The 281658-nt window shown below is 43.0% G+C and overlaps 2 protein-coding genes across 3 annotated transcripts in view; both read left to right on the top strand.

The window, feature by feature from the left end:
* The first annotated feature begins 78384 nt into the window (after window positions 1-78384).
* On the top strand, window positions 78385-233651 carry SYNRG (synergin gamma). 2 transcript variants are annotated; one of them, XM_082245237.1, is made up of 19 exons: window positions 78385-78478; window positions 90729-90769; window positions 92809-92933; window positions 98277-98407; window positions 106086-106191; window positions 120513-120633; window positions 132744-132821; window positions 137801-137997; window positions 145342-145584; window positions 152352-152482; window positions 156022-156146; window positions 162696-163658; window positions 195703-196248; window positions 198478-198635; window positions 201342-201395; window positions 209649-209745; window positions 215014-215162; window positions 220636-220746; window positions 233453-233651. In XM_082245237.1, the coding sequence occupies exons 1-19, from the start codon at window positions 78438-78440 to the stop codon at window positions 233582-233584; spliced, it is 3549 nt and encodes a 1182-aa protein (XP_082101363.1). In that variant the 5' UTR covers window positions 78385-78437; the 3' UTR covers window positions 233585-233651. The 2 variants fall into 2 exon arrangements, with proteins under 2 accessions (XP_082101363.1, XP_082101364.1); XM_082245238.1 differs by lacking the exon at window positions 132744-132821.
* A 42466-nt stretch (window positions 233652-276117) lies between these two features.
* The window catches only part of TADA2A (transcriptional adaptor 2A), a 73069-nt gene continuing 67528 nt past the window's right edge, over window positions 276118-281658 (top strand). Inside the window, exon 1 of the mRNA XM_082245239.1 lies at window positions 276118-276250. Within this exon, the coding sequence (XP_082101365.1) occupies window positions 276226-276250 (25 nt within the window). The 5' untranslated portion in view covers window positions 276118-276225. The remainder of the gene's footprint in view (window positions 276251-281658) is intronic.

Genomic DNA, 281658 nt, shown 5'->3' on the forward strand with positions numbered 1-281658 from the left:
TGTTCCAAAATCCAGGTTCAGTGTTCCAAATTCAATGTTCCAAACTATGAGTTCTGTGTTCCAAATTCCGTGTTCCAAATTCAGTGTTTCAAATTCCGAGTTCCATGTTCCAAATTCCGTTTTCCAATTTCGGTGTTCCAAATTCCAAGTTCTGAATTTTAAATTCCAAGTTCCATTTTCTACGTTCAGTTTTCCATATTCTACGTTCAGTGTTCCAAGTTCCGTGTTCCAAATTCCGTGTTCCAAATTCAGAGTTCCGTGTTCCAAATTCCTTTTCCGTGTTCCAAAGTCTGAGTTCCATGTTCCAAATTCCGAGCTCTGTGTTCCAATTCTGTGTTCCATATTCTACGTTCAGTGTTCCAAAGTCTAAGTTCCGTGTCCCAAATTCTGTATTCTAAATTCTGTTCCGTGTTCCAAATTCCAAGTTCTCTGTTCCAAATTCTGTGTTCCAAATTCCGATTTCTGTGTTCCAAATTCTGGTTCCGTGTTCCAAATTCCGAGTTCCGTGTTCCAAATTCCGAGTTCCGTGTTTCATATTCCGAGTTCCGTGATCCAAATTCCAAGTTCCGTGTTCCAAATTTCGTGTTTCAAATTCCGAGTTCTGTATTTTAAATTCCGAGTTCCATTTTCTACGTTCCGTTTTCCATATTCTACGTTCAGTGTTCAAAATTCCGTATTCCAAGTTCTGTGTTCAAAATTCTGAGTTCCAAATTCTGAGTTCCGTGTTCCAAATTCCATGTTCCAAATTCCGAGTTCCGTGTTCCATATTCCGAGATCCGTGTTCCAAAGTCCGAGTTCCATGTTACAAATTCCATGTTCTGAGTTCCAAATAACAAATTCTGTATTCCAAATTCCGTGTTCTAAATTCCAAATTCTGTGTCCAAAATCTGTGTTCCAAATTCCGAATTGCATGTTCCAAATTCCGAGTTCTGTGTTCCAAATTCCACGTTCCAAATTCCATGCTCCATGTTCCAAATTTCGAGTTCTGTGTTCCAGATTCCGAGTTCCGTGTTCCAAATTCAATTTTCCACAATCTGAGTTCTAAAATCCGTGTTCTAATTTTGGAGTTCAGTGTTCCAAATTCTGAGTTCCATGGTGGTGAACAAGGACTTGAGACAGTATGTGACTGTGTTGCTCTGGTCACAGTGTGTTAAAAAACGAAATTTGGTAAAAACAAAATAAAAAAGAAAAGTTAATTTCTTTTTACATTTTTTTATTTTTATTTTACAATTATTTTTACACACTGGGATTGATTTACTAAAACTGGAGAGTGCAAACTATGGTGCAGCTGTACATTGTAGCCAATCAGCTTCTAACTTCAGCTTGTTCAATTAGGCCTTGAAAAAAAAACCTGGATGCTGATTGGTTTCTGTGCAGAGCTGCACCAGAATTTGCAAGCTCCAGTTTTAGCAAATCAACCCCACTGTGACCAGAGCAATACAGTGTTACCAGGATTTTTTTTTTTTTTTTACTCATTATGATTGCATATACCAATGAATTTCATTATTAGTATAAAGCAAAATTTTTACTGCTTGAAACTGATTTATTCAGTATATTTTTTTGTGATTAGCTGTGATTGGTCAAAGCTAATCATATGGTACAAATGGGCTGTGATTGGCCCTGTCTGTACCATGTGATCACTTTGACCAATTACAGCTAGCAACACAATAGTCCACAATGAATGGCAATAAAGGAAGCCATCAATTGTTTACAATTGTCATGTGATCCGCTGTGATTGGATACCGCAATCACAGCGATCCTGGCAGCGCGCCGGTTTAGTGATCAGTCATCGACACAGCCGGTGACAGATAGCATTTCTGAGCAGTGCCTTCTGAGAGGACGTCATATGATGTCCACTTAGGAGGATGAAAGGCCCGTCCAGGCAACAATCTGCTATAGGCCGGATGGGAAGGTGTTCATAACAATGTTTACCCAGGTATATTAGCACAGTTCCACCAGGACTCTTGATGGTCCCTTTGCTGATAATACTTGTTTGTACATTGGATGTATTATTAATAATCTTTTCTTACATAAAGCTTGAATTATTAACCATAAAGTATATAGATGCATACCGGTATGGAAATGTTATTTGCTGGTTGTAGTAGTTCTTCTGCTCCCTATTACTTTGTATAGATTGCTGCTTAATTTTCCAGAAAGGGAATCCCCTCTGTTCACTATCCCTGTCCTGGGTAGAGGCACTGCCTATTATTACCAAACCCACTTTTCCACTTAGTGAAGGTTTTGGTTCTCTTATTTAGCTACATGTTTAGAGCAATATCCTGTTTGAGGAGGGCCATTTCTCCTACCCCAATTCCAAAAAAGGGGCTACACATGAATATTTTTGTGACTAATAACTGATCTCTCTAGCAGTGAGCGGTTCCTGATTGCTGCAGAAATTACATGGCACTGCTCTTTAAAACAATCTATTGTGAGCCCAGGGTGGCCTGATAACTTACCCTCATTAGACAGGTGCTTGACCCAGGTCCCAGTGGGTTGAACAACACTAACCTCTATTTAACCTGGAAGAGAACTGACTCTGGATCACTACTGTGGTGAGTCTGTGAGGGACAGCGCATGAGAAAAGGTGAGTATTGAAGCTGTGTTTTTACCCCATGCTTGGTTATTATTTACCCAAAAAATAATGCTAGGGTGGGGATTTAAAAAGTAAACACACTGTAGTGTCTTAGGCCAGCCATACAGGGAGCAAATTAAATTTGCTTGATTTCCCCAGCAATACAGACAGTGTTGATGGGGGAATCTCTCCTGCCGGGCCATTGTCTTCTCCCTGGTGGGAGGGAGGGTGGGGGAAGTCGGCTTACAGTTCCAGATCTTCAGAGCCCGTGCTGTAAATGGCAGGTTCTGCACACATGATCGGGAGTGATGTCATCACTCTCCCAGCCACTCATGTAGCCAGAGGCAGCGAACCCGGAAGGAGGACCAGGCGAAGATGTCAGCCATCTCAGCGGTGACAGCCTAGCGCTGGTGGGCTTCGATCTAAGGTAAGTTTCTCCTAATGTGCTAGTATGCGATGTATACTAGCACAATATGACATTGCCTTGCAGGGATTTTTTTTTTTTCAACCACATTTTGCTACCACTTACTTACCACAAATATTTTTTGAAGAACCCTTGTACTACTAAACTCGCTAACAGTCAAATAAAACATACAGCTGCTCATGGAGTGAAACTCATAGGCAGTATGTTTGTAAGTTTCAAATGAGTACAAACAATTGTTATTGCATGCATGTTATTGCAATAGTTTGGGAACCATTTGTTCAATATGCATAGCAATATGATCAGTTATAATAGCGACTTATTGCTATCAATTTTAGCAGCCCAACTGAAAATCGCATATGTGTTCCTAACCTAGATCATTGCCTTAGGAGAGAAATTGAGTGAACTTCTGCATTTCCAACTGTTCTTTTCTTTATGGCAGAGTCTCTTTAAATACGAACAGTAGAAACTTTTTCTTTCAAGTCAGTGAATAAAATAGAATTCAAACAAACAAAAACACGCAAACTCATATTATTTTTCATGACAATTAATTATTTAATGACAATGATGATGATTATTTACAATATTATAATTATATTTTTTTTTAATTATTAATAATTTGAATGTATTTATAATAATATTACCCAACAGTTTGCACAGCAATTTACAAAACAAAGGGAGGCAGTATGGTTTCAAATAAAAATTTACTAAAAATTACAGATGATTTAGTAAAAGTAAAAAATACACAGATTTATTTTATTCCCAGTGTCTGACCATCCCATTGTCCAGATATAAGTTATTAAAAATATAACCCCTGTTGGTAACTTTAGATCAGCTGTATAGCACTGACACTTTACCTTCCTTAAGTATGCACCTACAATGCTTTCACTCTTTTAATCAATTTTTTTTTTTTTTTAATTTTGTGTACGTCTTCCAAGTTAAAAATAAAGTTAATGAGTTACCTTAACTGAGAAGTTCAGTGAAGCAAAATATCTGGTCTTTGAAACTTTGGCAAATCTATGAAAAAATATCAGCTTCTTCTACATTTCAGATTTCTTTAATCATTTTAAATGTAATCCTACCTACCCACTATGACCAATAAACATGTAAAATGTAATAATATACAGTGTGGTAGATTATAATCTATGTCATGCAAAAACGTTACAGGTATATAAACATTTTGACTCTGACATTTCTTTTAAGCATCTAATTGGCTTCAAACACCTGCCATTTACAGAGCACTCAGCCATGCTTAAATATACCAATTAATCTGATTTCAAGATATAATGCATTGTCAGAAGATAAACCAGATATATTCTTTTAATAAAAGAAACCTAAAAGAAATAGGGAGGCTTTCACTGCCAACATCTCCTTCTGAAATTGCAAGTTGCCTAGCTGTCATGCTATTAAAAAGCTGACCTGGAACAAGTGCACAGATACAGACTTTGCTCTGATTTCAGTAGTTTTATGCTTGTCCTGTTCCACTGTCGCAGAAAATAATGTCGCCAGAACCAACCAGGCAATTATTATTACATTTAGTAATGGCAGCCTCCATATACTTCTCAATACAGATTTTCTTTAGGACCTCCAAGATGCGTTATTAAGCAATTGGGCCCTGTCTTACTATGGACCATTCACTTTTATTAGGCCCTAGTGCAGGAGAAATCGTTCATGCTCTTTTTTTCTTTTGCATTGTGGTGTGCTCAATCAATGTGTAGGGGTGCCATTAAATAGCATAAAAATAAATTAGCTAATTTTGCTTGCATTGGATGCTGCTATTATCACCAATAAATACAAATAAACAGATATGCTATCGACAACAGCAAGTTAATTTTTCTTCCAATACCACCTAGGTTCAAGCATCTTTTTCAGTAATAGAATATGAATAACTACAAATTAGGAAATTTGATAAAGCAGAATGCATTGAATTAGTGAAAATATTTTTTTGGCATCCAATAAATTGTCATTACAAAGTCTGAGGCTATAAAATTTGTTTAAAATGCTGAGACAATAATCTCTCTGCATGGCTGATGAACAGTAAAAATGTGCGTAGAACCTGAAATCTGTCCAAACTACAACAGCTGTTCAGCAATTCAGTGCAGTCTTTTGAAGATTTTTTATATAACATATGGTTGAGCATCCCACCCCCCACACACACCTGTACTCTATCAGAGTCCACCATCAAGTAGATACAGGAGGAGTCCTTTGTAGTGCATTAGCACATCCATCCCAGCAAGGAGTGTTGTCTCCAAGGGTTGGAGAGGCTGGATTCACCCCTTTTCTATGGATAGTGTAGGACCCACTGATAATGGGGTACTTTGACGCAGTGGTGGGCTTGAGCACGATATGGCCATATGGTGGGACTAAACCCCCATTTTTATTTATGGATTGTCTCCATATTTAATAGTCATTTCTTTTGCAAGGTTGCGCTATTCTTTTTTAATATACATGTTGCTTGGTCCATAGCTGCACCGGCTTTAGATATACATGTTCAGGGTTTGCTCCCCCAATTTTTTGCTTGTTTATTATGTATTCGGTCTGACCAGACTTCTGTGGTTGAGCATCCCACCCCCCACACACACCTGTACTCTATCAGAGTCCACCATCAAGTAGATACAGGAGGAGTCCTTTGTAGTGCATTAGCACATCCATCCCAGCAAGGAGTGTTGTCTCCAAGGGTTGGAGAGGCTGGATTCACCCCTTTTCTATGGATAGTGTAGGACCCACTGATAATGTGGTACTTTGACGCAGTGGTGGGCTTGAGCACGATGTGGCCATATGGTGGGACTAAACCCCCATTTTTATTTATGGATTGTCTCCATATTTAATAGTCATTTCTTTTGCATGGTTGCGCTATTCTTTTTTAATATACATGTTTCTTGGTCCATAGCTGCACCGGCTTTAGATATACATGTTCAGGGTTTGCTCCCCCAATTTTTTGCTTGTTTATTATGTATTCGGTCTGACCAGACTTCTGTGGTTGAGCATCCCACCCCCCACACACACCTGTACTCTATCAGAGTCCACCATCAAGTAGATACAGGAGGAGTCCTTTGTAGTGCATTAGCACATCCATCCCAGCAAGGAGTGTTGTCTCCAAGGGTTGGAGAGGCTGGATTCACCCCTTTTCTATGGATAGTGTAGGACCCACTGATAATGGGGTACTTTGACGCAGTGGTGGGCTTGAGCACGATATGGCCATATGGTGGGACTAAACCCCCATTTTTATTTATGGATTGTCTCCATATTTAATAGTCATTTCTTTTGCATGGTTGCGCTATTCTTTTTTAATATACATGTTGCTTGGTCCATAGCTGCACCGGCTTTAGATATACATGTTCAGGGTTTGCTCCCCCAATTTTTTGCTTGTTTAATAAATACAAATAAACAGATATGCTATGGACAACAGCAAGTTAATTTTTCTTCCAATACCACCTAGGTTCAAGCATCTTTTTCAGTAATAGAATATGAATAACTACAAATTAGGAAATTTGATAAAGCAGAATGCATTGAATTAGTGAAAATATTTTTTTGGCATCCAATAAATTGTCATTACAAAGTCTGAGGCTATAAAATGTGTTTAAAATGCTGAGACAATAATCTCTCTGCATGGCTGATGAACAGTAAAAATGTGCGTAGAACCTGAAATCTGTCCAAACTACAACAGCTGTTGAGAGCAATTCAGTGCAGTCTTTTGAAGATTTTTTATATAACATTGGTAAATACAAGCATTTTTTTTTTATGTGCCTGGATTTGACCATATTTTTGATTTGCCATACCATTAAATGTCCCCAAAGAATAGAGGGGAATGCATCTAATGTATCAATTTATAGTAAAACTATGGGACATCTAGAAATATGTATAATAGGAAGAATTGTTAAGGTACCCATAAAGATTTAATTGGCCATTAGGGTACTGGCAGACACTGCTGGTCAGGGCTTGTTTTGGTAAAGAAATATTCAGACAAGTTGGGAAATCTTTTACAATCACCACTGTTTCCCTCTAACAGGCCAACATCAGAGTTATCTGCAGCATGCCCCCTCCAATACACAAAATAGGTATTTTAACCTCCCTGGCGGTATGATTATGTCAGGAATTTCATACCAAAAGCGGTACAATTGTTTTCATGGAAATTTGGCGTTATGTATTATAGGCCTACAATTCTTAGTAATTACTGACTTAAACCTGACCAAAACAAGAGTCTAGTAGACATCCCAGATGTGATAAATTTGAAACACAAACGCGTGAATTATAATCAAAATTATATTATTGATTAGATTATAATTCATGCATTATATATTATATATAGATATATGTGTGTGTATATATATATATATATATATATATATATATATATATATATATATATATATATATATATATATATATAAAATATATAACGCATGAATTATAATTGAATCAATAATATAATTTTATATATATATATATGTGTGTGTGTGTGCATATATATATATATATATATATATATATATATATATATATATATATATATATATATATATACACATGTGTATATATATATATATATATATATGCATATATATATATATATATATATATATTTATATATATACCGGTATATATATATATATATGCGCATATATACATATATATATATATATATATGTATATATATATATGTATATATATATATATATATATATATATATGTGCATATATATATATATATATATATATATATATATATAAAATGTGTTTTGTGCAACGTTTTTTTTTTTTTGAATTTCCCTCCCTAGTTCCGCTCCCATGCAGCATTGCTGCTGCAGGGAACGGAACAGGGAACGGAACTAGGAAGTGATCAGACCGATGGAGGACGGAGGAGCGGCGGTACTCTCGGCTGGCGATCTCAGCAATGAGAGATCATCGCTGGATCACCAGGAGAAGGTAAGAGAACACCGCTGCGCTCTCTGCACATCCACCCCGAGCGTGTCTCTCAGTCGCAATAAGGTCCTCAGTTGGGTTGAACATTTCAGAACAACTGAAAACATTATGAAAAAGGAACCTACAGGCCCAGCCCGCACTGCAAGGACTCCAGAAAACATTGCAAGGGTGAGAGATGCACTAGTAAGGAGCCTGGGATGGTCAGCTTGAAGACATGCAAGTGAGTTAGGGTTGAGTCGTGAATCAGTGAGAACCATTTTACAGAGAGACTTAAGATTCCATCCATACAAAATGAAGGTTATTCAACAGCTCAATGTGAGAGATTATAAGCAAGACTTTGCTGTGATAATGCAAGTGATCTTGAAGGAAATAGGAAAATTAAAATGAAAATGCAATAATCATGATGAGCGATGAAGCTCATTTTTATGTGAATGGAACAGTAAATAAGCAGAACCTTCCCGAAAATTCTAGGAACACTCAAGAAACACCTCTCCACTCTTTATATGTTACAGTGTGGTGTGCAGTTATCTCTTTTTGGCGTTATCAGCCCATATTTTTTCAATGAAAACAGCGTAACAGTGACTGTTAACTCGGAATGTTACATTCAAATGCTGAACAACTTCTTACAACCAGAACTGCGAAGACGACAAATAAACATGAGAAATGTTTATTTTCATCAGGATCGTGCCACAGCTCATACTGCCAAAGCACCAATGAAGGTTCTTCAAAACATGTTCCCTCTGGGCCTCATTTCACGTTTCGGCGATGTGCCATGGCCCCCAAGGTCTCCTGACTTGTCATCATGTGATTTCTTCCTATGAAGTTACCTGAAGAGCTGTGTGTACACTCACAAACCCTGAAATTTGAATGAATTAAAGGATGCCATCCGACAAGAAGTGCTCACGATTGATCGACAGCTGTTGGGCCGAGTGATGGACAATTTCAAGCAAAGGATTAAAAGCTGCATATAAGAGGATGGCCGTCATCTAAATGACATTATTTTTTTTATAACTGAATAAGTAACTCAAATGGCATGTCTTGACCTCTGTTTTTGTAAAAATAAATCCACATCGAGTTAAAAATCTACGAAGTACTGTTTTTTTTTTCAAAACCGTCTGACTCCTATCGGTCACCCTGGCTAACGACCCTGCAATTTTGGTTTGTTGGAGTAAAAAATGCCCCTGTATTGGTGGTCAGTGGGAGTAATATATGCTCCATTGTTTGTATCAGTCGGTGTATTAGTGCTGTTTGGAGTCAGTGTGAAGAAGTGCTCCATAGTTGTGTCAGTGGAAGGAAGAGTATCCCATGTTTGGTGTCAGTGGGAGGAATAGTTACCCATGGCTGGTGCCAGTGGGAGGAATAGTTCCTTATCACTGGTGTCAGTGGGAGGAATAGTTTCCCATCATTGTTGTATTTAAATTTGAATGCAGTCCATATCCAGATCTGCTCCTCTACTGGCTAGATGACATCACAGCCAGAACTATGTCAGCACCATTGGGTGTACATCACCCTGCCTGACAGTGCCAAAGATACGTTGGATCTTGCTTAGCCTCCCAGAGCCCCTCATCTGCTGCCACTATGCATTCAGTGGCTGCCTTCAGTGCAATTAGAAGACACTGCATGAGGGGCCTTCTCATTGAAGGGCCTAGTTTACAAAAAGCAGTGTGCTGTAACCGACCTATGGGCTATAGTCTATGGGAGCCTTCAGACTGGCATTATTGAAATCATAGATGGCTTCAATCAAAATAATATCTATTGCTGTCATTCAAATGTCAATAGATATTGATTTTTTGTTCCAGTGCAGTATTTACTCCAAATCTCTGCAGGGATTTGTTAGTCTGGTATAAGGTATGCACAAATTGTAAAATCAAGTGGCAATGAGCTGTGTTTGCCTCCACAGAAAAGCACAGGGAGTTCATCTTTTTAGGTCTAACTAAACGGAATCACTTTGAAAAGGATAAACTTGATAGACACAAGCCTTTATTCCACCCAACCCAGTATTCATTTATATTCCACCCATTAAAAAAAAAAACTATTAAAAAATATATACAGTACCTCACAAAAGTGAGTACACCCCTCACATTTTTGTAAATATTTTATTGTATCTTTTCATGTGACAACACTGAAGAAATTACACTTTGCTACAATGTAAAGTAGTGAGTGTACAGCTTGTATAACAGTGTAAATTTGCTGTCCCCTCAAAATAACTCAACACACAGCCATTAATGTCTAAACCACTGGCAACAAAAGCGAGTACACATCTAAGTGAAAATGTCCAATTGGGCCCAAAGTGTCAATATTTTGTGTGGCCACCATTATTTTCCAGCATTGCCTTAACCCTCTTGGGCATGGAGTTCACCAGAACTTCACAGGTTACCACTGGAGTCTTCTTCCACTCCTCCATGACGACATCCCAGAGCTGGTGGATGTTAGAGATTTTTTGCTCCTCCATCTTCCGTTTGAGGATGCTCAATAGGGTTTAGGTCTGGAGACATGCTTTGCCAGTCCATCACCTTTACCCTCAGCTTCTTTAGCAAGGCAGTGGTCATCTTGGAGGTGTGTTTGGGGTAGTTATCATGTTGGAATACTGCCCTGCGGCCCAGTCTCTGAAGGGAGGGGATCATGGTCTGCTTCAGTATGTCATAGTTCATGTTGGCATTCATGGTTCCCTCCATGAACTGTAGCTCCCCAGTGCCAGCAGCACTCATGCAGCCCCAGACCATGACACTCCCACCACCATGCTTGACTGTAGGCAAGGCACACTTGTCTTAGTACTCCTCACCTGGTTGCCACAACACACGCTTGACACCATCTGAACCAAATACATTTATTTTGGTCTCATCAGACCACAGGTTCCAGTAATCCATGTCCTTAGTCTGCTTGTCTTCAGCAAATTGTTTGCGGGCTTTCTTGTGCATCATCTTTAGAAGAGGCTTCCTTCTGGGATGACAGCCATGCAGACCAATTTGATGCAGTGTGCGGTGTATGGTCTGAGCACTGACAGGCTGACACCCCCCCCCCACCCCTTCAACCTCTGCAGCAATCCTGGCATCACTCATACGTCTATTTCCCAAAGACAACCTCTTGATATGATGCTGAGCACGTGCACTCAACTTCTTTGGTCAACCATGGTGAGGCCTGTTCTGAGTGGAACCTGTCTTGTTAAACGGCTGTATGGTCTTGGGTACCGAGCTGCAGCTTAGTTTCAGGGTCTTGGCAATCTTCTTATAGCCTAGGCCATCTTTATGTAGAGTAACAATTGTTTTTTTTTTTTTTTTAGATTCTCAGAGAGTTCTTTGCCACAAGGTGCCTTGTTTAACTTCCAGTGACCAGTATGAAAGAGTGAGAGCGATATCACCAAATTTAACACAGCTGCTCCCCATTTACCCCATGAGACCTTGTAACACTAACGAGTCACATGACACTGGGGAGGGAAAATGGCTAATTGGGCCCAATGTGGATATTTTCACTTAGGAGTGTACTCACTTTTGTTGCCAGTGGTTTAGGCATTAATGTCTGTGTGTTGAGTTATATTTAAGGGACAGCTAATTTACACTGTTATACAAGCTGTACACTCAGTACTTTACATTGTAGCAAAGTGTAATTTCTTCAGTGTTGTCACATGAAAAGATAGAATAAAATATTTACAAAAATGTGAGGGGTGTACTCACTTTTGTGAAATACTGTACATCATGCAGCAGCGTTACGGGGGAGAGGAAGTCAAGAGGAGCATAGTTCCTCTATGGTTCCCTGGGTCACTGTGGAAGCTATCGGATTGGATGCTGTCATCCCATGTGACTCTAGCAGCCATCTTGTGTCGTGCAAACCCTATTTATTGCCCTGGCTCCCAGGCTTGGTGCACATTTAGCGTGTGGGTTGTGTTGAGTTAGGTCGCCCGTCTGACAGGCACAGTGATTAGCGGCAGGGAGAAGTTCCAGATGAGTAGGGAAAGGACAGAAGCATGCCATCCTTCCTGGAGGTCCTCCCCATTTGGGTTTAGACCAGCCAGGCTGCATTCTGGCCCTCAAGACAGATGCTGTTGGCACATCTGCAACCTGCTCTGCTACACATTGCTGTTATATGCCAAGAGTGTTCCCAGTCGGGTGCCATTCTGCCGGGTTTGTTGTGAATTGCTAGATTCTGCATTATTACAAGTTCTGTTCTCTACATCTGAAGTCTGTGTATTTTTTGCCACCGTACCACATTGCACCTCCCACAAGTCACTAGTATTAACACAGTATTTTTTTGAGGGGGATTTTAGTCTCCCTTTACAGTTTTGTTACCTGCTGATCCTGCCAAGAAATGCATTACATTTCCACTTCCTTTTACAAAGTCACACCGCTATTCATTCTACAGTGATATCAGACAATAAGGCATCAGCAACAAACAAATAAAAGCCTAACTCCATCTAAAATATTTTAAGCTGTTATAGCAACAGTTATTTTATTTTTGGGTAAAAAGGTTTACATTGTGTGAATAAAAGCTGACAGCTGTAAGCATCCCTAGCAATGTTATATGGATTCCCAAACCCCTGAAACTAACACTTTGGCTAAACAGAGAAAATATGAATAAAGGCATGTGAAATGGAATAAAATTAGATCATATTTTGAATACTCTCATTGTAAATATTAAGCCCATGCAGTTACCAGAATATAATATTTTTGCAATAGTGGGGAAGTATAGTAAAAAAAAGACATGGCCCATGATTTCAGGACCCCATATATTAGCAACTCCTAGAATAGTTTGGGAGATCATCTGTGTGAGACCCATGGCTGATTTACTAAAGGAACAGATAATGTCCATACAATAAATTGTGCAAAGATTCACTACAATTATCCAATAATGTGAAAAGAAAATCTCTGTTTACTTATTTTACCTGCACGTGATTTGATAATTGAAGTAAATATTCACACAATTTATTATGTAAACATTTTCAAATCCTTTAGTAAATCAGCCTTATAATCTCAGTTGTAGTCAAAGGCTCTAGGAAGTCCAGATAGCAAAAATAATTCACTAAAATATAAAACCAGGTCATCTGATTTCTTTCTTAGTCACACATATTTGGGATACGATTGGCAAAGTATTATTGTAAATGAACACCATGCTTAAATATTAAACTGATCATCCAAAATCATTCCTTAAGAAGCCACCAAGTTGCACAGCTGCAAATTTATACCATACTACACTGTTTAATACTGAAAAAAGATTTTGGCACATATACAGTATATAATGTCAAATTGTAATATTGTATTTCTAAAGGCATATCAAATAACTTGATCAAAGTCTATAATGTTTGAGGTGTTGTGGTTTCCTATTTCTGACAATGTATACAAGAAATTATTATATTTTACAGCTTACATTTATTAAAACCATTCAATTATTGGTTGAACTAGGTGCACTTGTGTCTTTTTTTTAAACAGACTATGTAACTATATGTATTTGCCTTACTTACAGTATTACTGATAGTGGTCAATATAAAAAAAACTCATCCACATACTGTTAGAAACAGAATTAAAATACAACAAAAATTTTAAAAAGGATAGACTGCCAACCATGAGATGATGGTGGGAAAGTAGGTCTAGCAGAAGGTTTTCCTTAACCTTCCTAGCGGTATTCCCGAGTGTGGCTCTGGGTTAAATTTCAGTGCCAAAAGCGGTAACCCTGAGCCACACTCGGGGTACCGCTAGGAAGATCGCTGGATCCTGGTAGAGGGTTTACTTACCTTGTCACCGGGATCCAGCGATGGATCCCGGCGGTGTGTGGCGACGGATCTTCCTCCCGATGCTCTGTGTGCCACGGCTTCCGTCTCCTACGACATAACATTCGCAGGGGGTGGAACCGGCGGCAAATTCAAATGTAAAACACACCAAACACACTGATACAATGCAAAATAAAATACATTCACATTAGTTTGCCCCCCAGTGCCCTTTCCTGCAGTTTTACTGTACTTTTTATGTGTATATATATATATATATATATATATATATACTGTATATATATATATATATATATACACGTGTGTATATATATATATACATGTGTGTGTGTATATATATATATATATATACATACATACATACATACTTTAACTCATTTATAGTTTTTTATTATATTATAATTTATGATTTTGTGTTTTAAACTTTATCATACCCGAGATGTTATAAAGAAGAACGCACAGTAAAAAAAAAAATCATATGTAAGTAGTTGGTTTGGGCTGCTCATTCTTAAGAATTACATACAAAATAATGGTACCGCTTTCAGCACCTAAAATCCGAAAGAATCATACTGCCAGGGAGGTTAAACATTCACAAATCATGGGGAAATTATTTTAGAGGATAGATTTTTTCCCCCAAGACTGCAGCAGGGTTTGTCTCTGTACGTCCAAGGAGTGTTGGTCCTAATTAGCTCCATTTTCGTAAAAATATGCACAGTCTGTATGTTATTTTTAATTTGTAACAGGCATTGTACCACAATGTAAAAGTGGTACATTTTAGAACTACCTGAATGTTGTGCCCAGGTCGCTGTCAGAACTAAATGTGTCGCAGATGCTTCATGAATTGACTCATTAACAACTCATTAACAAGAAGGATCAACACTAGAAAAGTGGCACAGCAACTTTATTGAATTCCTCCAACTGTGTGCATGTTCATGGAAAGATCATTTATAAAATAAATAAAAAAAATGAAGGGTGGCTAAATGCTCCAACTGTCACCTGAAGTCTAAATTTAACCAGTAGTTTTGCCAATAACCTCTCATGTGAACATTGTACAAGTGTACGATATTTATACTGTAACTAATAACAGCTATATCTCTAACAACATCAGATTTTCACTTTTCACATCTCACATTACCCTGATCTTATCTGAACTCGAAGGCTAAGCATGGTCAAGCAGCAGCCTGGTCAGTACTTGCATGGGAGACTGCCTGGGAATACCCGGTGCTGTAGGCTTCTGTTGGTTGAGATAGATGGCCTTGTGTCATTTTTCAACCTAAGTATGTAACAAATATCTGAGAATATGTATTCGTTTTTCTTATTTATTATAATTTGAGATTTAACTATGGCATTTTAAGTGACTACATAACGGAAGGAATAGCATTCTGGAAATAGCATTGTTTAGAAAAAATGTTAGTCATTCGTACTAAAATATTGTGGGTTAATTTGGGATGCTAGAAATGTAAATTAATTCTTTTTATGACATAAAATCTATCACGTATTTCCATGATCTTTCTCATGAAAAGCATTTACATCTCAAAATGGAGCCCAGTGTTGCATGGCAAAAAAAATACAAGACTCACTGCATCAAAGGAAACTGTGTGAGCTTTGGCTTGGCCTTTGCTCTGCTTCCCTGGCATGGCATGTATATTAATGTTCTCTGGTCACAGTGATTAACTTGGACCTTGGCCTGTTTCTACACATTTCCAGCCATCCTGCTAATTAAGTGGATACTATTTTCTGGTCCATGTCTCTTACAACCTGATTTCGCTCTTCTTCAGAACTGTTATGATTGGCCTTTTCCCATTAATGTACTTCATTAATTTCTCTCAACAGGTGATCCTACTCATTACCTTTTTGAGAGAGATGAGGCCTAAAGTTTCCCAGAACAGAAGCTTCTGTGCGCTCAATTCTCAGGAGTCTTTCTTTAAAGGGATAATGCTTCAAGTTAAAGGACGGGTTCACACGGGGGTATTTCCTTTATGTCTTATCTGATCTGTGCAGTCTGACGAAACATTAAGGAGATAAAGAGAAATAGATGATGCATATGGGCGTACGTGAAACTGCATAGTTGTACTGTTAATTTAAACAAAACAGATGCAAGTTTTTTTGTTTTCCCGTACGTTATTTTGTGAAACTACATCCAAGTAAGATTAAACACACCGGGGCTGAGCTGAATAATATAAAGTAAAGAATTAAATGCATTAGCTAACCAATTAGCTTAAAGAAGTAATTTCTTAGTTAAAAAATGAGAGCTGAAATTTGATTGACTGTTATGTGCAACAGTGTCAATTTTTTTTTTTCATTCAATAAATTTTTATTGAGTTTTATATGAGAGAATATAAAACATAAAAAATAAAACAGAAAATTTAAATTTTCAACATGTTCCAATGCATGTACATAAGCATATAAAAAAGAGCAACAAATGAATGGTGCAGTATCAGACAATCAAAATTATTAGGAATCTCAGGAAGTATTCAGAGCATTACAGGTTATAGAACGGTATGGCAAATGGTGGGAAGGTGGCACAACGTAGTATAATACTGATAAAATATATTACCATGTTTGGATGTAATACGGGAGTGGGAGTCCTATTCACCCCGGACCTAGAACCCTAGGGTCAATTTTTATTTACTGAACATTTTCACTTACCTTTAAAGATTTTTTTTTCCCCTTAGTTGTATCAGGAAATTAATATTCCAGTTATTTTAACTCCATATCATAATAGCATTTCAGCTACAACATAATAAACCTCAAAATGCATTAGCTGCATCTCTTCTATTTTCTTTTCTTGACAATCTTACCCAGTTATAAAAAATGATTGGTAATAGTGTTAATTATTTTTTCCTGAAATGTAGGGTTACTGCTGGGCTCAGGTTAAGGGTTAAATGCACAGGTTAGGTTTAGGGCTAGTTTTTGGAGTTATGTTTCAAATTATTTAAGTAAGAATTATACTTTTATTTATCACACCTGAAAAATTAAATATTTCTTTCTATGTATAGTAAAAACTTTTTTCTTACAGTAGGGAAGGATTAGCACCACTTTAAATCTTCCAATGGGGACACCTGTTCCAATGACATCTGTTTAAGAGTGGAATTTCCCCTTGGGTTAATTTACTAAAACAGGTAAAATGATTCACACAATAAATTGTGTGAATATTCAATTTAGTTATCCTGACATGTGCAGAGAAAATAAATAAGCTGGAATTTTCTGGATTTTATGTCGCTGTGACTATTCCTACAATTTATTGTGTGAAGAGTCTTAAATTATTTAGTAAATTAGACTTATCATCTAATTTCTGGTTTTATCTCCAGCACAGAAAACTATGTGAATTCTCTCCAAAAGAAACTAGACAGCAAAATGTAAACCGTCAGTAGTGTTTATTACATATGTGAAGCTAATTAAAAAAAAAAAAAAAGAATGATATTCAATTAAAATAAAATTTCTAAATCTCTAATAAATATCTTTAAAAATTAAATTTTTAAATATATATTTTTTTGATTATACATTTTGGATACACATATACTTTTATTTTGCATGTGGTGGTATTGCATAACACATGTGATAAACACATTCGTACCTAACATTTATGTGCTGAAATTTAAACAAACATCACATTTCAGAAATCCAAAAATAATGTAACAAATATTGCAGTGTTCTCACTATAACATCGTTATGCACACGCCGCCAGTAACCACTGTTAACCACTTCCCGTCGCTGCACTGCCTTTTTACGTCGGCAGTGTGGCTCTCCCAGGCAAAATCACGTTAATAAACGTCATTTGCTTCGGAGGCCACTAGGGGGCGAGTGCGTGCTGCGGGGGGCGAGTGCGCGCCGCTGGGGGCGCGCTCCCGGACCCGATCATCAGCGGGGAGCCAGTGCGTGTGACAGGCAGCTCCGATGGCCGCCGGCCACTCGCAATCTCCCCCGCTGACAGCGAAGGACAGACGGCTGATGTAAACACAGCCGTGTGTCATTCTTCCTGAAGTGATCATAGAGGCTATGTGATCCTGCTATATAGGATCGCATGTCTCTGTGATCATCTCACAAGCCCAACCCCTCCACAGTTAGAATCACTCCCCTAGGCTTACATTTAACCCCTTGATCACCAATAGCATTAACCCCTTCCCTGCCAATGGCATTATTACAGTAACAGTGCATATTTTTAGCACTGATTACTGTAGTAATGTCATTGATACCCCCAAAAGTGTCAGTTAGGGGTCCAATCTGTCCTCTGCAATGTCGCAGTCCCACAAAAAATCGTAGATCGCCGCCATTACTAGTAAAAAAAAAAAAACAATAAAAATGACATAAATCTTTCCCGAAGTTAGTAAACGCAATAACTTTTGTGCAAACCAATCAAAATACGCTTATTGCGATTTTTTTTCCAAAAATATGTAGCTGAAAACAAATTGGCCTAAAATGTTAAAAATTTTTGATTTTTAAATGTTTTTTTGAGGAATGTTATATAGCAGAAAGTTACAATTATTTTTTTTTTTTCAAAATTGTCGCTATTTTTTTGTTTATAGCGCAAAAAATAAAAATCTCACAGGTGATCAAATACCACTAAAAGAAAGCTCTATTTGTGGGAAAAAAAGGACGTAATTTTCTTTAGGGTACAGTGTCGCACGACCACACAATTGTCCGTTAAAATAACGCAGTGCCTAATCGCAAAATAGGGCCTGGTCATTAAGCAGCAAAATCTTCCGGTCCAGAAGCTGTTAATGTCCTCATGCAAAAGTATGTACATTTTACTAATCCAAAAAGGATCAGTCTGGAACTGGTTTCTTAAACATGGTGGCACATTTAGTGAGTTATGATATTATATGATACACTGATTCCTGTATATATTGATCATATATACATACAGTGCCTTGCGAAAGTATTCGGCCGCCTTGAACTTTGCGACCTTTTGCCACATTTCAGGCTTCAAACATAAAGATATAAAACTGTAATTTTCTGTGAAGAGTCAACAACAAGTGGGACACAATCATGAAGTGGAACGAAATTTATTGGATATTTCAAACTTTGTTAACAAATAAAAAACTGAAAAATTGGGCGTGCAAAATTATTCAGCCCCCTTAAGTTAATATTTTGTAGCGCCACCTTTTGCTGCGATTACAGCTGTAAGTCGCTTGGGGTATGTCTCTATCAGTTTTGCACATCGAGAAACAAATTACAGTTTTATATCTTTATGTTTGAAGCCTGAAATGTGGCAAAAGGTCGCAAAGTTCAAGAGGGCCGAATACTTTCACAAGGTACTTTAATTGACTTAAATCCAAGTTAAACCCTAATAAAAACAAAAACCAACCAGTAATATTTTTAATTGCAGAAGAGACTCTACTGGTCTCTTTTGTCATAAACCCTTCTCCCTGCCCTCAGTGCACACTGAACATTTATGGCATGGCAATGTGCTGTGATGATGTGACTAATGTGTGCATGCATGGGAATGACATCATTGCAGCCTGGCTAACCAAGGAGCTGAAGAGTCCAAACTCAAACCCAAAAGGAAGAACAGGAGAAGATGGCAGTGCCCAATACTGGTGGGATTGTTCATAGCACAGTGCTGCAGGAGATCACTTGCCAGGTAAAAGCTCTTGGGCCAATTTGAAAAAACCAAATGCAGAGAATTAATTTAAAAAGATAAACAGAATTCTGCTACCTTTGCAGCTGACGGCTTGTAGTTCTCACTTCTAAATTAACTACCAGGGTGCCGTTGAGTTCATTGATGCTTCCTGTGCATTTATTTATTTTTTTGTAGAAAGGTGAACTTATCCTTTAAGGTAAAAAGCCTTTATAACAACTTTAATGCCTGACCATCAGGACATAATATATCTAGCGGGGTGTATTAAAGTCTTTGCAAAGCTAAATATTAAATTAGAAGTATATACAAAGGAAAGAGAATTCAAACCCAGGTTGGACAATTTGCTAAATGTGATTTTAAATGCAATACTGTATAACCAAAATGTATTCCTTCCTTTCCTCCCTAGTTTTGTTTTCAACTTTTTTATTTGCAGTTGTACAGTTTGGGCAGCCCATATTTCATATTTTATCCATTTTTTTCAGTTAGAATAAATTAATAAAACGTGTGCAAGGTTATAAACACAAAGTAATTTCTTAAAGTTGAGAATGGACACATAACAAATTGTGTGAGTATTCACTTCAATGATTCCATCATAGGAAAAGCTCATTCCTGTTTTTTATCTGCACATAATTGAATAATTGAAGTGACTATTCACACAATTTGTTGTGTAAACGTGCTGCGCAAATTGAAGTATGGGTACCTCGGTACGCGGGAGTGGTGCTGGGGGGGCGAGCGCGGGATCGGCGGCTGCGATTGCCTCTAACCACCCATGATCGCTCCGCACTGAGAGGGAAGGACGGTCAGCTGTTGTAAACATAGCTGACCGTTGTGCTCTCTGAAATGATCACAGAGCACCTGTGATCCTTCTATATAGGAACACAGGTCTCTGTGGTCATTTCACAAGCCCAACCCCCATAGAGTTAGCAAACACTCCCCTAGGCTCACACTTAACCCATTGATCACCATTGTGTTAACCCCTTCCCTGCCAATGTCATTATTACAGTAACAGTGCATATTTTTAAAAACTGATTACTGTAGTGATGTCCCTGGTCCCTCCAAAAGTGTCAAACATGTCAGTTAGGGGTCCAAAAATCGCAGATCGCCGCCACTACTAGTAAAAATAAAATTACAAAAATCTTTCCCCTAGTTTGTAGACGCGATAACTCTTGCGCAAACCAATCAAAATATGCTTATTGCGATATTTACCAAAAATATGTAGCAGAATACAAATTGGCCTAAAAGGATGCAAAATTGTGATTTTGACATTTTTGTGGGGGGTAATGTTATTAAGAAAAACGTGAAAAAATAATGTTTTTCTTTTTTCAGAATTGTCACCTTTATTTTTGTTTATAATGCAAAAAATAAAAAATCGCACAGGTGATCAAATACTCCCAAAATAAAGCTTTATTTGTGGGGGAAAAAAAAGGACAATTTTTTTTTAAGCATCGCACGATGGTGGGTTGGGGTGCTGGTGGAGGCTCTTCCGCTCTGGTGGTTTCCAGGGCTCCGAGTGAATCCGATAGTCAGGTACTTGTCAGCTGTGACGTCAGTGGGCGGGGGTACGAAGGACCGTCAGGCATGCGTTTGGAGCATGCATGCTCTTTCTTCAGACAGTGGGTTTTACCACAGTGAGCTGTAGTTGTTTTGACAAGGATTTCTGAACCTGAGACTCTATTGGCCACTGGTTGCTAGAGCTACCTCTCTAACCCCCCCTCTCTCTCTCTCACCCCTCTCATTCTCACCCCCCCTCTCTCTCATCCCCCCTCTCTCTCTCTCACTCTTATCCCCTCTCTCTCCCTCGCTCATCCACCCCCCTCTCCCTCTCTCACCCCCTCTCACCCCCCCCCCTCTTGAGATGTCAGGGGTTAATGCTGGGACTTGTAGTCCTTCAATTTTGGAGGGAGTCAAATCTGTTAAAAAGAGTGTGGGACAAATTTACTTAGGAGGGGAAGGGGGGGGGCGCCCAATTTTAGTCTGGCCTAGGGCGGCACAAAAACAAAATACACCACATACACTGCATGCGGTATTTTTCCGAAATATGTGGTATTTATCCCATGAAACCATGCAGTATTTTTCTGAAATATGTAATATTTATCTTATGAAACCATGCAGTATTTTATTTCATGCCATATCCAGTGGGATGGATACAGTGTCAGTTTTTTTTGCTAACAAAGAGATAAAATGGTTTAAACAGTAGAAATATGCCAACTCACTATGCCAACTTCTTTATAAATGTCAAATATTGAATGTAAATGTTGCACATATGCTGAAAGTACGGTCAATAATTCCAATGTGCGAAGGGATCGGACCGGGTGAAATCAGAATTATTTTTATTGAGAAGTTTCTGCAAATACAAGGACATCAGTGAGGTGACTTTTTATTCTGAAGGACAGGAACTGCTATTCTGTCCATACATACTACAGTATTACATAACTATATATATATTAATATCAACATTCTGATATACAGGAATAACGTCCTCATAGAAAATAACAACCAATTAAACATGTGCTGAAATGTTGTTACTCCTTCTGCATCACAGGGGTCTCATAAAACAATCTAATATCAGATATAAACACATAACACTATAATAACCCCATTCCTGGTACACTGTAGTCATGTGATGCTACACTGTGACCCACTAACATTTGTGCAGTCTGTTATTCAATCACACAGTAGTGACAGGAGCCTTTACTGATCACAGGGATGTAAATTAAATCGACTTTGCCCTGTTTATAACCCTAAATATACTCCTTTTTACCTGCAAATACAAGGACATCAGTGAGGTGACTTTTTATTCTGAAGGACAGGAACTGCTATTCTGTTCCCCCAGGAACAAAACGTCGAACTTTTTAGTTCCTCCCATGCCTTGCTTGCAGTTGTGCTTTGTGCTGCCATCTACTGGTAAATTAATAGAAATGCCATAAAACAGAAATGTATTATTTTTTAATGGGGTACCTGACATCCCTTACACTCTCCCCCACAAAATTTGATGTCGTCCCAGACATATGCAGATTTAGTATTAGAACCATTCCATTCCCCATCTCACAATAGCCATTGGGAGCCAAGGTTAGGTAGTAATCCAATTACTGGAGGAACCATCCTCCCTGCGACATCTACTCCCAGTTATGTCACAGTTTCCCACCTGGTCCAGAGCGCTCATGTACCTGGTGAGATATTGTTGCATATAGCCAACTAATTAGTAAACCTCTACAACACAGGTTTGTGTTGGTTATTGAGAAGATGGTTTGATGGAGAACTAGGGAACACCTTATTACTTCAGTCCTTTGTTTTTTAAAAGGTGGAATACCCATGGTATGTTATCAATACAATACAGCATAACCACCTAATACTCTCTATCCATTTTGTTGTCGGCCGACTTTACCTTAACTACCTAGTTCCATCACGTGAAGCTATTTTTGCTTGACCTGGAAAATCTGCTGTGAGAGTGCAAGAACTGTCCTTTTGTTAACTACAGAAAATAAGAGCTAACATCTTCAAAATATGTAAACAACTGTAACCTAGTGATAATTAATAGACTGTATCAATATATATGTCACTGTTTTTACCAGTTTTTAGAGTCCTCAGCAAAACATTCTGGACTTAAATACCAGCTAGGGCAAATGGGTAGTGTATGAATACAGTCTATGACCTGTACAGCTGCATTTCTGGCAGTACTACTGGGTTGACCCAAAGTGTCATAAGTCAGAACTTTTGGTTGTTTCCTATTCCTGCTGGGTTGTATCCTGCGTAGAGGAAGGGCATTCGAAGTGTCCTCATATTCGCCTTCGTCACAGTCAACTGTCTCTGTTGGCTTTCCTGGTGAAGGATTTTCTTCTTCTATATCTCCTGGTAAACATGCAGTTTGTTCAGGTTGACCCACAGGCTTGTCCTCTGTAGTTTCCTCTGTAACTTCCGCTGTAGCTTCCTCTGTACTTTCTTCTTGAACTTCCGCTGTACTTTCTTCTGTAACTTCCCCACTCGTTTCAAACTCACAGGGGTAGAACTCTGCTGCTTCTGGATTCAACTCTGTGTCTTCTCTTGTGTGATCTCTCTGAGTTACAGGGATGAAAGATCTCCATTGCTCTTGTTCATGATCGGATTCATCTTCTGATACTTCCTCAGATATCTGTGTAGGCAGTTGAGTAGTCTTTGGAACTTTACCTTGTTTTCTGGCACTGGGTCTGTCAGGTATCTTCTGATCTCTGTCGACGGGTAGGTAATCGCATGGTAATAACAAATTGCGGTGTAGAATCCTTGTTCGACCCTTTCCAATTTCTGGCTGGACCTCATACACTGGACTATCTTCACACTTTTTCCTAAGGACAACATGTACGGCATCTTCCCAGAACGATCTCAATTTTCCTGGTCCTCCTCTTTCAGTAAGATTTCTTACAAGAACTCTGCTGCCAGGTGCAAGTTCAACTCCATGAGTCTTCTTGTCATAGTGTTCTTTTCCTCTTTGTGCAGCTTGAGTAGCTACCTTTGAAGCAACTTGGTAGGCCTCAGTCATCCTATCTGTCCACGTTTTCACATACTCAGAGTGAGTCTTGTATTTTTCTGTTACTGGAGTGTCAAACATGCTATCTATGGGTAATCTTGGAGACCTCCCAAACAGTAGAAAGAATGGAGAATACCCTGTAGCTTCACTCTTGGTGCAATTGTATGCATGTACGACCTGTGCAAGTGAACTTTTCCAGTCTTTCTTGGAATCTGGTGACAGGGTTTGAAGCATAGACAACAGGGTACGATTAAATCTTTCACATTGTCCATTGCCTTCTGGATGATATGGAGTTGTGTGAGAGTTCTGGATATGGCAGTGTTTCCCTAATGCCAAGAACAATTGATTTTCAAATTCTTTACCCATGTCATGGTGAATTCTGGTAGGAAATCCAAACTTCAAGACAAAGTCACTGAATATCTTGTCGGCAACAGTCTTTGCAGACTTGTTTTTGGTTGCGTAGGCTTGAGCAAACCTGGTGAAATGGTCGATTACCACTAATATGTACTCATAACCTCCTTTACAAGTCTCGAGATGGAGAAAGTCAATGGAGACCAGCTCAAAAGGATAAGTGGTGGCAATACTGTTCAATGGAGCTCTAGTAGGCTTATGTGGGCGTTTGTCTTTCAGACAAGTGCACTGGTGGCTGATGTATTGCTCAGCGTCTCTCTGCATATGTGGCCAAAAGAATCTTTCTCTGATCAGGTTTACAGTCCTTTCGACTCCTAAGTGTCCCATATCTTCATGTAATTCTTTCAATACCAATTGATGATACAACTTGGGCAACACTAGTTGAGAACCTGATGATGTTTTCCGTCTCAAGATTCCATCTTCATCAAGGTATAGCTTGGTCCACTGTTTCATTAGTATGAAGAGATCAAGTGGTCCACCTTGTTGTTCCTGTTTTGATGGGAACCGGTTTTGGCTCTTGTACTTCCACACTGGGCCAATCACGGAGTCTTCTTTTTGGGCTGTCCTAATGGTCCCTTTGGGTATTTGAGCTACCTTCGTTTGGGTACCATCTATTGTTGATGTCATATGGGCAATGGTTACTGGACACAGCCAAGGCATTTCTTCCTTCTGACGTACTTGAAGTGCTTGTGTTATGCATCCGACGATTTTGGGGTCCACTTCTTGCGAACACTGTTGCATGTATTGTTCAGGACTTAATGGCATACGGGAAAGTACATCAGCATCCGCATTCCTTTTTCCTGGACGATACTTGATGGTGAAATTGAAGTCAGCTAACTCTGCAACCCATCGATGGCCTGTTGCATTTAGTTTAGCCGTAGTGAGGACATAAGTTAGGGGATTATTGTCAGTATATACTACAAAGGATGGACAGTAGTATAGGTAGTCTCTGAACCTATCACATATGGCCCACTTCATTGCTAGGAACTCTAGTTTTCCCGAATGCATGTGATAGTTCTTCTCGGCAGGTGTGAGAGTTCTAGACCCGTAAGCAATTACCTTTAACTTTTCCTCTTGCTCTTGGTACAGCACAGCTCCTAGTCCTTCTTGCGAGGCATCACAGTGTAGAACAAAGGATTTGCTGTAGTCAGGGTAACCCATCACTGGAGGATGAGTTAACACCTCAATAAGCCGGTTCAGCACTACCTGGTGGTGGTCAGTCCAGACTATAGACTGATGAGAGGATAGTTGACCTCTTAGCTTTGGTGATGGCTTCTTCTTCTTCCTGGACTGGCTAGTTGGTGCTGATGATGTTGCAGGTGTTGTATCTGCTGACAGTAATTCATAGAGGGGTTTTGCAATTCTGGAAAAGTTTTGGACGTAAGGGCGATAGTAAGAAAGGAATCCTAGTAGTTTCCTGAGTTCTCCAACAGTCTTTGGCTGGTTGTTCTTCAATGCCAACACAGGCGCAGTGTCTGCTGGATCCACGGAATGACCATCTTTGGACACGATCTTGCCCAAGAATCTGACTTTGTTTCGGAAGAGTTCACACTTCCTGGCTGTTAACTTGACTCCATGTTGCTGATATCGTTGCAGTACCAACCTGACATGCTCCACATGTTCTTGTAATGATCTGCTGTGAACAAGATTGTCATCTAGGTACGGCAGACAGATCTCATCCCTCAGTCCCATTAAACAGGTTTCCATGCTGCGTTGAAATTCAGCTGGTGCAGAGCTAAGGCCAAAGGGTATTCTGATCCACTCATACAGACCCCAAGGTGTGATAAATGCAGTCAGTGGTCGACTGGATTCTTCCACAAATCCTTGATGGTAGGCTTTCCCTTGGTCTAGCACCGAAAACCATGAACTTCCTCCTAAGCTGTCCAGCATGTCTTGGATCCTAGGGATTGGATGGCGGTCAGGGATGGACTTCTGGTTCAATTCTCTGTAGTCGCAACACAGTCTTAAACTACCGTCCTTCTTCCTTACGCATACAATGGGTGATGAGTATGGAGATTTTGACTCCGCAATCCATCCACGGTTCAGTAGATCTTGCAGGTACTCTTTCACTTCTTGGTGCAGTGGTTTCGGTACAGACATGTAAGTTCTCCTAACAGGTGTGTTGTCTTTGAGGCGAAGTTGCAATTGTAGGGAAGGAATACATCCTACATCAGAGTCATCTTTGGCAAAAGCATTGCATTCCTCCCTTAACATCATCTTGACTACCTGTTGATCCTCCTCTGGTAGGTGTTCGATAGCCACTGGTGGATCCCAGTGTTCTTGATTAGCATCGCTTACCGGTGATTGACTCGTGTTTAGGTTATCCACTCGACCTTCTGGCCCTGGTCTGGATGTCGGTGGCCGATGAGTTACTGAGTGAGTGGCCACACTCGCTGATTGTTTCAGTTTCACCTGAGCTGGGTAGGTTGTCTTTATGGGCTCGAGGCACCCCATTCTAGTCTGACCTGATAAAATAATGTCCCGCTTAGTTGTGTTCCAAACCGGGATGGATAGTTTGGAAAATTGTCCCTTTTGAAGTGATACTAATGTCTCACCTACATGCAGTCCATCAGGCCAATGATGGGCCTCATCAGGTGTAAATAAAACTGTCTGATCTTGCAGTGCTGGTTTGGCGTGAGCCCTACACCTGAGATACGTCCCAGTGTTTGCTGGAATTCTTTGGCTCTTAGTACCAGTCTTTAGTGTAGCACCATCAGTTTCCCTGTGACTGGCTTGTAGTAGACTTACAAGGATCTCTGTTTTGGTGGTCGACAGTTCCAATGCTGTTCCTAGTACGTCTACAAAACCTGGAATGGCTTTCTTTCCCTTGGCAGATGTCTCCTTGAAGAGTTCTTCAATGACATTATAACCGATGATGGGTTTTTCAGCTACTTTCTCATCCTCCGATACCACAAGGGGCACTATTAACTGTTGGCAGGTGTTACTTCCCGATGTTAGCTGAAAAACTACCTCAATCCACCCGGAGAAGGGAATCTCAGTCTCATTAGCTGCTTTACCTAGGAGGACTCCGGGCCCAAGCAATTCTTCAAAAGATCGGAGCACTGTATGTGGCAGAACCCGCTGTCTCCAGCTCTCATTGATAATGCTAACCTGAGAGCCAGTATCCCATAGGGCCTGGACAGGAGTATCATCTATTTCACAGTTCACAAGGCACTTTTTCCCAATGAGACTCAGTAACTTGCTGTTTTGTCTCATGGTAACACCGTCTACGTGAGTTGGCACTTCCTCAGCCATCTGGTAGAGTCTTTGGTTACTGCGGATGGGTACCCTTTGCAAGGGGTCTTGGCTCACCCTTCCAGCCATGGCACTGATGGTGGTTTGAGAGCTTATTGCTTTGCTACCGACAGGAGTTGCACTTTGGGACACAGGGTTGGTTCTCGCACAGGTTACTGTCGGTCCCTTGACAGCAACCCTCTCCCGTTTAACTGGTTGGGACTGGTCATTTTACAGTACCTCGCTATATGTCCAGATTGACCACAATGAAAGCAATGGTCACAAGCAGTTCTCCGACCAGTTCTTTTACAAGATTGGCAACCTCTATTGCTCATGTCCATTGTTACCTGAGGCCCTCTAAATTCACAATCTCGCAGAGTTCTCGAACCTTGGAAAAGTGTTTTCATCTCTATCATCTCTTTTTGCATCTGGAGTATCAGCTTTTCCAGTTCAGCGTTGCTCTTTGAAAGCTGTTGGATGGTTGGGCTACTTGATCTTGTGTCAGCAGTCATTGTCAGGACATCTGGTTCCTGAGGACACTGTAAGACATTGGACTGACACTCTTTCCCTTTCATTGAATTGCTGGGCTGAGTTTTCTTTTGCTTCTGTTCCCTTTCCATCTCCATATTAGTGGCTTCATTTGTTTTCTCTATGAGCACCTCATCTGGAATTGACAGATCATCTAAATACTGCTTTAACTGGAACTTGATGTGGTCACTTCTCAGTCCAGTACCCACTGACCGTAGGAATTTCTTTTGTATCAGCTCAGCGCTGAAGTGTTCATCCGAACCTTCTCCTTGTGAGACAAACAACAGGCGGTCCTTCAATTCGATAGCTCTGAACAGGAAATTTTGAGGAGTTTCCTTACTATTCTGTGAGATGTTTATCAGTTGTTGGTACAGTTCGGAGGCATTTTCCTCCTTGTAATGGCTTTTTAGGATTCTCCTAAGTTGCACTAGGGTCAGTCCATTCTTCATTTCCAGCATACCTCTGAGACTTAGGCCGGGACTAATGGCTTTTACCACAGCTTCCACAATCTCGGACTCAGGATACCCTTTTTGTAGTCCCATGTCGATCTGGTGCATAAGGTTTGTATAGGACAACTTGTCTTTCTGTTCCTTTTCACCTATCTGACCAGCAATCTTAAAGTCCTTCCTGATTGTCACCTCTGGCAAGTTACCATGGTGAAGTCTCTGAGTAACTGGTATAGGTTCTTGTTTTGAATGGCTGTCATTTGAGTCCTGGCTTTTAGTACTCAGCTCTTTTATCTGATCCTCGATCATTCTGGACGTTTCCTGGAACTTCTCCTGCATAGTGTGGTATTGTCGTTTCAGATTGGCCAATTGCTGTTCTGGTTGGGGGTCTTTCTTACTGGTGTTTGGTGCTTCAGCATTGTCCCTCTTCTTCTCTAGCTCACTGACGAATATCTTAGTTGCTTGGAGAAATTGTGTCACCGCTTCTTCACTTTCAGTCTCGACCAGTTCATCTATCACCCCATTGACTATCCGCATGTAGTGGCGCCGGGTTTTTCCTTTCGCCATACTTGCTTCGGAGGCCTTGATAAACTGGCAAGTCTCTATGAGATCACTGACTGTCATGTGAATCAGATGCCCACTGATTTCGTCTTGCAACTTTTCTATATCCATCTGTGTGCGATTCCTGTGCAGCAACGGTTAATAATCAAATCTTCTCTCAGCTTCGCCACGGACAGCGTAACCGCTCTCTTCCACTTCCGTGACCTTTGCGTTTCCTTCACCCGGTCCCTGTTCGGGCGCCAATTTTGTTGCACATATGCTGAAAGTACGGTCAATAATTCCAATGTGCGAAGGGATCGGACCGGGTGAAATCAGAATTATTTTTATTGAGAAGTTTCTGCAAATACAAGGACATCAGTGAGGTGACTTTTTATTCTGAAGGACAGGAACTGCTATTCTGTCCATACATACTACAGTATTACATAACTATATATATATTAATATCAACATTCTGATATACAGGAATAACGTCCTCATAGAAAATAACAACCAATTAAACATGTGCTGAAATGTTGTTACTCCTTCTGCATCACAGGGGTCTCATAAAACAATCTAATATCAGATATAAACACATAACACTATAATAACCCCATTCCTGGTACACTGTAGTCATGTGATGCTACACTGTGACCCACTAACATTTGTGCAGTCTGTTATTCAATCACACAGTAGTGACAGGAGCCTTTACTGATCACAGGGATGTAAATTAAATCGACTTTGCCCTGTTTATAACCCTAAATATACTCCTTTTTACCTGCAAATACAAGGACATCAGTGAGGTGACTTTTTATTCTGAAGGACAGGAACTGCTATTCTGTTCCCCCAGGAACAAAACGTCGAACTTTTTAGTTCCTCCCATGCCTTGCTTGCAGTTGTGCTTTGTGCTGCCATCTACTGGTAAATTAATAGAAATGCCATAAAACAGAAATGTATTATTTTTTAATGGGGTACCTGACATCCCTTACATAAACAGTATAAAAAAAATATGTTTTTATTGGTGGAAGAAGGGTATTTATATATGTGTGTGATTTTTTTATACTATTTTCTTTCAATATTTGTCATTTATAAAGATATTTTGTATTTAATAAAACAAAAAAATTAAGCTGGCCAAACATATAATTTTCATATTCAATTTCCTCTAGATTTACCTTCAACTATGTAGTACAAGTGCCTGCCTGACTTCATACAAATTGAAAGTGTTTAGGTTTCTCATATTATATGGTTTTGTTAAATCCAAAGGAAAACTGCACAAGAAAATTGTATAATGTATAGCCAGCCTGAAGGAATTTTTTTTTAGGTTTGGATAGAGCGGAGAGGTATTAGAACACCTATTAGGTTTTTACTGCTGTCTGTGCCCTCATTAGGGAGATTCAACCTTTCTATTTGTCCTGTTTACCATTATCAATGGAAGTGAAATGAAAAGAAAATCCCAAATTTTGGGTTGTCCCCAGAAAGGTCATGGAGGGGAAACTTTCTAATGGGGACACCCAAAGGGATTCCCTTAGTTTGCAGGGTTTTCCTCTCACTTCCTGTTTTGTCTATGGGACAGGAAGCAAAGGTAAATCTCGACCAATGGGAAGCAGATGGAAAAAAAATTAATTCATTACTCTATCCAAAACGAAAAAGAATGTTTCCCATTTAGTTACACTTTCAAGCAGCTTTTCTCAACCTTTTCAGCAGAGGAACAAAGGAAATATTTTTCAGTCTCAGGAAACCACTGCTAAAATGACACATTAGTGGGATGGTCAGTGGGAAGAATGCTCCTTACACTTGTGGACACTGGGAAGAATTACCTCCTTATAGATAGATAAAAAGATCAACAATGTCAATGGTTGTCAGTGGGAAGATATCTCTAAAATGAATTGTGAAAAAGTAAATCATCCCCACTACATATGACATATGTACTAACAAGAGATTAGACCATTGTAATTTGCACGGACATTGTATTTGGCGTGATTGGGAGTTTTTTTTCAGCAAATTATGAATATGCTTAAATAGTCACAATAAAAAGTCTCTAAAAATCTGGCAAAATTACAGGAGAATAAGTATATTTTACTACATGTAATGTAGTGGATTTACTAAATGTAATGGGGTGGATTTACTAAAGGCACATAGGCTGAGGACTTTGCAAGTAAAGTTGTTCCAGAGTTTAGTACATGAGCAGAAGCTCTGCTGACTTCCATCATCCAATCATGTGCAAGCAAAAATTCTGTTTTTTTTTTTCTTGCATGTGATTGGGTATTCTTTGTAAAGTGAAGCTTTACCTCATTTACTAAGCTCTGGAGCAACTTACAAATTTCACAGTCTATTTGCCGTAAAGTAAAACTATAGACAAAACTTTATTTTTTTATTTTGGATAGAGTAAGTGAGGGTAATAACACGTGTCAGTTTTTCTTTTCATTGAAAGATTACCTCTCTATCACTTTTCGGCTGAAAATGTAGGATTTTCTTTTACTTTCACTTTCAATGATAATTGTAAACAGGACAAATAGGGAGAGTAAATCTACCTAATGGGGGCACAGAGAGCAATAGAAACCTGACAGGTGTTCTAATCCACCTCTGCTCTATCCAAAACTAGAAAAAGGTTTTTCCTTACTTACACTAAGTAAATAAAACCCAATGATTTCCAAGTTTCCATATTTCGGTTTCTACTGTTGAGAAAACTGATCCAAATCGGCTATTATATTTTTACATTCCCTAAATACGCACACCTGGACTACTACTTATTTACCGCATGCATTTATTTGTTATTTATTTCTGTGAATTGATTTTAACCCCTTTTCATGCGGTATTTACTGAGTGTTTTGCATTAAATACCGCAAAACGCCATTGTGAATTGACAATTTCAGGATTGCATGTGATATTTAGGGAAAATGTGTCCAGACACCTCAATATTACATGCAATCTCCTTTAGTGAATGGAGCCCACTATGTTTGGGTAATCTTTAATGCACAGTTGCTATTGAGAATAATGATTTTTGGTAAAGTTACTTTTTTCTCTGTCGATAAAATTTCAGAGAAGCAGAAGTTCTCTGTTTTGATAATTGAACTATTTTGGCAAAAGGTGCTTGAAAAAAAAGGACTTTTTTATTTTTTTATTTTGAGGGTGTGAGTTTTTGGGTATATTTAGGATAGTTTTATTTATTACAATTAGGAGTCTGTGTATAAAAAAATTGGCTTTGCGAAAGTCTCAACATTCATGCTAAAGTGACAAGTTATACCTGTCTTGTTTGTAATATACATGAAATGTAAGTTTCTATTGCAACTTTATGGTGCATTGAGTAGTATTAATGTTTAGGGGGGTATGCACCCAGAGATAAATGTGCAGAATGCAAATTGCCCTCAACGTTAGTATCATTCAATGACCATCCAACCCTGTCCAGCCACTTAGCCTCTGAAAAGAGTTGGACAGTGATCCCCTGTCTTCCATCCACCCCTAAACACTGAAATCATGTAAAAGGGCTAAATGCTAAGTGTGCATGAGACCTTACTCATCACTAGTCACTATTTTCTTTCTAAACTGATTTACCTAAAAAAAAAAAACATAAATTCATCTTATGAGTGATGTCAGCGAAAAAAAAAATTCTAACCAGTTCTGCACTATAGAAGCATTGAAAAATAGGCTGTATCTATACTTAATTCTGTACAGTGCATACTGAGCGGTCTTATAAGAGAGTCCAGCACTAGTTCTGCTTGTGGACTGCTTCTGAAGATTGAAAATATAGAAAACACTGATAATAATAATTTATTGAGTAAAGATTTTCATCTCCTTAATTAAAGTGAAGATTCATGTAAAGGTATTGTAATTGCCACATATTAGGGTAATGATGTTAGGTCAACTTTAGCTCATCAATCCTCAGTAACATTGTATACCCAACACAACAAAGATGAAACAACTCTCCAAGTAACTATGTGAAAAGGTGGCTAAAATGAGACTTAAATAGTAATACATAAAGGTGGGAAAAGAAAACACCATAAAAATGCTGCAAAAAGTTCACTGATGAGAGCCCACTCTTCAGACAGTTTCTGCTGAAACATTTGCAAATGCTGCCCGTTATGTAACCATTGCTCTAGTACTGCTACTTTTTCTGGAGGGGGTAGACCCATTGAGGTGTGTATCATATGGATAGTTTTTTCCTGTTCGAGATGCTTCTGTAGGAAGACGTCATTCTTTTCTTCAGACCCCTGGGAAGACTAAAGTTGGCCAAAAACAGTGCGATATTCCCTTCCTGCAACCACACGTTGCAAGAATGAAATCGCTTAATTCCTCCTACAACACAATCAGTGTTAACTACTTGCCTACCGTGCACTTAAACCCCCTTCCCATCCAGACCAATTTTTAGCTTTCAACGCTCTCACACTTTGACTGACAATTGCGCGGTCATGCTACACTGTACCCATATGAAATTTTTATCATTTTTTTCACACAAATAGAGCTTTTTTTTGGTGGTATGTAATCACCTCTGGGTTTTTTATTTTTTACAAAAAAAAAGAAAAAAGACAGAAAATTTTGAAAAGAAAAAAGTTTTTCTTATTTTCTGCGAGTAAATTTTGAAAATAAATTTTTCTCCTTCACTGATGTGCGCTGATGAGGCGGCACTGATGGGCACTGATAGGCTGCACTGATGGGCACTGATGAGGTGGCACTTATGGGCACTGATGAGGTGGCACTTATGGGCACTGATGAGGAGGTACTAATATGCCGCACTGATGAGCACTGATAGGCGGCACTGATGAGCACTGATAGGCGGCACTGATGAGCACTGATAGGTGGCACTGCTGGGCACTGAGAGGTGGCACTGAGAGGTGGCACTGCTGGGCACTGAGAGGCAGCACTGACGGGCGGCACTGATTGGCACTGATAGGCGGCACTGATGGGCACTGGCGGATGGCACTGATGGACACTGACGGGTGGCACTGATGAGCACTGATGGGCGGCACTGATGAGCACTGATGGGCAGCACCATCAGTGCCCACACTCAGTGCCCATAGTGCTGCCAGTCAGTGCTCATCAGTGCCTAGATGAGCAGGCACTGATGGGCACTGACTGACAGCATAAAGACGGCCTCCCGAAAATGTGAGTCCGCGCTGCAGCCGTATATAGGCTGTAGCGTGGATGGGAAGTAGTTAATGAGGGAATCACTCCCATGGAGCTATTGTGTTCTGTCTGGGGGGTGGAGAACACAGATTGATTACAGCTAGCAGCTAAAGCCACTGGCAATAATCAAATGAAAAATCCAAAATGCTGGTTGTACCCAAGTTGCTCGATCCATAAACTTGGGTACAATGAATTTGCCCATACATGGTTTGAATCTCGTCCGGTCTTTGCTGAATCGGCTGAGATTCAAACCATCTATGGCAAGCTTAAGGAGCTTTTCCATCTTCCTAATGAATTACATGCACTTTAGATAAGTTGATATAACGAGGACTAAGTCCAATCTTCCCATCCTCTGAGCCACATTACTGGTTGAAGAAAAGCAGAACAGTTTCAGAATTTAAATGAAACTGTGAAGAAGTTTTAGGTAGGAAGGCAAGAGGTGGTTTCAGCACCTCTCTTGGTACTATAATTATCGACAAAAAAAGACTGGGGTTCATAAATCCTGCAAGCCGAGGCAATCAATGTAAGGAAAATGATCAGTAGAGACAGTTGTCATAAGGAATATGACGTGGCAGGAAAAAAGCTTGGCAATACAGGACAAACAGAAGATCCTACTTTGGAAAAATGGAAAAACTGGTGACTGGCAGTCTTATCTTAATGGCTGCCTGCAGGAATTTATCAGAAGGAAATAAATAAAATGAGAGGAATCTATATTCTGTTTATGGCTAGCTTTAGAATCTTGGCCTGCTAGCTGGAAAAAAAATAAAAAATTTACAGACACACTCCAAGTGTATTTTACAGTGTCTTAGAAGATTAGAGAGAGAATTGTTCTCTTTATTGATAGACACCTTATTTGGATTACAAACAAACCTTAATGGAAGAAATGGATATACTTTTTTGGACACCAAGTCTTGAGTGGGGGGCCTCTAAGCAAAGTTTCTTTATAAATGAAAACCATTATATCTTTCACCATTAGCTTTGATGGTCACTATTGTAGTTTAAAGGCACATTGAATGATCAGATCTTGCACTTTTTATGTTTTTCATGAGTAGGGCTTCTTTCTGTCCTTTTGTCATCCCTGATTGATATGGCTATACACTAGTGGAGGGTGATACGTGTACAAAGGCAAAATTTCACCAATGTGAATCCCATTATTGGATGTGAGGTTCACCACTTTGGCTTATACGTGTGCTAAAGTTTTGTATCAAGTTTGAATATTTTCAATATTTTCACTAATGTGTGTACTATCAAGCTGATTGCACTTGCTTAAAATATTCCTATTTTTTTCTAAGAAAAATCAACTGTTAATTTTTAGATTTTACAATGTCTGTTCCAGGTCTTGTTTATATTGGGGCACAGTGCAAATAATTTTATATTGAGAACATAAGTACAACAATTTCTTAAACTGTTTTGTTTTTTTTTTTGTTTTTTTGGGGAATACGTGATATTAGTAATGCTAACTTTAACACAATGTAATGATAGTGATGTAGTAATGATAACTTTATACAATGAACAAAGGTAAAAACAATTCTGGACTTTTTCTCTGGGGGATAAATGACACTCTAATTTTGATTCCTATATTTTAAAAATATCTGTTCAAATTGAGACCCATCTCCTTTTTGCCTTGTTACATAAACAGGAGTGCCAGATATTTCCACAATGCGCAATGCTCACCGGCTAGTGCACTATGTTAGACATTTTAATGGTACGCATAGTTTGGTTACCTTTGGGTGGTATTGGAATTGTTGTTTCTACAGATACACCAAGCCATGTGCTTTAGCTTTTCAACACTGTATGCTCCAGCTCAATGTTTCAATTGCACTCAGTTATTGTGCTTCACTTGTGTGCATACTACTCTTTGAAATATCTTTATTTATTTTTTCTTTAATCCAATAAAACCTTGTGAAAAACAAGTTGGTTTGTCAGTGAAGCCTTGTGCGAAGCTGAATGGCCCAGCGGCGGTGAACGGAGGAGGAAGGCTGAACTTCCAGGGGACCTCGTTGCTGCGTCAAAACAGGTAACCAATTCCTCCTCCTCCACAAAAGTTGCTAAATATGGCAGTGAAGGGGGGGAGGAAGCAAACAAGCAGCACTTCCGCTTTTGGGTGGAGCTCCGCTTTAAACATGCTTATTACTAAAAATAAAAATGTGTCCTTGTGAAACAGTTACACTAATGGTTTGTTGGCTTTTTCATATAAATAAATGCACTCTACTGTTGATATTTAGTTTAAAATCTGGCTAGTGTCTCTCCTGATAAAAATTCAGCCTATTAAAACTGTTTAAACACTGTTCATGGAGTCACTGTGATATATATATATGCCTTTTTTTATAAAATATTTTTAGACTATAATTTTGTTTTATACCTCCCTGGTCCCTGTCCCTTAAACTTTGTGTGTGTGCAATATTTTTGTTTCTACTTTGTAAAATAATACTATCTATTCTGATGTCTTGCTTAAAACCTGTCTGGTCCCTCACTCTGACTCTGAAGAAAGTAATATCCAAAATTAAAAATAAATGTTCTCCTTTATTTAATTTGGTTATCACTTATTTCCTAACTGGCTACTGGCTGTTAACTAGTTTTCATCTTTAAATGAAATTCTTCTTTAATGTAGGATCAGGGTGTGCTCTCTGTCTATATTCAATGTGCAGAACAGCATTTGTAATGGATCTGTTTTTTTTTTTTTTATAAATGATTGTTCTAAAGGTTAACGTGCGCCTGAAAGACTAACTTCTGGCATAGATGTAGCACCTGCCTAGATAGGATGCCAGAATGATTTGGATAAATGTTGTTCTTTTTAGTTCCTCTGTAACCAGTATAGCAGCTGTTAATTGCTTTGAGCTTATCTGTGTCCCACAGACTGCAGGTTTGATTGCTTCTTTCTGCCTTCTGAAAGGTTCTAGTACAGTAGGAGTAGAGAAAGTCAAATGAGCAGTCTGAATATTTATGGGGCCTCAGACAATCCCTAGGGAGGAATGTACCCAGTAGGTGGCTGATGAGCACAAAAATAGTCTGAGGTCTGAAGCAGCTATGTCTTGTCCAGGACAGAAAGTCCCCAGCCTGAAGGGCTGCTGCCCTTCTGGGCAGCTCAGCTGAAGGTCTACATGTGCTTATCGAGGTCTCAGCTTGAACAGCACTGGGGGACCTATTTCCCTGAGAATCCTTGGAACTAGTCATGGGATCTCACTGGTAATCTGGTCAGGGGAGTGCACAGGTCAATGTCTGGCTAATATTGGAAGGAGGCATCCAGCTATCCAGGGGCATTTTGAGTACAGACTTGCATCTAGGATACTAGTGACTGTTTGCTGGCTTCCCTAGTGCTCAAGTTTTCGGGGCTTCTATTAAAGGGACTATGCTAATAAGTATTGACAAATGCAAGAGTGTCCTCTTATTATCGTAAAGCTTTGCAGGCGTATCCTACAGATCCCTCCACCTGACCCAAATTTAATCTGTAAAAAGGTTAAAAAAAAAAACAATCCCCTACACTGACCATTGAGCCAGAGTGAGAGGCAGTTGCTGTTTGCCTGGTTGCCTCTGCACAAATTGGGGAATGGAACATACTGCAATGAGCAGCCCTTTCAGGGGTAGCACTACATAATAAAAGTGGTACTCTAAAATCAAGGTCCACTGATTGCATAGAGCTTCCAACCCACAACTTATATCTCTGCTATAATATTGTAAAAACAAACCACCTGTGGCAAAAAAAATAGAAAATATACTTTATTTATCCCTGGCTTCCGCACTGGAGAGGGTGAAGTCACAAGCCTTCTAGTGGGATTCTCAACATTTACAGGATTTTGCAAAAAGTGTTGTGATGTTACCATTTCATAGACCAGGGTTTCTCAACCAGGGTTCCTCCAGAGTTTGCTAGGGGTTCCTTGAGCAATGAGCAATTCCTACCACTCAGTTAGGTTCCCATTGACACCTTTGATCGTTTTAGCTATCTGTAAGTGGGTAATTCTTCCCAATGACCATCACAATAATGCATTATGAGTTGTAGATATAGTAATTTTAATCAGGGGTTACCTAAGACAGGAAAGGTTTTCTAAGAGGTTCCTCCACGATGAAAAGGTTGAGAAAGCCTGGCCTAGACACTGTGAATTGAAGTTGGCACTATGGAAATACAAACCCAATTCCAAAAAAGTTGGGACACTGTACAAATTGTGAGTAAAAAAGGAATGGACTAATTTACAAATCTCATAAACTTATATTTTATTCACAATATAATATAGATAACATATCAAATGTTGAAAGTGAGACATTTTGAAATGTCATGTTAAATATTGGCTCATTTTGGATTTCATGAGAGCTACACATTCCAAAAAAGTTGGGACAGGTAGCAATAGGAGGGCGGAAAAGCTAAATGTACATATAAGGAACAGCTGGAGGACCAAATTGGCAACAGGATTGGGTATAAAAAGGGCCTCTCAGAGTGACAGTGTCTCTCAGAAGTCAAGATGGGCAGAGGATCACCAATTCCCCCAATGCTGCAGCGAAAAATAGTGGAGCAATATCAGAAAGGAGTTTCTTAGAGAAAAATTGCAAAGAGTTTGAAGTTATCATCATCTACAGTGCATAATATCATCCGAAGATTCAGAGAATCTGGAACAATCTCTGTGCGTAAGGGTCAAGGCTGGAAAATCATACTGGATGCCCGGGATCTTCGGGCCCTTAGACGGCACTGCATCACATACAGGAATGCTACTGTAATGGAAATCACAACATGGGCTCAGGAATACTTCCAGAAAACATTGTCGTTGAACACAATCCACCGTGCCATTCGCTGTTGCCGGACAAAACGCTATAGGCCAAAAAAGAAGCCATATCTAAACATGATCCAGAAGCGCAGGCATTTTCTCTGGGCCAAGGCTCATTTAAAATGGACTGTAGTAAAGTGGAAAACTGTTCTGTGGTCAGACAAATCAAAATCTCAAAAAGTTATTTTTGGAAAACTGGGACGCCATGTCATCCAGACTAAAGAGGACAAGGACAACCCAAGTTGTTATCAGCGCTCAGTTCAGAAGCCTGCATCTCTGATGGTATGGGGTTGCATGAGTGTGTGTGGCATGGGCAACTAACACATCTGGAAAGGCACCATCAATGCTGAAAGGTATATCCAAGTTCTAGAACAACATATGCTCCCATCCAGATGTCGTCTCTTTCAGGGAAGACCTTGCATTTTCCAACATGACAATGCCAGACCACATACTGCATCAATTACAACATCTTGGCTGCGTAGAAGAAGGATCCGGGTACTAAAATGGCCAGCCTGCAGTCCAGATCTTTCACCCATAGAAAACATTTGGCGCATCATAAAGAGGAAGATGCGACAAAGAAGACCTAAGACAGTTGAGCAACTGGAAGTCTGTATTTGACAAGAATGGGACAACATTCCTATTCCTAAACTTGAGCAACTTGTCTCCTCAGTCCCCAGACTTTTGCAGACTGTTATAAAAAGAAGAGGGGATGCCACACAGTCGGAAATATGGCCTTGTCCTAACTTTTTTGAGATGTGTTGATGCCATAAAATTTAAAATCAACTTATTTTTCCCTTAAAATTATACGTTTTCTCAATTTAAACATTTGATATGTCATCTATGTTGTATTCTGATTAAAATATTGAAATTTGAATTGCATTCTGTTTTTATTCACAATTTGTACAGTGTCCCAACTTTTTTGGAATCGGGTTTGTAAATGAACTATGCTTTTTAGTAAAAGGTCCATTTCAAAGTATATTTTGTTGGTAAAAGGAAATATGTGTGCAAGAATGCTCAGATACTACTTAAAATGAAGCTGAGGTCTTGCTCTATGCAAACTACAAATCCCATAGCCAATAGTCCCTAGTCCATATGAGGAGCAAGCAAGAGAGGGTGGCCAAATTCCTACATACAGTGGAACCATGGCGAACGAACGCAGCCACCCTTTACTAAGAAAGAGGATCACAGCAACAAAAATAAGAAATTCAGAGATTTGGAAGAGGCTAAGAACAGTAAAAGGGACTTTTTTGAGATAAAATATACATCGAATAGAATTTCATTTTATTTTTTTAAATCAAAGTTTAGTGTCACTTTAACAAATTCCCTTTAGTATTCCCACTGTGAGGCACACAATGGCCATGCCCACCATTCATCTCAGTATGCTATCCCACAGCAGAATTACTTTTCACAATGTGCCCCAGGTTTTCCATAATCCTAGCAATGGTCAAAAAAGGATTTCATCATTTTAACAACATCGCCAGCTTGGACCATTTTCTGAGACCGCAACCCCTCTCTACATTATCAATCTTCCATGTTAATAATATTTGAATGGGACCATAGGGAATGTAGTAGTGACCATAGTGTATGTAGTAAGCATGAGCATATGCTTTAGCAGATCGGTAAAGGAAATCCCAACTGCTGGGTTTGCAAATATCTGCTTAATCACATGAATCCAAATTGCAGAAATACCAATAATCCTCATAGCGATTTCTGTCTGCTCTTATGCATGTCTTTTTAATTAATCAGGCCCATTTTCAGAAATACTTTTTTACAGGAATGATGACAACATTCTTCCACTAGAGGGTAGCACACAACAAACATTCAGTTGTGTTTCTGTTGGTTATAAAACGGTCTCACTTTATAGGTTATACAGTACTTTTCAAATTCTTTTGCCAACATACAAAAAACACTGCTGGCAAACATGGAAAGGAGATAACAAACATATTGAAAAATGTGGTTTGAAATGTATGAGCAGAAGAGGTGTAGTATTGTAATGCTGGTATTTAGAAAATACCGGTACTTTTTTTTATTACTGATTAGATACCGTGTGATCTATATTTTTTTAAAGCAATTTATTGCTTTAAAAAACAGAGACTGTTACCTTAATTGGCACTAAACTCTGGTTTAAAAAAAAGAGTATATACTTTATTAAAAATTTTCTTGACTAAAAAAAGTACCTTCTATTTGTCTACTCAAAGTTCCCCTTTTCTTCTGACTTCCTGTTAGAGGGTGGCTAAATTTGCTCTCCATGGTCCATCTGTATGTATCAATGTAGCCACCCTCTTTTGCCTAGTCATAAGATGGAAAAAAGAGAGAGGCCAATTTGCTGCTCCAGGTGAGAGGTGTAATCCTGAGGACAGGTGGGACTGGGTGCTAGCCCTGGCTCGCATTTGTGTATACAACTTGGGAAAGAAATTGGCTGCACACCTCCGCACTGCAAATCCCAAAGTCCAATGTCCTGGGTCCATCTTATGAACGCGGGAAAGAAATAGGCGGCACACCTCCGCACTGCAAATCCCAAAGTCCAATGTCCTGGGTCCATCTTATGAACTCGGGAAAGAAATAGGCTGCACACCTCCTTACTACAAATCCCATAGTCCATAGTCCTGGGTCCATCTTATGAGCACAGGAAAGAAATAGGCGGCACACCTCCGCACTGCAAATCCCATAGTCCAATGTCCTGGGTCCATCTTATGAGCACAGGAAAGAAATAGGCGGCACACCTCCGCACTGCAAATCCCATAGTCCAATGTCCTGGGTCCATCTTATGAGCACGGGAAAGAAAAAGGCTGCACACCTCCGCACTGCAAATCCCATAGTCCAATGTCCTGGGTCCATTTTATGAGCACAGCAAAGAAAAAGGCTGCACACATCCGCACTGCAAATCCCATAGTCCAATGTCCTGAGTCCACCTTATGAACGCGGTAAAGAAATAGGCGGCACACCTCCTTACTACAAATCACATAGTCCATAGTCCTGGGTCCATCTTATGAGCACGGGAAAGAAATAGGCGGCACACCTCCGCACTGCAAATCCCATAGTCCAATGTCCTTGGTCCAACTTATGAACGCGGGAAAGAAATAGGCGCACACCTCCGCACTGCAAATCCCATAGTCCAATGTCCTGGGTCCATCTTATGAACGCGGGAAAGAAAAAAGGCTGCACACCTCCGCACTGCAAATCCCATAGTCCAATGTCCTGGGTCCATCTTATGAACGCGGGAAAGAAATAGGCGGCACACCTCCACACTGCAAATCCCATAGTCCAATGTCCTTGGTCCATCTTATGAACGCGGGAAAGAAATAGGCGGCACACCTCCGCACTGCAAATCCCATAGTCCAATGTCCTGGGTCCATCTTATGAGCACGGGAAAGAAAAAGGCTGCACACATTCGCACTGCAAATCCCATAGTCCAATGTCCTGGGTCCATCTTATGAGCACGGGAAAGAAAAAGGCTGCACACCTCCGCACTACAAATCCCATAGTCCATAGTCCTGGGTCCATCTTATGAGCAGGGGAAAGAAATTAGCGGCACACCTCCTGGTCTGTGTCCTGGTCCTGGTGGTAGTTTTATACATGTTTCAATAAATATATTGGACCGGCAGAGGTGTGCAGCCAATTTATTTCCCATACTCATAAGATAGACCCAGGACTATGGACTATGGGATTTTTAGTGCGGAGGTGTGCAGCTTATTTCTTTCCCACACTCATAAAATAGACCCAGGATTATGGACTATGGGATTTGTAGTGTGGAGGTGTGCAGCCTATTTCTTTCCCACACTCATAAGATAGACCCCAGGACTATGGACTATGGGATTTGTAGTGCGGAGGTGTGCAGCCTATTTCTTCCCAACACTAATAAGATAGACCCAGGACTATGGACAATGCGCAGGGATCCTCAAACTACAGCCCTCCAGCTGTTGTGGAACTACACATCCCATGAGGCACTGTAAAACTCTGACATTTACGGACATGACTAGGCATGATGGGAACTGTAGTTCCTGAACAACTGGAGGGCCATAGATTGAAGACCCGTGGACTATGGGATTTGTAGTGCGGAGGTGTGCAGCCTATTTCTTTCCCACACTCATAACATAGACCCAGGACTATGGACTATGGGATTTGTAGTGCACATAGAGCAGTACACATGACTGTAACTAACATGTACTGCTCATTCCAAATAAAGTAGGGGGGGGGGGGGGGAGGTCACAGAGACTGTTACAAGGAGGCAGAAAAACACAGTAAGATACAAAGTTACTGAAAAATAGATTACAGGGCCATAAGGTAGTCGATGTGTATGAATTATTTTTGAAGAAAAGATTAGTGTCACTTTAATCACAGGAATGACTATGATCAAAAGTACAGATCAAATGAAAACAAGTACAGTCACGTAACTGAATCGTTGTAACAAGGTCAGGTCTGTGTGCTGAATTTTATTACAACATAGATTTTGAATAGTTAGTATGTGATAAAACCTTGCTATTGTTGGCTGCATTTGCATAGTGTGTTCTAGGATTTTACAGCCCACCTGGAGTGAGAAAAGTGTTCAATGGTATAGGAGGAAAGGTTGGACTTTAATGGTACCACAAACTCAGGAATTAATTAAAATATATATAAGTTTTATTGGAAAGTTAGAAGTCGAGTGAGAATATATACACACACCTCGCCTTCATTTGTTAAACAGCCTTTATGACTTAGGCCAGATTCTCACTGCTGTGGCATATTACTGCATGGAAGCTAGTGGGTATTATTTAATAGTAACGTGCCTTGGTGGCAGTGCTAGGACAAGGTCATCCAGCACCCAGGGCAAAGGTGCAAAACGCCTCCCCCCCCCCCCCAATAAATGTATGAGCATTATATGTGAGCAAAAATCTCCCCCCCCCCCCAACAAAAAAAATTTGAGCACTAATATTACCCCATAAACCCCTTTTGCAAGCCAAAATTCTACCCCCCAAAAATGCCCCCTCTTCCAGTACAAATCCCACCTCCCAGCTCAAATTCTCCCCCTCAATCCCCCACTCCCAGCACAAATCCCAACCAAATCCCCTCACCTAGCACTAATCCTCCCCCTAAAATTTCCCCTCCTAGCACAAATCCCCCAAATCATCCCTACTAGCACAACCCCTTCCCCCCCCCCCTCCCCAAATTCCCCTTCCTAACATAAAACCACCCTCCTAGTACAAATCCCCCCTTCCAAATCACCCCTTCTAGCACAACACCCCAAATCCCCACTGCGCCCAGGGCAGCCGCCCCCCTCCTGCCCACCCCTTGTCCCGGACCTGGTTGCTGGGGAGGTGTTTAATAGGTACAATGATCTGCACCATGTTTCATGCATTACTGGAACACATTGTAAATGTGTTTTTCTGTGTGTTACTGTAATGCATAGATGTAAATCCAGGCTTAGACTTTTAATAACACAGCACTCCTATATATGAAGAAGAGATTGCAAAACTTGATCAACTCTGCCTATGTAGATGACATTTCATATAAGTACTGGAATTGTGACCCTATAAAACCCTGTTCTTTCTCATGAAGTATACTCCTTTTCCAAAATTTGTGGTGGTGAGAATAGAAAGCACACCTGTCATTGTGTACATAAGATTCCTGAATGAAGGTCATGGGTTGCTGGACTCAACTGTATCCTTTTTTAACAAGTTAAAAAGGGGGTTTATCTTCTCCTGGCTGTTGTTTTTTTTTCTCCTCTCTGGGCGTGGACTTGGGGTCTTGGCAAAGCTCTTTAGGAGATTTTTCTTTCAAGCTGGCTCAGTCTCCTCTTGAAAAAAACAAGGAGACTTCCTTCTCTGCAGGACCGCAATGAGGAAAGGGTCATCCAAGAGACACTGGGACATTTATAAAAGTTTAAACATGGTAGTGAGGGGGCAAAAAAACATTTGAAGAGCCCATTAACTCAGGTTAGGCTGCTCACAACTGACAGGGCTACCCAGCAGGTTACCATAAAAAGATGTGCAAATACAGGAGTGCCTGACCAAATAAGACCATGTCTTATTTTGACTGCTGATGCAGATACTGCTGCCCAGGAATCCTGATCCAGCATTCAGCTTCCCTGCACAGATTCAATCAGGAAATCCTAAACCAGCCAAACCGATCCGTTCCATGCAGTGGAAAAGTGCCAGTCCAAATAAGGGGCTCATTTTTACCTGAATATAACTGTAATGAAAATACAGCACAATCTCAACTCATCTGTATGTAACCAACATTTGTTTCTACATGATAGGATCTTTTAGTATCGTGAGTTAGGATCGAAACAAAGTGACTAAACATAAAAAACTCCAAGTAAAATAAACATACAATGTAAATAGGAATAAATAGGGGGGGAAGCTGCGCTAAGTGACACAAATATATATCAAGAGTCCAAAAAGTCCCAATGTTTGTTAAAAAATTGTTGTTTGATTCAGAAAGTCCAATAAAGTATATATTCAACCGAATATCCACCCGTGCAAGAAAATGAATAAATTTACTGCTTACCAGAAGTAGCAGTAAAGTATGCCTTGAATAGGGATTGACCGAGCCAGATGAAAATCTACGAAGGATTCCTCCCCAGCGATGGCCGTCTCAGGATCACGATATATTATGTGTGTGGATGAAAAACAAATAAAACATAGCGTGATACTGTATAATATTCAGGTGAGTCACTCCCGAATGTGCCAAGGGAAAAAAGGAAGGTGCTAGTACAACCCACCACCAACACAGGCTGCTTACCAGATGTTGATATAAATAAACAAATATACAGCAGTTCAAAGGATGATAGAAGCTATGAATGCACCACCACCTTACGTGTTGTAATTACCAGATAGTTGTTATATGAAGGCAGATCAATATATAGCTCAAAGAAAGCCTTATGGATAAGCCACCACCTGGATCTAAATGCAATTACCAGATAATAGAAACAGATGTGCATAAAGAGTAACTTCCAATGAGCTGAGGACCCGCTGGGAGGCTTCACCAAAACAATCTGCTTACCAGAGATAAGCCAAATGAATGCCAAATCTTAGTTCCAGATGTCCCCGGGGAATATCCAATCTCCCATACACTAGCGGTCCCTGGTGGTGTAGAGGCCGACCCACAGAAATGGCTCCAACAATCATATAAAAGCAATGATGGAGATATCCATAGTGTAAACCAGTTTTATTAAAAATAGACAATAAAGTATTGCACTTACATAGAATGCTTAAAAACTGCGCTGAATCGGAGCTGCCGGCCGGACAGTTCCAAACACCCGCCTGAGCGTCTCAACGAGGTGACGTCAGCACGCCGCGACCGACGTACGTTTCGTCAAAGGATGACGCTCTCAAGGTACGGGCGGCGCGCTGACGTCACCTCTTATATAATAACACATAGAAGCAATTAGAAGGACGGATCCTCCCTGTGGGGTCGAGGGATTAAAGCCGCTGCCGCCATTTTAACTAAGGTCAAAGGAGTGGATCCAAGACCTGACATATTTTGATCTTAAATGTGGGTTTAATCAACATCGATCACAATTTCTTAAAAACCGATTCCACTACTGAGTGTGTCTAGATCTATAAATGGAAAAAGATGTTAAACAACAAATATCCGTACATTGTAGTAATGGTCATAATAAACCTACTACTGGCAGGTAACACCCCTAGATCCCACAGAGAGTCACCCTATAAACACTTGGTAAATACCAACTCTAAAGTACATTCATTTACAGCTGGTGAATAACAACTCTAAAGTACATTCATTTATAGCAGGGGTGGGGAACCTATGGCCCGGGGGCCGTATGCGGCCCTCAAAGTCATTTGGTCCGGCCCCCCGTGCAGCTGAGTCTGTGTTTCCCAGCTGTTCTGTCAGAACGGAGCCGATGCTTCCTGTATAGTTCCGGCTCTGTTCTGACAGTCTGAGTGAGTCACAGGCGGAGTGATATCAAATGCACTCCGCCTGTGACCAATACAGGAAACATTGTCTCTTCCTCCAGGGCGGCGCTGCTGCTAACCAGTATTTCGTGCCAGCAGCACACACAGCAGTACCAGCCAGAGCCAGCCGTACCAGCCAGAGCCAGCGGTACCAGCCAGAGCCAGCCGTACCAGTCAGAACCAGAAGTACCAGCCAGAGCCAGCAGTACCAGCCAGAACCAGCAGTACCAGTCAGAGACAGCACTACCAGCCAGAGCCAGCAGTACTCACAGCAGTACCAGTCAGAACTAGCAGTACCAGCCAGAACCAGCAGTACCAGCCAGCAGTACCCACAGCACAGTACCAGCCAGCAGTACCAGCCTGAGCCAGCAGTACCAGCCAGCAGTACCTACAGCAGTACCAGCCTGAGCCAGAAGTACCCACAGCAGTACCAGCAAGCAGTACCCTCAGCACAGTACAAGTCAGCAGTACCAGCCTGAGCCAGCAGTACCCACAGCAGTACCAGCCAGCTATATCCACCAGCAGTACCTGTTAGCAGTTCTTTTCAAAACTTACCACCACAAAGAGTCGACTGCATTCCAGACTGACCGACGCAAACCTGGAAAACCAGTTGCGAGTAGCATCATTATCAATACCAGCTAACATCACACACCTCACCAAAGAGAAGCAGTTGCATCCATCACATTGGGGGCAAGTTAATTAAATGTTTAAACCAAACATAACAGGCACATTTTTAAGTTGATAATTTTGTACGGCCCCCGAATGATTTTATAAATACCCAAATGGCCCTTGGCAGAAAAAAGGTTCCCCACCCCTGATTTATAGCTACACATCATATACAAACTTAAATAATAAGTTTAGCATCCCCTGCATACCTTTGACAGGCTACATTCTTATATCTCGTAGGGACCAATAATGTGATAAATTGAACAAAAATCCCCAAGTACAGTATGAATCCGAGAATACAGTAATGATAGCCAGATATTAAGGATAAGGAGGCACCCTAATCCCAATATTAATGCCATTATTTGATCAATAAATGAACTCAAATCACACCACATGTACTGAGTGCAATTCATGGCTCCAAAAATATTAAATAAAAAATAAAAATATATAAAAATATAAAAAATATATGGGTATATATAATCTTGTATTACATTACACCATGTTTGTAAATTATACCATGACAAAGTGTCAAATATTACCATTGACCTCTCCTACAGAAGGAATTCCCAAATACAGAACTAAGTGGACCTTATAAAGTATTTAAATACAGAGGAAAAAACCAGCGTAAACCAAAAATTCAAGAATTGTTAATGAATGCGTTTACGTCAGTATCCACATTCATTCCGAAAGGGGTATATGTCTTGACTTTGAATATCCAAGCCATTTCTAACCTAGAGAGGCCCCTCACAAAAGGTTCCCCCCGCCATTTCGGGGTAAATTTGTCAATGCCCAAGAAAGTAACATTAGACGGGTTTTTATTGTGTTTGGTAAGGAAATGTTTAGACACCGAGTGTTTATCATACCCATTCAGTATATTAGTTATGTGCTCATTTAAACGTACTGACAGTGGACGCTTAGTTCTTCCTATATATTGAAATCCACACGAGCACTGGAGGAGATAGACTACCCCAGAGCTCGTGCAGGAAATAAAAGGTTTTATCTTGAAAGATCTACCAGTACTGGTAGATCTGAAAGACTTGGTGTTTTTACATCTGATATGATTTAAACGGCAGACTTGGCACCTATTGCATTTGTAAAAGCCATTCAAATGGTCTAAAAAGGAAGGCCGTGCCATAGGAGCTTCAATAACATTTGGGGCCAACTTATCTCGCAAATTAGTAGTCCCTTTAAAAATGACTCTGGGTTTATCAGGCAGAAGATCACGTAGAACTGGATCATTGTCCAAAATGTGCCAGTGTTTTGTGATCAACCTTTTGATGTCCATGGCCTGTTTAGAATAGGTAGGTATAAAGGCAGGACTAGATGTATGGTCACTCTGTGGCTCGGCTGGACGCGTGGTCAACAGTTGAGATCTGTCCATCGAGCTGACTTGCTCCAGGGACCCACGGAGAAAGTCAGGGTCATAACCCTTGGCGATGAATCTCTCCGTGAGAACCTGGGCCTGTTGCTCAAAATCATTCATATTAGAGCAATTCCGACGGATCCGCATATACTGCCCTTTCGGTACAGCTCTTAACCAAGGGCCATGGTGGCAGCTGTCAACTGGTATATATGCATTGCGGTCCGTGTTTTTGAAAAACGTAGAGGTAATGAAAGAGCCTTCCGTGATGGAAATGGACAGGTCTAAGAAGTTGATAGTTGTCTGGCTCAGCTCATAGTTTAATACTATTCCTCTAGAATTATTGTTGAGGAAATCCAAGAAGGAAATCAATTCCTCCCTGTTCCCATCCCATAGGAGGAGGATGCCATCGATGTATCTAGCCCATAACACAACCTGTGGCCTAGCATGGGCATAGATGACATCCTCCTCCCACTGGGCCATGAACAGATTGGGCAATGATGGAGCATATTTGGCGCCCATGGCAACGCCGGTGTCTTGCCTGTAAAATTGATTTCCAAACCAAAAGTAATTGTGTTTGGTCGCATAATTTAACAGCTCCATGACAAAGTCAATCTGTACCGGGGGTAACATTGAATCCCTCCTTAAGAACATGTACACGGCATCCAAACCCTGGTCATGTGGAATAATTGTATAAAGCGACGACGCGTCGGCAGTAACCATCCACATGTTATCCACAGGAACTGTATTTGACAGTAGATTTATGATGTGTCTACTATCGCGAACGTAAGAGGGCATTTGTTGAACTAAAGGTTGTAAATAATAATCAATATACTTCCCCACCCGGGACGTCACTGAGTCAATACCGCTGACTATAGGACGCCCCGGGGGGGAGGTTAGGCTCTTATGGATCTTAGGCAAATAATATATTATGGGGGTGCGGGGACATTTGGGTACTAAGAATAATCTCTCTTTCTTGTTCAAAATGTCCAGCTGGTGGCCCCTATCCAATATGTTTTCCAATTCCCTCTTATATTTAAACTTAGGGTCTTGGGGGAGAGGAGTGTAGGTAGAGCGATCATTTATTATACGATACATTTCTGTCTCGTAGTCAGATCTATCTAAAACTACGATCGCTCCCCCTTTATCAGCAGGTCTAATAATTAGTTGTTTGTTGTTACACAATGTATCAAGACCATTTTGTAGATCCTTTCGCATGCTACATATTTGAATATTTAGTTTCTCCAAGTCCCTGAGTAAGACGTCCCTAAACACTTTAACCGAAGGGGCCATTGAACCTGGAGGGTTGAAAGTGGAGGCATTGGAGAGGCCAGAATGTTGGAAATTAGTCGAAATTATACGGTTGTCCTTGATGGGATTACTAGTGACATGTCTTTTAATATTGATTTTCCTTATGAATTTATGGATATCCATATAAGTTTCGAATTTGTTGATGGTTTTGGGGGGGGCATATTTCAAACCTTTATCCAATATTTGTTTTTCTGATTCAGTTAAGATGGTTTTACTTAGGTTGAATATGCCCGCTCCTGTTACATTTTGGCTTTTTTTAAGTTGGACTCTCCTTCCTCCTCTTGAACCTCGTTTGGTTCTGCCTGTCTCTTTTTTCCTTGGTTTACCTTGGGAAAACCCCACCCGGGGTAACTTTGATTGGTGGGTAATGTTAGACCCATCGCTCCCAATTCACGCTCTTTCTGTTGTTGGCCCGAGTTAGGAATAGATTGAGTTGATTTGTCAGGACCCACATTGTCCCTTAGTGGGAAAAACTGGTTCCTGGTGGGCACATTGTATTGATAGCCCATATGATATTGATCTTGGTGTGGCTGATCATCATCATAATCAGAGTAGGGATCAGGGCCAAAATCTTGTTCATCCCATCCTCGACCTGGTCTGGGATATGATGGTCCCTGTCTCTGCCATGGGGCTTGGTTATAGCCTGAACCTGTATATTGGTTGGAGTGGGGTCTCCATTGAGGTCCCTGGCTATAAGATGATTCATAATTCCCGGGGGCCCGGTCCCCACCTTGGCCCATTCCAAGATGTATCTCTGGGTCCCCTCGCTTTTCCATTCCAAGGTTGATTATAGGGGGGATATTGACTATTCCCTCTATCCTGGCTTGGTTGAGGTTTACCTCGAGGTGGAGCTTGAACCCTAGCTGGTGATCTATATGAAGGGCGTCTTTGGATATTGGGAAAAGGGGCCTTAAAGTTGTTATTTTTAGGTTTCTTATTTTTTGCCTTTTTAGTAGACACATTTGGCATAGAGATAGGCGGGGCAGGATTGGTAATTTCCATAACTTCATCCCCCTCCTCCCTCATCTGTTCTAGCAACTTTTTTTGCCATTCGAACACTGCACTATTTTGATAGTCAGAAAGGTCCCTGTTGAATTTTTTCCTCTTTTTTATTTTTTGTTCTTTTTCCTCCTTCTCTAACACTTTGAGTAGGTTAGCGGAAGCGGATTTATAATCTCCGCCTTGCATAAAAGGGGAAAGCTTGGATTTAACTAATTTAATTTCTTCATCCAATCGTGACAATTTAGCTTTTTTGCGTACAGTCAAGAATTTTAGAAAAGAGACATCCGCCTCATTAAAATAGCGGTGCCATTCATCCAGTTCGACCTCTCCGACTTGGAGACAAACCTCCCATCGGAGACTTCGGGGAACCATGGAATTTTTTATATAGGTCTCGAGAAATGCGATATACCACTGTGTGTGGATCTCAGAAACCATGAGGTTTTTTAGGCGGACAAACACCCCATTGAGGTCGTCATTGTCGGCCGAAAAAACCTCAAACACCCCTTCGGTGTTTACCACCTTAGCGGCCCTATATTCAAAAATGTCCACATTGGTGGACATGGTAAATGATATAGCAGCAATTCACAAGTCAAAGTAGAAATAGAAATTGGGGAAGAAACTGCGCTAATATCTACAAGTGGTAGCAGCAACTTAACATGTGACAAGCATCAAAAACATGCATCAAAAACATAAATAGGGGGGGGAAGCTGCGCTAAGTGACACAAACATATATCAAGAGTCCAAAAAGTCCCAATGTTTGTTAAAAAATTGTTGTTTGATTCAGAAAGTCCAATAAAGTATATATTCAACCGAATATCCACCCGTGCAAGAAAATGAATAAATTTACTGCTTACCAGAAGTAGCAGTAAAGTATGCCTTGAATAGGGATTGACCGAGCCAGATGAAAATCTACGAAGGATTCCTCCCCAGCGATGGCCGTCTCAGGATCACGATGTATTATGTGTGTGGAAACATACAATGTATCTACTACAACATGTTCAAAGGAAAAAAGTCTTCAGTGATATTCAATCAATCCAAAAAAATAAAAAACAAATAATCCTGCCACCTCTGTGAGGAATAATAATAAAAAAAAAAGGTAATCAGTCCAAAGGATCAACGGATAATCCTGCCACCTCTGTGTGAGATAATCAACTCAAAAAAGACTCCACAACCAGTGATTCCTAGCTGATCACCTCCAGCTTTGACTGATTTAAGAACGCTGTTCCCCATTAGGGATGGTCAAACTCTGGATAGATTAATGTCTTTAGATGTATCAGGATCCCAATTTTTCCTCATATATAATGGTCCACCATAGGGAACAAAAACAATATATCTAGTGCTCCCTGTAAGAACCTTTATTATCACACAAATGAAAAGAGCTCACTCACATGATGTAGCACTAAGTCGTGCCAGCTGTATTATGCTCCTAATATACATCCACTGGTTTCCAGCCATAAAATCGGTGAGGGTCCTTGGTATAGCCAAATGTCAGCTCCTGCCTCCAGACACGTTACATTCTCAAACTTCTTCGGTGGGGACTCTCTGGTGAAAGAGGGATCAAAGCTGGAGGTGAGCTGCTAGGAATCACTGGTGATGGAGTCTTTTTTGAGCACCTGTTTTTGAGTTGATTATCTCACAGAGAAGTGGCAGGATTGTCCATTGATCCTTTGGACGGATTAAGGCCCCTTTCACACAGGCGGACCGTTCAGATCCGCCTGTCCTTTTTTTTGGCGGATCTGAACGGTCCCTCCATGCATCTCTATGGGGGATCGGATGTCAGCGGAGACATGTCCGCTGACATCCGATCCGATCCGTCAAATCTGGATGGATGGAAACCCTATTTTCCATCCGTCCAGCGGATCGGATGAGATCGGATGAGAACGGACCGACGGTCCGTTCCCATCTGATTTCCCCCATAGAGATGCATCGGGAACTGACAGCTGTGTCTCTGCACACAGCGCGGAGACACAGCTGTCATCCTGCTGCTCAGCGGGGGATCGGCGGCTCAATCCGACAGACGGATAGTGTGAAAGGGGCCTAAGTTTTTTTATATTTTTTTTAATTTATTTATTTTTTTATTGCTCCTCACAGAGGTGGCAGGATTATTTGTTTTTTTTTTATTTTTTGGATTGATTGAATATCACTGAAGACTTTTTTCCTTTGAACATGTTGTAATAGATACATTGTATGTTTATTTCATTTGGAGCTTTTTATATTTAGTCACTGTTTGTATCAATACTGATTCACGATATTAAAAAATCTTATCATGTAGAAAATATGTTGGTTACATACAGATGAGCTGAAATTGCACTGTATTTTAATTACAGTTATATTCATTGGAGCGAAGTGAAAGCACTTTTTAATACGGGCGGCAATTCATTATCAATAATAATTTTTGCACTTGTGCACTAATATTGGGAAAGAGGATATTTTGTTGTTCATGTTTTTAGATACAGTATTGCACTGCTTAATAATTATTATAATTTCATTTTTAACTGAAGCCCTGATGAAGGGTCCCTTTGACCCCTAAAAAGTGATGGCTGTCTTTTAAACACAATATCAATAAATTAATTTGGACTCTTTTATCTGTCTGGTGCTCCTTTCATATATGCACCTCTTCTGCTGCAGAACAGGGCTTGCATTTATTGTGAAGGCAGGAGCAGTATTATATGGCATCTAAGGCAGTGTTCACAGCGGTTTGGATGCAGCGCAATTTTACGCACGTTTTACACAAGTTTCTGGGCGTCTTACCATTGACTTCTATTAGAACATGCATTTTTTGAAAGTACATCAAAGTTGAAGAATGCAGGACTGTGATTTGCTTTCATGAAAACACACAGTCTAATTGAAGTCAATGAGAGCACAACTAAAATGCACATACAATAGTGCTGTTGCCAAAATGCAGCGTACTGTTGTGACCTGCCCTAAGTTTAAGGATGAATTTGAACACTGAATTGGTGAATGCATAAATTGCTGATTACTCTTGTTTGGGTCTGCACCAATAGACCAGCAGGTCTTTGCAATTGGACATGGGAAACACCCTCAATTGACTACCATTGGGTGGCAGCTAATGCTGTTATATATTGATAAGAATTTGTTCTCAATATTTCTGTGGGATTGCTGAAAGAAGGCTTGTACCTGTTCACTCCTGTGTTTGACCATGGAGGTGGTCTTAGCAGCATGGTTCAATACAAACATACAACACAGGTCTAATAGATATCGCCATTCTTTCTTGAGGAAATGGACCAATTTGTTGAGAAAATGAGCTGGGAGACTTCCCCGACTTCCCCTGCACTGATCAGCATTGCAGGCTATAGCCAGTAGTATTGATTGAGCAGCAAAAATCAAACAGGGCGGTTTACAGAAGTTGGTCTCCCTGCCCATATTTGGTTCGAAATTCAACCGGTCCCTGCTGAACCCCGGTGAATTTCGATCTGTGTGTGCCCGGCTTAACATGCATCAGTTGGGGATTCAGGCAGACGAACTTGCCAAAAATGGCTGTAAGTAGGCTGGGTTTGGGTTGAACTCAATGCAATCCTTTTTTTTAGCACAGCATGATGTGATGCACTACACTGCCTCACTATGAACTGCAGTGTAGTGCTTTGCAACACACTGAGCTGAAAAATGTAGTGCACGTCCTACTTTTTCGGTACACACTACCTCGGTGCAGAGGTGTGAACTGACCACATATGAATCAAGTTAAATTGTCTTGTCTACGTGTTGTGACTGCATTGGGCAAGGCTGTTCAGTGCAGGAGTTGTGGTCACGCCAAATTAGCATTAAAGCACAACTTCACACTTAGAAGTGAGCCACAACAAACACAGTTAACCTGAGGCTAACTTGCTGTACTGTTACCACTAAGCACTGTAGGCACCACTACAGTTAGAGAACACCAACTCCCAGGTGCGCAGCATTTAGTAACCAGTGCCAAAGAGCATGCACTGGCATCCACCAACCCAACAATACCTATCACCTGCCTCCCAGTGACATGTCCACAATTACCAATGCATACAGGAAATGAACCTCACTCTGTAACTACGTACTTATGCTCTCTCTCAGGGGCCTCCTCTCTACAAGATGTACTTTACCGTGACTCCTAGGCTAGGTCCCTAGGTACGCAGTGCTGCGTGAAAAAAAAGTCCTGGTGAGGACTATCTACAGCGCTTGCTAAAATTTATCTAAAACATAAATATGTGCAAGAGTGGAAAAAATGTTGTGCAAATGTGCAAAATTATTAAATACAAAAACATAGATTCTCAGAGTTCATCTCATAAAAATATAAAAATAGCAAAAATACAAAATTCCGTGATTATTCCTTATTTTAGGAACTTTGCAAAGTGCTCAAAAATAAAATAAAACACTCCAATGGCCGATTACTTAAAGTTCATCTCATATTATAAATAAAATAAAATAAAATGTAATAAAATCCAATATTCCGTGATTATTTCTTATTTCAAGAACTGTGCTGGTGCTCAAAATAAATACTCCAATAGTGACTGGTAAAGTGCAGGTGCTGAATGTTACTTACCAGATGAAGTGGGTCTCATATACCTTACAGTATTGAGACCAATCGTGCTTATTGGTAGGTCCCCTTTAAATCCTCCTGGCTGTGCTGATGGTGATTTCCTCCTCACCATTCCATAAGGCAGCATATAATGTGTTTTTTTTTTGAGAAAAAAAAGATAAAAGCTCCAGATGGTGTAATATTATTAAAAGAGGGTTTTATTCCCATAAAATAACACTGTTCAGTAAAATCCTGCAATGATCAGACAAAGGATCATATTTGCGGAAACGTTCGTGACAAAACGATACAAACATGCAGAGTGGCGAGTGGAGGTGAATCCGGCTTGCGTTTCAAGTAAGTGTCACGTTGTGCGGTCTACGTCTGACGTGTTTCGTCACATCCGGTGACGTTTTCAAAGGGTGACGCCGGATTCACCTCCGCTCGCCACTCTGCATGTTTGGTCACGCTTATTGGTAGGGGACCTACCAATAAGCGCAATTGGTCTCAATACTGTAAGGTATATGAGACCCACTTCATCTGGTAAGTCACCCATTTCATAAATTGTTCCACGGGAAGAAGGCATTCAGCACCTGCACTTTACCAGTCACTATTGGAGTATTTATTTTGAGCACCAGCACAGTTCTTGAAATAAGAAATAATCCCGGAATATTGGATTTTATCACATTTTATTTTATTTTATTTATAATATGAGATTAACTTTAAGTAATCGGCCATTGGAGTGTTTTATTTTATTTTTGAGCACTTTGCAAAGCTCCTAAAATAAGGAATAATCATGGAATGTTGTATTTTTGCTATATTTATATTTTTATATGAGATGAACTCTGAGAATCTATGTTTTTGTATTTAATAATTTTGCACATTTGCACAACATTTCTTCCACTCTTGCACATATTTATGTTTTAGATAAGTTTTAGCAAGCGCTGTAGATAGTCCCCACCAGGACTTTTTTTTTTTTCACATATAATCTTACACTACTGCTGCTGCTATCATTTTCACAATTTTTCACATTTTGTCAAAGTTTAATAACATTAACTCCTAGGCGCAGGGAGTACGCTTTACTAGGTGGTACTTTTCTACACACAGTGCTGCGTGTCTGATCCCAGTATGTGGGGAGCCAGTTGCTAGTGAAGGTGCCATGCACTTTACCCCCTTCACTACCAGAGTAAATGTCACCTTACACCAAGTCACCCATTACTTGACTGGTTGGCAACAGAAAGCAATGACACATGTACAGCTGTCCCTAGCAATGGCACTATAGCCTACACTAGACAGCAACTACATGCTAGACTAAAATATACTGTATCTCCTCTAACCTACAGTCCCCTTGTTACAAGCCTTGTTCTTTAGATACGCTATGCAATGCATCACTTAGAGAGACTTCATGGATTCATGAAAGACAGAAGTTGTCAAACAAACCTGATTTCTTTTTATGAGGAGGTAAATAAAACCTTGGACAGAGGGATGGCTGTGGAAATAGTATACTTGGATTTTGCAAAAGCGTTTGACACAGTTCCCCATACACGGCTAATGTGTAAGGTAAAGTCTACTGGCTTGGAAAGACCGGTTTGTAAATGGATAGAAAATTGGCTAAAAGATAGAATTCAGAGAGTAAGTGGTTAATGATTCTTACTCTGAATGGTCTAAGGTTATCAGTGGTGTACCCCAAGGTTCAGTATTGGGACCCTTACTTTTAATATCTTTATAAATGATATAGGGTCTGGGAATAAAAATACAATTTCAGTCTATGCAGATGACACCAAGCTTTGCAGTGGAATAACTTCTTTACAGAATGTCTCCAACTTACAAGCTGACCTCAATGCACTGTTTCATTGGGCAACTATGTGGCAAATGAGGTTTAATGTTGATAAATGTAAAGTTATGCACTCGGGGGCTAAGAATATGCATGCATCATACATACTAGGGGGAGCAAAACTGGGGGAAATCTATAGCGTAGAAGGATCTGGGTGTTCTGGTAGAGCATAAGCTTAATAATAGCATGCAATGCCAAGCCCCGGTTTTCAAAGCAAGAAAAGTCCTTTCTTGTATTAACAGAGGCAGGGACTCCAGAGAAAGAGATATCATTTTGCCCCTGTATAAATCATTAGTAAGACCTCATGCAATTCAGTTTTGGGCACCAGTTCTTAAAAAGGATATCGGGGAACTGGAGAAAGTGCAGAGAAGGGCAACCAAATTGATAAGAGGCATGGAGGAGCTCAGCTATGAGAAAAGATTAGAGGAACTGAATTTATTCTCTCTTGAGAAGAGGAGATTAAGGGGGGATATGATCAACATGTATAAATACAAATACTGTAGCTGCTGACTTTTAATAAAAGGATGCTTACCTTCACAGCGATCCAGTGCTGTCCTCACTTAGGCTGGTTCTCTGCTGGCCTTCGGCTCCTAGGTGCCACTATGCTAACTGTGGGAAGCCAGCTCTGTGACTTCTTTTTTCTTCAAAGCCGGCACTCTACTGCGCATGCGCGAATCATGCTAAAGTGGGGGCACTCTAATACAAGAGGTGTGTTACTGACCAGATCACAAGATAAAAACAGAGGGCAAAAAAGCAAAGTTATTGCTTCAGGGGAGCGAAAGCACATGTGTGGGGGTGTGAATCAGGGAAGGAGCTCACTCCTGTGATGGTGAAGGTGAAGAGAGGCAGAGACCAAGAGCTGTCACATGATTGTTCAGTTGTCAGCCTTAGAGCTGATGTGGGACAGCTGCAGAGTCAGAGAGGTGAATATGTATATCTATCATACCTCCCAACTTTATGAAATTGGAACGAGGGACACCTATTAGCAAAGTATATAGGCATAGGACACACCTCTTGCCACACCCCTTGAAGGAGAATTTTAACGAAATGATTGGTTAACCCCTTCTGGACCGCCCGCCACTTAATTACATCCCTACTTTGACATTAAATACCAGCTGCCATAACCCTGCTATTTTTCTACACGGCCGGCAGTCCTCTTTCACATAAAAGTGGTCCCAGTGGTGGATTAGCCGTGGTATCACTTTTATGGGTGGAGGGAGAGATGCACACCCCCTCCCGCCGTTTTCTGGTCATTTTCCCTGCTTACCGGTGCCATCGATAGCGGGGAAAACAATCCGGTCCTTCTGTGTCCCAGGCAGGAAGTCGAGTGAGGGCAAGCTGACCCCCACTCAACTCTAGGGCCTTGTAGGACCGGAGCAACGTCATACGTCGCTTCCGCCCAATGGTCTTAAAGGGTCCTTTGTTTTTCTTGCAGAAAAAAAAAAAAGAAAGGTTTCTCTTTTTTTTTATGCTTTTAAGTGTAAATGTGATATCTGAGGTCTTTTTGACCCCAGATCTCACATTAACCACTTGCCGACTGTTCACATTGACAGTACTGCGGCAAAGTGGCTCGTTAAGGTCTGGTGACGTAGACCTAGGTCACCAGACTCTCCCCTCTCTCGGCGCCGCGCGCGCCGCCAGAGGCTCGCTCCCACTGTATTCAGACACAGCGGGAGTCGGGCCAGGGGAGGAGAGGTGGTGATCACCGCCGCTCTTCCCCGATCGTCGGGGATCGAGTGAGGAAATCCGCCCGCTTGTGTAAAACAGACAGACAGTGACAGATTACAGGATTCAGCATAGCTGAACTTGCAATCTGTGTCTCTGTCACACAACCCCCTCCCCCCACACACGTCAGTAAGCATGAGGCATACATTTAACCCCTTGATCACAAACAGTGTTAACCCCTTCCCTGCCAGTGTCATTATTACAGTAACAGTGCATATTTATAGCAATTATTACTGTATTAATGTCACTGGTACCCCCAAAAGTGTCAAAAATGTCAGTTAGGGGTCCGATCTGTCTGCCGCAATGTTGCAGTCCCGCAAAAAAAATCGCAGATTGCCGACATTACTAGTAAAAAAAAAAAAAACAATAAAAATGACAAATCTTTCCCGTAGTTAGTAAACGCAATAACTTTTGCGCAAACCAATCAAAATACGCTTATTGTGATTTTTTTTACCAAAAATATGTGGCAGGAAACAAATTGGCCTTAAATGTTAAAAAATGTTGATTTATAAATTTTTTTGGGGGAATATTATATATCAGAATGTAAAAAATATTGTTTTTTTTTTTTTAAATTGTCACTCTTTTTTTCAAAAATTAGAAATTGCACAGGTGATCAAATACCATCAAAAGAAAGCTCTATTTGTGGGGAAAAAAAGGACATAAATTTAATTTGGGTACAGCATTGCACGACCGCGCAATTGTCCGTTAAACTAACACAGTGCCGAATCACAAACTATAGCCTGGTCAGGAATGGGGTAAAATCTTCCGGTCTTAAAGCAGTTAAAAATACGCTCATTGAGAATTTTTTTGTCAAAGACATGGAGCTAAATACATTTTGGCCTAAATATATGACAAAAATTGAATATATTGGATATTTTTTAACTGTCAAAGTAGAAAATGTAAATTTTTTCGCAAAATTTTCCCTATTTTTTTATTAATATCGCAAAAAATGAAAAGCGCAGAGGTGATCAAATACCAACAAAAGAAAGCTCTGTTTGTGGGAAAAAAAGGACGTAAATTATGTTTGCGTACGGCGTTGCATGACCGTGCAATTGTCAGTTAAAGTCGCGCAGTGCCAAGTGGCCTGGACGTTATGCAGGAAAATCCTCCGGTCCTAAAGTGGTTAAAGAGGACCTGTCCTGCTCATTTCTATTACAAGGGATGTTTACATTCCTTGTAATCGGAAAAAAAATTCATCAAAACAATTTTTTTTTAAAGGGACAGTGTAAAAATAAAAGATAAAATAAATAAGAAAAAAAAAAGTAAAGTGCCCCGTGCCTCCGAGCTTGCATGCTCAATTTACTCGGCGTAAAATTCTCTTTCACATTATAGAAAAAAATTGGGCTAACTTTACTGTTTTCCTATTTTTAATTCAAAAAAGTGTATTTTTTCCAAATAAATTGCGTTTATGTCACACCATATTTGCGCAGCGGTCTTACAAAGTATTGCAACAATCTCCATTTTATTCTCTACGGTCTCTGCTAAAATAAAATATATAATGTCTGGGGGTCCTAAGTAATTTTCTAGCAAAAAATACTGATTTAGGCCTGGTCTTTAGGTGGTTAAACCCACAAGTCCTTTTTTACTACTACTATTCCTTTAAACTGGCTTTTGGAATTTACAAATGTGGCAATTTAAAAATTAGATGAAAAGTTTAGCCCTGGGAAACACTTTTGAAAGATGAAAGGTTTTATAAACAACTATATGGATCAGACCAAAATTAGGGACAAATGAGGAGGAAACAGGGACTTTGTTCCAAATCAGGGAAAGTCCCTCGAAATCATGGACATTTGGCAGCTATGTATCTATTGATTGTTTTTTATGACCTCAAACTTCTTTAAAGGGCAAGTTCACCTTTTATTTAAAAATGAAAAGTACACACCACTTTTGCTCCTGTCTACAGATGCCGAAAAGGCGTTTGACCGGGTAAACTGGTCCTTTCTTCAGGCAACGCTGCAATATGTACACCTGCCGCCCCTGATGCTGTCCTGGATAGCCTCGCTATACTCTACCCCCACTGCGTCAGTCCGCGTCAAAGGGTTTAGCTCGGATCCCTTTTCTATAGCCAACGGCACCCGACAAGGATGTCCCCTGTCCCCGTTGCTATTTGTTCTGACGTTGGAACCGTTCCTCCAACACGTCCGGGATAACCCCTCGATCCAGGGTGTACGTGCATCGGACTACCATCATAAAGTGGCTGCTTACGCAGACGACTTACTTTTTTATATCACCAAGCCTCTCATATCCCTTCCTTCTCTACTTGCTGAGTTGAACCGCTACTCATCACTGTCCAATTTCAAGATCAACCTCCAGAAATCGGAGGCTTTGAATGTCTCGATTCCCGCAGCGACTATGTCGGCCCTGCGCCCACACTTCCCGTTCCGATGGGCAACGCGTTACATTCAGTACCTGGGCACGAAGATCTCGGCACACTTGACTGAGGTCTTCTCTTTGAACTTTCAGCCCTTTCTAGGCACTCTGTCTGGTGACTTACAGAAATGGGACTCGCTGGCCTTGTCATGGTTTGGCCGTTGTAATGTTTTGAAAATGAATGCGATGCCCAGATTGCTTTACCTTTTACAGGCTCTGCCGATAAGATTGCCTTGTATCTTTTTACATTCGGTACGCTCGGCATTTATCAAATTTGTCTGGCACAGTCGACAGCCTCGTCTTGGAGTCGACTTGTTGTTACGTTCCAAGGACAGGGGGGGTATGGGCTTTCCGGACCCTGCCCTATACTGTACTGCTGCCCATATGACGAGGGTCTTGGACTGGTGCAGACACAAGTCCCTTAAGCTGTGGGTCCAGTTGGAGCAGGAGGCATGTGGGGCACCGCTCGCGGGATTGCCCTGGACGGGGCGTCCCCATTTGGCCACCATCTCGGGGCACCCCTTGATAGGTGCCACCCTGGTTGAGATGGATATATTCTACCGAATGGCCTCCCTGGAGGGTCACCCCTCTCCTATGTCACCTATTATTGGACATCTGGGCTTCCAGCCCGGGCTTGCGGATGCGCATTTTAGTCTTTTATCTGCCACTGGGCTGGTTCGCGCTTCCCGACTACTGGGTACTGGGGGGTGGTGCGTAGATCGTATTCTGCCTCCTGGTCAACCCCCCTCTTTCCTTAACCAATGGCGCTCTCATCAACTTTCGCATTTCCTGCACTCACTGCCACATTTCTCGTCTTTCCAGCGCGATCTGCACGCCTTTAAGGAGTTGTGTCTGGGGGAGGGACCGATCCGTGGATCCCTTTCTAACTCCTATAAGCTACTTTTGGAGCTTAAGGTGGGGTCTGAGCCCCCTTTCCTTGCTAAATGGGAAGGGGAGCTTGGAGCTACTTTCTCTGTCCCGCAGCGGGAGCGCATATTGTATTTTGCGCACAAGTCGGCACTCAGCGGCCGATATCAGGAAACTACTTATAAATTGATGACCAGGTGGTACATAACGCCGTCGATGTTGGCCAAATGCTTTCCCCAACAAAGTGACCGGTGCTGGAGGTGTCATTCCTCGGAGGGCACTCTCTTACACATTTTCTGGGACTGTCCTGTCCTTGCCTCCTTTTGGGACCCAGTGCTGCAGTTCATTCAGAGATTCACGGATGTGGCTTTGCAGGGGGATCCTAAGGCGGTGCTGCTTAACCTCACGCCTATGTCGAAGAAGAGATACCGCAAATCCCTACTCAAGTACCTCTTAAGCGCTGCCCGAGCCTGCATTCCAGCTATGTGGAAGCAACAATCTGCTCCCACGGTTTCGCAATGGCTTGCCAGGGTGAACGAACTCGAGCATATGGAGGAACTTACGTCCGAGCTTCGGGGGACGAGAGAGGCGCACAGTCCTAAGTGGATACATTGGACCCCTATTTCGTGTCTCAGACGAGTACCTGTCATACTCTGACCCTCCATAGAGGGTTGGTGCCGCTTTGGTTGTAGCAACTGTTGCAGCCCATTATGGGCGCCCTTCTGGCCTGATTGATCCCTTCGAGAATTCCTCTCATCCCATCCTGGTTGGCGTGGGGGATGGGGGGATTTGTACCCTTTTTTTTTTTTTTTTCTTCCCCCCCCCCCCCCCTTGCCTTTCCCTCTTTTCAAGTTTTCTTTCTATATTTCTTATAGCATCTTTCCTTTTTTCACCTTGGTTACCGTAAAATGAAACAAAATTTCAGGATGCACTCAGGCTCAGGCGTCTGCCCACTTGGAGGACGATTCCCCTGTCCTCCTTCACTAGTTGGTTTGCTGGTTTGACTTTAGAGACGTTCCTCCCAGGGTAAGTTTGCCTCCCCTACACGGAGGCCCTGGGAATAGCGCGTTCTCTTCATAAATGCAATTTGAAGTAGCGGCCCACCTTTTTATGTTTACTCATACTGTCCGCTTTTGGTTCTCCGCACTTTTGTGTTGTGATGACAAACCTGATGTTTCATGAATATGCATATTTGCTTGTTGCCTGTTTTGTATTCTTTAAATAAAAAATTAAAAAAAAAAAAAAAATGAAAAGTAACTCTTTGAACCCCACTGCACATAGCAGCTGTGATGCCCCGTGCTGCTGATGTAGTGATCCATACACCAAAATACATAGCCCTGGAGTGAGTATCCATCATAAAACTCACAATAACAAGCGTTCATTGGTCAGCGCTGACCAATGAGAATCACCTCTCCTTTCTGGGACACAATACCAGAAGAAGAAGCCTCAGGATGGTCATGTGGCTGCAATGACCAATAAGTGCTTACCATTGTGCCTACCATTGTGAGCATTGTGATGGATACTCACTCCAGGGCTGTGTATTGCATTGCACAGATAGTTACACTGGCAGAACTGGGCATCACAGCCACTATGTGCAACAGGGTCTGGAGGGGAGGCCAGGAGATCTGGAGTTTACCTTTTCATTTTTCATGAAAAGGTGAATGCACCTGTTACTGGCTCGTTCAAACCTGGTATGTTGTGGACAGTCTTGACCAGTGTGGCCCCGATGCAAAAAAAGGTTCCCTATGAGACCAGTTAAAACCAAAAATCACAAATGATTGCAGGCAAAATATTACTTCTCTTAACCACTTGCAGACCGGCCGCCCGGAATGTGCTGCGCACAGGTGGCCTCGTACAGGCAAAGTGACGTACTGTTACGCCGCTGCCTGTTTAAGGGTTTAGGACACGCACATGCGCAACCCCCAGCCCCATTAGTAGTATAAAAAAATAAATAAATACAAATTCCAGTACAGTATAGCCAAAAAAGTCAAGTGGGTCAGATGTTGAGGATTCGCCGCATTTGCTCTGATGAAGTTGATTACCAGTATGAGTCTGAATAAATGTGTCAGCGCTTCACTCAGCGTGGTTATTCTACTGCTGATTTGAGCAGACCGCTGGACATTGCTGGGGCCACACCCAGGGAGAACCTCTTGAGGGGGAAGAGAAAAAGGGCTGGCAATTGTAGTGCACCAGTATTATCCACAGATTATAGCATGGAATCTTAAAAGGTGAGGAAAATTGTAGAGAAATACAACCCAGTGCTATATCAGGAGGATGAGGTCTACCAAAGTTCTTAAAAATGGGATCAAAGTGCTACTTTGGGACAGTCTTTATCCCCTAGTACTTTTCATCAAGGAGACCCGGTAACACACATTGGAGGGGGACAAATCTAGATCTAACACAAGTGGAAGAGAGTATGGTATAAAGTCTTTCATTATTGTAATACAAAAAATGTGATATACCTCATCACTTATGCTATATGTAATGTCCAGTACGTCGGGAGAACAACCAGATGGTTAAGAGACTGCCTGAGAGACCATGTTTATGACACCGTCAAACATCATGATACAAGTGTGGCACCTCACTTCAATGAACATCATATGGGGAACACAATGGCCATCAGTGTCCAGGCTATAGAGAAGGTGGGTACTCCCAGATGTGGTGGTGACAGGTTTAGGTCTTTCAGTAAACGCAAGGTTTATTGGATCTTTCATTTGTTCACCAGAGTTCCACAGGGGTTAAACTATAAATGGCACCTTACACATTTTTATGAATAAAGAAGGGGGCTGTTAGCACCATCTGGAGGGTGTGTTGGTCTGTATCCATGTATGGTGGTGTGATATATATATATATAAATATATATACATATATATATATATATATATATATATATATATATATATAATATATATATATTACATAGTTACATAGTTAGTGAGGCTGAAAAAAGACACAAGTCCATCCAGTTCAACCTATGATGTGTGTGTGTGTTTGCTTTTAACCGTACATTGTATACCCCTGTATGTTGTGGTCTTTAAGGTGTCCATCCAATAGTTTTTTGAAACTATCAATGCTCCCCGCTGATACGACTGCTTGTGGAAGAGAATTCCACATCCTTACAGCTCTTACAGTGAAGAACCCCTTACGCACTTTAAGGTTAAACCGCCTTTCCTCAAGTTTTAGTGAGTGGCCACGTGTCTTATTGTATCTCCTTTCTCTGAATAGTTTGTTTCTTATGCTAGGGTCGCCAGTACAGTATTTGTACATTGATATCATATCCCCCCTCAATCGTCTCTTCTCCAGAGAGAATAAGTTCAGGGCTTGTAGTCTTTCCTCATAGCTGATGCCCTCCATTCCCCTAATTATTTTTGTTGCCCTTCTCTGGACTTTCTCCAGTTACAGCACATCCTTCCTGAGGACCGGTGCCCAGAACTGGACAGCATACTCCAGATGTGGCCGGACCAGAGTCTTGTAGAGTGGAAGAATAATCTCTTTATTTCTGGAGTGAATCCCCTTTTTTATACAACCCAGTATTCTGTTGGCTTTGCTTGCGGCGGCTTGGCATTGCATGCCACTGCCAAGCCTGTTGTCTACCAGTACCCCCAGGTCCCTTTCCATCCTAGACTCACCGAGAGGTTCCCCCCCTAGTGAGTAGCTTGCTTTCTGGTTTCTGGCCCCCAAGTGCATTACTTTACATTTTTCTACATTAAATCTCATCTGCCATGTAGTTGCCCACCCCGTTATTTTGTTCAGGTCTGCTTGCAAGATTTCCACATCCTGCATAGAAGATATTGGCATGCCTAATTTAGTATCATCTGCAAATACTGAGATTGTACTAGATATCCCCCTCCTCTAGATCATTTATGAATAAATTAAACAGGATTGGTCCCAGGACAGAACCCTGGGGGACCCCACTTTCCACACCCACCCAATCCGAGTACTCCCCATTAATCACCACCCTCTGTACTCTCCCCTGGAGCCAGTTCTCTATCCAGGTACTCACCTTATGGTCCATACCTATCTTCCTTAGTTTGTACAGTAAGCGTTTGTGGGGAACGGTGTCAAAGGCCTTTGCAAAGTCCAGATACACCACATCAACAGGCTTACCTTTATCTAGGTGGCTGCTCACTTCATCGTAGAAGGTTAATAGATTGGTTTGGCAAGAACGATTTTTCATGAATCCATGCTGATTACTACTTATAATACCGTTTTTATTACTAAAGTCTTGTATGTGGTCCCTTATCATCCCCTCCAAATATGAACATATATATGAACACAGTGGCATTTTAATTTGGATAATTATATGAACAGCCATTATGGTAATGACGTTCGTTTACATCACACCACATTTAACACATTATATTGAGTCACTAAGTTTGGTGTTATACCTGTGTTTGATTCATACAAGGATCATTTCTTTTTGTGTCCAACTGTACCATTTCTTTTGTCCAACTAACTGTACCTTTTGTTTATGGGGTACCCAGGGGTCAGTTTTTCGTTGGATTATTTTGATCTTTCCTTGTCTTTTATTCATATTTTGTTTTTATTGATTCTTTTTTCCGTTTTTGAAATTTTGGACACTCTATTTCATCTAACATATTTTGTTGTTTTCCAAACCGTGGCATTAAGTGATTATAGGTCAACATTCTCTGCCTGGCATGCTGTGAACGGCTTGTCAGCCACACAGCCTGCCAGAGGAGGAAACAACATTATGTGTATCCCTCACATTGTGGCATTATGCGCACTTAGTTTGTGAGGGTGTCCTGCTGTAGTTGGCTCACTATCTCCTTCCCTGTGCTCTCCTGCACGCAGGGCCATCTTACCGAATGGGCACGCTGGGCAATTGCCCGGGGGCCCCACTTGCTGGGGGCCCCACCTACCCAGTGACCCAGCCCCAGCCAAGCATCAGTCCATATTCCCGTGTGCATCCCGCCACCAAACTTAGTAGGTGGCAAGCGCCTGTCGGCCCTATGCTACTGTCAGGCCACTTGGGCCATGGAGGGGGAGCTCACAACTGCAGGAATGCCTGTCTACCTGTCTGCCTGTCTGAACAGGCAAACACAGGACAGTCGAGTCTGACTCCCGTCCGTGTGTGTGTTCACCGGACCCAGCTACCCAACTTGGAAGCTGTCATTAGCCTGGCACTGCTGTACCAATAAATATTGCATTATCGAAAATTTGCATTTTTATTGCAAATTTTTATTGGTGATTGTGTAGGCGGGGCCTCAGTGCACTGCATTGCCCGGGGGCCTATAATGCTCTTAAGATGCCACTGCCTGCACGGTCATCCAGAAGTGGCTCCTGGATCTGTGTTGGTGGGCGATGGGTTGGAGGAGATTTCTTTTTTTTATTTATGTGTTATATGACATGTAAATATGGGAAGACAAGGAGCATAGACTCTCAGTAGTGTAGTGGGAGTGCATCTTTTATTGATTTATTGGTTATTTGTTCAATTGCTTAATTGCCATACCATGCCTACTTGTATCATACATACGGTATATATATTTCATGCAATGTATGTGTATATGAGGTTTGAGTAAGCACTGACTTTAGCGCAAAACGTGTTACCTTTTATGTTCCTGTCATACCTGTGATGTGATTTTAATACTTCAATAAAGTTACCAAGGAGTGCAGCAATATTACTGATTTTTGCATGTCTCTACAAATTCCAGTATATATACCATAGTTTGTGAAAGCAATAACTTTCACGCAAACCAATCAATATACACCTATTGGAATTTTTTTTTTTTTTTTTTACCAAAGACATGTAGCAGAATACATTTTGTCCAAAATTTTATGAAGGAATTACATTTTTTTTTTTTTATTGGATATGTTTTTCAACATTTTCGGCCTTTTTTAATTTATGTAATAAAAAATAAAAACCCAGCGCTGTTTAAATACCACCAAAAGAAAGCTCTGTTTGTATGAAAAAAAATTACATAAATTTTGCTTGGGTACAGCATTGCCTGACTGCCCAATTGCCAGTTAAAGTAGTGTAGTACTAAATGGCAAAAAATGGCCTGGTCATGAAGGGGGGTGAAGAAGAGGTAGAAAAATTGGATTTTTGACTTACCATAAAATCCATTTCTCTGATGTTCATTGACGGACACAGCTTCTGATTCTTCTTAACCATTGGGTTATACTGCCCCCTACAGGAGTAGGACACTAGGCAAGAAAAAGCTTGACTACGCCTATAGGCAGTCCCCAGGGATTACACTCACTCTCAGGTATAGGCACTCAGTTTTGTTACAAGCAGTGTCAGAAAAAAGCCAACTCCACAGAGGGGTAAGTGCTGTGTCCGTCAATGAACATCAGAGAAATGGATTTTACGGTAAGTCAAAAATCCCATTTTCTCTTTCCTTCATTGACGGACACAGCTCCTGATTCTTCTTAACCATTGGGCTGTCCCAAATCAATGTTAAACATGAGGGGTGGGAAAACATCAGAAAAAAATTCCCCAAGGCTAACCATAGCCAACCAAGTAACATAGAGCTCAACCATAAACAACCGGAGCTCACTTGAAAAACAATACACCCTGAAAGAGGAGCAGGTCCTCTAAACAGCAGCCAGCAAAAGCTAAAGAAGCATCCACAGATGCCAACACAACCACTTTACAAAATATTTATAAAAGCGTGCACCGATGACCAGGTGGTCGTCTTGCAAACCTGCGTCACTGACGCTTGAAGACGGAAAGCCCAGGAGACACTAGGCACCCTAGTAGAATGCGCCTAAACAGGGAAAGGAGGAACCTGACCCCTGATACAATAGGCCTGAACCACCATCTGATCCATCTGGAAATGGTCGCAGAAGAAGCGGACAACCCTTTGTGAGGTCCGTCCGTGAGCGCAAATAGAGAGTCCTGACTTTCTAAAAGACTCCGTAGCTGCCAGGTACACCCTAATTGCCCGGACGACATCCAAGACATACAAGGCACTGTCCTTCAGATGTTGAGGCCTGGGACACAGGGAAGGCAACACAATCTCTTCATTCAAATGACAGTCAGAGACCACCTTAGGAAGGAATGATGGACAGAGGCAAAGCACCACCTTATCCTTGTGAAGCACCATAAGGGGAACAACAGGATAATTCCATCAGTTCTGACACCCTGCATGCAGAGGTGATAGCCACGAACAAAGGCCATTTCTGGGGCAGCGTAAGCAGGGAAACATTCTGAATATTTTTAAAGAGAAGCTTCAGGAGAGCTGAAAGCACCACATTAAGATTCCAGGGCGGCAACGGAGTCCACACTGAAGGAACCAATGTCTAGGGAGTAGAAGCAACCAGGGAGTGTGTGGCCAAAGGTTGTTGGAAAAAGACCACCAAAACCAGATACCTGGACCTTGATGGTACTCAAGGCCAATTTATGTCCACCCCCCCCCCCCCCCCCTCCTGTTTAAAGGAAGGTTAAGATCTAAACCACCGAGAAGGAGCGAGGATGAACCCCAAGAGACTCTCACCACGTAATGTATGTCTCCCATGTATGATGGTAGATCTTCCTAGAGGAAGATTTCCTAGTTTTTAACAGCGCAGGACTCAAACAAACCTCCACCCTTCAGCACCTGGCGTTCAACAGCCAAGCCATTAAAGCCAGCGACTGTAAAACAGGAGGGAAGATTGGTCCTTGGGACAGCAGATCCTCCCTGAGAGGAAGTCCCCAAAGAGCATCGGCAACCAGCCTACTAGATCAGCATACCAAGACCAGCAAGGCCATCTGGAGCCACTAGAATGACCGGAATCCCTTCTTCCTGAATCCTACACAGGAGTCGTGACAGAAGTTTGAGAGGGCTTGAACAAATCAGTCAGCTCACCTTAGAATGCTGGCTACTTACCGAGCTGCCAGGACACTTCAGGTGCCCCCCTGGTGATTGACATAGACCATTGTCCGAATGATCTTTTACCGGACACCCCTAAAGACTATTGTCCAATGAGCCAGATAAAAATTGATCACTTGGAGTTCCAGTACACTAATCGGCAGTCTGGGCTCTGCCAGAGTCCAGACCCCCTAAGCATGTCATTGCAGAGGACGTCTCCCCACCCGGACAGGCATGCATCGGTGGAGACAATCGTCCAGTACAGAAGGAGAAGGATTTTCCCTGTTGAAGAGGGCGAAGCCACCTCTAGAAACCATGGAACCTTGACCCATTTCACCAGAATCTCTTTAGCAGAGATCTTGTGTGGAACTGTGCAAACAGTCTGCATCGATGGTGAACACCATCAGGCCCAGCACGCGCATGCAAGCCTGAAGAGATGCCTGTCTGCTGAACAACAGAAGCTAAATTGCCTCCTGCAATGTCTGCAGTTTTTCCCGAGGAAGAAACACTCTGGCTGAGGTCGAGTCCAGAGTCAGACCCAGATAGACCATTTTTTTGTGGACAGAACCAAAGCAGACTCCTGAATGTTCAGGATCCCACTGCACTCCCTCAGAATTCGCAGAACAATCTCAAGTAGTCCATCAGAGCAGTCAGAGACTCCGCTCTCAGAAGAAGATCATCCAGGTACCCCAGTACCACGATACCCCGCTGACTCAAACGATGCCAGCACTGGGGCCAACACTCCTGTGAAGACCCGAGGTGAGACCAAAGGTCAGCGCCACAACTGATAATGCTCCTCGTCCACAGCAAAATAGAGTCGACCAACACATATCAGAATGTGAAGGTAGGTGTCCTTGATGTCGATAGAAGTGAGAAGAAATCCCCCTGATGTAGAGACGCCACTACCATGTGAATGGACTCCATGTGGAACTTCTGTACTTGCACAAAGCAGCTTAGCGCCTCAAGGCCCAGAATTAGACGTACCTTGCCTGCCTTCCTAGGGACTGTAAAGAGGTTTAAGTAAAAAACCCTTGAAAATGTTCTGAAGTCAGAACTGGTACAATCACCTCTTGCACTGCCCCAAAGAGACCCATAAGTGATCTGGGGGAAAGTGCAGGGTAGAAGGGAAAAATCCTTTCCTGGAAGACAAGACCAAACTCGATCTCGTAACATGACCGAATAACTTTGTGGACCCACTTGTCCTGTACCAGCGAGGTCCATGAATCCGGAAACCAGCAAAGACGTCCTCCCACCCCAGATATGGGTAAGGGCGCCCCTTCATGCAGAGGCAACCTTGTTTGCAGGTCTGGAAGAGCCCGCTCGTGGCTTGCCAGACCAGGTCCTCTTTGAACCTCTGGTGGAGACCCTGACTTTTGATCCCAAAGAGGCATCAAAGACAAACTGTAACCCCTGGACCAACCGGTCCGTCAGCTCCGCAAGACAGGGAGAACCTATTCTCCCTCCAGGTCCCAGCATAAAAGCTTGGCCCACTTGGTCACCAGGGCAATAGTAATTACCAGCCTAACTGCCGATCCAGCCACAGAGCACATACGGCGGGCCAGAGCATCCACCCTCTTATTAGCTGGACCTGTAAAAGTCGGGGACTCCTCAACCGGGATGAAGGTAACTCAATTTGACCTGGAAACCGGCAAGTCCACTACAGGTGGGACCGTCCACCTTTTACGCAGTAAATCCTCATATGGATACCACAAGCAAAAAAACGCCTAGCAACCACTGCGTTTTAGAGAACCCCACTGTTTTGTGACAATGTTGTCAAGGTAAGCAGAAAGAGGAACACCCTCGCCGCTTTGGGGAGGGCCTGCTCCCGAGCTGCTGTAGCTCGGTCTTTTCTTCTGTTTTTTTAGTGGAGTGATTTTGGAACGGCACCATTCATTTGAATAGGTCTCCCTCTGCTCCAAAAATGCTCCAAAGAAGCTCATGTACCAAACCCTAGCACAGAGCCAGGAGCATTTGGCGTGGCAATTTTTGCCACGATTGTAGTGCCTTTTGTCACTTATCAATCACGGCAAAATCGCACCACATTCGGGGTGCCATTAGGAAATAATGGCATCGCAAATGGGTCCTGGGTTTTCTAAGATCAAGGGCAGAATCATGCAGATTCTGTCAGAGATTTAAATCGCCTAGGTGTGATTGGAGCCTTAGTAATAATGGTAAAAAGTGCAAATAGAGATCGTGATTCTCTCTAAGGCCACATTCACACTAGGGATATTGGAAATGCACTTTCCCACACGCGTCACACATAGGGCAGCCTATTCACTTGAAAACACGCCAAAGAAGCTTGTATCAAATTTCTACACTGAGCCAGGTGCATTTGGTAATATGCGTTTTGCTGCGATTTTCAAGCGTTTTGTTGCATGACAAATGCACCAAAATTGCGCTGTGCTTGGGGTACCATTAAAGTAGAAGTAAACCCTCCTCTCCTTTTCAGTTAAGGAAGCTGCCATCTTAGTCTCTGTTTGATCTGTAACTGCCATATTGCTGCACATGTGATTTTATAGTTTCAAATTGCATAACTAGTCGCACCCTATGGTCCGCAACTCCATCGAAGTCGCACAGATTTTGAAAGAAGTTCATGAACTACTTTTTGCAAGTTCAGATGCAACTTGCATAGACATCTGTGTATGAAGTCGCACAGATGTCTTCCAAGTCGCACTGACAATTAAGAAATTACAGAGGAGCTCCAGGCTCCTTCAGAAAAATTTAGAAGTCAGCAGCTACAAATACTGTAGCTGCTGACTTTAATCGGGACACTTACTTGTCCACGAATCCAGCGGTGTCTTCACCCCAGCCAAATTTTTTAATTGGCTTGGGTGCTGCTGCAGCCATTTCGTGTGAGGGATACCAACAGGGAAGCCTTGTGGCTTCACAGCGGGCTCCCTACTCACGAGCGAAGAGCGCTGCACTTTGTGCATGGCCTGGGGGCAGGGGGAAGGTCGACGGGGGCTGAACTTCTGGGTGGAAAAGTCACCCGGAAGTGGGAGTGGGTATCCACTCCCCCTCCCCCCTGAAAGGTACCAAATGTGCCAGCGGAGGGGGGGGGGGGGCAAACAAACGGAGTGGACCTCCGCTTTAAGCCTGGAGCTTGCAGCTCCAAACTGGTAACCTGTAAAGGCGTTTAAAGCGTCGCCTATGGAGAATTTTATGCACCAAAGTTTCATCTCTTCCAGAATTTTAAGCACCGTAGTTTGCTGCCATTCCACGAGCAGACGCAGTTTTAAAGCATTACATGTTAGGTATCTATTTACTCGGCGTAACATCATCTTTCACATTATACAAAAACATTGGGCTAACTTTTGTGTTTTTTTTTTTTTTTTTGTTAATGAAAGTATATTTTTTCCCAAAAAATTGCATTTGAAAAACAACTGCATAAATACCATGTGAGATAAAAATTGCAACACCCACCAATTTATTCTCTAGCGCCTCTGTTTTACAAAAAAGATATAATGTTTGGGGGTTCTAACTAATTTTCCACCAAAAAATACTGATATTTACATGTAAACAAAAAGTGCTAGAAAGGGCATGGTCTAGAAGTAATTAAATACACAGTGCTCAAAAAAATTCAAGGAACACTTTGAAAACACATCAGATCTCAAAAGGGAAAAATATCATTCTGGATATCTATACTGATATGGACTGGGTAATATGTAATGACTCGTAAATACAATCAGATAATCGGACGCCTTATAGTTTGCGTTTTATTGCATGGCACTAGAATCTAATTCAACGATGTGTACTAAAACGTATGCTTTTTTTTCGTACGATTCTGGAAAAGCTTCCTGGTTGCATTGCTACGTATCAGATAGTCCAAAACAAAAACAAGGGCAGCCACGCCTTTTCCGGATTATATTCGTGTTTCTGATCATGCGTGGTCTTTGTCTATTGATTTTTAGCGGACGCATACTGTACTGATTAAATGATTGTCGTTCGCTAGGCTATCATATGACAAAAGTTTTCATATTTGTCCCTTGAGATTTTGTTGGACGAAAGGTCGTGATCGGCTGTCGAAAGCTATGTACTAACAATCAGATTATCATGCGATCAATTCGAAAGCGATTTTTTTGGTATGATCATGTGTACGAGGCATTATGGGTGAAAGGATGCCACATCGTTTGATGGAAATGAAAATGATTAACCTACAGAGGGCTGAATTCAAAGACACCCCCCAAAAATCTAAGTGAAAAAATTATGCAGCAGGCTACTTCATTTTGCTGAAATTTTATTGCAGCATCTCAAAATGGTACTCAGAAGTGTATGGCCCCCACGTGCCTGTATACATGCCTGACAACTTTGGGGCATGGTCCTAATGAGAAAACAGATGGTGTACAGGGCATTACTGAGCTCCTGAACAGACTGAGGTGCAACCTGGTGGCTTTGGATGGACCAAAACATAATGTCCCAGAGGTGTTCTATTGGATTTAGGTCAGGTGAGCGTGGGAGCCATTCAATGGTATCAATTCCTTCAACCTCCAGGAACTGGCTGCATATTCTCGCCACATGAGGCCGGGCATTGTCGTGCACCAACCAGGAGGAACCCAGGACCCACTCCCTAGCATAGGATCTGACAATGGGTCCAAGGTTTTTATCCCGCTACCTAATGGCAGTCAGGGTGCCATTGTCTAGCCTGTAGAGGTCTGTGTGTCTCTCTATGGATATGCCTCCCCAGACCATCCCTGACCCACCATCAAACCGGTCATGCACAAAAATATTACAGGCAGTATAACATTCTCCACGGCTTCTCCAGACCGTTTTACGTCTGTCACATGTGCTCAGAGTGAACCTGCTCTTATCTGTATAAAGCACAGGGCGCCAGTGGCCGACCTGCCAGTTCTGGTGTACATACCTCCCAAGTTTTTGAGATGGGAATGAGGGACACCTTTTAGCAAAAGTATGTAGGCATAGGAAACACCCCCTGCTACGCCACCTCAAAGGAGAATTGTATATAAAAAAGGATCAATTAAACCCACATGCTTTTTTTTTTTACCTCTACTATTCTTTTATATTGGCTTTTGAAATTTACAAATGCAGCAATTTAGAAATTGGATGGAAGGTTTAGCACTGGGAAAGACTTTTTAAAAGATAAATAGTTTTTTAATGTACAACTGTATAGATCATAGCAAAATGAGGGACAAATAAGGAGGAAAGAGGGACAGAGGGACTTTGTGCCAAATCAGGGACAGTCCCTCGAAATCAGGGACTGTTGGGAGCTATGGGCAGGCCTAGGGCAGCACTGTGCAGGGGGGCAGCAAAATAGCCACCCCCGCCTCCATCTGAGACTCTATTAGAGCCGCCTGGCGTCTAGCAACCAGTGACGTCACAGCTGGGACTCCCTAGCCCTGCCTATAATTCAAAGTGGAGTAGGATTTACCTTTCTCCTCCTCCGCGCCTAGTGCTCGTGGGGCCCAAAGTGCACCACCAATCTGGTGACAGCGGGGTACAGGGCAACGGAGCAAAATCCGCCGCCGACAGCAGCCGCTGCTGCTGCTGTGCTGCGTCGTCTTCACATACCAAGCAGGCAGCCGGCAGACCCTGGAAGACCGAGAGCCTGGGAGTGAGAAGACCTCCACTGCCACGACACCACCCTGACCTGAGCAGCAGTGGGGGCATGATCCCTGGTGCCTCCCAGAGCCTGCATTCCTTCTAAAACCTCCTCTCCGCTCCCAGCTAGAGGACATCAACAGGAAGACAGGCTGACCGAGGGCCCAGAGGACGAGGACGGGCGGGAAGTAGGTGCATCACACACACCAACCCACGGACAGGGGGGCACAGGAGGGACTGCAGGCAGGGTTAGGAGGTCTCCCACTCTCTCATCTCTCTCTTGCACATTCTCTACATAGGAGGGGAGGGGGGCACCCAATTTTAGTCTTGCCTAGGGCAGCACAAAACCAAAATACACCACTGGCTATGGGTGTACAATAGCAAGTTCCACAGGGCCCACTAGAGATAGGGGCCCTCAGGCCACCCTCATGAAGTCTGTTTCTGTTTGTTTGGTCAGAGACATTCACACCAGTGGCCTGCTGGAGGTCATTTTGTAGGGCTCTGGCAGTGCTCATCCTGTTCCTCCTAGTACAAAGGGGCAGATACGGGTCCTGATGATGGGATAAGGACCTTCTACAGCCCTGTCCAGCTCTCCTAGAGTAATTGCTGTCTCCTGGATTCTCCTCCATGTTCTTGAGACTGTGCTGGAAGACAGCAAACCTTCTGGCAATGGCAGGTATTGAGGTGCTATCCTGGAGGAGTTGGACTGCCTATGCAAACTTTATAGGGTCCAGGTACTGCCTAATGCTACCAGTAGTGACACTGACCCTAGCCAAATGCAAAACTCATAAAAAAACTGTCAGAAAAGATGAGTAGGGAAAAAAATTTAATTTGCCACCTGTAAAACCATTCCTGTTTTGGAGGTCGTCTCATTGTTGCCCATCTAGTACACCTGTTAATTACATTTACACCAAAGCAGCTGAAACTGATTAACAACCCCCTCTGCTACTTCTCTCCGAGAGGTTGCAAACCCTGTCTTATAACTTGCACCTATAGGTAAGCCTTTAATAAGGCTTACCTAAAGGTACTGTAAATATCTCCTATACTTGTACCATTTAGGAGATATTTACTTTTTAACGCAGCCGATGATGATAGCATCGGCGCATGCGCTCTGAAGGAACTGCCACCCGTGCCGTTCCTTCAGAGCCCTGTGCCGTGAACTGCGGCTCCAGCGCGCATGCGTGGAAGTGAAGTCATCGTGCCTCCGGGCAATCAGATGGCCGGAGGATGCCAACCAGGATGGCCGAATATGTCAGCCGTGTCGCTGCTGAGCGGGTGGCACTGCGGGGGCTTCATTCTAAGGTAAGTATTTCATAATGAGCTAGTATGCTAGCAATGCATACTAGCTCATTATGCCTTTGTCTTTCAGGTTTTTCTTTTTTTTTTAACTGACCAGATCAATATCGCAGGGGTTTAAAGAGGTTGTAAACCCACCTCACAAACTTTTACCTATAGGTAAGCCTATATTAAGGCTTACCTATAGGTGCTATAATTATCTCCTAGGAGATATTTAGAGTGCATACTGCTGATGACGTCATCGACGCATGCGCTCTGAAGGAACGGCCACCCGTGCCGTTCCTTCAGAGCTCAGTGCCCATACCTGCCAACTTTCCCGTTTTTCTCGGGACAATCCCGGCAAATAGGAGCCTGTCCCGGGTAATTTACATTGTTAATCAGGGACAATGTAAATCATTTTTTATTTTGTTTCACACAGTGTCGCTCTCACCCCAGCTAGGTGTTGTAGTTCTGGCAGCAGGTTGTCTCTCTCTCGGTGCCCGCTCACTCTTCCCGCCTGTCGCAAATTTAACGTGTCACCGGAGGCAGGGTGTCAGCATGGTGCACTTTCCGAAATCCGCCAGCAGGGGGAGGCAGAGCACCTTCCGACAAGCTGACACTTTAGAATTGCAGGGAATTATGATGAGAATTTTAAACTTTAGGCAGAAGTAGTGCATCTGAATGGGAGAATATTTCCAACTCTGCTACTTTGGCCTCAAGTTTTCAATTCCCTTTTCAAATTCCTGTAATTCTCTCTTTATGAAGTAGACCCTATAATCTGATAAGTAGGCTTTGATTAATTATGCAGAATGGGCGGAGCTTCAGGGAGGTGGGTGTGGTAAGTAATTGATAGCTGTGCTGCAAAGTGTCCCTGGAAATTTTTTTCAAATGTTGGCAACTATGTCAGTGCCGTGAACGGCCGCTCCCGCGCGCACGCGTGGGAGTGATGTAATCTCGCCTCCGGCCAATCAGATGGCCGGAGGGCGCGAACCCGGAAGCAGGACGGCCGGACATGTCGGCCATCCTGTGTCGCTAAGCGGGCGGCACGGTGGTGGCTTCGTTTTAAGGTAAGTACTTCATAATGAGCTAGTATGCGATGCATACTAGCTCATTATGGCTTTCTCTTTACAGGGCTTTTTTTTCTCGTTTTTTTTTTTAGGGACTTTACTTCCTCTTTAATTGACTTGATGCTACACTCTGATTAAAAAACATTCCTTTAATTATTTTGGAGCAGTGTATTTTTGTATGGTAGAGAAGGCTCTTTGTACAAGGCCCAGTGCATAGCAGCAGCACTGCATATTTGGAGCTCCTGGTTCACTTCCTACTGACATATGCAGGTTTCCTATACAAGTGTATTATGACTTTAGCAGACACAGACAGGACACGTGAGCGTGCGTGCATCACATCATTGTTCAGGGACACAGCACGGGAATATTCCTCAGCGCTCAGAGAACACCGGAAGTTGATGTCGTTCTACTGGCGGAAGTAGGCTGTGCCCCTGTATTTACAGCACGGAAAGATGGCAATGAGACCGGGAGCCGGGGGTGCCGGCAGTGGCAGGTGTGTAGACACTTCATACACGGGGGTTTCCATAGACGGTGCAGGTGTGGGAGTATATGTCCTGCTTAGGCGGTGTCAGGAGGGAGCAGGGTGGAGCAGTCCTAGGGCTTAAGGTGGTGACACAGGACCCTACGTAGTGTGTTGGGGGAGCAGTCATTGATGTGCATCTGTAAGATTGGCATCTATTGAGAGGCTGTCTGTGCAGCACACATCCCTTAATAAAGTTCTATCAGGGAATGCAATGTTTTCCTGCACTTAGAAGTATGAATGACTCTTCATAGTCATTATAAGAGGGTGCAGGATAATGAAGTCCTATCGATGGCAGCCAATCAGATTTCACCCTGTCATGTCCTGTTTTTATTAAACAGGATTTGTAAAGTGACAGCAGTTTGTTACATGAAGGCTCAGTACAGGTTGTATGCTATTGTCTTTTCTGCTTTTGTTTTACCCCCCCCCCCCCCCATATTAATCTCATTATACAGGCTATAGAATTTACAGCTCTCTTAGGTCTCATTCACACCATCTGTGTACATTGACACTGGGGCATATAGAAAGCCATTGTTTACTGTGTGTTCCATTCACACCACAGCATTGTGTGTTTTTTCTTTTTTGCAATGCAACTTTAGGTTAACCTCCCTGGCGGTATGATTATTTCAGATTTTAGGTGCTGAAAGTGGTACCATTATTTTGCAGCCCAAACCAACTATTTACATATATTTTTATATATTTTTTTTTTCTGTGCGTTCTTCTTTATAACATCTTGGGTATGATAAAGCTTGAAACACAAAATCATAAATTATAATATAATAATACTTTTTATCCAAGTACAGTAAAACTGCAGGCAAGGGCACTGGGGGGCAAACTAAGGTCAATTTATTTTATTTGGTAATGTAATCCAATAGGATTACAATGTATCGGTGAGTTTGTGTTTTTTTTTTTTTTCTTCTTCTTGAATTTGCTGCCGATTCCACCCCCCCCCCCTGCGACTCAACGCTCGTAAATAACGGAAGCCGGGCACACAGCATCAGGCGGAAGATCCGGCTGCTGTACACTGCCGGAATACTTCGTGGGATCCTGGGGACAAGGTAAGTAACCTCTTCCAGGATCCAGCGACTTCTCCCTGGCGGTACCCCGAGTGTGGCTCGGGGTTACCGCTAATGGTACTGAAATTCCACCCTGAGCCACACTCGGGAATACCGACAGGGAGGTTAAAATAGTTAACAATTCAAAATATTATTGTGCACACTGCTGCTGTTAAAGGATAAAGCTGGATACACACTATACAGCTATCTTTAGATTTTTTCCTTTAGAACCCATTCACATTAGCGCGACTTTGTCAGCCTGACAAGTCGCGGTATGTCGCGGTCCATTGAGTAGTACAGGACCCGTTCTAATAGGAGTGACACAAGTCGCTCCGACTTAGAAAAAGGGTCCTGTACTACTTTGGGGCGACCTCTGAGCGACTTGCATAGACTTCCATTATGTGAAGTCCCTGCAAGTCGCGGTGCACGCGACTTCACAGGTCGCCCCCCCAAAGTCGTGTCTCGCTAGTCTGAATGGGCTCTTAGATTTACCAAAACCATATAATAGGAGGTCAAACCTAAACACTTTCAATTTGTATACAATCAGGGAGGCTCTTGCACTACATAGTTGAAGGTAAATCTAAAGGAATTCTAACAACAAAAGTTTTATAGTGTGTATCCAGCTTCAGTTCACCTTTGGGAACGCGTTACACCTGATTTTAGGGTGGAACATGTAACCTGTTCCTAGTGCCCCCTTCCCTCCCTATGGCAGCAGTACTGAGAGAAGTTCCCCCAAACTAGCTGTCACTTTTTAAAAACAGCATGGCTGTGCGGGGCTCCGCCCACACGGTTGCACCATTCAGACACACGACTCGGTGTGTGAATGAACTGCAAGTCCCAGCATCCTTTGCGGATGTCGGCTTGTAGTTCTCAATGGACTACCACGGCGTTGTGGAGCACTGTAGTAATTCATTGAGTTTTAGCCCCCGTTCACATGGATGCGATTTGACAGGTCAGATCGGAGCCTATTGCTGACAATAGGAGCGTCCCAATCGGTGCGACGCCGCACCAATTTCCAAAAGAAGTTCTTGCTCTACTTATGCTGATTTCAGGGGGCGATTTCAATAGACCTGAACCTGCACAGATGTCTTTCACGTTGCCCCCGAAGTCGGATTGAAATGTGGCTTTGAAATCATGTAAGTTTGCACAATTTCAATGCTGTGCTCAGTGTGAACAAGGACTTACTGTCAGTAAGTATCAGCTTACCCGTAAGGGGAAGCCAATACGCTGACCCGTGTGGAGCAGATCTGCTGATTGCTGGTGCAATGCTGCAACACAAAAATAATAAATGCGCATGGTTTTTACCTGCAAAACAATTTGCAATTATTTTAAACATGAATTTATCCTTTAAACTCCCGTTTTTGTGAGTTTGGGTGTTCTTCTTTTTTTTTTTTTTCTGCCCTTTAACTCCCCTCTGTTATCCCATGTGTTCATGCACACATGGACGTTTGAAAACACTGAACGCTCATAAAGTCTAGGCACATTTAGCACTTCAGCGTTTGTTTAAATGGACAGAATAAATTAAAATTCTGGCCAATAAAATAATCTCCCAACTCTTAAACTGCGTTAAAGTCACCTAGACTGTTTTGAAAAAATGCAGCTTAGGTGAGTTTATATTGCAGATTTTCTCCTGTCAGGATAAACCGCGTTTACAAGAAACCTGTGTGCATGAGGCCTAAGTGTGAACAAGTCCTTGGGCTAGATTTAGATGTGTGTCTAAACCCACCTCTCCCCTGATTAGTGATCCACAATTTCGGGTCACTTTTCAGAGTCAATTGACAGGTAGTGAGGAGGTGATGTGATACCTCCTCATAGTCTGTTTTAACCCCAATAATGGCGAAAGTAGTTGCTGGGCGTTCGTGGTGTTCCTCATTTGCAACGCGTTGGTTCATTTTTGCTGCAGCCGTAAAGCAGCGCTGCCCCGGCATGTAAACGCCCCCTATTGCAGCGTAAGGTGGTTGTAAACATGAAATCCGAACAAAACGCATATTTCTAAAGTGTTTAAGTACCTCCCTCCAAAGCACTATGGCCGGCCATACATTATACAATTTTCCTTTGCCAACACCATATAATATGAGGTCAAACCTAAACACTTTCAATTTTGTATGAAATCAGGCAGGCCCTTGCACTACATAGTTAAGGTAAATCGAATAAAAAAAAAATTGTATAATGTACAATATGACCAGCTTAAGTGTCATTTCTGTCTGCTGCTTAATTCCTTTGTTATCAGCATGAGTCACTTCTGACAAGTTTTCCAGTCCCAAAACCTAAAAAGGTGACACAAGAAGGAGCTCAGCACACAGCCTATGATTGACCACCTCAGCTCTGTTCCTGTGTGCTGTGAAGAGGGGGGGGGGGGAATTCCCCCCCCCCCCCCCCCCCCCTCCAATCAGCTCTGAGTACAGTGTGTAACTGCAGCTCCCTGTCCCCTGCTTTTTGAATCTGTGTACAGGACAAATGGCTGCAGATAAACGGAAATAATTTATTTAGGTGGATTTTTTTCATCCCTGTGTATCACCTGAGGCCAGTCGCGTCACTGGGTATATGAAAGGGTTTACAGTCACTTTTAGGGGGGGCACTAAAAACATGGCTGAACCACACATCTACACTTAGTCTTACTGTGAAGATTAGGAATGAGCTCAGATGTATTCAAGTCCATAACCAGCTAAGCAAGCCCTCCAGGAAACAGTTAATGTACTGGGCCAATTATAAGCAGCCAAGGTGTCCACCAGCAGCTGCTTTATATACAGTGCATGCTCATTATATACCCTCGGCTGCAGGGTAGGGAATGTCCCGGCCACTGATGATTGGCTCAGTACAGGTGACAGCTCCTTGGTGGCCTTGCACACTTGGGTTTGCATCCTACTCTAATCACACCCAAGCTCATCACTAGTTAAGATAAGAAGTGGAAAGTACACAAACAGTCTAAAGCCCCGTACACACGATCAGATTATCGAACGATCTGTCGTCCATTTTTTGTGGCATGCTAGTCTGATGTGGAAAGTGAAGAGGTTATTTTCATACGAATTTTCCCGTATGACAGAATTCTACTTCAGAAGTGATGTAATGTGTTGGATTGCTTTGTAGGTGTTCTTTCTTCTCTGAGCATGCCTAGTCTTGCTCATAAGATTTTTTTCCGTCAAAATCTGTACTGAGATGAAAATCGGACATTGTATTACGGACGGCAAAAATTATATAGCCTGCACATCAGGATTTTGTCAGCCGAAAAGTTGGAGTCGGCTGTCGAAAGCACCATACTAACAATCCGAAAATCGGCAGATCGGTCGTCAGACGAATTTTCCCTACAGATTTTCTTATCGTAGCCTTTAGGCTACTGACAAGCAATTGTCCACCCCTGGATAGTAATAGCGAGCGCTATTATACCCCACTAATTTGGGGTTTCTCTATACACATTTAGCCATGTGTCTAAACTGCTGTGCCTCTGGACAGTGCTCTGTGCTTGGATCACTTTTCAGAGGCATTTAAAAGGTGGGGGTATGTGATATGACACTACCTCACCATCTTTTTAACCCTTTAAATGCCAGATATGCACACTGAGGTGCTAATGAGGTCAGCTGGTGAACTGCTTCCTGTGTCTTACTGGTTTTCAGGAAATCCATGAACTTTTCTATGGCACACATCAAGGGCTAAGGTATTTTTCTTCAACAGAGGTATATTATTGGTACATAGGGAAGCTGGGATTTAGCAAAAAAAAAAAAAAACCCTGACTACCATTAGGTATCGGGATAAAATCCTTGGACCCATTGTCAAACCCTATGCTGTTGCAGTGGGTTCTGGGTTTCTCCTGGTGCGTGACAATGCCCCGGCCTCATGTGGTAAGAGTATGCAGCCAGTTTCTGGAGAAGGAAACCACTGATACCTTTTGAATGGTCTCCCTGCTTGCCTGACCTAAATTCAATAGAACACCTCTGGGACATTTATGTTTCTGTTAATCTGATGCCACTAGGTTGCACCTCAGTCTTTTCAGGAACTCAGTGATGCCCTGGTCCAGATGTGGGAGGAAATACCCCAGGACACCATCTGTCATCTCATTAGGAGCATGCTCCAACATTGTCAGGCATGCATACAAGCACGTGGGGACCATACAAACTACACATTTTTTTCACTTTAATTTTTGGGGTGTCTTTGAATTCAGTCCTCTGTAGGCTGATAAATTTAATTTCCAATAAACGATGTGGCATCCTTTAGTTTCTATCACATTACCCAGTCCATATCAGTATAGATACCAGCATGAGATTTTTCCCCCATTAAGATCTAATGTGTTTTCAAAGTGTTCCTTTTAATATTTTTTGAGCTGTGTATAAACTAATCTATATACTAATGCTAGCAGCATAAGGATCAAAAATATGTAATGTTGATTGAAGAGTTTAGCTCTACTTTAAGACCCCGTTCACACTGGGGCGACCTGGTCACCTGACAGGTCGCTGTAGGTCTCCTGCCATTGAGAAGCTGTGGACCCGTTCTAATAGGAGCGACACAAGTCGCTCGGACTTAGAAAAAGGGTCCGGAGCTTCTTTGGGGCGACCCGGAGCGACCTGCATTGACTTCAATGATATGAAGTCCGTGCCGGCCGCTCTGAGGTTGCGGTGCGAGCTGCGCACCGCGACCTGTGAGGTCGCCCCGGCAAGTAGCGTCGCCCCAGTGTGAACGGGGTCTAAATCCTTCTTCAACAGGTGGATGGGAGTTTACAATGTTTGTAATGCAACAATGTCCCAGAGTTGGAGTTTAAAGCCTAGTAGACACGCAACGAATTTCTGCCTAGACTGCACACAGATTTTCCCGCACGACAAAATTCTACTTCAGAAGTGATGTCATGTGTTGGTTTGCTTTCTTTGTGTTCTTTCTTCTCTGAGCATGCCCAGTCTTGCTTATAAGATTTTTCCCTGTCGAAATCTGTACTGACTGCATGAAAATCGGACGTGTTTTGATGGTGGACAAAAATTTTTTTTAGTCTGCACACCAGGATTTTTTCGGCCGAAAAGTCGGAGTCTGTTGTCGGAAGCACCATACTAACAATCCGAAAATCGGCTGATCGGTCGTCGGACGAAAATTCCCGGCCGAATTTCGACGCGTGTGTACGAGGCTTAAGATCAACCAACTGCAAAAAAAACACACAGGAGGGCGCATCCACCTTGTGCATTACTCACCTGCAAATAAAAAACATTAAGCAAAATGGAACAGATCTGCTCCAGCTGGGACGCAGTATCCCTCGTCATGGGAATAAATGGTTGGACACATGTTGTTTTGGGGGCCATGTTGTGTTTTTTTTTTTTTTTAAGAGCTCTCAATAAACCAACAACTTCTGTATATAGTGTAAAGACCTACCCTGTTGGATTAACTACACATTATTCAATGAAAATTTTAAATTCAGTTATTTAATATCTAAATTATTCATTTTAAGTAGATATAACAAATATCTGGATGACCTGCAAGCGGAACTCCATCCAAAAGGGGAAGTTCCACTCTAAGGACTCATCTCCCGCCACTCTTGAGGGGGGGTGCGGGTAGGGAGCAGGTACCTGAGTTTGAGCAGTACCTGCTTTCCACTTCCGTTCCGAGCGCTGCAGCGCTCTGCAACGGAAGTTCTCCATTCCTTCCTCCCCCTGCAGTCTTCTGGGACACTTAACAGGTCCCAGAAGACTGCATCCACCATTCACAATACGCAGCACAACTCTCGCATGCGCAATGGGCAACCGGCTGTGAAGTCAGAAGCTGTCCCAGCCGGGTGCCCATAGTGAAGATGCAGGCACTGCCGCTGAGGGAGGACATAGAATGAAGACGGCTGGGCTGAGTGCACCACTGGACCGTGAAACAGGTGAGTTGCTGTTTTTTAAGCTGCTGACTTTTTTTTTTTTTTGACAGGTGGCTAGAACTCCTCTTTCAGTTTGCTAAAGCACTGTGACAATTGATTTGTTTATTATTCCATAAAATACTGTTTTCTCCCTCCTTAATTTATTTTTATTTTATTTTTTTGCATTGCTTCTCTCCTTTAGCCTGTTTCAGCCACTTTACATGCTTAGACTGCAGCGTTGGCTGCATTTCATTGCTCTGATATTGGCAACAATGGATGATGCCTGTGCGTGTATGTGTGTCTGCATCACTGCCTGTAGCCCCAGCTAGGGATGTATGTGTTACATTGATGACGCAGGAACGCCTGCTCTATATTGTGTACTTGTCTCAAGTAAGAGCACTACATCTCATTTTTGTCTGCTGCTTTGTTCCTCTAACAGCATGAATCATTTCTGACAAGTTTTCCTAACACCAAGAGGAAAAAAGGTGACCGGGGAAGGAGCTCCAGCTGATTGACAACCTCAGCTCTGTTCCTGTGTTAGGGGGTGTGTCCCTTCCCTCCAATCAGCTGTCAGATCTCCTCACTGAGCTCTGCAGAGTGTGACAAGGTTTATAAATTCTGCACTTTGATTGGATGTATAGAAAAGAAGACTGCAGATAAACAGATACAATTTATGGAGGAGGATTTGTTTAATCTCTGTGTATCACCTGAGGCAGTCATTTCACTGGGTATATATAGGTGTTTATAACCACTTTAATGTCTTCTCTGCAATAAAATACAATTGCCTGTTCAACACTGAGCTGCACATGTGCATGCCTGTCATCCTGCGCAAGACAATTAAAATGGCCCAACACTGGCGTGTGAAAGAACCTGGGGAAAAGATGCGAGCGAATCATTGGATGGTTGGAGCTACAATTGAATCGCATATTCAGTAATACTAAAACACATTTTTATTGCACATTTAAAAGGAAAGAGCTGTGTTCAGTTTCTAGAAATCTTTCAATGCTTTAGTGTTGCACAATATATTGTCGGCCATTTGTTTGTTGTTGCTTGTGGACGTTTGGTTGGCTGGGCCGCTCACAAGGAAGCCTTCCAGTGATTGATTTGTGATAGCGTACATAGTGTAAACTCTGGTTTGTGAATTTCTGTACAGGTTCTACTATACAAGGCCACCTATGTACAAGAATATCATTTGTTAGGGACAAATGTCCAAACAAAATCTGAATGCCTGAAACTAGTTTTACTACTTCAGCATGTTGGTAAAACTGGATGTATTGTTGCAACTATTTAGTGCACCCAGGTAAATTTATACCTTGTTTTTCTCAGGACAAATGAGGCCTCGTATGGTACAAAATGCAATTGGATAGAGCCTGATTTTTTTATTTTTTTTTTCTCTTAATGCTCAGGAAAACTGGTTCAACATAGTGAAAAGTGTATGTGTGTAATAAATGAATGAATATATATTTATATATATAATATATATATAACCTTTTTAGGCTCCTTTTCACATGGTCTGCTCCGTCGGTGGACTACGTGCTGCTCAGAGGTGGATCGATACACAGATCCCCGCTGAGCAGGCAGGTGACAGCTCTGTCTCCGCTCTGTGTGGAGAGGGAGGTGTCAGAGCCCTGCTGCTCTCTATGGGGAATCGGATGAGAGCGGACAGCCTTTCCGCTCTCATCCAATCCCATCTGATCTGATCCCCTGGACGGATGGAAAATAGGGTTTCCATCCTTCCGGATTTCAAGGACAGGATCGGATGCGGATGTCAGCGGAGGTGTCTCCGCTGACATCCGCTGCCCCATAGAAATTCATGGAGGATCCGATCAGATCCGCCTAAAAAACTGACAGGCGGATCTGATCGGATCGTTCGTGTGAAAGGACCCTAAAAATAGGTTTTGATCCAATTTTTCAATGTGATTTTGTAGTGTAGCTGCAGTGGGACTTTGTACATTTTTGATACCTTTTTTTAATAATGCATGTTTTACCACTGTGACTCATCCCTATCAGCAGCAGGAATGAGTCATCAGTTGTTAAGGAGACGGCACCTGCTGGCATCCAAACAACGAGTCATTCCTGCTGTCAAGGAATTTAAACAAAAAAGCCCTTCTGGATCTGCATTTTGAAGGGGACCTTATGCCAAAAAGACAAAACAACGAATTTCTGGCCGCGCCTCCCCCCCCCAAAATCCATATTAGACCCTTCAGTCTGTTATGTATTTTAAGGTGACGTCATCGGGTGGCCAAGCCCCTTTGTGTACTTAGTGGCGCTGTTATCCGGCAAGTGTCAAGCGACAAGATCGATTTATGGTCGCTGGACAGCAATTTCTTTGTTTGTGCCGGTCAGCGACCAGTGTTCATTGTGATTAACAATGGATTTACATCAGGAGACTTTTTTTAATAAATTGTCTTTGTTTTTATTTACTTTGCCTTTTTTTTGGTGAATAAGTAGAGGTACATGGGAAGAGATCTGGGCTGCCAGATTGCATGCTTGGATAAGGGTCTGGTATGGATTTTGGATTTTTTATTTATTTTCGCCGTGAGGAGCCCTGACAGAAGGGATGAGTCATTGGTTCTTAGCATGCCAGCTGGAGTCGGCTCCTAACAACGAGAAAACATGTAGATTCAATTTTGATGCGTTTCCTTTGAAATTATGGACCACAAAACCGCACCAAGTAGCACAGGATCCTTCCCCAAAGTCATATCGCAGCTGCTCTGCATTGATGTGAACAGGAACCATAGGAAGCAATGTTATTTCTGTTATCATGCAATTCAGATGTGAATTGGATCACACTGAATTGCATTAGTATGTACCAGCCCTAAAGCACATTAACCCTGACACTGCCCTAACTCAAACCCTAATCTAGTTATTTTATCTTTATTTTATTTTCATTTTTTAAACAAACTTTTTTTTTTTTTTTTTGCATTCTTCGGTTTTTAGTAGAATTTTACCCATGAAAGTGGTTTATGTGGATAAAATGAAAGATCAGCTTGATGAAAATACGTATTAAAATAACTTTTTTTTTTTTTTTTTTTTCTGTTAGTAGATTTGTGTGTGTAGTTTGTAATTTTAGTTGTACATGAAGTCAGCCATATTTGTTCATCACATATGCAGATTCTGCTTTCTTCTTTAGGACTCTTGTACACAGGAGTCTGAGCCTGTGCAACATTAATGCCAGCAGCTATCAGAAACACAAATATAGCATACCGGCGTATGCAGATAATAGAAACCAAGGGCTTCTTGGTTAGGGAAAGATGGCAGTTGTACTTTGCACAGGCTCAGCCACCCGTGTGTTGGGTACCTTACCGTGCTGCACAGTGGTAGTACTTTACTACTTCTCCTAATGCCTTTCTTAGGGTTAGCTGACTAAGGCCGACCATACACGGTGCAAGTTTCTTTCCTGCAATCACGGGTTGAGGGAAAGAAATTTGCACGATTCCCGCATCAACACACACCGCCGTGCTGACAGGGGAACCAGCAATTGTCTTGTCGTGGGAAACCCCATGTAGAACAGCGGGCTGCGTCTGTGTCCACTCTGTATAGCGGAGTCATCCGCCGGCTCAGTGGAGAAATACCCCGCTGAGCAGACGGATTGGCTTGACGGAGTCTGCTCCTTCTGGAAGGGGCCTTACTTAGCTTTTCAAGTCCAGGGCTAGGTAGATCATATTTTTAGGAGGTAATGGACAGCAGCCTACATGTTTTTCTCAGTACAGGTTTACTTTTCAACTTTGGGGTGCCACAATAACGTTTTTTTGTTATTGTGGTTTATAAGTACTGATACTTGTGCTCAAGTACTCGCTGATGCCAATTACCAATACCTTTTGCAGTGCGATTCGAGCCCTATACATAATCAATAGGCTCGAATTGCATTCAATTTGAATATGAATGTGGTTCGATTCCTGTCCAAATCTCATGCGGTTTCCTACCAGGCTGAAATCATTATAACAAGCCTGGGTTCACCCAGGAGCAGTGGGGGGGGGGGGGGGGGACGACCACGTGATTCAGACATAAATCTCATCACGTTCCTGTTAAAATTACATTACGATACTTTGCAGTGTGAATTGAGCCCATTCATTTTGTATGGGCTCAAATCGCATTGCAAAGATGTCGGTTATAGGTATCAGAACATTTGCAAGAGTACCATACCGGTATCAGTTCAACCCTACTTTAAATGGCTGAACAACTGAGATGTTGTGTCTAACTAAGGTCTTTGCAGCTGCCATTTTACTCTTTGAGTTCTAGATTTGGTATACACATACCTTTTTATATGCAGACTGGGAATAGAGATTGTGGCAAGGTTTTCTGGGTTCTTTATTGTCCTCATTTTTAAATGTGCAGTGTGTATAATTGATGATGTACTTGTGTTCATCTTACAGCATCAATTTCCTTCCTGCTATCAAATTGCACTAGCTGCTGAAGCATACTAATTAGGAAGAAACCTTGGCACCTTGATTTTTACATGATAAAGCTCTAGTGCATTTATTTTTAAAAAGGACCCCATGTAAATTAGCTGAGAAATGTTATTCTCGTGTAAAAAATGTTAGTAATATAACTTTACTTTGAAACCCAACTTTTACTGTTTCGCATTGGTTGCATTGCATGTGTAATAGTGAGAATCTGTTAGATTTTGTTGCTGTCTGTGTTCCTGCTAGAGGAATTTTTGTCCCTCATTTCCTGTTCTATCTGACCTCCACCATATAAATTGGAAGCAAAGGGAAATCGCTCTGACCATGCCTGAGGTAGGGGCAGATGAAATCCAGTAAATGCTATATTCATTAATTCCCCCTACTCAGGATGGCCACAGCTAGAAATTGCAGGGGTGTTTTTCAAAGTGCTTTCTCAACAAACTAAACCATTGAGATACGAATGGGATGGGTTTACTTGCTCTAAATACAATTGGTTAAATTGCAATTTCAGATTGTTGTGCTCAAATACAGTTTTTTGATTCCGATTTAGGAATGTAGATATCTGAATGTACATAGCCTGGCTACAGATTCTGAATCCATACAGAACAACCCTAGAAATGTCATTTCTTGATCATGTGGTTGGCTCGCCATTTTCTAAGCGGGCAATTTAGTATTAAAAGATTGGAAGTGGACATGGAATTCTAGCAGGCAGAGCTTCCCTCTTGGCACCCAGGAAGCAGGAAGTGATTGCAATGTATATTTGTGTTCCAACAGAACAGCAGTAGGTAAATGGCAATAACATTTTCTAAAATCTTTGTGTTGTATGTTTAGTTCTAGAGAATTTTTTTTTTTTTTTACTTCTCTTAACAAGGTGACGTTACCCATGCATATACATAGTTGATAATTCTATGAATTCCTTTCCATCTGATGTAACTTGTATTTTTTTTCAGTTTTGTATTTCCTTTAGGGACCACCATTGGATCATCTCAAGGTATGTATGCAATGTAATATTTATAATCTGAAATTTTTTTTTTTTTCTTTTAAACGGCTTCCCACCCAGCTGTCAGATATGACTGTTTATCAGTGTCGCCAGCCATTGTTTCCCTAATCACCGCTGCACCAATCAGTGTCCTAATCATCGCCACCCACTTACAGTGTGCCTAATCCCTGCTACACCAGATCAGTGCCAGCATAAGAACTTGTTCACATGTTCACAGCATCAGATTGCTTTTCAAAGAGTATTTGACAGGAAGTGAGAAGGCGTTCTAATCAAAAGCTGCTGCAAAAATGTCCATTGTGCATGAGGCCTAAATACCACCAAAAGAAAGTTCTGTCTTAGACTCCATGTACACGGGACGCTGGAAATGGCCGTTTAGGAGCAGTTGGGCGTTTTTTTCAGAAGCCCCTGAACCCATCTACATTATATCTTATCTGTCCATGTACACAGGGTCGTTTATAGTCATTTGCAGGCAGTTGCGTTCAGGGACTTTTTTTTAGAACGCATTTATTTGCGTTCGAACGTGTGTTTCCCGGCGTTTCAAACGCAAAAATGCGACCGAATGCGATGACCCGCGTTTAGCGTTCGCGTTTTTCCATTTTAAAGGGGAATAATTTTTTTGACCTCTATGAACGGTTCTAAACGCAAACGCCCGCTAAACGCGGGTACAAACGGGACCGAACGGACGTTGCAAACGTCCTAAAAATTCCAGCATTCAAAGGGACTTTTAACAACGTCCCGTGTACATGGAGCTTTATCTGTTAAAATAAAAAAAAGTCCTTTGGGTACAGTGTTGTCATTAGAAAAGCGATGGCATTAAAAAAAAAAAAAAAATGGCCTGGGCAGGAAGGGGGGGTGAAACAGTCTGAACTTGAGGTGTTTGAAAGATCACATCAGCTTCTACCTCTATATCAGACCGCTCACAAGTCCATTCTGCAGTTTTCCATTCTGCAGTTTTTCATGCTATGTTCTTTTCCTTGGAGAAATGGGACAGACACCCACCGATCGTCGAGAGAGAGGCTGGATGGAGCTCTGCCTATGTAAACAAGGCAGAGCTCCGTTCCGACAGCGGAAATGTGTTGGATTTTTCTTTCAGGGAATAAAATCTATCACATCCCCTAGGTAAAGAACCCCACGAAGTAAACAAAACCACTGGTTAGGCACACATTTTAATCCCTTGATTGCTCTAGATGTTTAACCTCTTGGCGCCAACAGTACTCAAATATGCAGCCTTGGCAGGTGGGCCTTAACCCCAAATGGCTGCATATTTGTGTATCTGAATGAAAATACAGCTGTGCAGAGAGCGCTAACTGAAAGCTACCAATCGCAAGTGGCAATGGGGAGCTTTCCGATCCTGACAGCCAATCAACCTAAATTTATCAAGAAATTAGATTATTTTATTTCTTTTTTTAATATTTTTATTGGATATATTTTGTAGACTATTTCAAAATTGTCGTTTTTTTTTTTTTTTTTTTTTTTTGTTTATAACCCAAAAAATAAAGCGCAGTGATGATCAAATGCCACCAAAAAAAGCTCTCTTTTGTGATTATATAAAAAAAACAAAAAAATACTTTTTATTTGGGTACAGCATTGCAATTGCCAGTTAAAGTAATGCAGAGCTGTATTTCAAAGAATGGACTTGTCATAAAGGGGGAGTAAATCTTCCGGAGGTCAAGTGGTACACCCATGTGTACTACAGGCATGTTTGTAAATTAAAACCTGATGTGCTCTAGAAAGTGCCACTAATCCTATAATTTACTACAACTCTATCACTGCACAATGCTGTAAGCTGGGCAAAATAATTCTTCAAGTACAAAAGTTTATTTGTTTCTCTTGTAAGCTTCAGAGTAGTTTTATATTTTTGGTCATGTTTTAAGCAGCCATAATATCGGTGCCCGTCTTACGTCAATGTGTATTCGTTGGTATATTATGGGCAATTGTTTCTGATAGTGGGTATCTGTCATTTAGGTTGGTAATGGCCACAAGCTGTTGAAGTAATATATCTGACTATTTAATTTCTTCTTGCTATATAGGAATGATACCAATGCAACAGCAAACAGCCCGATTTCCCATGGTACCCGTCATGCAGTCAAATGTTCAAAATATGATGACAGTTGGATATAGTCCTCAGATTCCCCAAGGAGCGATGACCATACAGGTAATTCTCTGCCTGATATTAATGGAATTGGTGGATTGTGGGACTTTGATTTCTGCCGCACACTGCTACTTTATGATTTAGTGTTCATGTTTCCTGGTCACTCCCTTGCATTGCTGAACCAGAAGCAAAGTGTGTCACTTTCCTCACTGTTATGTGTGGCAGATGTGTGTAAATTTAGGAATGCACCGATACCAGTATTTTAAGTACGAGTAGCAATACTTACTGTAGTACTCACTGATGCCTATTTTAATTGTCATGTGGCAGTCATTTTTTTTTTTTTTTATTTATTTTTTTTCACAATCAAAGTTTATTAAAGAGAAAACGGGATACAGATAATAACATTCTTCAAGCATTTAGTACGACATACAGCAAGGCAAACCAGTGCAATAAGGACATGAGGTTTCTTCGTGTATGACAGGGCTTCAGTTATTATACGCAAAATAATCATAATGCCTAAGGGGAATCACAGCGTAGGTTATGGTAAGCTACCATCTAGCAGCAATATTAGGTATATCCCTGTACAAGGCTAGATATCCAAATAACAGGGTATATCTAATCGACAAAGGTAAATTGCTTAGTGAACAGTACATAGTGAACAGTACATAAACTTAAGCCCCGTACACATGTACCGATCGTCGGCCGACCGATCGGCCGTCTTTTGTCCCCGGGCTGTCGTGTCCGCTGAAAAGTGCAAAAGACTGCACACGAATTTTGTCCGCCGACTGCAGAAGTGATGTCATGTGATGGTTAACTTTCCCTGTGTTTTTTCTTTTCTGAGCATGCCCAGTCTTGCAAATCTGCTGTCTGTCGGCCGAAATCTGTACTGACTGGCGAACAATCGGCCGTTCTGGTGTCGGCATACAAAAATTTTAATGCTTGCATGACAGATTCTGTTCGGCCGAAAGTGCGCTGTCGGAAGCATCATACTAACAAGCCGAAAATCGGCCGATCGGTCGTCGGCCGAATCTTTTCGGCCGACAATCTGCACGTTTTTACGGGCCTTATAATAACAAATGGAACAAATTATGGCTGCTGAAGGCAGCAACTTCTGGCTCAATTAGAATGTCAGTGGTGGGGTAGGGGGTATCAGGAAAGTAGTATATTCAAGCATAAATAGAAAGGATATTTTTAAGGTAATAGAGAACAATCATGGCTCTCTTGCATGTACAATGAAAAAGCAGTGACAGAAATGTAGACCTCCAGTATAGGAGGTTAGAGCGTTTTTCATTTAGAGTACAAGGAGAATCAGTGAGAGTTTCATAGCGAGAGGAGTATCGAAAGACATGCCGCCAAGTGGACCACATTTGTTTAATCTCTTGAGGTTATCGTTGGCAACCGCCACCGATTCCTCCATGTTATAGATATGATTCACCGTCAGCAGCCACTCTTTAATCGTGGAAGTGGATTTCCAGCATTTGGGAATCAAGGATTTGGTGCGTTTTTTTTAATCAATGCAGCTATCGACTTCTTAAATGTACTTATTGAGCGGTCCGCTATGTGTAGCAAGCAGGATTCTGGTGTAAGAGAGATAGTGGTGCTAGTAATTTCACGGATAAGATCACAGACCTAGGTCGAAATCCGTGGGCAGTCCCACCAGATGTGTACCAATGTGCCCAGAGACTGGCCACATCTCCAGCACAAGTTTGAGGGAACCATTTGTGAAGCCTATCAGGGGTGAAGTACCAGCCCGTGAGAAGTTTGTAGGCATTCTCCTGAAGTCTAGAGCTTACAGAGCATTTATGTGCTAATATGCAGGCGTTCGTCCATTGTCCGTCTGAGATGGGACTCCTCAGGGCAGATTCGCATTTACTTTTATGGGGTTGTGAAGTATTAGTTGCATTGTCCAACAACAAATCATTTGAAAGGGAAGTTGCTTTCTGGCATGGCTGTTGGTCAAGACAGACATGTTCAAAGCTGGAGAGCGGCTGTATGAATGCCGGTTTCCGTGTGCTGTCAGACAGGTAATGGTGTAATTGACGGTATGTCCAGAAAGAGAGAGTCAGTCCAGGGGCAGAATTGACAGCGGTGTCATAGGAAAGAAGTGAAGCACGACGGCAAAAATGGGATGCAACAATATGTTTATTACCGGGGGCAAGTAGCCAAGGGTCGCAATGGCCCGGCGGAAACTCCGGATTTCAGGCCAGTGGGGTCAAAGGGCCCGGTGAGCTGAAAAGGTCAGATGAAGTCGCCAGTCTATGAAATATTCTAAGTGTAGCGCTGGTTAAAGGGTGCGTTTTAACCTCAGGCGGGCAGGCAGACCGACCATGGGATCCAGGGTAGAAAGCAGAGGGGAAGTCCAACAATATGGGATTCCAATTGAACCCAGGCTTTATTGGGGGCATGACGATGTCCATCGATTAATTCTATTTAAGTGCGTCGCAAAGTAATCTAATTGAAAATCTGGGAGGCCCATCCCTCCAAGCTCTTTCCATCTGGTAATTAGTTTGTATCGGATTCTGGGTTGTTTATATGCCCATACAAAACGTAATTGCAGAGTTTTCAGTTTCCTAAAAAAAAAAAAAAAAAAAAAAAAACCCTTGGGAATCCATATGGGTAGCGTGTGAAATAGGTATAGTAATCTAGTAAGTGTGACCATCTTGACTATGGCTGCTCTGATGTGGCAGTAATTTTAGGGCTCATTCACACCATACATACATGAAAACTGATGGGAAAATCACACAGATTTCACTTGCAGAGACATCAGTTTTCATGTGCGTCTCAATGAGTATTTTATTTACAGTCTGTTCACATATGTGCAGGCCGGCTGCAGTGTGATTTTGAAAAAGCGTCCTGTGCGATTTCAGTCCAGTTCAGGTGCAATTTCTAATCTCGTACATTACAAGTTCACGTTGGAATCGCATCTGAACTGCTGAACGAAATCGCACTGCAAACCGGCCCGCACATATGTGAATCTAATCTGAAGGTATTTGTTTCAGTACCAGAGCATTTGCACGAGTACAATTACTCGTGCAAATGCTTAGTATTGGCACCGATATCGGTGCATAGTAACAATTCTTCAGACAATTAAAGCCGTAATATTTAAGACCTTTTACTACCAATAAAGTAAATTGAAACAGAAAACTGTAAAATATATCTAAAGCTATTTTGCACTTTAAAATAAAGCTGGCCATACATTATACCAGGGCTTGACAAATTTGCCTGAAATCTAGGGGCCAGTTTTTTTTTTTCTTTTTTTTTAAACTAACAACCAAGCTTTATTTAAAAAAAAAAAAAAAAAAAAAAAAATGATACTAAATTTACACATAAATACGACTAGAACCCCGCTCTCCTCTATAGGGCAATCGGATGGAAACAGACCGTCTGTCTGTTTCCATCCGATGCCAACTGATCGGATCCACGGGATGGATAGAAAATAGAACCACCATCCGTCTGTTTTTGGTGGACAGGATCAGATGGCGGCAGATTACCGCTCCATAGAGGAGACTGAAGGGTCCGATCAGGTCTGCCTGAGAAACTGACAGGCGGACCTGATCAGACAGCCTGTGTGAAAGGGGCCTTCGGCTGTGTGGCTGTGGCATGGCAGGGACATGATAAAAAAAAAAAAATATATATATATATATATATATATATATATATATATATATATATATATATATATATATATATATATATATATATATATATATATATATATATATATATATATATATATATATATATATTTTTTTTTAAATAATAAAAAAAAAAAAATAGAAATACCCACACTCCCTGTCCACTTACCTTTTTAAGCAAAGGTAAGTGGACAGGGAGATGAAGCCTGCAAAAACTTCCATCTCATCTCCTCTTGGGAAGGAGATGGGCAGGCATTGAGAACAGGCAGTGGAGACAGTCATTAGTGACTGCTTGTCAAACTCCTGGCCACCACAAGAGGGCGCCAGTTCCCCGTTGGAAGCCTCTCTCATCTCACAGAAGAAGGTCGAAAAGCCGGGGCCTCAATTTTCGGACGGCGCGGTAGTCCGTGCACTCGGGGAGGAGGTGGGGGGGCGCAAAAGGGACAGGACACCTCCTGCAGGGCACCCCAGGCGCTGGGTCGCTAATTCTTGTCGCCAATGCAACCTGGCGCCCGGGGTTTGTCGAGCCCTGCATTATACAATTTTCTTATTTCTTTCTTTAGATTTACCTTCAACTATGTAGTGCAAGGGCCTGCCTAAATGCATACCATTTGAAAGTGTTTAGATTTACCAAAACTATATAATTTGAGGTCAAACTTAAAGGGTAATTGTATGATGTGTACTTCTCCTCTATAAAATGGACATATTCATATGTCTGTCACATAATGATTTAGGACTATACACAAAATGTATGTAGTTAGTCACTGCAATCCCAGGACACCACTTTATTCCAGCTTACATATACAATGATCCACATCTCAGCCACATACATTACTCTTCTTCCTCCTGCCCTGATATCTCCCAGTCTATTCTCTTTTTGTGTTTGTTTTTTTTTTTTTTTTTTTTTAATGAATGTACTGTATTTTCCGGCGTATAAGACGACCCCCTAATTTTCAAGTTAAAACATAGGTTTTGGGCTATACTCGCCGTATAAGACTACCCCCCCCCCCCCCTTCCAAGGCAGCCCAAAAATAATGTATGTACCATAGCGGAGTATATAATGTGAGGACTACTTTACATGGCCCAAAACTAACGTCCCTAATCTCTCAAGGCGATGGATGTGCGATAATAATGTATGTACCATAGCTTCGACTACATACAGTATACTGCACTGAGCCAATCGCGGTGAGCGATGTATTCTATTATTGAATACAAAGCCTGCTTGGATTGGCTGAGTCAGAGTAACATCATCAGCCCGCCTCTCTGACTCTGCCAAACCGAGCAGGCTTTGTACTCAATAATAGAATACATCGCTCACCGCGATTGGCTCAGTGCAGTATACTGTATGTAGTCGAAGCTATGGTACATACATTATTATCGCACATCCAGCGGGTTGAGAGATTATTAGGGACGTTCCTTTTGGGCTATGTACAGCACGGTAGTCTTCACATTTTTTACTCCGCTACGGTACATACATTACCGCACATCTAGCGGGTTGAGAGATTATTGGGGACCTTAGTTTTGGGCCATGTAAAGTAGTCCTCACATTTTATACTCCGCGTATAAAAGGGCCCCCCCATTTTTGGGGGATGTTTTTTTAGGTTAAAAAGTTGTCTTATACGCCGGCATATACAGTCCACCTTTTTCCTCTTCTGTGGAGGGAGAGGGTACACCTTTCCTGTTTTCTGTATTTTACTATATGCACCAACAACATAATGTTATGTGTTTGTAGTCGTGTGACTCTGAAACTGAAGCATTTGTCTTTTTGCAGGGTGGACTACCTATGGGCCACATGCAAGCAACACCGATTACTTTTATGGGTCAAACTGGTTACATAGGAATGGCTCCTGCAGCCCCTGCATACACTCCTGACATGCAGAAGCAGTATGTTGAAGAACAACAGTAAGTGAATATTCTAGTACCATTTATTCGCTAAAGAGATTTTTTTAGTTCTCCATCCTTTAGCTCCGCTTTAAGGACTCCTCACCCCCTTACATGCGGCTTTTGGCATGTCAGTTTTTGGGAAAGTGGGTACCTAGTTTTGACAGATACCTGTTTCTACTTCCATTCAAACCGCCCAGGTGACTCAAACAGAGGTCCACCCCCCCTCCCCTGCAGTTTTCTGGGACACGTCACAGGTCCCAGAAGATTGCCCAGCCATTAAAGAGGCACAGCAGCGGGGACAGCGAAGGGAGAGAACTGGGGGTTTGGGCGGCTGGATCGTGGGACAGGTGAGTGTGGGTTTATTAAAAGTCAGCAGCTACTCTTTTTGTAGCTACTGACTTTTAACCACTTCAGCTCTGGAAGGTTTTACCCCCTTAATGACCAGGCCATTTTTTGCGATACGGCACTGCGTTGCTTTAACTGATAATTGCACCGTTGTCCTTTTTTCCCACAAATGGAGCTTTCTTTTGGTGGTAATTGATCACCTCCTGCGGTTTTTACGATGCCCAAAAAAAATAAAAGAATCACAATTTTAAAAAAAAAACAATATTTTACTATCGTTCATTGACAGACGCAGCTCCATATTCTTCTTAACCGTTAGTTATGCTGCCCCCTACAGGAGTAGGACACTAGGCAGGAAAAAACTTTACTTTTGAAGTCATACACCCACTCACTCTGTTATAGGATTCAATTTGATTCTGCCTAGTTTAGGAGTAGGACCTAATTCCTGACTGGGACTTCGGTCTTAGCTTGTTTTTTTTATTTTAAAGGGAACCTTTGTTAAAATAATTTTTTTTTTTTTTAGCTAGTTATGTTCCTGAGAGAACTGCAATCAACAGCCGGACTGTGTTTTGGACTGGATATCCTAGACCCTTAAGGTCTCCCAGTCTAGCCTGCGAGCGTGTGCAGGTTATAGCCCCACGCTAGGCCTTGCCACAACAGAGCCCCAATGGACAGAGGCTGGCCCACGAGTTTAACGCCTCGCCAGGACGCACACGACCTGATTCGGCCGTGGGTCGCAGCATGCCCCCAGGCTGTCGGCACCCCCACCCTAAGTGGAGAGGTAGTCTGTCCGTAGTGGTGACCACCCGATTGTCCTTGGTATGGTTGATTTAGTGTGTGTCCCCCCCCCCCCCCCAATGCTCTTGCGGTCTCAGGGTGGACGTGGGCACCTCCTTGGGATAGTTGGACCCCCGGGTTCCCTTCCATTTCCCCCAGCCCCTCTAACAGTCACAGTGGTCTCTTGGCCCCAGCCTACCCCCACACCCCCCGGGTTTAGGTAGGAGCTGGCTTTACTTACTCCGGTAAGGGGGGGCGGATGCGGTTGTTGCTGTCCGGATCGCACGGGGGGGGTCTTTGAGAAAGTTCCCGGCCCCCTGAGGATTAGTGACTGGGGCAGGAATGTCCTTTGGGCTCCCTATGGTGGTTATAGGCTTTTGGGAGGGGAAGCAGATGTTTCTTCATCAACGGGTCTGCGCCTCATGTGGCTGGATTGGGCTGAAAATTTAGCCGCGCCTTTGTGGCCTTCTCACAGCTGTCTGTGTACCTGCTCCAGCCAACTGATTGCCTGACCAAGCTGACGAGTGGACTGTACTGCCAACTAGGGATAGACTGATATGGTTTTTTTTAGGGCCGATACCGATATTTTGGTCACAAAGTATCGGTATTGGGTGATATGGGCTGATATTTTCTACATTTAAAGTTTTGAAAAATAAGACAATTTTTGACACAAATCTGGTACTCCACATGTTAATGTTTTGTTTTTTAACATTAATGGCTCATTCTCAGAGATGTATACTAAGTAGAACTACTTCACTACTGTACTTAAGTACCGAAAGGCGGTATCTGTACTTTCCTAGAGTAGAATTTTTTTTTCTCCTACTTCCCACTTTTACTTCACTACATTTTTTCGATGATTTCAATACTTCTACTCCGATATATTTTTTTTTTTTTGTGTTGCATAGTTACTCATTACAATTATAAAAATGACCACTGCCAGAACAGTAGATGGCAGGTTTCATGAAGCTCAAAACGTGTATTATCAGCGCATACGAAAATAAATGCTACTGTATGCATAAATAAAAGCTGCATTTGAAATAATAAAAAACAATATGATGTTCAAACTTTTGACTTCTTTCTTTAATAACTACATAACACAGTACTTGTACTTTTTACTTTCAGTACTTGAGTAGCATTTTTTTTTTCAAAACTACTGGTACTTTTACTTTCAGTACTTGAGTAGCAAAATTTTCAAAAAAACTACTTGCAATACTTAAGTACAAAAAATGTTGAATACTTTAGTACTTCTACTCAAGTCACTTTTTGATCGAGCACTTCCACTTCTACTCAAGTCACTTTTTGATCGAGCACTTGTACTTTTACTAAAGTATGGGTTTTGAGTACTTTATACAACTCTGCTCATTCTTCACACCTTACCTACATGAAAACTGATAGGAAAACCGCACAGCTTTCACTTGCAGGTACATCCGTTTCACATCATGTGAATGAGCGAGTCCTAGAAGAGTAGACAACTGTGAAAAATAAAGTGCAGTGAAAATAACTAAAGGCTTGCCAAAACAAGCCAGCCACCCACCAGTGTGCCTGCCAGCCAGCTTCTGCTGATGGATGCTCGCCTCACGTGGCGGAATCGGGCCGAAAATTGAGGCCGTGGCTTTGCGGCCTACTCGCAGCTGTCCGGGTATCTTGCCAAGCCATCTGAGGAGCTGACTAAGCTGTACGAGTGCCTGATCAAGCTGACCGGCGGATGCCGACGGATCGCCTCACGCGGCTGGATCTGGGCCAAACATTGAGGCCGTGCCTTGCGGCTAACGGAGCTGGCTGTCTGAGTGACTCACCAAGCTGTCCGGGCGACTGACCAGGCTGTCCGAGCTGCTGATCAAGCGGACAGAGCTGCTGACCGGGGTGCTGGAGCAGCGCCCCCCCGGGGGGGGGGACATATAGACTGCCTGGTGCCCCCTTAAACCGGGGGGTACAGTGGGGGCATTGTTGTATGGGGGTACTCTGCCCCTTTTATAGGGGACTAGGTCCTTTATGATGGGTGACCCTTAGGTCTAATAGGGGTCCTTTTTGTGGAACTTTAGCCGGCGTCTCCTTGCGGGATTTTGGTCGGTGACCTCCCCTGCTTATGTTCTCATGGTGGGCTTATCATATAGCGACTCTACTGGGTCTGCGTCCACGCACTTAGGGTGCTCTGCGGTGAGGATGATTCCTTTTTTTTACTTCACATGTGCATTCAAGAGCGCTGGTGGATGCACTGATTGTATCGGTGCAGAAAAGTTTAACATGGGGGGGGGGGGGGGTGCCGATCCCCCTAAAAGCGGCAAAGGTACTCCCTTTTCCTGCGTACTGTGACACAATTGTTGCGAGTCATTGAAGTTCTAAACGCAATAATGGTAACCATGCATGGTGTGGCAAAAAAGCTGGTCTGTGGACCAGGCTTCTAAAAAGGCTTTATCAGATCTCCCCTTTATGGGGGACCACCTATTTGGGTCTTTGTTGGATGAACTGATCAAAGGACTCACAGTTGGGAGGAGTACTCTTCTTCCTCTATCCGCTAAGGGCAAGTCACCACCGGGGCCCTTATTTTTCAGCACAGAGATGGCCCCTTTGTGCCTTCGGCACGCAGGAGAAAGGACCTAAGCCATTTAGGTCATCTGAGGGTTCCAAGAAGACGCGGTCAGGTAAGCTGAGAACAGGCTTCTCCAGATCTGCGGACAAATCTCTGTCTGCATTAGCGACGACCTCACCCATATCTGGGATGGGGGGGACATCTGTTTTCTGTCCGGAACCAGGGACCTCCTTGATTTTGCACAAATGGGCCCACAAGCTGCTCCGATCAGGTTACTAGATCTAATTCAGGTCCCCACCGTCGGACAGATTCTTTCCGTCCAATCTTCAGATCGGTTAAGGGATCTACGAGAGGCGGTGCAAGATCTGCTGTCGCAAAGGGTGATTGTTCTGGTTCCATGGATCGCTTTGTGCGTGTACAGAGGTTAGTAATGGAGTCCATTCGCACGGTAGTGGCGTTCCTATACCAAGGGGACTTTTTGGCCTCTATCAATATAGAGGATGCATATCTGCACATCCCTATTTATGCTGGACACCAGGGTTTTCTTCGCTTCGCTGTAGGAGAGGAAAATGTTTCAATTTGTGGCGTTACCCTTTGGTCTCGTCTCCGCCCCCAGTGTCTTCACCAACGTGTTGGCTCCAGTATTGGCATTACTGTGACAGCGTGGGGTTGCGGTACTAGGGTACCTGAACAGACTCCCACTCAGTTCTGGTGGGCGATCTGTCAATCACTGTACATACTCTGCGAGAGTTCGGTTGGACCATCAACTTCGGAAACTCTGCTCCCAGCCTCCATAATGGTTTATCTGGGACTGACTGGACTCAGTCTCTGCGAGGGTGTTTCTTCCCCCGGAAAAGCTGCAAAAGTTAGAGGGCGATTCAGTTGCTGTTATCCAGAACTCTGTCCTCATTGCGGACTTGCATGCGAGCTCTAGGCCTGATGTTGTCTACTTTTTTGGGGCGGTTCCGTTTTCTCAGTTCCACATGAGACCTCCGCAAAGGGGTATTCTTGTCAAGTGGAACAAGGATCCAAAATCTTTAGAAAATCTGATTCGGTTGAGTCAAAATGCAAGAAGTTCTCTTCTGTGGTGGGGCTCCGTTCCTGGCCCTGCTTTAGGGCAAGTCCTTCCTTCCATTGTATTGGACCGTGGTAACCACAGATGCCAGCCTGTCCGGCATGGGGGGAGCGCTTGGAAAGCTGTGTGTCCAGTGGACCTAGACTGTGAAAGAGTGTAGACTTCCGATTAATATTCTGGAACTCGGAGCGATAAAGCTTTTGCTTGAGTCGCTGGACAAATCGTCTGCAGGGCTGTCTACTTCGGGTTCACAGACAATGCCACGTTTATGGTTTACACCAATCGTGAAGGGGGCACCAAGAGTGTCCTGGCGGCCTGGGAGGAGGCTGAGATCTTATGGGCAGAACATTTTGTTCCAGCCCTCTCAGCTGTACATATACCTGGAGTGGAGAACTGGCAGGCAGATTACTTGAGTCATTAGGTGTTGGATCGGGGGTATGGTCCCTGCACCCGGAGGTGTTTCACCTTTTATGTGTCCGGTGGGGGACACCTGATGTAGACCTGTTAGTTTCTCGGCTCAACGAGAAGGTACAGAGGTTTGTAGCCATGTCTTGGGATTTTCTGGCTGAAGCCACAGACGCATTGGTGGCTCCATGGGGTCAGTATTGGCTGATCTATGCGATTTCTCTGCTCAAACTTCTGCCGCAGCTTCTGCGCGGGATAGAGGTGGAAGGGATTCTGGTGGCCCCAGACTGGCTTTGTCAGTTTTGGTACGCAGATCTGGTAAGGTTGGCAGCCGATTTACTCTTTGGAGACTTCCTCTCAGCGAAGATCTGTTGTCTCAAGGGCCGATCTTCCATCCTGCTTTACGGTCGCTGGCTGTTGAAAGTCAGGTATTGAAGGATAGTGGTCTTACTGACTCAGTGACCCAGGATCTTCCTCCAGGGAGATTTATCATTGTATGAGGAAATCGTACATCTCATGATTTGTATCGGTTAGTGCATCCACGCTCCTTTCAGTGGCTAGGATATTATTCCTCCAAAGAGAGGTTGAGCAGCGGTTGGCCTTGGGTACTATTAAAGGCCAGGTGTCAGCTTTGGTGGTGTTTTTTCAATGCCCTTTAGCTATGCATTCTTTGATTCACACTTTTATCCAGGGAGTTTGTCATGTGGCTCTTCTGATACGGTGCCTGTTACCTCCAGGGGATCTTAAATTGGTACTGTCTGTTCTTAAAAAACCTCCCTTTAAAAACTTCTTTATTGAAGTCAGTAGATAAGCACCACAGCCAAGTAACTAGCAAATTCAGAAGGAAATATCAGCACTGGAAGCCTGTGTGTTTCTGTCATGATAATTTCCTTTAACAATCCAGTAGGTCAGGGGTGTCGGCTCCATCTTTATTCCTGAACATATCAGCATTATGGTTGCCCTCAAAGGGCCAGTTGTATCTGTAAGACTATAAAAATATATCCAGGGTCCATTTATCCACATCCTCCCTGCTGACCTGCATCAAAAGTTGGGTGTGACCAAATTGAACTAAGGGAGAATCTTAAAGGGGTAGTAAATACCAGGAGTTCCCTGTGTGCAGAGTTTGGGGGGTGCCAGCGGGGGTCTGCAGGGTGCAGCTGTTTCACAGGCTGTTCCCATCTCACTCCCCCTGAAGCTTACTCGCATTGCACCCGGCCAGGTTCTAGTACCTCCCGGCAGTGTAGCTGGCTCCGCCTCTCTCTCTTGCAGGGGGATCATTGGTTGGTGTGTGTGCACCCGGCCACAGATGGGGATCACAGTGCAGCTGACCATGTGATGCCCCATCCCACACTGCACCTGCATTTGCAACTCCCTTGTCCCCACATGAGTGCAGGGCAGGCTGGGATCTGTTAACCCCTCGAGAGAGGAAAGCTGTCATTCTAAACATAGGCCAAGTGATGTAGGGGGTGAGAGGCACGTTTTGGCTGAATAAATGTGAGGGCCACATGAAATGGCCCAAACTTAGGTGACCTTCCTGCAGTTCCTGGGACACGCCAATAATAAACCTTGCTACTTTTAATAAACCTTGCTATTATCCTAAATACTGCACTATGAGCCAACTTTCTTTTTGGGGATTGTCTTGAATCTTCTGTCAATACTACTGGACTTATGATGTGGTCTGGGAGAAGAACCTAATTACCCTGTTAGAGGATTTCTGTTGACTATTACCACCAGGACTAACTGCTCTAAAATCAGTATGTCTGGTAAGCAGTTTGATTGGACAGTGCTTTCATTGATTTAGCTTCCTGGTGGTGGTTTCTCTGCATTTCATTCTTTGTTTTTAAATTACTACACTATGTGCCAATTTTCTTTTTGGTTTTTGTGCCGAGTCTTCTGGCTTTGTCATCTGACCTATGGTGTCGCTCGAGATGAGAGTTTTTAATCAGAAAGTTGGATGAATTTCATTCCCACCTGTATTGTCTGCATAATTGAGTCTGGTAAGCAGCCTGTTGGGACGAATTTATGTCCACCCATATTGTCCGCAAGTTCATTGTCCGCTAAGCAGCCTTTTAGGACATACTGAGGTGTTGAGTGCTCCTGATATCACGGGTTTTTCTGGTGGTGGCCTTTCTGGGTTTGTTTCCCATTTGCCTAATATACTACACTATGAGATTCGTTTTTGTTTTTAATATGCAATTCCATACACCATGTCTTTCTCACTGAGTGGATCTGGCTGATGTCAGGAAAGATATACATCGAATATTGTCTACTTTTTACCCCTTTTCCGTTTTGGTAAGCAGTTTGGATTGCACCCCATTGGACAATAACATTGATTTATACAATCGCCGCATGCAAATCTTTTATACTGTTTTCTCTGATTGTCAATATTGGACTCTGCTGGCAGCTTCATTTGAAACTTTTTTTTTTTTTTTATTTCTATAAAGTAATTTTGATGATATTTTTGCATGGGTTTTTGAATTTCCTTCATGTTTTTTTCTAAATATGTGGCCTCTCATATATTGCTTTTGCCTGTTTTTCTTCTTAACTGCATTTTTTTTTTAATTTAGAAAGCGATATGAACATCAGCAAAAAATGTTAGAGGAAGAAAGAAAAAGAAGACAGTTTGAAGAACAAAAGCAGAAGTTACGTTTGCTGAGCAGCGTAAAGCCCAAAGTAAGTGAAACATTTATAGATATTCCTTGGTGGTTTATGCTTATTTCCCCATTGTGTTGGTTCATTCTTTGTTGTTGTTAAGTTCTGCATCTTTCACTGAGTGCGAAACCCTTCAGCACTGTGCTTCGCTAAGGGGTGGTATTTTCTGAAAAATAAATGAGGAAACTTGTCAAAACTTGGTATTCAGAAGAACTTTGTTGTCCAAAAAGCCTTGGTTAATAATTCAGTATATGTTGGTAAATATTTTATATAGAGTTGAAATTTTAATTTTAGACACCCTATATATTGTTTAAATTTAATGCAGGTGATGTTGCCAAACTGTCTTTTACTTCCACAAGAGATCAAAGCGAGAACAAGCTAAAGAGGGGAGTTGCACAGTGTGCTATGTCTTGTATACTATTTTGTACTCTGCTGAAAATAGGTTTTGCATGTATCCTTGAATATCATAAGCACAGCAAGTAATCTTTGAGAGACAAATCATATTTGTGACAAAGTAGATACAGTGGACCTTCAATGCAAATGCTGTGTGCCTTGAGCTAACTAATATGCATTAAAGTATATATAAGTGCATCTTGCATTTAGGCCCCGTTCACACTGGGGCGATCCGACTTCCCGGGGCGACCTCCGAGGTCGCGGTGCGAGCAGCGCGCCGCGACCTTTAAAAACTTTACCTTTTTTAAAGGATAACTCCGCTTTTGTGGGAATTAAATTAGCAAATAAAAAAAAATGTGCGCAGCGCTTTTTCAAACGCAATTTTTTGGGGGAAAAAAACCCCAAAACTAAAGTTGGCCCAATTTTTTTTTTTTTTTTTTTTTTTTTTTTTTTTTTTTGTATGTCGACGATATTACGCCAAGTAAGCAGATACCTAACATGCCATGCTTTAAAATTGCGTCTGTCCGTGGTATGGCAATAAACTACAATGCTTAAAATTCTCCATAGGCAACACTTTACACTCTTTTACACGTTACCAGTTTACAGTTGCACAGGATGTCTGGTGATGGAATTATTGCTCTCGTTCTGACGTTCCCTACAATACCTCACATGTGGTGCGTGCGGGAGTAACAAATGCATTCACATTAGCGCGTAACCACGGTGGGATGGGGGACCCTTTCATTATTTATTTTTATATATATATGTATGTATACACACACACTCACACACTCTCTCTCACACTATCTCACAAAAGTGAATACACCCCTCACATTTTTGTAAATATTTTACTACATATTTTCATGTGACAACACTGAAAAATTACACTTTGCTACAATGTAAAGTAGTGAGTGTACAGCTTGTATAACAGTGTTAATTGGCTGTCCCCTCAAAATAACTCAACACGCAGCCATTATTGTCTAAACCGCTGACCACAAAAGTGAGTACACCCCTAAGTGAAAATGTCCGAATTGGGCCCAAAATGTCAATATTTTCCTGCACTGCCTTAACCCTCTTGGGCATGGAGTTCACCACAGCTTCACAGGTTGCCGCTGGAGTCCTCTTCCACTCTTCCATGATGACATCACGGAGCTGGTGGATGTTGGGAGACCTTGCACTGCTCCACCTTCCGTTTGAGGATGCCCCACAGATGCTCAAAAGGATTTAGGTCTGGAGACATGCTTGACCAGTCCATGACCTTTACCCTCAGCTTCTTTAGCAAGGTAGTGGTCATCTTGGAGGTGTGTTTTGGGTCGTTATGTTGGAATACTGCCCTGCAGCCCAGTCTTCGAAGGGAGGGGATCATACTCTGCTTCATTTTGTCCCAGTACTTGTTGACATTCATGGTTCCCTCAATGAATTGTAGCTCCCCAGTGCCAGAAGCACTCATGCAACCCTAGACCATGACACTCCCACCATCATGCTTGACTGTAGGCTAGACACACTTGTCTTTGTACTCCTCACCTGGTTGCCACCACACACGCTTGACACACGCTTGAACCAAATAAGTTTATCTTGGATTTATCGACGACAGGACATGGTTCCAGTAATCCATGTCCTTAGTCTGCTTGGCTTTAGCAAACTGTTTGCGGGCCTTCTTGTGCATCATCTTTAGTCTGAGTTATTTTGAGGGGACAGACAAATTTACACTGTTAGGCCTCTTTCACACGGTCTGCCTCCGTAGGCAGATCCTTGTTGCTCAGCGAGGATCGATCCCCGCTGAGCCGGCGGATGACAGCTCCGTCTCCGCTTGCAGTGTGGAGAGGGAGGTGTCTCAGCCCCCGCTGCCCTCTATGGGGGATCGGATGAGAGCGGACCGCCTGTCTGCTCTCATCCGATCACTGAACGGATGGAAAAATAGGGTTTCCATCTGTCCAGATTTCACGGACAGGATCGGTTACGGATGGCAGCGGGTGTCAGCGGAGGTGTCTCCGCTGACATCCGCTGCCCCATAGAGCTGCATGGAGGATCCGATCAGATCCGCCTAAAAAACGGACAGGCGGATCTGATCGGATCGCCCGTGTGAAAGGGCCCTTATACAAGCTGTACACTCTCACTACTTTACATTGTAGCAAAGTGTCTCGCACACACACACACACACACACACACACACAGTATTTGTTGAACTGCACGATTCTGGATAAAATGAGAATCGCAATTTTTTATTTTTTTTTTTGCTCAGAATAAAGATCACAATTCTCGGTGTAACCTAATCTTTTACATTACACCAAAAAATTGGGTTGGCTTTACTGTTCAGTTTTTTTTTTTTTTTTTTTTTTTTTTTTTTTAATTCAATAGTGTTTTTTTTTTTTCCTCCCCCCCCCCCCCCCCCAAAAAAACTGCATTTGAAAGACTTTGGCGCTAATACAGTGTGACATAAAAGATTGCAATGATTGTCATTTTATTCTCTAGGGTCTCTGCTAAAAAAAAAATATATATTTATTGTGGAGGTCATAGAGGTTGGGTTCTGGATGGACCAGCTCTTAAAGACAGGAAGTAGTGTCAGTGGGGGGGGTGGAGAGTAGGAGCTGGACATACACCTGGGAGACTGAGCTGCTAAAAACAAGTGTGTTTGTGTGCGGCATGGTGGCTGGAAACAAGCTACTGCTTGGGACTACATACCTGGGGTAAATACCCCTGCCAAAAGCCGGTATTGTTTTTATAATTTCCATTTATGATGAAGTTAAGCAGACTTTTAAGTTATGCCTGTTTTCTGAACTGTTTTCTGATGGAAGCTTTATTTCTATTATGGAAGAAAATAAACCATTTCTTTAAGTTTTCCCCCGCTTGTGCACGTGATCCCTTGGAGCTATCACCCCAAATATCACTAATTATATATATATATATATATATATATATATATATATATATATATATATAATGTGTGTAAAATGTTTGGGGGTTCTAAGTAATTCTCTAGCAAAAAATACTGATTTTAACTTGTAAGCAACAAGTGTCAGAAAAAGGCCTAGTCTTTATAGAGGTGATACACCGATATTTATTTATTTATTTTTTACTTTTACCTACAGGTAAGCCTATAATAAGGCTTACCTGTAGGTACAATTAATATAATATCTCCTAAACCTGCATGGTTTAGGAGATATTTGCACTGCATGCAGCCACTGACGCTAGCGGCGCATGCGCTCTGAAGGTCTGGTGGACCTTCAGAGTTCCTTGCTGGGAAGTTAATCCCCCATGCGCAGGAGTGATGTCTGGCGGCTCAGGCCACTCACAGCGCCGATCCCGGAAGAGACACAGAGGGATCATGTCAGCTCCCACAGCGGTGTCCGGGGATCCGTGTCAGGGCTTCGTTTTAGGTAAGTTTTTCATAATGAGCTAGTATGCGATGCATACTAGCTCATTATGCCTTTGTCTTGCAGGGTTTTTTATTCCAGTATACTACTGCTTTTAAGAGGGTAAACTGACCTCATTTACAGACAGAAGTTCATTCCTTTAAAGAGGAAGTAAACCCTCCTCTACAACTTGTACCTATAGGTAAGCCTATATGCACCGTTTAGGAGATATTTACTTTGCATGCAGCCAGTGACATCACTGACGCATGCGCTCTGAAGGAGCGGCCGCTCGTGCTGTTCCTTCAGAGCCCCGTGCAGTTACCGTCGGCTCCCGCGCGCATGCGCGGGAGTGACGTCATCGCGGCTCCAGCCAATCAGATGGCCGGATGCCGCAAACCCGGAAGAAGGGCAACAGAACATGTAGCCCATGGACAGGTAAGCGGTCGGCACTGCGGGGGCTTCATTCTTAGGTAAGTATTTCATAATGAGCTAGTATGCGATGCATACTAGCTCATTATGTGTTTTCTTTCAGGTGTTCGTTTTAAAAAAACGGAGGTTTACTGCCAGTTCACACTGTTCCGACTTGTAGCGGTCCATGCTGTGCAATGGTTCCCGTTCTAATAAAGTCTTAGAAAAAGGTTCCTGCACCTTTTTTTTTTTTTTTTTTTTTTGCAATGTCGGAGCGACTTGCATTGACTTCCATTATGTGAAGTCGTTGCAAGCCGCGCCGGAGTCGCCGTGCAGGGGCGGCGGCATTAGTCCCCCGAAGTCGTGTCGGATCAGTGTGAACTGACACGTACAACCTCTTTAAACTAAAAGAACAAAATTATACAATGTAAGAGTCGGTTCACACTACCACGACCAGAAAGTTGCCCCGTGACTTGTTTAGAGACTTGTTTAGAGACTTGTTTAGAGACTTGTGCACTACTTTGAAGAGACAGGCGACTTTGTCTGTGGGGAATGCCTGGCTAATCTCTTTCTTCTTCCTGGAAAGTCTGATAACAAGTGGTGCCAATTAAGATAAGGAGGCGACTCCCATTGAAGTATATAGGACAGTCGGATTACAGGTCGCCTCAAAGTAGTACAGGACCCTTTTCTGAAGTCGGAGCGACTTCAGTAGTGCCAATTAAGACGGCACTGATTGATTAACATTGCTTTTGTTAAGTCAAGCGACCTGGGGCTACACAAGTCGCCTCACAAGTCGTGCTAGTGTGAATGGGCTCTAAAGCATTGCGTTTATAGTTCTCTCCCAGTCTTAACAATGTTGATACAAAAAAAAAAAAAAAAAACCTCTGGCAAATGTTTGACAGCTGTGATTGAGCAGAGAATAGCTCTGTAGCAATCGAGGACATGCTTTAAGACTGTGAGGGGCCGTGAATCCCAGATCGCGATTTTGTTTTAACGATATGTATATGCATATGTGTGTATGTATATGTGTGTGTGTGTGTGTGTATGTATGTTTGTATGTATGTGACAGTATGCGAGGTGCGGTAGTAGATAATCGCTATATTTCACCTCGCATACGTTCTGTAGTGAGAGACTGAACAGGAATCCAGCCCAGGTTTTTCCAGCCTCTGTGACAGGCTAGGTTCCGGTCCAGAGATTGTGGGTCACATGCTCAGGTGGACTTTAAATGAACAGGAAGAGAGCACAGAAATGCTCTGGCCTGGGACTCAGAAGGGAATCTGAGAGAGGAGCTCTTTTTGGACTTTGAAAGAAAAAGGTTTGCTTTACCATATGTTTTGTGGGTGATGGGGACCAGCCCCACACTGTATAGTGAGGAAAATTCCTGTATAGTTGAGCGCCGGACGGCAAGGATTTATTTTACTGTTGGTTTTTTTTTTTTTTCACATGTGCAAACCTCTGCTGAATAAAGCTGGCAACCCACCAGACTTTTAAGAAATTACCTGCATGCTGGCCTTATTTTCCTGGAAAAGGTGATCCCTTTGAGCTAGTCTCCCACTATATATATATATATATATTTTTTTTTTTTTTAACTTTATTGCTATCATAAGGGAAGAAAAAGCATCCCTTGTGGCAGCATAGGCTGTGACAGGTCCTCTTTATGAAGAGATCTGGGGTCTATTAGACCCCAAAACTCTCGTCTTATCTCCCATGCAGCTGAGCAGATACAGATTGGTCTGATCAGCTGCTTCCCTGGCTGGTGGCCAGGTAAACAAAGAGCCTAAACCTGAAGCAAAGGTTACAGAGAGGGGAACAACGTCCATTCTGCGCTCTCTGTACAGGGCAGCCATCGCTCCCAGCCCCTGCAATGGGAACGGAAAGCTCGGAAGAGGCAGCGGAAGGGGGGGTTGGACCCCCTTCTTCCGCTTGCAGAAGTGATCAAATGGCCAATTAGCCATTAGGATCACTTCTGCAAAAAAGAGAATCGCTGGCTAAAGGAATACATACCGGAATGATGCCTGTAGGTGCAGGCATCATTCCAGTATACTTACTGAAACCAGGGATGTCCATGGAGGTCAACCTGGCAGTAAGTGGTTAAAAATCACCTTTCATTTTCAATCTGCAGCTCCTGTAATTTTCTGTAAAATGCAATACAATATGGTTTCCTGGAGGTGTTCTGTACACAGATGGTGTATAGAACGCCCCCTGAAAATTTAATTTCTCTTTTCGTTCACTGACGGACACAGCTCCATGTTTTCTTAGACCCTTGGACTTATGCTGCTCGCTCTTCAGGAGTAGGACTAGACGAAAACAATTTTGGCTACGCCCCTGAGGCAGTCCCAGGAGGGTATACCATCACTTCCTGCTATAGGACTTCAGTTTTTTCTGCCTAGTCAGAAGTAAGGACCTGGCTCTCTGCTGGGATCTGCGGTCCTGGCATTTTTTCCCCTTTTTTAAATGGATTTTTTTATTTTCTTTTTAGTTCACACGGGAACAGAATAACAATCAACAGCTGGACTGGGCGATGCACTGGATATCCACCTAGATCCTTATGGTCTTCCCAGTCTGGCCTGCGAGCGGGACCCAACTTGCTCCGCGCTAGGTTGGCTGTGACATAGTCCCACTGGACGGGGGCTGGCCGGTGAGTGAAACCTCTCGCTTGGTCGCATAGCCCTGGTCATGACTGCTGTCATGATCAGAGTCGCAGCGTACCTCGGGCCACAGCACCCCCACTCCAAGATGGTGCGGTGGACCTGTGAAGTGGTGCCCGCCTAATTCCAGGGTGTGGTGAGTAGTGTCCCCCCTCTTTTTTCTGGGAATTGCTTGGTGGGTCGTGGGCCCTCCCTGGGGATAGTAGGCCCCCCCTCTGTGTCCTTCCTTCCCCTCACATTTCCCCTCTCTCCCTAGCGGGGTTTCCCCTGCATTGGTCATCCTCACCTGCCCCCTGTCCCCTCCCCTAGTCCCCTTTTGGGGTGCACAGGTGTTTTTTGGGGTGGGGGGCTAAATTGAAGCTGGGCTAGAGGGGAGTGGGAGTGTGCCACTGGCGACCTCCTTTTAGGGGTGCCTGCGGAGGGGGGTGTCCCTGGGGGGACTCGTCACCCCCCCTTGGTGGACTATTACTTCCCTGGGGTCCCGGGTTCCGCACCATGCTGCCATTTCACTGTGGATGGTTTTTACTAGACTCGGCGGCCATGTTTTGGGTTTCCCTTTGTAACCCATAGTGGCGGCCATTTTCTTGTAGTCCGGTGAAGTGCAGTGGGGGCCTCTAGTGTCGGCTCTTCCTCTTTTTCTCTTTGATCGCAGTGTGGCAGGCTGTTTGGTGCTCTCCAGCTTTGGGGTGGTGAGTCTCTGTGGGTATACGATCTTTCCTCTACTATATACAGCGCCGCGAGTGCGCTGATACTTGTGGTTCTCCGAGCGGTGTGCGGGTTTTTTTTTTTTTGTTCACAGTGCAGCTTTAACCATGGAGCCCCTGAAACATGTATCACCACCTGACCCACTCCATGAAGCTGTGGGACCCTCTGGGTCTCAGTCTGCCCTGGCGGCCATGACAACAGCCCTGCAGTCACTTGTGTCAAAGGTTCATATGGCCCTGCAAAGGTGGCCTAACAAGAAGCGCCCCCTTCCTTCACCTGTATCCTCTGCCTCCTCAGAATCTGTAGTGGATTTGGCCACTGCAGACACAAGTCAGCCCACTGGGTCTGCTTCCACACACCCTGAGTGCTCTAACAGTGAGGATGAATCCTCCTCCTCTGCAGCCGTGCTTGGAAAAATGCTGGGGAAGGCATTGATTGTGTCAGTGCGGGGTGCGGGAAACATTAAAGTTGGAGGACTCAGCTGATGCTGAGTCGACGAAGCTAGTGTAGTTTGGTACCCGCAGATCTTCCAAGGTGACTAAGGTGTTCCCCCTTTCCTGCCTATCTTGACGAGATTGTCACTAGTCAATGGGGTTCCCCGAAACACATGGCTAGAATACATAAGTGTTTCGTTAGGAGATATCCTTTTGGGGAGTCTCTACTGAAAAAACTAACGGTTCCACCGTCAGTGGACTCTCAGGTTTCCAGCCTAAATAAGGCCACACTTTTGCTGGTGTAGGATTCCCCATCCTTTAAGAATCCTGTGGACAAGAGAGCCGAGGTTCTGGTCTATTACCTTTTTCACCGTGGCAGGTACAATGTTGAGGCCGATGTTTGCTATCACCTTGGTATCCCAGACTCTAACAGAATGGGCAAGAAATTTTACGCCAGGATCTGGAAGGGGGTCAACACCCTCCTGAGCTGGCAGATCAGTTGATCCAGGGGCTACAGTACATTTGTGATGCATCTTTGAATGCAACCCCCTTGGCTGGCAGGGTATCTGTGACGGCGATGATTCTTCACCACATGATTTGATTGACGTACTGGTTGCCTGACCAGGCTTCTAAAAAGGTGCTGACTAATGTACCTTTTGTAGGTGACTGGTGCCTCTATGAAGGAGATCATTAGGGCCTTACGGGAGGTAAGAGTGCATTACTTCTGCAGGTTGCTAGGGGCAAGGAACCTCGTCGTAAATGTGGTCCTTTTTTTCTCAGCTCCCAAGCGGCCCTTTCTTCCGTCTGGATCGCAGGAAAAGGATTCGAGATCCACCCCATAACTTTACAGGAGGCTCCAAGAGGCCCTGGAATGGTACGTTAAAAGCGGGCACTACTGGTTCTACAGACAAGCCTTCCCCAGCCTAAAGGGGCGCCCTCACTCGCATTTTGGGTGGGGGGGGGGAGACATCTTCGCTTCTTTCCAGACCCATGACCTTGCTCATTCAGGACAAATGGGTCCACGAGTTGATTCGGTTTGGCTACAAGATCAACTTTCAGTCCTTGCCTCATGCAAGGTTCTTTCCTTCCAACTTACGCCTTTCTTTTTCGATTGGCTGCAGGGCCTGTATGGGGCAGTGCAGGACCTGTTAGCACAAGGAGTCATTGTGCCGGTTCCAGAGTCAAAACGTTTTCAAGGTTTTTATTTAAACCTGTTTATCGTTCCTAGAAAGGATGGGGGAGTTCACAGGATCTTGGACCTCCAAAGCTCTGCAAAGCTCTGAACCATTTTGTGCAGGTTCAGAAATATCAGATGGGAGTCCATCCTCACGGTAGTGGCTTTTCTTCATCAAGGTAATCCTCTGGTTCTATCGATCTCAAGGATGCTTGCCTTCATATTCCAATATGTCGGGCATCAGCAATTTCTTCGTTTAGCTGTGGGCGAGGAGCATTATCAATTTGTGGCGTTACCTTTTGGTCTCGCTTAAGCTCCTCTGTGTTTACAAAGGCTTTGGCCCTGGTGTTGGCTTGCTTCGGCAGAAGGGGACCGGGGTACTAGGTTACCTGGATAATCTGCTTCTGCGTGCAGAGTCTTCTTCGGCTCTAGAAGTCGACTTGGACATTACTGTGCAAAATCTTCAGGAGTTCGGAAGGAGACAAAATTTTCAGAAATCGGCTTTGACTCCGTTCACCAAGATGGACTACTTGGGTCTGGCACTGGATTCAGCGTCGGCCAGGGTGTTTCTTCCACAGGTGAAACTTCTGAAGTTGCAGAATGCGATTCGACTCCTCTTGTCCAACTGTCGGTCATCGCTCAGGACTTGCATGCAAGTGCTGGGTCTGATGGTTTCCATCTTTTGAGGCAGTTCCAGTTGCTCAGTTCTATACCAGGCCTCTGCAAAGAGATTCTGGCCAAATGGAACAAGGATCTGCTGTCATTTGGTCAATCTGATCCTGTTGAGTCGGGGTACGAGGGGAGTCTCTGCTATGGTGGCTCCGCTCCCCGGCAATTCGCCTGCGAAAATCCTTTCTTTCCCTGTATTGGACAGTGATTTCCACAGATGCCAGTCTGTCCGAGTGGGGAGGTGTCTTGGGAGTATACTCGGCTCAAGGTCTTTGGACTTGAGAGTCCATTCTGCTGATCAACATCCTGGAGATTTGGACGATCAGGCTTTGTCTGTCTCAGTGGACGTATCGTCTGCAGGGATGCCCAGTGAGCATGCAATCGGACAATGCTAAGGCGGTGGCATGTCCATCATCTAGGGGGCACAAGGAGTGCCCTGGCGGCCTGGGAAGTGGTTGGCATTCTGAGGTGGGCAGAACTATGTTCCAGCCCTCTCTGCTGTGCACATTCTGGGGGTAGAGAATTGGCAAGCAAACTATCTCAATCGGTAGACGTTGGATCAGGGAGAATGGTCTCTTCACCCGGAGGTGTTTCAGCTGTGTCAATGGTCGGGGACCCCTGATGTGGTTCTGTTGGCCTCTCATCCCAACAGGAAGGTGCAGGGGTTCGTGTCAAGGTCTCGAGATCCTCTGGCAGATGCCCTGGTGGCTCCTTGGGGTCAGTATCATCTGATTTACGCCTTTCCTCCCAATACAACTTTTTTGAGACTGCTACGCAGAATCGAGGTAGAAGATTCCAATCATTCTGGTGGCACTGGACTGGTCTCGCCGGTCTTGGTACACAGATCTGGTGAGGCTGGTAGCAGACGTCCATTGGAAAATTCCTCTCAGGGAAGATCTTCTGTCTCATAGACCAATCTTCCATCCTGCTTTACAGTCGCTGGCTTTACCGGCTTGGTTATTTAAAGCCAGGTGCTGAAGGACAGAGGGCTATCGGAGCCGGTGATTCCTACTCTGTTAAAACCTAGGAAATTGACTTCCAGAAAGGTTTATCATCGAGTTTGGAAGGCGTTTATTACTTGGTGTGTGTCCCGGGGGGGGGGGGGGGGGATGTCTCACCTGTTGGAGTTTCTACAACTAGGTGTAGATCAGCATTTGGCTCTGGGCACCATCAAGGGCCAGATTCCAGCTTTGCCCATATTTTTCCAAAGGCCGTTGGCGGCAAAGTCCTTGGTTCACACTTTTGTGCAGGGAATTCGCCATCTGGCTACTCCGGTGCAATCCCTGGTATCTCCGTGGGATCTCAATTTGGTACTTCAAAAGCCTCCTTTTGGAAAACATTTGTGAGCTTCCTTTGCTCACTCTGTTGCAGAAGGTAGCCTTTTTGGTTGCTATTACGCCTGCGCATACGGTGTCGGATTTGGCTGTGTTGTCCTGTCAGTCACCTTACCTGGTGGTTCACAGGGACAAAGTGGTGTTAGGACCCTGTCAGGCGTTCCTTCCTAAGGTTGTTGAATGAAGATATTGTGTTGCTGTCCCTATGTCCTAAGCCGAAACATCCTAAAGAAATTGCTCTGCAGTCAATTCGGGTGTACCTGGCGGTAACTGAGTCAATTCGGAAATCTGATTCTTTGTTTGTTCTTAAGGATGGACCTCATAAGGGGCAGGCCGCATCTGCTGTGCCCAATTCCAGATGGATCAGGCAGACGGTGGTGCAGGCCTATTCTATTAAGGGTCAGGTTCCTTCTTTCCCTGTTAAGGCGCATTCTACGAGGGCGCTTCTTCCGTCATCAGGTATCGGTGGTTCAGGTGTGCAGGCGACTACTCATATGACTACGTTGTAGTCTGTACACACACACACAAAGTTTTATAAGGTGGATTTACTTGCATCCGTGGATGCTGCTTTTGGCTTCCACCTCTTGAGGGTGCATTTTTTTCCCTAGTGGTGAGCTCCAGTAGTTCCTGGTTGACTTTGTTGGGAATTATATGTATTGCTGTGTTTTTCCCACCCCTCCTTGTTGATACTGCTTTGGGACATCCCAAGGGTCTAAGAAGACATGGAGCTGTGTCCGTCAGTGAATGAAAGAGAAAACTGGATTTTTGTCTTACCGTAAAATCCTTTTCTCTGAGGTTCACTGATGGACACAGCACTTGCCCCTCTGTTGGGTAGAGTTATATGTCCTTCTGACACTGCTTGTGTCCTATAAGTCCTGAAGTCCTATAGCAGGAAGTGATGGTTTACCCCTTGGGACAGCCTCAGGGGCGTAGCCCGACTCCTAAAGAGAGAGCAGCAAAAGCCCAAGGGTCTAAGAAGACGTGGAGCTGTGTCCGTCAGTGAGCCTCAGAGAAAAGGATTTTCCGGTAAGACAAATCCAGTTTTCCTACTTGGACTGTGATTGGCTCACTGATTTTCCCAGAAGTCAGCACTAAGGTACAAATCGGATTTTGAGCATCCCCTGCAGCAAAAATTTGATTTTTGTTGGGATACTCCAAACGGGAAGTCGCGTCCATCCCTAGGTCCACACCTATGCATTTTTGCGGACATGGCAGCCCATTCAAATGAATGCCTGCATTTCTGCAAAAAAAGTTGCATGCACTTTTTTAAAAATGTGGCCGCAGGGGGAAATCTCTGTGATACACTCAGCCACATGCATAAGTGTAAACCAAGCCTAAGGGGATGCAGACCTTGCAACTTTCCTCAGTATAGTCCTGCAGGTGCAGCAGCTGATAATTATAAAATGACTCTCATACAGATTCACTTTGCACATGGACATGCAGAATAGCAAAAGGTAGGAATCTGTAACCAAGTTTAATGTCCTTGCAATGTACATACCGTAGATCACCCAGAGGGGATGTTTTTTTCTCAACAAAATTGGAGTTTCTCTAAGGCTACATTCACACCTGAGCGTAGCGTTTTCGCGCGGTTTTTACTGAGATTTTTACCGCGATTTACGGGCGTTTTTTACAGGCGTTTTTTGTGCAGGCGTTTTTAGATTGAATAGAAACCAATGGAAAACGCCTGTAATCTGCTCAAAAAGAAGCTCATGTACTTTTTTGAGAGTTTTGCTTACAGCGTCAAAACGCTCAGATGTGAACAGGGGCCATTGAAATGAATAGGATTTGTCTTGTTGGGCGTTTTGAGAGCTGATCCTAGAGCAGAAAAACTCCCCAAAAACGCCCCAAAACGCCTAGATGTGAACGGAACCTAAACAGTTTGAGTCACTAACTCAAAACAAGTATGCATTTTTTATTTTTTTTTTTTTGAGTTTAAATCGGCTATATACGTTCCAGGTGCATCGTAGCAAAAGGCGTGCAAAGTCTTAGTTTGTTTTCTAAATATAAAAGCCTGTGTCCTGAGAGCATGCTGCAGGTAAAGACCCTTGGTCTTTGTGCAGAAACAGTGATCTCTTTATTAACCAGGTCTAACAAGTCCGCTGCTGTGTTGGAGCCAGAGCTTTCCAATCAGTGGGGAGTATAAGTTTTGATTGTGGAGATATACATTTGACTCTTTCGGGGGGTGTTGGACCATTTGCAGTGCAGCTGTAGGCAGAGGACATGCTTTTCTACTCAACCTGTGGCTGCTTTTAGAAAGAAAATTAACTTTCTATGATGCAGCTGGAATATACTTGGCCGCTGGACGGAGTCCGTTTTTCTCAGCGGGGGATCGAGCCGCCGATCCCCCGCTGAGCAGCAGGAGGACAGCTGTCTCCGCGCTGTGTGCGGAGACACAGCTGACAGTTCCCCATGCATCTCTATGGGGGAAATCGGATGTCAATGGACCGTCAGTCCGTTCTCACCCGATCCCATCCGATCCGCTGGACGGATGGAAAATAGGGTTTCCATCCGTCCAGATTTGACGGAGCGGATCGGGTCGGATGTCAGCGAACATGTCTCCGCTGACATCCGATACCCCATAGGAATGCATGGGGGGACCGTTCAGATCCGCCAAAAAAACGGACAGGCGGAACTGAACGGTCCGCCTGTGTGAAAGGGGCCTTAGGGCTCTTTCACACGGTCCGCCCCCGTAGGCGGATCCGTGACGCTCATCGGGGATCGATCCGCGATCCCCGCTGAGCCGGCGGATGACAGCTCCGTCTCCGCTTGCGGAGATGGAGGTGTCTCAGCCCCCGCTGCCCTCTATGGGGGATCGAATGAGAGCGGACCGCTTGTCCGCTCTCATCAGATCCGATCCGATTACTGAACGGATGGAAAAATAGGGTTTCCATCCGTCCAGATTTCGCGCACAGGATCGGATGCGGATGGCAGCGGGTGTCAGCGGAGGTGTCTCCGCTGACATCTGCTGCCCCATAGAGCTGCATGGAGGATCCGATCAGATCCGCCTAAAAAACTGACAGGCGGATCTGATCAGATCGCCCGTGTGAAAGAGCCCTTAGGTTTAAATTAATGGTTTGTTTCATTGTAGGAATGAATATCTAGAATCTTGCAAAATCCAATTCTAACTGATATTCTTTATACTTTAAAAATATGCTGCAGGTAAATAATCTAAAAGAAGTTGTGAAATGTCACAGCATTTAACTTTTTATTTTCAATTTTTTTCCCAGACTGCTGAAAAAAATAGAGATGATGCACTGGAAGCTATTAAAGGAAACTTAGACGGTTTTTCCAGAGATGCCAAAATGCATCCAACACCTATAATGCATGCCAGGAAACCAGGAAATGCTGGTGAGAAATCATTATGTTTTTGTTAATGTTGGGTGGGAAAGAAAAACTTCCTGCGTCTTTGTTTAGTTGCATTGGGCAACTGTGCGTGTTTGTGGATATGGAAGAGAGGGAGGCAGCATCTAAGGGGAATCTTGTTAAGGAAAAAAAAAAGTACAGCGATCCGCTGAGATCTATCTCCTCTAGCTGCATTGTGCCCTTGGAGGGCTGGATTGGAACATGCAGGGAAGGGTCCATAGACATACGAATATAAATGGTAGCAATGTGGTGTTTAATGTTAACAATTAAGCAGTATGACGCTTTCACGAGGCATCAACGCTTGTCAATTGCTTCCATTGATTTCAATTGTGATGCCCAATAACCACACCTTAACAGCACCTAGAGCATTTAAGTGAAGCCTATATGAAGCATTACCTGGGCATTGAAGGAGAGACAGTGGAGGCTCTTGTATCCTAGAATGCACTGGGAAATAATAGAGAACAGAGCAGCTCCACGTAAACCCCACATAAGGGGTTCTTTACTGTCAGAGCGGTAAGGATGTGGAATTCTCTTACATAGGCAGTGGTATCAGCAGGGAGTATCAATATTTATTTATTTATTTATTTATTTATTTTTCAACCTCACCAACTATGTAAGGAGCAGAGTGTTTTTGTGTCAGAAAATTACCTCGTTCGCAAGTGTTGGTGCATGGAAGGGACCGAGTCAGCAAGTGCCGCAAGGGCTAATAATATATCAGTATGCATAGAAGAGGTGGAACAACAACCAGAATTAGACAGCCCAAGTATCCCGAGCTATTGTAACACACAAGAAAAATAAAAAGGGATCTGGCAACAAGTTGCCGAAACGGATATTATCCTTCGACTGGGAAGAACTGTCTTCCAGGGAGCATATATTTCTCTTTCATTCATCGACTGGCACAGTGCTCCATAAAGCATAACTACTTGGTTATATTGCCTCCTCCCTCTAGGAGTAGGACTAGGCAAAACAAAAAACACCTGGCTACGCCCATAGGCTGTCCTCCGCTTGGTATATAATCCTCCTCTCTGCTCTAAGTAATTTGTTTTTATCTGTCTAGTCAGGAGTACGGACCTAGGCTCCCAGCTGGGATCTCTGGTCCTAGCAATTTTTTTTTTTTTTCTCCTTCCTTACATCTTTTTTGATTTCTCTCGAGAGATCTACAATCAACTGCCAGGCTGGATAATCTAGATCCAGTGGTCGCCCAGCCAGCGAGCGCACGCAGACGCGCTAGGTCAGCCGCTACATAGCCTCACTGACAGAGGCTGGCCCGCAAGTTAAACGTATCGAAGGGTCGCATACAACCGGCTTGGGTCTGGGTCGCAGGAGTCCCTTGGCTGACAGCTCCCCCACTTCTGTGGCGAGGATTCTGTCTGGAGCATTACCCGCACCATGGAAGGGTAAGTACAGTCTACCTCCCCCCCCCCCCCCCCCGTCCCCTTTTTGGCCTTTTTGTTTTGGGGTGGATGCGGGTAACCTCCAGGGACGGTCGGTTCCCTTCTCCCATCCTTAAAAATCCCTCAGTGAGCTGGGCTTCCCCCGTCTGGACCTGGAGTCTGGTGGGGGGGTACCAGGGCAGAGAATGCAGCGGAGACCCCTGTGGTCTCCCCCACTATCCCCACTCTGTAAGGGTCCTGGGATAGTGTGTGTCCTGCCCAGGTTGTCTGGAGGGGTCCCAGCGTAGGTGCATGCCCTACTGCAGTGTGGATATAGTGCAGGGGGTTCCAGTGCAGAGACCGGAGCAGAGTGGGCAGCATAGTCTCCTCTAACGCGTGTCCTTCCTTGCAGAGGATGCAGCGTTGCAGAGGGCGCAGGGAAGATCCTGACAGCATGCTTCAGCATTTGTCGCTGATAGTGGCCATTTTCTCTTAAGCCCCATACACACATACTGATCATCGGCCGAACGATCGGCCATCTTTTGTCCAGGGCTGTCGTGGTCGTTGAAAACTGCAAAAGACTGCACACGAATTTTGTCGGCCAACAACAGCCGACTGCAGAAGTGATGTCATGTGATGGTTAACTTTCCTTGTCTTTTTTTCTTTTCTGAGCATGCCTAGTCTTGCAAATCTGCTGTCTGTCGGCCGAAATCTGTACTGACTGGCGAACAATCGGCCGTTCGGGTGTTGGCCTACAAAAATTTTAATGCCTGCATGACAGATTCTGTTCGGCTGAAAATGCGATGTCGGCTGTCGGAAGCATCATACTAACAAGCCTACAATCGGCCGATCGGTCGTCGGCCGAATATTTACTGCCGACAATCGGTACGTGTGTACGGGGCTTTAGTCTGGCTTTTCTCCGGTTGGTGGCCATGTTTGTGTAGCACGATGATGTCCCTGGGCCATTTTCCCTTAGTCTGGCTGACCTCCAGCTGGCGGCCATGTTTGTGTAGCCTGATGATGTCAACGGGGGCCATTTTCCCCTAGTCTGGCTGGTCTCCGGTTGGTGGCCATGTTTGCGTAGCCCAATGGTGTCATGGGGGCCATTTTTGCCTTAGTCTGGGAGATGCTGTAGACGACCCAAGTCTTGTGGGGATGCCGAAGCTTCTCCTTGTCCTCTTCAGTTTCCTCTCCTGTGCCTGGGACATATGAACAGGGATGGCGTCCATGGTGATGCTGGGTCCAAATTCTCAGTGCTCCTCTGATCGGTAGGATGAGTCCTTGGGGGGTCCCTGTTATCTCCTCTCTCTGCTGATAGGTACCCTGAGCCTTGGGGAAGATCCTTTTAGTGGTTCCAAAAGATTGTTTTTTGTACTGCAAGGTCTTCTTTCCTTTTTGAGCCTCAGGGTCACATCTCCCCCACTGACCCCCTCATGGAGGTGGCAGGTCCCTCGGAACACCAGCTTCCCATGGTTGCACTGATGACGGTTCTGCAGTCCTTGGTGTCCCGGGTGGAAGTGGTGTGTGGGCAAAGGCCCAGTAGGAAGCGTCCCCCTGCCTTTCCCTGCTTAGTCGGTCTAATCGATTCTGAACCTGTGCTGCCGTGGACGCAGCCCATCCAGGGAGGCTTAATATCACATCGTCTGATCCATCCGACGATCCTGCGGATAATTCCTCCATGGTCACAGCAGCAGATTTAAAAAGTGTTGGTAAACGCACTTATCACTGAAGTGCGTGAGACTTTAATAATCGAGAATGCGGCTGATGAAGCCATGGACGTGGCTGTGTCATTTAGTACGCATAAGTCATCTCGCACTCCAAAGGTGTTTCCTTATGTGCCTTATTTTGACAGGTTTTTTGTAAGGAACAACCAAAATCACTCTTTGGTCCCCAAACGTTTTGCTATATGTTACCCTTTTGAGGAGTCACTTTTTTAACCACTTAAGCCCCGGAAGATTTTACCCCCTTCCTGACCAGGGGGTTTTTTGCGATTATTTTTTTTTTTTTTTTTTTACTGCGTGACTTTAACGGACAATTGCACAATTGCGCGGTCGTGCGAAGCTGTACCTAAACAAATTTCACGTCCTTTTTTCCCACAAACAGAGCTTTCTTTTGGTGGTATTTGATCACCTGTGCGATTTTTTTTTTTTTTTTTTTTTGATCATGCACTATAAACAAAAAAAGAGCGTAATTTTTGCAAAAATAACAATATTTTTCACTTTTTTTTTATATGAAATTCCCCCCAAAAAAAATTTAAAAATCAAAATTTTTTAACATTTTCGGCCAAATTGTTTTATGCTACATATGTTTGGTAAAAAAAATCACAAAAAGCGTATTTCTCTGTCGCTCATTGACAGACGTAGTCCTCGTTGATTAATAACAACTCGGGTTATACTGCCCTCTACAGGAGTAGGACTAGACAGGAAAGAAAACGTTCTGGCCACACCCTAGGGGCAGTCCCAGAGGGTATATCCTCTCACTTCCTGCTACAGCAAATCAGTTTTTTTCTGTCTAGTTAGGAGTAAGGACCTAGATGCCTTGCTAGGATCTTCGGTCCTGGCAGGATTTTTTTCTTAGAAAGATTTTTTAGACCGCTTTTTTCTCCAGTGTTCCTGTGAGATCTTCAAGCAAGAAAGCTGGAACTGGGCGACGGGCTGGATGTTGAGATCCAGTGGTCACCCCAGTTCAGCCTACGAGCGCGTGCAGGCCATAGCTCCGCGCTGGGTCGGCCGCGACATAGTCCCACTGGACGGGGACTGACCCTGCGAGTTAAACGTCTCCCTTAAACGCCAATGACCATGAGTCACGGCGTCCGTATTGGTCAACAGCCCTCCCACCCCGGTGGAGAGGGGTACTGTCAGGAGTTGGCGCCCGCCTGGTTCCGGTATGGTGAGTAGTATGTTCCCCCTTTTCCCCCTGACGGATTTGTGGTGAACGCGGGCCCCTCTCTAAATGGTAAGGATGGGTCTCCCCTCTATCCTATAACAGGTCACAGATCCCCCTATTTGAGTGTGATTTTTGTGAACAAGAAACCAGGAGGCTTGGTTTGGGAGCTGACAATCTAATGTCATTTCAAAACTGTAAAGATGACTGAAGTCAGTGGCAGTACTAGAATATTACTGTGGTAGCATAAGGTATCCTACCTGTCAGAGGTGTTCACAGGGCGATGTCTATGCATGTATAACTTCAGTCCAGATCGCATTCCTCCAGCAAGGGCAGGCTGCCTTCCGACGGCCCGCCAGGGCCCGGTACCGCCGGCCAGGCTGATCACCATCCTGGGTGAAGTTTGGGGGGCTGATGCACTCCCGCAGGCCGCTAGGCCGAATACAGCATCCCGCAGGCCGCCATATTGGCGTAGCCTCGTGTCTCCAGCATGGGGGCGGCCATGTTTGAGGTGACCAAACACCTCGTGGAGCCAGAGGGAGGAGCCAGAAGGCGTGTTAAGTGGCGGATCCGCCTCCTTTACCCAGGAAAAAGGGCCAAAGACTTCCTGTCTGTAACAGGACAGCACTGAGCAAGCTGATGAAAACTTCTGTGCATCAGGGATGAGCCTTGGGGTCTCTCTCTCTCTCTCTCTCTCTCTCTCTCTCTCTCTCTCTGTGGGGTCCAAAAAGGCAGGTAACACTGAGGGGCGCTGTTGCGACTGGGGGATACAAAAAAAAAAAAAAAGTTTTTTACTTTGTCATTTTTTTTTTTCGCTGGCAAATGTCTTGTATAATCATTGACCCTGCCGCATAGGTATCCCCACCTGATCCCCTCAAGGTGGCCGCAGGACCCTCCAGTACCCCACTTGTGTTTAATGCATTATCGGCAGTTTTGGAGTCTTTGGTATCCCGGGTGGAGGTGGCCTGTCAGGGACGGGGGTCAAGAAGCGACCCCCGCCTACCCCCATTTTTTATCTGATACTTCATATACAGATTCGGAGCTGGTCAATGCAGCTGCAGGTCCCTCTTATGGGGCTGTTGTCTCAGGTAATGTCTCCTCAGCGGTGAGGAGAACGTTTCTGCCTCCGCCATAGCACAAGAGTGGTGGATGCACTAGTTGTGTCCGTCCCGGAAACCTTTAGTCTTGAGGTTACACCGGCAGAGGTAGCTGAGATTGAAATTCTTTTTTTGTACTTGTTAGCCTACCAAAAGGGCGAAGGATTTTCCCTTACCCAAATGGGGTCGTTTTGAAACGAACCCCTGTTATTTCCTAAAGCATGGCTAGGCGCTATCCGTTTGAGGAATTCCTCTTTAAAGGATAGACGGTACCACCTGCTGTCTTGCCACAGACTGTTAGGATAAAGAGGACCTTGTAACCAACGAGGACCTTCCCTTTCTGCTCATAAAGAGTTGTTCGTTCCGCGAGGGCGGGCGATAAGGCGAAACCCTCCAAAGCCTTCAGAGGGTTTTTCAAAGGGCGCTGGTCGGCTAAACAAAAAGTCCGGCTCAGCCAAGCCTGAAGAATACAGCCTGATGCGCCCCTACCCATCTCTGGGGTGGGGGGATGTCTTCACCGGTTTCCGGATCCATGGCTTGCCAGAACCCCGGACTAAGGGGTTCGCGAGGTCATACGGTCAGGATACAGGATCGAGTTTCGATCACTTCCACCGGTACGATTCTTCCCTTCTAACATTGAACGGTTTCAGGGGTTCTATTCGAACCTGTTCACAATGCCCAGGAAAGAGGGCAAGGTGCGTCCAATTCTGGACTTGGGGAAAGATGGAGTCCATCCTAACAGTGGTGGCCTCCCTGCATCAGGGGGAGTTCCTGGCGTCCATAGACATTTAGGATGCCTATCCTTATATCCCCATCATCGCAGGACATCAGCGTTTTCTTCGCTTTCCCAAAGATCATCCCTGGTTCCCACCAGGAGACTGAACTATCTGGGCCTAATGTTGGATACATCCTGGGCAAGAAAGTTTCTCCTTGCGGAGAAACTACAGAAGGTTCAGTCAACGATTCGGATGTTGCTGTCCGTCAATTGGCTGGGACTGATGGTGGCCTTTTTAGAGGCAGTACCGTATACCCAGTCTCATACCCAATCGCACTATGCCACGGTCGTGACTTATGTCAAGAAAGGGGCACTTAGAGTGTCCTGGTGGCCATCGAAACGACTAGCATCTTTCATTGGACGGAACGGTTTGTTCTGGATCTCCCCGCAGTGTTCACTCCGGGGGTGGGAAATCGGCAGGCAGATTATTTCAGCCATCAGATTCTGGATCAAGGGGTATGGCCTCTTCTTCATCCAGAGGTTTTTCACTAGCTGTCCCTTCATTGGGGCACCCCGGATGTGGATCTGTTGGCACCTTGGCTCAACAGGAAGTTGCGGAGGTTTGTAGCTCGCACCCGCGATCCTCTAGCGGACGCAGCAGAAACGCTGATCGCCCCGTGGGAGCAGGATCAGCTACGGCATGCCTTCCATCCTCTCAAGTTACTGTGGGAACTTCTTCGCAGGATAGAGGTGGAGGGAATTCCAGTTATTCTGGAAATTCCGGACTGACCTCGTCGAGCCTGGTACGCTGACTTGGTGAGGCTAGTCGCGGACGCTTCTTGGAGACTTCCTCTCAGGGAGGATTTGTGGTCTCAGGGACCGATCTTCCATCTTGCTTTACAATCGCTGGCTTAATGGCCTGGCCATTGAGACCCAGGTACTGAAGGACAAGGGAGTGTCAGCTTCAGTTATTCTTACCTCTAAGCAAGGAAAGCGACTTCCAGCACATGGAAGTCTTATATGGCGTGGTGTGAATCTTTTGGATTTCCCCCACATACCTATTCGGTGACCCGAATCTTGGTCTGTCTGCAACAAGGGGTTGAGCAGAAACTGTCCTTGAGCACTATCAAGGGTCAGGTTTCAGCGTTAGCAATCTTCTTTCAGAAACCTTTGGCTAATCATTCCTTGGTGCGGAATTTCATCCAGGGGGTGCGACATCTGGCTCCGCCAGTGCGCGCACCCTTACCGCCTGGGATCTTAATTTAGTGTGGTCGGTTCTTCAGAAACTTCTCTTTGAAGATATTAGGGAGATTCCCTTGCTTACATTATCCCAGAAGGTGGCCTTCTTGGTGGCCATTACTTCTGCACGCAGGGTGTCAGAACTGGCCGCATTATCTTGACGTTCCCCATATCTGGTGGTTCATAGGGATAAGGTGGTTCTTCTTCCATTCTTCCAGATCCATCCTTCCTTCCTAAGTGGTTTTCAGAGTTTTCATCTGAGTAAAAATATTGTGTTACCTTCACCGTGTCCTAAGACTAGCCATCCTTGGGAGTTTGCATTACACTCCTTGGATGGGGTTCAGAAGGATACACTTGACTACTACGAACTTGTTTTCGTAAGGCGGACTCACTTTTTGTGATCACGGATAGCCCTTGAAGGGGGTTGCCTGTGTCTGCCGCGACGATATCTAGATGGACCAGTCAGACGGTGGTACAGGCTCGCCCGCTATTGGCTCAAATCCCAGTGACAGGCAAGTGACGTAGATCTACGTCACTCTGCCTGGCCGGGGCTGACTGCCGCAGTAAATATACTGTGCGCAGTTGGCAACCGGTTAAAAAAGAGGACTAGTCCACCAGTGGTTGACCCTCCTGTTTCCAGGTTGAACAAAGCTACCATTATCCCAGTAGAGGAATCCCTGTCCTTTAAGGACACGGCTGACAGGAAACGCAGCATATTTAGTATGGCTGGTTCGGCATTGCGGTCAGTCTTTGCCTCAGCCCTGGTGTCTCAAACCCTAACTGAATGGGCCAAGCTTTTGCACCAGGGCCTATGGGGTGAGCAGGTCGCCGCTGCGCATGTTAAATTAGCAGACCAGTTGGTCCATGGGCTGCATTTTATTTGTGATGCAACTTTGTGCTGTCCAAACTTTGTTTCAGCAGTGGTGATTGGGTGCGTGCTGTGGCTTAAGAATTGGTCCGCAGACCAAGCCTCTTAGAAAGCTCTCATTGATCTGCCCTTTCAAGGCCATCGCTTGTACGGGGCTACCCTGGATGACATCATTAAGGGTGGGGGGGGGGGGAATACCTTCCTGCCATAGTCTAGGAAAGGGAAGGAGCCTTTTTGCAGAAGCGGGACCTCCTTCTCAGCCCTTATAAAATTATTTTGTGCTTCTGGGATGGAGAATAAGGGAAATGGTTATTTCAAATCTTCCCTGGGAGGTTCCAAGCATCCTTGGTCTGGTAAGCCTAGAGCTAGCTTCACATTGTGTTGCCTTCCTTGTGTCCCAAGCCGGCTCATCCCAAATAATTTGCTTTGTATACTTGGATGTGGTTCATGCGATTCCGGGTGTATCTGGCAGCTACTGAGTCCTTTTCGGAGATCAGACTTGCTTTTTGTGTTTTTTTTTGTTACGGGCGGACCAAGAAAAGGTCTGGCTGCTTCTTTGGCTGCCATCTCCAGATGGATCAGACAGACGGTGACTCAGGCCTATTCCATTAAAGGCCAGGTTCCATCTTTCCCTGTCACGACGCATTCTACTCGGGCGCTGAATGTTTCTTGGGCCTTCCGTCATCAGGCATCACAGGTTTGCAAGGCGGCCACTTGGTCGTCGGTGCATACCTTCACAAAATTCTATAAGGTAGATACTTTGGCATCAGTAGCTGCTTATTTTGGCCGCAAAGTTTTGCAGGCTGCTGTTTAAGAGGGGCTGTTATCTCTTGAGGGGTGTTTTTCTTTTAAACTTTTATTTTTCACACAAGGCTCCTTTGTACTGGTTAAGGGCTGTTATGTTTAGACTTGGGTTTTTTTCCCCACCCCTCATTTTCCTTTTGGCACTGCTTTTGGACATCCCAGTAGTTATGATTTATGGACTGCTGTGTTGGGCGATGAACGAAAGAAAATGGGATTTTTGTACTTGCCATAAAATTAATTTCTCTGAGTTTGACGGACACAGCACACACCCCTCCTATGGAGTTCTAATACTTATAATACTGCTTGCTACTAAACTGATTACCTAAAGCATTGAGGGGGTTAAATATCACCTGAGGACGGCCCATGGGCATAGCCAGGTGTTTTTGTTCTGCCTAGTCCTACTCCTGGAGGAGGCAATATACCCAGTAGTTATGATTTATGGAGCGCTGTGTTCGTCGGTGAACTCAAAGAAATGGATTTTGCGGTTAGTACAAAACTCCCATTATCCTAAATCAACATATCAAATTAGATAATTTCCTCATTCCATCATTTTTTTTTCTTTTTTTTTTTTTTTCCTTTTTAAGCACTTCCCACTAGAAAAGCAACACTTTCATGGACATTTATGAAGCATTCTTGAAGCGTTTTTTATAACTCTTTATAACTCTTTATAAACACAATAACACATTCTAAATGCCAACCAGAGCTTTAATGAGCTTTGCTTCGTTCTTCATAATCGTCACGTGTGAACGAGCCCGAACAGTCCTGCCATGCTTTTTTTTTTTTATATCAATTGCCACATTCCGATATCTGTGCATAGAGATTCAACACGCAAAGGCCGATTGGATCACATTCTACTCCATTATAGTTAGATTTCGTCACAGACTGATATTACACCATCTGCCTTTTCATGGGCTTGGATATTCTGTACATGTAGGATAATGTTTCTTCCATGATTCCTCCTATCATAATATGTAATTGCAACAATAGTGAAACCCTTTGACACCAAGAAGTGAAAAATTACTCTTATACCGTACAGTATTAAAATCCTGTCACTAAGAAGTTAGAAAATACTATACTGTATACTGACTGCTAGCAGTTGCAAGATGCACTGTCTGTGATAAATAATTGTAAGATTTATGGCATGGAGAGGAGTCATCAATAATTCTAATAAATGTTGGTACATATAGAAAATGTATAGATCCAGATTTCTCCAATTCATCTAGCACACTATGCTAATGCAATATTTTTATATATGTTTGTGTTTGATACAACTTTTCCTCACTTTGTTTTAGAAATGGTAGGAAGGCACAGGAGATAATGATAAATTAAAAAGAAATATAAATATATATATATATATATATATATATATATATATATATGAATGATGCTAGGCCTACCTGCAAGTGCTCTTGTTTTTTGGCTTTTATAATTGTCAGTGTATTTGATGTATTGCTTCTTTTTGCACTAAATATTATTAAATTGTACTCTTTGTACTAAATGTTTTTCTTTAAAGTTGTATTGGGTATATGCACTTTCTGTAAGTTAACAGTGCTGTTTTATTAACTCTCCTTACCACTTTTTCTGGCCAGATATAGTACTGTGTTTATTTATTATGGATATTTATCACCTAGGTAGCTACTACGCTGCCAAGTTTAACTGCAAACGTCACCTTCCCTTGGCTAAAATAGCGCATTTAAAAAAAAAATATATATGTTACTGAAACTGATTGGTCACCCCTTCCATTAATAGTCTGCTCCCAACCCCTTTCACAATCCAAACCCTTTTCCTTTTATCAGCTTGGTATGCATTTTAATGTGGAGACAAATTTAAAGTCACATGAAATACAAAGGGAATATGTTTACAGGATACTATTTTTATATGCATTAAATGGGATCAGTTATCACAATAGTGATTCTTTTAACGCAAATCTTCACTGCATCTGAGCACCAGAAAACATATTTGATATTTAAAACAAACCCATCCATCCATGTCTCTATGCTTTATTTTTTTTTGAGAAATCACTTTTTTAAAAAAGACCCCCCCCCCCCCCTAGCATTTCTGGCCATGGCCATCTTAAGTAAGGGCAAATGATTCATGTAGGGCACACACACCCCTTCACACAGCAACTTTACACAGAGCTGAGGCTGGAAGTCCCTCCCCCCCTATCACCATTTTTCTCTTGGTGTCAGGAAAACTTGTCATAAGTGATTCATGCAGATGAACGAAACAGCAGCAGACCGAAATTACACTTGGTGCTCTGGACTCAGTGTCTGAGGTATACAACCACTTTAAAATAATGCCTAGTGATCCTGTCCTATAAGTCCTGTTCTTGTTGTTTTTTTTTTTTTTTTTTGTTCTCTTTTCTAAATTTCAGCCAATATAGCATCCATGTACTTATTTTGCAAAAATAGTATATCTTTCCAATAATTCTACAATGGCTTACCTAACTCTCTTTAACTCACTGTTTAAACACATTGGAGTTGACCAGCTGAGGGTAGATCAGGGGTCTTCAAACTATGGCCCTCCAGTTGTTCAGGAACTACAATTCCCATCGTGCCTAGGCATGTCTGTGAATGTCAGAGTTTTACAATGCCTCATGGGATGTGTAGTTCCGCAACAGCTGGAGGGCCGTAGTTTGAGGAGTTTGAGGATTCCTGGAGTAAATGATGAAGGGTGTGTGCTAATGAAATCAGCTAGTCATGACCTAAGGTCTGACCAGAAAGTAAGACAGAAGTAATCGAGCAGTGTGTTTAAACAGCTATGAAGAGAGTTAGGTAAGCCGTTGTGTACTTTTATTGAAAGCTATTTTATTTTTGCAAAATAAGTACACTTATGCTATACTGGTACATAGGGGAGCTGGAATTTGGAAAAAAAGGTGAACTTTAGCCTTTAAGTTCAAATGAGTAAATTAGCCTTTATCCAGTTATTCTGGATTCTTAAGGTAAAGATCCCATACTGGAATGTAATGCCTGTGTGAGTGAGAAGATGATTTTGTTTATATAAATTTACAGAATTGGGGACACTACAGAATTTTTAATGCTATATTACACAGTCCTTTAAATATTTTTGTGTTGTGATGTGTGAATGTAGATATTTATTCATTTTTTACTGCACAGTTGGCGTTAGGATGTTCTCAAGTGAAACCACTGAAACGATTCTGCCCTCGTGGATTTACAATGACAGTCTTGTTCCAGGTATTTCATCTTCATTTTTTATTGCAGTTGTTTTGTTTTCAAACTAACTGGAATATAAAACCGCTTTTAAATAGAGTGCTTTGTTTTGGGAGTGATATCCATTACAATGCTGCGGCCTCAGCCCTTCTTAAAAGGCAGCAGGTATTAGTATTCACTCTTTCGGGTTCAGCATGAAATGTCCCACCCGCTATAGGATGGCTATATATTGTTGGTCAGTTACTTATTTTATGTTTGTCACGCTTTTTAATGCAGCTTCTAGAATGTCTTTAAAATGTGATCTGTTCTTTTTAGGGGATGTTCTAATCTATAAAGATCTAGATCTTTTATATAGAAGATCTGTGAAGAAGTCGATTGAATCTACTTACGAAAAACACACCACAGAGGAAATATGTATCTACTAAGGCTACCAATCTGGAAAAAAAATCTATTTATTGGACAAACCTAAATCAAAAGATTATGTATTTCAGCCCCCCCCCCCCCCCCAGAAAAATGCTGACACCACTCAGGGTATGTCCCCTCCTCTCCCCAACCACAGCACACACCCACACTACAACAAGCAACAGAGTTGCAACTATTTACACCTAGAAAATGTGACACACAGGTCTAGTTCACCATGGAGTAGATGTACAGGCTCACCCTCCTACACAGAATTTCTAGTTCATGGCCTCTGCAGAGATCATACCAATCACAACACCACTGCTTGTACTTGTAGTCCCACAGCCACGCCGGGTACCCTTGATTGGAATACATGGGTAGCGGGCTGGGCACAGAAAGGTCAGCTGGGGTAAAGATCGGCAGATCGTACAGCCCATCGAAGCAGTAAACGGTTTAGTCCACACCAGCCATACATATCGGGGGAGCTAAGTTATAGTTGGGGTGGGGGAGGGGTGCCTGGGAGCGAGGAGGGAGGTGTTTGAGGGTAGTGGGGTGGGGTCTTATGGATGTGGGCAGGGGTTGGGGGAGGAGGGGAAGATTAGGGGTCGGCACGGGTGTAGGAGGGGACATACCCCAGAGGTATCAGCATTTTTTTTTTGGGGGGGGGGCATGCACTGCTTTGATATACATTATTCTTTTGATTTTTTTGTATGTCCAATATATAGTTTTTTTCCAGATTGGTAACCCTTAGTAGATGCTTATTTCCTTTTGTGGTGTTTTTTGTATGTACAAATTTTGTAAGCATCTCCCCTAAAATTAGGGTATAAGCACCAATTGAAATGCCACTCCCAGGATTCATACAAAAATTGGGTTTTTTGCATTTACTTATATTTACCACAACTAGAACATGGCTCTTTGCCATGTACAATATCTAAGGTCTTTGCTAGTGCCAGATTAAAGCGGAGCTCCATCCAAAAGCGGAAGTTCTGCTTTAAGCACATGTCGTGGTTTTTTTGGTTGGGGGGGGGGGGGTGGACAGGTATCTAGTTTTTACAGGTACCCACTCCCATTTCCGATCGGATCGCCTCCCCCCCCCCCCCCCCACCCCCGTCCCTCCCCTACAATCTTCCGCTATACATCACAGGTCCCAGAAAATAGCCCGACCATTCTGGAGATGCAGCGCAACTCGCACCCGGCTGTAAAGCTGCAAGCTGTCACAGCCAGGTGCCCACAGTTGTAATTCAGGTGAGAGGAGAGGGAGGGAATCGAGGGTTTGGGTGGCCACATTGCTGGATCATGGAACAGGTGAGTATGATTTAAAAGTCAGCAGCAGCTCTTTGTACCTGCTGACTTTTAATAAACCTAAAAATCACTGAATCGCCACTTTACGTGACAGTGTCCTTTTTTTTACTGGCATATGCAAACATTTTGTCTTTAACCTGCTATCTCCTGCCCTGAATGCCAAGGCAATGTAGAAGGATATAGAATTTTTATCCTTACACAGTTTCCTGAATGTATGTTGTTGCAGTATTGGATCATGAATAGGCAGAGGTCATTTTGTGGTCGGGGAGAATTTTTATCTTAAAGTGGTTGTAAAGGTAGCAGCCCCCCTATTACTTGAGATCCATCTAGATCAGCCATGTTGCAGGAGAGACTCGGCTGTTCAGGACTCCTTCTCATTGGCTGAGACAGCAGCGCGACGCCATTGGCTCCTGCTGCTGTCAATCAAAGTCAATGAGCCAATAAGGAGAGAAGGGGGGCTGAATGGACACAGGGAGCTGCAGCTCGGGTGCCCCCATAGCAAGCTGCTTGCTGGGGGGGCACTCAACAGGAGGGAGGGGCCATGAGCACCGAAGATGGACCCGAAAAGAGGAGGATCTTGGCTGCTCTGTCCCAAAACTACTGCACAGAGCAAGTATGTATTTGTTTTTTTTTTTAGAAAAACAGGGAGACTTTAGTATCACTTTAATTGTACATTACAGGACACAGGCTTGATTATTCATGGGTTATAGGCTGGTACCTTTAGGTGAATGGACACTGGCAAAGCTTTTGATGACCTGTCCCTTGGTCCTCATGATATACGCCACCCTGTGAGTCCTTAGTTTTTTATAGTGTCTTATGGTAATGGACTTTTTTTCCCCTACACAGAAATCCCTTTTAAAATGGTTTTAAAGACTGAAGGTTTTTTACCCTTATGCATTCTATGCATGAATGAAAAAAACCTGCTGTGTGCTGCTCCCCCCCTCAGCCCCACCTATTGTGCATGAGAGCTGAAGCTCTCCTGGGTCTCTACCTCCAATCACAGCCAGTAGGGTGGGGGGGCTGTTCTGCAATCTCTGTCTTATGGACACAGAGAGCTGGCTCGGGAGCAAGCAGGCACTTGACAAGAAGGAGGGGCCCAGAGTGCCAGTGGGGGACCCGAAAAGAGTAGAATCAGTGCTGCTTTGTGCAAAACCATTACACAAAGCAGTGTTATTTAATCAATGAAAAGGTATTCATCAAAATTTTCATCAGTGGCATTTTTACAGTGACGAAAAATGAAACGAAAAAGTACTCTACATTTTCGTCCACTGATGAAAACTGACAAAAAGTAATTGAGTTTTTGTTCACAAACTAAACAAAAATGTGAGGCAGGGATGTTTACTCTCATGAACTAAGATCATGATCTGATTTCCATGGAGCTCCAGCTGCTTCTTCTCTTAGCAAGCAAGCGACTGTGTGCAGCCAGCATTGCAGGCCTCCAAGTCCTCAGGCGACCATCCAGAGACCAAAGCAGCACTGTGCATTACAGGCCTCTCGAGTCCTGCTCCCAACTCACGAGTCACAACGACGACCGTCAAGAGCAGAGAGCACTCACCGTGAGTATGTACATTACACTTACATGCCTCAGACCACTGTCCATCGAGAGCACTTTTTGTGCACATTACAGGCCTCCTCTGACATCCAGGGCACTGTGCATTACAGGCCATCCCTGAGACCACCATCCAGCAGTGTGTAGCATTACAGGCCTCCAGTATCCAGAGCACTGTTCATTACAGGCCATCCCAGTCAGACCAGAGACCACCATCCAGCACTGTGCAGCATGACAGGCCGCCTCTGACCAGTGACCACCACTGACATCCAGAGCACTGTGCATTACAGGCCATCCCTCAGGCCACCATCTAGTGCTGTGCAGCATTACAGGCCTCCCCTCAGAGTGACCACTTTCTAGAGCCCTGTGTGTGCATTGCAGGCCTCCTTTGACCACCATCCAGATCACTGTGTAGCATTACAGGCCTTCTCAGACCACCATCCAGAGCACTGTGTGCAATGCATTACAGGCCTCCTCTATAGACCATGTCTAGAGCACTGTGTGCATTACAGGTCTCTTCAACCACCATCCAGAGCACTGTGTGCAATGCATTACAGGCCTCCTCTTCAGACCATGTCTTGAGCACTGTGTGCATTACAGGTCTCTTCAACCACCATCTAGAGCACTGTGAAACATTACAGGCCTCCGCAGAGAGACCACTGTCCAGAGCACTGTGCATTACAAGCCTCCTTCGACCGACCAGAGTAGCTAAATCTGTGAGTTTGTTCAAACCTTAATACAATAAATAACATAATAGATTATTTTACTCCAGGAATATATAAGAGTTTGGAAATGCTGTAGAAATTCCTAAAATAATGCATTACAATTTAACTAAACACATTAGATTTTAGTTGACTAAAATGATTTTGTTCAACTAAAATGTACTGGAGATTTTAGTCGACTAAAATACAACTAAAACAATTGCGGATGACTAAAATGGCATTTTACTCAAAAGACTATAAGACACTTTGTTTTGTTTTTTTAAATTCCCTTTGCAAACACTCTCTAACCATAAATAGCCTATTTTTTCAACTTCAAAATCATTAATCAACTCATCCATGTTGGGAGAATTTTTTTTTTTTTTTTTTTTCACTGCTGTTCTGCATAGAAGGGTGTATACAGTATCAACACTCCTAGTAGCAAATCTTGCGCGCCAACCCCCCCCCCCCCCCGATCCTAAGTTTTTATAGAGTGCCTGTTACTGTACTTTAAAGCGGAAGTAAACCTATCTATTTTAACAGTTTCAAAAAAGTTACTTTCCTGGAATGCTGGGATTGCTAACTGTCACATTTGCTTGTATCCTCATCCAAACTGTAAACCATCCAATGGCTGTTGTCAGAACTGATCACATGTGCAGTATTATGGCAGTTGAATATTTAACAAGCCAAGATGGCAGCTTCCTTGGCTGAAAACGGAAGGAGGGTTTACTTCCACTCTAACCATTGGGATTAAAGGGTCAGCCCCTCAAAAGAGGGAGATTTGATTTTTTTTTTTTTTTTTTGGTAAATGCTAGAGGGTTAAATCACCAGACCATTTCTTTTAGCTAATGGAAACTCTATTGGTTAAGATCTTAAGTCTGCACATCTCTTGTGAATATTTTTAGAAGGTTTTGTGCTGCCTGGTTGAGTTGGGAGTATCCAAGATAATCCAGAGGCTGACTGCCAGCCTTCTGAACTACTATGGTATAAGTGAATAATAATATAATTATGTGTTATAATACCCATGGCATTTCGATATGTTTATCTTTTTTTAGACCTTTACAAAAGTATTTTGGAAACCACCCTTACGCCATCTGGAATCGATACAGCCAAGCTCTATCCAATTCTTTTGTCCTCTGGACTTCCTCGGGAAACACTGGGTCAGATTTGGGCAATGGCAAACCAGACTACTCCAGGGAAGCTTACAAAAGAAGAATTATATATTGTGCTTGCTATGATTGGTATTGCTCAGGTAAGACTGGTTTACTTTTTCGAGCCAGTGTTAGTATTAAGTAGAAAGCATGACTTCTATTGTGTTTTTTTTTTTTTATTTTTTTTTTTGTATAGTGTCATATTCTGTAATACATATTTAAATAACCAGATAATATTAAACCATTGTTAACATCTCTCCGCCAAATCACATACCTGGTACGTCCTCTGACTTCAAGTGATTGTACGGGGGTGATGCCTGCAGCTGTAACGTACAAGAGCGCCAACGGTAAGCTCTTTTGTAATGGCAACTGGAATAGCTAACTAGCCACTTGGTTGCTATTACAAGGAGACAAACGTCGTCATCCCCCCTCCCGTCGCCTTCCTTCCCTCTATTGCCTATGACATGACTAGCACTTAGGCATTGGTGATTTGTCTATGCTCTCTTGGGCTCTCACTTCCCACTGAACTAGAATTCGCTTTGATCAGGTCTCCGCTATGATAACCCAGAAGCGATGATATGACATCACTTCCGGTTTACTAGGTCAACGACACCATTTTTAAAAAAATCAAAATTACTCAAAAATGCTGATCTTGGCGTTTTGCATGCTTTCAAGTGCAAAGGAGGGATTTGGGGTCTTATTAACTCTAGATCGCTCCATAAAGAGTACCTGTCACATGCCTATTGTTTGTTGTCACACGGATGTGTACATACCTTGTGACAGCAATAAAAGTGATAAAAAAAATAAAAATAAAAATTGAAAGCAAAAGCAAGTGTTAAAAAAAATAAAATAAATAAATAAAATGTGTGTTGGCAGGCAAAGGTGAACATGTGCACATGCAAACAGCGATTTGTCCCAGACATGTAGTGTCGAGCCAGACCTCCTCTGTACGTCTAAAGTGGTAACCTATAAAAGCTATTAAAGCATTACATATGGATAATAAAATTTATGACATTTGTCGCTGTTGCGCAGGTATGCACAATTTTACAGCATGACATGTTTGGTATCTATTTACTTAGCAGGACATCCACTTTTATATTTTACACAAAAAATGGGTAATGTAATATGTATTTTCTCTTTCGGCCGTTACGGACACCGCTTCATATCTTCTTTGACAGATAGGTTATGCTGCTCTTCCTAGGAGTAGGACACTATGTGGAAAAGGGTTAACAAAGCTTAACTACGCCTATAGGGCAGTGCCAGGGGGTATACTTCTACTTCCTGCTCTAGGATCTCAGTTTTTTTTTTTCTGCCTAGTCAGGAGTAAGGATCTAGCTGCCTGCTGGGATCTCTGGTCCTGGCATTTTTTTTTTTTCCCTTTTTTTTGTTTTTTTTGTTTCTTCTACAATCAAGTCTGTTCCTGTGAGAACTACAATCAACTGTCAGACTGGGTGACGCACTGGATATCCTAGAACTTTACGGTCATCCCAGTCTGGCCAGCAAGTGCATGCAGACCACAGCTCAGTGCTAGGTCAGCCAAGACATAGCCCCACTGGACGGGGGCTAGCTTGCAAGTGAAACACCTCGCAAGGACACACACAACCTGGTCGTGGCCTGAGTCTCAGCGTACCTCTGGCCCGCAGCACAATTCCCCCCCCCCCCCATTCCCAGATGGGGAGGTGACCTGCTGGAGTGGTACCTGTCCAGTTCCAAAGTTCCAAAGGTGTGCTGAGTAGTACCCCCTCTTCCTCGGGAAATTTGTGGTGGAGCGAGCCCCTCACAGGGTTGGTAGGTGCCCAAATGTGCCCTTCTACCCATGTGCACCCCCCTCTCACTAGCAGGGCTCCCCCTGCACTAGCACCCCCCTCCCCTAGTCCCGTTTGGGATGCCCGGAGTACTGTTGTTGGTAACCTATTTACATTTGCACATTGAGCAGCTCTGAATGCCTGTTTTTTTGCGCTGTTTAGTCCTGTGGGGGGTCCCTATATAGCCCCCCCTGGCCGAATACAGTACCTCATGGACCTCTAAAGGGTCCCTGGAATCTCACACGCCCGCCGTGCAGGGCCGCCATTTTCCTCTAGCCACATGTGTTGAAGCTCGGCGGCTATTTTCCTGTAGATGGGCAGCCATGATCCCGTGGTTTCCCAAAGTGTGATGCGGCGCCATTTTCTTGAAGCCGCATGGAGTAGTGCTCGGCGGGCGGCCTCTAGTGACAGCACAGACGTTTCCTCTTCCTTTCAGATCTGCAGGCTGTTGGCGTTCTTCTCCTTCTCTCTCTCTCTCTCCTTGCCGAGTATGTTTAGTGGTGAGTCCTGGGGCGTTATCTCCCTGCCTTTCTGCTATTGCAGCACTGCTGGGACCTGTGGTGTCACCAAAGACAGCGGTGGGGGGTGTGTTCATTGCTTGCCTAATTTTGCTTTGCTGATGACCCCAGGGTGCCATGGAGCCACTAGAACATGTCACCACCCGACACATTTTCAGAGGGAGGGGGGGGACCCTCTGGGTCCCACTCTGCCATGATGGCCATGACGGCGGTCTTGCAGTCTCTGGTGTCTAAAGTGGACATGGTTTTACAAAAGAGACCTGGTAAAAAGCGCCCTCCGCCTTCACCTGTTTCCTCTAGCGCCTCAGATTGAGGCTAATTTACCCGCCCGGACACGAGTCACCCCACGGGGTCTGCGTCCAGGCACTTTGAGTGCTCTGACAGTGAGGATGATTCCTCTTCCACTACATCTGAAAAGAAAAGGCGCTTGTGGAGGCACTGATTGTATTACGTGTGGGAAACTTTAAAAATGGAAGACACAGTGGATGCTGTGTCGGCTGCACTGGTGCAATTTGGCATCTGCAGACCATCCAAGGTGACTAAGGTGTTCCCCTTTTCCTGCCTATTTGAACAAAATTGTCTCTTGTCTGCAGGGGTCCCTGAAACGCATGGTCAAGATAACTTAAGCATTTTGCTAGGAGGCATCCTTATGAGGAGTCCCTCTTAAAGAAACTGACAGTGCCACCGGTGGTGGATTCTCAGGTTTCTAGATTAAATAAAGTCGCGTTGCTACCAGTGGAGGACGCTCCATCCTTTAAAGACTCTGCCGATAGGAAGGCTGAATCTCTGGTCTGCCATATTTTTACCTTGGCAGGATCAATCCTGAGGTCAGTGTTTGACATAACCTTGGTCTCCCAGACCTTGACGGAGTGGGCAAAGCTTTTAAGCTAGGATTTTAAAGAGGGTCAGCATCCTAATGAACTGGCAGACCAGTTGATACAGGGCTTGCAGTATATTTGTGATGCCTCCCTGGATGCACCCCTGCAGGGTGTCGGTGACAGCCGTGACCTTGCACCGCATGATCTGGTTAAAATGCTGGTCTGTGGACCAGGCCTCCAAAAATGTGCTGACGCACCTCCCCTTTGTGGGGGACCGCTTGTTCGGAGATTCCATGGAAGAGATCGTTAAGAGGTCTCACTGAAGAAGTGGCTGGCATTCTAAGGTGGGCAGAACGCTTTGTTCTGGCCCTCTCTGCTGTGCACATTCCCAGGATGGAAAATTGGCAGGAGGACTATCTCAGTCGAAAGGCACTGTGTCTGGGCGACTGGTCCCTTCACCCAGAGGTGTTTCAGCAACTGTGTCTCCAGTGGGGGGACCCCCAATGTGGACCTGTTGGCCTCTTGTCTCAACCGGAAGGTTCTTAGGTTTGTAGCAAGATCTCGAGACCCTCTGGCAGACTCCGCAGACACGCTGTTGGCCCCTTGGGGCCTGTATCGTCTGATTTTATGCCTTTTCCCCCACTACAGCTTTTGCCGAGACTTTTGCGCAGAATTGAGGCAGAAGGAATTCCAGTAATCCTAGTGGCCCCAGACTGGCCTTTCCGGGCCTGGTAAGACTGGTAGCCGATGCCCCTTGGTGGCTTCCTCTCAGAGAAGATCTTTTGTCTCAAGGACCATCCTGCTTTACGGTCGCTGGCTTTAACGGCCTGGCTATTAAAAGCCAGGTATTGCAGGAAAGAGGGTTGTCGGATTCTACTTCTCGGAAGATTTACCATCGAGTTTGGAAGTCGTATAGTACTTTTTTGGTATCTCATCTGCTGGAGTTTCTACAATGAGATGTAGACCAGCGTTTTTCCCTGGGCACCATTAAGGGCCAGATTTCAGCCTTGACAAATTTTCTTCGAAAGGCCGTTGGCCACAAATTCCTTTGTTCACACCTTCGTGCAGGGAGTTCGCCACCTGGCTTCTTCGGTATGGTCCCTGGTGCTTCCCGTGGGATCTTATTTTGGTCCTGTCGGTTCTTCATAAGCCGTCCTTTGAGAGTATTCGTGAAATTCCTCTTACCTTGTCGCAGAAAGTGGCTTTCTTGGTAGCTATTACTTTTGCACACAGGGTCTCTGAGTTGGCTGCTTTGTCCTGTAGGTCGCCTTACTTGGTGGTTCACAGGGACAAAGTGGTGCTCTGTCCCTGTCAGTCGTTCCTTCCTACGGTCGTTTCTGGGTTCCACCTAAATGAGAACATTGTGTTGCCTTTGTTGTGTCCTAAGCCAAAGCATCCAAAAGAAGTAGCTTTGCATTCTTTGGATGTCGTCTGGGTGATCAGGGTGTACTTGACGGCGACAGTCGATTCGCAAATCGGATTCCTTGTTTATTCTTACAGATGGTCCTCGAAAGGGGCAGGCTTCGTCTGCTGCGACCATTTCCAGATGGATCAGGCAGACTGTGGTGCAAGCCCTTTCAATTAAGGGTCAGGTTCCTCCTTTACCTGTTAGGGCGCAGAATGGCGCTTAGTGCCTCCTGGGCCTTGCGGCATCAGGCGTCAGTGGTCAAAGTTTGCAAAGCAGCCACCTGGTTGTCTGTACACACTTTCAAGTTCTAAAAGGTGGATATTTTTGCATCTGCAGATGCTGCGTTTGGCCGCAAAATTTTGCAGGCCTCTATGGCAGAGACTTCTGCCTCCTGAGGGTGATATATATATATATATATATATTTTTTTTTTCCTGGTAGTTGAGCTCCTGGTTTACCTGGTTGGGTAAGTTTAGTCCTTTTTTTGGACTTATGTTTTATTGCTGTGTTTTTTCCCAGCCCTCATGCTAAAACTGCTTTGGGACGTCCCATCTGTCAAAGAATATATGAAGCTTTGTCCGCCAATGAACGAAAGAAAACTGGATTTTTTTTTCCCCCTATAAACTGGATTTTTGTCTTACCGTAAAATAATTTTCTCTGATGTTCATTGACGGACACAGAACCCACCCCTCTGTGGAGTTGGGTTATGTAGTCTTCTGACACTGCTTGTTACAAAACTGAGATGTTAGAGCATGAAGTGGGAGAATACCCCCTGGGACTGCCCTATAGGCGTAGTTAAGCTTTGTTAACCCTTATCCGCCTAGTGTTCTCCTCCTAGGAAGAGCAGCAGCATAATGTTCTCCTCCTAGGAAGAGCAGCAGGATAACCTATCTGTCAAAGAAGATATGAAGCTGTGTCTGTCAATGAACATCAGAGAAAAGAATTTTATGGTAAGACCAAATCAATTCCCCCCCCCCCCCCCCCCAAAAAATAGCATTTGAAAAAACGTTGCATAAAATCCTATGTGACCTAAAAAAAAACTTCAACCCCCACCAATTTATTCTCTAGGACCTCTGCTTGAAAAAAAAAAGTATAATTATTAGGGGTTCTAAGTAATTTTCTAGCAAAAACAAAAAATAAACTGATTTTCACATGTAAACAAAAAGTGCTAGAAAATACCTAGTCTTCAAGTGCTTAAAGGAGAACTGTGCTGTCCTTTGTGGCTTTCAGTTGCTAAAGAAATGTGTGAAATGTTTGTTTTTTGTCCTTTTTTTAGTTGTTCAAATTGTTCGGCCCTCTATTGCCTATCACATGACTAGCGTTTTTAAGCATTGGTGATTTTGTCTATGCAAAAAGGACTCTAAAAACTTATTGATGCAGGTGTCTTCTATCAAGTGCTGTTATGAAATTCACTTTTAGCCCCTGCACATGAACCAACTGAGCCCATTCAGCAAATGGAAAAGAAATAAGATCCCTTGAGCATTCCACCATCCAAATAAGTAACAACAAAAGAAAACCGGCTCTCTAAAGTAGAGCTCCTGTGTGAAAAAGTGGACTTTAAGGGCACATGAGACACTGGTACAAAAAAGTTAATAAAAATTCCAATATTTTTTGAAGCAGAATATATTGTTTACATATTAAAAACAGGAGTATAAAGATGGGTAGGCCATCTAATCATGGCCGTCCCCTCCACATTGATTTTGTGCATATATCCCTTACAAATTACCCAAAGATATGAGAAATATATTACAAATGGTAAATATGCAGATATTGAAAATATTCTTGTCCAATAAAGGGTTGACGCGTTTCGCAAGTAGCTTTTTCAGGACCGGTGAACAATAAGGATATAAGCACAAATTGTGGCAATATTTCTCCATTTCCTAGTGCAGTACAGTCTGCAGGTGGACATAGGGGTCCAAACAGGCCAGCCCAACGGCAAGCAAGGGTGGCTTATTAAGCCTAGCTTATTCAGAACACTCAGAATAGATGTATAAGTTCATCCATCATGAATTTATAGAACTGTTCCATAGGAGGTTCCCAAAATGTTTTCTCAAGAAAAAGATTTATAGATGGTCAGGATGTTTAGTAGGCTGCAGTCTATAAAGATGGATATCTGGCTTCTGTTGGTATAAGTAGTCCTCTGATGGTATATTCACCAGTATATGCACCACACGATCAAAGATGAGGTGAGATGGTATGGGGGGCAATTCCAAAGGGAAAGCCACACCCTGAACGGTGGAGTAGATGATGATGATGATGATTACTGAGATATGGCCCCTTCAATAGCCACAGATCTAAAAACAGAATGACCTTCACTGAGAAATTTTCGCTTTTCAAGTAGTTGCCATGGCTATTCGCCATGGTCCATTTTTTCACACAGGAGCTCTACTTTAGAGAGCATGTGTTCTTATGTTGTGAGCCCATTCAGCATAATGGCCTGCATATTTCCTCTGCATAGACAGCCCAGTTACAGGGTACAACCGGCTATTAACGTGGATAGTGGTTTACGGGTATACTAGTGTATATGGCATAACTGTTGAAAAGACGATTACAGCATTTGTGTGTATAGGAAAAAATAGAACATTTTCTATATTTTGCATATGTACTGTATGTGGTACTTGTGTTTTTTGATAGCACCGCACAGCCATTCATGTCAATACTAGGCTGTACTCTGCCCCTGGGGAAAAATAAATAAACTGCTAATTATGCTGAATGGACACAGCCAGCCCATGTGGAAGAGCCCCTATAACGTTGCCTATTTAATTTTTATTTTTCCACACTGTATATACAGGTCAGATTTATAATACATTGCACCTCTGTAAAAATGTTGGTTTAAAAAATGTGGCTCTCTTCGTTTCCCTGTGTAACAAACATATTTCTTTGTTTTTATTCAAACAGAGGGGAGAGTGTTCTTTGAATATGGATATAGTGAATCAGTATTCCTCAGCACCTATACCAACTTTAAGTAGCTTTCCAGTCAAGTTTCCCTCAGCTGTAGATCCATTGCATGGCGTACCTCCAAGGCCTGCTACCTCTAAGCCTCTGGATGTAAGCCAGCCAGTGGTCACGATGAAGAATACACCAGCTGCTGCGGGAAATGTCACAATGCCGACTTTCATGCCATCAACATTTTCTCAGTCGGTAAGGACAGTCATTGTATCTGAAAGGCAGCCCCTGCTTGACAAAATAAAAATCAATTAAAAAACTTAACAATAGTAAATCCAATAGCATTAACCTGTATACAAACATGCTCAATGATTTTAGGGTATGTCTTCATATTCTTTCATTCTAGCATTACATTACTATCATTACTATTACTACATTACTATCCAGATACTGTGATTTTGTTAGCACAGTGCTAATATACAGTCAGTACAATAAGCATTTACTAGCATAAAGTGATCCTAAAGTTTTGGTTGTTTTTGATAAAAATAACAAACCTGTTATACTTGCCTGCTCTGTGCAGTTGGTTTTGCACAGAGCAGCCCAGATCCTCCTCTTCTCGGGTCCCTCTTCAGCTCTCCTGGCCACTGCCTACTTTTGCGTGCCCCCACAGGAAGAAACTTGCTATGGGAGCACCCAAACCTAGCCACAACTCTATCTCCCCCCCCTAGGAGTTTTCCCTCTAAGTGCAGCGATCTGGCACATTCATCCTCCTCTTGGATTTCGGAATACAGCATTCACACTCCATTGTCCTGTATTACGCAGTGATATCCTGGAGGTGACCTTTTGGTGCTGAGTTAAATGTGGGGCGCTTTCCAGACCCTGTTCTGATAGAAGTTGGCTGCAGAGTGTTTTCAGATCCAGAGCCACTGGCGTTGCTTCAGCACTTGCTCTGTCTCAGAAGATTGACTTAGTGAGTACGCTCGTCAGGCCAAGCTTTCAGAGCTACGTCATTTGTATAGGTTGATGGGCACCATTGTCCCCTAATGCCTGTGAGTTGTGCTGCAGAAAGGGTTAAAGCGTGAGTTTGAGTGCTGATGTAATCCGCTGGGCGACATGTTGTTTGTGCATGTTCTACATCTCCCTGCTGCTGCTCCTACATGCAAAATACCACATGGAACTAAAATCAGTTCCTGTTGCCTGCTTATAGTCACTTAGGCAAAATATCAGCCGGTATCAGCAGTTTCAACAGAAATCGACTGACATTCCACCTATGTGTACACCAGCCTGTCCAACAGAAGCTTGCTAGATAGGCATGCTGGAAAACCAGCATCTGATCAGTGATGGCAGCCAATGGCTGTAAACGCTGAACGGTGTGTTCTAGCAGGTTGCAGCCCTGCTGTAGAAACACAATACCTCAGCGGGGAAGTTTGCTGCATTAACATCCTATTGTTAGTACAGCGGCTCCTCCCGAGCTCCTCGGTTTGTTTTTTTGTTTTTTTTTGTTCAGTCCATTGAACAAAAAAAACTGATAGTGTATACAAGGCTTTAGTCCCCTCCAGCCGTTTTGACCTTCACCTGCTACTAGCTGTCTGGGTATCCTGAATACTTGAGGCCTTAACTTCTACTCTGAGCCTACCGTTTGTCTTCCAGCCATGCAGTTGCAACATGTCTTATTCAATACATGGAGGGGACAGTCCCACTAAATCGGGTGCCCCTAGCTGACTTTCAACTAACAGCTCCAGTTTGAGTATTGATGGTACCAATGTCTTCAGTCTGGAGTCATGTTGCCTTCTGCTCTTGGAGTCCATCCAATCCTCAGTTCTTTTTAGCTATGTTGGATGTGGTTGGCTCTTCTGCCCGGCATAAATATTTGACCAAAACTACCCTGATATTTGCTTACTCTGACCACAAAGTTACTATGCCCTTTCCAACAGATTTTATATCCAATTTTGCCTGCGCAGCACTAACTGGTTCTGAGCCATCCTTAGTCGCTCCTTGCCCCTGATGAGCTGCAGTCTGCTGCGATTCGGCGCTGCATGACTTTAACGGACAATTGCGCGGTCGTGCGAAATTGACGTCCTTTTTTTTCCCACAAACAGAGCTTTCTTTTGGTGGTATTTGATCACGTGTGCGATTTTATTTATTTTTTGCGCTATAAACAAAAAACAGCGACAATTTTTGAAAAAATATTTTTCACATTTTTTTTTTTTTTTATATGAAATTCTCAAAAAAAAAAGTAAAAATTATTTCTTTTTAGGCCAGTTTTTCTGCTACATATTTTTGGTAAAAAAAAATCGCAATAAGCGTATTTTGATTGGTTCGCGCAAAAGTAATTGTGTTTACTAACTATGGGAAAGATTTGTCATTTTTTTACTTTTACTAGTAATGGTGGCGATCTGCGATTTATATATTTATTTTTTGTGGGACTGCGACATTGCGGCGGACTGATCTGACCCTTAACTGATATTTTAGACACTTTTGGGGGTACCAGTGACCTTACTACAGTAATCAGTGCTAAAAATATGCACTGTTGCTGTAAAAATGACACTGGCATGGAAGGGGTTAACTGTACTGGTGATCAAGGGGTTAAATGTGTCCCTAGGGGCTTGATTCTAACTGTCAGGGGGCGTGGCTTGTGAAGTCAGCACAGACATGCGATCCTATATAGCAGGATCACATAGCCTCTGTGATCACTTCAGGGAGAATGACAGATGGCTGGGTTTACATCAGCCGTCTGTCCTTCTCTGTCTGCTGCGGGAGATCGCGGATGGCCGGCGGACATCGGAGCCGTCTGTCACACGTGCTGGCTCCCCAGCTAAGGAGCGGGGGCAGGAGCGCGCTGCCGGAACCGCGCATTCAGCCAGGGCGGCTAAAATAGAACACGAGAGACATATAGCGGAAGAGAGTAAAAAGAACCCCAAGAAATTCTTTAAGTATATACAGTGGGTACGGAAAGTATTCAGACCCCCTTAAATTTTTCACTCTTTGTTATATTGCAGCCATTTGCTAAAATCATTTAAGTTCATTCTTCTTCCTCATGAATGTACACATAGCACCCCATACTGACAGAAAAACACAGAATTGTTGACATTGTTGCAGATTTATTAAAAAAGAAAAACTGAAATATCACATGGTACTAAGTATTCAGACACTTTGCTCAGTATTTAGTAGAAGCCCCCTTTTGATCTAATACAGCCAGGAGTCTTTTTGGGAAAGATGCAACAAGTCTTTCACACCAGGATTTGGGGATCTTCTGCCATTCCTCCTTGCAGATCCTCTCCAGTTCTGTCAGGTTGGATGGTAAACGTTGGTGGACAGCCATTTTTAGGTCTCTCCAGAGATGCTCAATTGGGTTTAAGTCAGGGCTCTGGCTGGGCCATTCAAGAACAGTCACGGAGTTGTTGTGAAGCCACTCCTTCGTTATTTTAGCTGTGTGCTTAGGGTCATTGTCTTGTTGGAAGGTAAACCTTCGGCCCAGTCTGAGGTCCAGAGCACTCTGGAGAAGGTTTTTGTCCAGGATATCCCTGTACTTGGCCGCATTCATCTTTCCCTCTATTGCAACCAGTCGTCCTGTCCCTGCAGCTGAAAAACACCCCCACAGCATGATGCTGCCACCACCATGCTTCACTGTTGGGACTGTATTGGACAGGTGATGAGCAGTGCCTGGTTTTCTCCACACATACCGCTTAGAATTAAGGCCAAAAAGTTCTATTTTGGTCTCCTCAGACCAGAGAATCTTATTTCTCACCATCTTGGAGTCCTTCAGGTGTCTTTTAGCAAACTCCATGCGGGCTTTCATGTGTCTTACACTGAGGACAGGCTTCCGTCGGGCCACTCTGCCATAAAGCCCCGACTGGTGGAGGGCTGCAGTGATGGTTGACTTTCTACAACTTTCTCCCATCTCCTGACTGCATCTCTGGAGCTCAGCCACAGTGATCTTTGGGTTCTTCTTTACCTCTCTCACCAAGGCTCTTCTCCCCTGATAGCTCAGTTTGGCCGGACGGCCAGCTCTAGGAAGGGTTCTGGTCGTCCCAAACGTCTTCCATTTGAGGATTATGGAGGCCACTGTGCTCTTAGGAACCTTAAGTGCAGCAGAAATCTTTTTGTAACCTTGGCCAGATCTGTGCCTTGCCACAATTCTGTCTCTGAGCTCTTCAGACAGTTCCTTTTTGACCTCGTGATTCTCATTTGCTCTGACATGCATTGTGATCTGGAAGGTCTTATATAGACAGGTGTGTGGCTTTCCTAATCAAGTCCAATCAGTATAATCAAACACAGCTGGACTCAAATGAAGGTGTAGAACCATCTCAAGGATGATCAGAAGAAATGGAAAGCACCTGAGTTTTTAATATGAGTGTCACAGCAAAGGGTCTGAATACTTAGGACCATGTGATATTTCAGTTTTTCTTTTATAATAAATCTGCAACAACGTCAACAATTCTGTGTTTTTCTGTCAGTATGGGGTGCTGTGTGTACATTCATGAGGAAGAAGAATGAACTTAAATGATTTTAGCAAATGGCTGCAATATAACAAAGAGTGAAAAATGTAAGGGGGTCTGAATACTTTCCGTACCCACTGTAAACAGTAAGAAAGCGAGGCCAGAACACCTTGGCCCCATAAAAGACAAGGGAGATTTGGCTACAGAGGACAGGGAAAAGGCAGTAGTGTTAAATAATTTCTTCTCTTCAGTCTTCACAAAAGAATCGGGGGGCTACACTAACCCAGCTTGTAAGACCAAACTAAACAACACAGCTCAGGAAGTACTGCCATGACGAACAGAAGATAGACTTAGAACTAAACTAGAGAAACTTAACATAAATAAATCACCGGGATCGGATGGCTTGCACCCGAGGGTTCTTAAAGAGCTCAGCCAGGTGATTGCCAGACCATTATTCTTGATCTTTCAGGATAGTTTACAGACAGGCATGGTGCCAGCTGATTGGAAAAAAGCCAACGTGGTACCAATATTTAAGAGGGCCGAGATGTATCCCGGGTAACTATAGGCCGGTCAGCCTAACATCAGTAGTCTGCAAGATTTTGGAGGTGATGTTAAGGGACCACATACAAGACTTTAGTAATGAAAATGGTATTATTATTAGTAATCAGCACGGATTCAGGAAAAATCATTCTTGCCAAACCAATCTATTAACCTTCTATGATGAAGTGAGCTGCCACCTAGATAAAGGTAAGCCTGTGGATGTGGTGTATCTGGACTTTGCAAAGGCCTTCGACACCGTTCCCCACAAACGCTTACTGTTCAAACTAAGGAAGGTAGGTATGGACCATAAAAGTACCTGGATAGAGAACTGGCTCCAGGGGAGAGTGCAAAGAGTGGTGATTAATGGGGAGTACCCGGATTGGGCAGGTGTGGAAAGTGGGGTCCCCCAGGGTTCTGTCCTGGGGCCAATCCTGTTTAATTTATTCATAAATGATCTAGAGGAGGGGATATCTAGTACAATCTCAGTATTTGCAGATGATACTAAACTAAGCATGCCAATATCTTCTATGCAGGATGTGGAAACCTCTTACAAGCGGACCTGAACAAAATAATGGGGTGGGCAACTACATGGCAGATGAGGGTTAATGTTGAAAAATGTAAAGTAATGCACTTGGGTGCCAGAAACCAGAAAGCAAGCTACTCACTAGGGGGGGGGGAACCTCTGGGTGGATCTAAGATGGAAAAGGACCTGGGGGTACTGGTAGACAACAGGCTTGGCAGTGGCATGCAATGCCAAGCCGCTGCAAGCAAAGCCAACAGAATACTGGCATGTATAAAAAAGGGGATTCACTCCAGAAATAAAGAGATTATTCTCCCTCTCTACAAGACTCTGGTCCGGCCACATTTGGAGTATGCTGTCCAGTTCTGGGCACCGGTCCTCAGGAAGGATGTGCTGGAACTGGAAAGAGTCCAGAGAAGGGCAACAAAAATAGTTAGGGGAATGGAGGACATCAGCTATGAGGAAAGACTACAAGCACTGAACTTATTCTCTCTGGAGAAGAGACGATTGAGGGGGGATATGATATAAATTTACAAATACTGTACTGGCGACCCTAGCATAAGGAACAAACTATTCAGAGAAAGGGAATACAATAAGACACGTGGCCACTCACTAAAACTAGAGGAAAGGCGGTTTCACCTTAAAGTGCGTAGGGGGTTCTTCACTGTCAGGGCAGTAAGGATGTGGAATTCTCTTCCGCAAACAGTCGTATCAGCAGGGAGCATTGATAGTTTCAAAAAACTATTAGATGGACACCTTAAAGACCACAACATACAGGGGTATACAATGTACGGTTAACAGCAAACACACACACACATCATAGGTTGAACTGGATGGACTGATGTCTTTTTTTCAACCTCACTATGTAACATTCCTATGTATTGTTATCCATTGTCACTTAAACCCCCAACACAAATTTACAATATGCTGCAACACAACTGAGCTATAGATTTATACAACACACAGATTTTGGTGCTCTATGCATTGCTTTAACATATGCTGTGGTCTGGAAAATAGTGCAGAGCCTTTTTTTTTGTGGCGTTGTCAGGCTATTTAAAATTAACTTCTTAACCTTACATACTTCCACAGGTGTAAATATGTTGCAGCTCACTGTGTAATTATCTCAGTGGGCCTTAAAATACGTTCCATACCTTTTGCTAGGAGTGTAACCTTTACACTGCCCTACTTAACTGGGGGTTCTACAGCATTTCTTTGTTTTTAGACCCAGTGCAGGTGTATTTGGGGGTATTTGGTTCCATGTACAAATTTGCTCTGATATTGGGGTTCTAATCAATTCCTGCAAGGAAAAGTAATAAGAAAGGAACAGGCAGGATTTTATAAATCCAGTGCTTCAGTTCTCTACTGACATTTTTTTTTAAAAATTTAATTTTTCTTTTTTTTCTTTTTTTTCTTTTTTTATTATTTTGTTGGTCTAGTGAGCAAAGCGTAAGTGGACTGTGATCTAAATGGGTTTTGCCTAAGTATGGTTTTTATTACTTCTCTCATCATTATTCTTTATGCAGCTTTTCAAGCCAGAAGATGATGATTTCCAAGACTTTCAAGAGGCATCCAAATCTGGACCCATTGATGACTCTTTCCCTGATTTCCAAAGTGATATGTCCAAAATGTCATCTTCGTCATTAATGAAGAGCAGGTAGCAAAATGTTTCTGTTGTATACTGCATTTTATAGGAATATTACCCAGTGTATTGAATTGATTAACCTTTTTCCTAGAGGCAGTATTATTTGTTCCACTTTATATCTCTGAGACTACATGTATGAACAAATCATTTTCCATGCTGGTAACGTGGGCATACCAGCATGTAGGGTGTAGTAACCCCCTGTACCCAGTGACATTTTAGTATACTATAACCACATCATTTTTACAGAGCATCTGCAATAACTAAAATCTGTAGCCTGCCATTACTGACCTCCAAAAAAAATGCTAGTGGACTTGCAGTCTCTGGCTTCAGTATTTTCTGAAATGTTAATAGATCTTTCCCAGCTTGCATATAAGGAAAATTCTGTGCATGTGACATTGCTTGATAAACTCTCCTGTAACCCATTTGACCATCATTCATGGTGTTTTGGGTGTCTGTTATTTCTGAAATTCTGTGCCTCATTCTGGCATGTTGCTGATTTTGCAGTTGTAGACTGCAGAATGCATTGCAGCTTTTACAGGGAAAGGGAAAAATACATCAGGAAGTACCTAAAGAAAGAGAGAGCAGTTGGGGAAACCTGTCCAAATGTTCAGCATTAGGCCAATGGATTGGTTGCCAACTTACAGGTTTCCTTTGGGAATTTTTGTTGGAAAGTCTTATAAGTCACTCCATGATGTACATCATCACTACTCTTCTTTTTACTGAACCTGTCACTTTGGGGTCAAATCTAAAGTAAATACACCATGTAAAAGATCAAGGTAAATGCTAACCTTTCCACAAGCACATGTTTTAAAACTTCTCTGCATTGCTCATATCTGGCCCTGCAGGTATCCAACATTTCTAAAGGGGAATTCCTGCACCTCCACTGCACGCTGTGGTTCCTACATTCTGTAGTGGCGTAGGGGCTGGTGCAGTGAAAAAGTAGGTACTTGACACACCTCAACGTCTCACATAACTGCAGAGATCAGCTAAGTTGAGCAGTTTTAAACACATTCCACTGGAAAGATAAGTATTTACCTTCTCTAAAAAGCTGTATTTACTTTGGTTTTAACCACTTATAAATGTTACTTTAAAGGATGTTAACGTAAAAAATAAAAAATAAATGCACATTTCTCTTTCTTTCATTGATGGACACAGCTCCTGATATTCATAACCATTGGGTTATACTCACCCCTACAGGAGTAGGACACTAGGCAGAAAAGAATTCTGTCTGGAATTGTCTGGGCAGTCCCAGGGGGGTATACGCCCTCTCTTCTATAGCCACCCAGTTTTTTGTTCTGCTTAGTCAGGAGTAAGGACCTATTTCCTTGCTGGGATCTTTGGTCCTGGCAAAAAAATTATTTTTTAGATAGAAAATGTTTTCCTCCTGGATTTTTTCCTGTGAGATCTACAATCGACTTCCGGACTGGGCCACATGCTGGATTCAGTGGTCACCCCAGTCTGGCCAGTGAGCACGCGCAGACCTCAGCTCCGTGGACGGAGAGTTAAACGCCTCACAAGGTCGCATACGACCGGATCACGGCCCAAGTCGCAGCATTCCTCCTGGCTGACAACCCCCCCCCCCCCCCCGTTTGATGGAGAGGGGTTCTGTCTGGAGCGGTGCCCGCCTAGTTCCTGGTGTGGTGAGTAGCTTTCTCCCCCCCCCCCCCCCCTCCCCCTGGTTTTGGGGTGGACGTGGGCCCCTCCTTGGGACGGTCGGACCCCGTGGTTCCACTTCCTCCCACAGGCACCCACCCCCTGCCGAGTCCCTCATCCTGCCCCTCCATGCTGGGGCTATTTGGTGGTCTGGCCACTTTCCTTGGATGAGGGCAGGGTGCTAACTGGTGATGGGGGGAGGGGGTGCGCCGCAGGTGACTGGACGATTATTGTGTGGAGGGGGGGTTGTACATGGTGGGGGCTCCTGCCAGGGCCCCCCGTCTTGCCTAGATCTGTCTTTGAGGTCTGGGTCCCTGTAAGTCTCATGGTGCTGCGCGGGGGTCACAATTTTGTTGTAGCCTGTGTGTTTCTATACACTGCAGCCATGTTTGGGTAGTCATTTTCTTGTAGTTTGCCAATGAAAATATCGGCGGCCACAACAGTGGAGCCCTATGGGCAGCTATTTCGGTGGTGGGAGCCCCCCCCCCCCTCCTTCTCCTGGTGCTGACTCCTGGATAATTTTACTTCCTGATCATCGCATGTGTAGTGCAGATTCTCCTGGTGGCTGCAGGTGCCTGTTTCTGTGGGTGGTGAGTTTGGTGGGGTTCTCTCCTTCTCTGCAGAGGATCACTATGTACTTTGTGCCTGGCGACCTGGTGGTGGTGCCAACGCGGTGTGGGTTGTCCCTTAGCAGTTTTTTACCATTTTTGCAGGGTCCCCCTTGTGACTCATGGAGTCTTTTGGAGCACATTTCCCCCCACCTGATCCCCTCTCTGAGGCTGTGGGGTCCTCCAGGTCCCAACCATTGATTCATGCACGGACCATGGTCCTGGAGTCCCTTGTGTCCCAGGTGGAGGTGGCTTGCGGGCGACAGGCTAGCAAAAAGCATTGTTTAGCCTTGGGAATATTTTTGTTGTTCCCACCCCTAATGTTTAACACTGCTTTGAGACATCCCAATGGTTATGAATATCAGGAGCTCTGTCCGTCAATGAACGAAAGAGAAAATGGGGTTTTTGACTTACTGTAAAATCCATTTCTCTGATTAACTGACGCAGCACATACCCTGCTGTGGAGTTAAAATTCTTCTGACACTGCTTGTAACAAAACTGAGTGGCTATAGCAGAGAGAGGGAGTATTAACCCCCTGCATATTGCTGTAGCCAGAATTATTTTCTGCCTAGTGCCATACTCCTGTAGGGGGCAGTATAACCCAATGGTTATGAAGATCGGGAGCGGTGTCAATCAATGAACATCGGAGAAATGGATTTTACCGTAAGTCAAAAATCCAATTTTTTTTTTTTTTTCTTTTTCCAGATGATAAAAAAATATATGCATTTACAGTTTTCTATTTTGTTTAGAAGCCTGGAAAGCATTTCAACCACGATCAGCAGATCGCAGGTGCCATGCAGGACTCCTACAGATAAAGACAAGGAAGATTAAATGAACTACTCAACAGCGCCCTGGTAGTTCATTGAGGACTACAGCCAAACAGCCGGAAAGGCTGTCCGTACTTGTAGTTCGGTAATTCACAGGGATCTGTGAATCAATGACTCAGCCATGTAGGTGGAGCCCCACATGGCTGCGCTCTTTTCAAATCGTGACAGCTGGTTACAGAGAGAAGCCCACTGTCACAGTTGGGGGGATCGGGGAGCAACTGCAAGATTGGGAGTATGTTACATGTTCCACCCTAAAAATGGGTAGAACATGTACCATGTTCCCAAAGGTAAACTTATCCTTTTTAAATATGACCAATGTTTTAATAATATATCAATGGTTTACATAGTTTAGATATGTTACATTAAGCAGACATTTGACTCTGTAATTTTTCTTTGCAGGCAGTGTTTTGGAGATGTAAAAATATTGTGACATTGAGGGGTTTTTTTCTTTTTAATTGCACAGTGCTCCACCTTTGCTTATGCCAGTGTCTGGGACTCAAGCACCTATAGCTCCTGTGGTTGATAAATATGCAGCATTTAAAACAATCAATGTGGACAGCAAACTGGAAAACACAAGTCCCTTCTCAGGTAAGGCCCATGTTGAAAAAAAAAAAAAAACTGCTTAAATCTAACATTTTAAACATGCTTAAAGGGGTTTTCAGGATTATTTACATTTATATTACAACTGCTTATCACTGTAGTCATTAGCTCTTCTGTATCTCCTGTTAACTGATTGCTGTGGGTACTGTGTATATATATATATATGTATGTATGTATGTATGTATATGTGTGTGTATGTATGTGAGATAGATATATATATATATATATATATAGTGCAATGCAAAAACATTGCTTATCAAATATATGGAACTATATTAATCAATTCCTAGATCACTCCTAATCAAAGAGTCAATAATCCATATAAAGTCCATCAATGTGACAAACCCAAGTGCTCTGTGCTCCAAATGTATAAAGTGCTCCAGTGCTTAAGGTGCTTGTGAAACAATGGGGCCTCTTGCTAGAGCACAATGATCCTCCGTTTATAGAGATCAATAGCGCTTACATAGCTTAGAGGTGCCGACGCTCTCACCCTCGGATCTCTACACAGCTCAGTTACCCCAACAGCCGCAACTACCAGAGAAGTTTTCGGCATGTAATGGAAAACTCAGCCTGAATTACATCAGCCCGCAGTAGTTCATTTTTAAAAGATATTATTGCCCTAAAGTGTCCATAGCCTCAAATGAAAGGTGAACATTTTTTGATTTCTGGCAGTATATGCAAGCTTGTGCTTTTCAAGTCTATAGTCACCTTGCTAGGTTTAAACTGAGTACAGGCTAAGACTTTAAGGTAAGAACAGACAAACAGATTCTCCTGGGCTCAAAAGCGATGTGATGGTGGTGAGTCTCTATGGCTCGGGGTATATGCAATGATTTTGCTGCCCTCTTAGGGTCAGGGAAAACCGATAGAAACACTGAAAAGAAAATAAGAGAGCACTGACCTTGTGCATTACCCATATGGAGTTTTTTTACTAAAATAAACTAGAAAGGAATCTTCTCACAAATAAAGAAAATCTTAAAAGCGTATCCGTCCACAAAGGACACAAAGCAACCAGGTCACCAGGACAGTGTCCAGCACGCCAGAGGACCTTCCAAATGGCTGACGCATTTCAAGGGGTAATGCACAAGGTCGGTTTGTTCTTTTCACAGTGTAACTTTTTAAGGTGCACATACTGCTTGTCTTCAGGGGAAGGTTTAAACTATTATAGCCTGTTGTGTGTATATTTTGTTTTCAGGGACACATGCCCTAACGCAGTGTTCTAATTTAAAAAAAAAAAAGCTCTGTTCAGGATTAGACATCACAACATGGATGATACTTTTGTTATCCAAAAAAACCTCACTGATTTAGTTGTATTCTATTACTAAGGCCTAAATTTCCTTCCATTTCTTGATAAACTCTACTGCCATCCCTCTGCACAAGGGTTTTTTTTTTTTTCTTAGTCACCAGTTAGTCTTTTGGTGAAAATTAAAGTGGAAGCACACTGCGTCTGAGCACATGAAACCAAAAACGCAATTTAAATTTTTAATATTTAAAGCAAATTCCCCCATCAATCCATGTCGTCTTGTTTTTGTTTTATTTTGCTGAGAATTCAGTTTGAAAAACACCCCCCTAGCATTTCTGGCTGCGGCCATCTTGAGTAACGGCAGAGGATTCACATAGCATTTACGTCCTGCAATCCATCTGCCCTTAGCTGTGGCATGCAGGCAAGGGGTGTGCTTAGCTGTAAAAACCCCTCCCCTCCTCTCCTCTCCTCCTGAAGACTCCTAGGATGTATGATATCTGCCTAGGCATGGATAAGAGACATGAAGGAGCTCAGCTATGAGGATAGATTAGAGGAATTGAATGTATTCTCTCTTAAACAGGTTGTAAACCTCAAAAAAAAAAAAAAAAAAAACCTGAAAGCTAAAAGCATAATGAGCTAGTATGCCTCGTATAAGAGCTCATTATGAAATGCTTACCTTAGAATGAAGCCCCCGCAGTGCCGCCCGCTCACCGGTAACACAGCAGACATGTTCGGCCGTCCTGCTTCCTGGTTCGCGTCCTCTGGCCATCTGATTGGCCGGAAGGCGCGATGACATAATTTTCGCACGGGAGCCACCGTTCATGGCACAGTAAGAGCTGTGAATATGTGAACTAGACTCGAGCTGGTTAAAAAAAGCGTGGATTCTTTCCTGAATGTACGTAATCTACAGTATCTCACATAAGGGAGTACATCCCTCACATTTTTGTAAATATTTTATTATATCTTTTCATCTGACAACACTGAAGAAATGTCTACATTGCTAAAATGTAAAGTAGTGGGTGTACAGCTTTGTATAACGTGTAAATTTGCTATCCCCCTCAAAATAACTCAACACACAGCCATTAATGTCTAATCCGCTGGCAACAAAAGTGAATACACCCCTAAGTGGGAAATGTCCAAATTGGGCCCAAAGTGTCAATATTTTGTGTGGCCACCATTATTTTCCAGCACTGCCTTAACCCTCTTGGGCACTGAGTTCACCAGAGCTTCACAGGTTGTCACTGGAGTCCTCTTCCACTCCATGACGAGATACCTGAGGTGGTGAATGTTAGGGGACCTTGCGCTCCTCCACCTTTCTTTAGAGGTTGCCCAACAGATACTCAATAGGGTTTGTTTCTGGAGACATGTTTGGCCAGTCATTCACCTTTACCCTCAGCTTCTTTAACAAGGCGGTGGTCGTATTGGAGATGTGTTTGGGGTCGTTATCATGTTGGAATACTGCCCTGCGGCCCAGTGCCTGAAGGGAGGGGATCATGCTCTGCTTCAGTATGTCACAGTACATGTTGGCATTCATGGTTCCCTCAATGAACTGTAGCTCCCCAGTGCACACAGCACTCATGCAGCCCCAGACCATGACCCTCCCAACACCATGCTTGACTGTAGGCAAGACACACTTGTCTTTGTACTCCTCACCTGGTTGCCCCCACACACGCTTGACACCATCTGAACCAAATAAGTTTATCTTGGTCTCATCAGACCACAGGACATGGTTCCAGTAATCCATGTCCTTAGTCTGCTTGTCTTCAGCGAACTGTTTTTTTCTTGTGCATAATCTTTAGAAGAGGCTTCCTTCCGGGACGACAGCCATGCAGACCAATTTGATGCAGTGGGCGGCGTATGGTCTGAGCACTGACAGGCTGACCCCCACCCCTTCAACCTCTGCAGCAATGATGGCAGCACTCATACGTCTATTTCCCAAAGACAACCTCTGGACATGACGGAGCACATGTACTCAACTTATTTGGTTGATCATGGAGAGGCCTGTTCTGAGTGGAACCTGTCCTGTTAAACCGCTGTATGGTCTTGGCCACCGTGCTGCAGATCAGTTTCAGGGTCTTGTCAATTTTCTTATAGCCTAAGCCATCTTTATGTAGAGCAACAATTGTTTTTTTTTTTTTTTTTGTTTTTTTTTTTTTTAGATCCTCAGAGTGCTTTGCCATGAGGTGCCATGTTGAACTTCCAGTGACCAGTATGAGAGAGTGAGAGCGATAACACCAAATTTAACACACCTGCTCTCCATTCACACCTGTAACACTAACGAGACACATGACATTGGGGAGGGAAAATGGTTAATTGGGCCCAGTTTGGACATGTTGGCAGTGCATGTAGTCATGCGAAGCCAGGCCCAGCAGTAAAGTGAAACTAAATGATGGGGCACAGAAGATGCCTTTCTGGTTAATGAAGGAATCTAGAGCTTCATGCTAAAAGGCAGGACTTTTAGGTTCAGGGGCCTGTGTTGATAGGGTTTTATTTGCATTCATACAGGTCCATGAGAATTCAACCCCAACCCCCCCCCCCCCCCTGAAGTACATTAATTGCAGCTCAAAAAGGAGGTCACCTGCACCTGTCATATAAATGTGAACGATTTCAGAACTGTGTCAAACTGATGCCATTGACACAAGCCCAAAGTTTATCGGCAAACAAGGGGGAAGGGACAGACAGTGCCCCCTCTCCCCCTCTTTTGTCTTCACACAGGTGGATACCCTCCTCCATAGTTTACAGCAGCATGCTTTTAGTGTCAATTTTTTAATGTCTAGTCCAAGGCTACCCATTCTTTGGTATTTCCCCTGTTTCTCTTAGCCCCAGTTTACACCAGCACGACTTTGAAGCTGGCATCCCTGCGCGGCATCTCTTTAACAGAAGTCAATGCAAGTCATGTTCTAGTCACCCCAAAGTAGTGCAGGAACCTTTCTTTAAGTCAAAGCGACTTGAGTCACACCGATTAGACCAGTTCCATTGCCCGTATTAGGGCGACTTCATTGCATGACAAGTTTTTGACAGTGTGAAGCGAGGATTCTTGTCATTTTAGAGAATTCATTGGTGAGAGTTGAGCGCTGTGCACTGAGCTCCTCTCTTTGGCACTCAGGTTTTTCTTTTGTTCCAAAGTTCAACAGCACAGAACAGGCAGTAAGATTGATTATATATTTAAAGTCTTGATTTTTTTCATTTAAAAATAACAAACCTAGTACACTTTTTTTTTTCCATATTTTAAGTTACAGCCTTATTCCAAAATTGATTAAATTCATTATTTTCCTAAAATTCTACAAGCAATAACCCATAATGACAACGTAAAAGACATTTGTTTGAGATCTTTGCAAATTTATTAAAAATAAAAAATGGAAAAAAAATGTACATAATTATTCACAGCCTTTGCCATGACACTTAAACTTGAGCTCAGGTGCATCCTGTTTTCACTGACCATCCTTGATGTTTACACAACTTGATTGGAGTCCACCTGTGGTAAATTCAGTTGAATGGACATGATTTGGAAAGACACACACACACACACACCTGTCAATATAAGGTCCCAAAGTTAACCGTGCATGTCAGAGCACAATGGACCTCCGAGACAGGATTGTATCGAGGCACAGATCTGGAGAAGGGTACAGAATTATTTCTGCAGCATTGAAGGTCCCAATGAGCACAGTGGCCCTCCAACATCCGTAAATGGAAGAAGTTTGGAACCACCAGGACTCTTCCTATAGCGGGCCGCTCTGCCAAACTCAGCGATCGGGATAGAAGGGCCTTAGTCGAGGGGAAGACCAAGAACCCGATTGTCACTCTGAAAGAGCTCCAGCGTTTCTCTGTGGAGAGAGGAGAACCTTCAGAAGTAAACCATCTCTACCATACAGGCCGGATTGGTGGGGTGCTGCAGAGTGGCCAGACGGACGCCACTCCTCAGTAAAAGGCACATGACAGCCCGCCTGGACTTTGCCAAAAGGCACCTGAAAGACTCTCTGACCATGAGAAACAAAGATTCAACTATTTACCTGGCCAATACCATCCCTACAGTGAAGCATGGTGGTGGCAGCATCATGCTGTGGGGATGTTTTTTCAGCAGCAGGAACTGGGAGACTAGTCAGGATCAGGGAAAAGATGAACGCAGCTATGTACAGAGACATCCTTGATGAAAACCTGCTCCAGAGTGCTCTGGATCTCAGACTGTGGTGAAGGTTCATCTTCCAACAGGACAATGACCCTCACCACAGCCAAGATGACAAAGAATTGGCTACGGGACAACTCTGTGAATGTCCTTAAGTGGCCCAGACAGAACACAGACTTAAACCCGATTGAACATCTCTGGAGGGATCTAAAAATGACTGCATCGACGCTCCCTATCCAAGCTGATGGAGCTTGAAAGGTCCTGCAAAAAGAATGGGAGAAACTGCCCAAAAACAGGTGTGCCAAGCTTGTAGCATCCTACTCAAAAAGACTTGAGGCTGTAATTGGTGACAAAGGAGCTTCAACAAAGTATTGAGCAAAGGCTGTGAATACTTATGTACATGTGATTTTTTTTTTTTTTTTTTTTAAGTTTGCAAGGATTTCAAACAAACCTCTTTCACGTTGTCATCATGGGTTAATTTTTGTATAATTTTAAAGAAAATAATGAATTTAATCCATTTTCGAATAAGGCTGTAACGTAACAAAATGTGGAAAAAGTGAAGTGTTGTGAATACTTTTTGGATTCACTGTACCTGTTCTGTGCAGTGGTTTTGCACAGAGCAGCCCAGATCCTCCTCTTCACGGGTCCCATGCCGGCGCTCTTGGCCCCTGCTGAGTTCCCCCACAGCAAGCAGCTTGCTATGGGGGCACCCGAGCTGAGCTGCTGCTTTGACACAGACACATTCAGACACAGAGCGGTGGCCTGCCCCCCCCCCCCCCTTCGTCTCTCTCCTTATTGGCTCACTGACTTTGACAGCAGCTGGAGCCCACGCTGCTGTCTCCGCTAATGAGGAGGGAGAGTCCTGGATAGCCGAGGCTTTTGTGCAGTATCGAGATAGGGCTGAGGGGGGCTGCTGCGCACAGGTTGTTTATCTTAATGCATTAAGATAAAAAAAAGTCTTTAGAACTACTTTAAAGGATAAAATTGATTTTCTTATAACAAGGGGTGTTTTCATTTTTTTCTTATAAGTTGAAAGTTGTAAAGAGCTATTTACTAATTGCTTCTGAATATACTCCTTGGTCTCGGTAAGGTCTCCTTAAAAAGGCAAATTAAGTTCATGTACATATAATAACCTACATTGTATTTTTTTTTTTTTTATGTTTTGATTGTGCAGGAGATGGTTTTGCAGACTTCAAATCTTCTTCAGCAGATGATGGATTCACAGACTTTAAAACTGCCGACAGCATATCTCCTTTAGACACTCCATTAAGAGAAACTCAGACATCTCTTGGATTTCATACTGGCCCTACCCAGAAATCACCTACTCAACTGAAACCCTCATCTGATCTTTCATTTTCCTCTGTGACAAGCAATTCCTTTCCAAAAACATTCCATGCACCCAAGCCTGTGTCATTGCCTGTGCCTGCACTTTCATTAGCAGCATCTTCATTACCATTATCTTCTACATCATCATCATCATCATCATCCACCTATGTTTCTGTCTCAGCTGTGCCTGCTAAAAGTTCCTCCTTACTTGATGATTTTGGAGATTTTACACTTTTTGGAGGGCCAGCCAGCACTACATCAGTTGGTAGCCAAAATGACTTTACTGACTTCTTGACAAGTAGTAGCACTTCTGCCGAACACAAAACTGGAGACAAATATGAAGCTTTCAAGCAGGAATCCAATGCAATTAATCCAGTACTCTCTACAGGTTTAAACCAAAACCTTCAAACCACTTCTTCATCATCCAGTAACAAATATGATTTGTTTGAGCACCTTTCTCTGGACAGTTCTTGCACAGGGTATGATGAATCTAAAGATGCTGCCAGTCTCCCAAAAGACAGTGACTTCACATTCCAGTATGACAAATTCAGCACCGCTGAGAGCAACTCTGAAAAATCTTTTGTGGACAAGTTTGCTGCTCTCAAGCAAACCAAAGAGGACTCAGTCTCTATTAAGTCCTTAGACCTTCCTTCGATCGGTGGCAGCAGCTTTGGGAAGGATGACTCTGAAGATGCACTTTCTATCCAATTTGACATGAAGTTGTCAGATTTGGGCGGGGAATTGAAGCATGGTATGTCTGATAGTTCTCTGGATTTGCCAACGGTTAGTGGTCAGCATCCGCCTGCCGCAGGTGAGGAATTGGTTAGATTGCTTTGGTGAAGGTGACATGGCTGTAGACTAAATCACATATTTGTGAGCTTTATGCGGTGGCAGTTTCTCTTTTACCTTCTATATATCATACAGTGGAAGATATCCCATGTCACAGTATTACAGTAACCCTTTAAACATTTAATTAGCATGTATTATATAATTATTTACAATTGAGTTGGCAGAACAGGGTAGTTAATTTATAGCTATAGAGAGAAGAGGAGTGTGAGAGTGTAATTTTGTATACATTTTTTTTTTTTTGTGATGTGAAACACTTCAGTATTATAAAGAAGCTGCATTTGTGCAATTTACTTCTGTTGCGTTCAGTGGAATGTGCAATACTTGCCTAGCTGTGGTAACCTTTAACTGAATAAGACCTGGCTCAAAATAGAGTGATGCTTGCTTGTACCTGTTTTGGACTTTAAGTTGATTCTGCGGAGCACCTTGAAATCCATGCTAATGTGGCAGACAGCTTCAACGTCCAAAGTTGAATTTAAAGCGGAACTACACTGCATCTGAGCACCACAAACTAAAAACACTATTTTATTCATAAAGCAAACACCCCCATCCATTTAGGTCTCTATGCTTTATTTTACTGAGAAATCACTTTAAAAAACACTCCTCTAGTATTTCTGGCTGTGGTAATCCTGAGTAAGGGCATATGATCCATGTAGCATTTACTTTCTGGAATCCATCTGTCCTTAGATCAGGCAGAAGGGTGTGCTTAGCTGAGAAACCCCTTCCTGAAGACTCCTGAGATGTGTGACATCATTTGCCTAGGCCTAGAAACCAGGAAATATAAAAAAAAAAAAAGTAAATATATATTTTCCAATCTATTTACTAATGATAGCAGAATAAGGGCAATGTTTTAGAGAATGAAGTTCCACTTTATACACTGCCCCTCTTGGCACCAAACCCCTCCTCATATCTTTTACTTGTCAGAACCCTAGTGGACAAGAGGTGGAGAAGTCCCAGGAGGGGTAACAGAAGTCAACGTCTCCTATACACCTTGGTGTAAAATCCCTTAGGGCTCCATGGAGAAATGTTGAACGATTTGAAGGCCAACACTGGTACTCGCAGGCAGTTCAGCTTTGTTACCCTAGAAATGTTTATAGACTGGGTCAAATTCACTTAAAGTTACTTCATAGCTATCAGAGAAGCAGTGTCTTTTAGTGGACAAGCTTTGCAAACATTCCTTGCAACATCAGGGAGGATCTTTCCAGTTTGAGATCAGAACCAAGGACCTGCTAACATTTTAGGAAAAACTCTTCATGATCCAGCTGAAAACATAATAAAATGTGGGGGAAAAAAATCAAACTTGAAAGGTGGCTAGAGGTTTTTTGCTGTACCCTAAATCAGTGGTCCTCAACCCTGGCCTACAGGGCACACTAACGGGCCAGATTTTAAGTATTCCCTTGGGGAGATGCAGACTAGAATACTGCAATCACTGAGCAGCAAATGATATCACCTGGGATGTATTTCAGTTATCTTGCAAATCTGGCCTGTTAGTGGGCCCTGTAGGCCAGGGTTGAGGACCACTGCCCTAAATGACCCATACGATCTGTCCATCTGATGTTCACTGAAGTATCTCTGTAAGATTTACACATCAATTTAAAATTTAATTTATTGTATGAATGAATTTAGTGTATCCTAACTTAACAGACTTTTGTCAGTATTACATCTTTGTTGTTCATATTTTTTATTTTGGAAAGTGCCAAAATGCATAGTGTTAAAAAGATGTCTCCTTCCAGATGTCCTATTAGGAACTGCACTTCTGAAAATGACAGCCGCAGCAGTATTCCAGATATAAAGTTTACAATAACTTGGATTAAAATGAATCTTTCGTTTTTTGTTTTTTTTTCTGTCCCCCCCCATGGGGTACTTTGTCCCGTGTAGCTACTGTAGGCGCTTTCTATGTCTAGTTTTGAGTTCTGACCCCATCCTCCCGCTCCCTTTCTGCAAATGCTGATCCAACAACAGCTAGAAAGGATCGGCTGCTTCTTAACGGCAGCCTATGTCAGCTGTGAGCAAGCACTTTATATAGACAAGTAACTGCAGACAAAATGCAATGGCATGAGGAATGGGGAGATTTCTGCCTCTGCATTCCCTCTAGCCGTTGCTTGTCGAAAGTGCTGAAAACTGAGACAAGCTGCCATTCTGAAGAAGCCCTTTCCTTCCTAGCTGACTCTTATGCCCCATACACACGTGCAGATTATCTGCAGACTTTTGTCTGCAGACTTACCGTTTCTATGTAGCGCAAGGGCCTGCCGGATTGCATACAAATTGAAAGTGTTTAGGTTTGACATCATATTATATGGTTTTGGTAAGTCTGCAGACAAAAGTCTGCAGATAATCTGCACGTGTGTATGGGGCATTAGGAGTCTTGTTTGTTGTGTGTGTTTGTTTCAACACCTTTCTTTTAGGGATGCACCGATCTGCTATAAGGATCGGATATCGGCGCTGATACTGCCACAATAGCTGGATCGGTAAAATTAACTGATCCACGGGCAGATCCGGTTTTGCTGAGTCCCGGCTCAGCCGTCCCTTATTTGGTGCACTAGTATGGGATGGGAGCCGCTACTTCCTGTATAGGCCCAGCTCACAGGTGGAGTGATATCAGATGCACTCCGTCTGTGAATGGAGGAGCCATACACATGAAGCAGCGGCTTTGCTCTGTATTGCAGCCGCATGCTTTATGTGTGTAGTTCCAGATTGGTACCGGTATCGGGCCGATACACAATGTCAGGTATCGGTATCGGGACAAAAAAAGTCGGATTGGTGCACCCATACTTTCTTTGACACTTGACTTGTTGCTAGATACTAGGGTCTACATGTAAATGGAAAATTATAAAGGCAAGAAATTAAGGCATTCATATGCTGAATACTATCTTTCATGTATTAATCAGATTCAGTGGCGATAAGAGATTTACCCACTTGGAAGTTTTTATGTTTTATTGTCAATCGGAACTGACAATGGATTTAACTCCATAAAAGACACAAATTAATGCTGCGCTATGATCATTAACACATTGGTTTTTTTTTTTTTTCTTAATGCAAGCATTTAAGGAGCCAATCAGGAAAGAGCAGAGTGATAGTGTAAAATGTGTCCGTCTGCTGCTTTTCCTTTCACTCTCTTGCCACATGCTGAGAGAAGGATGAGACCTGTAAGGGCTGGTTCACACCAGATGCCGTGAGACTGTGTTGGGCAGCTATTCCAGAGCAGTCCCACCACTTGGACAAGGCAAAAAGCCTGGTCTCCTATGTGCCTGGTCCACACCACTGTTAAGATGCGTAGAAAAAATGTACTTTTTTCAGCACGGTACAAGGCAGTCCACTGTTTCACACTGCGTAGCCGGCAATTGAACTTTACAAGATGTCTGTGTGACATCTAACTAAGGTTTGTAAAAAAAAAAAGTAAAGCGTGCAATCTGCCAAGCTCAGCGCATCATCACCACCCAGCAAACGCTGTGTTGCTTGTGTGAACGATCCCTAAGTACTGCAGCAAAGAAAAATGAAGTAATTTGCCCTGTCAGACAGGACAGTGCTGTGTGTGGCAGTGTGTGCACATCTTTTGATGAGCAAATCTTCTTTTGTTTGCGTTTAATTTGTGTATTTAGCAGTTTGCCTATATTTTTTATGCTAATCAACAGAAACAATCTTTCATCTTAAAGTGAAAATAGATCTCTGGGGCTGCGTTCGCATATTGGCGTCTTAAATTGCCAGCAGAATCGCCGCGATTCTCCCCACGATCCCAAATCATTGCAAATTGCAGGGTGCCTGTGCAATTCCTGTGACTTGCAATGGCACCCCAAACGCAGCGTGATTTTGCCACAATCGTCACCCAAGGAATCGCAGTAAAATCACGCAAACAGAATCATGGATCGCCTGTCGCCCGAAAAGAGTACAATAACATCCCGCGACTCTACAATAACGTCCCGCGATTTTATCCCAACGAATAGTGGCAAAATCGTGCCGCATTTGGGATTCCATTGCAAATCACAGGAATCGCACGGGCGTCCTGCGATTTGCAATGATTTGAGACCAGAGATGCCAATACGTGAACGGAGCCTGAAAAGTGATTTAAATTACAGTGAAAAAAGAAGACACAAAATAACTGGCTGCATTAGTATGCGACCCTTTCAAGTAGTATTAATTGCATTCATCTTTGGCAGCAATTCCATCCTCAAATCTGTGTGGATAGAACTGTATCGGCTTTGCACATTGTGTTTCATAGGTATCCTGAGTGAACATACTTTAAGTTCAGCCACAAATTCTCTCTTGGCTTGGGATCTAAACCCTTTCTCTACCATTCCAAGGCATTAACATTTTTAAGCCATTCTTGTGTAGTTTGGGCACTTTAGCCAACAGATTATGCAATTTTCTTACTTTTTACCAAGGAAAGAAAATCACCAGATTCCCCCATCGGCACAGTCCGTGTTAGAGGGAAACCCTTCCCGCAGGACTATTGTGTTCTGCCAGCGTGGAGCCTTCCTGGCCAGCAGAACACAATGATTACTGCTGGTGGCTATGGCATGTAAAAAATCTGACAGGCTGGTTGTACCAAAGTCTGTCAATGGATCCACTTGAGTACAATCAGCATGCCCATAGATGGATGCATCCTCAGCCAGTCCCTCCTGAACTGACCAAGATTAGATCATCTATGGTCGGCTTTATACATGAAGTCACTATTTTGCTAGAAGACAAATTATGTGAGCTTTCTTTTCACATATTCTGTCTCCTGAAGCTTTGGCTGATGAAACACCCAGGCAAAATTCTATTGTGTGTCAGTGATTATCGGTCTGTTGGTGGCCTTCCTCACTGGTGCCCTTCTGTAATGGCTACTTACTGTTGGTGGACAGCCTAATATTGACAGATTTAGTCACACCATACTCTTTCTATGTCTTAATGTTTGATTCAACTGATTTAGTTGTAGTTTAGTGAACTGGAAATTTTCTTGTAACCATCTCCGACTTTTGCTTTTTAGTTACTTTTTCATAGAAGAGCTTGGAGCATACTTTTTTTTTATTTTTAATGCTGTAGATCAGGGGCCTTCAAACTATGACCCTCCAGTTGTTCAGGAACTACAACTCCCATCATGCCCAGTCAGGTCTGTGAATGTCAGACTTTTACAGTGCCTCATGGGATGTGCAGTTTCGCGACAGCTGGAGGGCTGTAGTTTGAGGATCCCTACGGTAGATTGTCATGATGATTAGACCTTCCATATACATATAATAACCTAAAACTCCTAGACTATGGTGCTCTAGGGATTTGGGTGTTATAATAAATGGGGTAGTTGCATGCAACAAGTTCTATTTTTTTTTTTCATTGTAAATAATAAAAATCACTTTGCAGGGATCTCTTTTTACTTTGACAATAAATAGTATATTTTTGCTGCTTGTTTAAAAAAAAAATGTACTGTGATTCAGTGCTCCATTGTAATCATGAAAATGTCTAATATTTTCATTGGTACCATACAATCATGTTTACATTAGTTGTCTTGTAGCCTAAGTTCACACTATCGTGGTGGCGCACTGTCCTTGCGATCCACAGCAGGTGCCAGTGCAATCTGACACCTCAAGCACAGGTTGCAAACTCAGTGCGATTGATCGCACTGGATCACATGGTGCAAAAGTACCATGCAACCCGGTTGCGGTGCAGTTCCAAAATTGGTGTATGCACAACTTTGGCGCAATATGAGCCCATCAAATCGCACCACACTGAATCTCATGTAAGATGAACAGGAATGCGGTGCGATTCATAGTGTGGACTGAGGCTTAGGCTGGATTCACAAAAAGGCATTTGGCAGGCTGTTTTGATCCTTGCCAAATACATCCTAAATAATGGGGCTGTACATCTGTACAGGGACAGTCAAGGGGTAGTGTTGGGCATTCAGGGTAGATGACCAGAGGAGCGATAACACAATAGCTCTACACAGGATGCTGTTTGTCATCCAGAAACCATGCAAATTCAGGGGCAAATCCATTACAGTGACAGTCTGGCGTTTAACTGTTAATAGTGGTGGGGCTCAGTGACAGAGCTTCAAGCGGAGCTATATGAAAATAATTTTTTTAAAATGCAAGCCGGCAAGCTCATTATTGTAGTAGAGGCATGCTATAAACAAACTTTCCTGCTTTTTCACAAACGTTCTTAGAATGTAAATTCAGTGCCAGAATCAATGAACTCTTATGTGCATGCGTGGGAGTGACCTTATTCTCCCTGGCCAATCAAGACCGGCTCTGGTTTGACCTAGGAAATTGCAGCATTCTTTTCAGAAAGCCACTTAAAAGCCATAAGTACAGCATGTACAGTTTTTTATCCTTGTGTATTATTTTGCTCCCAAGTACCTTGTTTAGTGAGAGTGTTTGTTTTTTGTTAGGCTCTGTGCAGTCCTATACAACTTCAGAAGTGTTTGATCAAATTGGCCATGTGGGATTTTTTTGTATAGCCCACTTTCACGGAAGACTCAAAGGCCCATCTCCCCAGCAGCGGAAGTCATATTTTGGTATAATAGTGCAACACCAACTAATCTTAATCGAGAAACTGGCATCAGTAGCGCAATCACATTATGGTCATATAGTATAACTTTTAAATACAATGGCCCATAAGCAATTAATTGCACACAGGAGAGTGTAATGTGGAGGAAACCGTCTATCACAAAAGTGTCATCACAAAGAAGAGATAGACTGTTTCCTCCACATTACACTCTCCTGTGTGCAATTAATTGTTTATGGGCCATTGTATTTAAAAGTTATACTATATGTTTATATGACCATAATGTGATTGCGCTACTGATGCCAGTTTCTCTATTAAGATTAGTTGGTGTTGCAATATTATTCGTTTTATTCTAAGTAGCAGCAATCCACCTTAAATTGGGAATTCAAGTGCGGATATCCCAGATAGGTGGTCCGCTTTCTCTTTTGAGTGCAGGGGACCATTACAATTAATTTTTTGTTTGGTACTTTACATATTTTGGTATATGATCTTGCATTGATCCAACGTTCTGGAGTTCTTTTCTGTTGCAAGAAGGATATTGCCTCTATGATGTGCCCAGACTTGCTAACCCTTTATTTGTTAACATATAGGAATTCAACTTGTTCTGTGGCTAAAGTTCTTGTAATGTATTGAGTGAGTCAAATGAATCACGGATCCTGGAGCTGGAAATTGGCAGATATTGTCAGCTGCCAGATCCAAAATACATTGTGGGCAACATTAAATGTAACCTACAGTATGAGAATTGGGGGTCGTCAATGCTGGTGTACTGAAAATTATAGTAGCATTTGTCTCATGCTTAACTGCTTAGAGTTACTGAACCTGAGCAGGTAAGCAGGTCAGGAGTTGACCTAAAATTTTCTGCATGCTTGTTCTGGGTTAGTGACTGAAAGTAGGATTATAAGGAATACCCTTTATTGGCTAACTTACCTTTTTTTTAAAGTTGCAAGCTTTTAGGATAACTTTTCTTCAGCCTTTATTCATATGTACACCGCACATGAGTTCTTTAAAGCAGATCTAAACCCTCCTGTCCTTTACAGCCAAGGAAGCTCCCTCTGTTTGATCTGTAATTGCCATGGAGCTGCACATGTGATCAGATATGACACCAGCCATTCCAAAGTTTCACAGTTTGGTTGAGAACATGCCTTCAATATAGCCGATTTGGGAAACTGTTAAATTGATGGGTTTAGTTCTGCTTTAATGTGAGTTCAGCACGTTCCACACATTAAACTCACCTGTGAAAGGAGAGAGGTAGCTGACACGCTTGGCTTCATTTTCCAGACCATATATTGGTATTTTAATTGGCACAAAATATTTTTTTTTTCTTTTAAATTGTTGTCTTAAAAGTTCTGCTACCACACTCAGACGATGCTCATAATATCTGCGTGCATTTGTATTTTAAATTATAACCAATTAAACAATTATTCTAAACAAATCTGTATATTAAGCAATATATGGAAACAACATAATTCTGTTAAATGTATGGCATATGTTATTCTTTCTTATTGGGTATTTCTAGGGCTCTTGTCTGGTCAGTAACTGTGCCTGTCTTTTTATTTGTGTTCTGTAAGATCCCATTTCCTTTTTTCTTGTTCTTGCATAATGTACATTTGTGTGCAATTCATCCCATGTGACAATAATGTTCTTATGGTTCCTTTAATTTGGGTTTCATTGGTCTTTGTTTTCCCCATCCACACCATGATTTATGATTCACTTTCTGTATAAAGATCCCATCTCTTTTAATATTCCCTCAAGTTTGGGCTTTTGTGTAGTGCTTGATCTCACAATGCCAAGCAAGTCATTACCTACTCTACTGGGTCCTCCCCTTCCTTCCTTGTTTTACTCAACGTCTTTGTCTGTTTTTATCATCGAACGTTTAACAGGAGTCCCAAATATTCAGTTACTAAACCCACAACAGGAAAATCAGTCTGTATGTGCAGTAAAGCATGCTGGTTATACTCACTGTGAAACCTAAGGGGTTAATCCTCCGCATTGTTTGAAAAGGCTGTTTGATCCTGTCTCCTCTGATCCTCCCCTTCTTCCACAGTCCCTAAACCATCTCCTTATAATACAGAGCGTTTTCAGTTACTCTGCATACTAGCACATTATGAAAGACTTGCCATGCAACGAAGCCCTCCAACAGTGCACGGTCACTGCTGCGGAGGCTTCCATCTGCATCCAGTCTTCCTCCTGGGTTCGCGATGACGTCACAGCGATGAGGTATGCCGTTCTTTCAGAGCGCATGCACCAGTGGCGTCACCAGCTGCTGCACACTAGAAAAGCACCTCCTAAACCATGCACGTTTACCTACAGGTAAGCTTTATTATTTGCTTACCTGTAGGTAAAAAAAATAAATATTAATAATTACTACCACTTTAAGCTCAAGGAGGTGTATGCTACCTCGTGGGCTTTGCGCTTGAACCTAAAATGTACATTTTTACTGAGTGCTGGGAGTACAGCCATCGCTATACTCCTGGCACTCTGACAGGATCAGTGTTTTTCTCACACATCAGCCACTCTGCCTGCTCTCTCTTCTCTGCTATCCATTCACAGAATACTTGGATTTTGTGAATGGGTTCACATAATACAAAGTGCTCTGTGATTGTGATTGGGCAGGAGGAGAGGAGGGATGGGCAGAGTTACTGCATATGACAGATTCCGCATATGAGCCCCAAAGGTCCAGCACTGAGTAGAAGCGTAAATTGTAAGTAAAAGACAAAGTCCACAAGAGAGCATACACCTCATTGGACCTAACCTATTGTAAACAGCACTTTTTGGCTGAGTTGCTGGAGTTTCTCTCTATTACGGTACAACGGTAGAGTACCCAAATCAATATTGGAGGCCACAATGCCTTTCCTTTTTAGCAACGTGGGTTGTAACAGATACCTATACAGGGTACATCTTTTATCCAGTGGTAATCCCTTATGTTTATTGAAAAGATCTAGGTCTAGTTCATGGAGTACCTGCCCCAACTGCAGTACCAGGTAGGTAATTCCAGGACTTAGTGTAATGCCTTGAGACTAACTCAAGTTCAGCATCCTTAAAAAACCTTGGGTACTTCTATCTGTGTTTCTTGCTTTAGCAATGGGCACTGTAGAACCAGGCACTCATCACCCCTGGGTAGTTGTGTGATGCACTACTACCTTTTTGTGGTTGGATTCAACAGAAATAACAGTGATACGGTACTTAACTTTTTTTCCTTTATACACCAATAGTGCTTTCTTCTGTCTACTATTGAATTTTAAGTCAGCTGAAGTCTCTCTAAAACAGGCACAGATTATCCTTGTATTGTTGATTTTTGCTTTCAATTATGCAGTGTTGTTTCTGAATTTGAAATCTTTTGTTTTATTGTCTTGCCGTGGGAATATCAATGATTATGAAACATTAGCATTTTTATCATATTTTTTGTTCTTTCAAATGTAAAATATATACCGATATTTAATATGCTCTACTCTGTGCTTTTATTACTGCATTCCATGGTTTTAGGCTTTCCGTTACGCCACCTGCCTTCCATCCAATGCTATTGCAGTATAGTTTTGCCAAACCAGATCCATTCATTTTCCGTTCATTACTTGTTTTTCTGCCATTTTTGGTGCAGTTTCAGCTTTCTGTTACCAGTGTGGTTGTGTTTTTGTTTCTGCTTGCTGTCAGCCATGTTGTTTTTATGGTGCCTTTTGGCTTTCCATACTTTTGTGTGCTGTTCTTTTTGGAACGTTCCCTTGTTTTGAATTTTTAAATGCCATGACATGTATTTTTTTTTTTTTCTCCTTTTTTTTTTCTTTTTTTTTTTGCATTGTATATTGTTTTCTTTGGACTATTTATAAAAGCCAATATTGGTGAAAAATCTATTAATATGCACTGTATTTATGTATTTATTTAAGGAGGTTTTTGTAATATCTTGAGTTATTTAATAAGGATGAGTATTTATTTCTTCTGTTCTTTGGACCACACAGTATTATGTTTTCTTTTCTGTTTACTCAGAGAAGAGGGTCAGTTTATGTACTTGTTTATTACTCCATTTAGGAGACAGTTCTTGCCTTGTCTCAGAGTTCATCTGTTTCATGATATCTTAAAGATTCTGATGTATGTTGAATTATGACCGAGCATGGAAGAATTTGTTCCAAAATAGCATAATTATGTTAAAGGAGCCCTTGTTGCCCAGATAGGTTACTCTTGTTGAACCATAAATGCTGTTTAATGTGTTTCCTTTTTTCTGATCATAAATAAATTGCAATAGTTATGAAGCTACTTGGCGTGTGCTGCTGGTTTTTTCTCCCCCTCACGCTGTTCCTTGAAATACCCTACAGTCATGTTTTTATCCTTTCTAATACCCTAAAACCACCTACAGTTTGCAACAATCGAACTATGAATAATGTGTCGATGATTTATAATTCTGCACATTGACACTATAGGACCATTTTTTGCTATAATTTTGTAAGCTGGATAAATAGCGAAATGATCATGTACATTCAACCCTATAGAGATTTGAGCAACACTATTGTGTAGCTAAATACTAATTGTTTTACTTGCAGTGGGGGGGGGGGGTATAGTTAACTAACACTGAAGGAAGTGACAGCAGCTGCCTTGTCTTTTTCCATGGAGCCTGCCACTGTCTATTGGAGGGTGGCAGAATGTTTTTCAACCTTATTTTTTTAGTGTTTACAGCTTATAAAATATATATATATATATATATATATATATATATATATATATATATATATATATATAATATATAGGAAATCATGTATTTCCTATGCTGGGATCACCATTGAGGTATTTGTAAATTGCTATCATGTCCCCTCTCAGGCGTCTCCTCTCCAGGGAGAATAAATTAAGCACTTGTAATCGCTCCTCATAATTAAGGCTCTCCAATCCTTTTATTAGTTTAGTAGCTCTTCTTTGGACTCCAGTTCCAATACATCCCTTCTGAGGATTGGCAGCCAGAACTGGACAGAATACTCCAGATGTGGCCGGACCATGGTTTTTTAAAGTGGCAGGATTACAGCTTTATCTCTGAAATGCATCCCCTTCCTTATGCATGCTAATATTCTGCCGGCTTTGGCAGCTGCAGCTTGACATTGCATGCTCTTGCTTAGTCTATCTTCTTCTAGAACCCCCAGATCTTTCTCCATGCTGCATTCACCCAGAGGCCCCCCCCCAGCATATTTAGCATTTATTTTTAGTCCCCAAGTTCAATAACTTACATTTCTCTACATTTAAACCTCATATGCCATGTAGTTGTCATGTAGTTGCCCACTATTTTGTTCAGGTCATTCTGTAAGATTTCTATATCTTGATGACGTTTTTGCCCTGCCTATTTTTTTTTTTTTTTGGGTCATCCGCGAAGACTGAGATTGAGCTAATGATCCCGTCCTCTGTTATTAATGAATAGATTGAACAAAATTGATCCCAGGACTGAGCCTTGGGGGACCCTACTTACCACTCCAGACCGGTCTGCGTACGCGTTATTTATCACCACCCTTTGGACACGCACATGTAACCAGTTTTCTATCCAAGAACAAACCCTGTGGTCGATGCCCGCAGACCTAAGTTTGAATATTAAACGTTTGTTGGAAACGTGTCGAATGCCTTAGAAAAATCCAGATACACCACATCCACAGCTCACCTCCTCGAAAAATAACAGGTTAGTTTGGCAGGAACGTCCTTTTGTAAACCCATGCTAATTACTGCTGATACTGTTGTCCTTAGCAAATTCTTGGATATAGTCCCTTATCCCTTCCAATAATTTACACACTATTGATGTCAGGCTGACTGACCTATAGTTTCCCGGAATATGCCTCCGCCCTTTTTTCAATATTGGTATCACATTGCCTTTCCTCCAATCACCTGGTACAGTTCCTGTCAATATACTGTCTGCAAAGATTAGGAACAACAGTATTGATATAACTAGGGATACACCGAAATGAAAATTTTGGGCCGAAACCGAAAATGCAGGATGCCCTTGGCCGAAAACCGAAACCGAAAATGACTTTTTCCCCCAAATAATTTTAAATTGGATAGAACAGGGGCATACACCAAAAACAGGCAGCGACGTACACCTGTCGCTGCCACCCTGTCACAGTATATGTACTGTGACGGGTTGGCAAGAGGTTAATTTAATTACCAATGGTATTTGTATTATGCAGCATGAGAGGGTTAATGTATTGTCACTGCTGGTCACTGATGCATTAGTGAGCAACCAGTGGCAGTTAATGAACCCCTTTGTGCTGCATTAGTGCAACCAGTATCAGTGTTAACACTGGTTGCACTGATACTGGTTGCACTAATGCAGCACAAAGGGGTTAATTAACGGTCACTGGTCGGTCACTAATGCATCAGTGACCAGCAGTGACAATACATTAACCCCCTCATGCTGCATATTACTAATACCAATGGTAAGCTCGCCTGAGCTCGCCTGATGATGTCCCGGTGATGTCACTACTACTACGATCTGTGCAATTGTGCATGAATGAAGTGACACACCGGGCGGGAGGGCGGGCGAGTGGCTGCTAATAACTGTACCTATGCGAGCCTTCACTTCCCTTCCCTGTCAGCGGACGATGTTCATGAATGAACTGACACTCCGGGTCGGGAGGGCGGGGGGAGCGGCCGCTAATAACTATAACTATGTGAACCTTCACTTCTCTGTCAGAGGAGATACCCGCATTACAGGGAAGTGAAGCTCTCACATATTTATAGTTATTAGTGGCCGCTCCTCCCGCCCGGTGTGTTACTTCAGTTCATTCATGCACATCGTCTGCTGACAGGGAAGTGAAGGCTCACATAGTTATTAGCGGCCGCTCCCCCCGCCCTCCCGCCCAGAGTGTCAGTTCATTCATGCAGATAGCAGTAGTAGGGACATCAGTGAAAGGCAGCCAGCCAGAGGCGCGTCTTTTCAAACCTGCCCTGCGCCCTCCTCCTTCCTCGGCGGCCATTAATTTCGGCATTTTTAACCCATTTTTGTCTCGAAATGTGGAGCATGTCAGATGGGCAAGGAATGCAGAGGGAATATGGCGAGTGTCTGGTGGCGGTGGGGAGGGAATGTAGAGAGTGCCTGGTGGGGAGGAAACATGCCACAGCATCAGCTCAGAGAAAGAATAAGTACAGTGCCAGGCCAGGGAGGGAACATCCAGAGTAACTTTGTGGGTGGTGACAGGGGAGGGTGGGAGGAACTGGAATGGCCTATCAACATGCACAGGAAGATACCTAGAGCACTCTGCCAGCCTTTCCCACCATCTTTTGGGACCTAAACTAAAGCCATTGTGATAGAAAAACAGGACTGGAAAATCTCTAACGGGGGCTGGAATATAAGGGTTTTCTTTTTTTTTTTTTTTTTTTTTTTTTTATACTGTGCCTGTAGTTCAGGATATGAAATATGGTCTAAATACAAGAGGCATTTGTATTCTTGCATGAATCTTGGTGTGCTCTGTGTATTTTTCAGATCTTTGCAGTAAACCAGCATAGAATTTTGTGTGGGAGCATCCTGTAATAAAGACCATTCAGGCTGGGTTCACACTATTGCGATTCAGGAACCAGCGTGATTCCAGAGGGGTTCCCGCATCGCATGTCTCTCGCAGGCACTTCACACTGCCTTATGCGAACTGCTGCGGGTGTAAATACAAAAGTAATGATCTCCCCAGATCAGATCGCAGTGTGAACTGCCAAATGGTGCAGCTATTGTATCACATGGGTGCGAACATCATTCGATCTGATTCCAGTGCGGACCAAGATATAATATTGTCCTACACCATTTTGGTGCGAATGCAATGCAAATTCAGCCATACAATTAGTATGGCTTAATTTGCAACGCTCAGACATCGCATGTGTTCTGCAATAGTGTGAACCCAGCCTCACTGCTGCTGCTCTCTCATTTAGCAGTGCGACTGGTCTGGTCTCCGACCCCCAGTAGTTTTCTGCCTGTAATGGGTAAAGCTGTGGGTCCCTCCCATAGCTCTGCTCTCTACACAAGACCGCAATTTCTTATGTCGCACAATGTTTGCACAGCTGTTTATCAAATGCATATTTTCAGGAAAAAATAAACAATGCATTTTAGTGCACACACACTATAAAAGATGATGTTGCAATGAGTAAAAAGATACCAAATTTGTCAAGATTTAAAATTATGCACACAAACTATATGGTACCTAAAAAATCTCCCTAGGCAACATTTTAAAAGCCTTTACAAGTTACTAGTTTAGAGTTAAATATGAGCTCTAGTGCTAGAAGAATTCCTCTCATTCTGATGTTTGCAATGATACCTCCAATGTGTGACACAATCATAGTTTACATATGCGTGCGGAACCTAGGTGCATGTTCACATTTGTGTTAGGTCCTCTTTATGGAGAGATCTGGGGTCTATTAGACCTCTGATTTCTCCTCTGCCCTTCAAGGCAGCCAATCAAACTGAGATGAGTTTGATCTGTTGCTTCCCTGGCTGGTACCAGCCAGGTCAACACAGAACTGAAACTGGAAGTGATAAAATCCTCATTGCGTCCGGCTTTATGCATCACCGAATAGAGAGGGACGTATGTTCTTTCCTGTCCTCTGGGCTGCCGGCCCGACCACTTGTATCGGTCCCAGACTCCGTGGTGGAATAGGAGAGGCGTGGTGGTTAATGGTCCTTCCAAGCCCTGTAAAAGTGATTGGGTGGCTGTAGAGCCGCTCAGCTCACTTTTATAGGAAAGCACATGGCTGACTGAACAATTTGATACCAGGATGCAGCCATGATCCTAGAATAACCACTTGCTCCAAAGGCCATATTAAAAAATGGCCTATGGACAGCAAGTGATTAAGGTTTGCTTCTTAAAATGTCAAGCATGGTCCACAGGTATACGGTTTCAACAAAATAGTTTCACGCAAAGTTAATGGCATGGCATTTTTAGTTACAAAGAGAAAAGCAAGAATATTGCACTTGACATGTCTCTCGTAATTAATAATAAAAGAGAGATGACATGGCTTATTTTAGGTGCTTTAGTTATGATTTATGATCAGCTTTATATGCAGACCTTTAAAGCAAACTTTGAATTCACTTATTTCTTTATTGTGATGGATCACATTGGGTACTAGTGTGAAGATACTGTAGCTAAAATATAAAGCTGCCTTACCTTTTTCATTATCTATCACCTTTGTCAAGACCACAGTTGCATAATCAGATGTTCCAAAACCTTGGTTTATGCTGGCATAGTGAGAATGAATAGCAGCAGTTCCCAATATAACACATACAGCAAAGAAGTGTGGTAACCACAGTATTACGTGAGTACAGATACTACCGGATTCCGGAAGCGAAGGGGTTTTGTCATAAATTCCGACTCGTCTAGTGCCCATAGAACGTTGAACAGGGTTGGCAACAATACCGAGGCATGCATTCAAAAATGCTCAGTTGATATAAAGAGACCTAACGTGGGCCAAGGAAACATTCTCTACAGTATAAAGGTACCAATGATTGTAGACAGGATAGATATTCTTTTTTTTTTTTTTTGCGGGACTGCGCCATTGCGGCGGACAGATCGGACCCCTAACTGACATTTTTGACACTTTTGGGGGTACCAGTGACATTAATACAGTAATCGGTGATAAAAATATGCACTGTTACTGTAAAAATGACACTGGCAGGAAAGGGGTTACCTGTACTGGTGGGGGTTAAATGTGTCCCTAGGGGCGTGATTCTAACTGTCACATGCGCTGGCTCCCCAACTGACAAACGAGGGCGGGAGCGTGCCTCCGGCGGCGCACGATCGGCCCCTGGCTCCATCCAGACGAGCGCCATACATGTACTGCACTTTGCCTGGGAGCGCCAGACTGCCGCCATACAACTGCGGCGGCTGGTGCAGGAGTGGTTAACGAGTGGCTGTATGTGCTGCTGTGAACTTTTTCAGTGTAAACAGATCTGGCCATTCTTTTCTGACCTTTTTATTACAAAGGTTTATCCAATCCTAAAAATACTACTCATTTGATTTTATATTTTTGCACCATTCTTTGTAAAAATGTTTGCCTTAATTACAGGAGGCCAACAGCCCCCAAACTGCAGAGTCATTCCACTGTCAAGGTTTCTTAGATCATTTGACTTTCCTTTTCTAATATTTAGCCCAGCAACTAAACCTAACGATTTTTGCGTTCCTTATTTGTTAAGGTATAGCCAATTTATTTGTTTTTAGGCTGTTTACAGTGCCTTGAATTTTGTCATGTTACAATCGAAAACTTGAGACTGCGGCGGAGGTTTACCTTCCAGCAGGACAATGACCCTAAACATACAGCCAGAGCTACAATGGAATGGTTTAGAACTTTAGATCAAAGCATATTCATGTGTTAGAATGGCCCAGTCAAAGTCCAGACCTAAATCCAATTGAGAATCTGGGGCAAGACTTGAAAAATTGCTGTTCACAGATGGATGCTCTCCATCCAATCTCACAGAGCTTGAGCTATTTTGCAAAGAAGAATGGGCAAAACTTTCACTCTCTAGGTGTGCAAAGCTGGTAGAGTTGTTTACAAATATGAAGTGGCACTATGCTTCAAAAATGAAAAGAATATTGAAACTATATAAAGAATTGCAAACCGTAATATTACATGTCTGATCTCTCAAGGTAGATATTGAATAATGTGAATAATAATATTTTATCTAATGACTTTGTACTTAAAGTGCCAGTGCTGCAATGAACTGCTCATCAAGATGTGCAAAAAAAAAAAAAATTGAGCTAGCAATGCAATGGTATATGGGTCTGTCTCACTCTCTCCCACTATCCACTCGCCTCTCCTTCAGTGGGTGATCTGATTATACAAGAAAGCAAATCCTCATTGTGTAGTATTCCAATTAAAACTTTATATATATATATATATATATATATATATATATATATATATTCTATCTTTTACAACCGCATCAGTTCGGGTTTTAGGCCGATCTTGAAAGTTCATAGTTTCTGATGCATATACCATTGCATTGCTGATTGGAAGAAAGGATATGATATAGCCACCCATGAAGAGGAATGGCTTAAGGGCCGTACACACTTGACTGAAATCGGGAGAAATATCTTCTCAGCGTTCATTACCGTTTTTAGTCGACAGTGCATAAATGTTCACGAAATTTCTCGTCCTATTTTTTTCTTTTTTTTTGGCACATTTGTTCCTAAACTTCAGGGTTTTCAGCAACTTCAGATCATGCGCGGTCTTTCGTATCTGATTTTTCACCGACGTACTGCATACACATTAAACGAAAATCGGTCGTCTGGGGACAGACGAAAAAAATGTTGGTGTTTGTCCCTCCGTTTTTTTTCGTTGAAAATGTCGGCATCGGCTGCTGAAAGTTGTGTACACACTAGGCGAAAATCGGACGATTTCACATCGGGCGGGAATTTTCGGCAGATTTTCTACTAGTGTGTACCCTACTTTCTCTATCGCTCATTGACAGACGTAGTCTTCTTGATTCTCAAGAGCTGGGTTATGTTGTCTCCGCAGGAGTAGGACTAGGCAGAATGACAAAACGTTCTGGCTCCACCTTAGGGGCAGTCCCTGAGGGTATATCCTCCCTCTCTCTGCTACAGGGAATCAGTTTTTTTCTGTCTAGTCAGGAGTAAGGACCCAAGTTCCTTGCTGGGATCTTTTGGTCCTGGCAAGACTTTTTTTTTTTCTTTAAGAAAAAGACATTTTTTAGGTAGTTTTCTCCAGTGTTTTTTTCCTGTGAGATCTTCAAGCAAAAATGCCGGACTGGGCGACACTTGTGGTCACCCCAGCCGGCCTACGAGCGCGCGCAGACCATGGCATTGCGCTTGGTCGGCCGCGACATATTCAAGTAAGTATGCGGGGCCGGGCGACGGGCTGGATGTTGAGATCCAGTGGTCACCCCGGTTTCTGCCTACGAGCGCGTGCAGACCAGTGCGCTGGGTCGGCCGCGACGGAGTCCCAGTAAAGGGACTGACTTTGCGAGTTAAAAGTCTCGCTTGGACGCCAGGTACCAGAGAGTCGAGGCGTCCACAAACCCCCACCCCGGTGGAGAGGGTATTGTGAAGAGAGGGTGCCTGTCGGTTCGGTATGGTGAGTAAACGTTCCCTTTTTTCCTCATTATGAGGCAGTATATATTATGGGCCCCTCCATATATGGTCAGTATATATCTGATACTTACAAGTCCTCCTTGTAATACAGCATGTGTTTGTGGGAAGTGGACTTGGTTCAAGAGCTAACACTCTACCCAGCAGACTGTAACATTACAGCAGACATAGGAGGTATAATCCTACCTTATGTGCAGTGTATCTCTGTAGATCCATATGTCACCTCTTAGCAGAGTGCAGGTGGATGTGCTGGGAAGACGATATCGGCGGTCCGCCGCCATTTTGCCGTAGACCGAATGCATGTATGTCCTCAGGTCACGCCGGCCGCCATGTTTTTGGAGTCTTATGTCTCTTCTATGGGAGCGGCCATGTTTTGTGAGCCCAGCTACCTCGTGGAGGGCTGGGAACGCCGGAAGGCGTACACAGGGGGCGGAGCCACGCCTTCTGCCCGGGAAAAAGCAAACAGCTCCTTCCAGTCTGTGTAAGACAGACGCTGACTGCAGTTTGTTGGAAACTGCACTGCATCGGTTGGTGAGCCTTGGGGGTCCCTCTCTCTCTCTCTGGGATCGAGAAGCAGGTACTCTGAGGGGCGCTATTGCGCTAGGGGGAGACACACAAAAAAAAAAAAAAAAAAAAGAAAAAGTTTTTTTGTTTTGCTGGCAAAGGTGTCCTGTATTAACATGGACCCTGCCACTCATGTATCTCCTCCGGATCCCCTCGAGGAGTCTGCGGGATCCTCCAGCACCCCATTGACAATTGAATCTTTGTCAGCTATTATGGAAACTTTTGTGTCCCGGGTGGAAGTGGCTTGTCAGGGACAGGGCGCAAGAAAGCGACCCCCGCCTAACCCCTTATTATCTGAAACCTCGGATTCAGACTCTGAGCCTATTTCTGCAGTTGCAGGTACTTCATCTGGTATTGGTGTCTCGGGTCCTGTCTCTTCAGACAGTGAGGAGGAGCATCCGCCATAGCCCGAGAGGAAGCGTTGGTAAACGCACTCATTGTATCTGTTCAAGAGACTTTAAGGTTACAGGGTATTCCATCAGAAATAGCTGAAACTGAGATCCCTTTTGGGACTAAAAAGCGCATCAAAGTGGCGAAGGTTTTTCCATTGCCCAAATGTTTTGGCAATCCAATCGAAGAAGAATGGCGTCTGCCAAAACGCACTTTTAATATTTCTAAACGCATTGACAGGCGTTATCCGTTTGAGGAAACCCTTATTAAGAAATGGACAGAACCACCTGTGGTGGATTCACCTATTGCTAGATTGAATAAAGCCACGGTTATTCCTTTAGAAGACGCTCCGTCTTTTAAAGATCCAGTGGATCGCAAGATAGAAGCTATGTCTCGCACCATGTTTTCCTTGATTGGATCAGCTTTCAGACCAATAATTGCTATTGGTCTGGTTTCGCAGGCTGTAACTGAATGGACCAAGTGGTTACGCCGGGACTTAGAAGAAGTCCCTCAGGCGGTATCAGATTTGTTGGAACAAATGATACAGGGGTTACAGTTTGTATGTGATGCGGCGTTAGACGCCACTCCATTAATGGCGCGAGCATCAGTCTCAGCAGTGGTTCTCAGGCGTACACTGTGGCTAAAAGGTTGGTTAGCCGACCAAGGTTCCAAAAAAGCATTGGCTAATATCCCCTTTTCAGGAGAGCGTCTATTTGGAGCCAACTTAGATGAGATCATTAAGGATCTCACCGGTGGAAAAAGCACCTTTTTTACCGCAAAATTTTAAAGGTAGAGGAACTCGTCAAAGACGAGGGCCTTCTTTTTCTGCTCACAAGAGGTTTTTTCGTCCAGCGGGTGAAAAAACTAAGTCCTCCAAAGCTCCTGCAGGAGAGGCGTCAGGGGTCGTTGGTCGGGCAAGCAAAAGCCCGCCCCCTCCAGACCTGAAGATAAACCATCCAAAGCCTGAAGGTGCGCCCCCACCCATAACTGGGGTGGGGGGACGTCTTCGCCGGTTCCCGGATCCATGGCTTTCCAGAATCCCGGACAAATGGGTTTGCGAAGTCATAAGGTCAGGGTACAAGATCGAGTTTCGATCTCTCCCACCGGCGCGATTCTTCCCTTCCAATATCCGACTATCCGCAGATCGTTTAGAAGATCTGCGGAGAGCAGTCACAGATTTACTACAACAAGGAGTGGTAGTCCACGTTCCTTGGACAGAACGGTTTCAAGGGTTTTTATTCAAACCTGTTTACAATACCCAGGAAAGAGGGCAAAGTGCGTCCAATTCTGGACTTAAGAGCACTCAATTCTTTTGTCAACATAAGAAGATTCAGAATGGAGTCCATTCGCACGGTAGCAGCCTTCCTGCATCCAGGGGATGTCCTAGCGTCCATAGACATCAAGGACGCCTATCTTCACATTCCCATTTTCGCAGGACATCAGCGTTTTCTACGCTTTTCCGTAGAGGAGAACCACTATCAGTTTGTGGCGTTACCTTTCGGTCTCGCCACGGCTCCGCGGGTCTTCACAAAGGTGTTGGCCCCAATGTTGGCACTTCTGCGCCAAAGAGGTATATCGATTCTAGGTTACCTAGACGATCTTCTGCTTCATGCAGAGTCTCCTCAGACCTTGCTACAAAACATAGAAATTACTATGATTTCTTTACAGGAATTCGGGTGGCTGGTGAACCTGCAAAAGTCATTTCTGGTTCCCACCCAGAGGCTCGAATATCTGGGTCTAATTCTAGACACAGTCAGGACAAGAGTTTTTCTTCCGGTAGGGAAACTCCGAAAGATTCAATCTGCAGTCCAGTTGTTACTGTCCAACAGCTGGTCTTCCCTTCGGACTTGCATGAGGGTTCTGGGGTTGATGGTGGCTTCGTTCGAAGCAGTCCCATTTGCCCAGTCCCATACCCGAATTCTTCAGCAAGAGATCCTTCTCAGATGGAATCGGAATCCCTGGACAATCAGATCCGATTGAGCAAACAGACCAGAGAGTCTCTGGTATGGTGGCTTCGGTCTCCGATGCTCAGCCAGGGAAAGTCATTTCTGCCAATATATTGGACGACAGTGACCACGGATGCCAGTCTATCCGGATGGGGAGGAATTCTCGGTCAGTTATCTGTCCAGGGACTTTGGTCCCCGGAAGAATCCAGGTTACCGATAAATGTATTGGAACTGAGAGCGATCAGACTTTGTCTGATTCACTGGACCGAGCAGCTCCAGGGCAGCCCGGTTCGGATCCAGTCGGACAATGCCACGGCCGTGGCTTATGTCAATCACCAGGGGGGCACCAAGAGTGTCCGAGCGGCCAAAGAAGTGGCTTGCATTCTTCGCTGGGCGGAACGATTTGTTCCAGCAATCTCTGCGGTGTTCATTCCGGGGGTGGAGAATTGGCAGGCAGATTATCTCAGCCGTCAGACCCTGGATCAGGGGGAATGGTCCCTCCATCCAGACGTTTTCCACCAGTTGTGCCTACGGTGGGGCACCCCGGATGTGGATCTGTTGGCATCACGATTCAACAGGAAAGTTCAGAGATTCGTGGCTCGCTCCCGCGATCCTCTAGCAGAAACCGCAGACGCACTGATCGCCCCGTGGGGGCAATACCAGCTAATATATGCCTTCCCTCCTCTCGCGTTACTGCCAAGACTTCTTCGCAGAATAGAGGAGGAAGGAATCCCAGTAATCCTGGTAGCTCCGGACTGGCCTCGTCGAGCTTGGTACGCCGACATGGTCAGACTGGTGGCGGACGTCCCGTGGAGACTTCCTCTCAGGGAGGATCTACTGTCTCAGGGACCGATCTTCCATCCTGCTTTACGATCGCTGGCTTTAACGGCCTGGCTATTGAGACCCAGGTGCTGAAGGACAAAGGTTTGTCAGCTTCAGTTATTCCTACTCTAGTTGAAGCAAGGAAAGCGACTTCCAGAAAGATTTATCATCGCACATGGAAGTCCTACATTGCATGGTGTGAACCTTTGGGGTTCCGTCCTCGGTCTTATTCGATTAGTCGAATATTGGCTTTTCTGCAACAAGGGGTTGAGCAGAAACTGGCCTTGAGTACTATCAAGGGTCAGGTCTCAGCATTAGCTATCTTCTTTCAGAAGCCTTTTGGCTACTCATTCCTTGGTGCGGAATTTCATCCAGGGGGTGCGACATCTGGCTCCGCCAGTGCACGCGCCGTTACCCCCCTGGGATTTTAATTTAGTGTTGTCGGTTCTTCAGAAACCTCCCTTTGAAGATATTAGGGAGATTCCTCTACCCACGTTGTCCCAGAAGGTGGCCTTCTTGGTGGCTATTACTTCTGCACGCAGGGTGTCAGAACTGGCCGCATTATCTTGTCGTTCACCATATCTGGTGGTTCATAGAGATAAGGTGGTTCTTCGTCCGAATCCATCCTTCCTACCAAAAGTGGTTTCAGAATTTCATCTGAATGAAGAAATTGTATTACCTTCCCTGTGTCCTAAGCCCAGTCATCCTCGGGAGTTTGCGTTACACTCCTTGGATGTGGTCCGGGCGATCAGGGTATACTTGAAAACGACAGACTCGTTTCGCAAGACGGATTCACTTTTTGTGATCCCAGATGGACCCAAAAAGGGGTTGCCTGCATCTGCCGCGACCATTTCCAGATGGATCAGACAGACGGTAGTACAGGCTTATTCTATTAAGGGTCGGGAGCCCCCGTTCCCTGTTAAGGCGCACTCCACTCGGGCGCTTAGTGCGTCATGGGCCTTTCGCCATCAGGCGTCAGTGGTCCAGGTGTGCAAGGCGGCTACCTGGTCGTCGGTGCATACCTTTACTAAACATTATAAAGTTGATGTAATGGCATCGTCTGATGCCTCGTTTGGCCGCAAGGTTTTGCAGGCCGCAATTTGAGGAGACCAGTGGTCTACCTCGAGGGTTTTTTCCGTTGGAAAATTTTTCTTTAGTCTCATTCTTTGTTTATATGAGCCTTTAAAACTTCTAGTTTGGCACCGGTTGGGCCTTCTAGATTGGATTTGATTTTGTCAATCCCACCCCTCATTTGTGGCACTGCTTCTGGATGTCCCAGCTCTTGAGAATCAAGAAGACTACGTCTGTCAATGAGCGATAGAGAAAAATGGATTTTTGTAAGAACTTACCGTAAAATCCTTTTCTCTTAAGCTCATTGACAGACGTAGTACCCGCCCCTCTATCATTGAGTTGGGTTGGGTTAAATTCTCTGTACTGCTTTAAACAGAACTGATTCCCTGTAGCAGAGAGAGGGAGGATATACCCTCAGGGACTGCCCCTAAGGTGGAGCCAGAACGTTTTGTCATTCTGCCTAGTCCTACTCCTGCGGAGACAACATAACCCAGCTCTTGAGAATCAAGAAGACTACGTCTGTCAATGAGCTTAAGAGAAAAGGATTTTACGGTAAGTTCTTACAAAAATCCATTTTTACACCCTTAATCCTTTTAGACCTTGTGGTGTAGGGAATGAGGTGAGTTGATAGCACACAGTGTGGATTGAGGTGCAAGGGAGAGTGATCACAGCACTGAGGAATTTGATGACATTTGCACAACGGATAACACTGGGCACACTGATTTTGTTCTGTGATGGTAAATATTCTATGAAAATCAAGTCACCAAATTGTATTATTTTTTTACCTTTATCACTGTATAGATTAATGTTTAACCTGTTTTTGCTTATTTACACATTTTTGCACAATGTTGTTTTTGGTTCCAATACCCAGTTGGGGTACTAATTTAATCCTGGATTGTGATAAGACCTAACTTTTTTTTTTTTTTTCCCCCGTTATTTTTGACATCTTGATGAGCAGTTTATTGAAGCACTTGCACTTTGAGTATGAAGTCATTAGCTAAAATATTACTATTAATCCTTATTTCAAATATCAAAGGTTTTAAAAGAAAACCTAAAAAAAAAAACCATAATAAATTAATATGGCCTTTGTACAGAGGTTTACGCTCAACATGTTTCACCACAATTGTGGCTTCCTCAGACTTAGAGTCTTGTACATGGTAACCCTAAAGACCAAATGAAAAACAATATCAATTTATTAAGTAGGGATCCTAAAGGTCCACAACAATACCACATGAAAAAATAATTTTACATTTATTTACAAAAATACAATTGATTTTAACATTCATATATAGCCATAAGACATCTAATGAACTGTTCTCACCCCGGGTGCCTGCAAAGTGTTCAAAAATATGATGAGAAATCACAAGTGTGTAGCTCTGTGGAATATCAGTGTATTATAGTGAAAACATACCGGCCCAGGCAAAGCCTGCAAAGATGTGAGATTAATCATAATTTGAATGTTACAAAAAAATGGTTGAATGTACTTTTTATGAAATGTTAAATTCCAAAACCCCCAAAATCCTCTCCTGAAAACTATGACCAATAATTCCATAGCCAAATGGGATAATCCCAATGGCAGGATCCAATTGGATCCTATAGTCAGCTTTTAGCTTCTTGATACTTCAGGATTTGGGCAGTGTTTCTCAATAGTTGTAGCCTGTATAAGGAATACATATGCCAACAATCTCAATATAAACCTTAACCCACACCACCAAAATGGACAACATCGTTCCCCCTGAATACTATACAATATATAAAACGTCCTTACCTTAATGGGAATAACCCTCAAAAAAAAAAATCAATCCAAATGCCACAATCGTAGCAGGCATAACAAGTTCTCAATGTCTGCAACACTCTCAGGACAACACCAAATCTCGAGATAAAACAGACACTACAGGATATTGGAATAGCACTAAAATATGTTCCCACTTGCAGCATTACCATTACATAAGTCTATGGGGATAAAACTCCCCATGCTGTAGAAAGGAGGAGGATCTAGCTAAATTACCTGTCCAAACCTCACATCCAGTTTCTGCAGGCTCACACCAGGGCAAATGGCCATAGCTGGCAGACCGCCACCCTGGGAGGATTTGATATGCTCCTTCCATCCTGGCAGCATCTGACGTCACTGCCGGTATGCGGAGGCCCATTCTCTGCTGTCCAACGTCAATGGTCAGGTACTGCAGCGTTATTGGCTGCCCCGCACGCGTCACCCCATACGTCAATAACGACGTCACACGCATGCGCGGAAACAGCTGCAACCATTTTGAAAGTTCCTATTCGACAGTGAATGTAATGAAATGCCCATTTCTTTATTAGGGTAACGGTCTAGGAATTCCAAGCAGTACCAAACAACAACCAATAAACAGCTGCCTCTCGAGAAAGCATACTATCCTTACAATGCTGACCCATATTTCACCATTTTTATCCAACAGGGTGTAACCATAGCAAACCCATCCACTATAACAGACTCCCGGCTCTAATTATATATTTGTATCACTATAGACACAGAGGGGTGGACACAGAGATATATATATGGCGCCCCCTGGCCTGAAATGAGCAGCAAGGCCATTGCCCAATTTTCTAGGCCAGGGTGACGCCCCGGGCGTCCGTTTTGAGCACCCATTCCACAGAGAATCAACCCACCCATGTCTAAAAGAAAACACAAAAATAGATCACCTAAAAAACGACATTTACAATCGGAATCCCATAAAAAAATGAGATTGCAAATAAGGTATTTAAACATCAAAAATCTACATTGAATACGAAATAAACCCATCATCTAGGGATGAAAAGATGCATCCTTATATTCAAACTTTAGATCAGGCTAGTTAGTAGGTCAACTCCATATTCATTCATAATATTAGGGAAAAGGTTTCTCGTTGTGAGAGAAACCTATCTACATCACCTCTCCTTTCATTTTTGGGAATGTACTCCAAGGCAAACAAATTATTTAATCTTTGTCGCATCAAATTGATGGTACCCAAATGACAACTTATTGGACTCTCAAATTTCTTATTGACGACCAATTTACCATGGTCCCTAATTCTATGTAAAAATGGCCTCTTCGTTTTGCCTACATAAAAAACGCCACATTCACATTCCATGTAGTAAACCATGCCCACAGATTTACAATTTACAAAGAAATTTGGTCTATACCCTCTGCCCTTAGGTAACAGAATTTGTTGTGCTTTCCATATATATTGGCAAAAATTGCAGTTTCTACATGGGGAAAGTACTTGTAGTTTTAGGACCTTCCTTTTTTTACATGGAGTGGAGACACAGAACTTCTAAATGGTATTTCTGGATATTTTTTTATGTGTTTAGAAATAGTATCATCTGTCTCCAATAAGTACCAACATTTCTGCATGAGAAATTGGGAACCATGGTAAATTGGTCTCTAATAAGAAATTTGAGAGTCCGATAAGTTGTCATATGGGATTATACCATCAATTTGATGTCACCAAGATGAAATATTTTGCCTTGGAGTACATTCCCAAAAATGGAGGAGGTAATGTAGATAAGTTTCTCTTACAACGAGAAACCAAATGGATATTTTAATTTGTCAGCTACAAAATATCCAGGATTTAATGAAGCTCTCCGCTTCAAACCTTTTCTCTGATATGAATGAATATGGAGTTGACCTACTAACTAGTCTAAAGTTTGAAAATAATGATGCATTTTCTTATCCCTAGATGATGGGATTATTTAGTCTTCAGTGTCGATTTTTTTTTTTATATTTAAAAACGTTATTTGCAATCTCATTTGTTTATGTAATTCTGATTGTAAAAGTAATTTAATGAATGGGTTCAACCATGGGTGTAATGTTTTAGGTGATGTATTTTTGTGTTTTCTTTTAGACATGGGTGGGTTGATTCCCTGTGGAATGGGTGCTCATACGGATGTCTGGGGCGTCACCCCAGCCTAGAAATTTGGGCAATGTCCTTGTTGCTCATTTCGGGCCTTGGGGCTCCATATATACATCTCTGGGTCCACCCGTAATTGGTCTATAGTAGTGCAAATATATAATTAGAGCCGGGAGTCTGTTATGGTGGTTGCTATGATTATACCCTGTTGGATAACAATTGTGAAATATGAATCGGCATGGTATGCTTTCTCGAGTGGCAGCTATTTATTAGTTGTCGGTTGTTGTTTGGTATTCCTTGTTATGCCTAGACCGTTACTGTAATAAAGAAATGGGCATTTCATTACATTCACTGCTGAATAGGAACTTCCAAAATCCTCATTATTTTTGGCAATACCATGGTGTGGGTGGATTTCTGCCAGTCACGGGTTGTGTCATGCGCACCCAGCCTGCTTCTTAGACTAACAGGGAGGAGAAGCCTCCATCAATCAAGATGTAATATCCCACCCCCATTGTGTTTAGCTGGTTAGGGGGCATGAAGGAGGAGGGAGGGAGTAGGCTGTCATTTACCACTGTATATATCCCTACTTATGTGACTGCTTGGATGTGATAAGTGAGAAATGCTCAGCATAGAAACTCACTGCAATCTGGGCATGTGCAGTAGCTGCCAACACGGCTCTGCAAAATCCCCAACTGCAGTCGGGACATGAACAGAAGGTGGAAATAGTGAAAAGTAGGGTCAACCAGGTTTTTTGCAGAATATAGAAAAGGAATCTCATAGTGATTAAGTATGAACAGCATGTAATACACCATTTATTGATTGTGTTTATGATGCTGCTTTGAAATCACGCTACTTCAGCACGATTTCATGTCAGATTTCATACACCGATGTCAAAGCAAGTCGCACATGAAGTCGCCAAAAATAGTTCATGAACCTTTTTCAAATCGGTGTAAGTTGGAGTCGCACCAATTTGATTGGTTCCATAGGCACAAATAAGGTGTGACTTGTCATGCGATTTTGAAATCTCAAAGGAACTTTAGGACACTTTAAAGAACAAATTTAGGCAATAGATTGGCCATTTATTCTGTATGTTCATTGTAGAATCATAAGTGTTGGAGTTGTTCCTATAAAACTCATTCAATAAATTACTCTATTTCTTTTTTCAATAGATGGAACGATTTTTCATCAGTTCCAAGACATATTCGAAGTATTGCCAGTTAATCATATGCACACAAAACGACCAATACCACTAATTTGGTAGCAAATATTAACAATCTGATTTAAATATTTAGATTTTTTTTTTCTATAGGCTACCGCCTAGCAGTTGTTTGCATTTTTTTAATTTGCCTACAATTTTGATTATCCTATTTTCCAAGTTAGTTGTATCTTCGATGGATCAGGTGAAAAATTGTTCCATTTGTTGCTATCACTAGATAAAAGTCTAAAACTTGACATTTTTAATAGAGTAGAGAAAGGTCTAGAACTTTGAGCGGGTTTGTACTGCTTTAATCCCACAAGGGTGCTTCACTTTTTATTTTTGACACTAGACCAAGAAATGAGGGGAACAGAGGTCATTGAGAAAGGAAGGGAGGATAAAACAACAACAATAAATACTCATGAGACCCCTTTCACACTGACCGACCTGTCAGTTTTTCAGGCGGACCTGATTAGACCATCCATTGCTGTCTATAGAGTGGCATGTGTCCACTGACGCCTGTCAGCATCCGGTCCGCTAAAAACAGACAGATAAGGATCCATTCGGCAGATCCGATGACAGTTGGGTGTAAACAGACAGGCGGTTTGTTTACATCCAACCCCTCCATAGAGAACAATGGGCAGTGTCCGCTCTGCATAGTGGAGAGGACACGGACCTTTCGTCTGCCTGCTCAGTGAGGATCAGCGGAGAGATTCCCCGCTGAACAGGCAGATCTGCTTGACGGTGTCCACCCTGTCTGAAAGGGGTGAAAAAGTTACTTTGTTACTGCTTGCATTCCTATTGGAGAGATTTCCTGTTCTCCTGTTACTAGGCAGTAGAAAGAGGAGATATTAAAAATTGGAAACTTGATTGTTTTATTTGCTATACAAATATATTGTCAGTTCAAAATTACGCAAATTTTTTTTGTCGAGTCCTTAAAGTAGAATTTCAGGCAAAACCCTAACCCAAGTGTTAACATGCTCCCTCTCCCTTTCTAACCTCTATTTTGACTAACTTATGTAAGAAAGACCTGTATACTTACCAATTTCCTGGCCACTCCATCCAGTCACGTGATCTCCGCTTTTGTCAGTCAGTGGCGGTGGTTGTAGGGGAGAGGAGACAGCGCGCACAATGACTGGTTACGCCTGGAGCAGTGACGTCATCTATAGGCTCCTATGAGCCTTCTGTTGTCGGCACTCTTTCCTTTCCTCTGCAACCTCCACTGGCTGACAGAGGGTAGCCAGATCACATGACCGCACCAGAGTGGGCTGAAAATAGTTTAGTATATACATCTTTTTTTTTTTTTTTTTTTTTGTTATATGGGTTAGTTAGCATAGGTGTTAGAAGGGGGAAAGGCGCATTTTTAAAGTGGAAGTAAACCCTCCTATCTTTTTCAGCCAAGGAAGATGTTATCTTGGTCTCTGTTTAATTTTCAACTGCCATGATGCTGCACATATGATCAGTTCTGACACCAGCCATTGGATGGTTTGACAGGTTAAGAACACCATCCAATGTGATGGCTGCAATCCTGGCATGTACCGGAAATGTAACTGTTTTTTTAAACTGTTAAATCTACGGGTTTACTTCTGGTTTAAGATTAGACTGATTTTGCCTGGAATTCTACTGTGACTAAAAACTAGTCAAAATCATTGCTGGTTTTTAAACCTTACTTGTACCTCATAAGTTGTGATACTTTTTTACATGTGTAGCACTACTCCCTTGGGAGCTGCTGGTTATGGGTTCCCCTGGGTTTCCATTAGCAACAACATGACAGTTTGACATTTCTCCCAAGTGTTTTAGCTCAGTCAGTAAACAGTCCGGTAGCTTTGGTTTTTGTGTTTTTTATTTGGAACTTGGATGGGAGAAGGGAATGAGTGGGATACTCCAACTGTATACACTAAGAACAATAGGCTGGGATGACTTGAAAATGCTAAGTAACGCTAGTCACGGCTAGGTCGCTGTATCACTTTGCCCTTAGCTGTGAAGTATATTTGAATGGGCCTTCTGAGGTAAACCTTATCCTGAGGTAAACTGGACTGTACTGCAGAACAACTTCAGGGCCCTTCCTGGCACCCCCTTTGTTCCTAATCCTCAGGGTCAACTACACGGCACCCCCTTTACTGATACACTCCTTGTGTGAGCTAGCTCCTTGATCCCCTGACTTCTCTGGAGTGGTCCCCTCTCCTAGGCAAACGCTTAGGCAGATGATCTGGTGCTCATGGACACTGTTTTTCCCAAGATGATTCTGCCAGCAGCTCCACTGGTCAGCACTCTGGATCCTCTGCAGCTCAGCTCCACACCTGGTTCACTATGCTGACTGCCTGAACCACTTTCCTCACACTTGCAGGAGGAGAGACAGCCGTCCACCTCCTCTCCTGGAACTTTGTCCCCACCAAAAGACACCCTGTCACATGCTCCATCCAGATTTATTGCCCATCCCAGGATGCATTGTGGCAATGCCTTCCCTCTGGGACAGCCATAAACCAGGTGTGCTACTGGTCAGGTTTCCTGTCCAACAAGCTCCCTTATTGGACCCAGTGGCGAGACTCCCTTAGACCCAATAAATCACACCTGGAAATGTGTGACAGACCAAACTAACAGATCATGCTCTCCTGAGAAGCAGAAAAGAGCCTCCAAATGCTTTTTCCTAGCACCTACCTAGAAGGGTGCTACATATGCTCAACAAATTTAAGTAAAATATGACAAATTTGAAGAAAAGAGGGGGGGGGTCCTGTTTTTCTTGGTACTGTATGCTTTCCCTAACATTTACATTACTGTCAAAAGAGAGTTGTGCTGCTCAGATTAAATTTGAGGGCATTATTTCTGCAAGTCATTGTACAACTATTGAGTTTTGAAGAAGGCATATGCCGCCCCATTATGAATAAACAAGCCCAAATCTTTTACATAACCTAGAATGAAGTGTATAAAGGAAACATTTTTATACTTTTGGTAATGCCAAGAGTCACAAAATAATACTTTTGCCCATCCCAGGATATTTAAAGCCAACATGTAGTGTAAAAACCTTCGGGAGTAAAGCTCCGGCCTAAACGAGATAGTACAAGAAACCTGTTTTTACCTTTTATTAGACAGAGAAATGCTTTTGCTTAATTTTCACTTTGTTCCTGGGGCATGACTTTTCCTTAACTCTAGCTTTATCAAATGCTGTCCTCCTGGGTATGAAAGCAATCTCACTGGGCAGTGGAATGGCAGTTGACACATTGTAGCTGTGAAATCAAGGAAAATCAGGTCCCAGTAACACAATTCAAGATGCATTAAATGGTTGCCTTTTTAGTAAATAATTTGACAGCGCTGGAAGCGTAAACAGTACACTTATCTAATGATTTGCAATATTTCATACAAGGAGCTGCATGTCATTTTAAGTCAGGCATTCTGCACAGTTCTGGAAGAGAGGTAATTAGCCAACTAGAGGATACTGCAAGAGGATTTAGTTTTGCTTTGGCAGTTAAAGGAAAGAATGGCTTGCAGCATAGAAAGAAACCTTTTAATAACATGATTTGTTTAAAGTTTGATGATTGTGTGAGGGATTCATACGACTGTGATTGATCTTTTTTTGCATGGTGGTGGTTTTAAAAATGTTTCCAGATTCCTACATATGGGTTGTTCTTTGTCATTTTGCATGTAGATGATTTTAAAGGCACGAATGACAATTCCTCCCTACTAAGCAGTTTGACAATATCTGACTGGTCAGAGAAGGACAACGCACACACGGACAAAAAACAGGCAGACTTTTTTTTCAGCACCGACTATACTGCCGGCTCTTCAACATCCGTGTTCTCTAAGAAGGAAACATCATTTGGAAGTACTGAAAACCTTACTATGACCACTGTATCAAAAGTAACGACCTTCTCCAGTGACATCCATGCTTTAGAGGACAACTCAGCATTTGGTACAAGCAATAAAGGACATGTTGAAAAAGCAAGTGGCATGTTCTCAGGTGGCCTGGAAGATATTTCTTCTCTTGCTTTGGGGCACAGTGAAGAAAGCCATGATCTGCCTTCCTCTACTGTTGCTTCAGAACTAAAGAATATAGATGATTTTGGTGAATTTCAAAGAGAGAAGCCCAAAATCAGTAAATTTGACTTTCTTTTGGCCAATGCTCAAGGAAAAATGAAATCAAGTGAAGAAATGATTAAGACAGAACTTGAAACATTGGATCTTTGTGCTCAAGGTAAGCCTGTCTTTGTATTTGTGATCTTGGAGCACCCTGCTGGAAGACGTCACGTATCTCTTATGACACACTGGAGTTAATTTATTGAGAATGGATAGTGTAAAATTTGGTGCAGCTGTGCATGGTAGCCAATTGGCTTCTAACTTCAGCTAATTCAATTAAGCTTTGATAAAAATAAAAAAAAAAACTGGACTGATTGGTTTCTATGCAGAGCTGCACCAGATTTTGCACTCTCCAGTTTTAGTAAATCAACACCACTATTTGAAGTGTGATTTGTCCATGTAAAATATATGGACATTGTCCACTTTTTCTTGTGTTCACATTTCACCAACAGAATACATACACATCCATACCTACTTGCTAACATCAATATGTCTGCTCGTCTGGGTGACATTACTATCCCGTGTGGGCGATTGCTACACCAGTTACAGCTATAAAAACTAACGGGACTTCCCACCTGCTTTAATTTAGTCCAATTTTAAAGTATTAAGCATGAATTTACAGTAATAGGGCCAAGGCGAGATAGATTTTCAGTACTGTACACTTGCGCACATTGGGGATTCTTCTTCATTACACCATTCACTACCTAGACACAGTGATCTCCGTCCATGTGTCACCTTCATAACCAATTAATTGATCTAATAATCTAAAGCCCATGCACACAGAGGGTAAAAGTAAAAGATAGTTCTATTAACCTCCCTGGCGGTATGATTATGTCAGGAATTACATACCAAAAGCGGTACAATTCTTTTCATGGAAATTTGGCGTCATGTATTATAGGCCTACAATTCTTAGTAATTACTGACTTAAACCTGACCAAAATAAGACTCTAGTAGACATCCCAGATGTGATAAATTTGAAACACAAACGCATGAATTATAATCGAATCAATAATATTATTTTATTATTTAATATATAATATATATAATAAAATTATATTGATTAGATTATAATTCATGCATTATATATTATATATAGATATGTGTGTGTGTGTATGTGTATATATATATATATATATATATATATATATATATATATATATATATATATATATATATGCATATATATATATATATATGCATATATATATATATATGCATATATATATATATATATATATATATATATATGTATATATATATATAATATAAAATGTGTTTTGTGCAACGTTTTTTTTTTTTTTTTTTTTTAATTTCCCTCCCTAGTTCCGCTCCCATGCAGCATTGCTGCTGCAGGGAACGGAACTAGGAAGTGATCAGACCGACGGAGGGACGGAGGAGCGGCGGGACTCTCGGCTGGCGATCTCAGCAATGAGAGATCATCGCTGGATCGCCAGGATAAGGTAAGAGAACACCGCTGCGCTCTCTGCAATCCACCCCGAGCGTGACTCGGGGTTACCGCTCCGGATATGAAAAACCAACCCCGAGTCACGCTCGGGAATACCGCTAAGGAGGTTAAGGCAGTGCCACTGTGCCGGAAATCGTATCACACAAGATTCACCCCATGAGAACATTTTAATTTTAGTTTATTGTACATATAGTTTAATTATGAGATATTTGTATGTACTCAAAGTTTCATACTTGCAATCAAAAAAAGCGGCATGTGAACTTTTCAACTGGTTACAGTGAATATATCACTAGGTAGTTTTTGAGACATATATTTTTCTACTCTCTTAAAGTGTCAATCTATACAAAAGTAATATTGTATCAGTGTGGTGTCCATTGTCTTGCAATCTTTCCTGGCTCTCCTCCTTATATTATTAGTTTTGGATAATAAAATTAAACTCCAAGCAAATATAAAAGGCACAAATGATGACGCTACTGATAGATTGTTAAATGTTTTTTTTTTAAAAACTCAAGCAGTGGAAGTAGCTGAATTTGACATGGCAATCCCGAAACAGCAGACTGGGAGAGAGAAAAGCTGAATAAGGAGCCAGTACGTTGTGCTCATGTGCGAACAAGGAACATTCTGGCAGGAGTGAGCAGAGGGATGAGCTCATCAGTCTGCTACTTCTCCTTTTACTGTTCAGCCACAGTCTGGGGGAGATACAAGACCTGTAACTATCATTTAAGTCCTTAGTCATAAGAGTGCACTCATCTTCTGGCATTCCATATCACTGTGTGTTACCAGTTGAGGGATCACCTTTCCATCTTTCCTTGCCTAGTGTTTTTAGAAGCTTTTATTAGTTGGCTCCATGACCTGATTCCTAAAAATTGTATGTTTCCACAGGATCCCATAAGAGAAGCCTTAGCCTTGGGGATAAAGAAATCTCTAAAACTCCACCAGCTGCAGAGCCAGCATTTAGAGACCGGTCCAACACAGTTACTGAGAAGCCCACCTTACCTGTGATTAGAGACAAATACAAAGATCTCACAGGAGAAGTTGAGGTAAGGTTATATGTTGACTGATACCGTAAAATTGTATGCATCTTTGGGATTGATCACCAGTACTCGTCTTGCCGATTTTTATATGGGTCTAGAGCAGGGTTTCCCAACCAGTGTTCCTCCAGAGGTTGCTAGGTGTTCCTTGAGCAATGAGGAATTTCTGCCTCTCCAGAGAAGTTCCCACTGACACCGTTGATCATTTTGGCTATCTGTAAGTGGGGTATTCTTCCCAATTACCACAATTGTAAGGAGTATTCGTCCCACTGACCATCACACTCACTTGAATAAGTGGATACCTGAGCTAATACATGAGTAGTGAGTAGTACATGAGTTGTAAATATAGTCATTTTTAAGCAGGGGTTCCCTGAGACCAGAACATTATTTCATGGGTTCCTCTGTGTTGAAAAGGTTGAGAAACACTGGTTTAGAGTGTCGTCATTACATTTTGCGTATATTTTAAGAACCCATGTTGTAATTTTGTTGTTCCCACACATAAATGTATTAAACATATATACCATTTATTGCATATTTGTAATGTATGGTATGATGAACAGTGTAATATTATAGCTCACGTGTGTAGAAAATAATCTCAGCTGCACTTCATATGGCACTATACCAGCTTTGTATTAACCATTTCGACAGTAGGGCATATTTTCTTTCTTTTTTTCATTTAAGAATGTATTTTTGGCTTTAAAATCTTTATAAAAACAAACCTATACAAGTTAGTGGACTTATGTAAAAAAAAAAAAAAACTACTGTGGTACTGGCATACAGAATAGCAGCGGGCACTACAATACAACAATATTGTCCAAAGCAAGAAAAGTGCCGTGCTACAAACATATGTAAAAGAATGCATGAATTAATCTGACATGAAAAGTGCTACATATAAACATACAGTGTTTAGTATATAAGTGACTGTACAAAACCAAATAAAGTGCAAAATGACAAATGTGCAAACATGCAACCTCCTATATAATACAATAAAGGAGCAAAAATTGTATATAAAAAAAAAGGGTAAAAGTACTCAACGGAAATATGTGTTTAAATAAGGAATAGAGTCCATATCCAAAAAGGGCATCCTGTGTTCAGAATGGAAGATTGCCAAAAGGCACAACCATCACCATAGGGGACAGTTAGGAGCGCTTACCAGAGGTAATGGACTCTAATGACAGCGGCAAAGAGTCATTCAAGCAAAAGGTAATAAAACCGTGATGACACAATGATCTCCAGATGATTAACATCTCCTTTTGTAACATCATATCTTCACTATGCATATAGGAACTCGGATACCCATACAAAACTAAAAGTCTCCTCTTAGTGTAAAACCATCAAAGGAGGACTATTTTTAAAAGTAGAAAACTTAGTCTCTCTACAGTTTACAAGCGATTCAAGTACAAGTAGTGTGATCACAGATCTTATCCAAAATGCACAATATCATGGAGCAAACTCAGCAGAACCCATGATATTGTGCCTTTTGGATACGATCTGTGATCACACTACTTGGAATAAAGAGGAGTTTGGGACTTTGAATGAGAGACATGACAAGACTGGCAGGAATATAAATACACATTTAATGAAATACAAGAATGTAAAAACATGACATGTTACAGAGTATTGAAATACTCAATTACACAAGAGCTGATAAGTAATGCCAAAATCCAAATTAACCACCAACATAAAATTCCATAGGGTATTGAAGTAGTAGACACTTATAAATGAAGTCATAGCATCAACAGGCTCGATGCGTATCGTGGACCAAGTTTGCCACTTCATGAGGAGCAAGTATTGAATGTATATAAGTCCGCTCAGATATTTGTGGCATTGGAGGTAAAGCAAGACCATAGGTATCCCCACCGGGAGCTAAGGGAGCACGAAACGGACAGGTAAGGCGGAACACGACTCCTACCGGTGGAGTCTGGGTGTAAGATGATGAAGTAAAAAAATGTTGGCTGTTGCCGCATGAAAGAGTATCTCAAACTCCAAACATGTGCGCCCCATGACCGCCAAAAACGACCGCCCTTTCACTTTACAGCCAGTACCAGTACCAGCTTGTGCTTTACTCTTCAGTTTTTGAACATACATAGTATGTTCAAAGAGCCGAAATAGTTAAAGGTAAAACTTTATTTTAGTTTTCAATAGAGTGGAGAGAGATTATAACCACCTGTCAGGTTTTAGATGCTGTCTTTGTTCCAATTAGTGCGATTTCACCCTCCTATTTATCTGGTCTACTCTTATCACCAAGAGTGAACATAAAAGAAAAGGCCTAGTTTTTAGGTTGTCACCAGAACAGGAATGGGTGGGAATTCTTTTAACGAGGAAACAGTTCTGGTGACGACCAGAGATTTTCATTCTAGAATGATTTCACTTCACGTTTTTGGCTATTTGACAAAAATTAAAGTGATATCTTCCCGATGGCACACAGATGGGGGGGGGGGGGGGAAACTGATAGACGTTATAACCATCCTGTAGTCTATAAAATAAAAACTTAAAGCTTGCTTCTAACATAGAGGGTAACGTAGTTTGATGTGCATTCTCAAGTCTGTATCGTGTGCCAAAATGTATATAGTTAGATATATTTGTTTTTCCTCCCAAATAAAATTATAATTATTGTAATAAACTTCAGATGGAAATCCCAATACATTTATATTTGGCATTTGTCTGTATTCTACCTCTGATGACTACCTAATACTTCTCATACTTTACTTTTAGGAGAGTGAAAGGTATGCATACGAATGGCAGCGTTGTTTGGAAAGTGCTCTGCGGGTAAGGAGATGAGAGTTTATTATGTCTTTAATATAATGGGCTGATATAAAAAAAAACAGAAAAGCACTTGTTCACAGCAGCCAGTCAAACAACTGTTTTTACACCAAAATAACAAAACAAACAGTTTATCACTATGGACAACAAATAGATTTGTCTTGATGTCTAAGCATGCATGTGTACAATATATAAAATACATTCAGTGCATCCGGAAAGTATTCACAGCCCTTCACTTTTTCAACATTATGTTATGTTAAAGCCTTTTCCAAAATGGATTAAATTCATTATTTTCCTCAAAATTCTACAACCAAAACCCCATAATGACATCGTGAAAGAAGTTTGTTTGAAATCTTTGCAAATGTATTAAAAATAAAAACCAAAAAAATCACGTGTATAAGTTTTTGATAGCGTTTGCAATGACACTCAAAATTGAGCTCAGGTGTATCCTGTTTCCACTGACCATTCTTGAGATGTTTCTACAACTTAATTCCACCTATGGTAAATTCAGTTGATTAGACATGATTTGGAAAGGCACACACCTGTCTATATAAGGCCCCATAGCTAACAGTGTATGTCAGAGCACAAACGAAGCCATGAAGTCCAGGGAATTGTCTGTAGAACTCCAAGACAGGATTCTATTGAGGCACAGATCTGGGGAAGGGTACAGAAAATTTTCTGCAGCATTGAAGGTCGCAAAAAGCATAGTGGCCTCCATCACCTGTAAATGGAAGAAGTCTGAAACCATCAGGACTCTTCCTAGAACCGGCCGGCCACCCAAACTGGACGATCGGGGGAGAAGGGCCTTAGTCAGGGAGGTGACCAAGAACCCGATGGTCATTCCGACAGAGCTCCAGCGTTATTTTGTGGAGAGAAGAGAACCTTCCAGAAGAACAACCATCCCTGCAGCATTGCACTAATCAGACCTGTATGGTAGAGTGGCCAGACAGAAGCCACTTCTTAGTAAAGGGCACATCACAGCCTGCCTGGAGTTTGCCAAAAGGCACCTGAAGGACTCTCAGACCATGAGAAAGAAAATTCTCTGGTCTGCTGAAACAAAGATTGAACTCTTTGGCCTAAATGGCAAGCGTCATGTCTGGAGGAAACCAGGCACCACTCATCAGCTGGCCAATACCATAGTGAAAAAAGCACGGTGGTTCGGCGGCAGGACCTATAGGAGACTAGTCAGGATCGAGGGAAAGATGATTACAGCAATGTACAGAGAAATCCTTGATGAAGACCTGCTCCAGTACGCTCTGAGCCTCAGACTGGGGTGAAGGTTCATCTTCCAACAGGACAATGACCCTAAGCACACAGCTAAGATAAAGGAGTGGCTACGGGACAACTCTGTGAATGTTCTTGAGTGGGCCAGCCAGAGAGAACCCGATTGAGCATCTCTGGAGAGATCTGAAAATGGCTGTGCACTGACGCTCCCCATCCAAACTAATGGAGCTTAAGAGGTCCTGCAAAAAAGAATGGGAGAAACTGCTCAAAAAAAGGTGTGCCAAGCTTGTAGCATCAAAATCAAAAAGACTTGAGGCTATAATTGGTGCCAAAGGAGCTTCAACAAAGTATTGAGCAAAGTCTGTGAATACTTACTGTATGTACATGTGTTTTTTTTTTTTTCGTTTTAAATAATTTTTCAAAGATTTCAAACAAACTTCTTTCACATTTGTAACATAACACAAATGTGTAAAAAAAGTGAAGCGCTGTGAATACTTTCTGGATGCACTAAAATAAATATATATATATATATATATATATATATATAATATATATATATATAATCTATACACACACACACTGGATATAAAACATCTACACTGCCCTGTCACGTTTCTGTGATGTAAAAAAAATGAGACAAAGAAATCATTTTAGAACTTTTCCATCTTTATTGTGACCTATAAATTTTACAACAAACTGAAATCTTTTAGGTGGAGGGAAAAAAAAAATGAATATAATATGGATGTATAAGTGTGACTACCCTTAATTTTATACTTTTTGAAGCACCTTTTGATTTTGTTACAGCACTGTCTTTTTGGGTAGGAGTCTATCAGCATTGCACATCTTGACTTGGCAATATTTGCCCGCTCTTCTTTTCAAAAACACTCCAAATCTGTCAGATTGCGAGGGCATCTCCTGTTCACAACCCTCTTCAGATCACCCCACAGATTTTTTATCTAATTCAGGTCTGGGCAGTGGTTGAGCCATTCCAATACTTTAATCTTCTGGTGAAGCCATTCCTTAGTTGATTTGGATGTTTGCTTTGGGTCGTGACCCGTGAGTGCCTCTAAACCAGTTTTGGATATATATATATATATATATATATATATATATATATATATATATATATATATATATACAGTGGGTACGGAAAGTATTCAGACCCCCTTAAATTTTTCACTCTTTGTTATATTGCAGCCATTTGCTAAAATCATTATTTAAGTTCATTCTTCTTCCTCATGAATGTACACATAGCTCCCCATACTGACAGAAAAACACAGAATTGTTGAAATTGTTGCAGATTTATTAAAAAAGAAAAACTGAAATATCACATGGTCCTAAGTATTCAGACCCTTTGCTCAGTATTTAGTAGAAGCCCCCTTTTGATCTAATACAGCCAGGAGTCTTTTTGGGAAAGATGCAACAAGTCTTTCACACCTGGATTTGGGGATCCTCTGCCATTCCTCCTTGCAGATCCTCTCCAGTTCTGTCAGGTTGGATGGTAAACGTTGGTGGACAGCCATTTTTAGGTCTCTCCAGAGATGCTCAATTGGGTTTAAGTCAGGGCTCTGGCTGGGCCATTCAAGAACAGTCACGGAGTTGTTGTGAAGCCACTCCTTCGTTATTTTAGCTGTGTGCTTAGGGTCATTGTCTTGTTGGAAGGTAAACCTTCGGCCCAGTCTGAGGTCCAGAGCACTCTGGAGATGTCCAGGATTGTCCAGGATATCCCTGTACTTGGCCGCATTCATTTTCCATCGATTGCAACCAGTCGTCCTGTCCCTGCAGCTGAAAAACACCCCCACAGCATGATGCTGCCACCACCATGCTTCACTGTTGGGACTGTATTGGACAGGTGATGAGCAGTGCCTGGTTTTCTCCACACATACCGCTTAGAATTAAGGCCAAAAAGTTCTATTTTGGTCTCATCAGACCAGAGAATCTTATTTCTCACCATCTTGGAGTCCTTCAGATGTTTTTTTAGCAAACTCCATGCGGGCTTTCATGTGTCTTACACTAAGTAGAGGCTTCCGTCGGGCCACTCTGCCATAAAGCCCCGACTGGTGGAGGGCTGCAGTGATGGTTGACTTTCTACAACTTTCTCCCATCTCCTGACTGCATCTCTGGAGCTCAGCCACAGTGATCTTTGGGTTCTTCTTTACCTCTCTCGCCAAGGCTCTTCTCCCCCGATAGCTCAGTTTGGCCGGACGGCCAGCTCTAGGAAGGGTTCTGATCGTCCCAAACGTCTTCCATTTGAGGATTATGGAGGCCACTGTGCTCTTAGGAACCTTAAGTGCAGCAGAAATCTTTTTGTAACCTTGGCCAGATCTGTGCCTTGCCACAATTCTGTCTCTGAGCTCTTCAGGCAGTTCCTTTGACCTCATGATTCTCATTTGCTCTGACATGCATTGTGATCTGGAAGGTCTTATATAGACAGGTGTGTGGCTTTCCTAATCAAGTCCAATCAGTATAATCAAACACAGCTGGACTCAAATGAAGTTGTAGAACCATCTCAAGGATGATCAGAAGAAATGAAAGCACCTGAGTTAAATATAGGAGTGTCACAGCAAAGGGTCTGAATACTTAGGACCATGTGATATATCAGTTTTTCTTTTATAATAAATCTGCAACAATGTCAACAATTCTGTGTTTTTCTGTCAGTATGGGGTGCTATGTGTACATTCATGAGGAAGAAGAATGAACTTAAATGATTTTAGCAAATGGCTGCAATATAACAAAGAGTGAAAAATTTAAGGGGGTCTGAATACTTTCCGTACCCACTGTGTATATATGTATATATATATATAATGTTCTGCCTACAGGGGCGCGCTCAACATGTGGCCCTTAACCTCGAACCAGGGCAGCGCGATCCCATGCTCTGGGATGGCGGGTTGGCAAGTGCCAGATCGCGATTAATGGGTTGCTGACCCGCAATCCCACAGCATAAAAGTGCATGGAGCCAGCGCAGGCAGGACCCACATAAGTTGATGCTTCCTCTGTAGTGTTGGCTCCTGTCCCAGGAGGGGTGATGGTAAAGTGCACTTTGCCTGGGACCTTTCTAGCAGCCTGGAGAGCAATGTAAGCAGAAGCTGGAAGAGGAAAAGGTCAGTGTATTAAACATCACATACACTGTACTTTTGCAATGGGCATGTTAGCACTGATTTAAAAAAAAAAAAAAAGGGTTTTTAGGCTGCTTTCACACTGAGCTTCTTGCCTGTGGGTTAACTACACTGAACTGAAGCTTACATTTGCGTTTTTTTTTTTTTTGGGGGGGGCGCAATAAAAACCCATCATTTATTGTGGCACGCGACCGGTTACCCAATCACTTAAGTGGCGTCGTTTTTCAAAACGTTGGGCACCCCTGGTTTACAATATGTTTGGATCCGCTAAAAACATTGAATTATGTGTTTTCATTGCAGTTACTTTACAGTATGTCATAAAAAGTGATTGATTGTTTTTTTTTTTTTTTTTTTTTTTTTTATGCGCAAAGCCCAAATGGACATTCAGTTTAAATCCACTAACTACATTAGCAGCTGTAGAGTGTGACCCTTGCTCTCTGTGGGGAAGCATTGCTCCCTAGTGAGTCAGACCTATAATTCTGCAGTCAGTAAAGCTCGTGCTCTCTGCAGACTGGATCTGATTCCAGACCTCTGTAAAGAGTCCGCTGAGGAGAGAAAGAGTCCCATTCTGTAGAATGCTGGCAGGGCGTGGACTTTTCTACCCTGGATATGGGTGCTTTTTAAAGAAAACAAATTGTAAAACTGTGCACAATACCTTTTGGCATACATTTAGCTGTTTAGTTCAATTTACTTTAAAATGACCCTTTCACTAAAATAAAGGTGTGCTCCCTGTAAAGAAATGTATTAGTCACCTAGGATGCTCCCCATACTGCGTATCACTGCTTTATTTCTGAAGATTATTCACAAACTTGACACCTCCAGGAGTGTCAGTTACATCATGTGTGTCATCTCACTAATCCATACATCAGTACTGTGTTTAGTGACTTGAAGTTGGCGAGAGGAGTTACGGCGCACGACGGCATATGTGCCAAGACTCCTAGACAGATGTAAAAATGTTACATTTCGAAATGATAAATTATACAAGGTTTCCTTCTGAAGTCTGAAGCTCTAAAAGTTTTGTTTTTGAAAATTAGAACAGTTTTTTTTTTTTTTTTTTCCACGTCCCATAATTATGTTGATTATAACTTAGTATATTGTAAGTAAGCAGGAGTTTACCCATCCTAGATTAATATCAACCGGTGGTGCAAAGCTTTTCATTCAAGGAAACGATCCACTCACTTGTCTGATTCCTTAGCCAATGGTCTGTCTGCTTATAAAGGTTCATTTCTCAAAGATGACACACCAGAAGAAGTGTCCTTATTTTAAAAAAGTAAGTTGTTTTTTTGTTGACTCCAACGAAACTTGAACAGTGCCTTATGCCCCGTACACACGTGCAGATTATCTGAAGACTTTTGTCTGCAGACTTACCAAAACCATATAATATGAGGTCAAACCTAAACACTTTCAATTTGTATGCAATCCGGCAGGCCCTTGCACTACATAGAAAAGGTAAATCTGAAGACAAAAGTCTTCAGATAATCTGCACGTGTGTACGGGGCATTAGGCTGAAAGTCCAAAAGCACCATACAGTTTTCCAGGTTGGCCCACTGCCACTCCAAACCCCAAAGCTGGCAAGTGCTGGCCCAGCTTGTACTGCAGAACATCCGAAGTAAAAGGTGAATGACTGCACACTGGTTTCCGATAAAACTCCATAAAATGTATTACCAAAATTAAAAGTCCACTGAAAGCACCTCAACTTACAGAGAGCAAATGGTAACGTGTTTCACACCCACGGGTACCTAATCATAATATACAGTACTCATCGGCATTAAACACATTAACATTTGCTCTCTGTGTTGATGTGCATTCTGTGGAATATTAATTTGTGTATTACATTTTATGGAGTTTTATCTGAACCAGTGTGCAAGCATGATGTTGGAGGTTTGTGAATCCTATTTTTGAGCATGTCCACTCAGTCACACTGTTCTGTCAAATCTGTTTATGCCAAATAACACACAAAGGGACAAATACTGTAGAGAAGCACATTGCTTTGACTTCTTAACCACAGTGCTAGCCTGTAGTAAGCTCTTTTTACGTACAGAGGCTATGTACAAAGCTATGATCCACCCTTCCTTCTCAACGTATCTTCTCTGTAGGAAAAGGCACAACCAGACAGGTACAGCTTTTTCCCTTTTTAGGTCTCAAACTTTAGAATGAGTACCTGAATTTGAAGTAGTTTAGAGTTAAGTGGTTTGACTTTCATCCAGAGTTCTTATACATATGCAGTAACTTCACATCCTAAAGCTATGGAAAAACATTAAGAAAATAAAAATAGTTCATATTTACAGTTATAAATAATGAATTGGTGCTTCTTCCAAGTTGGCTCCTATAATACTTATTACAGGTATTTATATAGCACTGACTGAGTACACATTGCTTTACATTTTGCACATTCTCCTTAGTCCCTGCCTCAAGAAGCTTACGATCTAAGGTTCCTACCTCTAATGCATACATACACATACTAGGGCCAATTTAGACAGGATCATAAACAAAAATTTGTGTTCGCATTTGCTAGCTAGCCTGCAAAAAATTACAAATCTACCCTGTCTAACCATTCACATTAAAGACAATCGGTTAGTTGCACACATTTGTAAATATATGTGTAAGCCGCAGTGCCCACGTCAAGGCTTCTCTGTATACTGCGGTCCATACTAACTAGATTTGAGAGTCTCCATATTGGAGTAAATACCTTAGTTCACATCGCGCTCTGTGGTCATGTGACCTCTTGCCGCTCTTCTTCCCCGAGCACTACAGCGGGAGGGGCTGGGATTCCCCTCTGACATCAGCTGGAAGGTCACATGACTGCACAGCAGCGCTGTGAGATAAGGTGTTAAGCTGCATAACTTAAAAAAACCACAGACACTGCACAGTATAGGCTGTTATTACAGAGGGGCTGCCAGTATTTGTCATCACTAACGTTACAGAGACACATAGAATAGCAGCGAGGGGGTTTGGGAGGAGATGGCTCACAGACTATGAACTGACAGGCAGGGAGGGAGAGACTCTGAACACCGCGGGATGATGTAAGCACATAAACTGACCACGGCATCATGGATCAGCAGTCATGAGATTAACCATGGTCAGTTCACATAGGGGGGACACAGGAACAGGTAGGATCAACCAAGTATTTTACAGCAAAGAAAGGGACAAATAACACTGCACAAGCACTATGCTGTTTAACATGTTTTAAAGAAACCAAATCTTATTTTATTTTTAATAGGGTTACAACCACTTTAAAGGTACAGGGACATGCTGGACAGACAGAAGCCAACTGATAAAACAACATATTTTTGGCGAAGTACCCTAAGAAAACCCACGCAAGCACAGGGAGAACATGCAAACCAGCCTGCTCATAGCTTTCTCTAGGGCTTTGCTGATGACATTGCCCATTCAAATCCTGGTGCATGCACAGCATGTTTTCTCCCTGTTATCAGCAAAACCCTAGAGAAGAAACCTGTGTGCACCTGATGGCCTCACCCTCTGTGGTGATTTCAGTGGTCTGGCCTTGACGTTCGCCTACGCCGCTCGCTTCTGTGATGAAGGGACAAGCGACTAACTGCTGACCTGTCCTGGCAATAAAACAGGACCTAGAATGAGTGTTTTTCAGCTAGGCTCCTGGGGGGCCCAAAAGGCCTAAAAATATAAAAATTATATTAAACAAAGTTTTACCAAACTGCACAGTTTGTTACAGAAAATGTGATATTTGCCAAAACGGATGTTGTTTTCAGTTGCTGAAAATAACAGTCATTATGGCACTAGTAATCATTCTTCTATATTTTCCAACAAATTAGCTGCTCAGAGTCTCCCTAATAGTGCAGACTCCTGAAATAATTCTCCAGCTGTGACATGTTCCATACCTGTGGCAGGTTGATTTATTAAGAGATCTATAAGTGTATTTAAACACACTGTGTTATTTCAGGTCATCAAAAAGGCAAATGATGCTCTCAATGGAATTAGCAGTTCAGCAGTCTGTACAGAAGTTATCCGATCGGCACACGGAATGGAATATTTATTAGGTATGGATTCAGTAACTTAAAATATTCTTACCATCATCAGTGTGGCTATGATTTGTTTTTGTTTCTATGGGATTTGTGGTATGCCTCCTATGTATAAGCCTGTCCGATTTTTCATAGTTTAAAATCGCTTTAATTCCAGACCATGTTAGTTGGCTATTTTAAACTTTTAGTTTTTAAGCATCTTCAGCAGCTGATATAATTACTTACTGAGTATGCAACATCTTTATCTTTTAATCATTATCTATATTCCTGTTTAGGTTGGTGGTTCCTTTCTCTTGCAGCATGGAACCACCCTTGCATGCAGGGTCTAGAGTTGTTTCTACACTGCATGTTTCAATACAAACACACATTGCCCAGGATGGCAGGGCACTCCCCTGCATCTTCTCTCTCCCCCCCCCCCCCACTTTCCTTCTCCAAGCTAACAGACCTACTTATGGCTGCACTATCCAGGAAATTCAGGGAAGCAGCACACAGAGAGCAGGAGCTTTCAGTTTCCAATATAAAATGCTGCAAGTGCTGGGGAAAGTATAAAAGTAGTTTAGGGAGGAATTTTTATTTTATTACTCCCAACTGAAGGTTTAATACTACTTTAAATAAATGTAGAGATATAATATACATGATATAGATCGGGCATCACTAAATGGCGGCCTCCGGCCCGCGCTGCTGCTCCATCAGGACCGCCGCCATCAGCTGCTGGATTTCTTCCCTGTCTCTGCTGCTGTCATTAGCAGAGCAGGGCGGATGGCCGGAGGTGGGACTGAGACTGGGGGCGGGACCGGCATTGAATGGAGGGAAGCAGCTGCCTGAATTAGCATTTCAGGCTAGAGGTGATTGGCTGCTGGGAGGCAGAAGGTGATTGGCTGCTGGGAGGCGGAAGGTGATTGGCTGCTGGGAGGCAGAAGGTGATTGGCTGCTGGGAGGCGGGAGGTGATTGGCTGGTAGGCACACAGTCGGCTGCCTCTATGCATGCAGCGCTGCTGTTCCTCTGTCTTCCTCGAGATTGTCCCGCCTCCTGCTCTTCACTCTGTGTAAGGTAAGGAGAGTGAAGGGAGGGCAGGGCTGTTAAGTTGTGAAGGATGATTGGGGAGCAGAGATCATGTAGAGGGGGGGGTAGTGTGGGGATTCATGTAAAGGGGAGCAATGCTGTGGGGGTGATATGTTAAGAGGGTAGTGGTGTGTGTTGATGTAAAGGGGGGCAGTGCTATGGGGGTGTGTGTTAACAGGGCAGTGCTGTGTATGTGTGTGAGGGTGATGCAAAGGGGCAGTTCTCTGGGGGTGATATAAGGGGGCAGTGGTGTGTGTGTGTGTGGGGGGGGGGCTATGTAAAGAGAGACAGTGCTGTGAGGGGGATGTGAAAGGGACAGTGCTGTTGGGGGGATATGTAAGAGGGACAGTGCTGATGGGGGGATATATGAAGGGGGTAGTGCTGTGGGGGGGATATGTGAGGGGGGCAGTACTGTGTGGGGAGGTGAAGGGGGCAGTGCTGTGGGGGGGGGATAATAGGGGGGCAGTGCTGTGGGGGGAGGTAAAGGGGGCAGTGCTGTGGGGGGGATATGAATGGGGCAGTGCTGCAGGAGTGATATGTGAAGGGAGGCAGTGCTGTGGGTTGGGAGTTATGAAAGGGGCAGCGCTTTGGGGGGTGATATGTGAAGGGGACAGTGGTGTGTGTGGGCGGTGGTGATGTGAAGGGGACAGTGGTGTGTGTGGGGGGTGATGATGTGAAGGGGACAGTGGTGTGTGTGTGTGTGTGGGGGGGGACGGTGGTGATGTGAAGGGTGACAGTGCTGTGAGTGGTGATGTGAAGGGGGATAAGCAGCTGCACAGAAAATGTGCAGGGGTACAATTGACTCTTAAATGCAATGAAATACAAGGTGCGGTTTCCCACACATGGAAATTGCATGGTACATATGCACCATGCAGTTTCCATGCCACAGCATTCTTAAAAAGGTGCCAGGGCCTTTTCCCAGCAGAAAACGCAAACACAACAGCCCATTCAAATGAATGGGCTGTCGTGCCTGTACACCAGGGCTGTGATGTAAAGAATCCGAGTCATCACGCAAAAATGCAATCTGGACCTCTGCTGGAAGAAAATTTTACTAATCGGACCTCCATGAATTTTAATTCAATACCCCTGATATAGATTATATATGCAGTATCTCACAAAAGTGAGTACACCCCTCACACTTTTGTAAATATTTTATTATATCTTTTCATGTGACAGCACTGAAGAAATGACACTTTGCTACACTGTAAAGTAGTGAGTGTACAGCTTGTATAACAGTGTAAATTTGCTGTCCCCTCAAAATAACTCGACACACAGCCACGTCTAAACAGCTGGCAACAAAAGTGAGTACACTCCTAAGTGAAAATGTCCAAATTGGGCCCAAAGTGTCAATATTTTGTGTGGCCACCATTATTTTTCAGCACTGCCTTAACCCTCTTGGGCATGGTGTTCTCCAGAGCCTCACAGGTTGCCACTGCAACCCTTTTCCACTCCTCTGACGACATCATGGAGCTGGTGGATGTTAGAGACCTTGCGCTCCTCCACCTTCCATTTCAGGATGCCACACAGATGCTCAATATGGTTTAGATCTGGAGACATGCTTGGCCTGTCCATCACCTTTACCCTCAGCTTCTTTAGCAAGGCAGTGGTCGTCTTGAAGATGTGTTTAGGGTCATTAGCATGTTGGAATACTGCCCTGCGACCCAGTCTCCGAATGGATGGGGATCATCCTCTGCTTCAGTATGTCACAGTACATGTTGGCATTCATGGTTCCCTCAATGAACTGTAGTTCCCCAGTGTCGGCAGCACTCATGCAGCCCCAGACCATGACACCACCACCACCACCACCATGCTTGTCTGTAGGCAAGACACTTGTTTTTATATTCCTCACCTGGTTGCCGCCACACACGCTTGACACCATCTGAACCAAATGCGTTTATCTTGGTCTCATCAGACCACAGGACATGGTTCCAGTGATCAATGTCCTTGTCTGTTTTGTATTCAGCAAACTGTTTGCGGGCTTTCTTGTGCATTATCTTTAGAAGAGGCTTTCTTCTGGGATGACAGCCATGCAGACCAATTTGATGCAGTGTGCAGCTTATGGTCTGAGCACTGACAGGCTGACCCCCCCCCCCCCCCCCCCCATCCCTTCAACCTTTGTAGCAATGCTGGCAGCACTTGTACGGCTATTTCTCAAAGACACCCTCTGGATATGACGCTGAGCATATACACTCAACTTCTTTGGTTGACCATGGCGAGGCCTGTTCTGATTGGACCTGTCCTGTTAAACCGCTGTATGGTCTTGGCCACCGTACTGCAGCTCATTTTTGGGGTCTTGACAATCTTCTTATAGCCTAGGCCAGTGATGGTGAACCTTGGCACCCCAGATGTTTTGGAACTACATTTCCCATGATGGCTCAACTACACTGCAGAGTGCATGAGCATTATGGGAAATGTAGTTCCAAACCCATCTGGGGTGCCAAGGTTCGCCATCACTGGCATAGGCCATCTTTATGTAGAGCAACAATTCTTTTTTTCAGTTCCTCCAGAGAGTTCTTTGCCATGAGGTGCCATGTTGAACTTCCAGTGACCAGTATGAGAGAGGTAGAGCGATAACACCAAATTTAACACACCTGCTCCCCATTCACACCTGAGACCTTGTAACCCCAACGAGTCACATGACACCAGGGAGGGAAAATGGCTAATTGGGCCCAATTTAGACATTTTCACTTAAGGGGGTACTTACATTTGTTGCCCCTGGCCGCTCTCCTACCCTGGTCCAGAGTTACAGCGGGAGGGGCCGAGATCTTCCTCTGACATCAGCCGGGGAGGTCACATGGCCCTTCGGCGCCTCCCACTGTAGCCCTGGATCAGAATAGGAGAGCGGCAGGGAGTCACGTGACCGGCCCGAATATATCTGAGAAAAATAATATTTTGAGGCTTTGTTTTAAAAAAAAAAAAACACTTAGAGTGTGTTATGCCTGGATAATTTAGAGGGACTGGGAGTGACAATTTTTAAACTTTTCTTTACTACGAATAGCGGCAGGAAGGGGTGGGGAAGAGAGACAGAGACATGGAGCTGTCAGGAGGGGAGGGAGAGGGGGAGAGAGAGGAGCTGCGGATGATGGAGGCACGTAAACTGACCAAGGTAATTGGGGCTCAGCAGCCATAATTACCGTGGTCAGCACACAGAGGGGGACACAGGAATTGGCAGGATCAGCAAGGTGTTTTTTTTACAGCTTAGAGAGGGGCAGATTAGACGGGTTAGGGTTACAAACACTTTAACGTTATAGTGAACTCCTCCTGCCTTACTTTGTGCCATGTAAAGCATTCTAAAATGACTTATGCTGGCCATAAACATATAGAGTTTAGTTTTTTGATTTTCTAATCGTTAGTGGGGTCAAATCGATGTCCATTTTTGTGGGATCAAATCGATGTCCATTTTTAACTGCTGTGATGGGAAAATTCGAAGGGCAGAAAAAAAACTATTCTCGATCAACAAATTTTCGGGCAGTGTATGGTTATCGCTCAGAAATTACATTCATTTTTAAATTGAATGTTAAAAGCAAAAGACAATATTTGAATTACATTTGTCCATTCATCGAATGTTTAAAGAATTTTCGTATGCATTTTGGATGAACATTCTCTTCCAAAAACCTATATGTATATGGTTAGCATTAGAAGTAGGTGTCTTTAAAAGTATTACAACCTGCGCGATATTTTGCCTAGTGTTGTTTGCAGGGACGTCAGTCACACATGCGTATTTTGCCACTATTTTCCCAAGTCTTTACATTCTTCCCTCGGCATCACTTCATGGCATTGCATTGCAATCCCACAAGAGTGTGACTTGCTACATCACGGGGCTGTGAACATTGCGGTTAGGCGTCCACACGTAATCCAATTGGTTATGTGGGGCTAGGTCGCCACGTTAACTGTTAACGAAAATAAGGACTGATTAATAGTTAAAGCACATTTACGAGATTATAGATGAGAAAGGAGAAATAGTGGAAATAACATTATGGGGAATGGGAAGATAACTGCAAATTTGGTGCCAGCTTCCACTGGAAAAAATGCATACTGTACAAAGCTGCAAAAACTGTAACAAAATCCTATGAGGATAATAACTACTGCAGTGTCTTTGTTGCCTTATGATTACTGTAGATATGTGCTTCTCGGTTTACTACTGCTTTAAGTGCTCATGCTTGCGGTCTGTAGAAAAAATTGTCCACATCTAGTTAATGGAATGGTGATTTTATTTTGTGCAGGTGTCATCGAGGTGTACAGAGTGACCAAGCGAGTAGAACTGGGTATAAAGTCCACTGCAGTGTGCAGTGAGAAACTGCAGCACTTACTGAAGGAGATTGACAAACTTTGGAATAACTTAATAGGATTCATGTCACTAGCTTCTCTAATGGTAAGAGTTTCTATTAAATATTACTCTACTCTAGTTAAATATTTTTGGGGAAAACATGTAATGTGAAATTCCATGACCAAACTGTGCAAAGGTTTAATGATTCTGAAGTAATTAGGATCAAAATATGAAAAGCTAGTAATCATTACACTTCAATCTACACTTATCCTGCTGCAAAGCTAAAAATAGAAATGAATAGTAAAACGTGTGTGTGTATTAAAGAATAGAAATACCTTTTTTTTTATTTCTTTATAGCTGGACACATCTCTGGATAGCTAGGGGTGGAGAAAGAGCAATACACTGATCTTCCCAGTGAATGGTTGTGCAAGGGGTAGCTTGTCAGCAGAAGTCTTATCATTGGAGGACAGGCAGGCTGTTCTCCCAGCACAGCCAGAACACTGACCACACTGGGATGGATGTGCTTTCATGTCTAGCATGGTCAGTTTGAAGTAGGAGAGTAGGGGAACTGGCAGGATCACCAAGTATTTGACACAAAGGAAGCAATACAGAGAACAGGATACGTTTTACCACAAGTACATGGTACAACAGACATATCAATATAATAAAATGTTTGGGTAACATATTCTTTAAGCCCCCGTTTACACTGGGGCAACCTGTCAGGCAACCTGGTCGCCTGACAGGTCGCCGTAGGTCGCCTCGCATAGAGAAGCTGTGGACCCGTTCTAATAGGAGCGACACAAGTCGCTCCGACTTAGAAAAAGGGTCCGGAGCTTCTTTGGGGCGACCCGGAGCGACCTGCATAGACTTCAATGTTATGAAGTCCGTGCCGGCCGCTCCGAGGTCGCGGTGCGAGCAGCGCGCCGCGACCTGTGAGGTCACCCCGGGAAGTAGCGTCGCCCCTGTGTGAACGGGGGCTAACACTTTTTTTATTTAACTTACTCAATGTTATTTAACCTAAACGTAAAACTTAAACAACTTAGCCTACTTTTATTACTTGTTGTTACCATAGTTCAGTTGTCCTGGGTCTCTGCACTGAAAAATGACTTGCTTCCTAAATCAGGACAGTGAGCAGCTCAGAAGCACACATATAGACCGCAACCTGTCTGCTGCTCTTCAGGGGAAAGGTAATTTGGCAATCTGCTAACAAACAGTCACACAGCTTTATATTGTGATCTATTTAGAGCCCTCTGTACCTTTCACAGATCTTCCATCTGATCAATCCAGCAGTTATCAATGGCTCAGATGCTGCAAGGTTAATCAATATTGCAGATTATTGAAAAGAGAAGTGTGGTGGATTTTTAACTTAAGGTGTTGGACATTAACTCCTATAGGCCAATGTAGATCCCCTTCCTCTCCTGTTGGCCAATGTAGCTAATATTCACTGTCTGCTTCTCCAGGGGAAATTGGCCAGCACATTGGAAACACACTGATAGAAAAGTAAAAAATACAAATTTAGAAAAATGGCATTGAGGACATCAGTATTCTGTGAGCCTGTGATTTGCAAGTACTGTGCTGACACACAACCACACTTTGAGATTTTTTGTATCATTACATTTTTACCTCTTGACCGTCAGGATATTTACCCCCCCTTCATGACCAGACCATTTTTTGTGATGAGGTGTGTTTTCTTTTTTTTTGTGCTATAAGGAAAAAAGACCAACAATTAAAACAAAAAAATATATAACATATCTGATAAAATTAAACCAATTTCTTCATAAATTTAGGCTAATGTATATTCTGCTACATAGTTTTGATAAAAAAAAAAATCCTAATAAGCGTATATTGATTTGCGCAAAAGCTATAGCATCTACAAACGATGGTGTGTATATATACTGGATTTTATTTTTTTTATACTAGTAATGGTGGCCATCAGCAACTTATAGCAGGACTGGAATATTGCGACAGACTTTCTGACACTTTGTGCCAACCAGTGGTACTAATACAGTGATCAGCGCTAAATATATGCACTGTCACTGTGCTACTGACACTGGGTGGGAAGGGGTTAAAAAGCTAGGGCAATCAAAGGGTTAAATTTGTGCCTAGCCAGTGTGTGTACTTTGTGTGGTGCTTTTACTAGGGGAACTTATGGCTTTTCTTTCCCTACTTGCAGGAAAAGTACATCTATCACTTTCCTCCTGTCAGGACAGAGCTCTGCCTTATTTAGATAGAACTCTCCTCAGCGATCAGCAGGTTCGGGCCGACATCCACTGGTCAGCTTCTGCTGTGACAAATCACAGCAGAGTCAGCACGCCCCCCTACCCGGAAGTGCAGAATCACGTGTATATATACATTCTGACCAGTAGCAGTAAATCTGCCATAGGGCAGTCGGCAAGCGGTTAATACATTTTACCCAAACTAGTGCCTCAAATTGTACAAAATCTTTACTGTGCATGTTTTTATAGAAAGAGGGCGCTTTTCCCTACCCACCTTAGCCAACAGTATGTATACAGTGTGTGTGTGTGTGTGTGTGTGTGTATGTATGTATATATATATATATATATATATATATATATATATATATATATATATATATATATATATAATCTATAGTATCTCACAAAAGTGAGTACACCCCTCACATTTTTGTAAATATTTAATTATATATTTTAATGTAACAACACTGAAGAAATGACACTTTGCTACAATGTAAAGTAGTGAGTGTACAGCTTGTATAACAGTGTAAATTTGCTGTCCCCTCAAAATAACTCAACACACAGCCATTAATGTCTAAACCACTGGCAACAAAAGTGAGTACACCCCTAATTTAAAATATCCAAATTGGGCCCAAAGTGTCAATATTTTGTGTGGCAACCATTATTTTCCAGCACTGCCTTAACCCTCTTGGCATGAAGTTCACCAGAGCTTCACAGGTTGTCACTGAAGCCCTCTTCCATTGCCCCATGATGACATCACGGAGCTGGTGGATGTTCGAGACCTCCACCTTCCGTTTGACAATGCCACACAGATGCTCAATAGGGTTTAGGTCTGGAGACATGCTTGGCCAGTCCATCACCTTTACCCTCAGCTTCTTTAGCAAGGCAGTGGACATTTTGGAGGTGTTTTTGGGGTCCTTATCATGTTGGAATACTGCCCTGCGGCCAGTCTCCGAAGGGAGGGGATCATGCTCTGCTTCAGACTGTCACAGTACATGTTGGCATTCATGGTTCCCTCAATGAACTATAGCTCCCCAGTGCCGGCAGCACTAATGCAGCCCCAGACCATGACACTCCCACCTCCATGTTTGACTTTAGGCAAGACACACTTGTCTTTGTACTGCTCATCTGTTTGCTGCCACACACGCTTGACACCATCTGAACCAAATAAGTTTATCTTGGTCTCATCAGACCACAGGACAAGGTTCCAGTAATCCATGTCCTTAGTCTGCTTGTCTTCAGCAAACTGTTTGTGGGATTTTTTTGTGCATCATCTTTAGAAGAGGCTTCCTTCTGGGACCACAGCCATGCAGACCAATTTGATGTAGTGTGCGGCATATGGTCTGAGCACTGACAGACTGACCTCCCACCCCTTCAACCTCTGCAGCAATGCTGGCAGCACTCATACATCTATTTCCCAAAGACAACCTCTGGATATGACGCTGAGCACATCTACTCAACTTCTTTGGTCGACCATGGCGGGACCTGTTATCAGTGGAACCTGTCCTGTTAAACCGCTGTATGGTCGTGGCCACCGTGCTGCAGCTTAGTTTCAGAGTTCTTGCCAATCTTCTTATAGCCTAGGCCATCTTTATGTAGAGCAACAATTCTTGTTTTCAGATCCTCAGAGAGTTCTTTGGCATGAGGTGCCATGTTGAACTTCCAGTGACCAATATAAGAGAGTGAGAGCGATAACACCAAATTTAACACACCTGCTCCCCATTCACATCTGGGACCTTGTAACGCTAATGAGTCACATGTCACCGGGTAGGGAAAAATGGCTAATCGGGCCTCATTTGGACATTTTAACTTAGGGGTGTACTCATTTTTGTTGCCAGCAGATTAGACATTGACTGTGTGTTGTTATTTTGAAGGGACAGCAAATTTACACTGTTATACAAGCTGTACACTCACTACTTTACATTGTAGCAAAGTGTCATTTCTTCAGTGTTGTCACATGAAAAGGTATAATAAAATATTTACAAAAATGTGAGGGGTGTACTCACTTTTGTGAGATACTGTGTGTGTATATGTGTATATATATATATATATATATATATATATATATATATATATATATATATATATATATATATATATATATATATATACCGACCTACATACACCTTTATTTAGGATTTCTGAATAAAATGTATATATGTTCACCATTCACTTAAAGCAGTGTTTCTCAACCTTTTGTCAGTCAAAGTACCCTTTAAAAATTATGGACAATCTCGGGGCACCTTTTGAAAATGGACAGTCTCGAGGCACCCTTTAATAATTATGTACAGTTTTGAGGCACCCTATTTTAAAATGTATAAACTTTTATAATAGTTTTACATAATGCAGTAACATCCACACAAGTAGGACCCCCAATGTTAGAGGTGAGTTATTCTTCCAAAGCAAATCCACTTTTGCAAACTGGTACTGACTAGTATTACAATGTTTCTCTTCTCCCTTATTTTTTCTCCTTCACTCAGCTAATATGACCCCAACACTGATGGAGAGGGGCAGGGGAGGGTCAAACAGCAAGAAGGTTGTAATGGTGCACAATGAAAACCTGTGGCTTTGTGTAACTAAAAGGCAGGCTTTATCCACATTCTGGCTTGTATACAATTTCTGGGCAATGTTTAAGCATTTTGCTAAGGCACCCCTGAAGAAACCTCAAGGCACCCCAATGTGCCTGGGCACCCTGGTTGAAAAAGGATGACTTAAAGTGAGGTTTTTTGAGTTGTATTAAGATGTAAGAGGATATGGGCAGTAGTCATTATCAATTGACACAAAGATAAGGTAGAAAAAGAAAGGTAGTAGGTCAGAATTAAAGTTCAATCTGTACCTTAATGTATATGACATCCTCCTATGAGGGTTTAAGGGAGTGTTTACTCCTATATTAGAGTTACAGGTAGCTACAGTATGATGGCTGCAATCCTTGTTTAAGGAGATGTCATCTACCACCTTTTGTAGTCTTTTAGGACCAAATATCTGGCATGGAGGAGTAGTGATGGACATCTCTCTATAGATTATTTTAAGGAGTGACATAGTACTATAGAGAAGGAGAGCGGGCAAATATCCTTTTTTTTTTTTTCTACCCTATCTTTGTTTCAATTAATAATGGATACTGCCCGTATCCTCTTACATATTAAAAACTCAAAAAATCTCCCTTTAAGTGAATTAACACACACAGTCCTATATACATTTTATTCAGAAATCCTAAATAAAGTTTACATTTTATTCCGTTGGCTAAGGTGCTTAGGGAAACACGCCCTTGTCCTGTTTTGACTGCCAGACTAGGTATATATCTATTTCAAATAATTAAGGCATAGGTTAGTTGATTAATATATCTCTGCATGTTTTTTCTGCAGCCTGACGAAAGTGCACTGGATTTTGTCTCCTGTATGCTTCGACCAGGAATCAAAAATGCTCATGAACTGGCATGTGGTGTCTGCTTGCTAAATGTAGACTCCAGAAGTAAGGTAAGTTAAAATGGTCTGTGCTTATTACATGCATAAAAAATATTTTTTTTTTTTTTTTTTAGGATTGATTTCCAGTTATGCCACCGCCCGATGTTACCAAGTCTTCAGCAAGAAGTAGTTTAATGCAAAGATCTATTATTTAACTATGTGGTTGGCGTAAATTTTGTGCAGCTACACTGACTTGGAATCAAACACTATCATCTTATACAGTTTCTTACAGAGATGTTATTAAAGAGCCAGCTGCCATACAAAAACAGCATATGCATTTCTTGATTTGCATGCTAACTCATTCTAAGCCCTGGTTCACACCAGTGTGCCTTTGAAATTGCGCTACATAAGTGCGATTTCAAAGCCGCACATGAATGTGGTTTGCACTGCCGATTCATTTAACAGAAGTCTATGTAAGTCGCAATGAAATCAGTAAAAAGTAGTGCAGGAACCTTTTTCATAATTGCTGCTACATGAGTCGTGGCGCTATGAAGGGTTCCATTCCCGGCAATGGGGTGCGACTTGTCATGCAAGTTAGGACTATCAAATCACATGACAAGTCACACCGGTGTGAACCGGGCTAAAAGCAGAACGGTGTGGAGGGATTAGAACCTCTAAGTTTTTATTGCAGTCTGCTCCCTACAGGCGGTCCCCTTGGTTACAAACAAGACCGGGTCTGTAGGTTTGTTCTTAAGTTGAATTTGTTTGTAAGTTGGAATAGGTAATTTTTTTAAGTGTAGCTCCATCCAAAAAAATATGTTTTGGATAGCACGGGAAGGGTTAACACCCCTGTAACATTTGTTTTGCTGTATGTACCTCTGTTCAGAAGATGTCACCCCACTTTCTGTCCCTAAGACAATTGGATTTTGAAAATTTTAGGTTGTTGTAGAAACAAGGATTAGTGATAAAGCTTAAGTGGAGACACCTTTTTTCCCATGACAACTCTTACAGGAGTGAATTTCTCTTCCTAAGGGTAGATTTCCTCTCACTTCCCGTTGTCTCCCTCCGTTTGTAAGTAGGAGTCGTTTGTAAGTCAAATGTTTGTAACCCGGGGACCGCCTGTATTGGCATCTAAAAGGAATCTAAAGGAACAACGGGGACGGATTTCTAATCTCTCTAAACAAAGCAGAGATTTGTCCCCACTGGAAGCCTAATATCCCTCTTCACACACAACTACAGTATCTCACAAAAGTGAGTAAACCCTTCACATTTTTGTAAATATTTTATTATATCTTTTCATGTGACAACACTGAAAAAATTACACTTTGCTACAATGTAAAGTAGCGAGTGTACAGCTTGTATAACAGTTTAAATTTGCTGTCCCCTCAAAATAACTCAACACACAGCCATTAATGTCTAAACTGCTGGCAACAAAGGTGAGTACACCTCTAAGTTGCAAATTGGGCCCAATTAGCCATTTCTCTATCGTTCGACAGACGCAGCTTTGAACCAATGGGTTATGCTCCTCCTATCAGGAATAGGCACTAGGCAGGAAAAAAATTTACCAAGCCTATGGGGCTGTCCCTGCAGGCATAACCCCACACACTCTGCTTCAGCCTGCAGTTTGTCTCTGCCTAGTTTAGGAATAGGACCTAGCTCCCTGCTGGGAATTCGGTCTTACTTGTTAATGGAGAAATTGTGTTATTTTATGATTTTTTGTTTTCACTAGTTAGTTCTTGGAGAACTACAAGCAACAGCCGGCTGTGGTTTTGGACTGGATAATCTACATCCTTAAGGTCTCCCAGCCTGGCCAGTGAGCAGGTTATAGTCCAGAACTAGGCCTCGCCACGACAGTGCCCCAAAGGATGGGGACGAGCCTGCAAGTGGACAAGTCTCGCTGGAACGCCATCGACCTAGAACGCCCTGAGTTGCAGCGTACCCCCTGGCTTGCAGCACCCCCACCCCGGGTAGGAGGTGGACTGCTCAGAGTGGTGCCCACCTGGTACCATGGTATGGTAAGTAATACTGTCCCCCCAATACTTTGGGGGTGGATGTGGGCCCCTCCTTGGGATGGTTGGACCCCAGGGTTCCCTTCTATTCCCCCAGCCCCTCTAACAGTCATGGTGGTCTTTTGGCCGAACCTACTCTCATGCCCCCCTCCCTCCCGGGGGTTAGGTAGGAGCTGGCTTTGCCACTTACTCCAGTAAGGGGGGGGATGGATGCGGTTGTTGCTGCCCGGATAACACAGGGGGTCTTTTAGCAAGTTACTGGCCCCCTGGGGATTGGTGACTGGGGCAGGGATGCATTTTGGGCTCCCTGCGGCGGTTATAGGGGGAGCGGCTGTTTCTTCATCTGCTGGTCTGCACCTCACGTGGCTTGATCGGGGTAGAAATTAAGGCCGCGGCTTGTGGCCTACACACGGCTGTTCGGGTACCATGTCAAGCTGACCAGCGGATGCTAACGGATCGCCTTACACGGCCGGATGGGGCTGAAAATTGAGGCCACGGCTTGCGGCCTACTCATGTCTGTCCGGGTATCGAGTCAGGATGTCCTAGTACCATGTCAGGCTGTCCGAAGTGCCTGACTGAGCTGACCGGCGGATGCCGACGAATCGCCTCACACGGCCGATTTGGGGCAAAAATTGAGGCCGCGGCTTGCTGCCTATTCGCGGCTCTCTGGGTACCATGCCAAGCTGTCTGAAGTGCCTGACTGAGCTGACCGGCAGGTGTCGACAGATCGCCTCATGCGGCCGGCTTGGGCTGAAAATTGAGGCCGCGGCTTGTGGCCTACTCGCGCCTGTCCGGGTACCATGTCAAGGTGTATGAGTACCATGTCCAGCTGTCCAAGTACCATGTCAGGCTGTCCAAGCTCCTAACCGAGCTGTCCGAACTGCTGATCAAGCTGATAGAGTTCTGACTGCGGTCCCGCGACCGGATCGGGCCCCAAATTTAGGCCGCAGCTTTGGGCCTTTGGGCCTTCTCGAGGCTGCTGATGAGGCGGTTTGAGCTGCTGATCAGGGTGATAGAGCAGCAGATGGGCATCCGCCTCCCCCCCCCCTCTCCTCAGGGGGGTGGACATATGGACTGCCTGGTGCCCCCCTTGAACCAGAGGGGCGCCGTGGGGATATTGTTGTGTGGGGGTACTCTGCCTACAGGTCTGCGTCATGGCTGGCCCCCTCTTCCCCTTTTAAAGGGGGCTATGTCCTCATGTCATTTATGGTCTTTTGCCGGCGTCTCCTTGCGGGATTGCGGTCGACGACCTCCCCTGCTTGTTATGCTCCCAGGGTGAGCTTAGCATATAGCAACTCTAATGGGTCTGCGTCGCCGCACTTCGGGTGCTCTGCAGTGAGTTTAATTCCTTTTTTACTGCACATGCGCATGCAAGGGCGCTGGTGGATAAAATGATTGTATCGGTGCAGAAAATGTTTACATGGGAGGGGGGGCGCCAGTTCACTCGAGGCCCTCAGATCCCCTAAAGGCAGCAAAGGTACTCCCTTTTCCCGCCTACTGTGACAAAACTGTGTCACGCGTAAGGTCGTTGTTCTAAACGCAATAATGGTAACCACACTTGGTGTGGCTAAAAAGCTGGTCTGCGGACCAGGCTTCTAAAAAGGCTCTACAGATCTCCCCTTTATAGGGACCACCTGTTTGGTTCTTTGTTGGAATCTGCCAAGGGCAAGTCACCTCGTAATAGACGGGGCCCTTATTTTTCAGCACACTGGCAACCCCTTTGTGCCTTCGGCACGCAGGAGCAAGGGGTGATTGGGACGGTTTCCTCTTGGGAACCGATTTGTGCGGGTACAAAAGTTTTGAATGGGATCCTTTTGAATGGTAGTGGTGTCTCTACACCAAGAAGACTTTTTGGCCTCTATAGATATTAAATTAAACATGATTTATATAAAATATTAATTTATTAATTGTTAAAAACACATATACATACACCATAAACTAATTAGTGATATAATAAAATTGATTATAGCTACTAGGATAGTTGTATTGATTTTACCCCAACCTAGATTGAACATGGAAAGGGGGTGATGGAAATTTTTGTAAGTTTGTTTATTTTTTTTCTTCTTCTTTTGGGAATTTATGTAAATGTAAATGAAAAGTTATTGTTTTTGATTTGATTTTTTGTATAGAAAAAAAATTCTTTCTAATATATTGCAGAAGTTGGGATTCTGTCCCTTAGGAAGAATATTGTGTGTTAAAAATTGGAAACGCGACACCCCCTTCTTCTGTGGATCATCTGGTCCAAGTTTCCATCAACCCCCTTCTATGTTCAGTCTTGGTTGGGGTATCAAAATCAAAATCCATCCCGTTCTGTCTGTTGGCTCCTGTTTTGTTTCCCACCCCTGCATTGAGTCACTGCTTTGGGACATCCCAATGGTCAAAGAGAAGAGAAGCTGTGTTCGTCATTGAACGTAAGAGAAAACTGGATTTTTTCTTACCGTAAAATCCCTTTCTCTGAGTTCATTGATGGACACAGCACCTACCCCGCTTTTAGTTTTTTGTCTTGTACTGCTTTGTGACTAACTGGCTTACCTATAGCAGAGAGGGAGTGTATCCAAGCTAGGACTGTCCATAGGTGGTGCTGTCGTCTTTTTCTGCCTAGTGTCCTACTTCCGTAGTTGGTGCTATAAACCCAATGGTCAAGAATGAACAGAAACTGTGTCCATCAATTAACTCAGATAAGAGAGATGAGTAACAAAAAATTCAATTTTTTTTAAATTGTTTTTACACAACAAAGACATATAAGCATATACAGGGAAAAAGGTAATTTTACTGACAGTAACTATTTCCGAATGAGTGAGAGAGATATTTCATAGTTCTGTTTATTTTACCAATAGGGTGATTCCTGAGTGCAGATTTCAGCTGTTAGGTATTTACACGGTTGATAGCATCTGTGTGTTTATTAACCAGCCTAGTTAATACTTTTTAAATGGAATTTCTAGTCTTTTCATCTATTTTTATGCATATGTTTAAAAGAAATTCCCTTGACTCCTAATCAAATTGTTGGCTTAAAAAAACCTTATTTCTCTGTATATTTGCAATTCTATACAGTATGTACATGGTGGCAACCATTTTTTCTCATTATGCATTCCTGCTTTGACCATTATGCATTCCTGCTTTGGCCAATTCAGTGAAAACAATGCTCTTCCTCTGCAACTTTTATCTTAACCTTTTAGAGATTTTGTTTTTTGACAGGTTTGCTTTAACTACTTTACCATGTCTTAGGCTAAGGATATACGTACCATAAATTTATTTTCTCACGTTGCTCAGATCTAGGCCATCAACTCTGGAAAAAATTTAAATTAGTCCCTGGTTTATTGTGGGGTAAGAGATAATGGGTTCAAAAAATAACAAAGTGAAAGCACTGTGTATGTCTAAACAAAATAAATATATGAATTTACAAGAAGTGTGAACATGTTGATAAATACATTATAAATAAAGAAATAAAAATAAAAAAACAATGAAAATTTACCAATAAGAATCAACCCTGCGGATCTGGTAGTGGTGGCAATCTAATGGTAGGAAGATGGTGGCAAAAGTAAATTGGTAATATTTTATTGAAGTGACTCTTTATTTCTGAAATAGCTGAATACACTTGTTCATAACATGTTACAAGCTGTTGAAAATTCCCTTACTACTGTCAAAATGCTCTTCCAAGTTACAGATTACAATTCTGTAAATTGTAGGCAAAAATAGACTTTCTCTCTCGTTCGTTGACAGACACAGCTCCTCATCTTCTTGACTACGTGGGTTATGCTGCCCCCTCCCCCCCCCCCCCCCCGAGTCGCAGTGTTTCCTCCTGGCCGACAACACACACATTACGATGGAGCGTCGGTCTTCCGGAGCGGTGCCCATCCTTTTCCTAGTGTGGTAGGTAGCTGTCCCCCCTCTACTCCTGGAGGATTTTGGGGTGGACGTGGGCCCCTCCCTGGGATGGTCGGACCCCCAGGCTTCCCTCACTTCCAGTCAGTGTTCCCCCCTTTCTCGTGATCTTTCTTCTGCAGGCCCTTGCCCCCCATCTGCCCACTCCCTCCCTGGAGTGGACATACCTTTTTAGGTTGGCCTGGGGTGTTGAGCTGGGGGTGGGGGGGGGAGCGCCCCACCGGTGACCAAATGATCAAACCTTGGGAGGGGGATGGGGGTGCCTGCCAGGGTCCCCCTTCTTTTTGGGACCATTTTCAAGCTTCTGGGATCCCCCGTGGGGCCCCGGGGAGCTGCATGGTGCAGCATCCATGTTTTTGGAGCCGGATGGGCGGTGATTTGACAGTGGGAGACCCTCCTCGGCCTCTAGTGCTGATCACTGGATATTCCTCTTCCTGATCGCCTCATGGTGTGCAGTTAGTTTGGTACTGTGAGTACCTGACTGGTGGTGAGTTTGTGGGGTTCCCTCTTTCTGCTGTTGCAGCGGTAGTGCTCTGTGTTGGGCCTTGTGGGGTGTCCCTTGCAGTGTTCTACACTTTTTTGTGTGGGTTCCACTCTTTATTCATGGAGTCCCTGGAGCATATTTCACCACCTGATCCCCTCTCTGAGGCTGTCGGGCCCTCCAGGTCCCATCAACTGACTGCACGGACGGCTGTCCTGGAGTCCTTCGTGTCCAAGGTAGATTTTGTTCTGGGCAAACGGGCTAGCAAAAAGTGTCCCCGCCTTCACCTGCTTCCTCTGTCTCATCAGATCCAGAATCTGATTCGGCCGCCGCAGATGGGAGTTACCCTTCGGGGGCTGCGTCCATGCACCCTGCATGCTCGGATAGTGAGAATGATTTCTCTGCTCCTCTAGTCACCCGTTAAAAGGCGCTAGTGGATGCCCTGATTGCACCAGTGCGGGAAACCTTAAAGATGGAGGATGCGACTAACGCCCCAGCATCGGAGGCGCGTGTCACCTTTTGGCACCCACAGGTTCTCCAAAGCGGCGAAGGTGTTCCCCTTTCCCGTCTTCTTTGACAATACTGTCACAAAACAGTGGGGGTGCCCGAAACGCACCTTTTGCAATTCCTAAGCGTTTTGCAATGCGGTACCCCTGTGAGGATTCCCTCCTTAAACAATAGACTATTCCTCCTGTAGTGGACTCCCTGGTTTCTAGGTTGAATAAAGCCACCGTAATCCCGGTTGAAGAGTCCCTGGTCTTTTCAGATCTGGCTGATAGGAGGTCGGGGGCCTTCACCTGCCATATGTTTACTGTGGCTGGTTCAGCACTTTGGCTGGTATTTACTATTGCACCGGCATCGCAAGCTATAACAGAGTGGGCAAAACTTCTACGCCGGGACCTGGAGGGGGAACAGCTCCCCCCCTGCCTTTGCGGCGCTGGCAGATCAGTGGGTCCAAGGGCTACAGTTTGTTTGTGAGGCCTCTTTGGATGCGGCTCCCTTGATTTCAGCAATCTTACGGCACATTATCTGGCTGAAATGCTGGTCTGCGGACCAAGGTTCTAAGAAGGTCTTATCTGATTTTCCATTTGTGGGGGATCACCTGTTTGACATCATCAAAGGCCTCAGGCCTTTCTTTTCGGGTCATAAGAGGCCTTTTCATCCCTCAGGATCTCAAGACAAGGGATCTAAGCCCTTCAGAGCCTCCGCCGGGGGTTCTAAGAGGACCTGGTCCAGCAAGCCACGCGCTGGTTCTGCCAGACCTGCGACAAGGCTTACTCCACATGAAGGGGCTCCCTCACTCTAATCTGGAGTAGGGGAATGTCTTTGCGGGTTTCCGGACCCATGGACCTCCCTGATAAAGGATAAGTGAGTCCACAAAGTAATTAGCTCCGGCTACAAGATCGAGTTTCGATCATATCCTCCGGACAGGTTCTTCCCTTCCAACCTTCAATTGTCCCCAGATCACTTAGGGGAGCTCTTTGGGTCAGTGCAAGACTTGTTACTTCAAGGGGGGATTGTCCCAGTTTAGACAGCAGAAAGTTTTCAAGGTTCTTCTTACTCAAACCTGTTTACAGTTCCCAGGAAGGAAGGCAAGGTGCGTCCAATTCTGGAACTCAAGGCGCTAAACTGCTTTGTGCTGGTACAGAATTTCCGAATGGAATCCATTCACATGGTGGGTGGCGTCGCTACATCAGGGGGATTTCTTCATCTCCATCAACATCAAGGACGCCTACCTACACATCTCAATATGTGTCTGCTACCAGTGCTTCCTCCGCTTTGCCATGGCCATGGAGCATTATCAGTTTGTGGCATTACCCTTTGGTCTCACCTCCGCTTCTTGGGTCTTCACAAAAGTATTGGCCCCGGTGATAGCGTTGCTGTGTCAGTGGGGGATAGGGGTACTAAGGTATCTGGACTAACTGCTTTTGCGAGCAGTCTTCGACTGCTCTGTTGGACAACTTGGAGATTACTCTGCAAACTCTGAGCTAGTTTGGTTGGATTTTGAATCTTCAGAAGTCTGCTCTGGCTCCGTCCACAAGCCTGATCTATCTGAGTCTGACTCTGGACTCGACCTCAGCCAGAGTGTTTCTTCCTCTGGAAAAACTTCAGAAATTGCAGGAGGCAATTCAGCTTCTGCTGTCCAACAGACAGTCATCTCTTCGGTCTTGTATGCAGGTACTGGGCCTGATTGTGTCTACCTTCGAGGCGGTTCTGTTTGCACAGTCCCACACAAGATCTCTGCAAAAAGAGATTCTGGTGAAATGAAAGAAGGATCCCCAGTCTCTAGACAATCTGATCCTGTTGAGCCAGAGTATGAGGGGGTCCCTGCTTTGGTGGCTTCGTTCTCCGGGACTTAGTCAGGGCAAATCGTTTCTTCCCCTGTACTGGACAGTCGTCGCGAAGGACGCCAGCCTGTCCTGGTGGGGAGGTGTCCTCAGTACAGTGTGTGCTCAGGGGGTCTGGACTCTGGAAGAGTCCAGGCTACCGATCAATGTACTAGAACTCTGAGCGATCAGACTCTGTCTGGATCATTGGACATGTCTCCAGGGGTGTCTGGTATTCAATCAGACAATCCCACGGCCGTGGCCTATGTTAATCACCAAGGGGGCACGAGAAGTGTCCTGGTGGCTCGGGAAGTAGCCGGTATTCTAAGATGGGCAGAACGATTCGTTCCAGCCCTCTTTGCTGTGCACATTCCAGGGGTGAAACTTTGGCAGGCGGATTACCTCAGTTGACAGGCGTTGGACCAGGGGGAATGGTCATTTCATCCTGAGGTGTTTCATCAGTTGTGTCTCCAGTGGGGTACTCTTGAGGTGGATCTGTTGGCCTCTCGCCTCAACAGGAAAGTGCAGAGGTTTGTGGCACAGTCTCGGGATCCTCTAGCCGATGCCACAGATGCATTAGTGGCTCCTTGGAGTCTGTATCGTCTGATTTGCGCTTTTGCTCCTCTCAAGCTTCTGCCAAAACTCCTGTGCCAGATTGAGGCAGAAGGGATTTCAGTCATCCTAGTGACTCCAGAGTGGCCTCTTGGGGTTGCTACACCAATGCTCCTTGGAGACTTCCTCTCAGGGAAGATCTGTTGCCGCAAGGGCCAATCTTCGATCCTGCTTTACAGTCGCTGGCTTTGACGGCTTGGCTGTTGAAACCCAGGTGCTGAAGGTTAGAGGGTTGTCTGACTCGTTGATTCCTACGCTGTTAAAAGCTACAAAATCTATTTCTAGGAAGATTTACCATCGTACTTGGAAGACGTACATTGCATGGTGTGAATCCCTCCGGATTCACCTTCGCTCCTTTTCGGTGACTCAGATCTTGGCCTTCCTCCAGCGAGGGGTTGAGCAGCGCCTGGCCTTGAGTACCATCAATGTTCAGGTTTCAGCTTTGGTTTTCTTTCAACGTTTGTTGGCCACACACTACTTGGTGCGTACCTTTCTCCAGGAAGTGAGACACTTGGTTCCTCCAGTGCGGTCTCCATTGCTGCCGTGGGTCCTCAATTTTGGTGTTGTCGGTTCTCATGAAGTCTCTTTGAATACATTTGGGAGGTTCCCCTGCTTGCATTGTCCCAGAAGGTGGCCTTTTTGGTGGCTATTACTTCTGCACGCAGGGTGTCGGAGCTGGCGGCGCTGTTTTGTCGTTCGCCCTACCTGGTGGTTCACAGGGATAAGGTGGTTCTTCGTCCATGTCGGTCGTTCCTTCCAAAGGTCGTCTCTGATTTTCATTTGAATGAAGACATTGTGTTGTCCTCCCTGTGTCCCAGGCCTAAGCATCGTAAGGAGAGTGCCTTGCATTCCCTCTATGTGGTTCGGGCTATAAGGGTGTACCTGGCAGCAACGGTGTCTTTTAGAAAGTCAGACTCGCTATTTGTCCTCATGGATGGACCTCGCAAAGGGTTGGCTGCTTCTGCTGCGAACATTTCCTGATGGATCAGACAGGCTTATTCCATTAAGGGTCAGGTTCCTCCTTTCCCTGTTAAGGCGCACTCTACTCGGGTGCTTAGTGCCTCCTGGGCCTTCCGTCATCAGGCATCAGTAATGCAGGTTTGCAAGCCGGTTACCTCGACGTCTGCGCACACTTTCACAACGTTTTATAAGGTGGATGTGTTAGCATCTGCAGATGCTTCCTTCGGTGGCAAGGTTTTGCAAGCTGTTGTTTAGAGGACTTGGTCCTCTTTGTGGGTGTTTTACTTTTTTCAGGTCAGCTGTAGTTGTTTTATGGTTGAGCTCCATGTTACCGGATTAGGCTTGGGAAGTATTTTTTTTCTTGCTGTTCCCACACCTCATGTTTGACACTGCTTTGGAATGTCCCACATATTTAAGAAGATGAGGAGCTGTGTCCCATCAATGAACGAAAAAGAAAATGGGATTTTTGATTACCGTAAAATCCTTTTCTCTGATGTTCATTGATGGACACAGCACCCACCCCTCTATGGAATTTGGGTTTTTTCTTTTGACACTTGTAACAAAACTTATTACCTATAGCAGAGAGTGGGAGTATACCCCCTGGGACTGCCCCACAGGCGTGGTCAAGTTCTTTCCTGCCTAGTGTCCTACTCCTGTAGGGGGCAGCATAACCCATGTAGTCAAGAAGATGAGGCGCTGTGTCCGTCAATGAACATCAGAGAAATTGATTTTACGGTAAGTCAAAAATCCCATTTTTCCCTAAAGTTCATATATACAGAGGTCCACCAGTATGTGTCAGCCACCTGTGGTCACTGAAGCCCTGCCTGCTGCTTCCAAGGTCCTTTTCGTTTCAACCTAAAAAACAGCACATTGTGTGACGACAAGGAAGAGTCATTAAAGCAGACCTATTCTTTCCTTCTCACAAATACTGGGCAGTATAGCTACACCTGTGGGACAAATACAGAGAAGAAAGGTCACAATGCGGAAAGACAAATGCAAGCTTGTTAAGGAATGGTGGTTTCCTTTACATAAACATATTGGGGTTGATTTACTAAAATGGGCATGCCAAATCTGGTGTAGCTGTGCATGGTTGCAAATCCGCTTCTAACTTCAGCTTTTTTAACCACTTTAAGACAGGAAGGATTTGCCCCCTTAATAACCAGGCCATATTTTACGATTCGGCACTACGTTATTTTAACGGACAATTGCACGGTCATGCGATGCTGTACCCAAATAAAATTGATGCCATTTTTTCCCCACAAATAGAGCTTTCTTTTGGTGGTATTTGATCACCTCTGCGATTTTTATTTTTTGAGCTATAAACAAAAAAAGAGCGACCATTGTGAAAAAAAAAAAAAGCAATATTTTTCATTCTGCTATATAACATTCCCAAAAAAAATTTAAAAATCAACATTTTTTAACATTTTAGGCCAATTTGTTTTCTGCTACATATTTTTGATGATAATAAAAATCGCAATAAGCGCATTTTGAATGGTTTGCTCAAAAGTTATTGCTTCTACTATCTACGGGAAAGATTTGTCATTTTTATTTATTTTTTTTTTTTTTTGTGGGACTGCGAGATTGCATCGGACAGATAGGACATTTTTGACACTTTTGGGGGGACTAGTGACATTACTACAGTAATCAGTGCTAAAAAATATGCACTGTTACTGTAATAATGACACTGGCAGGGAAGGGGTTAACATTGTGGGTGATCAAGGGGTTAAATGTGAGCCTAGGGGAGTGATTCTAACTGGGGGGTGTGGCTTCTGAAATGACCATAGAGACATGTGATTCTATATAGAAGGATCACATGGGCTCTATGATCATTCCAGGGAGAAGAAAGGTCAGCTGTGTTTACAACTTCTCTTCTTCTTCTCTCTCAGCAGGGAACGATTGCGGGTGTCAGGCGGCAATCAGAGCCACCTGCCTGCTGCATCGGCTTCCCCGCTGAGGAGCGGGGGCGGGAGCGCAACGCTGGCGGCGCGTGCTTGCCCCCTAGCCTCCTGCTTACAACCTTAGTATAGCTACATCGGTTTGCCCAGGAGCCGCTGCCTGCCGCAGTATAACTGCGGCAGGCAGTTGTAAAGAAGTTAATTAATTTTTGACACAAAAAAAAACTGGAAGCTGATTGGTTTCTATGCAGAGCTGAACTAGGTTTTGCACTCTCCAGTTTTAGTAAGTCAACCTCATACTGTCCATATGTGACAGCAAACTGTGTGACATGGAAATGGCAAGGGTTGCTTTCAACACAGAGGTTCAGTGAAATCAAGTCAAATACAGAGCTCCCTCTAGTGGTTAAACTACAGATGTCTTGATTTAATATTATAACATGAAAAAGCAAGCATTAAAAAAAATATGAAAGCTGCTTTAGGGAAAACAAAAAAAAAAAACAACTTCAAAATATGTACTCACTGAACGTACTTAATATTTTCCCTTTAAATCATGTCAAAGATATTCTTCCTATGCAGATGTGGTGGTAACTTTTTGTGTGTTTGTTTTCCCAGGCTTTTAACTCGTACACTGATCATTTTAAACTTTCCTATGGAGGTCACCAATATCATGCAAGCTGTGCAAATTTCTGGATTAACTGTGTGGAGCCTAAACCTCCCGGCCTTATACTGCCTGATCTGTTGTAATTTATTCTGACTTTTTTTTTTTTTTTACACAAGGGAAATACTACTGCAGGCTGCTGCCTGGAATCTTTTATCACTGCTTGATGAAGGCAGTTTTTCTGAGTCTTTCATGGAATGTTCTTGTTCTTTGCACTGCCACTTATATGATGCACATTCATTTGTTTTTATTGCAGACTCGATCTAATGTTCTAAACCTTTTAATTTAATTTATGTGAAATCCTAAAACTGTATTTGATTGTTGCATATTAGTGATTCTAATATTTCTGTTAGATCTGTTACTGTACTTCTAAGTATTGTGAATAGAGCGGTTAAATGAGACACACATGTAATTATTACTTACATCCAAGTCACCCTTACTAGTTACTACTTACCATCCTGCTCTAGCTTTCTCTGCTCAATGTGTGGTTGCAGATTTCCTCTTTCAACTTAATAGGGGAATCATCCAGTGCAGTAGATAAGATAGTAAGAGTAGACTAGATGAAAGTGGTTGTGCGGGGCTTCCCCATATCTTGAATTTAGCAATGGGGTGGAGATTAGATAAATTATATACTTGGTGGATTTTTCCAGGTAAAGGTGCTTAACGACCAACTCATGTTTATGTAGAAAGAAAAAAAGGAACTGTTTTTAAAAGCAGAAAATGCTGCAAGAAGTTTCTTATAAAATGCAAATATCAGCTTCAGGCATAGAAAATATAATAAATAGGTAGTGAATACAACACCATAGAGAGATTGACTTTTTTTTATAGTTGTATTTCAGTGTAATCAATGCACTTTACAAAGGCTTATTTGTATAACCCATTTGGGTTGCTATAAGACCCCGTTCACACTGGGGCGACTTGTCAGGCGACCTGGTCGCCTGACAAGTCGCCGTGGCTCGCCTGCCATAGAGTAGCACAGGACCCGTTCTAATAGGAGCGACACAAGTCGCTCCGACTTAGAAAAAGGGTCCTGAGCTTCTTTGGGGCGACCTGGAGCGACCTGCATTGACTTAAATGATATGAAGTCCGTGCATGTCGCTCCGAGGTCGCGGTGCGAGCTTTGCACCGCGACTTCACAGGCCCCCCCAGCAAGTCGGGCCGCGCCTATGTGAACCGGCTCTAAATGTCCCAATCCTGCCCCTAATACAACAGAAATTTGTAATAATGAGGGCTGTTGCAAAATCTGTGCTATAAGGCCTTTACATTGAGAAGGGGAAAGAAAGTGTCATCTGCGCATGCACAACCTCTATCCATTGGGAGATTCATATAGAAACAGCAGAAGATCCCACCCTACAGTATGGGCAGACAATTCTCCTTGGAAGGCAAGCCTAGGTGAATACATCACTTTTTGTTTTTGACCACCATGGTAATGTTTACGTATGTGACTCATCTAAACCCCTCTAACTAAAATGCTTGGTGAGCTTTATTCATGTAGGACATATTGAAGAATGTAGATATGTTGTGTTTATGTAAAATTAGAGTATTTTATGTTCTGTTTCAGTTTTCTAGTTTTTAGCTATGAAACAATATACATTTTACAGCAGTGTTCAGTGATCAATTATTCATGGTATTTTGTTGAGGTATTTATTGTAAGTTTTAGGAAAAAAAATAAAATCTAGGGTAAAGTTCTTTGCAACTTTTTTGTTCCAATATTAAATCTGTCTGCAGTTGTAACATTTGTTTCAGAGATCCTTTTGACAAAAGCCACTGCTGGCAAATTCTTGAAGCAGCCCACTCACCCACATCCCCTAAATTTATTTTAGCAAAAAAAATATGGGCATTATATTGTGTTTGCGCTAAAATTCAAATTTTTTCCCTGAAAATATGCGTCTGAACAGTTGCGAAAATATAATGTGATGATAAAAACTGCAACTACCATCATTGTATTCTACAGGGCCCTTGCTTTTCAGAAAAAAACTGTTTGGGGGGGTCAAGGCCTTGTTCACGTGGGCGCTGAGGTCTATACCCCCTGAATTGGCCATTTGTTTATGCCTTCCTAGCTGGCAGGTGCTGCATGCGGTCCTCAGCGCCCATATGAACATTAAAGTAACATCTAGCTAAAATTGCATATTTTTACATGTGTGTAAAAAATTAGAAAAGAAAATTCCCCGGTTAAAAAGTGGTGAATGGGCAAAGCACAGGTTCACCTAAATGTCCACAAAGCATGATATGTGGTTAAAATGATCTCGCAACATAAACCGATTTAAAGTTTTAGTAAAATAAAAAATAGTACTTGTACTTCCCTCATGCCTCAAACTGTCAGGACTTTCTGCCAAAAGTCTGAACCACAAAAAAAAAAAGAAAAACCTTGTATTGTAGTCTGAAATATGAAATCTTCTCATCTTTTGTTGCTGCTTAATCTGGCCATAATCTGACCAAAATGTATCTGGTTTCTGATGAGCTGTTCGAAACTCACTCAGTGGGTGGCCCTGATGGCCCTGCTTCGTTCAACAAAAGTTGATCATTCAAATTATGTTTAAGGAGCCTGCTGGAAATTATTTGACTGAACAGCAACTGCGTGGAATTAGATGTCGCCGCTGTTTGGGTATTCTGCAAGTGCTACCAGCAAGACATTGGTCCATCCATGCTGTTTAGTGTGGATAGATAAATCTAACAGTGTATGGCCAGCTTTATGCCTCGTACACACGCATTGATTATTGGCCGGAATTTTCGGCCAACGTCCGATCGGCCGATTTTCGGCTTGTTAGTATGATGCTTTCGACAACCGACTCCGACTTTTCGGCCGAAAAAAAATCTGGTGTGCAGGCTATAAAATTTTTGTTGGCCGTCAACACAACGGCCGATTTTCGTGCAGTCAGTACAGATTTCAGCAGACAAAAATCTGATGAGCAAGACTGGGCATGCTCAGAGAAGAAAAAACACACGGAAAGTAAACCAGCACATGACATCACTTCTGAAGTTGATTTTTGTTGGCCGAGAAAATTCGTGTGCAGTCTAGGCACACTCCAACCAACAAAACACCACTCTGGACAAAAGTCAGACGATCGGTCGGCTGATAATCGTTGCGTGTGTACTAGGCATTAGTCTTTGAAGGTTCTGCCTTCACTACCTAATCACTATCTGACTTACAACAGGAATGCAGTCAGTAAGGTCTGAAAAAGTCTTAAAATGGTATTAAACCCCAAATTTAAATATTTATTATAGTACAGCTTAATATCTTAGATTTGATGGCTGCATTGTTTTCTTTTATAGGCTAAAGCCCCGTACATACGTACCGATTGTCGGCCGTAAATATTCGGCCGACGAACGATCGGCCGATTGTAGGCTTGTTAGTATGATGCTGCCGACAGCACATTTTCGGCCGAACAGAATCTGTCGTGCAGACTTTAAAATTTTTGTTGTCCGTCATCAGAACGGCCGATTGTTCGCCAGTCAGTACAGATTTCGGCCGACAGACAGCAGATTAGCAAGACTGGGCATGCTCAGAAAAGAAAAAAGACAAGGAAAGTTAACCATCACATGACATCACTTCTGCAGTCGGCTGTTGTTGGCCGACAAAATTCGTGTGCAGTCTTTTGCAGTTTTCAACAGACACGACAGCCCTGGACAAAAGACGGCCGATCAGTACGTGTGTACGGGGCTTTACTTTTATTTTCACCTGATGATCTGGCCAGTAAGTCTGTTGTTTTTCAACAGAAAAAGCTGACCTGCAGATGTAGAAGTTAGAGCAATGAGACGAACTGTTTAACACCGAGGGTTGCTTACAATAGTCAGGCTTTATTAATGTAGAAACTTTATCCCAATAGGACAAAAAAATAACTGTTTGCTGTAACTGCGTAAAAAGTGTTAGCTGAAGTTTGGCTTCAGTTAGTGTATTTAAATCTGTTAGCCCATCTTCCCCCAGGACTGGCAGTGCTGCTGTCCAATGGCGTCTCTGTTGAGCCTTCATCCAGATTGGGGGCAGTCTAATACAAGAGGTGTGTTACTGACCTGTGAAAACAGAGGGAAGAAAACCTAAAAAAAAACTAGTACAGACACCACATCTAATCATCATTTGGTTTTGGGTTTAATACCACTTTTATTCTAGTTCTGCATATTTCCACGCACATCATCTTTGGTCATTTTCACCTGTATTCTATGTGAGCTGTGCTCTAAATCATCAGGATGTAGGTAGGTACAGACACATCCTTAACCAATTCAGCACTTTGGGCATACTAAGTACATCCAAAGAGTGAACCTTTAATCACAAGCTGATGGCAAAAGCAGCCATCAGCCTCTGCGGGTTTTGTTCAGGCAGCTCTCCACTTCAAAGTGAAAGTGATGCGATCACTTTCACACAGCCAGGAGCACGGTGCCTCTCCGCCCACCCGCCATGGTTACCGGGCTGTCCTATGTTCACCGGTGCCTGGGAAGACAGATGGGGGAGAGAGATTGCAGTGAGACCAAGGCAAATCCATGCAACCCATGCAAATAGTAATGTCACCTTGGTTTCAGATGCACCCTTTCCTGGCCAGCATAGCCAGGGAACACATCTAACTAAGCAGATCTGTGCTTGCTTAGACGGTGTGAAGGGCAGGGGAGACATTGGGGTCTAATAATGTCTCCTTAAAGCGTACCTGTCACCTGTCCAAAGCGTCAATAACCCCTTGTGATAGCAATCAAGTTAAAATGAAAAAAAAAAGTTTAAAATATATTGAAATAAATTGACGAAAACCCACAAAGCCCCGCACACCTGCGCAAATGCGAGCCCAGGGTGTGCATGCGCATGTAAACCTCAGTTGCACTATACAGTGCATGGCGAAAGTATTCGGCCCCCTTGAACTTTTTGACCTTTTGCCACATTTCAGGCTTCAAACAAAGATATAAAACTGTAATTTTTTGTGAAGAATCAACAACAAGTGGGACACAATCATGAAGTGGAACGAAATTTATTGGATATTTCAAACTTTAACAAAACAAAACCGAAAAATTGGGCGTGCAAAATCAGCCCCTTTACTTTCAGTGCAGCAAACACTCTCCAGAAGTTCAGTGAGGATCTCTGAATGATCCAATGTTGACCTAAATAATTGATAAATAGAATCCACCTGTGTGTAATTAAGTCTCCGTATAAATACACCTTCACTGTGATAGTCTCAGAGGTCCGTTTAAAGCGCAGAGAGCATCATGAAGAACAAGGAACACACCAGGCAGGTCCGAGATACTGTTGTGGAGAAGTTTAAAGCCGGATTTGGATACAAAAAGATTTCCCAAGCTTTAAACATCCCAAGGAGCACTGTGCAAGCGATAATATTGAAATGGAAGGAGTATCAGACCACTGCAAATCTACGAAGACCTGGCCGTCCCTCTAAACTTTCAGCTCATACAAGGAGAAGACTGATCAGAGATGCAGCCAAGAGGCCCATGATCACTCTGGATGAACTGCAGAGATCTACAGCTGAGGTGGAAGACTCTGTTCATAGGACAACAATCAGTCGTATACTGCACAAATCTGGCCTCTATGGAAGAGTGGCAAGAAGAAAGCCATTTCTTAAAGATATCCATAAAAAGTGTCGTTTAAAGTTTGCCACAAGCCACCTGGGAGACACACCAAACATGTGGAAGAAGGTGCTCTGGTCGGATGAAACCAAAATCAAACTTTTTGGCAACAATGCAAAAACGTTATGTTTGGTGTAAAAGCAACACAGCTCATCACCCTGAACACACCATCCCCGCTGTCAAACATGGTGGTGCCAGCATCATGGTTTGGGCCTGCTTTTCTTCCGCAGGGACAGGGTAGATGGTTAAAATTGATGGGAAGATGGATGGAGCCAAATACAGAACCATTCTGGAAGAAAACATGATGGAGTCTGCAAAAGACCTGAGACTGGGACGGAGATTTGTCTTCCAACAAGACAATGATCCAAAACCTAAAGCAAAATCTACAATGGAATGGTTCACAAATAAACATATCCAGGTGTTAGAATGGCCAAGTCAAAGTCCAGACCTGAATCCAATCGAGAATCTGTGGAAAGAACTGAAAACTGCTGTTCACAAACGCTCTCCATCCAACCTCACTGAGCTCGAGCTGTTTTGCAAGGAGGAATGGGCAAAAATTTCAGTCTCTCGATGTACAAAACTGATAGAGACATACCCCAAGCGACTTACAGCTGTAATCGCAGCAAAAGGTGGCGCTACAAAGTATTATCTTAAGAGGGCTGAATAATTTTGCACGCCAAATTTTTCAGTTTTTTAATTGCTAAAGTTTGAAATATCCAATAAATTTCATTCATGTCCCACTTGTTGATTCTTCACAAAAAATTACAGTTTTATATCTTTGTTTGAAGCCTGAAATGTGGCAAAAGGTCGAATAGTTCAAGGGGGCCGAATACTTTCACAATGCACTGTATGTATGACATGTCGCCACGAATGACCGAGTAAGAACAATAATTTTAGCACAAGAGCTACTAGTTAACTCTAAAGTGATGAGTTGTAAAGGTTTTTAAAGCGTCCCCTATGGGGATTTATGGGCACCATAGTTTTTGCCTTTTATTGCGGGCACATGCAATTTTAAAGCAGTTTTAAACCGCTGTACTTTTTATTTTTTTTTTCTTACCTGCAAGGTAAAGGAATCATAGTATGCATAGCATGCTAGCACATTATGTGAAACTTACCTTGCTTCCAGGTACGTAGGTTCAGGCTTAGTGACTGGCCGGAGCCGCGATGCATGCGCGCCGGAGCTGCCAGTCACGGCACAGGGCTCCTGGCCGTTCCTTCAGAGCACATGTGCCAGTAAAGTCACTGGCTGTATGTACAGTAAATATCTCCTAAACGATGCATGTTTAAATTTTACTTCTAGGTAAATATCTTCTAAAGATGGAAGTTTACTTCCTCTTTAAGACATGGAATGTTTGGTATCTATTTACTCAATGCAATCTTATCTTTCATATTTTAACCAAAAAGGGGTATTATATGGTGTGGTTTTGCACTAAAATTTGCTTTTAATAAACAATATCATCTAAAACAAAAATTTCCAACAATCAACTTTTTATTCTGCAGGGCCTCTGCTTTCAGAAAATATATAATGTTCTGGGGTTTAATTATTTTTATTGCAAAAAATTGAGAATTTTTACATGTATGTGGGAAAAAATAAAATAAAATTGGAGCCGAACTGGTTATAAGGTTTAAGCCTCCATTTCAGTTGCTCTTCCATTAAAATGCAAGTAGTTGAAGATGTAATTTATATTTATGCAAATTTAAAGGCATCATTTTACCCTACTTTCACCACAGCATAAAATAAATGCAACAATTATAATCTGTGCGTTTTCTTTAGAAATCCACTTTAGAACAGATTCAAAGAATATCACCTTAGTAATTATTGAACTAGAGCTGGTCCATATGAGTACCTTATTTGGCTAGGATGCACGGGAAAATCATTTTTTCAGACTGTTATGTGTATGTAAAGCCTAAATGTTTTATTTTTCACTTTTGGATAGAATGTGTTTGGTTTTGAACCTCTGTCTTTTTTTTTTTTTATTGCTCTCTGTGTTCCCTCTGAAATTCACCCCCACGATCAGTCCATTTGGCGATTGCTCACAAACCTCATGGGAAATCCAGGATTAAGTTGTCACAGGAAGTTGGAAATCTTCTAATTGGGACACACGTTGTGTTCTTTTTTTTTTTTTTTTTTTTTAGGGAAGGTTTTTACGTACTAAAATTTGTTTGTATATGGTTAAATAGATAGCCAATATTCATATAATCTTGCCAGTTTTTTCTCCCTTAAGTTTACTTTTATTTTTAACCACTTGACCTCCGGAAGACGTACCCCCTTCATGGCCAGGCTATTTTTCGCGATGCAATTTGACAATTGCGTGATCATGCAACACTGTACCCAAATATAATTAGTCATTTTTTTCCCCCACAAATAGAGCTTTCTTTTGGTGGTATTTGGTCACCAATACGTTTTTATTTTTTGCGCTAAAAACAAATAACCAACAATTTTGAAATTTTATTTTAAAAATGAAACGTAACCAATAACATTTTTTTAAAAATGAACTTTCTTTATAAATTTAGGCCAATGTGTATCCTGCTACATGTTTTATATCCATATATTGGTTTACGTGAATGGAATAGCATCTACAAACTATGGGATATATTTATTGATATTTTTTTTTTTTAATACTAGTAATGGCGGCGATCAGCAAAATAAAGCGAGACTGCGATATTGTGGTGGACAATCGAACACTGGCACTTTTGACACTTTGCAAGAACCAGTGACACTATTACAGTGATCAGTGCTATAAATCTGCACGGTCACTGTACTAATGACACTGGCTGGGAAGGGGTTAAACATCTAGGGCGATCAAAGGGTTAACTGTGTACCTAGCCAATATTTTTGTGTACTGTATGTGCTGCTTTTACTTGGGCAAGAGATTACTTTTGTCCCTGCTTTGCAGGAACACAGTACCCATTAGAGGGCTGCATTGGGTTTGGGCTCCCGCGGCACCCAATGCAAAGCTTGCGGGAGCGGGCGGTTTTACCTCTGCTGTGGGCGATCAAAGAATTTTGCAGAGACCCACGGGGAACGGTGCAATTTGGTGTAACGTATTTTCCGGCATATAAGACAACTTTTTTTTATAATAAAAAAGATACCCCAAAAATCTGGGGGGTCGTCTTATACGCCAGGTACTGTAGCTTCAGCTAGTTACAGAACATCCCTATTAAAAATGTTAGCCTGCTGGATGTGTATACAGTACCTTTGGCAACTCGCAGAACGTCCCTGTGCTGTAATACTCTATGTACCGTGCTGAGCCATTCACGGCAAACGCTGTATTCTGTTAATGCAACAACAACAAACAATGTGGGCTATGTGGGACTTTAGATGAGACACCGGCAGGTATGCCCAGCGTCTCCATCCCTGTATCGGAAAAACCAAATTGAAAAGGATTAAAAGAGGTGCATGGAAGCCAGCCAGCCCCCAGTCTGATGTACTCACCCTCCAGTCTGCCACCAACCAAGTAGACCTGTCTCAATATACATAAAGAACAGGGGTTTAGTTGACATGCATTTGCAAACGCATATGTAAGCTGCAGAGCCACGACAAGGCACCCTGTTATATCTGCAGTCCCTAACACTTTTAAATGTAAGTGTCTCCACTCTGGGAACACATGGATGCTAATGGGTGGATAGGAAGCAGGTGGGAGGGAGCAGCCCAAACTTCCCCCACCCCACTTTTATCCACGACTGGTATGGTATCTCAATGCTCTAATAGCAATGTTCTTAAGATGGTACAAACTGAAAACGACCAGCTGAGAAGCATACACCTCCAATCCCTTGGCGGATGCAGTGTAAAACACAGATTGGGACTTTATATGAGACAATTTGCCTGTATAGCTCAGTGCCTCCATCCCTAATTTCATAAAATATTTGGGACTTTACATGAGACAAGCAGGTCATGCTATGGTCTCCATCCCTGTATATGAAAAAACTGGGGTCAAATTAGACTGCATCCACCAAAAACGCACGAAAATCGCACGGTGGGACTTTAAATGAAGCACCAGCCTGTAGGCGAGGTGCCTCCATCCCTAGTTACATAAACAATGTGGGCTATGTGGGACTTTAGATGAGACACCGGCAGGTATGCCCAGCGTCTCCATCCCTGTATCGGAAAAACCAAATTGAAAAGGATTAAAAGAGGTGCATGGAAGCCAGCCAGCCCCCAGTCTGACCCACGGGGAACGGTGCAATTTGGTGTAAGGTATTTTCCGGCATATAAGACAACTTTTTTTTATAATAAAAAAGATACCCCAAAAATCTGGGGGGTCGTCTTATACGCCAGGTACTGTAGCTTCAGCTAGTTACACAATATCCCTATTAAAAATGTTAGCCTGCTGGATGTGTATACAGTACCTTTGGCAACTCGCAGAACGTCCCTGTGCTGTAATACTCTATGTACCGTGCTGAGCCATTCACGGCAAGCGCTGTATTCTGTTAATGCATACAAAACCTGCTCGGATTGGCTGAGTCAGAGAGGCGCCTTTACAACCTTTGCCAATGATTGCTCAGCGTGTTACATAGAGTATTACAGCACAGGGACGTTCTGTAAGTAGCCAAAGCTTAGTGTATACACACCCAGCGGGCTAAACTATTAATAATAGAGAAGTTCTGTATGTAGCAGAAGCTACGGTACATATTAGGGCACATCCAACGGGCTAAAATATTTAATAGGGACGTGATGGCTCCACTGATGTTATAAAATGGTGTTGCCTCAGAAGAGGGGGTAGTCTTATACGGCGAGTATAGGGCAGAACCTCAGGAGTGGACACAAACTTTGCGGGTAAGGGCGGGAGTGGAACACAAACATTGCAGGTGAGGGCAGTCCTGATCATACATTCAGCGGGTGCGGGTTTAATAAAACATTCTCGCGCAGGGCTCTAGTACCCATCCCTTCCTCCCTGTCAGAACGGAGATCTGCCTTGGCAGATCCCAGTTCTGTGTGGTCTACTGATTGGCGCGTGCTGGAGGACATCAAGTGCCCGGTACCCGCAGAACGGCTTCTGCTCTGCATATTCACAGCAGAAGCGGCGCCCGCGCACCCCCTGCAGGCACAAGTGAAGGATCACGTGTATATATATATATATATATATATATATATATATATATATATATATATACATGATCCTGTGAAGAGCTGCCACCCTGTAGCAGTAAAACTGCTATTGGGCGATCAGTAAGTGGTTAACTGCCACAATATATGATTGAGGGTAACTTCAGGCAAATTAAAATGAGCTCTTTAACCTGCCAATACATTTATAATCTGTGCTGAGTGTAGCCTAGAAGATGAGTGCTGGTTCAACTTTACAGCAACCCTTGCCACCAGCCTGCTCCTTAGAAAAAGGTGCTGATGTTTCATTGTTTAGCAAGCAGGCTGGACACAGAGAGGTGACAATGGAAGGCATAAATCTGAACCAGGATGGTTGGCTGGTTATACAAATGTGGTGGTGATGTGGGAAAAACAAAGTTGAGCAAAAGTACAAATTCCTTGATAAAACGGTTCACAAATTTAATCTAACTTTGTATTTAGCGATTAGCCCTGAGTTTGCTTTTTTCAGTTTTTGCAGTCCTACAGACATTAGGAGTTACTGATATACAAAAGAGTGATATTTTCAATGCAATACATACTTATCAGGTATATTATCATGACACACTGACTATAAAGAAATAATAATAGTCGGAATCTGAGAAAAACTGTTTTTTTGTACTTACCGTAAAATCCTTTTCTCTGAAGTTCATTGACAGACGAAGCTCCATATCGTCTTAGACCATTGGTTATGCTCCTCCCATCAGGAATAGGACACTGGGCATAAAAAAAGCTTTACCACGCCTATGGGGCTGTCCCTGTAGGCATTACCCTGCACACTCTGCTACAGCCCTTAGGCAGGCCATAGACGATTCGAATTACGTACGATTTATCATTCGATAAACGAAAGCGGCACTCGTGCACATCATCGAGTGTACCATCAATGTGAGCCGAAAATCGTACGACAAAACACTATTTTTTGTGCCTTTTAACCACATCTCTACCGGACACACTCCCTACTGTTCTGTGTTTTGTTAGGCGAAATCATACAACTCCCCCACTAATGATACGAACTTCGGCCGATTTTCGCAAAAAAACCCAACATGTTGGATATGTGAATTTTTGCTGTCGTACGAAAATCGAATGTTTTACATACCACACTAACGATACGAAAATCGTTCGATAACACTGCCATTTACGATTTTCGAACGAAATTCGAATCGTCTATGGCCTGCCTTAGTTTCCTTGCAAGCTGTATTTAGAAGACAAAAAGCCCTGTTTCACTCACAAGTAGAGGGGGTGGATGTTGCGTCTGTCAATGAAGTTCAGAGAAAAGGATTTTATGGGAAGTACAAAAATCCAGTTTTCTCTATCGTTCATTGACAGACACAGCTCCATATCTTCTTAGACCATTGGGACGTCCCAAAGCAGTATATGCATGAGGGGTGGGAAAAACAATGCAAAGAAGAACGTAATTGCCAAAAGGCTAAAATTAGCCAACCACGTAACATGAAGCTCAACCTGGAACAACTGGAGCTCACCTATAAAAAACATACACCCTCAAAGAGAACAAACAAAAAAGTTCTCTTTTAAACAGCAGTCTGCAAACCTTGCGGCCAAAAGAGGCATCCGAAGATGCCAACACATCTACTTTGTAGAATTTTGTGAACGTGTGCACAGAGGACTAAGTTGCCGCCTTGCAAACTTGATTCACTGACGTCTGATGGCGAAAAGCCCAAGAGGCACTCAGCACCCTAGTAGAATGCGCCTTCAAAGGGAAAGGAGGAACCTGACCCTTTAGTGAATAAGCCTGAACAACTGTCTGCCTGATCCATCTAAATATGGTCGCAGCAGACGCAGCCAATCCTTTACGACGTTCCTCGGTAAGGACAAAGAGAGCATCTGATTTTCTGACAGACTCAGTGGCAGCCAGGTTAAACCTCAAACAAAAAGGAATGACCGCACTTCCGATGAATTTTCAAAGAAAGGAGTATCTTTATTCCACATCAATCAAATGGCAGGTACAGTACACACTGTGAATGCAGGACAATCGGTGGACGCGTTTCACGACTGGATATGTCGCTTATTCATCACCAAATTTACTCTGGATGTGTACCGGCCATATATACACCCCATACATGCAGCTGGCAACGATTAGAGTCATCAAACTAGTTGTTCCTCCCATCGGTCAGCTGTTGGGAATCTATGGCCAGATTGCACAGACAGAATGACCCCAACAAATTCAAACTTGAACACACTTGTGCAAAAAACATTTTACATTTTAACATAAATATAAATCAGATGAATATCCTAGTGATGAGTGTTAAAGTGAAAAACAATCAAGAATAAAAACATATTCAATATTAGTGGTGCATTTTGTCATATATCGTATATCTGATATATGTATGTCTGATATAGATGAAAAGAATATGTGTGGAAAACCTTATAAAAGTGACTTTGAAGTGAAAAAATTATTATTATTGTGAAGTGATAAAAATATATAATTATTAAAAAATTATATAAAGTGTCACGAAAAAATTCTTGATTTCTAAAAAATAATTTTGACCGGCTTCAAAAAGCAATAAAGTGTATTTCAGAATGGGAGCAATGTAGAGAAAACTCCAGTCTGTATTTTCTGCCCAACAATCATATGTGAAACAATATAATGATATATATGTGGAAAAATGGAAAATTATTTATATATAAATTACCATATGTATGTCTCAAAAATAAATTTTCCATAAAACACTTGTAAGTGATAAAACACCAATAAAAATACATTAGAGAAAATCACATATGTGTGGTCCATGCATATTTGAGGAACAAGGAATGATAATCTCAGTATATAAATAGATATGCATGGTTCACGATAATCAAATGTGATATATATAAAAGATATCCAGTGCATAGTGATATAGCCAGTGTTCCTCTAAACAGCAATGTGTATCGATCAAAGTAATACATTGTAGCAACCCATTGCTATATTGAGAACAATACAAACACCGGTATGCACATGCTTTCTCATGGACTGAATTTCCTATATAGTGTTTTTAAAACCACAAAAATCTCTCTCTAAAGAAAACCCTCGAAGAAGGCTTTCAAAAAAGAATTGTTTGGGAAGAAAAAAGAAATACAAAAACAAAAGCAAAATCGGGTGCGGTTCACTATATATCTGTTGGCTAAATTTAGCTAAACATAGTTCTCCATTTGTGTTGGAGTAGTCAACCATTGTTGTAAGAAACCCGATGTGTTAAAATCGGCCAGTCTATGGGTAAATGTGGGAATTTATCTCATCCAAATCAGTCTGAGCAAAAAAATAAATAATTACTATATCCTTGCTATGAATACTGACATAACCCACAGATCCCAGAGGCAGGGGAAAGAAAGTTTGGGAACGAACCTCCAATATAATGTTTTAATTATCTATTTTAATATTTTAATACTGAGGATCCATGGCAATAAAGATGACCTCGGAACATATGGTCGAATATGTCAGATGATATATCACTTGTATATACATATACTATACGAGCATATATAGTCCGGAGTCACTTCCTTAACTGTCATTCATCCTAAGAAAAACTTTATAAGTGTCATTAAAGCTCTTATGTGTATATAAACACATCCTGGCTAAATAGAAAAAAGCTCTGATATTTCTATGTGAAAAATTTGTTATTGCAAAATATCTGGTATAATATTACCAAAACAGGGAAATATGTGTATTTTAATAATCATTCTTCTGGACAAAATTTGATGCTAATAAATAAAAAAGGCGGCCATCTTGGGAAATACATTGTCCCCTAGCATGTATCAAACTAAAAAAATCCTCCCATCGCCAACGTGGCTACACTGTAGAGGAAATTACAGATGTGGGGCACAGGATTGTGTCACCTGTCCCCACATTCTAAAAAGTCCCCATTTTCAATCCACTGTTAGTGGCAGGATCTACAAAATAGAAAAGTTCTTTAATTGCAATTCTGAATATATCATATATTTGATCACCTGCAAAAAGTGTTTAACCCAATATGTGGGCAGAACAACTAGGAGACTCAAGGATAGATTTAGAGAACATCTAAGCGACATACGTTGTCTTAAATCAACGAATGTCACTCGTCATTTCAACGACCTACATGAAGGAGACATTTCACTGGTCATGGTTCAGGTCATTGAAAAAATCTTAAAACCTAAAAGAGGAGGAGATACTTTCCAGATACTTTGCAAACGTGAAGTTTTCTGGATATTTAAACTCCACACAAGATTACCTAAAGGTATGAATTTTGAGTGGGACGTGACACACTTTTACACCTAATATTTATTAGCATCAAATTTTGTCCAGAAGAATGATTATTAAAATACACATATTTCCCTGTTTTGGTAATATTATACCAGATATTTTGTAATAACAAATTTTTCACATAAAAATATCGGAGCTTTTTTCTATTTAGCCAGGATGTGTTTATATACACATAAGAGCTTTAATGACACTTATAAAGTTTTTCTTAGGATCAATGACAGTTAAGGAAGTGACTCCGGACTATATATGCTCGTATAGTATATGTATATACAAGTGATATATCATCTGACATATTCGACCATATGTTCCGAGGTCATCTTTATTGCCATGGATCCTCAGTATTAAAATATTAAAATACATAATTAAAACATTATATTGGAGGTTCGTTCCCAAACTTTCTTTCCCCTGCCTCTGGGATCTGTGGGTTATGTCAGTATTCATAGCAAGGATATAGTAATTATTTATTTTTTTGCTCAGACTGATTTGGATGAGATAAATTCCCACATTTACCCATAGACTGGCCGATTTTAACACATCGGGTTTCTTACAACAATGGTTGACTACTCCAACACAAATGGAGAACTATGTTTAGCTAAATTTAGCCAACAGATATATAGTGAACCGCACCCGATTTTGCTTTTGTTTTTGTATTTCTTTTTTCTTCCCAAACAATTCTTTTTTGAAAGCCTTCTTCGAGGGTTTTCTTTAGAGAGAGATTTTTGTGGTTTTAAAAACACTATATAGGAAATTCAGTCCATGAGAAAGCATGTGCATACCGGTGTTTGTATTGTTCTCAATATAGCAATGGGTTGCTACAATGTATTACTTTGATCGATACACATTGCTGTTTAGAGGAACACTGGCTATATCACTATGCACTGCATATCTTTTATATATATCACATTTGATTATCGTGAACCATGCATATCTATTTGTATACTGAGATTATCATTCTTTGTTCCTCAAATATGCATGGACCACACATATGTGATTTTCTCTCATGTATTTTTATTGGTGTTTTATCACTTACAAGTGTTTTATGGAAAGTGTATTTTTGAGACATACATATGGTAATTTATATATAAATAATTTTCAATTTTTCCACATATATATCATTATATTGTTTCACATATGATTGTTGGGCAGAAAATACAGACTGGAGTTTTCTCTACATTGCTCCCATTCTGAAATACACTTTATTGCTTTTTGAAGCCGGTCAAAATTATTTTTTAGAAATCAAGAATTTTTTCGTGACACTTTATATAATTTTTTAATAATATATATTTTTATTTTTATCACTTCACAATAATAATAATTTTTTCACTTCAAAGTCACTTTTATAAGGTTTTCCACACATATTCTTTTCATCTATATCAGACATACATATATCAGATATACGATATATGACAAAATGCACCACTAATATTGAATATGTTTTTATTCTTGATTGTTTTTCACTTTAACACTCATCACTAGGATATTCATCTGATTTATATTTATGTTAAAATGTAAAATGTTTTTTGCACAAGTGTGTTCAAGTTTGAATTTGTTGGGGTCATTCTGTCTGTGCAATCTGGCCATAGATTCCCAACAGTTGACCGATGGGAGGAACAACTAGTTTGATGACTCTAATCGCTGCCAGCTGCATGTATGGGGTGTATATATGGCCGGTGCACATCCAGAGTGAATTTGGTGATGAATAAGCGACATATCCAGTCGTGAAACGCGTCCACCGATTGTCCTGCATTCACAGTGTGTACTGTACCTGCCATTTGATTGATGTGGAATAAAGATACTCCTTTCTTTGAAAATTCATCGGAAGTGCGGTCATTCCTTTTTGTTTGAAGTTATCCTGGATTGCGGATCCGACCAACACCTGATCCCAGTCTCACCTGGAGCGGTCTACCCTGCTTGGACTTAGCCAGGTTAAACCCTCATCACCTGAACCACATCCAAAGAATGCAAGGCAATTTCCTTGGGATGCTTGGGACAAAGTGAAGGCAGCACAATGTCTTCATTCAAATGAAAATCAGAAACCACCTTAGGAAGAAAAGACTGATTAGGTTGGAGTACCACCTTATCTTTGTAGACCACCAAAAAGGATTAGCGGCAGAACAACGCCGCCAATTCAGACACTGCGGGCAGAAGTGATAGCCACCAAAAAGGAAACCTGAGACAATGAAAGCAGAGAAATCTCCCGAATGTTCTCAAAAGGAGGCTTTTGAAGAACAGATAATACCAAATTCAGATCCCTCGGAGGTAGTGGGGATCTTCTCGGGAAAGTCATATGGCGCACTTCCTAAATGAAAGTGCGAATCAAGGCATGCGTAGCTAACAGACGTTGGAAATAGCCAAAGCGGACACTTGGCCTTTGATAGTGCCCAAAGCCAACCGCTGTTCTACCCCTTTTTGCAAAAAAGCCGAAACCCTAGCTACTGAAAACAAGCGAGGGTGCACCTTCAATGATTCACACCATGAAATGTACGATTTCCACGTACGATGATAGATCTTCCTGGAAGTCGACTTCCTGGCCTTCAGTAGTGTAGGAATCAGAGTCAGCAAGACCTCTATCTCTCAACACCTGGCTTTTAACAGCCATGCCGTTAAAGCCAGCGACTGTAAAGCAGGATGTAAGATTGGCCCTTAGAACAGCAGATCCTCCCTGAGAGGAAGTCTCCAAGGAGCATCGGCGACCAACCTTCCCAGGTCTGCGTACCAAGATCGGCGAGGCCAGTCTGGGGCCACCAGAACGACTGGAATCCCTTACACCTCTATCCTGTGTAGAAGCCTCTGCAGGAGTTTCAGCAGAGGAAAGGCATAAATCAGCCGATAGCAACCCCAAGGAGCCACCAGTGCATCTGTGGTGTTGGCCAGACCTGGCTGTGAACCTTCCTGTTGAGACGAGAAGCAACCAGATCGACCTCAGGAGTCCCCCACTGGACACACAGGAGAGGAAACCCCTCCGGGTGTAGGGACCATTCCCCTTAATCCAACATCTGACGACTCAGGTAATCTGCTTGCCAGTTCTCCACACCTAGGATGTGTACAGCAGAGAGGGCTGGAACAAACTTTTCCGCCCAAACCAGAATTTCTGCCACATCCCTTGCCACCATGACACTCTTGGTGCCCCCCTGATGATTGATGTAAGCCACAGACGTGGCATTGTCCGATTGAATCCGAACCGGACAATATCGCAGACGAGTGGTTCATTGGCTCAGACAAAGCTTTATTGCTCTGAGCTCCAAAACATTGATAGGTAGTTCCACTGTCCAGGTTCCCTGGGCACAGAGCTTTCCCAGCACCCTGCCCCAGCCTGACAGGCTGGCGTCCGTGGTAACCACCATCCAAAACAATGGCAGGAAAGACTTGCCCTGGCATAGTGCTGGCAACTGAAGCCACTACAACAGAGCAGACTTCGTGTTGTGGCCCAACCAAATCAAATTGTCCAAGGACTTCAGATCCTTCTTCCATTTGACAAGAATCTCCGTTTGTACAGGTCTTGTGTGGAACTGAGCAAATGGAACCGTCTCAAAGGTTGATACCATCAGACCCAAGGCTGCATGCAAATCCGCAGAGAGGACAGATTCTTTGCCAACAGCAACCAAATCGCCCCCTGCAACATCTGCAGCTTGTCCAGGTGAAGAAAGACCCTCGCCAAAGCGGAATCCAGAGTCTGGCCCAGATAATCCAGTCTCAATGAAGGTATCAGGGCAGATTTCTTGAAATGTATATTCCACCCGAACTCTTGCAGGGTTCTGACAGTGATCGACAGATTGCCCATGCCCAACAGGGCTGAATAAGAGTCCTCTCTCAATAGGAGATCGCCCAGATACCCCATTACCACAAACTCCTATTGGTGCAGCAATGCCAACACCGGCGCCAGTACCTTGGTAAAAACCCTGGGAGCTGAGGCAAGACCAAATGGTAACGCCACAAATTGATAATGCTCCTCTGCTACGGCAAAGCGAAGAAACTGTTGATGCCCAGCATAGATAGGGATGTGAAGATATGTGTCCTTAATATCTATGGAGGCCAAGAAGTCTCCCTGTTGTAGGGACGCCACTACCGTGCGTATGGATTCTATCCGAAACTTCTGTACTCACACAAAGCGGTTCAGAGCCTTGAGATCCAGGATTGGACGCACCTTGCCCTCTTTTCTGGGCATAGTAAACAGGTTTGAATAAAATCCTTGAAAGCGTTCCTGAGAGGGAACCGGCACAATCACCCCTTGTGCAAGCAGATCTTGTACCGCCTCTTGTAGATCCCTTAACCGATCTGGAGAACCTGTCCGATGGTCGAGACTGGAATTCGATCTTGTACCCTGATCTGATCAGTTAGTGAACCCATTTGTCCTGAATCAAGGAAGTCCATGGTTCCGGAAAGAAGCAAAGACGTCCCCAAAACCCAGAAGTGGGTGAGGGCGCCCCTTCATACAGACGAGGATTTGTCTGCAGAACCGGACTGACCGGTCTTGGATTTACCTGACCATGGCTTCTTGGAACCCCCAGAAGACCTGAATGGCTTTCCTTTTTCTTGCGACCCGGAGGTACGAAAAAGCCGCCTATGAGCAGTGAAGGAAGGCCCCCATCTATGACGTGGCGCCTTGCCCTTAGAGGGTTGAGGGAGAAGAGTACTCTTGCCACCTGTAAGACCTTTGATCAGTTCATCCAGAGAGGATCCAAACAACCTCTCTCCCGTAAAGGGAAGATCAGTCAAGGCCTTCTTGGAAGCCTGGTCCGCCGACCAGCTTTTTAACCACACCATGCGTCTAATGGCAATCCCCACTGCAGACTCCCTGGCCACCTGGGGGGCCGCATCCAAGGACGCATCACACATGAAAACAAGGGCTTTAGCCATCTGGTCCAGGAGTTCAATCAGTGTTGGGGGGGAGAGCTGTTCAGATTCTAAGTTCGATTACCTATAGCGCTTGCTAGAATGTGATAAATCAATGTGTTTTATATTGTGACACGCATAAAGCTATAAACATGAATTACATATAAATAACAATCAAGTCCATGTGTAGAATAAATATAAAATAGTCCAGTGAATAGTGTAAATTCCAAACGATTAAATCAATAAATAATTGAATAAGGTGCCAATATTTCTTCTTCTCTTCTTCCCATTAAAATGTGACCCTTCACCGTGGAGAGTAAGTGAAAATCAGACTCACCAGAAGACGTGGGTCCTGTATGCCTTAGGGCACCAGGACCAACCTTGCTTTGGAGACAGTCTCCAGATACAGGAATGTCCCTCCTGGCGGACCCAGATATCCCTTCCGCGGTGCCAAATTCCGTTGCTGACTCTCTCCGGGGAGGGGGTGATGGTCCCAGTACAGTTCAGCGGGAAAAGGTCCTCCTGTGTAGGGTCAGCTCCAGTCACGGGGTATAAGGGACAAAAAACTCGGATAGTGCAGTACTGTATATAAATAGGATTTATTGCACACCCCCGGTTCACTTCAAATACATGCAGTCCCAAGAAGTAAAAAATTGTGCAAAGTGGGCAAAGAACACACAAAATGTAGCAAATCCATACACATGCAAACAAGCCGTCATACACGTGGGCTTGCAGTGGAGAGCAGTAGTTACGGCTTGCATTTCACCAAGCGCCGTATGTCGTCACGACGTGCGTTCCATCTAACGCGTTTCGTCATTGGTTAGACGTCTTCAGAGGTGGAGTCAGCACGTCTATCCAGATCTATTTGTATTGGAGCCACCGCTGTCCACTCCGCCCCTCGTTGTAGCCGGAAATAGCTGCAATATCCGTGTCCCCATCATGTAGATTGATATAGCGGACTAAATCCTCATATAAAAATACACTTTGGGCAGGAATAAAAGAGACCTATTCCCGCACAGTGCAAACAACGTTAACTAAGAAATAAAGAAATATCGGGGAGCGGCTTCATCCTTATTGATTAACATTATGAACCCTTCTCAATGGTTCCAAAATAAATATACATTTGTGCTCATATATAATATAGATGTAATCTTAATATACTTCATACCACTTTTATAACATACAATTTATCGGCGCTAAATGAATTGATTGGTTTGAATATTAAAAGTTATAAATTAGATTAAGTATTAAAAAATTCTTTATTTATAATGGTTAAAAGAGGAAGTGTTTTGCTGGGGGTGATTTAAGTGTATAATAATAGATAATTTAATATAAAATATTTTAATATTTTTATAATAATAATAAAGTGGACATACAGAAAATTCCTAATAAATATATATCCCATATAACTAGGTGTTAATATGTGGAAAACAAGGTTTAAATTAAATATCATTTACGTATTAATATTTAATTAAATAAACTAGAGTTTAATTTTAAAACGTATTTAAAACTAATAAGAGTAAAAATTCCTAAAAAGTTATTGTGTTGCATCCTTTAAAAAATCAGACAGATAAAAACCACGGGCGCTAGTTCATGGGTTTGAGATGAAACAGTTGATGTCCATGTCAAAGTTCATACCCTTGGGCTGTAGGGTGGACAGTTCAAAAATCCATCTCGACTCATTTTGTGAAACTGCGATTCGCATGTTATTTCCTCTCCGGTTTTTCTCTATTCTGTCTATACCTTGAAATGATAGAAGGGTAGGATCTCTATTGTGTACTAATCTGAAGTGCATGGAGACGCTGTGTTTCTTAAATCCATTTCTGATGTTGGTAATGTGCTCTCCAATGCGAACCCTAAGTTCTCTTGTAGTACGGCCTACATATTGTAGCCCGCAAGGGCACGTCAAAAGATATGTGACGTGCGTGCTGTTACATGTGATTGGTTTTTTTATTTTGTATCTCTTTTTGGTCACATTGGATTGAAATTCCAATGTCTGACGTCTTCTCGTTTTGACCGTTCTACAAGGTTTGCATCTTCCACATGAGTAAAAACCATTGTAATCTAAAAATGTTAAATGGCGTTTTGGGGGATCTGATACATTTTTCACAAGTCTATCCCTAAGATTTGCCAGTGCTTTTTTATAATGTTCTCTATGTCCTTATATCTCACGTTATACTGGGTAATAAAGTTCAGCGAGTAATCCTTATTTTCTTTTGGCTTATCCTTTAAAAGCGTATTTCTATCCATATTTATGACATCTTCTTTCAGTTTAAGAAGGGTGTTTTCTTTGTATCCTTTTTCTTGGAATCTTTTGATAATCATGTCAGCTTGACAATGAAAATTCTGCTCATAGGTGCAGTTCCTTCTTAGCCGCATCAGTTGTCCTTTAGGAATTCCTCTAATCCAGTTGGGGTGATGCCCACTATGGGTGGGGATGTACCCATTTCTGTCCGTGGGTTTAAAGTGCATTTTAGTGCATAGTCTGTTCTCACCCCTAAATACCGTGAGATCAAGAAAATGAATCTCATTTCTATCCCATGTGCCACTGAATTTGATCTTATAAATATTATTATTCATATCTTCTATATATTTTTTCAATGATTCTTCCGAGCCTTTCCACACGATGAACACGTCATCTATGTACCTTCGGTACATCACCACCTCGTTACGTTTCTTTCCAAAAATTTCTTTGTTTTCCCATTTACTCAGGAATATGTTGGCAACACTGGGGGCATACCGTGCCCCCATGGCAACTCCTTTGTGTTGCCATGGGGGCACAGTATGCCCCCAGTGTTGCCAACATATCACGATGCCCCCACCTTTATCCGCCGGGCGAATCACAACATTTTTTCTTTGTTCCAATTCTCGTATCCCTAGTTTTATGTTTTCTTTAGGTCTATGCCATTTTCTTTTCAGCGTTTTCAGATCCTGTTCAACTAATGATTTAAACGTGTCCACAAAATGGTTATTCCCACATTTGGGGTTAAAAATTGATTTGTTTTTTAATCCACTTCTCATATATTTACTCTCATTATTTAAAACTTCTCCACTGCAAGCCCACGTGTATGACGGCTTGTTTGCATGTGTATGGACTGCTACTCTTTGGTTTTACCACGCCAGTTTGGATTTTTACCACGATTTGCTACATTTTGTGTGTTCTTTGCCCACTTTGCACAATTTTTTACTTCTTGGGACTGCATGTATTTGAAGTGAACCGGGGTTGTGCAATAAATCCTATGTATATACAGTACTGCACTATCCGAGTTTTTTGTCCCTTATACCCCGTGGCTGGAGCTGACCCTACACAGGAGGACCTTTTCCCGCTGAGCTGTACTGGGACCATCACCCCCTCCCCGGAGAGAGTCAGCAACGGAATTTGGCACCGCGGAAGGGATATCTGGGTCCGCCAGGAGGGACGTTCCTGTATCTGGAGACTGTCTCCAAAGCAAGGTTGGTCCTGGTGCCGTAAGGCATACAGGACCCACGTCTTCTGGTGTGTCTGATTTTCACTTATTCTCCACGGTGAAGGGTCACATTTGAATGGGAAGAAGAGAAGAAGAAATATTGGCACCTTATTCTATTATTTAATTATTTATTGATTTAATCGTTTGGAATTTACACTATTCACTGGACTATTTTATATTTACTCTACACATGGACTTGATTGTTATTTATATGTAATTCATGTTTATAGCTTTATGCGTGTCACAATATAAAACACATTGATTTATCACATTCTAGCAAGCGCTATAGGTAATCGATCTACATTGATTACTGTTTTCCACAATTTTGCACTAGCACTTTCTATAGCAGCTGCTATATACTTATTCATTTATTTTTATTGATTCATTCAGTGATTACTAACTAGGTGGAATATTATCACATTTATTTACTATTTATTACTCACCATAGAACTAGACCATATTTATATTCAATTCGATCCCCCTTTGGCGCAGGCAATATACTTGTGAATTCAAGTATATTTTCTTGCATACTGTACCCCTATTTCCTGCAGCCATGGAGGTATACGATATTTTCAATTATGTCACGAACAAAAAAGTTGATGTGAAAACCATTTTTTCGGGAGCAGTTCCCTTAAAAATTGATAAAAATATGGATCAATAATTTAAGTCGCTAAAAAACCAAATGGATAAACAAATAAGAACTTGGTGGGACATCTTGACTTTGGAGAAATATATTAAAGATAAGATGACCCCAAGAAGACTCAGGTGGGACCTTGCCCCAAATGATGGTATGGTAGACACAGACCTGGAAGATGAATGGTATTCATTTTTTTCAAACCTGTGAACAAGATCTGCTGTAACTTATAGTAAAAAGAAGGAAATCAAAGTTGAATAAAATTAATGAAATCATAAAAAACCTAAAAGAAGACTTAGAGCCATACACAAACTCCAATGAATATAAGGAGAAATATAAACAGTTAAAAGAATTCTTGGACAAATTGGATAGGGATACTCAACATAAGAAAATAAAGAAATATCAGAGAGACATTGGAGATTACAACAAAAACTTAGTTTACAAGTGGCAAGAAATTAAAGTAGAAACCAATGTCATATCTAGATCCCCGTCCCCAGAGAGAGAAATATATCCACAACAAGGAGCACCACCACCTACCCCACAAGAGGAATCTAATCACCATCCCACTACTCCCAGATCCACAGGGGGGCCAAAATCACAAAGAACCCCACATACACAAAGAGAAAAACATAGATCTGGACCATCCTCTAACCCACCTGTGAGGTATAACGTACCCACATTTAATTCCTTTCAACCACTGGGGAACGCCTAGAATGGATACTATACCCCAGATAGACCCCAACCTCGGGATTTTCCCAGATGGGAAAACAGGGAACCCCGGTATGGAACAATTACAGGAATCAAGCACCGTACCATTATCGCCCACCTTATGGCAACCAGGGTTGGAGCCAAGGCTGGAATCGCCCATACTATGGAAGAGGACGGGGAGGCAGAGGAGGACATTGGCACTCCCAACCCCCACCACCATACCAGGGTTACCAACCTTACCACCAGAATCAACCCAACTACCCCCCTCCTGCACGAAAAGAACAAGAGGTGGAAAAAGACGTAGAGGATGCAGAGGTGGCAGGAGCAAAAAGGAAAAGGGCCCGGTAGGCCTTGGGATTTTTAACCTGAGCGGGGTTACATTCTCAGAAAAGGAATTAGAGATACTTGATATGGGATTAAAATATGCTCCTGACCAACTTTTAGATCCTTTTAACGTATTTGTGGACATACAGAAATTTGTAAGGAAAATTAATATAAAAAAACATTTTTATAATAAACCGGATTTTAAAGTTTTAAATAATGAGAGTAAATATATGAGAAGTGGATTAAAAAACAAATCCATTTTTAACCCCAAATGTGGACACGTTTAAATCATTAGTTGAACAGGATCTGAAAACGCTGAAAAGAAAATGGCATAGACCTAAAGAAAACATAAAACTAGGGATACGAGAATTGGAACAAAGAAAAAATGTTGTGATTCGCCCGGCGGATAAAGGTGGGGGCATCGTGATCCTCAAAAAAGAGGACTACTATGAGGAACTTAATAGACTGGTATACGATGAAGATACATACACAAAATTAAAGAGTAATCCTTTAAATATTTACCGAAAAAAATGCAAGAAATACTTGAAAAGAGCACACAAAAGGGGAATACTTACAAATAAGGAATACCGTTACCTACTCCCTGAAGCCCCCAGATTACCCGTTATTTACCAACTACCAAAGGTTCACAAGAATTCCGAAAAACCTCCGGGTAGATCTATAATCAGTGGGATAGACTGCCTGTATTCACGGATCGGAGAGTACCTAGATGTTTATCTCAACCCTTTAGTTACACGGTATCCATCCCACCTACGAGATAGCAAACACCTCATCAACTTGATCAAGGAACAAAGTTGGGATGAAGATATTATTTTAGCCACGGTGGACGTGGAATCTTTATACACCAACATCGAACAGAAGGATGCTCTAACAGCCATTGAATGGGCCCTGGAGGACCAGTTGGACTTGGAATTGGAGCAAAAAGAGTTCATTCTAAAACTTCTAAAAATGGCGATGAGAAGCAACTACTTCTGGCACCAGGGAGAATATTACCGGCAACACAAAGGAGTTGCCATGGAGGCACGGTATGCCCCCAGTGTTGCCAACATGTTCCTGAGTAAATGGGAAAACAAAGACATTTTTGGAAAAAAACGTAACGAGGTGGTGATATACCGAAGGTACATAGATGACGTGTTCATCTTGTGGAAAGGTTCGGAAGAATCATTGAAAAAATATATAGAAGATATGAATAATAATATTTATAAGATCAAATTCAGTGACACATGGGATAGAAATGAGATTCATTTTCTTGATCTCACTGTATTTAGGGGTGAGAACGGACTATGCACTAAAACGCACTTTAAACCCATGGACAGAAATGGGTACATCCCCACCCATAGTGGGCATCACCCCAACTGGATTAGAGGAATACCTAAAGGACAACTGATGCGGCTAAGAAGGAACTGCACCTATGAGCAGGATTTTCATTGTCAAGCTGACATGATTATCAAAAGATTCCAAGAAAAAGGATACAAAGAAAACACCCTTCTTAAACTGAAAGAAGACGTCATAAATATGGATAGAAATACGCTTTTAAAGGATAAGCCAAAAGAAAATAAGGATTACTCGCTGAACTTTATTACCCAGTATAACGTGAGATATAAGGACGTAGAGAACATTATAAAAAAGCACTGGCACCTTTTACTTAGGGATGAGAAATTAAGGGAGATTATCCCTAGTCACCCTAAGTTCATTTATCGCAGGGGGCCAAATCTTAGGGATAGACTTGTGAAAAATGTACCAGAACCCCCAAAACGCCTTTTAACATTTTTAGATTACAATGGTTTTTACTCATGTGGAAGATGCAAACCTTGTAGAACGGTCAAAACGAGAAGACGTCAGACATTGGAATTTCAATCCAATGTGACCAAAAAGAGATACAAAATAAAAAAACTAATCACATGTAACAGCACGCACGTCACATATCTTTTGACGTGCCCTTGCGGGCTACAATATGTAGGCCGTACTACAAGAGAACTTAGGGTTCGCATTGGAGAGCACATTACCAACATCAGAAATGGATTCAAGAAACACAGCGTCTCCATGCACTTCAGATTAGTACACAATAGAGATCCTACCCTTCTATCATTTCAAGGTATAGACAGAATAGAGAAAAACTGGAGAGGAAATAACATGCGAATCGCAGTTTCACAAAATGAGTCGAGATGGATTTTTGAACTGTCCACCCTACAGCCCAAGGGTATGAACATTGACATGGACATCAACTGTTTCATCTCAAACCCATGAACTAGCGCCCGTGGTTTTTATCTGTCTGATTTTGTAAAGGATGCAACACAATAACTTTTTAGGAATTTTTACTCTTATTAGTTTTAAATACGTTTTAAAATTAAACTCTAGTTTATTTAATTAAATATTAATACGTAAATGATATTTAATTTAAACCTTGTTTTCCACATAAAAGTATATTAACATCTAGTTATATGGGATATATATTTATTAGGAATTTTCTGTATGTCCACTTTATTATTATAAAAATATAAAAATATTTTATATTAAATTATCTATTATTATACACTTAAATCACCCCCAGCAAAACACTTCCTCTTTTAACCATTATGAATAAAGAATTTTTTAATACTTAATCTAATTTATAACTTTTAATATTCAAACCAATCAATTCATTTAGCGCCGATAAATTGTATGTTATAAAAGTGGTATGAAGTATATTAAGATTACATCTATATTATATATGAGCACAAATGTATATTTATTTTGGAACCATTGAGAAGGGTTCATAATGTTAATCAATAAGGATGAAGCCGCTCCCCGATATTTCTTTATTTCTTAGCTAACGTTGTTTGCACTGTGCGGGAATAGGTCTCTTTTATTCCTGCCCAAAGTGTATTTTTATATGAGGATTTAGTCCTCTATATCAATCTACGTGATGGGGACACGGATATTGCAGCTATTTCCGGCTACAACGAGGGGCGGAGTGGACAGCGGTGGCTCCGATACAAATAGATCTGGATAGACGTGCTGACTCCACCTCTGAAGACGTCTAACCAATGACGAAACGCGTTAGATGGAACGCACGTCGTGACGTCATACGGCGCTTGATGGAACGCAAGCCGGAACTACTGCTCTCCACTGCAAGCCCACGTGTATAACGGCTTGTTTGCATGTGTATGGACTGCTACTCTTTGGTTTTACCACGCCAGTTTGGATTTTTACCACGATTTGCTACATTTTGTGTGTTCTTTGCCCACTTTGCACAATTTTTTACTTCTTGGGACTGCATGTATTTGAAGTGAACCGGGGGTGTGCAATAAATCCTATTTATATACAGTACTGCACTTTCCGAGTTTTTTGTCCCTTATACCCCGTGGCTGGAGCTGACCCTACACAGGAGGACCTTTTCCCGCTGAGCTGTACTGGGACCATCACCCCCTCCCCGGAGAGAGTCAGCAACGGAATTTGGCACCGCGGAAGGGATATCTGGGTCCGCCAGGAGGGACGTTCCTGTATCTGGAGACTGTCTCCAAAGCAAGGTTGGTCCTGGTGCCGTAAGGCATACAGGACCCACGTCTTCTGGTGTGTCTGATTTTCACTTATTCTCCACGGTGAAGGGTCACATTTGAATGGGAAGAAGAGAAGAAGAAATATTGGCACCTTATTCAATTATTTAATTATTTATTGATTTAATCGTTTGGAATTTACACTATTCACTGGACTATTTTATATTTATTCTACACATGGACTTGATTGTTATTTATATGTAATTCATGTTTATAGCTTTATGCGTGTCACAATATAAAACACATTGGTTTATCACATTCTAGCAAGCGCTTTAGGTAATCGATCTACATTGATTACTGTTTTCCACAATTTTGCACTAGCACTTTCTATAGCAGCTGCTATATACTTATTCATTTATTTTTATTGATTCATTCAGTGATTACTAACTAGGTGGAATATTATCACATTTATTTACTATTTATTACTCACCATAGAACAAGGCCATATATATATTCAATTAGATCCCCCCTTTGGCGCAGGCAATATACTTGTAAATTCAAGTATATTTTCTTGCATACAGATTCTAAGTTCCCCTTAAGTAACAAAGATTGGTTTTAATATGGAATCCGCCAACACATGTAAATGGCGGGACAGAGACTCCACCCGTCTATCCACGGGGATTCCTCCACCGAAACCACAGTAGACCTATTCAATCTGGAAACAGGGTGATCCACCTTTGGTGGCACAGTCCATCGAGTGGAAACTGCCTCCCCAAAGGGATAACAGCGTTTAAAGCGCTTGGGCACCACTAGCATGTGCTTAATGCGCCATTGTTCATTAACCACTTGCCGACCGCTGCACGACTAATTACTGCGGCGGTCAGCCCCTACTGGGCAAAGCGACGTAGGGGTACGTCGCTCGCCCACGAGCCTCTAGGGGGCGAGCTCCCGCTTGTGCACTAACATCCCCGCGCGAGTGACCGGCGGCTCCAATGTCCACCGGCCACCGGTCACTGGAGGAGTTCTTCCCCTGGCAGCTAGGGGCGTCGCTCTGCTCCAGCAATGCTGGTCCCTGACTGGTTTCCCCAACATCACACAACGGGGCGTATCTATTGGGGTGCTCCAGCCCAGGATCAGCCTCCTTGCCTTGTCCCTTTCTACCCCTCCTAACTGTCACCCCTCTACTCTGCTCTGATGCCTGCACCTCCATTACTCCGCCCACCTCTGTGCAGGCCCCTGCCTGCGCCTGACGGGTACGATCCTGCCTCTCCTCCGGTATGGACATTCGTCTCAGTGTTGCCAGCTGCTTCCCTAGATTCAGGGCCTGAGCTTCCAGGGACCTTGTTAACAACTTAAAAAAAACACTTAAAACTACAGAAAATCGTGCATATTAAATGCTTACTTCCCAAAACAATTTTTTTAATGACTTGCTATGTGCCTCCTGAATTTGTTAGAAAATATGACTTCTTCAGGAGAAATCAGTTCCCTAGCCATGTCCCTTCCACATCATTGCATTTTCCTCTTTGGAATGTGTAATTACTTTGTGCTGGCCCAGCTCCTCCACCCCACCCTGACATCTTATGTAGAAGCTGGGGGAGGAGTGAAGGGAAATATTAGAGGGCGTCACGATAGTGCCAGCTCCTTATCTGCTCAGGCTGCCAATATCACATTTAGGATGGTTCTCAGGCTGCCGATATCACATTCAGGATGATGCTCAGTCTGCCAATATCACATTCAGGATGGTGCTCAGTCTGCCAATATCACATTTAGGATGGTGCTCAGTCTGCCAATATCACATTTAGGATGGTGCTCAGTCTGCCAATATCACATTTAGGATGGTGCTCAGTCTGCCAATATCACATTCAGGATGGTGCTCAGTCAGGCTGCCAATATCCCATTCAGGATGGTGCTCAGTTGGCCAATATCACATTCAGGATGGTACTCAGGCTGCCAATATCACATTCAGGATGGTGCTCAGTCTGCCAATATCCAATTCAGGATGGTGCTCAGTCTGCCAATATCACATTTAGGATGGTGCTCAGTCAGGCTGCCAATATCCCATTCAGGATGGTGCTCAGTCTGCCAATATCACATTCAGGATGGTGCTCAGGCTGCCAATATCACATTCAGGATGGTGCTCAGTCTGCCAATATCACATTTAGGATGGTGCTCAGTCTGCCAATATCACATTCAGGATGGTGCTCAGGCTGCCAATATCACATTTAGGATGGTGCTAAGGCTGCCAATATCACATTCAGGATGGTGCTCAGGCTGCCAATATCACATTTAGGATGGTGCTAAGGCTGCCAATATCACATTCAGGATGATGAAGACTAGCAGCAGTTTCTCAGCCTTTACTTTTTCACGACACCTTTTAAAAGTTTGCAAAATCTCAAGGCACCCCAATTTAAAATTGAGTGCCCTTTCACATCAGAGTCCTCAGTGCCATTCCCTCTTTCCTTTCACATCAGATTCTTCATTCTTCCTTTTATACCAGAGTCTTTTTTAACTTCCCTTCAGAACAGAGTTCTCAGTTTCCCGCCCCTTCTACACATCAGAGTCCTTAGTTCCCCCCACCTTTAACATCTGAGTCTTCAGTTCACATCAGAGTCCTCAGTCCATACATATTTCTAGCAAACTTAAAACATTGCATTAAAACCGGGATTTCTGGTTCACATACATTGCAATACAGAAAGAGAAGGGGGAAGTGCCACCTAAGTGCAGCATTAAACAATAGGGTTTATTTCCAAAGGTTAAAAACACTAAAATAAAATATAAACATGCTTATTGTATGGTATAGTATCCCTGCTCCTCTCTGTCCTGCAGGAGCCTCCTGGGGTCCAAACCGCTGGAGATCTTGGGATGAGGGATGAATGCCCTGTAGGGAAGCAGAAAGTCCACACTGACCAGCCTGAAAGGCACCATTTTAAGGGACGTCACCAGAAGAGGACCAGATGGCTGGTAAGATCTGGCTACGAGCTCGAAGCTCCCTGCTTCTTTTAAAGTGGTTGTAAACCCCCTCCCCTATAATAGGGGTTACCTATAGGTACTGTAAATATCTCCTAAACTTGCACCGTTTAGGAGATATTTACTGTATACTGCACCGATGATGTAATCGGCGCATGCACTCTGAAGGAACGGCTGCCCGTGCTGTTTCTTTAAAGCCCTGTGCCATGACCGGCGCCTTCCGCGCGCATGCGCGGGAGTGACGTCACACGGCTCCCGGCCAGTTGCATAGCTGGAGTCCGCAGACCCGGAAGGAAGTCAGCTGAAGATGGATGCGGCCTCCAGCGGGGACGACTAGGGCTTTGTTTGGAGGTAAGTGTCACATAATGTGCTAGTATGCGATGCATATTAGCACAGTATGCTTTTACTTTTCAGGGAAAAAAAAAAATAAAAAAAACACACTGTGTTTACTTTCTCTTTAAAGGCATTGCAATACATGTGAAAGCTGGCCACTTTGTCAAAGTAATCCTCCATGAAGACTGTATATTGGAGAGCCTAGCATTTTGATGCCATTTATAGCCAGACATCTTCCCGTGTACTAAAAATAGCAAAGATACCTATTGCGCTGCTATCCCATGAGAGAATAAAACGATGACTACAGCTGCCTACACCTACTTGCTACTCTCAACTGTTCATGAAAACCGATGCACCCCCCCACCAAACAAACTCGTTTGGTGAGAACTAAGAAGAAAAATACAATGCAAATCCTCTAGCTAACTATCTCTAAGATGATCCCACCTGTAGAGAAAAATGGAAGCAAAAGTTAGTCAACTGCATACAAATAAAAAAATGCAAGCCTAACTAGCTTGACAGTTGAATGGAAAAATCCTCCTTTTTACTCCGAAGGGCGACCTTTCCACTCCCTTCCCTGACTACCTCTGCTGACCAGTATCTTGACTCGCCTGTGTTCACTCCTTTCCAGTAAGAAGTCTGTGCCCTGTCACTAACTAACTATGCAGAGTCCCTTTTTGAAGCAAAACACAGGGCCATCTGGCTGTCTTTCCAAGTACTTCTTAGAGGAACAGGGCAAGTCACAGTTCTGTATGACCTGCTGTCCTGCTGAGTCAAGGAAGTAACACAGGGGTTTCGTAGAACACCCCCCACCAAAGTTTCTGGACACTTGAACTCTGCAGAAATCTTCACCTTGTCAGAACCGTGGATGACATCCCACACAGTTATTTGTAATCCACAGAGACCCTGGCCCAATGGCCCAAGGGGTCTTATACAGCAAACAACTTCTTCAAAGACCCTGGCCCGATGGCCCAAGGGGTCTGCATTAAACTTGAATATTTTCAACTTGTGAATTCAGCATTATATTTAAAGTTCCTTGGTCAGTTGTGATGGCCAGCCGGCCAACACAGTTTCCTTATTTCTTTTTTGTTAAAGTCCTCCATTTGAAACAGAACACTTGCTGCCCTCAAATATAATAGTCAGGGTGAGGGACTTGAACATATTCTCCTTGGTCATTTTTGACTCTGATGGACCAGGCACGCCCTGATCTATCTGGGCGACGGACTTCCACCCTGTCTATGTAGATAGAGCGCCCAAAGTTCCACTGAGCTTTCACACTATTGAACTTTTCTTTCAGTTTTTTCTCTGGGGAGTCCCTGTATGGCTTGGGGACAAACAGGAAATCCCAAATCATCTCATCGCACCAAAAGTCCAGAAATGTCTCCATTAGCAACATTACTTCTCTTGGTGCGTACGGGTAATCATACCCAAATTCAAGGGCTACCTTCTTTTGCATCCACCAATGCATCCTGGATAACCGGGAAAGAGTCCTCCAGTTTCCTTTCCCTTGTGGAGAAAATGAAGCATACACCCTTTGTATCATGTGCTCATAGGCCGCATTCTGGTCTCTGGCCCGAGCAATATTTCCTGGAGGGGTGAGGCCTGGGACCCTTTTAACGTAGGCATCACAAAACCCCAATTTCTGAGCCACACTCTATGGCTTCTTAACCTCTTGATCAAGTGGTACTGTCACTTCAGGACCTGGGGAGCTGCTCCAAGCTTCTGACCCCCAGTCCCACTCGGTCTCATCCATAGACCCCCAATCATCAATCCCTTCCTCGATTGATCCATATCGGTTTTGGAAAGACAGGGAATCAATGCGTACAGGACACTTTCCCCCCTCACTACTAGTACTGGAGGGTGAGGCTCCAATTACAGCAGGTTTGTCAGGCTGCTGGATGCTAATGGGGGCAGATCCTGCCATGACCACTGAGGTAGTTATGTCGTCCAACCACCCTCCGGTTGCAGGTGCGGACATGGATCCCCTCCCAATGGAACTCTGCGACCGAGTCCCCCTTTCCATAAATTGCAGGCCCACAACCTGCTGGCAGAGCCTCCAGCTGCATCATCAGCCGAAACATGCCCCTCCCGGCTCCGCGGAGGAACATAAATTCAGTCCCGTTCACCTCCTGAGTAAGGTCTGATTCCCACATAATGGAGAGCTTTTTGGGATGGCCCTCGCGCTCTTTTCTGCCCGGAGAAGCAGATAACCACACTGCCCGCATTGGACCCACGCTTGTACTCGTAACATGACAGTGGCACACTGAGGACATACCGCTCCTAAGAACTCCTGGCCGCCTCCCATGCACAGCGCCAGTCCGCCGTCCGGCACCATCTGGATACCGGTATCCCAAACTAGGGGTGGATCAGGCTGGTGGATCTGCTCCGGGTTCTGCTTCACAGGGTCTTCACCTATGGTGGCAGTGATAGCGGGCACGCTCTTCGTTTCTCTCTCAAACGACATGCTCCTCTCTCCTACACCTGTCTCCCGCACAGCCACACCCGAAGGAAGGGATATTAATAGGGTCCCCTTAGTCATTCCTGATTGGCTGGATGTTCCCGCTGTCTCCACCCTCTTGCCATATTGGGCGATAACTCCTCCTGCTAGGCAGATCTGCATGTGGCGCGCTTTCCCGAGCGGTGCTGTAACCCTTCCCCTGCAATGCTTTCTCACTGTAAGCCACAGGGAAGTAGCTGCTTAACGGATCATGTCATTTGCCAGACATGCATCCACCCTTCTCAATTTCACTAGGGCCACAACTGCGCCTTCTTTCACTGAAGCCAGCTGTCCCTCCTTGCTTGGCAAGAGTAATATCCCTCTGTCGGTCGAACGGTCGATAGTCCTCTTCCTCGCCATAAATGTGCAACTTTTATCTTCCATACTGGCTCCAGGATTAGCCCCACTGACCTCCTTGGCATGGCCGACTACGATCCCCACAGTATTGATGCAACTACTATATAGAATAAATGTCCCGCTGTCAAATGCATGGTCAACATCAGTCCACATAGCATGCACACACACCAGGCTCCTGGCACCACTCTTCCCGTGCCCCTGGCCTCCATCTTCACTGTCCACACTGGATCCACCGGCGTCCTCTTCACTGTCCTCCCTGGGACCCCGGACGCCATCTTTACTGTCCTCACTGGGACCTCTCCCTGTTAAGCAGTTGCAGCACTCTTGCACTCTCACTCGCTTTCCTTTGGCTCTCCATGTTCTGACAGCAGAGTACATTACATAGTCAATGTTAAAGGTCCTCATTAGATTTCAATTTTCTCTTGAACATTTGCGTTGCCACGGACAACCTTCCATATGGACTTCTAGGTTCATCCCACTCTCCCTGCCTCCCGCAGATCCACAAAAATTTACTTTTTTTACTTTTTCTTCTGCAATTACCAGGGGCAACTGGCCCAGTAACTAATGGGAAAATCCCAGACGAGCCCCCAAATGTAGCAATATTTCCATATATCTGCCATCAGTACCGGTAACACTTCCAACGCTTTTAAGTTGCGAACCCAGGTGTGAGAGATAATGACCATTCCGGTATCTTTGGTTTCTGGCTCTTCTAGGTTTAACTGGGACTTTGTACAAAAAAATGCTCACTAACGCTGTCTTGGTGCCAGCTGAATGCCGACCAGCGCTTCCTTACACTTCAAATGCTGCTTGACTGAATTAGTGCTGAAACCTCGACTTTAACTTGTTTGTTAGCTAAGAAACTCCAGGACTGTAGAACTCTTGACTCCTGATACTCGATTTAGCTCAAAAGTCACTGAACAGCTCCCTCCAACCCTTCACTGGCTGAGGTAGCTCCTTGTCACTACTTGTGCTGCTGCAACTCTCAACTCTGTACACTTCACACTGTACACTGACTCTTCAGGGCCCAAACTGCAGGTACCTCTCTAATACTTCAGGGTCCTCTGACTAGGCATCCCCTTTAACGGTTAGCTGACTCCTGGATCCCTAGAACCTTCTCCGGAGTGGTCCCCTCTGACACTAGGCAGACCCCCAGGGGCAGTCCACAGTACTCACGACCTTTGTAGGCTTTCCTGGAACTGGACCCCTCTCTTCCTCTGCTTGTTCTTGGCACACCGGATCCCCTCTGCAGCTCAGCTCCGCTCTCTTTGGATTCCCAGGCCACCACCCGGGGCACCCGCTTCCTCTGACAGGAGGAGAGACAGCCGTACTCTCCCTCCTGGGACTCTGCTTCTAGCCAAAGACCCTGCGTCATGCATTTCTTCAGGACTTATACCCACTCCCAGAATCCTCTGCGGCAGAATCTTCCTTCTGGGGTAGATACAGGCCTGAGTGTGTCTCTGATTGGGTTTCCTCCACTGTCCAATGAGAATCCTCTCATGGAGCCCGTGGGGAGACTCCCCTCTCAGCAGACACACCTGGGATACATGACAGCCAGCTAGAATCATGGCCCTGCTGTTAGGCAGGCAAGGCCCACTATACTTTTACCTAGCACCTACCTGTAGGGTGCTACATATAGAAAATACAGTCTCTCTTATATCTCCTTTAATAACACACACATACATAATGACGTTCTGTCATAGTGGATCCGCTCCACTCTTCCACTTCCCGTGAGTCACTAGTGTGAATGGATATGCTTAATGGCACTCCTACATGTCTGCTTAAAAGATAAGAGTGGGAATTAATAAACAATCATACTCACCTAGATGGCTGTAGCATTGATCTGATGATGCATATGTCTCCCGCTGTCTCTAAAGCCCCGTACACACGTACCGATCTTCGGCTGAACGATCGGCCGTCTTTTGTCCGAGGGCTGTCTTGTCTATTGAAAAGTGCAAAAGACTGCACACGAATTTTGTCGGCCAACAACAGCCGACTGCAGAAGTGATGTCATGTGATGGTTAACTTTCCTTGTCTTTTTTCTTTTCTGAGCATGCCCAGTCTTGCAAATCTGCTGTCTGTCGGCCTAAATCTGTACTGACTGGCGAACAATCGGCCGTTCTGGTGTTGGCCAACAAAAATTTTAATGCTTGCACGACAGATTCTGTTCGGCGAAAATGCGCTGTCGGCTGTCGGAAGCATCATACTAACAAGCCTACAATCGGCCGATCGGTCGTCGGCTGAATATTTACGGTTGACAATCGGTACGTGTGTACGGGCCTTGAGGCTGAGAACTGAGCGATCAAACACCACTGATAACTCAGTTCTTTGTCTTCAGTGAGCAATGAGTGGTGACTGTCAGTCACGGCTCTCTGCTCTGTCCCTCCAGCGCTCACTAGAAGGTCAGGCTGTGAAGGGGGTGGGAGTGGCTGGCTCAGCCTCTTAGAGGCATGATGAGGAGCTGAGCCAGCTGCCAATCCAGGCACCTGGGTGGATCCTGACATTTTTGTTGATCCCTGAAGAGCCTGGATCAACTTTCTGACATTAGCTGACAGCAGGCTGAATCTGAGTCCAGGAGTATAGCTGACAGCAGGCTGAATTTGAGTCCAGGCGTACAGAATTAAGTGCACTCCTGTGACCCCCAGAAGTACAGCCAAAGGAGCTTTGGCCATACTTCTCCTTTCAAGAGCAGCGCATTTCTGAGCATGTCAGGGAGGGCATGCAATTTTGCACATTTCCAGCACGCATAGATCTGAACAAAGCCTCAATATTTTTAAAGGTGTGATGATCTAAAACTCAAATCTCCAGTGTCTTTCTTTCATAACAAAAACAACGATAGAACTCACAAGCTGCAAACTCACAAGTAAAAAAAACGGAAAACAAAGCTCCTGCAAACACCCAAACGTGATTCCACAAGTAAACAAGAAATAAAAAAGAATAAATGGTGCTGTGGTGCTTACTGAAGAATAAACCCTCGGGGAGCCAACAATCGGTAATCAACAAATGGTAATGAATAGGTGTATTAGTGACATCTGAATTCACAAACAACACTAGTAAGTGCACAAAATACTGTGAGAAACATAAAACAAAAAAGTAACCACCCTCCAAAGGTGTAACCCTGTCAAATAAATACAATTATTGATAAAAAAATTATAGCATACAAGTGTATAAATTATAGCATACAAGATATTTTCTCTTTTTTGGACCATTCTCTGTAAACAATAGAGATGGTTGTGAGTGAAAATCCCAGTTGGTCAGCCGTTTTTGAAATACTCAGACCAGCCTGTCTGGCATCAACAACCATGCCATGCTCAAAGTCACCTAAATCCCATTTCTTCCCCATTCTGATGCTCAAGGCCCGTACACACGTACCGATTGTCGGGCGAAAATGTTCGGCCCCTGAACAAGCGGCCAATTTTCGGCTTGTTAGTATGATGCTTCCGACAGCCGACAGCGCACTTTCGGCCGAACAGAATCTGTCATGCAAGCATTAAAATTTTTGTATGCCGACACCAGAACGGCCGATTGTTCGCCAGTCAGTACAGAATTCAGCCGACAATCAGCAGATTTGCAAGACTGGGCATGCTCAGAAAAGAAAAAAGACAAGGAAAGTTAACCATCACATGACATCACTTCTGCAGTCGGCTGTTGTTGGCCGACAAAATTCGTGTGCAGTCTTTTGCACTTTTCAACAGACAAGACAGCCCTCGGACAAAAGACGGCCAATCGTTCGGCCGACGATCGGTACGTGTGTACGGGGCTTCAGTTTGAACTTCAGCAAGTCATCTTCACGTCTAGATGCCTGAGTTGCTGCCATGTGATTGGCTGATTAGCAATTTGTGTTACCAAGCAATTCAAAAGGTGTACCTAATAAAGTGGCCAGTGAGTGTGTGTGTATATATATATATATATATATATATATATATATCAGTGAAAAAAGCAGTAAACACCCTATAGGGGTGCAATCACCAAAACTAAAAAATATTCAAAATAAAATACCCTAAAACTTAAAAAAAGTGAGTAATCAAGTTTGTTCACATCAAATAATATAAATATAATTGAATTATTGCTAAGTGTCCATATATAAAAGTCCAAATATGTAATTGGTGTTACATTATATCCAACACCCCATGCTTCAATAGACATAAAAGTGACTGTGATCCTCCACCAGCAAGTATGCATGCTTACCTCCAGCAAAGACCCCCAAGGATCCACTTACACTATATTGTCCAAAGGATTAAGATGCCTGCCTTTACACCCACATGAACTTTAATGGCATCCCAGTCTTAGTTCAATATTGAGTTGGCCCACCCTTTGCAGCTATAACAGCTTCAATACTGGAAGGAAAGGGGGTTTATGGTGCGCTTCAAGGTATTATAAATATAGTAAAGTGTTTGTAGCGATAACCTCTATAAATGTAAATAAATAAATAAATGTGTCTAAGAACCATCCATTCCTATTACAATTTCCATCTAGAAGTGCATAAAAATATATTATATGGTGTATAAAAAATAAATTTTCCTCCACCTCGTGCCGTGATATCACCTTTAGGTGTACTAAACTCTCACCTCTAGACAGAGGGTAAAAATTTATCACAATATCACCGGTTTATTGCACCCAGATTGTTTGATGGAATAAGATTAACAGCGCAGCTACTTGATCTAGAATTGTTTTTCAAATTACCACTGTGGAAACAGACATTCATATATATAAGTGTGAATTTGCGAATTTTGCACAGGATTTTTGATATAGTGGAAGTTTTTACTGGAATATTGATTGATTTGACTGTGATTCACTATTTATATATTTTTATAGAGATTTATTTATATATCTTTGTCACTTAACGCATAAGAGCACTTTAGAGAAGCACCTATTAATTACTAATTTTCAACATCACCAAGCACTTTATAGATGATAATTTTTTATACACCATATAATATATTTTTATGCACTACTAGATGGAAATTGTAATAGGAATGGATGGTTCTTAGACACATTTATTTATTTATTTACATTTATAGAGGTTATCACTACAAGCACTTTACTATATTTATAATACCTTGAAGCGCACCATAAACCCCCTTTTCTTCCAGTATGGATATAACTGTTTTATAGTACCAGTTCCAGTGGTGCAGCATTGGGGTAGTTAGAAGTATCCAAGATAGCGCAGGAACCATACACTAAATATATAATAGCTTCCACTCTTCTGGGAAGGCTGTCCACAAGGTTTAGGAGTGTGTCTATGGGAATGTTTGACCATTCTTCCAGAAGCGCATGTGTGAGGTCAGGCACTGATGTTGGATGAGAAGGCCTGGCTCGCGGCCTGTGCTCTAATTCATCCCAAAGGTGTTCTATCGGGTTGAAGTCAGGACTCAAGGCCAGTCAAATTCCTCCACCCCAAACTCGCTCATCCATGTCTTTATGGACCTTGCTTTGTGCACTGGTCCAAATCATTTGGTGGAGGGGGGATTATGGTGTGGGGTTGTTTTTTTTCAGGGGTTGGGCTTGGCCCCCTAGTTCCAGTGAAGGGAAGGTGTCGGCATACCAAGACATTTTGGACAATTTCATGCTCCCAACTTTGTAGGAACAGTTTGGGGATGGCCCCTTCCTGTTCCAACATGACTGCGCACCAATGCACAAAGCAAGGTCTATAAAGACATGGGTGAGCGAGTTTGGAGTGGAGGAACTTGACTGGCCTGCACAGAGTCCTGACCTCAACCCGACAGAAAAACTTTGGGATGAATTTAGAGCGGAGACTGCGGGCCAGGCCTTCTTCTCCACATCAGTACCTGATGTCACAAAGGCGTTTCTGGAAGAATAGTCAAACGTTCCCATAGACACACTCCTAAACCTTGTGGACAGCCTTCCCAGAAGAGTTGAAGCTGTTATAGCTGAAAAGGGTGGGTCAACTCAATATTGAACCCTGCAGACTTATGCTTGCCATACACTAGCCGAAAAATCGTTTGAACTCATTTTCGAAAAATGAAAAATCGTCCGTGAGAGCAGACGATCGTGCCATCATGTAATGACTGAATTTCGAACGATAAATCACTCAATTGACATAAATGAATCAGTTTTTCATTAATTTTGTCACATATGCCTAGTACAAACAGTTTGGGGGAGAAACACATTAACCTTTCAATTCATCATTTGTTTGGCAGAATTTTTCAAACTTTTGTTTTTTTTGGGCTCTGAAAAGTTAAAACCGATTTTCTATTTGTGCCCATTAACTGGATGAAAAACGAACGAACTGACCAAATGACAGATTTTTGATCAATTTTTCGGGTAGTGTATGGCCAGCATAAGACTGGGATGCCATACATTTCATGTGCGTGTAAAGGCAGGCATTCAAATACTTCTGACAATATAGTGTAAGTGGATCATTGGCGGTCTTTGCTGGAGCTATGGGTGCACGCTGGCTGGTGGAGAATCACAGTCACTTTTAACCGCTTGCCGACCGCCGCACGACTATTTACTGCGGCGGTCAGCCCCTCACAGGCAAAGCGACGTAGGTTTACGTCGCTAGCCTGTGAGGCTCTAGGGAGCACGCGCGCGCGGCCGGAGGCGCGCTCCCGCGCGGTTACGGACCCCCCGGCATGTGTGCCCGGCGGACCTGATGTCCGCCGGGCACTCGCGATCTTCCGTTACACTGGAAGAAAGGCAGGCGGCTAATGTAAACAAAGCCGCCTGTCATTCTTCCCTGTGTAAGAATGGAGATCACACGGTTCTACTATGTAGGACTGTTGATCTCTGTTCTTACACTAGTAGCCACAGCCAATCACAGTTAGAAACACGCCCCTAGGGACACACTTAACCCCTCCCTCTCCAATAAAGTTAACTCCTTCACTGCCAGTGTCATTTTTACAGTAACAGTGCATATTTATAGCACTGATTACTGTAGTAATGTCACTGGTAACCCCAAAAGTGTCAAAAATGTCAGTCAAGGGTTGGATCTGTCCGCCGCAATGTCGCAGTCCCGCAAAAAAAATCGCAGATCGCCGCCATTACTCATTAAAAAAAAAAACAACAAAAATGAAAAAAATCTTTCCCTTATGCCCCGTACACACGTGCAGATTATCTGAAGACTTTTGTCTTCAGATTTACCTTTTCTATGTAGTGCAAGGGCCTGCCGGATTGCATACAAATTGAAAGTGTTTAGGTTTGACCTCATATTATATGGTTTTGGTAAGTCTGCAGACAAAAGTCTTCAGAAAATCTGAACGTGTGTACGGGGCATTAGTTAGTAAACGCAATAACTTTTGCGCAAACCAATCAAAATACGCTTTTTGCGATTTTTTTTTACCAAACATAGGTAGCATAAAACAAATTGGCCTAAAATGTTAAAAAATTTAGATTTTTACATTTTTTTTGGGAATTTTATATGAAAAAATGTGAAAAATAATGTTATTTTTGCAAAATTGACACTCTTTTTTTTGTTTATAGCGCATGATCAAAAAATCGAACAGGTGATCAAATACCAACAAAAGAAAGCTCTGTTTGTGGGAAAAAAAGGACATCAAATTTGTTTAGGTACTGCGTCGCACGACCGCGCAATTGTCCGTTAAAGTCACGCAGTGCCGAATCGCAAAATAGGCCCTGGTCAGGAAGGGGGTAAAATCTTCCGGGGCTTAAGTGGTTAATATAGAGTAGCCTGGCCTGGGGTGAGGTAAATCCACCCAATCTCACTATTCTCACGTAATCAGCTCAAAAAAAAAAGAAAGCAGACGCTTCCATAGTGTAAAAAATGTATTAAAAAGTATAAAAAAAAAATCTGTGTTTGTGAATTCAGATGTCACTGATACACTTATTTATTACAGCTTGTAAATCACAGACTGTTGCCTTTCTCCGGGGTTATCCCCTCTGTATGGTGTTCACTGTCACTTTTGGAAATTTTTATTCAGTAAGAAGCGCAGCATCGTTTATTATTTTTAATTTCTTTCATAACTACTTTTTAACAACTTTCATAATTATTTCATTCATGTTCATGAAACGGTGGGTAATGACATAAACACTTCTGCAGAATGATACACAGAATAGAACCTAAGCTGCTTGGGGGCTCCTTTCCCTTCCAGCAGCTGAAGAATCCTTTCAATCGGCAATCCCCTCTACTGCAAAGAGGCTGAACGACACTCTCGGTTATCGACTATTTTGACCTGCCAGTCCCATGTTTTCCATAGACTGGGCCCTCCGCGGATTGGCTGCTCAGGGCTGAGGTTGCAGTGATACGCGGAGAGCGGGTTGTTAGCACTATGGACCGGTTGGCTCCGTACGGAGGTGAGTGGCCTTACGGGACACATGTACGAACCGGAAGCGGGCTCTGGGACTTGTTTGAGCGGAAGTAGTGCAGAGCGGCTGCTTTATAACAGCTGGCTGCGTGCTTGTTTGTATTGTTCTGAGGGGAGACGAGTAATGTACACAGGATGGGTTTGTGTGCTGCTCTAATAATAAATGTGCTGTGCTGAGCACCATGGAGGTGCAATTCAGAGAAAAGCCACCCTGAGCTACCTCTGGTGCAGCTTTTCATGTGTATTCCATAGGGGTGAATGGGAACACACTAGAATGCAGTTCCACCTAATGCAATGCATATTAAGCTTGGCTCACATATACAGGTGTGACCAGGCACAAGCACATTGGGCAGACCATTCATTTCATTGTAAAGCGTGACTCCTGATGTCACATCGAGTTATTAGATACCGAACATGTCATGCTTTAAAATTGTGTCTGCCCGTGTAATGGCGGCAAACTACGGTGCTTAAAATTCTCCATAGGTGACGCTTTAAACGCAAGTTACCAGTTTAGAGTGACACAGGTCGTCAGGTGCTAGAATTATTGCTCTCATTCTGAGTTTCGCGACAATACCTCACATGTGTGGCGTGATCACTGTTTACATTTATGTGCAATACACGTATTTGTTCACTTCTGTGTGTGAGGGATGGGGCACTTCAAATTTTTTCTTTTTTCTTATTTTACTTTTGAATTTAACACAGTCCCTTTTTTAAAAAAAAATTTTTTATCACTTTTATTCTTACTGCAAGGAATGTAAACATCCCTTGTAATAGAAATAAGGATGACAGGGCCTCTTTATGGAGAGATCTGGGGACAAAAAGACCCAGATTTCTTCTTTACATTTTAAAAGCGAAAGATCAAAAAAAAAAAAAATCTTTTGCTTAAAAAAAAAAAAAAAAAAATATATGTATATATATAAATTACTTCCAGCTTAGGCTGGAAGTGATGTCATGACTTCACTCTGGTCCTCCAAGGCTATAGAGGCGATCAAAGATGATCTATCTACTCTTTGATCGCCAATGGGAGCAGCCAGCCACACCGATTGTTTCTCGGGTGAGTCGGCGGAAACGGAAAGCCCGGGAAACACCGACAAGCGTAGGGAGGGGACAGAGCTATCCTTTTGGAAAGCATTCCAGGGGCTCATGAGCTGCTTGGAATGCTTTCATGGGAAAGCCAACCACCAGCCTCAAAAAACTATATCAAGGTTATGGCTGATATCTTCAGCCACAATCTCTGTACACCACTTCAGAGCCACAACATATACAGCGGGTAAAATAAGTATTGGAACACATCACCATTTTTCTAGGTAAATATATTTCTAAGAGCCGGTTCACACTATTACGACTTGCCAGACGACTTGGTCAGCCTGGCAAGTCGCGCACCGTCGGGTCCATTGAGTAGTACAGGACCCGTTCTAATAGGAGCGACACAAGTCGCTCCGACTTAGAAAAAGGGTCCTGTACTACTTCGGGGCGACCTGGAGGCGACTTGCATAGACATTCATTCTGTGAAGTCCGTGCAAGTCACGTCGAAGTCGCGGTGCACGCGACTTTACAGGTCGCCCCCGAAGTCGGAGCGACCTAATGTGAACGGGGGCTAAAAGTTCTATTGACATGAAATTTTCACCACATGTCGGTAACAATCCATCAATACAAAGAAACCAAAACAAATAAGTTCAGAAATTAGGTTATGTGTATTAAAATGGAATAACACAGGGAAAAGGTATTGAACACATGAATATAGGGAGGCGCAAAAAGACATGGAAAGCCAAGATACCAGCTGAAATTTATCAGTAATTAAGCCCCGTACACACGCACAGATCGTCGTCATACAAATGTTCGTCTTTTCTCCCCGGGATGTCGGTGTCTGTTGAAAAGTGCAAAGACAGCACAAGGACAGCACAAGAATTTTGTCCGCAGACTTCAGCTGACTGCAGAAGTGATGTCATGTAATGGTTAACTTTCCCTGTGTTTTTTATTTTCTGAGCATGCCCAGTCTTGCAAATCTGCGGTCTGTCGGCTGATTTCTGTACTGACAGGCGAACAATCGTCCGTTCTGGTGTCCGCAGACAAAAATTTTCATGTTTGCAAGAAAGACTCTTGTCCGCGGATTGTGTGCAGACAGCTGTCGGAGGCACCATACTAAAGGCCCGTACACACGTACCGATCGTCGGCATACAAACGTCGGTGGACGAAGGATCTGCCGATTGTACGCGTGTTAGTATGGTGCCTCCGACAGATGTCTGCGCACAATCCGCGGACAAAAGTCTTTCGTGCAAACATGAAAATATTTGTATGCCGACACCAGAACGGACGATTGTTCGCCTGTCAGTACACAATTCGGCCGACAGACCGCAGATTTGCAAGACTGGGCATGCTCAGAAAATAGAAAACACAGGGAAAGTTAACCATTACATGACATCACTTCTGCAGTCGGCGGACAAAATTCTTGTGCTGTCCTTGTGCTGTCTTTGCACTTTTCAGCAGACACCGACATCCCGGGGAGAAAAGAGGAACATTTGTAAGCCGACCATCGGTACGTGTGTACGGGGCTTTACACGCGTACAATTGGCAGATCTTTTGTCCGCCGACGTTTGTATGACGACGATCTGTGCGTGTGTACGGGGCTTTAGAAAGCAATTCTGCCCCTTGTGAGTGCAAAAAAATATCACCTTGTTCAGTCTCAACTGATGGCCTATATGTCTCATTACCAAGGTGTCACACAAACATCTCATGATGGGTAAAAGCAAAGTGCTCTCTCAAGACCCTCACAACCTTATTGTTGCAAAACATACTGATGGCATTGGTCACAGAAGGATTTCTAAAGTTCTGAATATTCCAGTGAGCACTATTAGGGCCACAATCCAAAAGCGAGAAGAACTTAATTTTGCCATAAACTGGCCATGACCAGACACTCCTTGCAAGATTTCTGACAAAGGAGTGAAAATAATTATCAGAGGAGTTGTCCAAGAGCCAAGGACCACTTGTGGAGAGCTTCAGCAAGACCTGGAATTAGCGGGTACAATTGTTTCAAATAAATCAATTAGTAATGCACTCAACCGCCATGGCCTGTATGCACACTCGCCGCGCAAGACTCCATTGCTAAGGAAAAAGCATGTTGAAGCTCGTTTAATGTTTGCTGCAAAACATTTGGACAAGCCTGTGAAATACTGAATATAGTCTGGTCAAATGAGACCAAAATTTAACTCTTTGGATGCCATAATACACACCATTTTTGGAGGTCAAGTGGCACTGCACTTCACCCCAAAAACACCATACCCACAGTGAGGTTTGGAGGTGGGAACATCATGGTGTTGGATTTTTTTTCTTAACATACGATACTGGCAAACTTCATTTCATCGAAGGAAGGATGAATGCAAAAATGTACCAAGACATTCTTGATAAAAATTTGCTGCCATCCACCAGGATGATGAAGATGAAACGAGGGTGGACATTTCAGCAAGACAATGATCCCAAACGCAAAACCAAGGAAACTCTCAATTGGTTTCAAAGAAAGAAAGAAAATAAAGCTGCTAGAATGGCCCAGCCAATCACCTGACTTGAATCCAATAGAAGCTCTATAGAAAGAACTAAATATCAGAGTTCATAGAAGAGGCCCACGGAACCTTCAAGATTTGAAGACACTGTGGAGGAATGGGCCAAAATAACACCTGAGCAATGCATACGACTAGTTTCTCCATACAGGAGGCGTCTTGAAGCTGTCATTGCCAACAAAGGATTTTGTACAAAGTATTTAAATGTAATTTCAATTAGCGTGCTCAATACTTTTTCCATGGCATTCCATTTTATTACACATAACTTCTTTTCTGAACTTAATATTCTCTGTGTCCTGCTTAGGCCCAGGGATCCCTCCTCGTAGCCTCGTGGAGCCACCATTTTGTTGTAGCCTATTTTCTGTATAGGCTGGCGGCCATGTTTGTGTAGCTGTGTCGGCCATTTTGCGTTAGTCTGGCATTGAATTGAATTGCAGCCATTACTAGGGTGCCTTCTGGGCATTCATTTTAGCTATGGGAGCCCCTCCTTATCCTATGGTGCTGACTCCTGGGCCTCTCTCCTTCCTGGATGCCGCATGTGGCGTACTTTGATCCTGGGGCTGCCAGTGACTGCCTGGTGGGGTGGTGAGTCTGGGGGTCCTCTCCCTCTCTCTGCTGCATGATCACGAGGTGCTCTGTGGGTAGCGACTGGTGGTGTTACCAGCGCAATGGGGGTGTCCCTTAGCAGTTTTTTTTTTGCACTTTTATGGAGTACCCTTATTCCTCATGTAGTCCTGAGGGGCCCTCCGGGTCCCAACCATCCATTGATGCACTGATGGCGGTCCTGGAGTCCTTTGTGTCCTGGGTGGAGGTAGCTCCTTGGCGGCGGGGTAGTAAAAAGTGCCCCCTGCTTCATCTGTCTCCTCAGATTCTTAATCTAATCTGGCCGCCACGGACAGAGGGCACCCTGAGGGGTCGGTGGCCATGCGCCCTAAGTTTTCACATAGGATGTATCCTGCACTCCTGTAGCCGCCCACAAAAAGGCACTGGTGGATGCACTAATTGTGTCTGTGCTGAGACTTTAAAAATAGAGGACGCAGCTGAACCTGAGGTGGAGGCACCGGTTTCCTTTGGCACTCACAAGCCGTCTAGAGCGACGAAGGTGTTTCCATTTCCTTTCTATTTTGACAGATTCGTCGCAAAAGAGTGGCAGCGTCCAAAATGTCTCTTTGTAGTCCCTACGATTCGCAATGAGGTACTCATTTAAAGAGTCCCTCCTTAAGTTTCCAGGTTGAATAAGGCAACCGTGATTCCGGTGGAGGCTGTGGCCCGCAGTAAGTTCACTGTGGCCGGCTCGGCACTTCACCATTGCTCTGGTGTCACAAACTCTGACCGAGTGGGCTAAGCTTTTATGCTGTGAGCTGGAGGGTGAGCAGCTCCCCCCTGCCTTTGTGGAGCTGGCGGACTAGTTGGTCCAGGGGGTGCAGTTTATCTGTGATGCCTCTTTGAATGCGGCTCCCCTGATTTCTAGACTGTCTGTCTGTTTTGGCAGTGGTCCTTAGGCGTGTTTTGTGGCTCGAATTTGGTCTGAGGACCAGACCTCTAAAAAAGCCTTAACTGATCTTCCTTTTAAGGTGATCGCTTGTTTGGAGCTACCCTGGATGACATCATTAAGAGTCTCACAGAGGAGAAGAGTACCTTTCTTCCGCAGGCTAGTAAGGGTAAGGAACCTCGTCGCCTGTCCCTCTCGTCCTTCATTATCGGCTCACAAGGGTTCAAAGCCTTTCAAGACCACTTCGGTAGGATCCAAGTGAACTTGGTCTGGCAAATCCAAAGCAGGGTTCTCCAGACCCGCAGACAAGGTTTCTTATGCACAAAGGTGCGCCCTCACCCGTGCCTGGGG

Source organism: Pelophylax lessonae (assembly GCF_965119305.1).
Source record: "Pelophylax lessonae genome assembly, chromosome: 2".
Classification (NCBI taxonomy): domain Eukaryota; kingdom Metazoa; phylum Chordata; class Amphibia; order Anura; family Ranidae; genus Pelophylax; species Pelophylax lessonae.

Coding starts and splice junctions, on each gene's coding strand:
- SYNRG (XM_082245237.1), top strand. CDS start 78,438: ATGGCAATGAGACCGGGAGCCGGGGGTGCCGGCAGTGGCAG. Junction 152,483..156,021: donor TCGTCATTAATGAAGAGCAG/GTAGCAAAATGT, acceptor TTAATTGCACAG/TGCTCCACCTTTGCTTATGC. Junction 209,746..215,013: donor CGGAATGGAATATTTATTAG/GTATGGATTCAG, acceptor TATTTTGTGCAG/GTGTCATCGAGGTGTACAGA.